The 288,358-nt window shown below is 46.9% G+C and overlaps 1 protein-coding gene across 1 annotated transcript; it reads right to left on the reverse strand.

Annotated features, from left to right (window-relative positions):
* Window positions 1–39,466: 39,466 nt before the first annotated feature.
* mapk1 (mitogen-activated protein kinase 1) lies at window positions 39,467–205,677 on the reverse strand. The gene is made up of 9 exons (XM_072498367.1): window positions 205,500–205,677; window positions 105,970–106,152; window positions 102,728–102,917; window positions 63,801–63,917; window positions 50,278–50,392; window positions 48,395–48,526; window positions 46,002–46,111; window positions 43,942–44,084; window positions 39,467–41,522 (listed from the first exon to the last, which is right to left on the reverse strand). The coding sequence occupies exons 1-8, from the start codon at window positions 205,625–205,627 to the stop codon at window positions 43,965–43,967; spliced, it is 1,095 nt and encodes a 364-aa protein (XP_072354468.1). The 5' UTR covers window positions 205,628–205,677; the 3' UTR covers window positions 39,467–41,522; window positions 43,942–43,964.
* Between the last annotated feature and the right edge of the window lie 82,681 nt (window positions 205,678–288,358).

Consider the following 288,358-nt stretch of genomic DNA (forward strand, 5'->3'; position numbering starts at 1 on the left):
TCAACGTTACCTTTTATCACTCAGCAACCAGCCATCCAGCTGAGCTGGGGGCCATGAACAGCCCTGGTGCCTGGGAGTGTTGCAGAATGCATGCATCATGGCTGCTACCTGGGTATCTCACACAGACTTGCTGAAGCTGAGTCCTGTGGTGGCAACCTATCTGCACGTTCACTGAGTGGTAATCCTTCCTATTCACAAAGGTGACCCGCTGGCACCTTAATGGCCACATGGGTGCTGTTAATGGCATCCTGCATGCAGGGGAGCCCAGGAATAGCTGTGAAGCCTGTAGCTCGCTCAGCCTGGCTGGTTGGGTCCGTCCAGTAATGAATGAATGTAAGGACCTAGCGGAACAGAACGTCAATTATAAGCTTGACACAGCTCTGGACTCACTACAAATCCCCGCCTGACCTCTGGAATGATCCGGATGCAAAACATTGAAGGCAACTGTGGCCTACAGAGCCGCTAACATTTGGTGCCCACCACACATTTGGAGGTGATCTCTGGCCCAATCATGTGCCATTATGATATCCTGATGTTCCGAGAGAGGCACTGGGCCTCAGACATGTTGAGGTATCACTGCCTGTTCACTCTGGCAGCAGGATAGTGGCATCTTCTGCGGTGCCATCTGCCTTGCTGCCCCTGCATCCCCTGTGTGCCTCTCATCCCACAGGCCACTCTCTGCGACGCTGCCTGCGAATACCTGACCTCTTCTCTCTCTGGTCCCTTTCTTCCTACTCAGAGTAGATGTCCCCAGTGGAAGGATGGCCGCCTGTCCGTGTGTTGTAATACAAAAATCACATGGGCAATGTATAATTCCACCCAATTGTTCTTTAAATTGCCTTAACCGGCTGATTAATCGTCAGTGGGCACGCTGCCAACTCCCACTTGTGCACACTGACTGAAATATCACGTGGGTGCACAGTGACATCGGCCAACACCTTTTCACGTGATTTTGGATTCAATAATGTAAAATTCTGCCCAATGTTTCCTCCATGAGAAGGAAATAAAATTGGAGATGAAATTAATTTGTCACTGGATTGAATGATCGGGACTGTGTTGCCAATGGCAGCAGGTTATGCACCACTGTGCAGGCAGCTGTGCCACTCGACCGGAGCCAGTTCGTGGAGCTGCACAGAGAGAGCTGACCTTCACCACAAAACGAGGAGAAACAATAAAACACTTCAGTGTGTTTGAAAAGGGAGATGAAAGCAGATGTGAACACAATGGCACTGCAGGCAGACAGATGGCTCTGGGCTGTGACACTCCTCCCCCGTATTCACTGTCACCAGCAAGAACATTCTCACAAACCTTCATTCAATAAGCACAAAATGTATTGAGTAAATCCAGCACAAACATGGAGTGTAAATCTCACTACTCACAAGAGCTGAACTAGTTTTATATAAGAAAACGTGTCTGTTTGAAGCTTGAGAAGGTATCTATAAACCAGCGGGAAAATCTAGTTAAAAGCACCAAGGTGTGTGGCAGGTACAAACATGAATTTACAAATCTATTATTGCCTTGTCTATTAATATGTTGATATAAATTTTCACAGGGCGTGCAAGCCTCACTCCTTGCTGTTTTGTGTTTCTTTTCTGCAAGCTTTAACTATTGTAGATAGCTGTCAATATTCCCCATTCAATTTTCTATGTCAACTGTCACAATGCAGTTGCAGGTTTGGACCAAGAGGTAGCCTTCTGGCGTGTAGTGAGCTCTCGAAGCCTCTATCCCAACTCTATAACCATCTTGCGCTCACCAACTGACTTTCAAACAAGCACCAAAATGTAGCTTGGCTGGTGGTGAGAAGGGTTGCATCTGCAGATACTTCTGGCACAGTTAGAAACACCCCACTGCACAGTGCCCTGGAGGTGGCCGTGGTGGAGAAGAGACTGTAGCCCAGCTTTCATAGAATTTACAGTGCAGAAGGAGGCTATTCAGCCCATCGAGTCTGCACTGGCCCTTACAAAGAGCACCCTACTGAAGCCCACGTATCTACCCTATCCCCGTGTCCCAGTAACCCCCACTTAACATTTTTTGGGCAGTCAGGGCAATTTAGCATGGCCAATCCACCTAACCCACACACCTTTGGACTGCGAGAGGAAACCGGAGCACCCAAAGGAAACCCACACAGACACGGGGAGAATGTGCAGACTCCACACAGACAGTGACCCAGCCAGGAATCAAACCTGGGATCCTGGAGCTGTGAAGCAACTGTGCTAACCACAATGCTACCGTGCTGCCTCAAAACATTGTCCAGAGCATGCCTCTGAAACACAGGTCTGGAAAGAGATGCTGTGGTTTTTGTTAAGGTTCATTCTGAGCAGCCCCGTAACACAGGACCCTGTGCTCTGCGGGTTACTCCCAGGGATACACACCGAGATAAAGGTCAACTGCTGCCGAAGGGCCATCAACTCGGTCTGTCCGAGACTTGTGGTCCTCCAATGCAAAGAGCTGACAACAACGGAGTATCAAGGACACATTCCAAGATCAAGCACTATGTGCTGAGGGGTACAGAGGCTTCGGGCAGTTGCTGCAATAAGGATAGGCCACTGGGTAAAGCTTCCCAGCATTGTACACTGAGGGGCTGCAAACTCTGTAAAACCCCTCGGGCTGTATGTTTGACATCAAATGAATTATTCTGAGCATATTATGTAACTCGTGTCATCACACTTAGAATGTTCCTGTAACAGCAGTAACCCCAAGAGATAATGGACGGAATTTAATATCCTCCCCCATGGTGGGTTTGGAGTGGGGGCTATTTAATCATGTGGGTGTTAGATGAGGACCTCTGCCCCAATTAAGTCTGTGGCAGGAAGGTTCATGGAGTCTTCCCACCTATTAAGGTTCTGTGGTAATACCAGGTATTGCGGTACCAGAGAGAGGAATAACCATTGGCTAGACCGCGGGGTCTACCATTGGGCAATGTACATAGCTCCGCCCTGAGAGGCGGGGTATAAGAACCGATGCCGTCCCAGCAGCCTCCACTTCTGTAACATCGCTGCTGGGTACAGTTCTATCTGATTAAAGCTGAATCGATATGACTCCTCGTGGACTCGAGCGTATTGATTGTGTATCAATTTAATCAGATAAGTACTTTTGAAGGATGGATCTCCGCATCAAGCCGGTGTGCCTTCAGCTCAGCCTGCACGCAGAAAACTCTACCGAGATTTTTAAGCATTGGCTGGCATGCTTCCAGAGCTACCTTGATACGGCTGCCGACACCCCCATGGAAAGGCAGAAAATGCACCTCCTACGCTCGCGGGTCAGCCCGGCGATCTACCCCCTGATCGAAGGGGCGGCGAACTATGATAAAGCCATGGAACTGCTGGAAGGACACTACATTCGTCCACTTAATCAGGTCTATGCCCGTCACCTGCTGGCAACGAGACGGCAGAGCCCAGATGAGATGCTAGAAGATTTCTACAGGGCACTGATCGTGCTGGGCCAAAACTGCGGCTGCCCAGCGGTGACGGCAAACGAGCGCTCCGAACTTTTAATTCGAGACGCTTTCGTGGCAGGTATGATCTCCCCCAACATTCGCCAAAGGCTGCTCGAAATGGAGACGCTGGGCCTCACTGAGGCCCGGGCCCTGGCAGGGTCCATGGACGTGGCGTACAAAAATGCCCTTGCGTACGCCCCCCGCGCCCCCCCTGGGCTGCGTGGCACCCCGCCGCGGCAGCCTCCCAGACTTACCCGCTTAACCCCCAGACTTACCCGCTAACTCCGCTGGCCTGCGCGGCAAGGCACCCCGCTACCGCCGTCGGCCAACGCTGCTGCTTCTGCGGACAGGCGAATCACCCGCGCGCGCGCTGCCCGGCCCGCACCGTCACCTGCAAAGGGTGCGGCAAGAAAGGCCACTATGCCGCAGTCTGCCTCGCCCGCACGGTGAACACGGTGTCCAATGACTACCCTCAGCCATTCCTCCAGCCGCCCGCTGCGCAACCACAGCCGTTCTTTCACGTCCCGACCGTCCCAGGCCCACCACCGCACTCCCTTTTCCCAGCCACGCCGGCCCAATGCGCACTGCAGCCTTTGCCCCGCCAGGCAGCGTCGCAGCCGCAGCCATTTTTCCCCCCGGCAACCATGCTGGAGGAGTACGCGCAGCCATTTTGTCCCTCACCGGTCCAATCGTCAGGGTCTCCGTCCCCGAACTCCATGGGCGATCCCTGGCCGGCGCCATCTTGGATGGGGCCTCAAGCCCCCAGCGCGGCTGGCTACCTGCTGCCGGACCAAAACCCCTTGCTGCAGCTGGCCTCCGTCACACTGGAGCAGCATGCGCCGCCAGTTTACTCCTCCCCGCCGCCATCTTCCGAGTCCCCGGACTCCATGTGCGATCCATGGCCGGCGCCATATTGGATGGGGCCTCAAGCCCCCAGCGCGACTGGCTACGCGCTGCACAACCAAAACCCTTTGTTGCAGCTGGCCTCCGTTACCCTGGACCAGAGTCGGCCCTGAACGCTAGCAAAGGCCACCACGATGATCGGCATCAACGGCCACGTCATGCCTCATCGACTCCGGGAGCACGGAGAGCTTTGTCCACCCCGACATGGAAGTCCTCCTCGGGGACCTCGCTCCCAACCTGGCTAGCAACACCCGGAACCGTCCTGCTGCGGAAACATGCGAGGGCGCACAAGTCGGACCCGCTGGTCGAAAGGGTCCACCTGCTGCATGCCAACCCCCAGTACGCCTACGTAGTGTTCCCCGACGGACGCCAAGATACGGTCTCCCTCATGCGCGGGTGATGCCAGTTATGCAGCGTCATGTATGCGGCGCCGCCTTTATGTGGCGACAAGGCCTGGCGCGTGTAGATGACGCGGCCCCGCTCCTAGCCCATTATCGGGCCCTGAATTGGTCGGGATAGGGGCCGTTTCGCGCCGTCGTGAATCTCAACGGCGTTCACGACGGCGTGGGCACTTCGGCGCGGGAGTGGGGAATCCCGCCCAGGGTCTTGGGTGAGTGCAGTACCAACAGCAGCCACAACCGCTCTGATGACACTGCCGAGCATGGAGAGGAGGCCGGCAGCTCTCAGTGGGTGGGACCTCCAGCCCAGGGGTCTTTGATCCCAGGCAAGGCGTGCCCCCCACCTCAGTTAAGTGTCTAATTGGCACATATTGTGGCGGGTCTTGCCAAAAAGTGGTGTCACAGCGCTCTTGCCAGTTTACAAGACCCCTTGTCACCTACATAAAACTTTGCCAAATGTCACATAAAACTAGATGCAAAAGTAAAAAACTGCAGATGCTGGAAATCTGAAATAAAAACAAAAAGAGCTGGCAAAGCTCAGCAGGTCAGGCAGCATCTGTTCAGAGGAACAGAGATAACTTTTCAGGTGATGAGCTTTCATCAGGACTGAATTGACAGCTGAAATCATGTTTTGAAAGATTCTTAGGTTGAAAGACAACAAAGCTTTCGGAAGCCAGAGGTGCAATTAAACACTGTTAAAATGCTTTGTTTTGATTAAGGGGATTCCCATGGGAGTTAATTATTGATTTATTGATAATTATTGTCACATGTACCAAAGTACAGTGAAACGTATTTTTCTGCGACCAAGGGAACGTACACAGTACGTACATAGTAGAGAAAAGAATAATCGCAGAGTACATAGAACATAGAACATAGAACGATACAGCGCAGTACAGCCCACGATGTTGCACCGACATGGGAAGTCAAAAAACAAAAACCATCTACCCTGCACTATGCCATTATCATCCATATGCTTATCCAATAAACTTTTAAATGCCCTCAATGTTGGCGAGTTCACTACTGTTGCAGGTAGGGCATTCCACACATTGTAATTCGTTTTCAGCTTGGTGAGATGGTGTCATTGCTCGGTGGAGCTGAGGCATCAGGCTTTTTGAGAAAGTATTTTCTGTTCTGGATGAAGCTGGAACCACAAGTTAGGTTTTGCTCTCTGCAGTTTAGTTAAAAGAGATTAACAGTATTTAAAGCGGAGTAGACTTGTCTGAGGACCGAGGGGGGGGGGGGGGGGGGCTGAAACAAGCTAGTTGAAACAGGTTTTGGAGACATATAGCCAGAGTTTCTGACAGGAGTTAAATCTTTTCTGTAAAGCAGTGTCAAGAGATCTCTTTCTCAAAGAATAACTCTGTAAAGCAAGTAATCCACTGTACCATTGGTATTTAAGGTTGACTGAGAGCTGAGATGGTTTATTTTCTTGTTGTTGAAATGGGAATAAAGATAGCAATTAAGGGTATTGCATTCACTGTGTTGAGTAGCATTGTTCAAAGGATAATTGTAAGCTATTTTCTGGTGCGATGTGAAAAGATTTTAATACTGTGTTAGTAATAAAGTTTGATTTAATATACCATATCCCTATTTCTTTGTGCAATCACTCCTGGAGCAAATTATCCATTCCTTACAGTCTTACAAAATTAAAATAAATTATTGGGGTTTCAGTCCAGTATCCCAGCCACTGTTGGGATCTGGTCTGGATTCGTATTAGGCCTAAAAGTCAAAAGATTTCATGATGCAACAGCCAAAGAGAATGATAATGGAAAGTAAAGAAATCAAGATTGCGTTCCAATGAGGTGTGGTTGATGAGATAAAAAATTGAATGCTTCATGAAGGGATGAAGAAAGCAACAAGGCTGACTCAATAATACTAAAAATACCACACAGAACAAGATGGAGACAAATGTTATGATCTAATTTTAGGTGGTACGGTGACACAGTGGTTAACACTGCTACCTCACAGCGCCAGGAACCCAGGCGGGTTGGATGATTGTGGAGTTTGCACGTTTCCCTGTGTGCCTGTGTATGTTTCTTCCCAGTGCTCCGGTTTCCTCCCATAGTCCAGAGATGTGCAGGTTAGGTGGATTGGCCATGATCAATGATGGGGTTACAGGGATAGGGCAGGTGACTGGGCCTAGGTAGAGCGCTCTTTTGGAAGGTCGGTGCAGACTTGATGGGCCAAATGGCCTCCTGTAGGGATTCTCTAAAGTTGTTCAACTCAATGTTGAGTCCAGAAATCCGTAGAGTGCCAAGACAAAAGATGAGGTGTTGTTCCTTGAGCTTCATTGGAACACTGCAGCAGGCCATAGACAGAAATGTCAGGGCAGGAGTAAGGTGGAGAATTAAAATAATGAAAGGCAGGAAGCTTTGGGTTGGATTTGGAGGCTAAAAGGTGTTTCCAAAGCAGTCACCCAGTCTGCATGTGGTCTCCCCAGTGTAGAGGAGCATACATACAAATTGAAAGAAGTACAGACATATCACTTTCACTTGGAAGGCGTGTTTGGAGCCTTGGAGAGTGAGCAAGCAGGTTGTGAAGGGATGGGTGTTGTATCTCCTCTGCTTGCGGAGGAGATGGTCCAATCCGAATGCTGACAGGGTAGAGCAAGATGTGCTTGGTGGCTGCATCATGCTGGAGCTGGGGCAATGGCTGGGAATAATCCATTGAATATGGAGGCTGGTGGGTGGACGTTGAGGACAAGGGGAGCTCTTTCATGGCTCTGGGAGGGAGGGGAAGAGGTGTGGAAAATGGATTGGGCACATTGGAGGGTCCTGACAACCCATATCAGGTGGAAATCCTCGGTTGAGGAAAAAGGTAGATGTGCTAGTGCGGAAGGTAGTATAATTGGAACAGAGATGGAGAAGCTGAAGATGGAATGGAGTCCTTACAGCAAGCAGGTTGTGAGGAAGTGGAGCTGATGTAGCTATGGGAGTTGGTGAATTTGTAATGAACATTAGTTCATAGCCTTTCTCCAGAAATGAAGACAGAGAAGTCAAGGAAGGAAGAAGTCAGAGATACATAGATACATAGAAGATAGGAGCAGGAGGAGGAGGCCTTTTGGCCCTTCGAGCCTGCTCCACCATTCATCACGATCATAGCTGATTCAATAGCCTAATCCTGCTTTCTCCCCATAGCCTTTAATCCCATTCTCCCCAAGAGCTATATCTAGCCGCAATGATGTATCAGATGAAGTGAGGGAAGGGTGGAGACTGGAATAATGAATCTTCCACATATCCCACAAAAAATCAGGCATAACTCGAGAGCATCCATAGGAATAGATTTTATTTGGAAGGAGTAGAGTTGAGGAGTAAGTTGTTGAGAGTGAGAACCAGCTCAGCCAGTGGGGGAAGGGTGGTGGTGGATGGGGACTGGTTGGGCCTCTGTCTGGGAAGAAACGTTTATCTCTGGGATTCTCTTGATGGGCGATGGAGGTGAAGAGGGATTGCACATCCACAGTGACGAGGAGGCAGTTGGGACTGCAGCATCCTTCAGTACTGCACAAAGGCGTCAGCCTAGATTTTGTGTTCAAATGGGACAATAAGATAGGACCAAGGTATGTGTAGCCCTGACAGACGGGAGTGTGAAAATTCAATGTGATGGAAAATAGAATAGAAAATACAGAAAAAAACTCAAAATGTTTTCTCTTCACTTCAATTTGTAGTAATTTTGATACCTATCATTTCCCTGATAATTTGCCTAATAGTCCCAGCTAACTCCCCGACCCCCCTCGCGTACGGACAATGGGCGCCGCCATCTTCACCTCCCTGGACCACGCGCGGCCAGTGGGCGCTGCCATCTTCTCCCCCTCAGACAACACGCGGCCAGTGGGCGCCGCCATCTTCTCCCCCTCAGACCACGCGCGGCCAGTGGGCGCTGCCATCTTCTCCCCCTCAGACCACGCGCGGCCAGTGGGCGCCGCCATCTTCTCCCCCTCAGACCACGCGCAGCCAGTGGGCGTCACCATCTTCCCCTTCTCGGACCACGTGCAGCCCATGGGCGCCGCCATCTTTTTCAACCCCTGCCACGTGCGGCCCGTGGGCGCCGCCATCTTGTCCACCCCAAGATCATCAGGCGCCGCCATCTTGTATTCCCCACGGCACATGGGCACCACCATTGTTCCAGGACCCGTGCCCCCCGGGCACCCCACTGTTCGACACCAGCGACGACCAGCCACGACTCGCCTTGGTCACGATCGACCAGTCTCGCCCGCACAATCTAGCCACCGCCTCGAAAAGCGTGAAGATCGATGAGCACGAAACTTCTTGCCTGCTGGACTCCGGGAGCACCGAAAGCTCCATCCATCCAGATACGGTAAGGCGCTGCTCCTTGCGGTACACCCAGCCAATCAAATAATCTCCCTGGCCTCCGGATCCCACTCCGTGGCGATCCGGGGTACTGTATAGTCACACTCACGGTCCAGGGCATAGAATTCAGCGGCTTCCGCCTCTACGTCCTCCCCAACCTCTGCGCTGCCCTACTACTCGGCCTGGACTTCCAGAGTAACCTCCAGAGCCTAACCTTGAAATTTGGCGGGCCCCTACCACCCCTTACTGTGTGCGGCCTCGCGACCCTAAAGGTCGACCCACCTTCCCTAATCACAAACCTAACCCCGGATTGCAAACCCATCGCCACCAGGAGCAGACGGTACAGCACCCAGGACAGGACCTTCATCAGGTCCGAGGTCCAGCGGCTGCTTCCGGAAGGCATCATCGAGGCCAGCAACGGCCCCTGGAGAGCCCAAGTGGTAGTGGTGAAAACTGGGGAGAAACACAGAATGGTCGTGGACTACAACCAGACCATCAATCGGTACAGGCACCTCGACGCGTATCCCCTCTCATGCATATCTGATATGGTCAATCAGATTGCACAGTACCGGGTCTTCTTAACGGTAGACCTCAAATCCGCCTACCACCAGCTCCCCATCCGGACGGCGGACCGCCCATACACTGCCTTCGAGGCAGATGGCCGCCTCTACCATTTTCTCAGGGTTCCCTTAAGTGTCACCAATGGGGTCTCGGTCTTCCAAAGGGAGATGGACTGAATGATCGACCGGTACGGTTTGCGGGCCACCTTCCCGTACCTGGACAATGTCACCATCTGCGGACACGATCAGCAGGATCACAATGCCAACCTTGCCAAATTTTGCCACACTGCCACTCTCCTAAACCTCACCTATAACAAGGAGAAGTGCGTATTCAGCACGAACCGCTTAGCCATCCTCGGCTATGTGGTCCAGAACGGAGTTCTGGGGCCCGATCCCGACTGCATGCGCCCCATCATGGAGCTCCCCTTTCCCCACTGCCCCAAGGCCCTCAAACGCTGCCTGGGGTTCTTTTCATACTACGCCCAGTGGGTCCCAAACTACGTGGACAAGGCCCGCCCACTCATCCAGTCCACCCATTTTCCCCCTGACAGCTGAGGCTCAACATGCCTTCGCCCGTATCAGAGCCGATATTGCCAAGGCCGCGATGCACGCAGTAGACGAGACGCTGCCCTTTCAAGTGGAGAGCGATGCATCAGACGTCGCCCCAGCCACCACGCTCAATCAGGCAGGCAGGCCCGTGGCATTCTTTCCCCGTACCCTTCGTGCCTCCGAAATTCGGCAATCATCCGTTGAAAAAGAAGCCCAAGCTATAGTTGAAGCTGTGTGGCATTGGAGGCATTACCTGGCCGGCAGGAGATTCACTCTCCTCGCTGACCAACGGTCGGTAGCCTTCATGTTCAATAACACACAGCGGAGTAAGATCAAAAATGATAAAATCTTGAGGTGAAGGATCGAGCTCTCCACCTACAACTACAAGATTTTGTATCGCCCCAGCTGTCATGATATTCAAACACACATCACAACACACACATCATGATAGACAGACCAACAGACCAATTAGCACACATAACACGACAGCTAATCACAGACAAGAGCAGACACAGTATCAGACAAGAAACACGACACCTGCTGGCCAGTCCATCTGGAGACAGGACAAGGCCAGGACCTCATTAACAAGACACTCACACAGTCACCGCGTGCTGAGTACCAAGTCAGATGTGTAAATAGCTAGTTGGAATAAAACTGCGTTGTACCAATCGCAACCGTGTTGGTTCGTCTGTACCTCAGAGCACCCAACACTACATGGTACCAGTGAGTGAATCGATACTTACCGGAAAATCTGCCATCCTGAGCCATGGACACCCACAACAAACCGCAGCCGTTGCAAGTCGCTGGGAACCTGGGCACCAATTGGAAGCTCTTCAAGCAGCGATTTGTACTGTTCATGCGAGCCAACGAAAAACAGGGCGCCTCGGACAAAACAAAGATTGCCATGCTCCTCACTCCCGCAGGTCAGCACGCCATCGATGTATACAACTCCTTGGTGTTCGCGGAAGGCGAGAACAAATCTAAATATGACACAGTCCTCCTCAAGCTCGACCAGCACTTCAACGTTGAGGTCAATGAAAGCTTTGAGAGGTATATCTTTCAGCAGCGCCTACAAGGTAAGGATGAGCTCTTTCAGTCTTTCCTGACGCACCTCCGCATACTCGCGCAGTCCTGCGGTTACGGCACCACCTCAGAGTCCATGATCCGGGACCAGATCGTTTTTGGCGTTGCTTCCAGTGGCCTACGCCAGCAGCTTCTAAAAATTAAAGGCCTGACCTTAGCATCTGCAGTTGAAGCCTGTGTCCTGCATGAAAATGCGACCAGCCGCTACGCCCAATTTCAGGCGACCGAATCGGCACGGAGGGGGTCCCATGCGATCGAATTGGCAAGCCAGGCCACCCACGAGGCCGAACGCATCCAGGCAATCGAGTTTCTCCCAGCCCGCGGTACGGACGAGGGCGGCCGTTTCGCGCGCTTTTTGAGGCCTCCCGCGATTGTGCGCGCCAAAACCTACGGCAACACTGAGGGACGTGCTGCGCAGGCACGCTCGACGCAAGACCGAACTGCGCATGCGCAGTGGCGTAACGAACGCCATGACGTCATGACATGCGGCAACTGTGGAGCTGCACATTTAAAAGGGCAATGTCCTGCAAAAACCCGACAATGCCTACGCTGTGGCAAGATGGGCCACTACGCTGCCTACTGTCGAGCGGCTCAACCTGTGGATCTTCCACATCTCCGACAACCTCGCAGACACGTGCGGACCATTCAGCCTCCATATCACGACATCCAAACCGACGACACAGATGACCAAGACGCCTTCCGGGTTGCGGTCATTGATGTGAACCGGGTCAACACCATCAATCCGGGTGATGAATGGAGTGCCACCCTGATGGTCAACCGATCGCCGATCACTTTCCGCCTGGACACTGGTGCCTCCGCCAACCTCATAGCATGGTCAGCCTTCTACGCCATGAAGGTCAGACCACCAATCCAGCCATCCCGGTGCAAGATGGTCGACTACAACGGGAACGTTATCCCGGCCATGGGATCCTGCCAGCTCCAGGTGACACACAAAACACACATGGCCACACTCTCGTTCGAGATAATTGGCTCATCGAAGGACTCCCTGCTAGGCGCACAGGCAAGTAAGGCTCTCCACCTTGTGCAACGAATTCTCTCTCTCTCTCCAGACGGCACATCTGACTTCCCGGATGCAGAGTTCAGCACACAGCTCCAATCGCTCCTCGCCCACAACCAGGAGGCATTCGAAGGCATGGGAACACTGCCATACACCTACCGAATTCGCCTCAAACCGGACGCCATCCCGGTCGTTCACGCACCTCGCAGGGTTCCTGCGCCACTTAAAGACCGCCTCAAGCTGCAGCTGCAGGATCTCCAGGACCAAGGGGTCCTATCCAGGGTCACGGAGCCCACGCCATGGGTCAGCTCCATGGTGTGTGTCAAGAAGCCCTTTAGCGAGCTCCGCATCTGTATAGACCCCAAAGACCTCAATAATAACATTATGCGGGAACATTATCCCATACCCAAACGGGAGGAGATCACCAGTGAAATGGCCCAAGCGAAGATATTCACGAAACTGGATGCTTCTAAAGGATTTTGGCAGATCCAACTGGACCCATCCAGCCGAAAGCTATGTACCTTCAACACCACTTTCGGCAGATTCTGCTACAACCGGATGCCATTTGGCATCATCTCAGCATCCAAGGTCTTCCATAGAATCATGGAGCAGATGATGGAAGGCATCGAAGGGGTGTGCGTATATGTGGACGATGTCATCATCTGGTCCACCACACCGCAGGAGCACATACATCGTCTCCAACACGTTTTTGCCCCATACGGGAAAACGGCCTGCGCCTCAACCGAGCCAAGTGCGCCTTTGGCCAGACCGAGTTGAAGTTCCTGGGGGACCATATCACCCGGTCAGGGGTCCGTCCGGATGCAGACAAGGTGAGCGCCATCACAGCCATGCCGCAGCCGGCCGACAAGAAGTCTGTCCTATGCTTCCTTGGCATGGTCAACTTCCTGGGGAAGTTCATTCCCAACCTTGCCTCCCACACGACGACTCTGCGCCACCTCGTCAGAAAATCCACAGAGTTCCAGTGGCAACACACGCACCAGCTGGAATGGGAGGAGCTCAAACGCAAACTCACTACGGCACCAGTGTTGGCGTTTTTTGACACGTCTCGTGCCACCAAAATCTCAACTGATGCCAGCCAATCCGGCATTGGAGCAGTGCTCCTGCAGAGGGATGAAACGGCATCATGGGCCCCGGTGGCCTATACATCGCGGGCCATGACCCCCACAGAGCAGCGCTACGTGCAAATCGAAAAAGAATGCCTGGGCTTGCTAACCGGTTTAGACAAGTTCCACGATTACGTCTATGGTCTTCCACGGTTCACGGTCGAAACTGACCACCGCCCCCTGGTCAGCATAATAAACAAGGACCTGAATGAGATGACCCCTCGCCTCCAGCGCATCCTACTTAAACTCAGGAGGTACGACTTCCAACTGGTCTACACTCCAGGGAAGGACCTCATCGTGGCGGATGCCTTATCCAGAGCAGTGAGCACGCCGCCAGATGCGGAGGGGTTCGTATATCAGGTCGAGGCACAGGTGGCCTTGACAGCGGCAAATCTGCCGGCTGATGACTCCAGTCTGGCCCGCATCCACCGAGAGACAGCGGCCGACCCCCTTTTACAGCGAGTGATGCGCCACATGACGGAAGGATGGCTCACAGGGCAGTGCCCGCAGTTCTATAATGTACGAGGCGACCTAGCCATCATTGATGGGATCCTTCTGAAGCTGGACCGGATTGTGATTCCACACAGTATGCGCCAGCTGGTTCTCGATCAAATACACGAAGGCCACTTGGGGGTCGAGAAGTGCAGACGGAGGGCCCGAGAGGCGGTATACTGGCCGGGCATCAGTGACGATATTGCCAACATGGTGATCAACTGTACAACCTGCCAAAGGTTTCAGCCGGCGCAACCTCCTGAGACGCTTCTGCCCCATGAGCTGGTGACGTCCCCCTGGGCGAAGGTGGGTGTTGACCTATTTCACGCGCTTGGCATGGACTATGTTATCATAGTGGACTACTTCTCCAATTACCCAGAAGTCATACGCCTGCACGATCTCATGTCGTCTGCTGCCATCAGGGCCTGCAAAGACACTTTTGCTCGCCACGGCATTCCGATGACTGTCATGTCGGACAATGGGCCCTGTTTTGCCAGCCATGAATGGTCGTCCTTTGCGGCCTCGTATGGCTTCACACACGTGACGTCCAGCCCTCTGCATCTCCAGTCCAATGGAAAGGCGGAAAAGGGCGTTCACATTGCCAAGCGGCTCCTCTGCAAGGCTGCTGCTGTCGGATCGGACTTCTACCTCGCCCTGCTGGCCTATCGCTCGGCCCCACTAGCCACGGGTCTCTCGCCAGCACAGCTGCTGATGGGTCGCGCCCTCAGAACCACTGTGCCTTCCACCTTGGCACCAACAATAGACCATGCTCTGGTACTGCATAGGATGCAACTGCAGCGCGATCGCCAGAAGAGATCGTATGACACACGGGCAACTGATCTTCCCTCCCTGGCCCCTGGAGATAACGTCCGCATTCACCTACCAGACGGTGGTTGGTCAGCACCTGCCGAAGCTCTCCGACGCGTGGCTCCCCGCTCGTTCCTGGTACGCATGCCGGATGGATCCGTGCGTAGGCGCAATCGCCGAGCCCTTCGCCTACTTCCACCCTCGCAACGGAACCATACACAGACGCCGTGTCCTCCACTGGTTCCTGATAGCGACTTCGTGGAGCTGCCATATACCATGCCCCTTCTGTCGCCGCCCGTGGCCAGGCTCGCACCTCAGCCGGTGGTTCTCGACCCACCTTTGAGGCGGTCAACCCGAATTCGTCGCCCACCTACTAGACTGGACTTATGAGACTGTTCACACGTCACATTTTAGCAACTACTATATTGTAACATGTCACTGTTTTATCGTTCCAGGCCTCGTTTGATCGGTCCAAATTTCAATGTTCTTCTTCTTTTGTTATGGTACAACCTCGTTAGCATGTCACACCTGACGTCGCCCCTTGTATATAGTTATGCCACATGTACATGCTGTAAATATCTCGCACACACACTTTTAGCTGCACTCAGGGCACATTTATATTTATAACCACGTAGGCACATAATCTTGTAAAAAAGGGGGATGTCATGATATTCAAACACACATCACAACACACACATCATGATAGACAGACCAACAGACCAATTAGCACACATAACACGACAGCCAATCACAGACAAGAGCAGACACAGTATAAGACAAGAAACACGACACCTGCTGGCCAGTCCATCTGGAGACAGGACAAGGCCAGGACCTCATTAACAAGACACTTACACAGTCACCATGTGCTGAGTACCAAGTCAGATGTGTAAATAACTAGTTGGAATAAAACTGCGTTGTACCAATCGCAACCGTGTTGGTTCGTCTGTACCTCAGAGCACCCAACACCACACCAGCAAGCTCAATGATCCCCCAGATGCTCTATCCCGAGGTATATGTGCCAGCGCACAGGTGGCCCGACTCCGGACCCTGCACGATAACCTTTGTCACCTGGGAGTCACATGGTTGTACCATTTCATAAAGGCCCGCAATCTGCCCTACTCCGTCGAGGAAGTCAGGGCAATCACCAGGGACTGCCAGGACTGTGTGGAGTGCAAACTGAACTTCTACCAGCCGGACCGCACGTGCTTGGTGAAGGCCTCCCACCCCTTTGAACGCCTCAGCGTGGATTTCAAAGGGCCCCTCCCCTCCACCGACCGTAACACGTATTTCCTCAGTGTGGTTGATGAATACTCCAGATTCCCCTTCACCATCCCATGCCCCAATATGACGTCTGCCACCGTCATCAAACCCCTCAACACAATCTTCGTGTTGTTTGGCTTCCCCGCCTACATCCACAGTGACAGGGGATCCACATTCATGAGCGATGAGCTGCGTCAGGTCCTGCTCAGCAGGGGTATCGCCTCCAGCACGATGACCAGATATAACCCTGGGGAAATGGGCAGGTCGAGAGGGAGAACGGGACGTTCTGGAGGGCCGTCCAACTGGCCCTACGATCCAGAAATCTCCCGGCCTCCTGCTGGCAGGAGGTCCTCCCTGATGCACTGCACTCCATTCGGTCGCTACTATGCACCGCCACTAACGACACACCCCATGAACGTCTCTTTGCCTTCCCCAGGAAGTCCACATCCGGGGTGTCGCTCCCGACTTGGCTCGCAGCTCCAGGACCCGTACTCCTCCGTAGGCATGTCCGACTCCACAAGGCGTTGGTTGAAAGGGTGCTGTTACTCCACGCTAACGTATGCCTACGTAGCATACCCGGATGGCCGCCAGGATACTGTCTCCCTCAGGGACCTGGTACCAGCAGGTTCCACACACACACACACCCCTCCGGCCCGGCTCCAGCCCCCACCCCCCCTCCCCGGCGCATCCAGCAGCAACCCCCCCCAGGACCATCCGTCCTCCCCCTGCCCACGCCCGAGGATGAAGAGGATTTTGACATGCCCCGGAGTCACCGAGGACCAGACCAACACCGGAATCGCCGCCACCACTGTGTCGCTCCCAAAGCCACATCAAGGCCCCGGACCGGCTAAATCTATAATTGGTTCAGGACTATCAAACCACCTTGTACTGGACTTCAGAAAGAAATATTTTTTTCGCTTCTGTATATTAAGCTTCCTCTGTATATAGTTCTCCACCACTCCCGCCGGGCTCAATTTTAACAGGGGGTGAATGTGGTAACCACCACTGTTGTATATATTAGGAGATGTGTGATAAGGCCCTGTACTACAGGTACGGGGGTAGCTCCTGCCTGCTGGCTCCGCTCAGTAGGCGGAGTATAAATATGTGTGCTCCGTATACAGCAGCCATTTTGCCAGCTGCTGTGGGAGGCCACACATCTTAGAGTAATAAAGCCTCACTTGTATTCAACTCTCGTCTCTGTGCAATTGATCATGCATCAATAAATAAGTAAATATCTCCCATGCCAGCTGCCGGTTGTTATTTTAGTTGCTCCAGCAACTTAAAAAAACTCGCAATATTCCAAGACCACCTGTTAATCTTCTTTGTTCCAGAGGTAGAGGTGTAACCTCGGTCAACCTGTCAACAGACACAGCTATGAATCATAGAATGGTTCCAGCAAAGGCCATTTAGCCTATTGTGCCTGCAAGAGCAGACTGTAGTTTCACTCCATGGACCTTTTCCCTAAGCTCTGTAAGTTGTCTCCCTTCAGGTGCTTATCCAATTCCCTTTTGAAAGCCACGATTGAATCTGCCTCCACCGCGCTCCAAGACAGTGCATTCCAAAACCTAACCACATGTTGCATAAGAAAGGTTTCTCCACATCTCACCACTGGTTATTTTGTCAATAACCTTAAATTAGTGAACTCTGGATCTCCCCCATTCCACCAATAGAATAGTGTCTCCCTATCCATGCTGTCTGGAAATGATTTTGAGCACCTTTATCCAATCTCCTCATTAAAGCGAAAGTTGAAGGTCCCAGCTACTGCAATGTATCCACGTCATTGAAGATCCCTCATCCATAAATCACTTCCTTAACTAGGGGTGGTGCAGTGGTATTGTCATTGACCCAGGGTAATGCTCTGGGGATCTGGGTTCAAATCCCACCACGGCAGATAGCGAAATTTGAATTCAATAAAAATCTGGAGTTTAAAAAATGTCTAATCATGACCATTGTCGATATCCAAGGAAATCTGCTGTCCTTGCCTACACGTAACTCCAGACAACAATGTGGTTGACTTTTAAATACCCTCAGAAATACACTCAGGTCAATAAAAAAAATATATATTAAGAGGTTTGCTTCTATTATATGGGCATTATGGTTGTGTGATTGGACTAGTAATCCCAGTCTAATGCAATAGGTGCGTGATTAATAAATCTGGAATATAAATCTAATATAAAGAGGTGATCATGAAACTATCAATTGTCATATAAACCCATCTGGGTTCGGGAAGAAAATCTACTGTCCTTAGCCTGTCTGATTTGCATATGACTCCAGACCCACAGCAGTGGTTGGCACATGTCCCCTGAAATGGCCTAGCAAACCACTCAGTTCAAGGACAATTAGGGATGGGTCTTGCCAGCGACACCCACACCCCATGAAATAATAGAAAATATGCAGTCAGAGCCTCGGTAACACTTCTCAGTCAGATTTAATGATTTTTAAAATACACTTAGAGTACCCTATTATTTTTTTAGTCACATTTAATGATAAGCCAAATTTATTCCATGTATCCAACTGGGTCAATGTGTGCATGCAATCTACTCCAAACCCTATTTTTGTCTTTCTCTGTAGAAGTGGAAGACAACTAAAAACCAACTTGGCATAAATGTAGAACAGTCAAGTCTGTAAACCACTACTGTTACAAATCAGGGAATTTGCTTTCTTTGCCTCTTCCATCCACTCCCTCTTTCAAATGTAAATCTCTTGAAACACTTCACATTTCATTCCCTGCACATCCCCCCCCCCTGTTGTCCGCAATGAAGACATATCGATTCCACTGTTTCCCAATTAGCTAATTGACCAAATCAATAAAATGAGGATTCTGGTCTTTAGCCTGACCTCTAACTGATCCCACCATTCAAATCTGCAATTAAGCCTTGCAGCCTAAAATGGATATGGACCTACATTCTACTTGACATAGTACATTCTTCCTGTCTTTAAAAAAGTGCATCATTTGAGTTTCAGCCAAAATCAAATCAGATGATAGTTTAAGGCCACAAAGTAGTTTTTGCGAACATGGAAATGTGACTTTAATCGTGGAAATTAAAGATTCATGTTAATAACGTGCTTTGCTAAAAAGAATTAACTTTGGACCTAATTTCCTTTCCTCCATGTCTTTACTGCCATTTGGCAAGCTGTAAGTGTTCCAGGGAGGACACACATCATAATGATGCTTCCTTACTATAAGGCATCTTGCTTTCACTCTGCCCCAAAATGGCCTTTCAAGACTTCCTTCTTGGTGAGAGTCTGCAGTTACTGCCATTCTATTACAGTGAGGTCCAGGTGGCACACTACCTCCCTCTATTAACATATCATTGCACTCCTGTTTAAATCCCCTTTGACACACCATTAGACAATAGAAGAGACAGCTGCCCAGCCTTAGCCAATGCCTCTGTGTAGCTGAGCCCAATGAGAACAGGCTGTTGATTCAAAGTTTTTTAAATCTTCCATCCCTCCGCTGTAGTAGCGATCTACTTTCTACCCTTTAAACTGTTCAGCAGCAAGAACTTGCTGCAAAAAAAAGGAATTGCAATGAAAAGTGATGGATGAGTCTGGCCAGTCCTGTTGTGATAATGCAAAGTCATAACACAAGCACTTAGGTTATGTGATTGGCAAACGTTGTTCTCTTAATTGTAAGCAAGTATGTTGTGGCTCTACTAACATTTGAGTTGCATGTGGTTTGTGTGCATTTGGTTGTAAGTCACTGGAGGACAACATACCAATATTATGTGATGTAAAATTGAACAGAAATGGACTGTGCACTTAAGGTGGTCAATAGGATTAATAAATCATGTAGGAATCAAGCTTGCGAACTGTCCGAACCAGCCTGAGATAATGGCCAGGGAGAGGAATGGAATTAGAGGCAAAGGAGCTGAGTTTGTGGCAGGAACCAAAACAAATAGTATAGGACTTCCTGATATTTAGTTGGAGGAATTTTGTTCTCAACCATGATTGGATGTTAGACAGGCAGGATGTCAAATCAGGTACTTAGGAGGGGTAAGAGAGGTAATGGTGAGATAGAGCTGGGGGTATAAGGGGAAAATAACATTGCATTTTCAAATAATGTCACTGAAGAGACAATATGGGACCAAGAATAGATCCTTTGGTGACTCCACAGGTAAAGATAGGGTGCAGGAACAAAAGCCTTTGCAGGTGATTCTCTACTGCAAGTGGGTAGCTAAGAATGAAACCAGACATGGGGAGTCACCCATCTGGGAGATGGACAGGGGGTGGGGTGGGGGGTATTTGAGAGTTTGTGATGAACATTTTCAGTAATGTTACTGTGGCGGAAACTTGACTGAAAGGGTCCAAAAGAAGAGTTGTTGCATGAAAGATTCCCATTGATTTGGTAGTAATATATTCACAAACTTTGGAGGAGAGAGTGGAGATGGGGCTATAATTTGCAAAGACAGAGGGGCCAAGATTAGGTTTCTTCACAGGGGCTTTGAAGAGGAAGGACACATTACCTAAAAGAGAACTGTTAAGCGCCAGCTCACATGGAGGTTACAACAAGAAGTTGCAATGAGCAGTTTGGTGGAGAGGCAACAAGAAGTGCATCACATGGAAATTAGTTTGGAAAGGGAATGAGGAAAGACAGGAGAAATTAAGAGGAAAATGCGACTTCTGGGCTAGGGCAGGATTTATTTTATGGGATGTTTGGCTTGATGGGCTAGTGGAAAGAGGGAAGCTGCAAAAGCAGCTGAATGGTCTCAAATTTAGTGCCAAACGCCCATGAGCTCCTGGCATTCGGTTAGAGGTGAGGCTGGAGGTTAATGGCAATTTGAGGACCATTGAGGCTCAACTGAGAGGAGAAGCCACATGAGGTTTGTCTGGGAATCAGATCAATTTGGATGTAAAATAGGTTTCTGGCCGAATTATATGTCAGTTAGTTCCAATGATACCTCGTCTGCAGGGACCAGTCGGAAGGCGGAGCAGCAGCAGAGTGAATATAAAAACTAACTTACCTCGGGGATCCGTGGCCTAGTCTGCAGGAGCAGTCGGATAGGCAGAGCAGCAGCACAGAGTGTACATTGTAGCTAAGAAAAAACCCTGAAAAATTGACATCAAAGTTAAGCTGTGACCTGATCGGCTGGTAGGAAATCTGCACTAAATTTGAAAAAGAACACTGCAAAACTGATTAATAAATTAACTATTGGAGATGGCTGGGCAGGTGATGTGCTGTAGCTGTATGATGTGGGAGCTGGCAGATCCCATTGCGAGCTGCAGTGACCACATCTGCAGCAAGTGTTTGTTGTTCGAGAAACTTTGGCTTAGAATTAATGAGCTGCAGTCTGAGCTTCAGACACTGCGCACATCCAGGAGGGGGGGAGTTACCTGGACACTTTGTTTCAGGAGGCAATCACACCCCATAGATTAAGTACCTCAAATACGGTCAGTGGTCAGGGACAGCAGGGTGTGACTGCAAGTGAGGCAGGTAGAGGGATCCTGAATTCAGCTCTTGACCTTGTCCAACAGGTATGAGGCATTTAGATAGAAATGGACTATTATTTAAATGGTAAAAAATTGCAGCATGCTGCTGTGCAGAGGGACCTGGGTGTCCTTGTGCACGAATCACAAAAAGTTAGTTTGCAGGTCCAGCTTGTAATTAAGAAGGCAAATGGAATTTTGTCCTTTATTACTAGAGGGATGGAGTTTAAAAACAGGGAGGTTATTTTGCAGCTTTATAGTGTGCTGGTGAGGCCACACCTGGAGTACTGTGTACAGTTTTTGTCTCCTTTCTTGAGAAAGGATGTACTGGCACTGCAGGGGATGCACAGGAGATTCACTAGGTGGATTCATGAGTTGAAAGGATTAGCGTGTGAGGAGAGACTGAATAGACTGGGACTATACTTATTGGAATGTAGAGGAATGAGGGGGGATCTTACAGAAACATAAAAAATTATGAAGGGAATAGATAAGATGGAAGCAGAGTTTGTTTCCACTGGCGGGTGAAACTGGAACTAGGGGGCATTGCCTCAAAATAAGGGGGAGCAGATTTAGGTCTGTGTTTAGGAGGATCTTCTTCATCAAAAGGGTTGTGAATCTGTGTAATTCCCTGCCCAGTGAAGCAGTTGAGGCTGCGCCGTTGAATGTTTTCAAGGCAAAGATAGATAGATTTTTGAACAGTAAAGGAATTAAGGGTTATGGTGAGCAGGTGGGTAAGTGGAGCCGAGTCCACAAAAAGATCAGCCATGACCTTATTGAATGGCGGAGCAAGCTCGAGGGGCCTACTTCTGCTCCTAGTTCTTATGTTCTTAATGATGGATACAAAAAGATTAGCTCATTTGGCCTGTCCTAGCTTACCCACTGGCATTACAGTTCCAACAGAACTCTGCTATTTCTTATATGAAGTGTTGATTTGTTCTTTAGCTAAAGAACATCCTGTTAAATCATAAATATGTCTTAAGTTGGGTAGAATCTGCTGCTTTCTTGCCTTAATAGTTTGAAGTGCAGTGCTTCAGGTTCATTTTGTATAGAATCATAAAATCCCTTTCAGCCCATCGAGTCTGCATTGACAATTGTAAAGAGCATCCTACCGAGGCCAACCCCCCTGCCATATCCCCACCTAACCTTTTGGAAACTAAGGGGCAATTTAGCATGGCCCATCCACCTTATCTGCACATCTTTGGACTGTAGAAGGAAACCGGAGCATCCGGAGGAACCCCACACAGACATGGGAAGAATGTACAAATTCCACACAGAGTGACCCAAGGCTGGAATTGAACCCAGGTCCCTGGAGCTGTGAGGCAGCAATGCTAACCACTGTGCCACCATGCTGCCCTTGATACTATTTATTGGGAGTTCTAAAAGTCCAAGAAAATGACCATTTCTTTAATTTCCCAGTTCAGCATTTTTACCTCTCAATTAACTTCCTCTCTGCAAGAAACAGAATGAAATCCAGCACTCTTACCAGAATTACTCTCATAGAAAATAATAGGCATTCATTATGATCATCCAACTCAGGAACCTGTTCTCGCTTTCCCTCCATACCTTTGATCTCTTTAGCCCCAACAGCTATATCTAACACTTTCTTGAAAACATACAATGTTTCGGCTTCAACTTCTTTCCGTGGTGTAGTGAATTCCATAGGCTCACCATTCTCTGGTGAAGAAAATTCTTCACATCTCAGTCCTAAATGGTTTATCCCGTATCTTTCCGGTGGCACAGTAGTCACTGCCTCACAGCGTCAGGGACCCGGATTCGATTACAGCCTTAGGTGACTGTGTGGAGTTTGCTCTTTCTCCCGATGCCTGCATGGGTTTCCTCCAAGCGCTCCAGTTTCCTCCCAGTCAAATGATATGCAGGTGAGGTGGATTGGCCATTCTAAATTGCCCCTTGGTGTCTAAAGATGTGGTTAGGTGGGGTTATGTTCATGGGCAGAGAAAGGGGTGGGCCTAGGTAGGGTTCTCTTTTGGAGGATCGGTGCAGACCCGATGGGACAAATGTCCTCCTTCTGCACTGTAGTGATTCTGTCTTGCTCTTATGTTGTCTCTTTAAGGTTATAGTCTTGAGTTGTAACAGTCTGTTCTGTATTGCTTCTGCGGCTTGCGTGGGTTTCTTCCAGGTGCTCCGGTTTCCTCCCACAAGTCCCAAAAGACATGCTGTTAGGTGAGTTGGACATCCTGAATTCTCCCTCTATGTACCCGAACAGGTGCCGGAATGTGGCGACCAGGGGCTTTTCACAGTAACTTCATTGCAGTGTTAATGTAAGCCTACTTGTGACAATAAAATTAGCGATAAGAGATCATGATGCTGAAATTGTGCTCTGGCATATACTTAGCTGTATGGCATTAGGTTTTCCTTTTTTGATTGCTGCTGCACATTTAATGCCAAATCTACGCATACTCCATATATTTCAGTCATCTGTACACCATTCACAAGTTCCGAAGGAGAAAATTTAATCAGATAAAAATTTTTTTTTTAAATTATGTTTATTCTGTATTTTTCAACAAAAATTTTCAACCATTCAAACCCCCCCCCCCCCATAACAAAACAAGAAAAGAAAAGTCGCATAGCAAGACATAAACATATCAATTCAACATAATACAGAACTTACAATGGGTTCCTCCCGCACATATCGACTTTCCCATATGTTTATGTATTTCCTTTCTCAAGTGCCCCTAGGAAGAAACGTCCCCCCCTCCCCTCCCCCTGGGTTGCTGCTGCTGCTGACCGACCTCATTCTAACGCTCCACGAGATAGTCTAGGAACGGTTGTCACCGCCTGAAGAACCCCTGCGCAGACCCTCTCAAGGCAAACTTTATCCTCTCCAGCTTGATGAACCCAGCCATGTCATTTATCCAGGCTTCCACACTGGGGGGCTTCGCATCTTTCCACATTAGCAAGGTCCTCCGCCGGGCTACCAGGGACACAAAGGCCAAGATACCGGCCTCTTTTGCCTCCTGCACTCCCGGCTCGTCCGTCACTCCAAATAGTGCTAGCCCCCAACTTGGTTTGACCTGGACTTTCACCACCTCAGACATAGCCCTCGCAGCACCCCTCCAGAATCCATCCAGTGCCGGGCACAACCAGAACATGTGGGCGTGATTAGCAGGGCTTCCTGAGCCCCTCCCAGATCTGTCCTCCACCCCAAAGAACCTACTCAGCCTCGCCCCTGTCATATGCACTCTGTGAATAACCTTAAACTGTATCAGGCTGAGCCTGGCACACGAGGAAGAGGAATTAACCCTACTTAGGGCATCAGCCCACAGACCCTCTTCAATCTCCTCCCCCAACTCCTCCTCCCATTTGCCCTTCAGCTCCTCTACCAGAGCCTCCTCCTCTTCTTTCATCTCCTGATATATCGCCGACACCTTGCCCTCTCCGACCCATACACCCAAAATCACCCTGTCCTGAATCCCCTGTGCCAGGAGCAACGGAAATTCCCTCACCTGCCGCCTCACAAACGCCCTCACTTGCATGTACCTGAAAGCGTTTCCCGGGGTTGGCCCAAACTTCTCCTCCAGCGCCCCTAAGCTCGCAAATGTCCCATCGATGAACAGGTCCCCCATTCTTCTAGTCCCTGCCCGATGCCAGCTCTGAAACCCCCCGTCCATCCTTCCTGGGACAAACCGATGGCTATCCCTGATCGGGGACCACACCGAGGCTCCCATCGCACCCTTGTGTCGTCTCCACTGCCCCCAGATCTTTAGCGTTGCCGCCACCACCGGACTCGTGGTGTACCTTGTCGGCGAGAGCGGCAGCGGTGCCGTCACCAGCGCCCCCAGGCTCGTTCCTTTGCAGGACGCCATCGCCAACCTCTTCCATGCCGCCCCCTCTCCCTCCATAGTCCACTTACGGATCATCGCCACGTTGGCTGCCCAATAGTAGCCACCCGGATTCGGCAACGCCAGCCCTCCTCTGTCTCTACTACGCTCCAGAAACCCCCTCCTTACCCTCGGGGTCTTGTTTGCCCACACAAAACCCATGATGCTCCTGCCTACCCTCTTAAAAAAGGCCTTGGTGACCATAATTGGAAGGCACTGGAACACAAAAAGAAACCTCAGGAGGACCATTATTTTAATCGACTGTACTCTGCCCGCTAGCGAGAGTGGCAACATGTCCCATCGTTTGAAGTCCTCCTCCATCTGCTCCACCAGCCGCATCAAATTAAGTTTATGCAGGGCCCCCCAACTCCTAGCTACTTGGATCCCCAAGTACCGAACGCTCCTTTCCACCCTCCTCAACAGTAGGTCGTCTATCCCTCTTCCCTGGTCCCCAGGATGCACCACAAAGAGCTCACTTTTCCCTACATTGAGCTTATAGCCCGAGAAGTCCCCAAACTCCCTTAGGGTCTGCATGACCTCCACCGGATCCGCCACATACAGCAACAGGTTGTCTGCATACAGCGACACTCGATGCTCCTCTCCCCCGCGGACCAGCCCCCTCCATTTCCTGGACTCCCTTAATGCCATGGCCGAAGGTTCAATTGCTAATGCAAACAGGGGGGACAGGGGGCACCCCTGCCTCGTCCCTCGATACAGCCAAAAATACTCCGACCTCCGCCGATTCGTAACCACACTCGCCACCGGGGCTCTATATAGGAGCTTAACCCAACTGATGAACCCCTCCCCAAACCCAAACCTCCGCAACACTTCCCAGAGATACTCCCACTCTACTCAGTCAAAGGCCTTCTCCGCGTCCATAGCTGCCACTATCTCCGCCTCTCCCTCCACCGATGGCATCATTATCACGTTTAGGAGCCTCCGCACATTGGTGTTTAGCTGCCTGCCCTTTACAAATTCCGTCTGGTCCTCGTGAATCACCCCCGGGACACAGTCCTCGATCCTCGTAGCCAGCACTTTTGCCAGCAACTTAGCATCCACGTTAAGGAGCAAAATCGGCCTATACGACCCACATTGCAGTGGGTCCTTATCCCACTTCAGGATCAAAGAGATCATTGCCTCAGACATTGTCGGGGGCAGGGTCCCCCCCTCCCTTGCCTCATTGAAAGTCCTCACCAGCAACGGGGCTAACAGGTCTACATACTTCCTATAGAACTCAACCGGGAACCCATCTGGTCCCGGGGCCTTCCCCGCCTGCATGTTCCCCAGTTCTTTAATCAGCTCCTCCAACCCAATTGGCGCCCCCAAACTCGCCACCTTCTGCTCCTCCACCCTCAGGAACCTCAGTTGGTCCAAAAATCGTTGCATCCCCTCTTCCCCCGCTGGGGGCTGGGATCTGTATAGCTCCTCATAGGCCTTAAATGCCTCATTTACTTGCACCGCACCGTAGTTCCCCTTCCATCCTTGACTCCACCTATCTCCCTCGCTGCCATCCTCTTACGGAGCTGATGTGCCAGCATCCGGCTCGCCTTCTCCCCATACTCATACGTCGCCCCCTGTGCTTTCCTCCACTGTGCCTCTGCCTTCCCTGTGGTCAACAGGTCGAACTCAGTCTGGAAACTTCGCCTCTCCCCGAGTAGTCCCTCTTCAGGGGCCTCTGCATATCTCCTGTCCACCCATAAAATCTCCCCCACTAACCTCTCCCTTTCCATGCCCTCTCTCTTCTCCCTGTGAGCCCTGATGGAGATTAACTCTCCCCTGACCACTGCCTTCAGCGCCTCCCATACCACCCCCACCTGCTCCTCCCTGTTGTCGTTGGCCTCCAAATACCTTTCAATGCACCCCTGCACCCTCCCGCACACCTCCTCATCTGCCAGTAATCCCACATCCAAACGCTACAACGGGCATTGGTCCCTCTCCTCTCCCAACTCCAGTTCCACCCAGTGCGGGGCGTGGTCTGAGATGGCTATGGCCGAATATTCCATTCCCTCCCCTTTCGGGATCAGCGCTCTGCTCAGAACAAAAAAATCTATCCGGGAGTAGGCTTTGTGAATTTCATCAGATTCATGAATGTTTCACCCCATCCTACAATTGGTTTAAACCTCACGTGCCAACCAACTATCCATCCATCTCACTACCAAACCCTGGAAAAGGGGGGAAAAAAAGCACCTATAATTTCAACAGGGACTTTCCTAATTATCCAACATAACTTTAGCAGATCACCAAAAACTCTGGAGAAAAATGTAACCGCTGATCTCCCTTCCAAATTACAGCTGTGGTAGTTGCAGCTCAGCCAGAGGTTCGGGCAAAACCTCGGCTGTCCCAGAGCTACTAATTACTTTCCAGAATATATTTTCAATATTCCCACCATTCTCCCTATATCTGCATGGGTCTCACCCCCACAACCCAAAGATGTGCAGGGTAGGTGGATTGGCTGTACTAAATTACCCCTTAATTGAAAAATAAATTGGGACTTTTAAATTAAAAAATATATATTCCCACCACTGGGCCATGCAAATTCTGAGATATTTGGAAAGTTGCAGCTTCTCATCATGATGCTTCCTGATGTTTTAATATCATGTAACCCATTTATAAAAGACATTTAATGTAATAACATGACTCAAGAAGTGACATTGTACCACATAAGGAAATATTAGGTCAGATAGCCAAAAGCTTGGTCCAAGTAACAGCTTTTAAGGACGGTCTTAAAGCAGCAATGCAGGGTAGGGAGTTGGAGAGATATCGAGAAAGAATTCCAGAGCTTGGGGTCAGGGCAGCTGAAGATATGGCCATCGTTGGTGGAGAAATTAGGAGGTGAGGTTGAGAGGAATACAGGGATCAACGGAGATTCAATGTGTAACACCCGGGTTTCCTCCAGGTATCCAGTTTCTTCCCAGAAGTCCCGAAAGATGTGCTGTTAGGTAATTTGGAGATTCTGAATTCTCCTTCAGTGTACCCAAACAGGTGCCGGAATGTGGTGACTAGGGGCTTTTCATGGTAACTTCAATTGCAGTGTTAATGTAAGCCTACTTGTGACTGGTTAACTAACAGAAGGCAGAGTATTGGGATAAAAGGGTCTTTTTCTGGTTGGCAAGATGTAACTAGTGGGGTGCCACAGGTTTTGGTCCACAGGTCCAACTATTTACAATATATATTAATGACTTGTTACCAAAGCCAAATTTGCAGATGACACTAAAATAGGTGGGATAGTAAGTTGCAATGAGGAAAGAAGCAATTTGCAAATGAATATAGAGAGGTTAAGTAAGTGGGCCAAAATTTGGCAGATTGAGTTTAAGGTAGATAAGTGTGAGGTTATCCATTTTGGTGGGAAAAATGGAAAAGCAACTTATCTAAATGGAAGAAAACCTCAGAGTGCTTCGGTGCAGAGGGATCTGGGAGTCCTCGTACATGAATCGCAGAAAACTATCATGCAAGTACAGCAGGTAATAAGGAAGGTAAATGGAATTTTGGCCTTTATATTTAAGGAAGAGTATAAACTAGGTTGCTGCAACTGTACAAGGCATTGGTGAGACCGTACCTGGAGTGCTGTGTACAGTTTTGGTCCCCTTTTTTGAGGAGTGATGTATTTGCATTAGAAGCAGTTCAGAGGAGGTTCACTAGATTGATTCCAGAGATGATGGGTTTGCATTTTGAAGGGAGATTGAGCAGTTTAAGCCTATAAGGGACATAGCTTTAAATTGAGGGGAGATAGATATAAGACAGACGTCAGAGGTAGGTTCTTTACTCAGAGAGTAGTAAGGGTGTGGAATGCCCTGCCTGCAACAGTAGTGGACTCGCCAACACTAAGGGTATTCAAATGGTCATTGGATAGACATATGGACGATAAGGGAATAGTGTAAATGGGCTTTAGAGTGGTTTCACAGGTCGATGCAACATCGAGGGCCGAAGGGCCTGTACTGCGCTGTAATGTTCTATGTTCTCGAGTTTAGAAGAATGACGGGAGATCTAATTGAGGTATATAAAATGATAAAAGGTATTGACAAATTACATGTAGAGCAGATGCTTCCTCTTGTGGGCAATCTAGAATGAGAGGTTAGTTTTGGGATCAGGGTTCCAGATTTAAAATAGATGAGAAGCAATTACTTCTCTCACAGGGTCATAAATCTGTGGAATTCACTACTCCAGAGTGCAGTGGATGCTGGGTCAATGAGACAGATTTTTAATTAGTAATTTAAGGGTTATGGAGAACGGACAAGAAAGTGGAGTTGAGGCAGATTTGGGATAAGCCATGATCTTATTGAATGGCAGAGGGACTGAATTGTCTACTCCTGCTACTAGTTCTTATGAAACAGTCTTATTACCTAATCTTTAATGAAAGATCAATTGAATATGTCCCACGTATCCAACTCACTCTGAGCACAATGGTTTAGCTATTGCAGTTGAACGTAAACTGGTCATGTTGACGGTCACAGCTCTAGAGTGATGTATACAGTCCCAAATAATCGGAGTTATATTCTGCAGAAATGCTTTCATCTTCATTGCACGCTCAAACGAGAGATAAATATTATGAAGTGACCCATGTATACGTTATTGCACAACAATGCATTTCGACTGAAAGCAGCTGGAAATGGGAAAACCTCTCCTGTACTGCCCTGCTTTCCTTTAATAGAGGCCAGAAGTACAAAAATAGACCATAGATGTTAAACCTCTGATACGGTCCATGAGCCTGCATAGGTGATAAAACTGGCCTGTGTCATGGAAACAAGAATCAAAACTAGAATCAACCAGTGTTTTTAGTCATGATCATGTACCAGTTATGCCTTCGGACAAAGACCCCGGGACATCCCAAACCATTTTACAACCAATGAAGCATTTTCAAGTGCAATCAGTGGGCTAAAACAGGAACCAGGAGATAATTCGCACATAACAAAGTCCCACCAGATAATCAGTTTCAACTATGATTGCAGGATAAATGTTATGAATATGTTATAAATGTTAGCCAAACTAATGGAAGAGCTCCCATGCTCCTCTTCGAAATAGCGCCATGAAATATTTTGCACCACTGGGGGGAAAAGACAGACACTGGAGTAATATCTTATGTAAAAGGCAGCACCCACCCTCCCACGTACCTTTGATGTAAAGAACCACACAACTTGGTCGCCATCCAAGTTGTATTCTAGCACCTCCAAGGAATGATTTTTTATATAATGCTTTCAAGGTTCCTCTATAAAGTTGGATTAGAACAGGATTCATGCAACTCCCAAAAGGGTAAACTGCCTTTTATTTCACTTTGAATAAGCCTTTATAGATAAAATGTTGCCTCGGCTCAAACACTGAGCAAAACCTGCAGGTTTTGCATATTTTAAAAAAAAGTGCGGGTACTCAAGAAAAATATATGTAATCGCCGAGCATTTGTGAGGTTTGAAATAAAATTCTCTTAGCATTTGAAGGTCAACACTCAAAGCCTTTTAAGTCAGTAAATTAATAGAGAACTTAACATTGGAAGCCCAGCTGAGCAGAGGCTCACAGTTAGAACACACACTATTATACAATTATCCACTGTAGCCACCTGGGTTGGCCACTTCCCGACTTAAAATGGAAATCCACAAAGGCTGCAGGGAAATTCAGCCAACACAGACAAAAACTAGCAAGTGCAGAAATCCTGTGTATTAGAACTTGCAAAAGCCCAGACAGCACTGAAACCAGCAGCCATCTGCATATTAATGAGCGCTCTCCGGGCACAATTGAAACACTTTAGGTGAATAAGGCCAAGCCAGACTCCTCGGCGCAGCAGGAGCCAAGACAAAGGAAGGCCAACAGACACTCAGGGATCACCCAGCGATCAGGGAACAGCTCCAGTATTGGAGAAATTGATCCAAGTGATCGGAACGTAGTCCAATCACTTGGAACCAGGTACGGGATCCGCCCCGAAGGGCGGGAAGCCCCTGGGGGCTATAGAGTCCCCAAGTTCAAATCTTCCCTCTTGACAGGGTCACTCAGCAGCGAATCAACCCTTGAGAGTGACCTGCCCAAGCTGCCGCACCAACCAAGTAAGTCTCCAATCAACGCACGCTATGAGATAGGCGCTCCTAGCTACTAGTCCGTACCAGCTTTGAAGCCTGCAGTTTCAGAACCCGAACGAAAGGCCATTTGTTCCCCTGACCTTGTTGGCTAAGTATAGGCCTTTTAGTGATAGAGAATAGTCTAGAAAGTAGAATTCATGCATGAGTAGCGATTGACTGTGTATAATAAATGTGTTTTGATTTGAAACTTACTAATTGGTGTGTTGAGTTATTGATCAGTACTTGAACTTGAACCTTGTGGCGGTATCATAAAGATACCTGGCGCCTCTAGAGCAAAGGTTCTAAAACAGAGCCAATTGAACCAACCAAAAGTTAGCACCACCACCCACAAATGAGAAGCATTGACATAATCCAGTTGTACACGGAGGTCAAAGCTTAACATTGCTGCATCCATTTATCAGCTAAACCTAGCCAAACAGTAACCAATTCAGTTGGGTAGAGACTACACCAGATTGGTTGGGTCCTTTTGTTTCAGCTTTATAAAGTGACACCACAAGTGCTGGGCAGAATGGGAACTGTGCGATTTCCCCATTAACCACACTTGGAAGACCACATTGTGGCCAGCATTGATTTTACCCAACTAATTTGTATTTTATAACCATGCTCCACTTATACTGCATTGTGCTGGCTAAATAAGGGCAGTACAGTGGTTAGCACTGTTGCTTCACAGCTCCAGGGCCCCAGGTTCGATTCCCAGCTTGGGTCAGTGTGGAATCTGCACGTTCTCCCAGTGTGTGCATGGGTTTCCTCCGGGTGCTCCGGTTTCCTCCCACAGTCCAAAGAAGTGTAGGTTAGGTGGATTGACAATGATAAATTGCCCTTAGTGTCCAAAAGGATTAGGTGGGGTTACTGGGATAGGGTGGAGGCATGGAGTTAAGTACGGTGCTCCTTCCTAGGGCCGGTGCAGACTCGATGGGCTGAATGGTCTCCTTCTTCACTGTAAATTCTATGAATAATTCTGCTTCTGAAGAGGTTCAGCTGTAGTTTTCAATGAGAGTTCTGATGCCTATAGATCTTGAAACAGATGTTGGTGACTGAGAAAATAGATTGCTGTATGTCCCACCCCACCTTGGTTGCATTCGCTGAGTGATGTTCCTCAATTTTCTTTTTTTTAATACCACCCAAAATAAGACTCCTGCATTCATTTGAGCCAGAGTCCAAAAAGGGCAGCAGTCGCCCCTGCTAAGCAGTGGTCCTTAAAACTTTACTCCTTTTGCTGCACATCAGAAGTGCCGCCTGCTTGGTACGCCAAGGAATTTTGGCACATCACTGATCAGAGATCTAAAATGCAATAGCAAAGAGAAAAATGCACCCTTGGACTAAAATTCAGAAATGTATATTTGCTAGATCATATTGCAGTGTACCCGTTTATTTTTCTGCCAATCAGGTACTCATCAGCCAATGCTAGAGGGAATTGGAAAATACACCAACCTCACCGTCCCAATTTATGACCCGAAGGTTACATGTTTTTTTTTCATAATCCAGGAAACATCAGTTTAAATTGCTCTACGGTGCCAGTCATTGCAAAATAATTCCTAGTTAGTCAGATTAAACAGAAATTAAGTAGCTCTTCCCCTCACTGTTCACCTGGAAAACAGTGTTCAAAATCCATGAACAGCAATTATGATGGGAATGCTGATGTAAGCCCACTGATGAACCATCACTATGCAAACAAGAACCTGCCAAATGCCTGGCCTGATCGGGCATCAAGAAACCCTGTTAATATGGAACATCCAGGTGAAATTAGCTCAGCAACAAAACTGCAAAAAGGTATCAGTTTGGTCACGGACACCTTGGTCAATACCTTTGTTCAAAGCTGACACTAAGCAACAATTGACTGTGCTGAGCTGCCCTCCTTGTTTAACCTATGAACACACAAACCAACTCCATGCATATGAAGAATGGTCATCTGGGCAAGGCAGCATTTGGTATCATAGAACATAGAACATAGAAAATACAGCACAGAACAGGCCCTTCGGCCCACGATGTTGTGCCGAACCTTTGTCCTAGATTAATCATAGATTATCATTGAACCTACAGTGCAGAAGGAGGCCACCCGGCCCCCCCAGTCCGCACCGGCCCCCGGAAAGAGCACCCCACCCAAACCCAACACCTTCACCCAACACCAAGGTCAATTTGGACATTAAGGGCAATTTATCATTGGCCAATTCACCTAACCTGCACATCTTTGGATTGTGGGAGGAAACCGGAGCACCCGGAGGAAACCCACGCAGACACGGGGAGGACGTGCAGACTCCGCACAGTCAGTGACCCAAGCCGGAATCGAACCTGGGACCCTGGAGCTGTGAAGCAATTGTGCTATCCACAATGCTACCGTGCTGCCCTTGAGAACAAATAAATCTACACTATATCATTTAACCGTAATCCATGTACCTATCCAATAGCTGCTTGAAGGTCCCTAATGTTTCCGACTCAACTACTTCCACAGGCAGTGCATTCCATGCCCCCACTACTCTCTGGGTAAAGAACCTACCTCTGATATCCCTCCTATATCTTCCACCTTTCACCTTAAATTTATGTCCCCTTGTAATGGTTTGTTCCACCCGGGGAAAAAGTCTCTGACTGTCTATTTCTATTCCCCTGATCATCTTATAAACCTCTATCAAGTCGCCCCTCATCCTTCTCCGTTCTAATGAGAAAAGGCCTAGCACCCTCAACCTTTCCTCGTAAGACCTACTCTCCATTCCAGGCAGCATCCTGGTAAATCTTCTTTGCGCCTTTTCCAAAGCTTCCACATCCTTCCTAAAATGAGGCGACCAGAACTGTACACAGTACTCCAAATGTGGCCTTACCAAAGTTTTGTACAGCTGCATCATCACCTCACGGCTCTTAAATTCAATCCCTCTGTTAATGAACGCGAGCACACCATAGGCCTTCTTCACAGCTCTATCCACTTGAGTGGCAACTTTCAAAGATGTATGAACATAGACCCCAAGATCTCTCTGCTCCTCCACATTGCCAAGAACTCTACCGTTAACCCTGTATTCCGCATTCATATTTGTCCTTCCAAAATGGACAACCTCACACTTTTCAGGGTTAAACTCCATCTGCCACTTCTCAGCCCAGCTCTGCATCCTATCTATGTCTCTTTGCAGCCGACAACAGCCCTCCTTACTATCCACAACTCCACCAATCTTCGTATCATCTGCAAATTTACTGACCCACCCTTCAACTCCCTCATCCAAGTCATTAATGAAAATCACAAACAGCAGAGGACCCAGAACTGATCCCTGCGGTACGCCACTGGTAACTGGGATCCAGGCTGAATATTTGCCATCCACCACCACTCTCTGACTTCTATCGGTTAGCCAGTTTGTTATCCAACTGGCCAAATTTCCCACTATCCCATGCCTCCTTACTTTCTGCATAAGCCGACCATGGGGAACTTTATCAAATGCCTTACTAAAATCCATGTACACTACATCCACTGCTTTACCTTCATCCACATGCTTGGTCACCTCCTCAAAGAATTCAATAAGATTTGTAAGGCAAGACCTACCCCTCACAAATCCGTGCTGACTATCCCTAATCAAGCAGTGTCTTTCCAGATGCTCAGAAATCCTATCCTTCAGTACCCTTTCCATTACTTTGCCTACCACCGAAGTAAGACTAACTGGCCTGTAATTCCCAGGGTTATCCCTAGTCCCTTTTTTGAACAGGGGCACGACATTCGCCACTCTCCAATCCCCTGGTACCACCCCTGTTGACAGTGAGGACGAAAAGATCATTGCCAACGGCTCTGCAATTTCATCTCTTGCTTCCCATAGAATCCTTGGATATATCCCGTCAGGCCCGGGGGACTTGTCTATCCTCAAGTTTTTCAAAATGCCCAACACATCTTCCTTCCTAACAAGTATTTCCTCGAGCTTACCAATCTGTTTCACACTGTCCTCTCCAACAATATCGCCCCTCTCATTTGTAAATACAGAAGAAAAGTACTCGTTCAAGACCTCTCCTATCTCTTCAGACTCAATACACAATCTCCCGCTACTGTCCTTGATCGGACCTACCCTCGCTCTAGTCATTCTCATATTTCTCACATATGTGTAAAAGGCCTTGGGGTTTTCCTTGATCCTACCCGCCAAAGATTGTTCATGCCCTCTCTTAGCTCTCCTAATCCCTTTCTTCGGTTCCCTCCTGGCTATCCTGTATCCCTCCAGCACCCTGTCTGAACCTTGTTTCCTCAGCCTTACATAAGTCTCCTTCTTCCTCTTAACAAGACATTCAACCTCTCTTGTCAACCATGGTTCCCTCCATCGACCATCTCTTCCCTGCCTGACAGGGACGTGCATATCAAGGACATGTAGTACCTGTTCCTTGAACAAGTTCCACATTTCACTTGTGTCCTTCCCTGCCAGCCTATGTTCCCAACTTATGCACTTCAATTCTTGTCTGACAACATCGTATTTACCCTTCCCCCAATTGTAAACCTTGCCCTGTTGCACGTACCTATCCCTCTCCATTACTAAAGTGAAAGTCACAGAATTGTGGTCACTATCTCCAAAATGCTCCCCCACTAACAAATCTATCACTTGCCCTGGCTCATTACCTCATTGAATCATACCAACATCGCAAGATAACATTTTAAATAAAAGAGGAACTGGGGCTGAATAAAACTGCTCAATGTTTTTAAATAAAATTGAATCCTTTTAAAAATTCTAACTGGGTTGTTGCATGGAACACACTTTTGCACAATGAATTGAATTGATTGAAACAGTGAAAATCCTGAGCAGCCTTGGCAAGGTTGATATAGAAGCATAGAAAAGTCACAGCACCGATGGATGCCATTCGGCTCATCTGGTTTATGCCATCCTTAGGACACCCAGGTGCCCTTTCTAATCACCTTCCTGCACCCAGTCAATAACCCTGTAGCTTAGAGCACTTAAGGTGCAGCTCCAGGTACCTTTTATACGAGTTTAGGGTCTCTGCCTCCACCACCAACTCAGGCAAATTCCAGACTCGCATGACCGTGTGTAAAAACATTTTCCTCATGTCCCCTCTACACCTTCTGCCACTTATCTTGAATCTGTGTCGCATGGTTTTAGAATTCTCCACCAGGGGAAAGTTTTATTCTGTCCACCCCATCTCTTCCCCTCATAGCTTTGTACAAAATTACCCCTCAGCCTTCTTTATTTCAAGGAGATATCAAGTGGATGTGTTGATTCCCAAATTTCTTTCTCCGTCAGTCTGGCCTCAATAAAAGTTGAGATGGATTTGCACGTAAAAATAAGTTATTTATTTAGCTTGCAAGCTTGATTCATCTTACAGAAACATAAGAGACATCCAGTCTCCTACACTCCAGAAAGCGAATGAACAAAGAGACAATGGGATCTCTGCAAATCAATTCAAATGGTATCAAGTTTCACATACTCGACGCCCATAGGTCAGCCTATATCCCTCCTGACCTGTTTGATCTATTCTGATTGGCTCACTTCCAATCCCTTTCTCTGGCCTCTGGCCCCTGGCCCCTATCAATGCAGCATCACTCTCATAGACACACCTCTTCCTGCTTTTTCCATGCGGTCTCAATCCCTTTGTCTCTATCTGCCAGAATAAAAGTGGCTTATTTCTACATTACATTAACTAGTATCTCTAAAGTAACTATTTTATATCACATTCGTCAGATGTTTCTCCTTTTGTGGGAGAATCAGGGAGTAGGAGTCACTTTTTAAAACTAAGGACTCACCCATTGAAGACAGATGAGGAAAAATGCTTTCTCAAAGCGTCGTGAATCTTTGAAACTGTCTTCCTCAAAAAGTGGCGGAAGCAGAGTTTGAATATCTTTATTGCAGAGGTAGATTCTTGACTAGTAAGGGAAAGTGATCATGGGTAGGCAGGAATGTGGAAATCATTTTAATGCCAAAGAACAAAGAAACGTACAGCACAGAAACAGGCCCTTCGGCCCTCCAAGCCTGCGCCGGCCATGGTGCCCGTCTAAACTAAAATCTTCTACACTTCCGGGGTCCGTATCCCTCTATTCATGTATTTGTCAAGATGCCCCTTAAATGTCGCTATCGTCCCTGCTTCCACCACCTCCTCCGGCAGCGAGTTCCAGGCACCCACTACCCTCAGTGTAAAAAAAACTTGCCTCGTACATCTCCTCTAAACCTTGCTCCTCGCACCTTAAACCTATGTCCCCATGTAATTGACCCGTCTACCCTGGGGAAAAGTCTCTGACTATCCACTCTGTATATGCCCCATATAATTTGAGACATCTGGGAAAGTTAAAGCAATTGTGAGCAGTTTGCACAGCAGTCAAGTCCAAGAAATCCTGAAGTGGAGACTGATATTTGGTGTGTAACTTTGTATGCTATGGCATTTCAAGTGCTCATCTAAATGCTTCTTGAAGGTTGCGGGTTTCTGCCTCTACCTACTTTTCAAGCAGTGAGTCCAGATTCCCACTGATTGCAAGTTTGTGATCTTTTCCTGGGATCACAACCTCTTTGCAGTTCAGTTAGAATTTTGTGCTCTTTCTGGCATTCCGCATTCTTGCATCATTTTGCCAATCCACAGGTCTCATCTTCTGACTTTCATGCTGTATGTTTAATCAATGGTTATATTTCCCAGTGGTTTTCCCTACTCTTCCTAGGATGGTTGTAACCCTCCACACAAGGTCCTTTCTGGCATGTATGTCACCTTTGTTCCTACCTTTTGGTAATTGTCCTTTTGAAAAAATATCCTTATCCTGTACTTAGTGTTACTTCATTCGTAATCAATCCATTCTCTATTTGCCAGAGTCAGCCATTCATAATTGCCTAATATATGCATATGTGAAGCGAATTGTGTCACCTCACACTCTATATCATGTTCCAAATCTGTAAAGGTATTGTCAGTACCGATTAGCCTTGAAGAATGAAGCCCAACAGTTTCATTCCCATGTTGTACAATTACTACTTTTCCAGGGCCTTTCCATTGTTACCGCCATTCTCTTTGTGTAATATATCAGGGCTGGATTCTCCAAAAATGGGGCTATGCCCCCACGCCAGCGTAAAACCACAGGAGTTTTACTCTGGAGATTCCTTAAAAATATTAACAGCTATTCACCTACCTGCCGGAGTGCTTCTCGCAGCTTTAGCTAGTAGGGCCCCCGCACTTCCAGTTCCGAGTCCACGCATGGCGGGGGCCTAACGCGATGGCAGACTCAGCCAGCGGACATGAACGAGGAAAAAAGGTGCCAACGATCCACCCCGTGCCGCTACATGTAACACACCTGACCGCCCCTGCGCCAAACGCGATTTTGGTGAGTTGGTTACAATCAGATTAGCCATTATCTTACGAAATGGCGGAGCAGGCTTAGTGGGGCTGATTGGCCCATAGCTCCTCCCAATTTGTATGAATGCTGCTTACATATGCTACTTTACTCATTTGTAAAAAAAATTTAATCTGTGGATTACAGTTCCTGTGAAAAGTGAATAGTCTTGCAATCTTCCATTTTGCTCTTAGGATTGCTTGGCTGCCTGGAAAGGAAGGAAATAATTCAGACTCCCACTCGGCGATAGAAATTTTACACATCCAAAATGAGACACAACTAAACTTTTAAACAGCAGCCCTATTATAGTTAACAGAACTCTCCCCCACTTAGTTCATACCTGAAGGGGTAGTGCAATCTCCTGATTCCCCACTACACATTCAATTAGAGTGGGAATCAAGTCTAATTCCACAACTCAATGTCAGCTCAGGATAGAAGGTGGAAACATTCTATTTGGAAACAGCCTGTTAATTGGCAAAATGCATCTGCAATCAAATGGTTTTAAGTATGTCAAGATGCTAAATAGTTTGCATACGTGAGCATCCAGGTCCATGAAGGAGCTGTATGACAATGCTTTCCTGAAGTGCCCATTTGCCAAAACTGTGCTCAGTCATGTTTGGTTTTTCTTTCAGCTAACCCACCCCAGCACGTGGAACCAGCTTCATTCCCAGGCTACTAAGTGCCCCATTACATCACTGCATGAGTGCCTGAAGTCAGTATTCACCTCACTCTGCTCATGTTTTTGTAACCCTGACCCCATTTAGCCAAGTGCAGACACAAAGCAGCAACCTCTGCATCTATCCTGCACTTTCAGTAAACTGTCCGGGAGATCAGAAAAGCAAGAATGTCTGATCGACACACATATATATATATATATATAAAATACAGAAAGGAACAGGACTGAAGAGATTAGTCGTGCACGCTGTGCAAATTTGTGTATAGAACATACTGTATTTAAAAGATGCAGGGAGACACCGATTTAAAGAATTTTACAAGAGCTGTTATGTGCCAGAAACAAAAAGAACATTCATTAACAGGTTAAAATTTGTTTACATATATAACATTGAAAAAAACTTAAGGCAAAATAAATCTTTGTACCTACAAGTTTGTCCATATATATAATATGCTTAATCCAATACCGGTCACAATACAATCAGGTATGTCTATGCGGTCACATCACATTTTGACACCTATTGTTGCAAGGGTTTTTTTTTCCTTTTAAAAATTAACCATAACCGCTTTTCCATTTATTATATTAGGTTTTCAGACCAATCAGAACAAAAAAGCCAACTGAACAAGTTACATGATAGAAACAGAGTGCTCTATACAGTTACATCACAAAGTCTGCAAAAGGCGGCTTTTTTTTTAAAGAAAGGAACAAAGCTAATTGTTACATGATTTATACAAGAAGCAAATCAGAGAGGAACTGATGAGAGGATTAGGATGAAGCTTGGGAGAAGCAATAAGATTTACTCATACTATGAGTCTGTATGCATGTTTAGTGTTTGTGTGGTGTGTAGTGTGCGTGGGGGAGGGATGGGGTGTGTTTGTGTGCGTGCAGGGGAGGGGAGGGATGTGTGCATGGGAGGGCTGTGTGAGCGTGTGGCATGTATGTGGGTGGGGCATGCGTGTGTGTGTGTGGCGCGCGCGCAGGTGTGCGGTGTGTGGCACTTGGACAGTCTTTGTATACAAAGCTTAACAGTCATGCTTGGACACGGTAAATTGTACAAGGCAATTGTCACCACAATAGGTTTCGAGACTAAGGATCAGGCACTGCACTTTTGAATTCAAATATAGCTAAGAAAGCTCCACATTGTACAGGCTTCATCCACAAACACTCTGCGAACACAGAAAAGGGACAGGAATCTTTACGGCACCCTTCGTCTTCAATGGCCAAAGCACACAGGGCCTTAGAATTCTAAGCTGCTCTCAAGGAGACCCACTCACCGAGGCTTCCTTCACAACTGATCAAACGTTCCCAACCTAAAGCATCCTCCATTTGTACTTTGTCTGATAAGAGTCAGTTATTACTGTGTAATACAGAAATCTGTTACAGGACAACATGAGGCAGAACCCTCTTATGAACCACTAAGACTTTAAACTTGGATGTATGTTATCAAGTCGAAGCTTCTGAAATGGAATCAAGTTAGTCTTTTTAATATATTGAATGGAATGTCATTAAAAGAAAACCAGAGTAAAACACAATAGTGTCTTTGATATACATCAACATTACATAATATTTCAGGGATATACACCAGTAATTTACTTTTAAATCTATAAAAGACTTAATAGTGAGGGAACCACCTTGTCAGGGCAGCCATCCTTAAAATGTACATGTACACACAATCTATACAACCAACCAACAGAGCAACATTGGTTTAAAAGAATGCAGGTTACAGTCACATCATTTTCCTCTCATAGATATCTAAACATTTCACTAAGTCTGGGGGATCTCACTGGAATGAGCAAGGTTTAGAAATTCCACACAATGCATTTAAAGATTTGAAACAACATATCCTCATTGATGTGACCAGACACTGAGCAGTTGTAATACTGAATGATCAGTTATACTTCGATATTTCTCAAAGTGCATTTAAAAAACTAAACTGAAGTGCTTATTGAAATCAAAGGTGTCTGTCATTTTTTTTGTATATTAGTTCAATAAGTCAGTCCTGCTTTCTTTCAAACACCATCGCTAAGTTACATAGGATGTAGATCATTAAATGTGTATGCACTGCTGTACATCTTTCAGACTTTTTGCAAACACCAATACAGCCGAAGTGTGAATTCTCGTCTCCAAGTTGAGAAAGAGTCCACAGCAAGCAAAAAACGCCATGGCTGCCAGAATGGACAATCTCCACGGTTACAGATGCCACGGCAGAGTTTTTAGAGAGAGTACAATGAATAAGCTGAGATGCACAAGACAGGATTCAGGAGGAGTTAGAAACAAACGAATTCTGAGCATGTCCAGTCCTGCAGTCCTGGCCCTGGAAAAGCAACACACTGAAAATTAGCAACACTGGGAATAATAAATGTACACTTCTCCTTCGGAGCAAACTAACCCCCACTAACTAAACCCCCCCCCCCCCCCCACCCCGCCCGCCCTCAAATGCATCCAGATCCTTAAAGAAAGAAATGAATGGCTGCCATCTCTGGTAGAATCTCCCCACCGAGTCTCTGAATAGTATACTTGACCTTTTCCAGATGCAAGACCGATATCATATCTTCCACCCATACAGTTGCCTTGGGTGGTGAAGGAGATCTCCAATGAAGCAATATTCGCCTCCTGGCAATTAAGGAAGCAAAGGCAAGAACATCCACCCTCATTCCAAAGTAAAAAGACAGAGTCCAAAACTCCAAATATTGCAGCCAGTGTGCAAGGTTATCTGCAAAATCTTGGAGTGTGTCGAAAAAGGATAGCCAATATCTAGCAAGAGAGACTGAGCAGTTTAGGCCAATACTCTCGAGTTTAGAAGAATGACTGGAGATAATTGAGGTATACAAGGTAAAAGGTATTGAAAAACTCGACGTAGAGTGGATGTTTCCTCTTGTGGGGTACTCTAGAATGAGGTCATAGTTTTAGGAATGAGGAGTAGCAGATTTGAAACAGATGAGAAGAAATTACTTCTCTCAATGGGTTGTGGAAACTATAGAATTCACTACCCCAGAGTGCAGTGGATGCCAGGTATTCAGTAAATGAGGAGATAGACAGATTTTTAATTAATGATGGGTTGAACAGTTATGGAGACCGGGCAGAAAAGTTGAGTTGATGTTGAGATGATATTAGCCATGATCATATTGAATGGCAGAGCAGGGTAGAGTGGCTGAATTGCCTTCTCCTGCTACTAGTTCTTAACCACCCACACTGCTACCTTAAGGGACCGGTGTAGATGCACACGTAGATCCCTCTGATGTTTGGTGCTTCCCAAGGTCCTGCCGTTTATCATGTATTTCCCTTTGCCTCGTTTGTCCTGCCCAAGTGCATCACCTCACACTTATCCGGATTGAATTCCATTTGCCACTGATCAACCCATCTGACCATCCTGTCTATATCTTCCTGTAATCCAAGGCTGTTCTCACTATTTACCATCCCACCAAATTTTGTATCATCTGCAAACGTACTGATCAACCCTCCTGTATTGAAGTCAAAATCATTTATTTAGGCGACAAACAGCAGTGGCCCCAACACTGATCCCTGTGGAACTACACTGGACACGGGCTTCCAGTCAGAAAAACACCCCTCCACCATCGCCCTCTGCTCCCTGCCACTCAGCCAATTCTGGATCCTATTTGCTAAATTTCCTTGGATCCCTTGGGCTCTTACCTTTGCTATCAGTCTCCCAGGTGGGAACTTATCAAAAGCCTCGCTGAAGTCTAAGCAGACTGCATCAAACGTGTTGCCCTCATCTATACCCCATGTCACCTCTTTGAAAAATTAAATCACCTTGGTCAGACATAACCTCCTGTTAATAAAACCATGCTGACCATTCTTGATTAATCCTCGTCTCTCCAAATGCAGAATAATTCGGTTTCTCAGAATTGCTTCCAATAGTTTCCCCACCACTGAGGTTAGACTGACTGGCCGGTAATTTCCTGGTTTATCCCTTCCTCCCTTCTTGAATAATGGTCCAACATTTGCTCCCCTCCAGTCCTCTGGCACCTTTCTGGAGGCCAGAGAGGAAATGAAAATTATTGCCAGTGCGACTGCTATTGTCTCCCTTGCCTCCTCAACAGCCTGGGATACGTTTTATCTGGCCCTGGAGATTCATCTATTTTTAAGCTCACCAGACTACTCAGAACCTCCTCTCTGTTTATGTTAATTTCTTCAATTTTATCACAAGTCCTTCTCGCTAAGTTCTATACCCACATTGTATCAATGTTTCCAGTGCGAGGAACAAAGTATTAATTTAGAACCCTACATACACCCTCCAGCTCAACGTACAAATTACCACGGTGGTCCTTAATGGGCCCTACTCTTTCCCTAGTTATCCTTTTACCCTTAATGTACTTGTAAAACAACATGGATTTTCCTTCAATATACCTGCCAGTATCCTTTCATGTTCCCTTTTTGCTCTCCTAATTTCCTTTTTAAGTTCCTGCCTAGCATAGAATCAAGTCACTTCCCCATCACTGGTAGTTCTCATATTGAATAATATCTTTTTACAAGCATGTTGCACTTGTAAGACATAACCAGCAACTGATACTTAGGAAAATTGCACTAACTCCCGCCTTACAATAGAGCTTGGATTCAGTCACTCAGCATAATAAGCATAAAATGTTGGAGAATAATTGAGTGAAGAACAATTATTTGCAGAATTATCACCTTTACAACTGTCACTGAATTTTAAAAATTTAACAATGCTTTCATCACTACGCTGCACCCAAGAGTTGTGTGGGAAACATTACCTGTATGCAAACGCGCTTGTAGTTTAGGAATGCTGATAGAGGGGTTGAAACCTGGCTGTCTCCTCGAAGATCAGCTCCTTCAGCTTCTCCTTGGGTAGGTCATCCAGCTCCATATCAAACTTAAAGGGTGCTTCTGCAATAGGCTGAAATTAGATTACCAATTAATAGCATTTCTGGAGAAGAAATAACAAAATCTTTTATGTCCTTTTGTTTTACAGGAGTTCCTGTGCAACTCATCATCCCAAAGCAGTCAAGTTAACTGCGGGAATATCGTCAGCATTCCATTTGACATGAAACCAACCAAGTATGAAATGGTCCCACAGTAGGTCAAGCCACAACAGCAATCAACACATCACAAAATCTTTCAGCAAAGGAGGAAATAATTTACAAGACCACATGTCTGCTGACAAAGATCTCCCCACTTTGCCCGAAATCCCAAACATTTTACCCGTCTTTCAATTTTTATTTTAAATATTTAAAAGCCAGATGGATTCACCTCCACCCTCTTTTAAAACCTCTCCCACTTCACAAAATACCCCCACCTTTGACAATACATTTTCTGCCTTCCATTCATGTCCCAAGTCTCCAAACGTGCCATGTCTCCAAACAAATGGAGGGTTTCACAAGCCATCAAAGCCATCTCCCTCATCAGGTTTTTAGGTTTCCCTCATCTCTTTATTAACTCCTTTTGCCTAGCACCATCATATGAACTTAGGAGCAGTAGACCATTCAGCTCATCTAACCTGCTCCGCCATTCAATAAGACCATGGCTGATCATTCACTTCAATGCCCTTTTCACCACACTATTCCCATATCCCTTTATGCCATTGGTCGTTGACCAAGGATGACCGCACTCTATCCCATTATAGATCTTTACCATTGTTCTTTCCTCTGATTCCCATTTCCCTGGGTCTGTACTAATTAACCTGAAACAGTTTCCCTCTACACAAATGTTGCGCAACCTACTGGGTCCAGAATTTTATTTTCATTTCAACAATTAACCACTGATTTGCTGTGCTGCCACGCTCCTTTTCATAACAAGCTTTAATTTTCTTTACAAGAACATGTGGCACAATCTCAAATGTCCTTGCAAAACCTATATATTCTTGGATCTATATTTGACCCACTCCTATTTTGCAACTACATGCTGCCCCTTGATGACATGACTTAAAAACACAGCAGTTTCCACACCCAGCTCTAGCTCAATGTTTTTCTTGACTCCTCCCACTCTCAAATTGCCAGATTATCCAGTACTGGATAAGAAATTTCCTTTAAGTGGCAAAAAAACAAAACCATTGTGCCTTCTGCCACAACCACAAACTCTGTCCGCTAAGCACCGATTTCATCCCTCACCATGGAAATTGTCCAAGGCTGTTCGCAAACTTGGCGTCTTACTTAACCCAGAGTTGTGCTTCTGACCACATCTCCACACCACTGCTAAGACCCACTACTTCCATCTCTGTAATATCACGTGACTTCACCCCATCTCAACTTATCTGCTGCTTTGTTACCTCTGGACTTGACTAATCCAACACACTCCTGGCTGGCTTCCCATGGTCTGCAATGATAAACAAGACCATCCAAAACTCCACTGCCTATGTTGTAACTTGCACCCATCACCCCTTTTGTTTAGCAGGTTCCTGGTTCAGCAATGTCTTAATTTTAAAATTCACACCCTTGATTTCAAATTCCTGCTCAGCCTCACCCCTTCCCATCTCTAGACATCTTTGGATCCAGACTTTCTAAATTATCTGTGGCCCTCCAAATTCTGATCGCATGAGCATCCGTGAATTTAAATGCTCTGCCACTGACCGTCTTGCCTGGGTCCCAAGCCTTCTGCTTCACTATCCCACTTTCCTCATTTTAAGGTGCTCCTTAAAACCTACCCCGCTGGCCAGGTTTTTTGGCCTCTTGAAATATTTCTTAACAAGGATTTAAATTTTGGCTTACAATGCTCCTGTGAAGCACCTATATGATGAAGAAGCTACATAAACACAAGTTGTTTTATGCAATAGGCACAGAATTGCCTTTAATCAATAGTTAAATCTATGCTGTCATACCTCATCACTGGGGTCATAGTACTGCTCCAGATAAGGATGAGCAAGAGCTGCCTCGACTTCAATCCTCTTGTGTGGGTTAAATGTCAACATCTTATCCAATAAATCCAGAGCTGCAACAAAATGGAAACATCTAAATTAAAAATCTGTCTCGCTGCACAATTCCCATTATCAATTTTTTCTCATTATATATGGGCTGTTGTAAATAAATCGCCGATTATGCCCTTATGTCACTTGTAATGCTTCCTGAAAATTTTCATGCTCTTTTCTTCAGCAAACACTTATCAAAAATAACTCAGCTGAATTGCACTCTGTATTCTGAAAATGTGCGGATCAGCTGTGCCTTTCTTCAAATGATTTTGGAGAGAACAATTTTCCAAGTTTTGTGGAAGTTATATTGCATGGGGGAGGGGGGAAGAGAGAAGAGAGAGAGCGGGGCTGTGTACACATGGGATGTAAAGTGATCTTCTGATTCGACACCAGTTGCAGCTTACTTTTTGATGCTGGGAGACATTGAGAAAGACACAGAGCAAGGCAACCAGCTTTCTATAAAATGACTGATTTTTAAAGCACAAAGTGTCTCACTGGCCTTTTGTCACTCATCAAGCAGGTGCAGGGAGAGGCGGAACGGATGAAGGATTATTTATGAGACTAGAGACAGCAAAGCAAGAGAGGAGAAGATACAAGGAGTGTTTAAATGGGTCTTCATAAAAGGAAGGAAAGGAGGTTATTGAATATATAAAGCGTGGTGAAAGCCACGTAGGGTTAAGTTTTCCCTATGTAACCCACTCGCAATGTTGTTCCTTTCCTCAGCAAGCCATCTAGCATATGCCACCTGAAAAAGACAGAAAAGCAAAGGAAAGAGAGAAGCAAGAGTTAAGAGGAGAGTAGCACAAGAACAAAGAAAAATGGCAACACAAAGACAGCCTCTGAATATCTGAGTGCAAGGCCACAGGAGATCAGCTAGTTACAAAGAAAAGTTTGCATTATATAGGGCAATTGCTACACCACCTGGATTCTTTTCAGTTTAGTGATAGCAGTGGACAACTCCATTACTGCAGTCCTTCATGTGGGAACGTAACATATTCCTATTCTGGTTTAGCTCAATGGGCTAAACAGCTGGTTTGTGATGCAGAACAAGGCCAGCAGCATGGGTTCAATTCCCGTACCAGCTTACCCGAACAGGCGCCGGAAAGTGGCGATTAGGGGCTTTTCACAAGTAACTTCATACTTGTGACAATAAAAGGTTATTATTATTATTCAATGACATTTCTAGTTTCAGAGCATAAGTTACCAATTAGTTGCGATTTGTTTTTTCCAGAGTTAGGTGCTGCAGCAACGTCCTTGAGATTTACTTACCTGGGGAGTCAGAAGACTTTCTGGAAACATTGCTGAATTTGATGAAGCAATTTCTATGACTTTGCTTCTTCCAAGAGTTGCATAGACCAAACAGGTGAATCAATGGTTTGTGCTGTTACATCATGTCTAGGTGCAGCGAGCTTAATGCATTTATGCTGACTTTTTCATATGTGGCATTAATTCCATGCATATTATTCCAAATATACATATCAACACATTTTATAATTTGATTTCATTTAATTTATTGTCACATGTACCGAAGTACAGTGAAAAGTATTTTTCTGCGGCCGAGGGAATGTACACAGTACGTACATAGTAGACAAAAAAAGAATAATCGACAGAACATTGACAAATGGTACATCGACATATAGTGATTGGTTACAGTGCGGAATAAGGGGCCAAACAAAGGCTATTTAACAATTTCAGAAAGAGAAAGGGGATTCTACGCTGTTGATGGGTCAACTGATCATAGTGGAGCAAGGAAGGTCATAGGTTTTAACCTCCAGTGCATTCAATTTAATTTCAGCTGAATCAGCGGGTCTCAATTTGCATGGTCAGGGAGAGAGAATGACGGACAGTATTGCAATAGTGAGTTATACAATATGGGAATAGTGAATATTCTATTCACGGATAAGGACCAAGAGTAGCCCGAGTGGAATTGGATATTCTTCACTGTCCGCCATTCCATAGCTCTGCTGCCCAAGAAGTGCTTGTTACACTCCTCTGCACTTTTTGGATTGCATGAATATTACATAAACTGCAAGTGAGCCCAATCCAAGTCATCAATAAGACAAATCACAGAATTCCTCGTTCTTGCAATATCCTCAATGTGACCTTCCCATGTCCAGAGACAAAACCAGTAGAACACAATCATTTACAGTATTTCTCCAAAGGGTTACAGGTTTAGATGGAAAACAGGAGCCTGACTTGTTCTCAGCGCTTCAACTTTTAGATCCCGTTAAAGTCTCACTCAAGTGAAGTAATGCATGCAAATCTAAAGGCACATTCTGGAATAGCCCCTTTATGCTAATTCTTACCTTTCCCATCAGCCTTGGGGAACAGTCTGTTCCAAGGAACTTTGTTCTTGTGAGGCAGAGATTGCAGGTAGTTTCTGGCTTTGACATTGATTATACAATTCAGATCCTCTGGAGAGGGTGAGCCAAGAATACCTAAAGAAAACAACAGTGGGTTTACGCTGCAAGTTCTTTGCTGCGTTAGAAATTTGACAGAGCTCCAACCAAGAATTCAAAAGGTCAGTTCACTGGCAGTTTATCCTGTAAATATACCAGGGAATGTTGTGACTATGAACCATGCAGACAAATTCAATCACTAGTCTGCATTAAATTAGCTGATTTCAGCTGGAGCAATAGTATGGGCATTGAAACTAGCCTCAGGGTGCCAGGACTATGGGAAACCTCTGAAGCAAAGTACAGTGCTAGGACAAGATTAACAACAGCTGCAAAATCCTCCAAAATCATAGAATCTTACAGCACAGGTAGTGGTCAACTTGACTCATTTTGCCTATTTGGCTTTTTGAAAGAGCTAACCAATTAGCCCCACTCTCCTGCTCTTTCCTGTGTTGAAAATTTTACCCTTTCAATTATTATTTAATTCAATTTTGAAAGCTACTACTGAACCAGCTTACATCACCTTTTTAGGAGGTGCCTACCTGAAAAAAAAAAATTCTCCTCACCCCCTCTTTTGCCTAAATCTGTTATGCTCCACTTACTGACCCCCCTGCTAGTGGAAACAGTTTCTCCCTACTTATTCTCGAAATCCCTTTCATGATTTTATGCCTCTATTAAATTTCCACTTAACAGTCTGCTTCAAGATCAATCCCAGCTTCTTTAGTCTCTGTATAACTGGAAGTAATTCATCCTTGATAACATTCTTGTAAATCAAAGGCTTTAACATCTGTCCAAAAAAGTAATGCTCAGAATTGGACAAAATACACTATTTGAAGTCATTTAGCATATCAAATAGTCTATACACCAGATTATTAAAACCTAGAATCTTGGAGAGCTATGAGGAACCATTAATAAAAATTCTCTCTTTAATACATTATTTGCTTATATATGGATAAAATGCATTTTCCTCACTACTGAAGCCATCATTAAAACTATTGTGATTATGATCAGCACATGGCGTCATGGTGTCAGTGGTTAGCAATGTTGCTTCTCAACACCAGGGACCTGGGTTCGATTCAGGCCTTGGGTGACCGTCTGTGTGGAGTTTGCACATTCTCCCAGTGTCTGCGTGGGTTTCCTCCGGGTGCTCCAGCTTCCTCTCTCAATCAAAAGACGTGCAGGTTAGGTGGACTGGCCATGACCATGATCATGGCGGGGTTACGGAGATAGGGCGGGAGAGTGGGCCTAGGTTGAGTGCTCTTTTGGAGAGTTGATGCAGACTTGATGGGCCGAATGACCTCCCTCTTCACTAAGATTTCTAAAGATATGCAACAGAAGTTACCGACTTGAAAACAATATTTCTCAAAAAAAAAAGGGGGATAAATGGCTGTGAAATTATTCAGTCAGGGTTTCCAGTCCGAATCACTGTCGAGCAACTTCTGCTGGAAATGTGTCAAAATCAAGAGGGGACTGGCAAGAGCTGGTCTATGGTGCACATGCACTACCCCTCTCTCTCTCTCTCTATTTACGCCTCAGGTCAAACGGCTCGTGAACGCTGACTCGTGAAGGAAGGCAATTTGGGGAGAAAAAATACTGGCAATGACGACACTTTTAATCCTTATTCCACCAACAATTTAACTGATTTCATGGGAAGGAAAAAACTACCAGAAAAAACAACATGATCAAATTGTACTCTCTTCAAAGACCATTGGGATCTGCAGTTACAAACAATCTCCTCACAAATAAAAGCCATATCCTTTAAACAGGAAGTGAAAAGGTACTGCATTTCTTACCAAGGATATGGTTGAGCTGATCCAAATAGTGTTTCCCTGGGAAGGTGGGTCTACAGGAGAGCATTTCAGCCAGGATACAGCCTACTGACCAAATATCAATGGACTTGGTATACCCCTGCAAGAAAAACAGAACTGCAGTGTACGATCTCAGACTTGCATGTTGAAACTAAATTATAGACAGATGAGTCAGAACATAAGACTTCAAGCAGTTTTGCAATAACTCTTGAACATCTGTATCTTTTTTAGACTTTGCGATTGCAATAATTTCATCCTTGCTGCTCCAAGTCCAATGATGTATAAACCAACCTGGCAATGGCAACCACAAGTATAGAAAGCAGTGCTAAATGCCACGTGTCCAGAACCCGAATTCGGACAGTTAACCGATTGTATGAAACTACAGAACCGTGATAAATTTACAAAGCACGTCAGTTTTTGAGCATGAGCAAATACAAAAGTGGGCAACTTGTTCCTCGGACTCTATCAACGTTGCTCTTTAACAAGCTATTAGATCAAGGTGGCTGGGCTTTCGGTTCTCAATCTGTGGTTTAGTCCTTCCACCTGGGGCAGTGGCAGGCTGCTGAAACTGGCAATAGCGCCTCTGGGTTACGAAGGGATAGGTCCGAATTCTCCTCACCGCCCCCCCCCCCCACACACCCCACAAAAAAATGATCCCGTGTTCTCTGCCCTGCCAGAAAGTGTGAATTCATGAAGACCGAGGATACAGTTGAATTCAGTTGTACTAAAGAACCCGCCAAGGTCTAAACTCAAAATAAAGCAGCCATTTGGATGTGCTGCCGGTGCCCATGGAATCACACCCCAGCCTAATCACAGCCTTTGTAAGGGGATGGGAGAGAGATAGAAAGTAATCATCTAGTTATTGGCACACTGCATCACAAACCAGAATAGTGCACAGAAAATCACAAGCTTACCAGTACTGTTTCATAGAATCATATAATCCGGGTCACTGTCTGGGTGGAGTTTGCACATTCTCCCCATGTCTGAGTGGATGTCACCCCCACAACCCAAAGATGTGCAGGTTAGTTGGATTGGCCACGCTAAACTGGCCCTTAATTGGGAAAAAATAATTGGGTACTCTAAATTTATTTTAAAAATGAACCATAGAATCCCAAGTGGAGGAGGCCATCCGACTCATCAAATCTGGACCAACCCTTCGAAAGACCACCCAACCTAGGCCTAATCCCCCACCTTATTCCTGCAACCCCACTAAGGAGCAATTTAGCATGGACAATCCACCTAACCTGCACATCTTTGGACTGTGGGAGGAAACCAGAGCACCTGGAGAAAACCCATGCAGACACAGGGAGAACATACAAACTCCACACACAGTTAGCCGAAGTTGGAATTGAACCCGGGTCCCTGGTCCTGTGAGGCAGCAGCGCTAACCACTGTGCCACACCAATCCACTTGCCGAGTTTCAAAATTGATCAGTTTTTGACCTTTTGTTTTACAGGATAGATTTATCAATCTGCAATTTATTATTTCAGAAACCACAGAATTCCAACTGTTATAGCACAGGGGAAGAGCATTTGGCCAGTCATGAATGTGCAATCGCAAGGGCGAGGATGAGCCACCTCTTGGAGGGGGTAGAAGATGTGTGTGAACGTTGCGGAGGGGGCCCCGCAAACCATGTTCATATGTTTTGGTCCTGTCCAAAGATGGAGGATTACTGGAAGGAGGTTTACAGGGTAATCTTTAAAGTGGTGCATCTGAAACTGGACCGGGCCCTCGGTAGGCCATATTCGGGGTGTCGGAACAGCCGGGGTTGGAAACGGGTGCGGTGGCAGCAGTTGTAGCCTTCGCCTCGTTGATTGCCCGAAGGTGGAGATCAACCTCTCCACCCTGTGCCCTGGCGTGGCGGGGGGGACTTGCTGGAATTCTTGACACTTTAAAAGGTCAAATTTGAACTGAGGGGAAGGATGGAGGGGTTCTACGCTTCATGGGCGTTATTCATTATGCACTTTCGAGAATTGGATCACCTCTAACATTAGGGGGGGGGGGGGGGCACGCTGGGAGGGTTGGTGGGAGGGGGAGTGTGTGTTAGTGGTGATTATGGGTGATTCCGGATTCCTTTTTGTCATTTGTTTATGTTAACATGCGGGCTAATGTTTGGGGTTTGGTGGGAGGATGGGATTGTTGTTATTGATATGGGGATTGACATTACATTTGTTACTGATTATTGTTTATTGTTGGGTGTAAATTTGGGAGAAAATGCAAAAAAAAAAAAAAAAATTTTTTTTAAAAAAATGAATGTGCAATCCACCCAGTGCCACTCTCTTGTCGTCTCTCTATGACTCTGCATATAACAATCCAATTCTCTCTTGAATGTCTCGGTTGTATCTGCCTCCACCACACTTTGGATTAGATTTGTTTATTGTCACGTGTACCGAGGTACAGTGAAAAGTATTTTTCTGCGAGCAGCTCAACAGATCATTAAGTACATGGGAAGAAAAGGGAATAAAAGAAAATACATAATAGGGCAACACAAGGTATACAATGTAACTACATAAGCACCGGCATCAGATGAAGCATACAGGGTGTAGTGTTAATGAGGTCAGTCCATAAGAGGGTCATTTAGGAGTCTGGTAACAGCGGGGAAGAAGCTGTTTTTCAGTTTGTTCATGCGTGTTCTCAGACTTCTGTATCTCCTGGCCGATGGAAGAAGTTGGACGAGTGAGTAAGCCGGGTGGGAGGGGGTCTTTGATTATGCTGCCCGCTTTCCCCAGGCAGCGGGAGGTGTAGATGGAGTCAATGGATGGGAGGCAGGTTCTGTGAAGGACTGGGCGGTGTTCACGACTCTCAGAAGTGTCTTGCAGTCCTGGGCCGAGCAGTTGCCATACCAGGCTGTGATGCAGCCAGGTAGGATGCTTTCTATGGTGCATCTGTAAAAGTTGGTAAGGGTTAATGTGGACATGCCGAATTTGCTTAGTTTCCTGAGGAAGTATAGGTCCTGTTGTGCTTTCTTGATGGTGGCGTCGACGTGGGTGGACCAGGAAAGATTTTTGGAGATGTGCACCCCTAGGAATTTGAAACTGCTAACCATCTCCACCTCGGCCCCGATGATGCTGACAGGGGTGTGTACAGTACTTTGCTTCGTGAAGTCAATGACCAGCTCTTTAGTTTTGCTGGCATTGAGGGGGAGATTGTTGTCGCTGCACCACTCCACTAGGTTCTCTATCTCCCTCCTGTATTCTGACTTTCAAGCAGTGCATTCCAGATCTTAACCACTAATTGCCATTTTCAAGTCGAGATCTATTGATGGGCATTTCTGCTGTGCACTATTTCTGCTATGCACTGAGTTAATTAGAGTTTCTCATTGCACCATCTCCAGCAAAGTATTATAAATAATTTGTGTATGTCTGGGTTAGTAAACCCGGAAAGAGCAGATTTGAAAACTGATCAAAAATACCGAATTTCCCTAAAATTTCAGGCAGATTCAATTTGTAAATAAGTAAACTAAAACTTCCTTGAAGTTTTGATAGAAGGGGCAGCACAGTGGCGCAGTGAGTTAGCACTGTGGTCTCACGGCGCCGAGATCCCAGGTTCAATCCCGGCTCTGGGTCACTGTCCGTATGGAGTTTGCACATTCTCCCCGTGTTTGCGTGGGCCTCGCCCCCACAACCCAAAAATGTGCACGCTAAGTGGATTGAACACGTGCTAAATTGCCCCTTAATTGGAAAAAATGAATTGGGTACTCTAAATTTAAAAAAAAAGTTGATAGAAAATGCAAACACTAAAATGCAAATCAAAATATGATATATTTGACTCGCAATTCAAGATTCAAACAGCTGGTAGATCAACAATGGCCTATATGCAGAGACCATGACTATGTGTACTTTATCTGAATGCTTGTAGTATTCGGAATAAGGTAAATGAGTTGATGGCGCAAATCATCGTGAATGACTATGATTTAGTGGCCATTACTGAAACATGTTTTTTTAAAACAAATATATTTATTAAGGTTTAACACAATTTTTCTCCCTTACAAACAATAACCCCACCCCTTTCGGAATGCTGCTCCTTCATCAGGTGAAGTGGAGGCAGGTTCACAAACACAGCATATATAGGCAGAAATACAATTGCAAGTTAATTACAGATTGGAATGTGAAGAATGATTGGAATGCAAATTTTTCACATTCCAATCTGTAAATATCTTTTTTTTTAAATATATTAAAGTTAACACAATTTTTCACTCTTACAAACAACCCCCCCCCCCTCGTAACAAAATAGAAAGAAAACGCACATAGCAAGATATAAACATGGTAAAACGATATGTTACAGGGGCAGCACGGTAGCATTGTGGATAGCACAATTTGCTTCACAGCTCCAGGGTCCCAGGTTGGATTCCGGCTTGGGTCACTGTCTGTGCAGAGTCTGCACATCCTCCCCGTGTGTGCGTGGGTTTCCTCCGGGTGCTCCGGTTTCCTCCCACAGTCCAAAGATGTGCGGGTTAGGTGGATTGGCCATGATAAATTGCCCTTAGTGTCCAAAATTGCCCTTAGTGTTGGGTGGGGTTACTGGGTTATGGGGATAGGGTGGCGGTGTTGACCTTGGGTAGGGTGCTCTTTCCAAGAGCCGGTGCAGACCCGATGGGCCGAATGGCCTCCTTCTGCACTGTAAATTCTATGATGATAATTCAAGATTCAAACAGCTGGTAGATCAACAATGGCCTATATGCAGAGACCATGACTATGTGTACTTTATCTGAATGCTTGTAGTATTCGGAATAAGGTAAATGAGTTGATGGCGCAAATCATCGTGAATGACTATGATTTAGTGGCCATTACTGAAACATGTTTTTAAAAAAAATATATATTTATTAAGGTTTAACACAATTTTTCTCCCTTACAAACAATAACCCCACCCCCCCGTAACAAAATAACGAGAAATCACAGAGCAAGATATATACATGGCAAAATGATATGTTTACATAGCTTTGTACGCTGGCTCTCTCCCGTACGTGCCAGCCTCCCCAGCCCTTCAAGTTATCTCTTGCTCATCCACCCTCCCAGGCAGTCCCCCATCCTCCCCCCACCCCAGGTTGCTGCTGCTGCTGACTGACCTTCCTCTAACGCTCCGCGAGATAGTCTAGGAACGGTTGCCACCGCCTGTAGAACCCCTGCGCAGACCCTCTCAAGGCAAACTTAATCCTCTCCAGCTTTATGAACCCAGCCATATAGTTTACCCAGGCCTCCACGCTGGGGGGCTTCGCCTCCTTCCACATCAGCAAGATTCTTCACCGGGCTACTAGGGACGCAAAAGGCCAGAATGCCGGCCTCTTTCGCCTCCTGCACTCCCGGTTCGTCCACTACTCCAAATATCGCTAGCCCCCAGCTTGGCTTGACCCGGACTTTCACCACCTGAGATATTGCTCCCACCACTCCTCTCCAGAACCCCTCCAGTGCCGGGCATGACCAAAACATATGGACATGGTTCGCAGGCTCCCCGAGCACCGTCCATATCTGTCCTCTACCCCCAAGGACCTGCTCAACCTCGCTCCCGCCAAGTGAGCTCTGTGAACCACCTTAAATTGTATCAGGCTGAGTCTGGCACACGAGGAGGTGGAATTAACCCTACCTAGGGCATCAGCCCACAGAACTTCCTCGATCTCCTCCCCCAGCTCCTCCTCCCATTTACCCTTCAACTCTACCAGCGGTTCCCCCTCTTCTTTCATCTCCCAGTGTATTGTCGACACCTTGCCCTCCCCGACCCATACACCAGAGATCACCGTCTTGAATTTCTTGTGCCGGGAGCAACGGAATTCCCTCACCTGTCGCCTCAGAAAAGCCCTCACCTGCATATATCTAAAGGCATTTCCTGGGGGGTAACTCGAACCTCCAGTGCCCCTAGGCTCGCAAACGTCCCGTCAATGAACAGGTCCCCCATTCTTCTAATCCCCGCCCGATGCCAGCTCTGGAACCCCCTGTCTATCTTCCCCGGGACAAACCGGTGGTTACCCCTGATCGGGGACCACACCGATGCTCCCATTGCACCCCTGTGCATTCTCCACTGGCCCCAGATCCTCAGCGTTGCCACCGCCACCACCGGGCTCGTGGTATACTTTGACGGCGAGAGCGGCAGCGGTGCCGTCACCAACGCCCCCAGGCTCGTTCCTTTAAAGGACGCAATCTCCATCCTCTTCCATGCCGCCCCCTCTTCCTCCACAACCCACTTGCGGATCATCGCCACATTTGCTGCCCAGTAGTAGCTCCCTAGGTTTGGCAGCGCCAACCCTCCTCGGTCCCAACTGCGTCCCAGGAACCCTCTCCTTAGCCTCGGGGTCTTATTCGCCCACACAAACCCCATAATACTCCTACCTACTCTCTTAAAAAAGGCCTTGGTGATCACGATGGGAAGGCACGGAAACACAAACAAAAACCTCGGAAGGACCACCATTTTGACCGACTGCACTCTACCCGCCAGCGAGAGCGGTAACATGTCCCATCTTTTGAAGTCCTCCTCCATTTGCTCCACCAACCTCGTCAGATTCAGTTTATGTAGGGCCCCCCAACTCCTGGCTATCTGGATCCCCAGATACCGAAAGCTTCCCCCCCGCCCTCCTCAGCGGTAGGTCCCCTATCCCTCTTTCTTGGTCCCCTGCCTGTAATACAAAGAGCTCACTCTTCCCTACATTGAGCTTATAGCCCGAAAACTCCCCAAACTCCCTTAGAGTCTGCATGACCTCCACCATCCCCTCCATTGGATCCGCCACGTACAGCAACAGGTCACCCGCATATAGCGACACCCGATGCTCTTCTCCCCCTCGGACCACCCCCCTCCATTTATTAGACTCCCTCAATAACATGGCCAATGGTTTGATCGCCAATGCAAACAACAGGGGTGACAGGGGGCACCCCTGCCTCGTCCCTCGGTACAGTCGAAAGTACTTCGACCTACGCCGGTTCGTCACTACACTCGCCACCGGGGCTCTGTAAAGGAGCTTAACCCAACTGATAAACCCTCCCCCGAACCTATGCAGCACTTCCCAGAGGTACTCCCACTCTACTCGGTCAAAGGCCTTCTCCGCGTCCATAGCTGCCACTATCTCCGGCTCTCCCTCCTCCGATTGCATCATCATCACATTTAAGAGCCGCCGCATGTTAGTGTTTAATTGCCTGCCCTTTACGAATCCCGTCTGGACCTCGTGGATCACCCCCGGGACACAGTCCTCGATCCTCGTGGCCAGCACTTTTGCCAGCAACTTAGCATCCACATTGAGGAGCGAGATCGGCCTGTACGATCCACATTACAGTGGGTCCTTGTCCCACTTTAGGATCAAAGAAATTGTCGCTTCCGACATTGTCGGGGGCAGGGTCCCCTCCTCTCTTGCCTCATTAAAGGTCCTCACTAGTAGCGGGGCCAACAGGTCTACGTACTTCCTGTAGAACTCCACCGGGAACCCGTCCGGTACCGGGGCCTTCCCCGCCTGCATACTCCCCAAACCCTTGCTCAGCTCCTCCAACCCAATTGGTGGCCCCAAACCAGCCACCTCTTGCTCCTCTACCCTCGGGAATCTCAGTTGGTCTAGGAATCGTCTCATCCCCTCTTCCCCCGCTGGGGGCTGGGATCTGTACAGCTCTTCGTAGAAGGCCTTAAATACCTCGTTTATTTTCGTCGCACTCCGAACCGTGGCTCCCCTTCCATCTTTGACTCCCCCTATTTCCCTCGCTGCCATCCTCTTACGGAGCTGGTGTGCCAGCATCCGACTAGCTTTTTCCCCATACTCGTAGGTCGCCCCCTGCGCCTTCGGCTTCCCTGTGGTCAACAGGTCAAATTCCTTTTGGAGCCGTCGTCTTTCCCCAAGTAATCTTTCCTCTGGGGCCTCTGCGTATCGCCTGTCCACTCTCAAAATCTCCCCCACTAACCTCTCCCTTTCCATGCCCTCTGTCTTCTCCCTATGAGCCCTGATGGAGATTAGCTCTCCCCTGATCACTGCCTTCAACGCCTCCCATACCACCCCCACACGCACCTCCCAGTTGTCGTTGGCCTCCAAGTACCTTTCGATACACCCCCTCACCTTCCCACACACCACCTCATCCGCCAGCAGTCCCACATCCAGCCGCCACAATGGGCGTTGGTCCCTCTCCTCTCCAAACTCCAGTTCCACCCAGTGCGGGGCGTGGTCCGAAACGGCTATGGCCGAATACTCCGTCCCCTCCACCCTCGGGATGAGCGCCCTGCCCAGAACAAAAAAATCTATCCGGGAGTAGGCTTTGTGCACATGGGAGAAAAAAGAAAATTCCCTGGCCTACGGCCTTGCAAACCGCCATGGGTCCACTCCCCCTATCTGGTCCATAAACCCCCTAAGCACCTTGGCCGCCGGCGGCCTCTTTCCAGTCCTTGATTTGGAGCGGTCCAGTGCTGGATCCAACACTGTATTGAAGCCCCCTCCCATTATCAGGCCTCCTATCTCCAGGTCCGGAATGCGCCCCAACATGCGCATCATCCCAGTTCGGGGCGTATACGTTTACCAACACCACCCACGTTCCTTGCAACCATCACATATCGCCCTCCATTGTCCACTACGATAGTCTTGGCCTCAAATGACACCCGCTTTCCCACCAATATTGCCACCCCTCTATTCTTCGCGTCCAGTCCCGAGTGGAATACCTGTCCTACCCATCCCTTTCTTAACCTGACCTGGTCCGCCACCTTCAGGTGTATCTCTTGGAGCATGACCACGTCTGCCTTCAGTCCCTTTAAGTGCGCGAACACTCGAGCCCTCTTCACCGGCGCATTCAGGCCCCTCGTTCCACGCTCTCAGCTGGATTGGAGGGGCTCTCACCCCCTCACCCCCCCTTTTCGGTTTGTATGAAGGTCTACGCCTCTTCAGGCGTTTCAAAGTAATAGTGTTGGTCCTTGTATGTGACCCACAGTTGGGCCGGCTGCAGCATTCCGAATTTCACTTCTTTCAGGTGCAACACCGCTTTGGCCCGGTTGAAACCCGCTCTCCGCTTTGCAACCTCCGTGCTCCAGTCCGGGTATATTCGGATCTCTGCATTGTCCCACTTACTGCTCCGCTCCTTCTTAGCCCATTTCAGGACCCTCTCTCTGTCCATGAACCGGTGAAACCTCACCACCATCGCCCTTGGCGGCTCATTTGCCTTGGGCTTCCTCGCCAGCACCAGCGACCTCGAAGGGGCCTCCGCGCCCATCATCGCCCCGAGCATCGTGCTCGCGTATGCCCCAGCATCGGCCCCCTCCACTCGTTCAGGGAGACCCAGGATCTGCAGATTCTTTCTCCTCGACCTGTTCTCCAGGTCTTCGAGTCTTCCCGCCCACCTCTTGTGTAGCGTCTCGTGCTGCTCCACTCTCACCGCCAGGCCCAAAGAGCTCGTCCTCATTCTCACTAATTCTTTTCTGTACCTCCTGAATCTTTACCTAGTGGGCCTTCTGGGTGATCCCTAGTCCTTCAATTACCGCAAGCTAGGCGCCAGCATCTCCTTGCGCAGCTCCTCGAAGCAGCGCCTGCTGAACTCCTGCAGCTCCGTCCCGCACTCCGCTTTATCCCCGGCCGCCGCCATTTTGTTTTTTTCCCCTCGCTTCTCCCGCTGCTCCAATGCCGCTTTTTTTGCCGTTGCACTTATGGTCCGGTCCATAAAAGTTGGAGGGGGACCTCTTTCTTCCCTTTCCCACGGGTTGTCTTCGAAAACATTCCGTTGGGGCTCCTCTAGCGAGCCCGAAAGTCCGTAATAGCGGGAGCTGCCGAATCGTGCGGCTTAGCTCTGCATAGCCGAAACCGGAAGTCCGAAACATGGTTAAAGGATGGTCACCACTGAGAGTTAAATATCCAAGGGTATCAAACTATATGGAAGGACAGAGTGGATGGTAAAGGAGGTGGTGTAACTCTGTTATTTAAGGATGACATCCGGGCAATAGTAAGGGATTACATTGGTGCTATGGAGGATAAGGTTGAATCCATTTGGGTGGAAATCAGGAATAGTCAGGCGAAAAAGTCACTGACAGGAGTAGTCTATAGGCCACCAAATAGTATCATGGTGGGGCAGGCAATAAACAAAGAAATAACGGATGCATGTAGAAATGGTACAGTAGTTATCATGGGGGATTTTAATCTACATGTCGATTGGTTTAACCAGGTCGGTCAAAGCAGCCTGGAGGAGGACTTTATAGAATGTATCCGCGATAGTTTCCTAGAACAGTATGTAATGGAACCTACGAGGGAACAAGCGGTCCTAGATCTGGTCCTGTGTAATGAGACAGGATTGATTCATGATCCCATAGTTAGGGATCCTCTCGGAAGGAGCGATCACAATATGGTGGAATTTAAGAGCAATGCTGTCATGATTATACATGAATGTACCAGAGTGAAATCAAGCTCACTGAGCTAATTTCAGACTGAGCTTTGCTCATTTAGAACAAATGCACTATTGACACTTATTGACCTGTTCTCCTCGAACTGCAGCCCGTCAATCCGGCATCAAGCAAAAGCTTAACCTGTTGTACACTTCTTGTACTTGAAGACATTTAACAAATAAAAAATGGGATGCAGGAAGAAAAAAAGTCAAACTAGTTTCAGCTGAGGTCAGTTGTCAAGGCAATAGCCAAAGCGCTATCTTCCCTCCTTTACATATCTGTCAGTAACTAAGAGAAGCCCGGTATTGCCAGCATGTCATTTTATTTGATCTTTATAAATCATTAAATCTAGCATCTAGCCTGTATTTCATCAACCATACTTGCTGGCAGCAATCATTATCTCATAAGATGTGTTCTGAGGGGGTTAGGCACAACCCATAGCAGAACATTGTGTCCTGCAGCAGGAACAGGCAGGGCACCCTCTAGGCTGTGCAGATTTTCACAAGCAGTGAAGAAACAGACAGTGAGTTCATTAGTAACAAAACAAAAATGCCCTCAGTATTCAGAATTAATTATAGTAATTCTCAGCAACCAACGAGGCATATAAATGATTAGGTTGGGTTTTCACTGACAGTTGATTCTCTGAAGGTACAAATAAGCATTTTAAAACTGGAGACTTCGTATTCATAGAATCATAGAATTTACAGTGCAGAAGGAGGCCATTCGGCCCATCGAGTCTGCACTGGCTCTTGGAAAGAGCACCCTACCCAAGGTCAACACCTTCACCCTATCCCCATAACCCAGTAACCACACCCAACACTAAGGGCAATTTATCATGGCCAATCCACCTAACCTGCACATCTTTGGACTGTGGGAGGAAACCGGAGCACCCGGAGGAAACCCACGCAGACACGGGGAGGATGTGCAGACTCCGCACAGACAGTGACCCAAGCCGGAATCGAACCTGGGACCCCGGAGCTGTGAAGCAATTGTGCTATCCACAATGCTACCGAGGCTATTCTGTGCAACCAGACATTACTCAAGACTACAAGATGAACAATGGGAATGTAGAAGTTCATAAATTACAACAGAATTATTACACCCATAGGGAAGTCACACAGTTGGACGGCTGTTACTGAGAAATAATTCAACCTAATATCAATGTCTTTAACTCATCTGCTATCATCAAACTGCCTTCAGTTTTAGTCCCATCTATTACAAGGCTCACAGGGCAGATTAATTCCAGCACCTGACATCTCCTTCCCCTTTAAATCTTAAACCGGATTCTACACAGAAACACTCCTTTGTAGCAAATTTAGCATCAATGAACATACAGGCTGCTCACTGATCATGATATTACTTTTACAAGTGTAAGAACCAGACATCCAGGCTGGAGGTGGGAGTTCTAAGCAATCAGCGCAAACATTTCTTCAAATTAGGGTTAAAAGAAATCAGCGCATCAGCTTGGGACAAACGGAGAATCTACACATATTAAATATTTAATATAGTGCTATAGCTTCTTTAAAATGTAAAAATCTTCATATTCTGATATTGCAATTAATTGCCTTGTAAAGTTGGATTTCTGGCAACAACTTGCATTTATTATCATCTAAGCACCATGCTGAGTGGGGTAGGCAACCGTAATTTTCCAAACTTTCCAATTCGAGCAACAGGGAACGACCTCGCTGTTGGATTTCTAGTTCAGAGACATCCGTACTGAACAAGGTGTTGACACAAGTGGTGCCAACCCCATTTGCGCTGCTATCTTGATAAGAATAGTTTGTACTGACCATACTTGACTGTGAAAAAGGGAAGCATGAGTGCATTGCCTTCCTCATGTGTTTGAAGGGAGCATAAGACCCTTTGCCAAGAGGATTCTGCCCTCTGCCTGGTAACAGCCAGCCACTGTCCTCAGAGGTTATAGCTCCACTGCCTTCACTGACTCCAGATCCAACAGTACGGTAGCAGTGGGTAGCACTGTTGCTTCACAGCTCCAGGGTCCCAGGTTCGATTCCCAGCTTGAGTCACTGTCTGTGCGGAGTCTGCACGTTCTCCCCATGTCTGCATGGGTTTCCTCCGGGTGCTCCGGTTTCCACCCACAAGTCCTGAAAGACATGCTGTTAGGTAATTTGGACTTTCTGAATTCTCCCACTGTGTGCCCGAAAAGACACAGGAATATGGTCACTAGGGGATTTTCACAGTAACTTCATTGCAATGTTAATGTAAGACTACTTGTGACAATAAAGATTATTATTAAAACTATCTGGGCAACGAAGAGTCGTTAGAGGTGGGCCGTTATCAGTTATTTATTGTGATGTGAAATCCAGTAACTGATCTGAATGCAAGGCCGAATTTTAAAAATGTCTTAGCAGATGTTTTTTTTTTCTCTTTTTTAAAAATATAAATTTAGAGTACACAATTATTATTTTTTTTTCCAATTAAGGGGCAATTTAGCGTGGCCAATGCACCTACCCTGCACATCTTTAGGTTGTGGGGGTGAAACCCACGCAGGCCCGGGGAGAATGTGCAAACTCCACACGGACAGTGACCCAGGGCCGGGATTCTAAACCCGGTTTTCAGCGCCACAGTCCCAGTGCTAACTACTGCGCCGCATGTCGCCCGTTTTAGCAGATTTTAAGGGCAAAGAGGCTCCTAATTTATTTGATATTGTGCATATTTTTAAGGTATAGGCCCTACCCAACATTGAACAGCATGCGGGCCTGGTGCAAAATTCCATACAATTTATATCGCTTGTAAAATACAGCGACTAAAAGAGCCCTTTCATATTCTTCTACTAAAAACCCACATTACAGCATCAAATTCCTTTATAATCTAGATTTACCAACATCATCACTCAATAGTTCTCCCCCAAGACATTCAAAGGAAAGAGAATTGGGCAGCACGGTGGCGCAGTGGGTAGCACTGCCGCCTCACGGCGCCGAGGTCTCAGGTTTGATCCTGGTTCTGGGTCACTGTCCGTGTGGAGTTTGCACATTCTCCCCGTGTTTGTGTGGGTTTCACCCCCACAACCCAAAGATGTGCAGGGTAGGTGGATTGGCCATGCTAAATTGCCCCTTAATTGCAAAAATTTTGAATTGGGTACTCTAAATTTTAAATAAAGAAATAAAAAGAAAGAGAATGGAGTTAACAGCATAACTTTAATGTTTGCGTCAAAACAGTCCAAAGCTCACCTTGGAGTTGAGCATAATCTCAGGTGCTCGGTACCAACGGGTGGCAACATATTCCGTCAGGAACCCAGTATGATCATGGTCAGGGTCAGCAACACGTGCCAGTCCAAAGTCACAGATCTGTAAGGGAGGAAAATCAAAGCTTTATTTTCGTATTACAATATTTCCTACTTATACATTGAATGATTCCAATATCTGAAGAAAAGATGCCCTATAATGTAATTGAGGGAAGACTCGTAGCCACACCTGAGCCACTGACCTTCTACATAAATTGGTACTGTGGTTACTGCCAAAAGTGCAAGTTAAAGCTTTAGGATCAACCCACAGAGCACCCCAAAACTCCCAGCCACTCTTTTGGAAATGCATCCTATCCACATTCCTTTCGATGGTAAGCGTCTAATTTGCTGGAGGAAATCCAAGACAAAGCTTCTCACTTCTCAGATTTAAAACAATGGAGGTGTAGTTCAAGGGAATTGCACAAAACACACAATCCTATCCCACATTAAAATAAGAGATTTGACTGGGTGACCGAGCTGACTGGCATGATGCAGTGCTATCTGGTCCTTCAACAAAATAAAAACATGATTTTTCAACATTGCAATTGCTTGATAGAATGTGGCAAGATGGAGCCATGAAACCCAGGAGGCAGAGATAGGTTTCCAGTCTGTTAGCTGATATCACAGTTTGATCACCAAGTGGGAAATGACTCCCAGACTGACAGTCAGTGGAGGTGTCGATGTCCAAATACAGTGTGAAAATTGAACTAAACGCTCACCCTGGGGTCAGCACTGAATTGGCTGTTGCATCTGGCAACATTGAACAGACAAAAAAGCAAAATTTTACATCCTAAACCTGGCCACAACTATCCCTGGCTGCAGCAGAAATACTGATTATTTAATCCAGGTCAGCATTCGTTGAATAAGAACTAGGAGCAGAAGTAGGCAACTCATCCCTTCGAGCCTGCTCTGCCATTCAGTCAGACCATGGCGGATCTCTTCATAGTCTCAAATCCATCACCCTACCTATTCCCCATATCCCTTGAACCCGTTTTTTTAAATCAAAAATATATCCATCTCTTTCTTGAAACCATTGAATGACTCAGATTCCACCGCACTATGGGGCAGCGAGATCCACATATGCACCACCCTCTGAGAGAAGTAGTTCCTCTTCATCTCAGTTCTAAATCTACCACTTCTCAACCTATACAGTTGACCTCTCGTTCTAGGTTGCCCACCAAGGGGAAACATTTTGGGCGGCATGGTAGCACAGTGGTTAACACTGTTGCTTCACAGCGCCAGGATTCCAGGTTCGATTCCCACTTGGGTCACTGTCTATGCGGAGTCTGCATGTTCTCCCTGTGTCTGTGTGGGTTTCGTCCAGGTGCTCTGGTTTCCTTCCACAAGTCCCGAAAGACTGCTTGTTAGGAAATTGGACATTCTGAATTCTCCCTCAGTGTTCCCGAACAGGCTCCGGAGTGCGGCAGCTAGGGGATTTTCACAGTAACTTCATTGCAGTGTTAATGTAAGCCGACTCGTGACAGTAATAAGGATTATTATTTGGTCTACGTTTACTTTATCAATCCCATTTAGTATTCTATACACCTCAATCAGATCCCTTCTCATCCTTCTAAACTCCAGCGAGTTCAAACCAAACTGTTTAATATCTCCTCATACGTCAATCCTTTTATCCCCGGAATCAATTTGGTGAATCTCCTCTGAACGGCCTCCAATGCTACCACAGTCTTCCTCAAATAAGGAGACCAAAACTGGACACAATACTCCAGATGTGGTCTCACCAACACCCTATACAATTGCAACACAACCGGCCAGAATTCTGGCCTAGTGCATCAGCATTGTCAAAAATAAACCCAATTTATTTTCATTAGGTTACGACTATCAGAGAATATAAGTAGATTTGTATTAATCTTGTGTTGAGATGGAGTCTCGTTGAAAATTTGTCCTCTTGTCACTATGCATCAGAGAAACAGATCGCACATCCTAATTCATTTACATTTTGACAGCATCAATATGCATTTTCAGGTTTGCTGTTTTGCAGCCAGAGGAAGCAGCTACTGTGTGCTTATGCTGCTTTACCTTGGTTCAGGAGCCAAATTCAGACCCGGTCACAAAGTACCAGGCTCTCATTTTCACACAACTTACAAAGCACAAGAAGAATTGAACTGACCAAGCTGATTAACAGGCTGGTTCCGCTGTCAATAGAGATATTGTGACACAGTTTATGTGCACTATGCTGGTAATCAATCAGATGGCCACTGGACCCAACACCATGTGAAAATGGCATCAGATATTTGCACAAGTCTGGGAGGCAGTCACGTAAAGGTGGGGATTTGCATATCAGTGTTGCTGTATTACAAATTTAGCACTGGATTTGCATCAATACCAGTGTGAAATTGGCATCAAACGTATGCTGCAATAAGTGAAATCTGTTCGCTAATCTGTTTTTTCACCCCCCCCCCCACCCCCCCACCGCGTGATAAATGCAAAATGTAACAGAACAAGCTACTCCAACAGGCACAGAAAACAAAGGCATGTTTAGAAATCACAAAGACACAAGGAAGAAAAATCACAGAAAATGTTTTAACATCACTGCTGCAGTAGGATTTGGATACGAGTGCACGACAAAAACAAACAAGCCTTTTCATTAACCATTTTTTAGGGAAAAAAAAAACCCTGAAGAGGAGTTCTATGAGGGGTTCTTGAAGTTGCAGCTTTAGTGGCAAACCTTAACAGGTCTGTTGAATAGTATCCACCATCAGGCATGACGGTAGACCCACCTTTTCTAAACTTAAATGGCAAACAGCTAGGGGAGCCACGGCAGCCAGTAAAAGATGTAGTTAAATACTTGATACCAAGGACACAGGCCACATACAGGGACAACTAATACCTTTATCTAAAATTCCAAAGTCTCCCCGGCAAATGTCTAAGGCTGGACAAGACTGTTTGCAACCTATTGGAACCCTAAAACTGAACTTCTGAACTTGAAGGTCCCCAGCACAGGTTTCCTACTCCCACATCTGTAACATTGCCCATTTCTGCTCTGTTTCAGCTCTGCCATCTATGGCCTTTGTTCCCTCCAGATCTACTCTGTTCCAATTCTGCTGGCCGGTTGCCCATCCTCCAACTTTCAAAATGGGTGGCACAGTGACAGTGGTTTGCACAGCTGCCTTACAGCGCCAATGACCCGTGTTCAATTGCAGCCTTGGGTGACTGTGGAGTTTGCACATTCCCCCCAGGCCTGCGTGGGTTTCCTCTGGGTGCTTTGGTTTCCTTCCAAAGTCCAAAAATGTGCAGATTAGGTGGATTGGCCATGTTAAACTGCCCCTTAGTGGGGTTGCGGGATAGGGTGGGGGAATGGATCTGGGTAGGGTGCTGGTTAGAGGGCCGGTGCAGACTCAATAGGCCGAATGGCCTCTTTCTGCACTGTAGTGATTCTTTGAAAAATTATTTTCCACACACAAATCTCTCAGACCTCACCTCTTCCTATCTTAGTAATCTCCTCCAGTCTGCAGCCCATAGAGAACTCTTGCCCTGTGTGCATTACTCGTCTCCTTCTTCCCATCACCAGTAGCCATGCCCCCAGTTCCCTCGGTTCTCAGCTTTGGAATTCACTCCAGAAACACTCCCTGCCCCTTCTCACCTTTCAAACTTAAACCTTTCGAGAAAGAGTCTCTCCAAGCTTTTTGGTCACCTGTGCTCATACCTCATTTGGTTTGGTGCCAATTTTGTCAGGTTACACTCGTGAAATACAATTTTGACTACTACATAAACAGTTGCTTTCTATTGCTGAGAAGATAGGTATGTTGCCAAAGCTTTTCCTCTTGCGCTCACCAGAACAATTTTCAAATGATCACAACTATTTATGCTGATCACAAAAGGGTGATTAGTTGGCAAGATGACTCTGGCCGAGCCGTTGCCAAAGAGATATGGGGAACTAAAGGTTACCCAAAGTCGCAGGCAATTCAAAAAACGCACAAGGCTCGGACATATTCCTTTTGTTTGTAAAGAAAGGATTCCTGTATATGAATTGAAGTCACTGCTCGTAAATTAGCCACATTACAAGCTCGCCTGATTATTTGGGGGGTGGGAGGAAGAACTCAGAGTGGCATGGGAGGTCGGCGGTGAACCCAGTGCGGAGCAGCTTTCAGGCTGCCCCATACCAAATGGCACACAGGCCGGTGCCACTCATGAGCCTACCATGCACATTATGAATCCCAAGAGTGTTCTTATGGAAAGGAGAGGGAAGGGGAAACAGTAGGAGTATGTGCTTGCATATCCTAGGCTCATACAGCAGAGCCCGATTTCTAGTCATCTTGGACCCCTTCGCACACCAGCCACCACATGGGATTGACGGAGTAGGGCCTTGGTCAAGTAGCAACAGCCACCCCACGTTAAAATAACTCATGTACAGGCATCTTCCACCCACCAACATTTGGTGGGTGGAGAAACCACAGGAGATTCAGGAGTTAGCAAACAACCATGATACACCAGGTTTCTTGAGCAGTCAAGACCACCCATGGCCCAAGCACCCAAGGATCCACCCCACTGCTGGCCTGGAATGGAGAAGTACTCATCAACAAGAGAGGCAGCGGACTTCCTGTGGCAGCCATGGGGCAGAAGGTCGCACATTTGGTAGCTCCCGCTCCTGACGGACCTTTTTCCCTGACTTTTTCCGAATTGTATTTGAAAAATCGGGAGTGGATGGGACAGTGAGGAGGAATTCCACACCAGTTATATGGAGACGTGGACCAGAAGTGGTTGTACAAGAAAGAAAACTCGAGCAGAGAAGACACGTGTAAAACCCACAGCACAGAAAAACATGGCAGAGATGCAGGGTACTGGCTCAGCGGCCCAGTGGTCAACGGAGCAGCTGGTGAAATTTCTTCAGGAGGCTTTCACCAAGCAAAAGGAGGAAGATCTAGACCTGATCAAGGCATCGATCGACAGAGTGAGGCAGGGTCTGGAAGCCCAAGGTCGGGCGATCCAGAAGGTTGAGGAGAAGGTGGGCGAGCACGAGGAACACCTAACTGTGCTGGAGTTACAGGTGGGGGTGATGAGGGATCAACAGGAAAGGCTTCAAGAGAAGGTGGAGGACCTGGAGAACAGGTCCTGTCGACAGAACCCGAGGATCGCCAGCCTCCCCGAGGGCTGCGAGGGAACGGATGCAAGGGCCTATGTGGTGAATATGTGCGAGAAATTAATGGTTGAGGGGGCATTTGCTCGACCCTTGGAAGTGGATAGAGCGCACGGAATGCTTGCGAGGAGACCACGTGTGAACGAGCCGCCGAGGGCAATGGTGGTGCGAATGCACCGGTTCCTGGATAAGGAACAGATTTTGCGGTGGGTCAAGCAGACACGGAGCTGCAAGTTGGAGAACAGCCTGCTGCGCGTCTACCAGGACTTGGTGCGGAACTGGCCAAAAGAGCGGGATTCAACCGAGTAAGATCGGCTCTTTTCAAGAAGAATGTGAAGTTTGGGCTGCTGCATCCAGCTCGTTTATGGGTCACTTTTAAAGATCAGGAACTCTATTTCAAGTCGCCGGACAAGGCGATGGACTTTATGAAAAGTAAAGGGCTGGCAGATGACTGAGAACACTGAACTCTTGGGATGGGTAAAGCTGTATCGATTTTGTTAAAGTTATTCTTGCTTTTGAACTTTGTGAAATGGTTTTAATATTGATACTTGGGCTGTTGCTCAGTTTTGTAAGTTAACCTGGTGCTGGTGGGGGAAGGGTGGATGGATCTTCTTTTGTCTTTTCTTTGTGTTAGGTTGGAACTATGTTTTTTGAATATATATGTCTGAGCAGGGGAGGGGGGTAGAAACAATAGTGGGTAGGATGTTTGGCGCCATTGGGGGGGGGGGGGAGGGGGTGAGCAGATGATAAGTTTGCTCAGGGGATGGTAATTGTTGTGTTGCTAATGGGGGTGGGGGGGGGATGGGCGGATAATTGCTCTGCTGACAGGAGAGGGATTGTTGCTGCGAGACAAATGAGAGGTCGAGGACGGAGGGTGCCGAAGGGCGGGCCTGCGGGGGCACGAGCTGGAGGCTGGTCTAAGAAGTGTGATGGTTGATCGGGGGGGGGGGCGTGCGGCGGCGAGATGCCTCCCGGTCAGGCTGATCACGTGGAACGTTAGAGGGTTGAATGGGCCGGTTAAGAGGGCTCACGTGTTCGCGCATTTGAGGGGATTGAAGGCAGGCGTGGCAATGCTACAGGAGACACACCCGAGGGTAACAGATCAGACCAGATTGAGGAAGGGGTGGGTCGGGTAGGTATTTCACTCTGGGTTGGACTCTAAGACTAGGCGGGGCGCGATCCTGATTAATAAACGGTGTGTAAAAAAAACAACCCCAAAACAAGAGAGGCAGCCAGCACCAGCTAGAAGGAGCACTTTGAAGGCCAGTGTCCCTGACTCCATCCTGCAGCATGCGCCACCATCTCAGCACAACCACAACCTGGCATGAGGTAGAAAAGGCCACCTGACAGGTAAAGAACGACAAGGCAGCAGGAGTAGATGGAACTCCCGGTGAAGTACTGAAACATGGCAGAGAATCACTACTGGCACAAATACATGGTCACATTTTCCTTATCTGGAGGGAGGACATGCCAGGAGATCTCAGACGCAGAAATCATGATCATATTCAAGAAAGGTAACAAGTCCGACTGCAGTAACGACAGAGGAATTTCCCTGCTGTCGGCTATAGGGAAGGTTAACACGAGAGTCCTCCTAAATCGGCTTCTCCCTGTGGCTGAAGAGCAATTCCAAGAGTCTTAATGCATATTCTGCCTATTAAGGGGCACAACAGGCATGATCTTCACCATATGACAACAAGAGAAATGCAGGGAACAGCACCAACATTTGTACACAACCTTCTTTGATGTCACAAAGGCCAGCGCGGAATGATAGAGTGTCCTTCTCAGTTTTGGTTGCCTCCAAAACTTAATCATCTTGTCTTGCTCCACAATGACATGCATTCTGCGATCCACCACAGACACAATTCACGTTTGGACGGGGGTCAAGCAAAGCTGTGTCTTTGTACTGTTGCTCTTCTCGTTCTTCCCTGCTGCAGTGCTCCATCTCACTCTCAGCAAGCTACCTGATGGAGTGGTGCAAAATTACAAAACAAAGGGGAATCTGCTCAACCTCTGTTGGCCAGATCCAAGGTCATCCCACCCTCTATAATTGAACTACAGTACACAGACAATGCTCGCACCTGTGCTCACTCCAGGACATCGCCACAGCACTGCAACCCCCGGTTATCAAGATCCATGATGAGGCTTTAGACACGATCGTCCAATTTCCACACCTTGGGAGCCTACTGTCAACAAGGGCAGACATTGACGACGTGGTTCAACACCGCATCAGCAATAGCCTTTAGCAATAATCTGCTCAGTAACGCAGTTTGGGTTCAGCCAGGATCACTCAGCTCTTGTCCTCATGATAGCCTTGATTCCAAAATGGACAAGAGTTGGAATCCAGAGACGAGGTGAGAATGATGCCTTGACATCAAGGCAGCATTTCACTGGGAATGGCATCAGGGAGCCCAAGCAAAGCTGGAGTCAATTGGAATCAGGGGGAAACGGTCTGCTGGTTGGAGTCATATCTGGCATAAAGGAAGATGTTTGTGGTGATTGGAGGTTAATCATCTCAGTCCCAGGACATCACTGCAGGGGTTCCTCAGGGTAGTATCCAAGGCCCAAACATCTTTAGCTGCTTCATCAATGACCTCCCAGCCATCATAAGGTCAGAAGTGGAGATGATTTTTGCTGATGACCGCAGTGCTCAGCACCATCCATGGCTCTGCATGGACTAAAGCAGTCCATGTGCAAATGCAGCAAAACCTGGACAATATCCAGACTTGGGCTGCCAAGTGGCAAGTAACATTCCTGCCACACAAGTGCCAGGCAATGACCATCTCCAACAAGACAGTATCTAACCATTGCTCCTTGACATTCGATGACATTACCATTGCTAAATACCCCACTATCTACATCCTCGGAGTTATCATTGACCAAAAACTGAACTGGACTAGCCATATAAACACTGTGGCTACAAGAGCAGGTCAGAGGCTAGGAATCCTACAGCAAGTTACTCATCTTCTGACTTCCCAAAGTCTGTCAATAAGACCATAAAACAAAACAGAAGTAGTCCATTTGGCGCAGAGTCTGCTCCAGCATTCAATGAGATCATGACCGATCTGATGTGATATGAAAGGATTGTCCTTAACTCCACTTTCCCACCTTATCCCCATTACCCCTTGATTCCCTTACAGATTAAAAATCTGCCCATCTCAGCCTTGAACATACTTAACAACTCAGCCTCTACAGCCCTCTTCGGTATAGAATTCCACAGATGCACTAACCTCAGGGAAGAAATGATTTTGTATGGAGGATGGGCAAACTGACCACTACACTCTGGTGCAGGGAACATTCAAGTTGGGGGGGGGGGGAAAGAGAGAGAGAGAGATGTAACAGGAGACAGTGTAGTTAGTTAGATACTGTTGTCTCCAGGCGATAGCATGAATCCTAAAGACTGTGTTGCCTGCCCGGTGTCAGGGTTAAGGACATCTCCTCAGGCTGGAGATGAACTAGGGAGTTGGAGTGGGGTCCAGCTGTTACGGTCCACATGGGTACCACTGACATAGACAGAACTAAGGAAACAATTCTGCTGTGTGGGTGTGAAGCAGCTAGGGATTAAATTTAAAAAGCATAACCACAGAGATAATCTCTGACACAGGGTATATCGGCTCAGAGAGTTGAATGTGTGGCTCAAAGATTAATGTGGGAGAAATGTGTTAGGATTCATGGGGCACTCGCATCAGTCCTGGGAAAGAGGAACTTTATACTGTTGGGTCAGTCTTCACCTGAACTGCACTGGGACCAGTGTCCTGGCGAGTTGTATACCTAAGGCTATAGAGAGGGCTTTAAACTAATCAGCTGGGATGAGGTGGGAGTGGAATGCTTCACTTGAAATGCGATTTGGAAAGTCAAAGTATGTGCAGGGCGGTGACGTGGCTAACAGCTAAAGTGTGATAGGCATTTGTTTTTTTAAAATAAATTTAGAGTACCCAATTCATTTTTTCCAATTACGGTGCAATTTAGCATGGCCAATCCACCTACCCTGCACATCTTTGGGTTGTGGGGGCGAAACCCAGGCAAACGTGTGATATCATTCGTAACAAGATGGATGAATACACAGCATAAATAGAACAAAATTGAGTAAATTATAGCCATCACAGAGACCGTAACTACAGCTGGTACTTGAATATTCAAGGATATTTGATAAATAAAAAGATGAGACCCTGGTCACTGTCAAGTGTGGAGTTTGCACATTCTCCCCGTGTCTGTGTGGGTGTGACCCCCACAACCCTAAGGTGCGCAGGGTAGGTGGATTGGCCATGCTAAATGGCCCCTTAATTGGCAAAATTAAAATAAAGGATGAGATCAGTACAGTGGTGAGAAATGAATTTGGTTTGGAGGATCAAAATGTATCAGTGTGGGTGGAGGCAAGAAACAACAAAGGAAAGTCATTGGTGGGAGTACAAAGTATAGGTCCCCTGATAGTAACTACACTGTAGCCTCGAGTATAAATAAAGGAATAATGGGGGCTTGTAATGAAAGGTACTGCACTAAGAGCAAGAGATATTAATTTACTCAGAGATGGAATTAATTAAATCGACTAAAGCAGCCTGAAGGATGAGCTCACTGGTTGTATTTGGGACAGTTTCTTGGAACAATATGTTCTGGAACAACCAGGATGCAGATTTTAGATAGTAATGTGTCATGCGACAGGATTACTGACAAGTATCCTCGAGGTAAGAGTGATCATAGCATGACAGAAATTCACATTGTTTGATGAAATTAAAGTCCGAAAATAGTGTCTTACATTTAAATAAAGGTAATTACAAGGTAATGAAGACAAACAGTGGAATGGGAAAATAGGTTCAAAGGTAAGACTGTGGGGAAGCAGTGGCAGACGTTTAAGGACATATTTTAAAACTCTCAACAAAGGCATATCCCAATGACAAAAAAAAGACTCCACAAGGAGGATGCACCACCAATGGTTAACCAAGGAAGTTAAGGATGGCATCAAATTGAAAGAAAAGATGTACAATGCTGAAAAGATTAATGATACATCAGGAAGATTGGGTAAATTTTTAGAAGCCAGCAAAGAATTACTAAAAAAAATGAGGGAGAAATTGTAGTACAAGAGAAAGCTAGCAAGAAATATAACAGACAGTAAAAGCTACCACAAGTATATAAAAAAGAGCATAGGTAAAGTGAGCAATGGTCACTTAGAGGGCGAGACTGGGGAATTATTAATGGTAAATAAGGAAACAGTAGATACTTTGAACACGCATTTTGGATCTGTCTTCACAGTAGAAGACACAAAAAGCATTTTGGAACAGTACAAAAATGGGGGAAAGGGGAGGGAGAACATAAAACAATGATTACTAGAAGTGCAAGGAACATTAATGGGACTAAAGGCTGACAAATCCCTTGAACCTGATGGCCTGCATCTGGAGTATTAAAAGAAATGGCTGCAGAGATAGGGATGCATTGGTATAATCTTCCAAAATACCCTCTATACTGAAACGATCCCAGCAGGATCATTCATTCCAGTGTTAATGTAAGCCTACTTGTGACAATAAAGATTATTATTATTAAAATACTGATCCATGTCATGTGCCACTATTTGGCCTAGACTGCAAGAGATGAAAGCATAAAGACCGTCTGGCTAGGTTTCATGTTATGAACTGATCAATTCAATTCAAACAGTTAAGTGAATAATACTCTGCATGGACAGTAAATTTGCAGCAATGTCAAAGTAACAGATGCTTCTCCTGAATAACAATAATAATCGTTATCGTCACAAGTAGGCTTACATTGCAATGAAGTTACTGTGAAAAGCCCCTAGTCGCCACATTCCAGCGCCTGTTTGGGTACACAGTGGGAGAATTCAGAATGTCCAAACTACCTAACAGCACGTCTTTCGGGACTTGTGGGAGGAAACCAGAACACCCGGAGGAAACTCACGCAGACACGGGGAGCGTGAAGACTCCACACTGGCAGTGACCCAAGCCGGGAATGGAACCTGGGACCCTGGCTCTGTGAAGCAACAATGCTAACCACTATGCTACCGTGCAGCCCATAAGTGATCCTTGAAACATAGTTAAATGGCAAAATGTTACAGCCCACCAATTAGTTTCACTTCCCCAAAAGCCTCAAAGCTCTCTGACTGTAATTCATCCACGATATGTTAAATTCCTTTGAAGGTAACAAAACAAAGGCATTAAGACTGCATTCTCCAATTCATAAAGCTATTGAATAAATCATTACTTTAGAAAGTTAACAGGATGTCAATTACATAGGATGCTTGCCCCAATTAAAATGATGAAAAATTAATAATGTCCAAAACTAGTCATCAGTGACATGACATCGAGGGAATAAATTAATGTCTTAAAGCCAGACATTAGCACTGGGAACTCCCCTTTGTTCAACTGCAGGGGCATACTAATGCCTTGAACGGACCGGACTATAATATTTACTTAGAATTCCTACAGTTAGAACAAAAATTAATAGGAATCAGTTTTAATATAAGTGTATCACGACCCAAGAAAATGGAATAAAATAATAACCAATCAAAAAGATGATCCTATCGTGTCAAAGGATCAGAATCTTTTATAAAGAAGTTACATGACAAAAGATCAAGTTTGGATCTCTACCTTAAAAATTCTTGGACACTTGTTCTAACTGGATTAAATAAGAGTAGGCTATAAGACTGCTTGAGCCTGCTGTCCCACCAATAAAATAATGGTTGATCCTCTGTTTCAACTCCCTGTTCCTATCCTAGCCACATATCTCACTTCCTTTAGTGTCCAAAAATCAATCCATCTTCGCCTTGACTGTACTCATCCACTGAATATCCAGAGGATTTCGAAGATTCTCAACTGTCTCACTGAAAAAAATCTTGATCTCCATCCGAAATAGCTGACCTCTTATCTGAAACCATAGTTCTCGACTCGAAGGCAAGGGCAACAGCCTCCCAGCAGCTATCCTGTCAAGTCCAATATGGGACCAAAAGCTGTACAGCAGCAGTACAACTATAAACCTGCTGGCATGCTTACATTTTTTTAAAAAATGACTGAAGGAGGGAAGAGTTATGAAGAACTGCGATTTTTCAATCAACAAATGAATCATGTTAATTAAGATAGGTAAACAGTAACATCCTAGACCATATTTTTGTCTTAATATCAGAGTTGTTGGCTTATTGCACATGCATTAAAATTCAATTTAAAATATCTCTAATAAAGTTATACGTCAGACCAAAACACGAAGTTCAAAAATACAATCCTCTTGCTGATATGATCATATTTTTAAAAATATATAAATTTAGAGTACCCAATTCTTTATTTCTTTAAGGGACAATTTAGCGTGGCCAATCCACCCACCCTTCACATCTTTGGGTTGTGGGGGTGAGATCCATGCAGACACGGGGCCAATGTGCAAACTCCACATGGACAGTGACCCAGGGCTGGGATGGAAGCCGGGTCCTCGGCGTGTGAGGCAGCAGTGCTAACCACTGCGCCACCGTGTCTCCGCTGTTGTGATCATAGAGTGATGTGGATACTTTTTGTAAGTATCTTGTCCTGCTAGTTTATTCAGAAAGTACTTGGAAGCTTGAGGGTGTGAAGCAAATTCAGGATTTAGAGATTATAATTATTATTATTATTCTGCTCTTATAGTTACTTTAGAATTTATTGCATTTTATAAAAAAATAAATCTGAATAATTAAAAAAAAGAGAAACTAAAGTAAAAACAAAAGAATAGATTGGTGTGTGTGGTGTTGGGCGTTCTGACACACAGATAAGCCAACACGGTTGTATATGGTACAACGCTATTTTATTTAAACTTTCTATGTACAGTTTTGTCTTGATGCTCTGCACGTGGGGATTCCCTGTTTGTGATCTTGTAACAGGTCTTGTCCGTGTCTTTGTCCCCAGACCTACTGTCCACTAGGTGTCGTGCTCGTGCTTTTATGTGGTTGCTGTCCTTGTGTGTGATTGGTTGTGGTGTTGTGTGCTCGGATTTGTCTGTTGGTGTGTCCATCATGATGTGTGTGTTTGAATATCATGACATCCCCCCTTTTTACAAAGATATGTGCCTACGTGGTAATAAATATGATTGCGTCGTGAGTGCATCTAAGAGTGTGTGTGTGTTGTGTACAGCATGTGCATATGACGTAACTATATACATGGGGCGATGTCGGGTGCGTCACATGAACAAGGTTGTACCATAACAGAACATGAATGCGAACGAGAAAAAAAAACTTGAACAGTGGTCCAGTCAGACGATATCTGGAACGATAAACAACAACAGGTTATCATATAAAATTGTGTAACTTGCTAGACATATGAACGGTGTTATAAGTCCAGTCTAATGGGCTTGCGACGAGTTCGGGTTGACCGCCTCAAGGGTGGGTCAAGAACCACCGGCTGATGTGCAAGCATGGCCATGGGTGGCGATGGAGAGGGCGTGATCTGCGGCAGCTCCACAAAGTCATCCTCGGAAGCCTGTTGAGGATCTGGCGTGTGCGTACTGTGTGGCTGCGAGCGTGGAAGTCGGCGAAGGGCGCGCCGATTGCGGCGACGCACTGAACCATCCGGCATGCGAACCAGGAACGAGCGGGGAGCCACATGTCGGAGGACTTCGGCCGGTGCTGACCAGCCACCATACGGTTGATGGACGCGTACTTTGTCTCCGGAGGACAGGGGGGGCAGGTCCGTCGCTCGTGTGTCGTACTGACTTTTCTGGCGATCACGCTACATTTGCATGTTCCGAAGAACCGTCTCATGGTCTGTTGTTGGTGCCAGGATGGACGGTACCGTCGTCCTGAGGGAGCGACCCATTAGGAGCTGCGCTGGCGAGAGACCCGTGGATAGCGGGGCCGATCGATAGGCCAGCAAGGCGAGGTTAAAGTCCGATCCGGCAGCAGCCGCCTTGCACAGGAGCCGCTTGGCAATGTGAACGCCCTTTTCAGCCTTCCCGTTCGACTGTGGATGTAGAGGGCTGGATGTCACATGAGTGAAACCATATGCTGCGGCAAAGGACGACCATTCACGGCTGGCGAAGCAGGGTCCATTGTCTCACATGACAGTCCTTGGAATGCCATGGCGAGCAAGTGTTTCCTTGCAGGCCCCAATGACTGCGGACGACGTCAGATCATGGAGAGGTATGACGTCCGGGTAGTTTGAGAAGTAGTCTATAATAACGATGTGATCTCTGCCGAGCGCGTGAAATAGGTCAACACTCACCTTCGCCCAGGGGGACGTCACCAACTCGTGTGGTAGAAGCGTCTCCGGAGGTTGCGCCGGCTGAAACCTCTGACAGGTTGTGCAATTGAGCACCATGTTGGCTATGTCTTCATTAATACCCGGCCAATATACCGCCTCTCGGGCCCTTCGTCTGCATTTTTCGACGCCCAAGTGGCCTTCGTGTAGTTGATTAAGAATCATCTGGCGCATGCTGTGCGGAATAACGATCCTGTCTAATTTCATAAGGACCCCGTCTATGTTGGTAAGGTCATCTCTCACATTATAAAACTGGGGGCACTGCCCTTTGAGCCACCCTTCCGTCATGTGGCGCATCACTCGCTGCAGAAGGGGGTCAGTCGCCGTCTCTGCGCGTATGTGGGCCAGACTTGGATCATCAGCTGGCAGATTTGCTGCTGTCAGAGTCACGTGTGCCTCAATTTGACGCACGAACCCCTCCGCATCTGGTGTGCTCACTGCTCGGGAGAGCGTGTCCGCCACGATGAGATCCTTCCCCGGAGTGTAGATCAGTTCGAAATCATACCTCCTGAGTTTAAGTAAGATGCGCTGAAGGCGAGGGGTCATGTCGTTCAGGTCTTTGTTAATGATGTTGACCAGGGGGCGGTGGTCAGTTTCAACCGTAAATCGTGGCAGGCCATACACAGTCGTGGAACTTGTCCAGTCCAGTTAACAAGCCCAGGCATTCTTTTTCTATTTGCGCGTAGCGTTGTTCGGTAGGGGTCATGGCTCGTGAGGCATATGCAACCGGGGCCCATGACGACGTGCTGTCTTTTTGCAGGAGTACCGCTCCAATACCAGATTGGCTGGCGTCTGTTGAGATCTTTGTAGGGCAAGTCGTGTCAAAGAACGCCAGCACTGGTGCCGTGACCAGTTTGTGCTTGAGCTCCTCCCATTCCAGCTGATGCGATTGCTGCCAGTGGAATTCTGTTGATTTTTTTACGAGATGGCGCATATTCGTTGTATGAGAAGCCAGGTTGGGAACGAACTTCCCAAGGAAGTTGACCATGCCCAGGAATCTTAGGACAGCCTTCTTGTCAGCCGGCCGTGGCATGGCTGTGATGGCGCTAATTTTGTCTGCATCGGGACGGACCCCTGATCGTGAGATGTGGTCCCCGAGGAATTTCAGCTCCATCTGGCCGAAGGCACACTTGGTGCGGTTGAGACGCAGGCCATTTTGTCGTATGCGGGTGAAGACACGTCGTAGACGATGCATGTGTTCCTGCGGAGTGGTGGACCAAATGATGATATCGTCCACATATACACGTACCCCTTCGATGCCTTCCATCATCTGCTCCATAATGCGGTGGAAAACTTCAGATGCTGAAATGATGCCGAATGGCATCCGGTTGTAGCAGAATCTGCCAAAAGGGGTGTTGAACGTGCATAGCCTTCGGCTGGCCGGGTCCAATTGGATCTGCCAAAATCCTTTGGACGCATCCAATTTGGTAAATATTTTGGCTTGCGCCATCTCGCTGGTGAGGTCCTCTCGTTTCGAGATGGGATAGTGTTCCCGCATGATGTTGTTATTCAGATCTTTAGGATCTATACATATGCGGAGCTCGCCAGAGGGCTTCTTTACACAGACCATGGAGCTGACCCATGGCGTGGGCTCCGTGACCCTGGATAGGACCCCTTGGTCCTGAAGAGCCTGCAGCTGCAACTTGAGGCGGTCTTTGAGTGGCGCAGGAACCCTGCGAGGTGCGTGAACGACAGGGATGGCGTCCGGTTTGAGTCGAATCTTGTAAGTGTATGGCAATGTCCCCATGCCTTCAAAAACCTCCTGGTTGTGAGCAAGGAGGGAATGGAGATTTGCGTGGAACTCAGCATCCGGGAAGTCGGATATCTCATCTGGAGAGAGAGACATAATGCGCTGTACCAGGTGAAGGACCTTACACGCCTGTGCGCCCAGTAACTAGTCTTTTGATGAGCCGACAACTTCGAAGGGGAGTGTGGCCGTGTGCATCTTGTGAGTTATCTGTAGCTGGCAAGATCCTATGGACGGGATGACATTCCCGTTATAACCAACCACCTTGAGCCGGGATGGCGTGATGGGTGGTTTGACCTTCATGGCCTGGAATGCAGAATATGCAATCAGGTTGGCGGATGCGCCGGTGTCCAGACGGAAGGTGACGCGCGATCGGTTGACCGTCAGGGTGGCACACCGCTCATCGGCTGGATTGATGGCATTGACCTTGTTGACATCGATGACGGAAACGCGGAAGGCATCCTGGTCATCTGCATCACTTAACTGGAAGTCTTGATGCGTGGGCTGGACGGTCCTGACTTGTCTGCGAGATTGTTGGGGATGTGCAGGATCCATGGGTTGAGCCGAACGACAGTGGGCAGCATAGTGGCCCATCTTGCCACATCTGAGGCACTGTCGGTTTTTAGCAGGATATTGCCCTTTTAAGTGTACAGCTCCACAATTGCCGCACGTCATGACGTCACGGCGTTCGTTGCGCCACTGTGCATGCACAGTGCGATCTTGCGGTGGGCGCGCCTGCGCAGTGCGTCCCTCGATGTGGCCGTTATTTTTGGCGCGCACCAGTGCGGGAGATCGCGAAAAGCGCGGGAAGCAGCCACTGTCGTCCGGGCCGTGGGTCGGGAAGTAATTGACGGCCTGGATGCGTTCGGCGTCGTGGGCGGCCTGGCTTGCCGATTCGACGGCTGGGGACCCCCTCCGTGCCAACTCGGACGCCTGAAATCGGGCAAAACGGCAGGTTGCATTCTCGTGGAGGACACAGGCTTCCACAGCAGACGCTAAGGTGAGGCTTTTTATTTTAATAAGCTGCTGGCGTAGGCCACTAGAGGCAACGCCAAAAACAATCTGGTCCCTGATCATGGACTCTGTGGTGCTGCCGTAACCGCAGGACTGCGCTAGAATTCGGAGGTGCGTCAAAAAGGGTTGAAAAAGCTCCTCCTTACCTTGCAGGCGTTGCTGAAAGAGGTATCTTTCAAAACTTTCATTCACTTCAACCTTAAAGTGCTGGTCCAGTTTGAGGATGACCGTGTCATACTTGGATTGGTTTTCACCTTCTTCGAACACCAGTGAGTTGAAGACGTCGAGGGCGTGCTGACCTGCGTAGAAGAGGAGCATTGCAATCTTCGTTTCATCCGAGGCACTCTGTTTTTCGTTGGCTCGGATGTACAGGTCAAATCGCTGCCTGAAGAGCTTCCAATTGGTACCTAGGTTCCCCGCGACTTGCAACGGCTGCGGTTTGTCGGTGCGGTCCATGTCCAGAATGGCAGGTTAGTTGGCAGGTATCGATCCACTCCTGTACCATGTGGTGTTGGGCTTTCTGACAGAGATGAGCCAACACGGTTGTATATGGTACAACGCTATTTTATTTAAACTTTCTATGTACAGTTTTGTCTTGATGCTCTGCACGTGGGGATTCCCTGTTTGTGATCTTGTAACAGGTCTTGTCCGTGTCTTTGTCCCCTGACCGACTGTCCATTAGGTGTCGTGCTCGTGCTTTTATGTGGTCGCTGTCCTTGTGAGAGATTGGTTGTGGTGTTGTGTGCTCTGATTTGTCTGTTGGTGTGTCCATCATGATGTGTGTGTTTGAATATCATGACAGTGTGGAGGTGTCATGTGAGATTAAAACATTTTCTTTTAATTTAAATATTTGGTTATTATGATTTGTTGCAATGCATTTGAAGCTACTAGTTACTGGATCGGTCTCAGGAAATTCACTGGGTAAGATAACATTCAAATTTCATTAATTCTGTATGCATTCAATGAGGATGCCAGAGCTAAAAGCACATTTGGAACATTGCATTTCCATTTATAAATGCTCCATTAGTCCAGGCACAGGATTATCCAATACTACTTATGCTGTTCAACTGAAAATCCTCAGAAATTATTCATCTGCAAAGTTTACCATATGACAATCTGAAAAAGTGATTGCACACTTTTAATTGGAAAGATTAATTAAGATATGAAACCAGTTTAATAAAATAAATCCCTCAATCTGTGTAAATTGGATCATTCCCTAAACATAGTAGTATCTAATTAAATGTCCCTTCAATGTTTAAGAAATGAATTTGTGTGTTAATCTGTTTATTTATAAATACCACATCTGGCCCAGCTGAATAATAACTTCCACAGATCGGAGCTGAAGATGACTTTATTATACTGACATGTTAGGTTCAGATCCTAGCATCGCCAATAATAATTTGTGAATTTAAGGTGTGATGGGCGGCATTAGCACAGTGATCATCACTGTTGCTTCACAGCACCGGGGACCCGGGTTAGATTCTCAGCTTGGGTCGCTGTGCGGAGTCTACACGCTCACCACGTGTCTGCGTGGATTTCCTCCAAGCGCTCCAGTTTCCTCCCACAAATCCCGAAAGACACATTGTTAGGTGAATTGGAAATTCTGAATTCTCTCGGTGTACCAGAACAGGCGCCGAAGTGTGGCAACTGAGGGATTTTCACAATAATTTCATTGCAGTGTTATTGTAAGCCTACTTGTGACACTAATAAAGATTATTATTAATTTGTCTCAACCTGATCTGAATTGATGGCAAACAGGTGAGTTCTTCAGCTATATAATTTCAAACAGAGCTGATAAGAGAAGTGATGTGGTTAAATTGGGTCAAGATTAGCTAAAGGAGACTAAAAAGAGGAAGAAACCAGAGGCTTTAATTAACCCCTTGCTGTTCCTGCACATTTAGATAGTACTACTTCAAAAAAATAAATAAATCACATTTTGTAACAGCTTTAACATGGCATTTATACATCTCACATTACATCCATTTGAGTGCTACACAATCACAATAATAGAATACAGCAGTGGGGGAGGCTATTTGACCAGCTGTGTTTGTGCCAACTCTTTGAAAGGGCAATTCAATTAGTCCCACTGCCCTGCTTTCCTCCTTTCTCCCCCCGCACCCACCACAGCCCTGAAAGAATTTCAAGTATTTAATTTTTAATAATCTTTGTCACAAGGAGGCTTTCATTAACACGGCAATGAAGTTACTGTGAAAGGCTCCTAGTCACCACATTCTGGCGCCTGTTTGGGTACAGAGGAAGAATTCAAAATGTCCGATTCACCTAACAGCACATCTTTCGGGACTTGAGAGAGTAAACCGGAGCAAACCCACGCAGACATGGGGAGAACGTGCAGACTCCGTACAGGCAGTGACCCAAGCCGGGAATCGAACCTGGGACCCTGGAACTGTGAAGCAACAATGCTACCCACTGTGCTACCATGCTGCCCCTTAGCCAAATAATTATTTTTTAAAAATAAATTTTAGAGTGCCCAATTCATTTTTTCCAATTAAGGGGCAATTTAATGTGGCCAATCCACCTACCCTGCACATCTTTGGATTGTGGGGCGAAACCCGCGCAAACACAGGGAGAATTTGCAAACTCCACACGGACAGTGACCCAGAGCCGGGGTCGAACCCGGGACCTCGGCGCGGTGGGCAGCAGTGCTAACCACTGTGCCACCGTGCTGCCCCTTAACCAAATAATTTTAACCAGATATTTGAATTTATCAAATTCCATTTAGAAAGTTATTCAATTTGCTGCCACCACCCTATGTGCATTCCAGATCATAAAACCTCATGGCACAAATGTGCTTCCCAAGTTGCCTCTGGTTCTTTTGCCAATCACCTCATGACCTACATCAGATCCTGCTCCACTGGAAGCAATTTTTCCTCATTGACTATATCAAAATCATCCATAACATTGAACGCTATCAAACATAGAAAGTAGGTGTAGGCCCTTCGGCTCAGCTGCTCTGCCATTTAAAATGATATCTGATCCTCTGTCGCAACAGCAACCACCCAGCCACGCTCTTAGCATACCCATTGACACTTTAGAGTCTAGAAATCTATTACCGTTGTAAATATATTCAGTGACTTGGCCTCACTAGTCACTGCCTGCCTCTTCGAAAAAGACCCATTTATTCCTACTGTTTCCTGATTGTTCACCAATTCTCAATCATAGAACATACAGTGCATGAGACCATTCGGCCCATCGGGTCTGCACCGACCCACTTTAAGTCCTCACTTCCACCCTACCTCCGTAACCCAATAACCCCTCCTAAGCTTTTTAGACACCAAGGGCAATTTAGCATGTCCAATCTATCTAACCTGCACTGGACTGTGGGAGGAAACTGGAGCACCCGGAGAAAACCCATGCACACAAGGGGAGAACATGTAGACTCCGCACAAATAGTGACCCAGTGGTGAATCGAACCTGGGACCCTGGCGCTGTGAAGCCACAGTGCTAACCACTGTGCTACCGTGCTGCCGTATGCCAATATATTGCCCAACCCCATGCACTTTAATATTGCACACTAATCTCGTGAGACTTTATCAAAAACTCTGAAAATCCAAATACCCACACCCACTGGTTCACCGTTATCTATTCTACTAGCTACGTCCTCCACAAACCCGAGTAGATTTATCAAATGCGGTTTCCCTTTCATAAACCCATGTTGTATTTGTCTATTCCTGATGATATTTTCTATGTGCCCCGTTATTGCATCCTTTATAATAGACTCCAGCGTTTTCTCTACTATGAACGTTAGGCAAACTGGTCTGTAATCTCCCGTTTCCTCCCTCACATCTTTTTTAAATAGTGGGGGTTAACATTTGACGCCCTCCAATCTGCTGGAACGGTTCCAGAACCAACAGAATTTTTCCAAGATGACATCCAACACATCCACTATTTCCATGGCCATCTCCTTTAGTACCTTGGGATGTAGATCATCAGGCCTTGGGGATTTATCGCCTTCGGTCCCATTAATTTCTCCAGCACAAGGCGGCACTGAAGACCCGGGTTACTGTCCGTGTGGAGTTTGCACATTCTCCGTATCTGCGTGGGTCTCACCCCCACAACCCAAAGATGTAAGTGGATTGGCCATGCTAAATTTCCCCTTAATTGGAAAAGAATAATTGGGTATGCCAAATTTTTTTTTAAATGGGGAAAAAATTAATTTCTCCAGCATCATTTTTCTAATAATGCCAATTTCTTTCAATTTCTCCTTCTTACTAGACACTTGGTTCCTTAGCATTTTTGGGAACTTATTTGAGTCTTCCTCCGTGAAGAGAGAACTAGAGTTGCTTAATTGCTGCCATTTCCTTGTTCTGGATTTTAAAGCTTTCAATTTCAGACTGTAACAGACCTACATTTGTCTTCACTACTCTTTTTTCATATACTTGCAGAAGCTTTTACATAACAACTTTTATGTTACTTAATCTTCTCTGCTCTAAGTACAAAGAACAAGACAGCACAGGAACAGGCCTTTCGGTCCTCCAAGCCTGTACCGGGTGCCATGATACCACCCTTGGCCAAAACCCTCAGCACTTCCTTGCGCCGTATCCCTCTATACCCAAGTTATCCATGTATTTGTTGAGATGCCTTTTGAATGCCGTTAATGTATCTGCTTCCACAGCCTTCCCTGGCAGCGCGTTCCAGACATTCATCACCCTCTGTGTAAAAAAAACCTGCCTTGCACATCTCCTCTAAACTTTGTCCCACGGACCTTAAACCTATGCCTCCCAGTGACTGACCCCTCCACCCTGGGAAAGAGTGCCTGCCCACCCATTCTATCCATGCAGCTCAATTTTGTAGACCTCTATCAGGTCACCCCTCACCTCAACCTCCGTCTTTCTAATGAAAACAGTCTGAGTCTATTCAGCCTCTCAGTCAGAGTCTATTCAGCCTCTCAGTCAGAGTCTATTCAGCCTCTCAGTCAGAGTCTATTCAGCCTCTCAGTCAGAGTCTATTCAGCCTCTCAGTCAGAGTCTATTCAGCCTCTCAGTCAGAGTCTATTCAGCCTCCAGATCAGGCAATGCCCTAGTAAACCTCCTCTGCACCCTCTCCAAAGCCTCCACATTCTTCTGGTAGTGTGGCGACAGAATTGTGCACAATATTCCAAGTGCAGCCATACCAAGGTTCTATACAACTGTAGCACGACTTACTTGTCCACTTGTGTTGACACTTTCAAAGATCTGTGGACCTGTAAGCCCAGATCTCTCTGACTATCTATATTCCCAAGGAGAACAACTCCAGTTCCTCTAGTCTACACATAACTCAAGTTTGCCCACCCTAGCACCATTCCAGTAAATCTCCCGTGTTGCCACTCAAAGGCCCCAACATCCTTCCGAAGGAATGGTGCCCAGAATTAGTCACAGCAACTGGGGCTCAACGCACTGGTTTTAATTCCTTGCTTTTGTGCTTACAGACTAGTTATAAAGTGGAGAACCTCATTTGCCTTTTTAAGTCTTTTCAACTTGCCCTGCCACATGCAATTGTATATATAAGCCTCAAGGTCGCTGTTCCTGAACTCGTTTTAAAGCTAAACCATTGAATTTATATAATCTCTATTCATTCTTCCTACCAAAATGAAATGTAACATGTCAGTTATCTGCCATGTGACCCTATCTATTACTGTCCTGGTCATTGTCTAGCAAATTTCCAAGTTTTAGTTTATCTGAAAACTTTGCAATTATGCTCTCTATCCAATCCAGTTAATTTATATATTTTTTTTAAGTCTCACCACTGACCCCTAATGGATACCACAGCATACTTTCCTCCAATCTGAAAAATAACCTCACTACAGTTTGAGCCTTCATCCCCAAATCCAAAAACAGAACACATCCCAAAAAATGCACATTTAAAAAATCTCAACTTTATGGGAAGTTCATGACCCAAGCCGACCCTGAACCCCGCTGCCGCACCCGATCTTAAGCACGGGAAGTCTGTGAGCCGAGCAGACACGAATCCCGCAAAATGCACCCAGCCATTAATGTAGGATGTTCAGTTGTTTGTCTGCACTATTCACCTCACGAACCCTCTCCTGCAAGCAGAATCTCGGGTACCACCACAGGTGGGAACTTATTACAGGTACTCTATTTATTATTCAGTGGTACATCTTACTTTGAATCATTTTATTTACTTTAGAGTAAATTGGCTAGCCTAGGCTTCAGCCATTGTAATGCAGGGTAGGTGTAGATGCAATAATCGAAGAAACTGAAATTATCTGAAATCCAAGATGCAATCAGCCTCGAGGTTATCAGATAAAGGACATTCAACCTATATGACTCTCTGTCACTTAGCCAATGATATATCCATGCAGCCACCATCTTCTTCATCCCGCTTAATTCGGCTAGCAATGTGGTAATTTATCAAAGATGTTTTCAACATCCATGTACATTTCAACCTCAAGTTGGTCAAACACTTTGTCTTTATCAAGTCCATGCTGACTTTAATTTATTAACCCACATTTTTCTAAATACCACTCACTTTTGTCCCAATTAATGGCTCTAAACATTCGTCCACTGACATTCGGCTGACTGGTTTGCAGTTGCCAGGTTTTTACCTCTTCACTCCGAACAGGAGTGCAACCATTTACAATATTGCAGTTCTTTGGCACCACTCCCATACCGATGGAAGATGACCAGAGACTCTCCAATTTTCACACTTACTCCCTCATGCAATCAACAGTGTATCCTATTCATTTCAAGTGATTTTTCCACTTTGAGTACTGCCAACCTCAGTCCCGTTTTATAGACAATTTCTCTACTACTTCCTCCTTTAGCATTGGAAACATCTTATTCAATGTAATCAGATGCAAAACACCCATCCTCTGCCCTACATGATCTTTGGGATTCCTAATTAATTTGCCTCTCAAGTTCTCCCCTGTACTTTTTATATTCAGTTTGGTTCTCTCCTAGAACACAAGAAATAGTAGACGACCATCTGGTCCATCGAGCCTGCTCAGCCCACTTTCCCGGCCAAACTCCAAATCCTCCATTCACTTAAATTACAGAATTCTATCTCAGTCTTGAATATGAGTGGTGGGTGATGTTACATTTCACTGGGAGCATTCAAGAATCTAGTGAATTTTAGAATAATCACAGCTAGTGCATCCACCATCTCTATGAAAACGCAAGGAAATAGGCAATCAAGTATAGGGGCGTGGTGGCTTTTGATTCCATTAGTCTCTCCAGTATGTTTTTCAAACATACGAGTTAGGCGGCTACTTGGCCCCTCAAGCCTGCTCGGCTGATCTAATTTTATCCTTAATTTCACATTACTGCCTACAGCCGACAATCTTTTTACCCCCTTTCAAGAATCTATCTATTTCTACTTTAAAGATATTCAAAGACTTTCTTCAATGACATTTTGAGGAAGAGTGTTCCAAAGATGCAAGACGCTCAGAAAAAAATGTTATCTGTCTTAATTGGGCAACCCCCTTTTTTTTTTAAAAAACAATTTTATTGAGGTATTTTAGGCATATAGAAAAAGTGACATTGCACAGTCCACAAAAAAAAGGTCAAGACACAAATTAAACATAATGCAAACCACGGCCGTGTTCCCGAAAGGACCTGCCTCAATATCCCCCTACTCTTCTCTCTCTCTCTCTCTCTCTCTTCCGCCCCCCCCCCCCCCCCCCCCCCCCCCCACCCCCGACGCTTACTCCTCTGCGAAGAAGTCAATAAATGTCTGCCACCTTCAGGCGAACCCTAGTAGCGAACCTCTCAAGGCGAACTGGACTTTCTCTAGGCCAAGAAAGCTCGCCATGTCCGATAGCCATACCTCAGCCCTCGGGGGCTTGGAGTCCCTCCATGCTAACAGTATTCGTCGCCGGGTTACCAGGGAAGCAAAGGCCAGAGCGTCAGCCTCTCTCTCTTGCTGGAGTCCCGGGTCCCCCAAAACCCCAAAGATTGCCACCTCAGGGCTCATTACCACCCCAGTTTTCAACACCTGGGACATGACATCTGCGAATCCCTGCCAATACCCCCCGAGTTTAGGGCACGACCAGAACATGGTTAGCTGGCCCTCCGGCGCATCTAGCACACTTGTCCTCCAGCCCGAAGAATTTGCACATCCGGGCCACTGTCATGTGGGCCCAGTGCACGACCTCAAACTGGATCAGGCTGAGCCTGGCGCATGTTGCGGTCATGTTTACTCTGCTCAGGGCTTCTGCCCAGACACCAGCCTCCATCTCCATCCCCCCCCCCCCTCCCCCGAGCTCCTCTTCCCACTTAAGCTTCAGGTCCTCTGTCTGCACATCCTCAGCTCCCATTAGCTCCTTGTAGACGTCTGAGACTCCAGCCTCTCCCCTAGAAACTACCCTGTCCTGCCTCCCCTTCGGCAGGAGACGTGGGAAGGTCGGCACCAGTCTGCGTACAAAATCCCGCACCTGTAAGTATCTAAAGTCATTCCCTCTCGCCAGCCCAAACTTCTCCTCCAACGCCCTCATGCTCGGAAAGCTCCCTTCCAGGAACAGATCCCCCATCCTCACAATCCCCACCCTCCTCCACAGTCGATACCCCCCGTCCATGTTCCCCGGGGCAAATCGGTGGTTGCCGCAGATTGGGGTCCACATCAATTTTCTTACCTCCCCGACATGCCTCCTCCACTGGCCCAAGATCCGAAGAGCCGCCACCACTATCGGGCTGGTGGAATACCGTGCCGGCGGACGCGGCAGAGGCGCCGTGACCAGGGCTGCTAAGCTAGTGCCCGCCCCTGCACGAAGCAGCCTCCATCCGCTCCCAAACCGACCCCGCATCCACCATCCATTTCCTTATCATCGCTATGTTGGCCGCCCAGTAATAGTTGCTGAAGTTCGGCAACGCAAGCCCCCCTTCTCCTCTGTTCCTTTCAAGCATCACCCTCTTCACCCGCGGGGACTTCCCTGCCCATACAAATCCCAGAATAATTTTATTCAGCCTCTTAAAGAACGACCGCGGGATAAAGAATGGGAGACACTGAAAAACAAACAAGAATCGGGCGGGAGAGCATCCCACCTCCGGACCTCCTCCCTCACTCGTTACACCAGTCCGGACAGGTTGAGCTTATGCAACTTGCCCCAGTCCCGTGCCACCCGAATCCCCAAATATCGGAAACTCTCCCCCATTAGCCTGAACGGCAACTCCTTCAGCCTACTCTCCTGCCCCCTCGGCTGAATTACAAACAACTCGCTCTTAGCCATGTTCAGTTTGTATCCGGAGAACCGGCCAAATTCCCTCAGGGTTACCATAATACCATCTATCCCCACCATTGGGTCCGATACATATAACAGCAGATCATCTGCATATAACGAGACTCTATGTTCCACTCCCCCCCGCCCAGCCTCTAGAACCTCTCGGTGCAATTGCCAGCGGCTCTATGGCCAGCGCAAACAGCAGTGGGGAGAGGGGGCAGCCCTGTCTTGTCCCACAGTGCAGTCTAAAGTAGTTCAATGTCGTCCTTACACTCGCCTCCGGGGCCTGATACAATAGCCTAACCCAGTCGATGAACCCCGCCCCGAACCCGAACCGTCCTAGTACTTCCCACAGATAATCCCACTCAACCCGGTCAAAAGCCTTTTCAGCATCATTGGCTACCACTATCTCTACTTCCCTACTCTCCGGGGGCATCATAATCACGTTGAGCATCCATCTTATGTTGGCCACCAGTTGCCTCCCCTTTACAAATCCGGTTTGGTCCTCCACAATTACATCCGGTACACAGTCCTCAAATCTTGGACAGTAACTTGGCGTCTACGTTGATCAAAGAGATCTGCCTCTATGACCCACAAGCCTCCAGGTACTTATCCCGTTTCAGAATGAGCAAGATGGTGGCCTGCGACATCGTCGGGGGTAAACTCCCTCCGTCTCTTGCCTCGTTAAGGACCCTGACCAGCACCGGCCCCACTATCCTGGCAAATGTTTTGTAAAACTCCACTGGACACCCGTACGGCCCCAGGGCTTTATGCGACTGCATGATCTTCAGGCCCCCCAATACCTCTTCGATCCTGACCAGGGCCTCCAGTCCATCCACCAACCCTCTCCCCACTCTTGGGAAGGTCAGTCCGTCCAGAAATCGCCTCATCTATAAAAGTCCCTAAAGACCTTGTTCAGCCCTGCTGGGTCACCCACTAGATTACCTTCCCCATCCACTACCTTCCCTATTTCCCTAGCTGCTTCCCTCTTCCTTAGTTGTTGCGCAAGCATTCTACTGGCCTTCTCCCCATGCTCATAAATCGCGCCTTTTCCTTTCTAAGCTGCTCCACGGCCTTGCCTGCAGTCAGCACCCCAAATTCGGCCTGCAGCCTCTGTCGTTTCCTGAGTAACTCTGGCCTCGGGGATTCCGCGTAACTCCTGTCCGTCCGTAGGATTTCCTTAATCAGTCGGTCCGTCTCTGCCCCATCTGTCTTGTCCCTGTACGCCTGGATTGAAATCAGCTCCCCTCTCACCACTGCCTTCAGTGCCTCCCAGAGCACCGCTGCTCAGACTTCTCCAGTATCGTTCACCTGCAGGTAATTCTGCATGCATTTCCTCAGCTTCTCTCACACCGCCTCGTCCACGAGTAGTCCAACTTTCAGCCTTCATGGTGGGCGCTGAAAGCTGTCCTTACAAAACTGCAGGTCTACCCAGTGGGGAGCATGGTCCGATATGGCAAATGCCGAATATTCTGCCCCCACCATTCCGGCCAGCAGGTCCCCGCTCACAACAAAGTAGTCAATTCAGGAATACACCTCGTGGACGTGGGAGTAGTACGAGAACTCCCTTGCCGTCGGCCGGCTAAATCTCCACTGATCTGCTCCCCTCGTTTGCTCCATGAATCCTCTCAGTTCCTTTGCCATCGCTGGCAACCTGCCCATTCTTGAACATGACCGGTCCAGGAGTGTATTAAAGTTCCAGCCCATGATCAGCTTACGCGAGTCCAGGTCGGGGATCTTCCCTAGCATCCTCCTAATAAAATCCACATCATCCCAATTAGGGGCATGCACACTGACCAGGACTATTCTCACCCCTTCAAGCTTACCCCTCACCATAATGAACCTGCCACCCCCATCCACGACAGTGCCCTCCACCTCAAATTGTACCCTTTTATTAATCAGGATCGCAACCCCCCCCCCCCCCCGTCTTAGAATCAAGCCCCGAATGAAAGACCTGACTGACCCAGCCCTTCCTTAACCTAACCTGGTCTGCCACTTTCAGGTGCGTCTCCTGCAGCAAGACTATGTCCACCTTCAGAACCCGCAGATGTGCAAACACACGCGCCTTCTTCACTGGCCCGTTTAACCCTCTAACATTCCAGGTGATCAGCCTGGCACCCCCCCCCCCCCCCCCCCCCCCCCCCTTGCCGATCAGCCATCCCCTTTCCTTGGCCAGCCCCCCAGCCACGTGTCGCACTTGATCTAGCCCGCCTCCTGACCGGCTCCACCTATGACCTCCCCACTGTTGCCATGCCCAGTTTCCATCTCCGTCAGCAGAACGACTCTTTCCTCCCCCCCCCCCCCCCCCCCCCCCCACCAGCAACACCATCCTATCATCTAATCCCTGCTCTAATCTAACTATATGCACACCCCCCCCACCTGGGCTAAAATTGACTAGCCCCACTCAGCTAGCCTGAGGTTCCCAGCCTCGGCGCCAGCACGTCTCCCACCCATTGTTCACAGTCACCCCTCCCCGACCCATCCGTACCACTTCCCCAGATCAGCCCTACTTATGGAAACACTCTATACAAGTCATAAACAACCCCCACAATAGCACAATTCAAGTTAAAGAAAAAAAAGAGACAAGAAATAACAGGCACTCTCAGTCCTTCCCATACAGAACATAGAAAAAGATTGCACAAAGTTCCCCTGAAGCATCCATTTAACCCAACCCTTTTAACTGTTTTCGTTATTATTTCCCCCCCCCCCCCAGCTAAACTCCAACTAACCAAAGAGCCCAAACAAGGGAACATTCAGGTAAACCACACAAAAAGCACACCAAAAAAAACAACCACATCCCTATCACCTTCCAACACCCTAAAAGGTCGAAAAAATAAACAACAAAAACGGACCCAAACATGCAGGCAATTTTCAAAATGGGAGAGACACCACATATACTTAAAAGTTCTAACATGAGTCCAAACGTCCTCAGCTCAGGGCCAGCATTTGCTTCTTAATGAAGTCCATCGCCTCTTCAGGTTCCTTGAAATAGTGGTGCTGACCTTCATAAGTAACCCACAGTCGGGCCGGAAAAAGCAGCCCGAATTTCACCTTGTTTTTATACAGTATCTTCTTCACCTACCTGTAGCCTCCGCTCCTCCTGGCCACCTCAGCGCTCAAATCTTGGTAAACACGCAGGGTGGTATTGTCCCAAGTATAGCTTTGTGTGCTCTTTGCCCATTGCAGCACCCGTTCCTTGTCCAGGTACCCGTGAAAGCATACCACCATCACTCGTGGGGGACCCCCTCGTGGCAGTTGCCTCACCTGCACTCGGTGTGCCCTGTCCACCACCGGCGGGCGCGGGAACACCTCGTTCCCCAGCAACTTCTGAAACATACCCTCCACATATGTGGCAGTGTCTAGCCCCTCTGCCCCTCGGGGAGGCCCACGATTCTCACGTTCTGCCGGCGAGATCTGTTGTCCAGGTCCTCCAGCCTTTCCAGAAGCACTTTTTGCTGGTCCCTCAGCCTCAGAATCTCCACATCTGCCACCGTTTGAAAGTCAGCCTGCTCCTCCACTGACTTCTCCAACTGCTGGAGCTGATTAGCCTGATCATCCAGCCTTTTTCCCATCCGGTCAATTGACTTCTGTAGCAGCTCCCAAGTTGTCACGCTTCAGAGCCAAAAAGCTCTCCTGCATAGTCTGCAGCAGCTGCTCCATTGTGGGCTGGGCTGTCGGCACCTTGCTCTGAACACCAGCCATGCTGGTCTCTCTCACAGCCTCCACTGTGCCCTTATTTGACCACTTCTTCTGCTGTTTACGGTCCCTCCGGCTTCTTAGATCCATACAATTCTGTATGGGTCCTGTGCCTGAGTACTATTGCTTTCCAGTTCTGCGCTCAAAAGCGCAAAAAAGTCGGGGGGAAAGGTCCAAAAGTCCGACCGAAACGGGAGCCACCAAATGTGCGACCTACTCCCTCATAGCCGCCACCGGAAGTCGCAACCCCTTATTTTTAAACATCCTTTACACCAAGTCCCCTCAGGATCTCGTATGTTTCAATCAAATCGCCTCTAAAGCCTGACCTTCCAACCTTTCCTCATAAGATAATGAGCCCTTTCCAGGTGTTAGTCCATTAAACGTTATCTGAACTTCTCCAAATGCATTTTCATCTTTCTTTAAAATAAACCAGTACTGTACGCAGTACTGCAGATGTGGTCTCACCAATGCCCTGTATAACTGAAGCATAATGTCCCGACTCTTGTATTCAATTCCCCTTCCAATAAACGATAACATTTTATAAGCTTTGCTAAATTACTTGCTGCACCTGCATACTAACCTTGTGTGATTCATGCACTAGGACACTCAGATCCCTCTGCATCTCAGAGTTCCTCAATCTCTCACCATTTAGGTATGCTTTTTTATTCGCCCTGTCAAAATGGACCACCTTACATTTTCCCCAATTATACACAATTTGCCAGATCTTAGCCTACTCACCTAACCTATCTATATCCAGCAAGTCCTTGCTGCAACTTACTTTCGTACCTCGTTTGCATCGTCAGCAAACCACACTATTTGTCCCCTTCATTCAAATCATTTCTGTAAATTGGAAAGAGTCAAGGCCTGTGGCATGCCACTCATCATATCCTGCCAACATTAAGTCAATAAGTCAAGAGCCCATGGTGTTAAGGGTAAGATCCTGGCATGGATAGCGGATTGGCTGACTGGCAATCAGAGAGTGGGGATAAAGGGGTCTTTTTCAGGATGGCAGTGTGCCTCAGGGGTCAGTGCTGGGACAACTTTTCACAATTTACATTAATGATCTGGAAGAAGGAACTGAAGGCACTGTTGCTAAGTTTGCAGATGATACAAAGATCCGTAGAGGGGCAGGTAGTATTGAGGAAGCAGGCGGGTTGCAGAAGGACCTTGGACAGGCTAGGAGAGTGGGCAAAGAAGTGGCAGATGGAATACAATGTGGAAAAGGGCAAGGTTACGCACTTTGGAAAGAGAAATGGATGGCCATAGACTATTTTCTAAATGGAAAGATGCTTAGGAAATCAGAAGCACAAAGGGACTTGGGTGTCCTTGTTCACGGATTCTCTTAAGGTTAATGTGCAGGTTCAGTAGGCAGTTTGGAAGACAAATGCAATGTTAGCATTCATGTCGAGAGGGCTAGAATACAAGACCAGTGATGTACTTCTGAGGCTATATAAGGCCTCTGGTCAGACCCCATTTGGAGTATTGTGAGCAGTTTGGGCTCCGTATCTAAGGAAGGATATGCTGGCCTTGGAAAGGGTCCAGAGGAGGTCCACAAGAATGATCCCTGGGAATGAACAGTTTGTCGTATGAGGAACTGTTGAGGACTCTGCGTCTGTACTCGTTGGAGTTTAGAAGAATGAGGGGGGATCTTATTGAAACTTACAGGATACGGCAAGGCCTGGATAGAGTGGACGTGGAGAGGATGTTTCCACTTGTAGGAAAAACTAGAAGCAGAGGACACAATCTCAGACTAAAGGGACGATCCTTTAAAACAGAGATGGGGAGGAATTTCTTCAGCCAGGAGGGTGGTGAATTTGTGGAACGCTTTGCCGCAGAAGGCTGTGGAGGCAAAATCAGTGTCTTTAAGACAGAGATAGATAGTGTTTTGATCAATAAGGGGATCAGGGGTTATGGGGAGACGGCAGGAGAATGGGGATGAGAAACATATCAGCCATGATTGAATGGCGGAGCAGACTAGATGGGCTGAGTTGCCCAATTCTGCTCCTATATCTTATGGTCTTACGAAATGCTTTCCGAAAATTCAATTTCAGGACATCTACGGATTCACTTCACAGCACCTGTTACTTTGTCAAAAAACCTCCAATAAATTGGTTAAGTGCAATTTCCCTTTCACAAACTATGCTGACTCTGCTCGATTACCTTGAATTTATCGGAGTGCTCTGTTGGAACATCTTTAATAATAGTTTCTCGCACTTTCTCCAAGTTGTAAGTTAACTTGCCTAAAGTTTCTCGCTTTCGGTCTCCCTCATTTTTTGAATGACATTACATTTAAGTTACATTAGCTAGCTTTCAAACTTGTGGAACCGTCCCCAAATATAGTGAAGTTTGGAAAATTAAAACCAACACATCAACTATCTCACTGGACACTCCGCCACTCCTTTTAAGGCCTTCGGATCCATCAAGGCCCGAGGACTTAACAAATTGTTGGAACTGTGGGTTGACAATAACTACTTGTGCAATGATTGTAATTTTCTACAGTTCTTCCCTCCCTGGGAAGAACATGGGATGTTCCTTGTACCCTCTAGAATGAAGACCGACGCAAAATACTTGTTCTATTCCATCTCCTTATTTTCCATTAACCACCCCCTAGGCTGACTTCCTATAGGACCAATGCTCACCTTGTTGACTATGTTTTCTAATATCTATAGAAACTCTTTCTAACATCTATAGAAACTTTTACCATCTGTTTTTTATTTCTAGCTATCTCTTACTTTAATTTTTCTCATCTTGCCCAATTTTCTTACCTGCCACCCACTTTTGCCCAATTATATGCTTTTAAGTTTGATACTATCTTTAACTTTTTAAGTTAACCATGGATGGTGGGTCCTCTCCTTGGAATTTTTCTTTCTCGTTGGAATGTATCTATTCTGTAATGTCCCCTTAAATTGTGTATTCTGAAATGTCCCCTTAGACATCTGCCACTGCATCTCTATTGATCTAACCATAACCAAAATTGCCAGTTCACTTCTAGCAGATCAACTTCCATGCCTTCATAATTGCCCTTATTCAAGTTTAAAATACTAGTCTTAGACTTACTCTTCTCTTCCTCAAAATGAATGTAAAACTAAATCATATGATCATTGCTACCTATGGACACCTTCATTATGAGGATATTAGTTAATCACACTTTATTGCATAATACCACATCCAGTACAGCTCACTCCCTGGTTGGCTTTAGACGTACTGATTTAAGAAATTACTCTGAAAACATTCTACAAATTGGTTATCTATGCCAGCGTTTAAAAACTTTTTTCCCGGGACCCAACTGGCTGACCTATGCAACCCACACCATGTTCGCTAACCTTTAATATGAAAAGGAACCTACTTGGTCCTCATGATCTCACTTGAATCAGGTTCAAAGGAGGAGATGGCAATGCGCTTATCAAGTGCGGACTTTAGCCAGTTCCTCTGTGCTGTCTTCATCTTTATGAAAACAAAATCCAACCTTGCACATGTAGGTTGGCATGAAGGGCAACAGCAACAAAATACTCATTTTGCTCAGCACTGGGTACTCCTGGGAGATGCTACACCAGAATGCTGACAGTCTCATGGGCTTTCTGCGTGTTTTTAATTTGAAGTCAGCTGTTAATAACGGACTCTGGGGTCTCAACCTCAAAAGTAATTTTTCACCCACTTCTCTTTCAAAATCTGAAACTTTTCCTCTCATTTGCCATTAATTCTCTGCATGCAACATACATGGGATTTGCATCCTTATTTGCATTGGCACAATTGACAAAATCATAACTTAAGAAATCATCGTTATACTGCTTTGTTCGCAAGTTAAGTTTCTTCTTTGTAGGCCGTTAACCAGGGGCCCTCGAGCTCTGCTCAGGGCTAACACGAGCACTGCTCTGACCTGCCCTGAACTTGCCTGAGCAGCTATCTCCACCAAATCTGGTGGTGAAATCCTGTCCAGTAAGTAGGTAAAATACCTATTGAAGTCTCTGGCTGTCTCTCACTTTTAAGAAAACGATCGATCTTCATAGAATTCTTGCTAGCAGCTGCTAAATGGAAGCAGCTCTGCTTGGCAGAATGGTCGGCGTAGGCTTGGAGGGCCGAAGGGCCTCTTCCTGTGCTGTATTTTTCTTTGTTCTGCTTCGTGATTTGGCACCAAAAGCACGTACATGTAGGGCGCTTGACAAGTGTACGTGCGGGGCACAGGACCTGCTATCTGCTGCTGTTTCTGGCTGAAAGACAGCGCACAGCCTCATTTGAAAGGTGGCAGTGTCACCATTGTCAATGTAAAAGCCAGCATTAGGGCAGCATGTGGCGCAGTGGATAGCACTGGGACTGCGGCGCTGAGGACCCGGGTTCGAATCCTGGCCCTGGGTTACTGTCCGTGTGGAGTTTGCACATTCTCCCCATGTCTGCGTGGGTTTCACCCCCACAGCCCAAAGATGTGCAGGGTAGGTGGATTGGCCACGCTAAATTGCCCCTTTATTGGAAAAAATAATAATTGGGTGCTCTTAAATTTATTTTTAAAAAGTAAAACCCTGCATTCACCCATGGGCGCTTCTCCCACGATTAGGACCACTGCGGGACTGGCACAACTGATTGCTCCACAACCCTCCCGGTCGCAACCCACACTTTGAAAAACGCCGATCTACGCTACCTTTGCTCATCTGATTATTCCAGTTGGTATGCAGATTAAAGTCCCCCATGGTCACCATACCTCCCACTATTTCTCTTGATACTCCATCCTACTGTGTGATTACTGTTAGGGTGCCTGCACATCACTCCTACAAGTGACTTCTTGCCTTTACCATTCCCCATCACTACCCAAACTGCTTCTACATGCTGGTTTCCTGAACTTAGGTCATCCGTTTCTATTTTGCTCATGTTTTCTTTAATTAACAGAAACATCCCATACCTTTTCCCAACTTATTAAAAATCAGTCCTGTCCCTTCCTGACATGGTCCATTTACCATTTCTCAAATTACCACCATACACTCTTCCTTGATTTCTATTTTGTACTGCATCTGCTCACATTTGATCCCTTGCCTCCACTATTAAGTTTAAAACCCTCTCTACTTCCCTAATTACGTGGTCACAAAAGACACTTTTGGCTGGGGTTATGAGGTCGGAGTACTCAGCAATCGTGGTTTTCGATCACGCTCCGCATTGGATGGAAGTGGCCAGGGTAGAGAATGGACATGGAGTTGTTAGCAGACCTTGCCTTCTGTGGCAAGATTAGGAAGGGGATCAAGTAGTATGTGGGGTTTAATTGCACAGGGGAGGGCTCGCAGTCGGTGGTTTGGGAGGCTCTGAAGGCAGCTGTGAGGGGGAGGTGATCTCTTTGAAGGCGAAGGTATATAGGGAGGCATGCCAAAGACTGATAGAGAGCATTCTGGAGGTGGACGGGAGACCTGGGTCTCCTGGCTAAGAGGAAGGAATTGCAGGCGAGGTTAGACTAATTATTCACGGGGAAAGCGTCAGTTGAGAAGGGCGAGGAGGGCTATTTAAGAGTATGGGGAGAAGGCAGGACAAATGCTTGCCGGCCAGCTCTGGAGAGAGGCAGCGGAGAGGGAGATAGCTCGGGTACAGGATAAGACGGGGAAGTTGGTGGTGGCTCCGGAGCAAATTAATAAAGTGTTTGAGGAATTTTATAGGGACCTGTGTAGGTCGGAGCCGCAGTGGAAGGAGCAGGAGATGAGGGAATGTTTGGACGGGCTGGAGCATCGGAGGCTGGGAGAGGAGGATAGGGCAGGTTTGGAGGAGCCAGTGGGGAGCAGGAGGTGAAGGAAGTGAGTGGGTGGATGCAGGCAGGGAACGCAGCAGAACCCAATGGGTGCCCAGTCAAATTTTAAAAGAAATTTAAGGACAAGTTGGCGCTGTTGATGGTGAGAATGTTTGATGCGATGAGTAGGGGTGTCTTGCCGCAATGAGGCAGGCTTCCATCTCGTTGCTATTTAAGGACAAGGATCCAGTGGACTGTGGGTTGCATAGGCCCATACCGCTGCTGAATGTAAATGCCAAGATACTGGCAAGGGTGTTGACGTTAAGGTTGGAAGGGTGTCTCCCGAAGATGATTGGGAAGGACCAGATGGGGGTTTGTGAAGGGAAGACAGTTGTTCTCAAATGTGAGGAGGTTGTTGAATGTGGTCTTTTCTCTGGTGGAGGAAAGGGAGAAGGAGGTGGTGGTGGCGCTGGACACAGAGAAGGCGTTTGATTGGGTAGTCATTTGATGGCGGTACTGGAGAGATTTGGTATTAGGCTGTTGTATAAGGAGCCGATGTCAAGTGCGCACAATAATAGAATGAATTCAGGTATTTCACACGGGGTATGAGGCATGGATGTCCTATGTCCCCCCCTTCTGTTTGCATTGGCTATAGAGCCCTTAGCATTTGCGCTGAGGAGCTCGGGGTTTTGGATGGGGATAGTGAGGGAGTGGGGGACATAGGGAGTCTTTATATGCCGATGATCTGCTGTTGTATATTTCGGAACGAAGCGCATCGGTGGGGAGCATAATGGAAGTGCTCTTCGAGTTTCGGGGCTTTTTCGGGCTATAAATTGAATCTGGGAAAAGCAGGAATTTTATGGTCTCCCCGCCGGGAGTGGGAGCAGGGGTGGGGAAGCTGTCATTCCGCTCGGCCGTAACACACTATAGGTATTTGGGGGTGCAGGTGGCCCAGGATTGGGCAGGACTTTGGAAGTTTTATTTCACTAGTTTGGTGGGGATGGTGAAGGCCGATTTGCTGAGGTGGGATAATCTCTCTGTCGTTGGCGGGCCAGGTGCAGGCAATTAAAATTAACGTTTGGCCACGATTCATGTTTTCGTTCCAATGTCTGCTGGTCTTTTTACACAAGTCCTTCGTCATGGGGATGGACAAGCTGATCTCCTCGTTCGCCTGGATGGAGATGGGCTCTTGTAGGTGGTCGCAGTTTTGGGCGCTGGCAACGGCACCGCTCCCGATGGCCCCAGGGAAGTATTCAGAGACTCTGATGGTAGTGGCAACGAAGATTTTGAGGCAGTTTAGCCAGGACGTTAAGCTGGGGACTGAGACAGGGGAGACGGCGATTAGTGGGAATCATGGGTTTGAGCCGGGGAGGTTGGACGCGAGGTTGAGGAATGGACGAGAGGGGCTCGATCAAGGAAAAGGGGCGGTACAGTGGCACAGTGGTTAGCACTGCCGGGTTAGCACTGTAGCCTCACCGCGTCAAGGACTCAGGTTCGATCCTGGCTCCGGGTCACTTTCCATGGGGAGTTTGCACATTCTCCCCATGTGTATGTGGGTCTCGCCCCCACAACCTAAAGATGTGCAGGAGGGTTGTCCTCTTCAGGAAGAACGGGTGTCCATGGAGGGGCTCAATAATAAATAATAATAATCTTCATCAGTGTCACAAGTAGGCTTACATTAACACTGCAATGAAGTTAATGAAAAGCCCCTTGTAGCCACACTCCGGGTCTGTTCGGGTACAGAGGGAGAATTCAAAATGTCCAATTCACCTAGCAGCACGCCTTTCGGGATTTTGGGGAGGGGGGGGGGGCACACAGAGTGACCCAAGCCAGACCTAGGAAGACAAAGTGGGAGGAAGAGTCGGGGGTGGCACTGGAAAAGGGACTGTGGCTTGAATGCCTCGACTGTGTGTGCGAGGTTGGGGCTGATACAGCTAAAAAGGTAGTGTACAGGGCGCACCTCACAGAATCAAGGATGAGCCGGCTGTTCGAAGAGGTGGAAAATGTCTGTGAGCAGTGTGGGAGGGGTCCCGCAAACCATGTTCATATGTTTTGGTCCTGCCCGAAGCTGGAGAGGTTCTGGAGGACGGTGTTTAGTACAATTTCAGGGATCTTGCATGTGGGTATGGAGCCCGGTCCCCTAGAACCAGAGCTGCAGGCGGGAGCAGCTGTCTTAGCCTTCGCCTCGCTGATTGCTCGTAGGTGGGTTTTGTTGGGATGAAGGTCAGCTTCTTCACCTTGTGCCTCGGCATGGCGGGCAGACTAGCTGGAGTTTTTGACCATGAAGAAGGTGAAGTTTGAGCTGAGGAAGGGGTTGTACAACTGTTGGGTCCTGTTCATCATGTACTTTAGGTTTTGGTTACCATTAACTGTTTTTGCGGGGGGGGGGGGGGGGGGGGGGGGGTGCAGGCTTTGTTTGTTTATGGTTGTTTGTGTGTTGTGAAAATATTGAACATTTGTCGAATAAAAATACTTTTTAAAAAAAGTATATTCTGGATATGTGCCATGTGCCAGGATATGTGCCATGTTTTGGATTGCAGCCAAGGTCTTGGGAGCATTGTGCTGTTCTCACACTGACCTTGCTAATTTTGAGACCATGCATGTGTAGATTAACTGCGCCATTTTGGCTGTTCGAGGTCTATCAAAAGGTCAATCATTACCTAGCCGCCAAAGTAAACAGCACAATTTCTGGCTTTAGGAAGACAGGTAGAGATCAAGAAAAACCGATACAAAATGGGTCCCTCCCTGAGAGAACTTTGGCTGAACAACGTTGAGATGCAATCCATCTTTATTGAACTGCACTGCTAAGTTACCATCCAAGTATGACATTATCTTGACTTGGAAATATGTAATTGTTCCTTCATCCTCACAGGATCAATTCCGACAACTTCCCATTTATAAGCACTGTGGGAGGGCTTTCATTTCAAGCACCACAGTGACTCAAGATGGCAGTTATCATCTTCTCAAGAGCAATTAGGAATTGGCAATAAATGCTGGTTTTGACATTGATATCCATATCCTGCGAATGAATTTTTTTTAAAAAGGACTCTCCTACTGTAGAAATCTGAAGCCCTTCTTCCATCATTTCGCCAGTCAAGCTGTAATCACACTCCTAAAACACTAAGGAGGCAATCGGATGGCACTGCAGTGTCTTCAGAGTGGTCACTAGTACATCAACATTCACTCTCACTGGTTTGTCAACCCCAGTGTAAAAAAGGGGGATGTAATGAGACTAACCTTCAGGTCACAGGTGGTATTGAGCAGTAGGTTGGATGGTTTGAGATCCCGATGAAGGACATTGGCAGAGTGGATGTACTTTAACCCTCGCAGGATCTGATACAGGAAGTAACAGATGTGATCATTGCTAAGATGCTGGGTCTTCAGAAGTTTATACAGGTCTGTTTCCATCAGATCCTGTACAATGTACCTGGGAATAAAAGTTAAGGAAGCCACGAACATTGCCAATATAGAATACTGTGGAAAACTATGCATTCTCTTGAAGAGAAATGAAACAGGAATTCAACAGCAAAATTCACAATTTAACTCGATACGGTTTGTAGTTCCAATGACATTATATTGATCTTTGCAATATGACTCCGTAATACATGCAAGTCAAATGGAAAACTCTCCACTTACATAGATACATAGAAGAAAGGTGCAGGAGGAGGCCTTTTGAGCTTACTCCGCCATTTATCACGACCTTGGCTGATCATCCAACTCAATAGCCTAAACCTGCTTTCTCCCCACAGCCTTTGATTTCACTCTACCCAAGTGCTACATTTAGTCACCTCTTCAATATATTCATGTTTTAGCATCAACTACTTCCTGTGGTAATGAATTCCACAGGCTCACCACTCTTTGGGTGAAGAAATGTCTCCTCATCTGTGTTCGAAATAGTATACCCTGAATCCTCAGACTGTGACCCCTGGTTCTGGACACATCCACCATCGGGAACATCTTCCCTGCATTTACCCTTACTATTCCTGTTAGAATTTTAGAAGTCTCTATGAGTTCCCCCTTCATTCTTCTGAACTCCAGCGAGAACAATCCTAACCCATCAATCTCTCCTTATATGACAGTCCCGCCATCCCTGGAATCAGTCTAGTAAACCTTCGCTGCACTCCCTCGAGAGCAAGAACATCCTTCCTCAGAAAAGGAGACCAAAACTGCACATAATCTTCAGGTGTGGCCTCACCAAGGCACTGTATAATTGCAGCAACACATCCCTGCTTCTGTACTCAAAACCTCTCGCAATGAAGGCCAACATACCATTAGCCTCCTTTACCGCTTGCTGCACCTGCATGCTTACCTTCAGCGACTGGTGCACAAGGACACCCAGGTCCCGCTGCACACTCCCCTCTCCCAATTTACAACCACTTCTTTAGTAATCGACCTTCCTGTTTTTGCTTCCAAAGTGAATACCCTCACACTTATCCAAATTATACCCCATCTGCCATTGATTTGCCCACTCGCCCAGTTCATGCTGTAGGATCTCTGCATCCTCGTCACAGTTCACCCTGTCACCCAACTTGGTATCATCTGCAAACTTTGAGATGTTACATTTTGTTCCCTCATCCAAATCATTAATATATATTGTGAATAGCTAGGGTTCTAGCACTGATCCGTGGCACCCCACTAGTTACTGCCTGCCAATTTGAAACAAATCCATTAATTCCTACTCTTTGTTTCCTCTCTTCCAACTAGTTTTCTATCCACCTCAATACACTTCCCCCCAATCCCTTGCACCTTAATTTTGCACAATAATTTCTTATGCGGGACTTTGTCAAATGCCTTCTTAAAAGTCCAAATATACCACATCGACCGGCTCCTCCTTGTCAACTGTACTGGTTGTATCTTCAAAGAATTCCAACAAATTTGTCAAGCATAATTTCCCCTATTATATATTTTCTTTAATTTCCTTTTCATTTCATGTACTTATGATCTGTTGAGCTGCTCACAGAAAAATACTTTTCACTGTACCTCGGTACACGTTACAATAAACAAATCCAATCCCTTCATAAATCCATGCTGACTCTGACTGATCTTGCCGCTTCTTTCTCAATGTTCCGCTATAAAGTCCTTGATAATGGATTCAAGAATTTTCCCCCACTACCGATGTTAGGCTTACTGGTCTATAATTCCTTGCTTTCTCTCTACCTCCCTTTTTGAATATTGGAGTGACATTGGCTACCCTCCAATCTGTAGGGACTGTCCCAGAGTCTATAGAATCCCAGAAGATGACTACCAATGCATCCACTATTTCCAGAGCCACCTCCTTAAGCACTCTGGGATGCAGGTTATAAGGCCCTGGGGATTTATCTGCCTTCAATCCCATCAACTTTCCAAGCACCATTTCTCTACTAATATTGATCTCCCTCAGTTCTTTCCTCTCACCAAACCTTTCATTTTCCAACATTTCTGGTATCTGATGTGTCCTCTTTTGTGAAGACAGAACCAAAATATGTATTCAATTGCTCAGCCATTTCTTCGTCCCTTAATATGCATTCCCGTTTCTGCCTGTAGGGGGCCTACATTTGTCTTTGCCAATCTTTCTCTTCACATATCTGTAGAAACTCTTAGTGTCAGTCTTTATGTTCCCTGCAAGCTTCCTTTCATATTGTACTTTACCCTTCTTAATCAATCCCTTCGTCCTTCTTTGCTGAATTCTAAACTGCTCCCAATCCTCAGACCGATTATTTTTCTTGGCCAATCTGTATGCTTCTTCCTTGTATCAGATACTATTTCTAATTTCCTTTGCAAGTCAACCTTGTTCCTTAATCACACTCCAGAGCTATGGTATTGAAACCACAACTCCTGTGCTTCTTCTGAGTGAATCACAAATCAACTCAGCACTCCTGTTTGGTCAGGATGGTGCTGCGCTATGTGCCCTCCCCAATACACGAATTATAACCAGTTAACAGAGCTGGACTAGTGCTGCACCAATGGACATAATGGTACCAGCATTTAAGCCCAGGTATTGTAGTCATTTTGTCAGATGACATGCAGGTTTATGTTTCTTTTAAACATTTTTTGGGGGTGCATTCAAGAGGGAGGGAAGTCAGTGCTGAAAAGTGGAACATTTTGTCAGTGATTTTATTCTGGAATTTGGTGTAGCATAAGTATATGGTGAGTAAAGCTCCATCTATTCTGTCCTAACAAGACACCTTGACAGTAGAGTGAGAAGAGCACTCTCACTGCACAAGTCTAAATTCTACCGCACCTTCCATCTTTGTAGCCTTTGAACAAAGGCTGAATATTATGACTAAAAACGATACATACCTAATCTGCTTTGGGGGCCAACACCCACCAGGAATGGAGCTGAAATTGTTCATTATTTTTCATGTGCGACATAGAAGGAACTTTTGCATCCAACTGGGCTAATGCAGTGAAATGCTCAAAGAGATGAAAGGACGGTATGCTAACCCTTTATGTCAAGCAACCATATATATTTTTTAAAATGCTACTGCAAACCAGGATACACATCTTTCATCTGGTCAATGGTAGGTGCTCGGATGATGTCATTGATGCCGATGATATTCTCATGTTTGAAGCGCAGCAGGATTTTAATCTCACGCAGAGTCCGTTGGCAGTATGTTTGGTGTTCAAAGGGGCTGATCTTTTTGATGGCCACACGAACTTTATTCACATTGTCATGGGCTGAACTGTAAAGACAGATATAACATTTCACTGGGGTAGAACACAAATTCACCGAAAAAATAGCTAGCACCCGAGAGAGACTGGCAACACTCAGTTAAAAAAAAACAAATCTGCACAAATCTATAGGACATGGAAAATAATGTATATTTATACAGACCATAATCCTAAAGGAAGAAAGAGATAACAATGGTTAAATCTTTTCTTTAAAATCCAGACAAAGTGAACAGTTGAGTAACAGGTTAAATGCTCACCAACGGGTTTCCTAATATGTCAATAATGATACAATGGAATCGGACGGCCCCCCTGAAATGAGTTACATTCTCATTTGGGGAAGGTGGGGGAGGAGTGAAGCAGCACAATAGAAGACAGGCGAACAGAATCACTGTTTACTCAGGAAATGAATAGGGTGGAGAAGAGCAGTGAATCAAACCACTAATAAATTGATGAAACACTTCCCTTACATGAAACCATATTGACTGATAGTGATATGATTTTCTAAATGTCCTGCTCCTACTTCCTTAATAATAAACTCCAGCGAATCTTTGCAGCTACTATTGGGCAGCTAATATAGTCACGATTAGGAAATGGGTATTGGGGGAGGGGTCGACGTGGGAGCGGTTAGAGGCGGCCTCATGCAAAGGCACCAGCTTAGGGGCACTCGTAACGGCACCTCTGCCATTCTCGCCGGCGCGCTACTCCTCAAGTCCGGTGGTGGCGGAGGCACTAAGGATCTGGGGGTCAGTGGAGAAAGGGTGCCTCAGTTTGGACCCAGATATGCAACAATCACAGATTTGTCCCGGGCAAGATAGACGGAGGGTTTCAAAGCTGGCATAGGGCAGGTATTAAAAGGATGGGGGACCTGTTCATAGACAGGACTTTTCCCAGCTTGAAAGCGCTGGAGGAGAAATTTAATTTGCCCCCTGGAAATGCCTTCAGATAGCCTTTCTTAAAAAAACAGGTGGTGACATTTCCGTTGCTACCCCCGCGTAGGATACAAGATAGGGTGGTCTCCGGCACCTGGATAGGGGAGGGGAAGGTGTCGGACATAAGACCATAAAAGACATAGGAGCGGAAGTAAGGCCATTCGGCCCATCGAGTCCACTCCACCATTCAATCATGGCTGATTTCAACTCCATTTACCCGCTCTCTCTCCATAGCCCTTAATTCCTCAAGAAATCAAGAATTTATCAACTTCTGTCTTAAAGACACTCAACGTCCCGGCCTCCACCGCCCTCTGTGGCAATGAATTCCACAGACCCACCACTCTCTGGCTGAAGAAATTTCTCCTCATCTCTGTTCTAAAGTGACTCCCTTTTATTCTAAGGCTGTGCCCCCGGGTCCTAGTCTCCCCTGCTAATGGAAACAACTTCCCTACATCCACCCTATCTAAGCCATTCATTATCTTGTAAGTTTCTATTAGATCTCCCCTCAACCTTCTAAACTCCAATGAATATAATCCCAGGATCCTCAGACGTTCATCGTATGTTAGGCCTACCATTCCTGGGATCATCCGTGTGAATCTCCTCTGGACCCGCTCCAGTGCCAGTTTGTCCTTCCTGAGGTGTAGGGCCCAAAATTGCTCACAGTATTCTAAATGGGGCCTAACTAATGCTTTATAAAGCTTCAGAAGTACATCCCTGCTTTTATATTCCAAGCTTCTTGAGATAAATGACAACATTGCATTTGCTTTCTTAATTACGGACTCAACCTGCAAGTTTACCTTTAGAGAATCCTGGACTAGGACTCCCAAGTCCCTTTGCACTTCAGCATTATGAATTTTGTCACCGTTTAGAAAATAGTCCATGCCTCTATTCTTTTTTCCAAAGTGCAAGACCTCGCACTTGCCCACGTTGAATTTAATCAGCCATTTCTTGGACCACTCTCCTAAACTGTCTAAATCTTTCTGCAGCCTCCCCACCTCCTCTATACTACCTGCCCCTCCACCTATCTTTGTATCATCGGCAAACTTAGCCAGAATGCCCCCAGTCCTGTCATCTAGATCGTTAATATATAAACCCAGCCTCGTCACCAATCCAGGTCTCCACACTTAGGGGTTTTGAGTCCCTCCACATTAAAAGGATCCGTCTCCGGGCTACCAGGGAGGCAAAGGCCAAGACCTCGGCCTTGAAGCACCTCTGAAGCTTTATAAAGCATTATATATCTACCTAGAACTACAGGAGGCGGAAGAAGCCCCAGTGGTGGAACTTAAGGGCAAGTGGGAGGAGGAGCCAAGCGTTGAGCTGGATGCAGGCCTGTGGGCAGATGCCCTAAACAGGGTTAATTCCTCTTCATCATGTGCCAGCCTTAAGCTTAATCAAGTTTAAGGTGGTCCACCAGGCACACATGGTGGCAACGAGAATGAGCAAGTTCTTTGGGGTTGAGGATAGATGTGCGAGGTGTGCAGGAAGCCCAGCGAACCATGTCCATATGTTCTGGGCATGTCCAGCTCTTAAAGGATTCTGGCAGGGATTCACTAAGGCAATGTCCAAGATACGTGGGTGGTGCAGAGTCCAGAGATAGCAATCTTTGGTGTGTCAGACGATCCGGGAGTTCAGGAAGCGAAAGAGGCCGAGGTCTTGGCCTTTGCCTCCCTGGTAGCCCGGAGACGGATCCTTTTAATGTGGAGGGACTCAAAACCCCCAAATGTGAAGACTTGGATTGGTGACGAGGCTGGGTTTCTCAGTTTCGAGAAAATAAAGTTTGCCTTGAGAGGGTCCATGACGGGGTTCTCTGAGGTGGAAAATAAATAAATAAATTCCAGCATTTTCGCATGGACATATGTTAGACTAAATGGTCTAAAGTTTCCTTCTCTCTTGAACAGGAGCAATACATAATAATAATCTTTATTGTCACAAGTAGGCTTACATTGACACTGCAATGAAGTTATTGTGAAAAGTCCCTAGTCGCCACATTCTGGCACCTGTTCAGGTACACAGAGGGAGAATTCAGAATCTCAAAATTACCTCACAGCACGTCTTTCGGGACTAGTGGGAGGAAACTGGAGCACCTGGAGGAATCTCATGCAGACTCCGCACAGACAGTGACCCAAGCCGGGAATTAAATCTGGGACCCTGGCGCTGTGAAGCAACAGTGCTACCATGCCATCCATATTTGTAGTTTTTCAGTCTACTGGTACCTTTCCAGAATCAAGGGGAATTTTGGAAGATTATAAACAATTAATCGATCATCTCTGCAACCACTTTTCTGCCTCAATTTTTCCACCTTGATTTTTTACAATTCTTGGGGTGCTTTTGTGTTTTCTATTGTGTAGACAAAGTCTACAAAGTCTCTGCCATTTTGTTTTCTATTACTTCTCCAGTCTCATTCTCCAAGGACCAAATGTTTACTTGAGCTACTCTCATCCTTTTGATATACTTGCAGAAGCTCTTACTGGTTATTTTTATATTTCTTGCTAGTTTGCTCAGATTCTAATTTCACTTGTTTGCTATTCATCCTTTGTAGGTTTCTAAAGAATTTTTAATCCACTTCCCTATCACTAATCTTTGTAGCAATGCATGACTTTTCTTTCAATATATCAACCTCTTTAGTTAGTCACAGGCATTACATACTTCTCAAAGTCTTTTTTCCTCAAAGGAATAACCTTGTTGAGAGTTATCAACTATCCTTAAATGCTGTCACTACTTTTCTACCGACTTATCTTTGAACCTATTTCTCAATCCACATTAGTCAACTCGCTTTCCTACTTTTGTAATCGCCTAAGTATAAAGTAAATGTTTTAATTAAATTGCCATTTGCACAAAGATCTATCATACTTCAATTTATGCTCAACATACCATAACAAACTACATGTTCCAAGTCAATTTATCATTGGAAGATCAGTTACATAAATTATACCCGATAAAAGAGAATGATTTCTGAAAAGTTGTTTCACAACCTTTACCTCACTGTAAAAATGTGAATTAAGTATTTACAATAACACTCCATGGTAGTATTTATCCCGCCGATATACATGCCACGCTCACTTGCAATATCTCGAATGGTCTGGCATAATTTAGGCCGAGAATGCTCGTCTTTTGACTTTGAGGGTTGATTGGATGCATACCATGGAACTATACCTTGTATAGCATAGGTGCACATATGGTCATAGTGCATGTTCTCATTAATTTACACATCTCAAACGGAGAAACCTAGGTGTTGTGGGTAGGCCAAATGCTGCTGCTTGTGTGACAAATGATCCTCAGCTCTTAACTCAGGAAAGATAGCCAATTGGACAAGATGCCACATAACTGTCAGTATCTGTGGAATTGTGGCTCAGTTAGTAGCTCTGGGAAATGAAGGAAAAAACAAGACAAAAATCTTAATAAGCGATGTACTAAAATTAGGGAGGAAAGAGGGAAGGAAATCATCCCAAACCTGCTAAAATGTTAACTGGGGTCATTGTGCTATTTTTCATCAGTTAGAAATACCATCGTGACAAGGGACAGGTAGACGAGAAGAAAACTCTTTTATTTGCAGGGATGAGATTGTTTAGCATATCACTGCTTCAGCTAATATTTAGTTTGGTTTAGCTCCGTGGGTTAGATAGCTGATTTGTGATGCAGAAGACCAGCAGCGCGTGTTCAATTCCCATATCAGCTGAGAATTCTGAATTCACCCTCCGTGTACTCAAACGGGCGCCAGAATGTGGCGACTAGGGGCTTTCCACAGTAACTTCATTGCAGTGTTAATGTAAGCCTATTTGTGACAATAAAAAGATTATTATTATTTGTTTCTCTGCATGCTTTGCAGATTCACTAAAACTCCAACATCTAAATTAATTCAAATCTTTTGGGCAGAAACGCAGTCACAGCCTAAAGAGAAAGGTGCATGTACCCACCATGAGACAACGCATCTTTCAGTGAAAGATTTCAACTGGTCTCTGGGGGTCGAAACATTATTGAAGAAAACACTAAAGCTCTTGTACGGTCTCAGTTGAACTGCAACAAACACCTATAGACAGTAATTACCCATCTGTAACTTGTGACCAATGCAAAGCCATTAATTAGAAGTAAAAAGGATACCAGCACCTTACTAACTGCCCTAATCAACAAAATAAAAATGCATAGCAGTGAATAGACTAAATATGCCTAGAGACTTTGCTGCCATCCTATCATTCATGAACATAATACACTCGCATACTAACTACGTGCAAACAATACCATGCAGCTGGCCAGTCAAATGCTGTGTCAGTACCGCTGGGCACTGAATGGTTAAAAGCCTACGGGTTTACAGCTGCATAAGCAAGTTGGGTGTATTTAGTTTTTGCAGTGCTCATGCAGGTCCACTAAAATAAACTCCAGAACTAAAACAAATTTACAGCTGAGACCCATTTTGTATTGGCCTTTCTTGACCTCAACCTGCCTCCCTAAAGCCAGGAATTGTGCTGTTTACTTTGGTGGCTAGGTAATGATAGACCTGTTGACATTGCCAGACTGCACACATGGAACAGCCAAAATGGCACATTAAATCTGCATATACATGGCCTCAAATTAGAAAGGTCAATCTGAGAGCAGCACAATCCATGCTCCCAAGATCTCGGCTACAATCCAAAACATGTCACACTGCAATTACCAAATATCCATTTGATCCTACTCCAGCTCATATGCTCAATAGCCTGAGTGGCCAATGATAAAAGCAATGATATCATTGAAGAGTGCAGAGTTTTTAACCAGCCCAGCAAGAATTTATGGTTCAAGGAATTAAAAGAAATATTGGCTCTGATTTTGCAGTCAGTGGGGAAGAAACAGCGCACACCATTCATTACACTTACAATGACAGACATTTTGTGGGTCTCAGTGCAGCAATTTACGGTTTTGAGAGACCATCTCCAGTGACGCTCTCTGCAGTTGATCTGTGGCACCAAAGCAAGATACCAATGTGGTTCTTCAATCAGACTGAAGAACCCTCACTGATGTGCAGTATAACCAGGAAGCAAATTAGAATATTTAATTGTAAAATTATGTACAGAAAAAGAGGGCAAAAGAAAGATGGAATTGAAAAAAGATATGGAAAGGTAAAACAAAAAAAATTCCAAAAATTAAACTCTGATTCAATCAGACTCTATGCAATTAAATTAAATACTTGTGTCAGGGAAAGGTTATGAGACAATAATGAAGACATATGCCAGCCCTAACCTTTCCTGGTGTGGGCAACAATCCCACCTTTACACTCTTACATGCATTTCAATGCTGAGGCTACTGACAAGGTACCAGTGTAACAGTTTGTAGAGGAGGGAGGGAAATTGTACAACAACTTCCACATTTTTGTTATAACAGCGCATGTTCAGGCTCAGGAATTGCTGTCCATTTGTTCCCTAATAAATAGGAGTGCTTATAGTCTCAATTGTTTATCATCACAAAACACCAGCCATTGTGAACGTTGGATGCAAAACAAATGCAAACATTTAATAGGTCAATCAGCATCTGGAAATGAAAGGCGATCCCTGATGTCACTAATTCTAAAGAACTGCACTTGAAATATTAAATACGTACTTCTTTTGCAAACACACCAACTCTCTTCATTTACACGGCTTCATTCCTTGTAATTTTGGGGTTAACTTTTGCAGAAAATCCAGCAACAGATGGAACTATAATGTACTTGAAATTAACATGGTGTTTCAGATGAAATGGCTCACGTGTAAAGTGCCCCGTGAGTCTGTTGTTAGTGCACAGCTTACCATATGTAGATCACTCTTTGCACTGAACACAATTACTATTTCAAACAGGCCATTTTCACACAAGGACTCAACCTGCTCCTTTACTTTCATAAAATTGTTGGTGCTGAGTTGCAGCATCCGAACATGGTGTAGATTTGCATTTTTAAATTTCCAGCCTATATGGAACAGAAGGAGGAAACAGACACTCCAAGGCACGGTTATATATTCAAACAGCAGATTGTAAGCATCGATGACAGTCTCAGCCTAGTCGTCGTCTTTAGAGCCCTAAACAATATACAAGATGGTGATCGTTTGCACAAAATCCAAACTCACGGGTACAGATTGCCACAAGCTTATTACTTAGACAAAAAACTTACTATGGTCAATGGATTTCTCATGCCCTGGCGGTATTGCTGCTTCACTGACTGCACTCCGGTGCAACTCCCCAGGTCAAAGTAAAGCTGAAGCAGTAATATTACAATGAGTGAGAAGGTAGCAGGGCAGAGAAGACAATTTCCAAGAAACACAATCCTTTTATTTAAACAACCAGTGAGATCATAATGATCTATTAAAGTTTGATCCCTTAAAGTTATCTGCAGGCTGAGGGCCCAATGTTTTTCTCAATGTAATGGAGAATCAATCATGGCTAAGCAATTCAGTTAGTTGGTCAAATTAGTTTACGGTCCAAATTAAATTTAGTCCCCCGGTAGTATAATTTCTCATTTTTGTCTCAACAAGGTCGTCAATGCACAGACTACTGTCATTTGGTAGCGAATGAACAACCTATTTCGTAAATAGGCACACTAAGCAACAAACCTGTTCTAACATATTCACCACCAAGCCCAATCTCAGTTTGTGCTTATGTTTGAAGTCAGTGGTGAGCCCGTTTAAAATGGATGCATGCCCAATTGGTATTTTGCTACGTCCATTAGGATATTCCGAAAGGTAAAGATTAACCAAGAAACCACTTTATTCTCAAGCCACTTACACCTTTTAAACAGGCAATGTTTAATGACACAACCACTCTGAGCATCGAAGTTCTTTAAAAGTTACCATAGAAAGAGACACAGCTTTATGATCAGCAACTAAGATTGATGTTGAAACAGTGGATACATATCTGGTTGAAACACTCAAGAAAATGACAGGCTTCCCAAGTGAGTTAGTGGGTAAAGATACCACGCAGTGGGGCATTCGCTATGTAACCTGGATTACAGTTTGCGATGAGCTAGTTCATTTCAACTGCAGCAGCAATTGGGGAAAGGCTTAAAAAGAACTCTTTGTTCCCAACAAGTGCAAGTGTTTTGGCATCAAACAGAGAAAGCAGAGGACAATTTTACTTATCAATAATCTGTTTCAGTCAATGAGTAATTACTAGTGTTCTTGGATTTGTACTGTTAGATAGATTAATCCCAACAGAGGGGAAAGCTGAAGAAAAGACATTCCCAATTCACCTTTGTACAACATGGAGCTCAAATGTCTCCAGTAAAGACAAATAAATAAATGTTCTGGGTGAGTTTTGCACTGAATCTGCATGATGGGATCGGTTGAATGTCAACACCTCACCTTTTTTTAATGTCCATCCTCAAAAATAATTCGATTTGCGTGTCAATCTCCATCCTTATCACAGATCATTCAAACAGGGAGTCAAAACACAAACCAGCAAGTGCAGGGTCATTGATGCTGGGATTAGCCCAAATCTGTTGGAGTAGCTTTGACCATTCACATCCACTTGGCTCCATCAAGATAAAAAGGACTTCAACAAGCATTTTGGCAAGATAAATTGACTGCACCTGATCAATTTCATGAACAGAGGGAGAGTGCCAAAGGGCAGTAATTCATATGAATTAGCTCAGTATTGGAAAGCATCAAAGCTATTTTTACTGAAAGCCGAACTGCAGCATGTGTATGCAAGGGACAGGATCGTTCCAACCAATTGGTAATGTAAAGCAAGTGCGGTCAGATCAACCAGATTCGATCAAGACAAATTTTTCCTGACAAAGACAACCAAACAATCATAAACATGGAGTTTTCTCAATAAAAAAAATGTATTATTTAAATTGAGGGATTAGTATATTTTAAATTGGGAGATAGGCATACTTACTGCTCTTTCAAGTCAGACAGGCACCCTGTCATCAAACTCCTATAACTGGAAATGGGTAAATTGGTAGAGAGGTGGTCATGGAATCAATACAGTGCAGAAGGAGGCCATTTGGCCCATCGAATACGCACCAACCCTCCGAATGAGCACCCTACCTAGGAATATGCCCGCACCCTATCCCCGTAACCTCACCTAATCCTTTGGACACTAAGGTGCAATTTAACATGGCCAATCCACCTAACCTGCACATCTTTGGACCGTGGGAGGAAACCAGAGCACCCAGAAGAAACCCTCGCAGACACGGAGAGAATGTGTAAACTCCACAAAGACAACGTGGAGGCATAATCTTAAAATTAGAGGTAGGATATTCAGGGACTGAGGTGAGGAAGCACTTCAGACATTTTCAGACAAAGGGTACGGAAATCTTGAACTAGCTCCTCCAAAAGGTTGATCAGCCATGGGCAACTAAAAATCTCAAAATGGAGATGGATAACATTTTGTTATGCAAGTGTATTTAAACATTATGGAAATATGATGGCTAGTAGATGGAGTTAAGATACAGGTTAAGGATGATCTAAATGAATTGCAGGACAGGCTCAAGCATCAAGCAGATAAATAGCCTGCTCCTTCCTGTTCCTATGAGAAAGAGCAACCACTCTCCCTCTTAAGCAACATCTAGTAATTCTGTATTCCATTTTCAAGGTAACATTAGCAGCTTAGTTGAGTGTAAGCCTGCTGCACAGCTTTCTGGGGCTGTTCGCAATATATAAATTTTCCATGATACCTCTGTAGTCATGGCATTCACACCAAAACTTCATTTCCTGTCACCTGACTCCATAATTCTATTCTAACAGATGCACAATATCTTCATTTCCTGTCATGTGACATTCTAAACAGAAACAGAGGACCACAATGCCAATTACAAATATTGCTAGAGACAAGCAACATTCCAACAACATATACAATAAACAATCTACAAGTTTAAGTTTTATATTTAGGAATTGCAACTCTCACAAAATGGGTTCAGATGACAAAACCACTACAGCTTTGAAATCATATCCAAACATCCAAGTGTTTTACAGTAATCATTCATCCAATTTATTTGATCTCTAGCTTAGTAATTGCCCTCAGTGATGGAATAAACTAACTGTACATTGGTGTCAGGCACACAACAAACAGCATTTAAAGATGACCTTAAAATGAACAACCATCCAAAGATAACTGTCCCAGTTGGCATGTTTTGATAAACTATGAACCATTAGGGCAGACAGTGGGTTAGATATAAAAAGAATATTCACATTTGTATCAGGAGTCAGGGTTTAAAAGGGAAGAGGAAATAGATGTGGGTTGATTGCACATACTTAAATAGAAAAACTATTCATAATTTCCCTTGGGCAAGTGGGACAATGACCAGAGGTCACCGGTTTCAAATCATTGGCAAAAGATTTAGAGGAGAGTGGAGGAGAATGCCTAGGCTCTCATGTGTCCTCCCTGAAAAGGTGGTGGAAGCCTATTACGTAAATAATTTCACATGGTATTTGGACCATTGCTGGAGAATGAAGAACTTACAGGATTGTGGACAAAAGGCAGGGTAGTGGGACTAAGCACTGTTTCACTTTCAAGGTGACAGCAGAGGCCAAGTAACTGCATTCTATCTGTGCTGTAAACTTGTAGGATTGTATAATCCTATCTGCCCACCTTCACAGAAGAGGACGATAATCCATCTCTCTAAAAGGGAAACTCCAGTATAAGGCCTAGTGATCTTGTTGGGAACCATGGATAACAAATTAATCTTTCCCAATGTATGAGAAAAATAATGGAATTGTTGAGAAAACGTTATTATCCGTACAATATTAGCCTAGAAACCAACATTAGTTCCAAAGGAGAAGATCCTGCAAATAACCAAATACTTGACAGATTTGAGGAAGTTATTGTCGAAGTGGACTCTGAAATGCTCCAATACGGTATCCTCAGACATTTGACAAAAAACTTTTAGCTGAGTCAAAGCTTTGGGGATCCAGCTAAATCGTAGAAATAGATTAGAGACTGGCTGAAAGATTTAAAAAACATCAGGTATTTGTTCAAAATATTTATGTTGGACTCGGGTTGCTGAGACCATTACTGTTTCTAATCTCGGTCAATAGTTTGGTTGTAGAACCGCAATGCCAATTCATCAAACCAAGCTAGCAGAGCAGTATAATCACAGTAGGCAATGTAAATTACAGAATAACCTGGGTAAGATTGGTAAGTGGTAGAAAAATGGCATACAAAACTTCCATGAGGACAATGAATCTTCTGCATCAGAAAAATGTTCAACATGAATTATGTTGAAGTTGAGAGATCTAGGAATCTTACATCAATGTTCAATGTGGTTAACCAATGCAGAGCTTCACCTAAAAATGTCGACAGAATATTGAACTATAATTGCCAACCAGAGTACAGTCAGAAATATTGATCAAACGGTACAATGCTCTAGTCAGGCTATACCTCTAGTCAGGCGCCCTGGCTGGTTACCAAGATATGAGCGCGTTATCAACATACTGGAAACAGTGCCAAGATATTAATCCCGTGTGTCAAAAGATCGGAGTTATACGGCAAGACTGGAGAACTTTGGCTTTTCAACCTTCAATAAATCATTGGAGAGGCAACTGTTTTACAAAGTAATCAATATATGAAATTGATTTTTGTACATAGTGGAGAAAACACATAGAATAATTTAGAGCAGACAACATAGCCTTGTAAGAGGGAGCTTTAGGTTCTTTCTTCGATAGATAGATGAGGAACCAACTGGCCTTCTCCATCCTCAGTTCACCTGGGAAATAACTATTCCACCATTAACCACCCTGTATGCTCTCTACTAGATCAAGTGTGTATTAAAAAAATGTGGAAAGCTCAAGGAAGTCCAACTAACAGTCCAACTCAGAAGAAAATAGGAAAGCAACTGTAGAGATCGTAAGAAACCTGAGCAAAGTTTATGCTCCACTCATGAAACAGCTGGAAAATAACAGGCATGTAACAGATTTACACAATTGAACTTGCATTAAGTATTTGCTCATTTGATGGGGCTGAACCTCGAGTGCCAACTTGACTAGTTTTGTATTCAACTCCAAATGACATGGGGTGGTCTTGTGCAACATTAAATGACTGCTACATTGTTAGAGGTATTGTCTTTTCAATGGTATTGAAATGGTATTGTGCTCACCTTACATTTGGTAAGGTGAATGCAAAAATCCTATGGCACTATAGAAAAGATAAACTGGAGGGTTCTGCCACTGCCAACACATTCTTCAAGCAACATTACCACTTCTGTTTGTGGGCTCTTGCTGTTCACAAATCCCTGCATAACAGTATGAATATACTTCCAAGAGAATTTAGTGGTTGTGGAGTGCTTTGGGATATCCCGAATAGGTGAAAATGTTAATGAAAGAAAGAGTTATTTCTAATAGCATTCCTACTGCAACACGTTCCTTGTCAGGCTCCTTAGTTTGACCATCTGTCAACACGAGACTATTCAAGACTCTGCTGCCAGTCTCCTAACTTGCACGGTACGGCGGCACAGTGGTTAGCACTGTTGCTTCACAGCTCCAGGGTCCCAGGTTAAATTTCCAACTTGGGTCACTGTCGGTGCGGAGTTTGCACGTTCTCAGTGTCTGCGTGGGTTTCCTCCGGGTGTTCCAGTTTCCTCCCACAAGTCCGGAAAGACATGCTTGTTACGTGAATTGGACATTAATTCTCCCTCACTGAGGGGCAGCACGGTGGTGCAATGGGTTAGTTAGCCCTTATGCCTCACGGCGCAGAGGTCCCAGGCTCTGGGTCACTGTCTGTGTGGAGTTTGCACATTCTCCCTGTGTCCGCGTGGGTTTCGCCCCCACAATCCAAAGATGTGCAGGCTAGGTGGATTGGCCACGCTAAATTGCCCCTTAATTGGAAAAAATGAATTGGGCACTCTAAATTTATATAAAAAAAATAAAAGGCGACGAGGGACTTTTCACAGTAACTTCATTGCAGTGTTAATGTAAGCCTACTTGTGACAATAAAGATTATTACCACCAAGTCCTGGTCACCCGTTTCCCTTGTGCTCGCTGATCTACTTTGGCTCTCAGTCAAGCAAGAGGACAATAAGCACCTAAGTGCCTCTCCCTTCACCATTCTACATCTTCTACCCCTATACCTCAAGAACTCCACATTTTTCCAGCTCTGGTTCTTGTGTGCCCCTACTTCCTTTCATTAGCTGCCGAGGTGTAACCTCAAATTCCCTCACTAAACTCTGTCTACACAACTGTTTGTCCTCCAAGATCCTCCATAAAATCTGTGACCAAGTTTCTACCCACCCAGTCAAATAATTCCTTTGGGTCAGCATCATCTTTTAACCAATGGGACATTCTTCAATGTTAAAGATAATATAAATGCAAACCGTTGCAGGTGGAATCTGTTCGTATTTCACTGGATGGCTTTTGACACTGCAGGTATTTAATGTGGCTTTATTTCTAGGCTTGATTAGCAACTTTCCTTGCCTGTGCAAGTTGTATGTTTTATATCCACTGTTTTGGATCAAACTTTACAGCTGCTGGAAACTATACCTCTAGCAGTCTTAAGGCAGGTGTCCCAGGCATTACTGAGATGGGGCCTGTGTCCAAAATCCCTAATAAATTAGCAAAATGTTGCAATGTTCATTATTTTCATAAAGGTGTATCAAGGTGCATCACCTAGGCGGCACAGTGGCACAGCAGTTAACACTGCTGCCTCTCAACACCAGGGGCCTAGGTTCAATTCAGACCTTGGGTAACTATGTGGGGTTTGCACATTCTCAGTGTCTGTATGAGTTCCCTTCGGGTGATCCCCTTTCCTCCCAGTCCAAAGCAATGCACGTTAGGTGGATTGGCCATGCTAAATTGCCTGTGTTCAAATGTTTGGGACGGTTACGGGGTTGAGGCGTGAAGTGAGTCTGGATAGGGTGCTCTTCCAGAGGGCCGGTGCAAACTCGAAAGACTGAATGGGTTCTTCTTTCTGCACTATATGTATTCTACGATTCTATGAAGTTCCATAAACTGCAGTTTGCACTATTATGATGATTTTCCTCTCAATAAACCCATTCAATGCTTTGCATTCTAAGTCAGTTTGATAATGGTAATTTTACTACCTTCATAGTCTGCATGAACAAGAGGGTTTCAACACATATCCAGTTTACTAAATGCTGGAACAATGGGTTCTCTCAGACTCCTGGTCTAGCTATATTATGCTGCTCTTGTATACCAGCATTTACAAGTTATAGGATCTGGAATCTTGCTTTACAAACTTCATATTTGCACTTTGATTTGATTTATTGTCACATGTACTGAAGTAGTGCTAAGTATTTTTCTGCGGCTGAGGGAACGTACACAGTACGTACATAGTAGACAAAGAGAATAATCAACAGAGAATATTGACAAATGGTACATTGACAAAAGTGATTGGTTACAGAGCAGAACAAGGGGCCAAACAAAGCAAATACTACTTTTCATAGTGAAAACTGGTCATGAAGACATTGACGTCTTGGGATACTATAGTTAAATGAACATATCAGCAAAACCACAGGAGCACTATAATCCTGCCCTCAGAGCACTACAATCCTCGCTGCATGTCCATGCATTTACACTTTCAGTAGCAGTGAGTAAAAATTAGAAATGGAAACTGTGGCCAATTTCCCCCTCCTTAACCCAGGGACATCAAAGTCAATTATGACATCCTACCCCCTATTCAAATTTCATTTAGCCTCTGCTAAAATCAGCTCATTCAGAATAGGCCAGAGATCAAGTCTGGGATCATCACTCAACTGCTGACAAGATGAGCTATCGAGGAGGCTGAGATCTTGTTACTTTAAATGTACGCTCTCCGCAATGCACCAGCTTATTGCTGCAGGATTGTTTTGGATTTATCCACTATTCAATCATCTGATACAGAAGTATCGCATTGCAGCAAGGAAAGAATTTCTAATTTATACAATTTACTCAATTGACAGGAGAATAGCACATATTGTAAATGAATCCCAGAAATTATCCCCCTTATTGGGGGAAAAGGAATCTAGAATTGGTGTGTGTGCCATTAACATTTGATAAAAGCATTAAGTTACCATAATTTGTGAAATAAGGCCAAAATTAAATTACTAAATAGTATTGTGCAAAAATGTATCCAGTTTCAGGTTTTATTTAGTCAGCGAGGTATCTGACATCCAGAAATGCATGTTTAGAAATCTCCAAATCAATTGTACTAACATTTATATCTACCTGAAGACTCAGATCAGGTCATCCAAGGATAAACAGGAAAGGGGACATGGTTACAAAATAATCATTAGGCTACATTATGCTCGAGTTTTAAAAGCCTGTAAGAAGAGAGAGGAGAAGGATCCACAGTTGAAATTCTTGAAATGAACAAGTTACATCAGGAAAACAAGAGTTTCACATTCAAGACAGTGGGATGGAGAAAAGAACATAGATCGCTAATGCAGAAAATGTTTACTCATTTTATTTCCAGTTGAGCTATCATAGAATTTACAGTGCAGGAGGCCGCCATTCGGCTCATCAAGTCTGCACCGGCCCTTGGAAAGAGCACCCTACTCAAGCCCACACCTTCACCCCATCCCCGTAACCCCACTTAACCTTTTTGGACACAAAGGGCAATTTAGCATGGCCAATCCACCGAACCCGCACATCTTTGGACTGTGGGAGGAAACAGGAGCACCCAGAGAAAACCCACGCAGACACATGGAGAACATGCAGATTCCGCACAGACAGTGACCCAAGCCGGGAATCGAACCTGGGACCCTGGAGCTGTGAAGCAACTATGATAACCACTGTGCTACCGTGTAGAGGAAATGCACGTGGTGTTTCCCCTGATTATTTTTTATAAATTGGTCTTTGCTACGTCAATTTTTTAAAAAAAATTGTTTCTGCAAAACTAACGTCAACATTCAGGTAACAAGTATATCCAAGTATGTCTAAGAATTTAAAGCATATAAACAGTTACTAAGCTTGACAAATCCAGATGAAGTTTGGCACTGGAACTGAAACATTCTTGGAAGATTCACTGGGTCCAATTCGCTCCTCCCTCAACACAATCAATCTAGCTGTTATTCTCACGGCAACGGCCTTACTGATATTGAGACTGCCCTCTCAAGACGAAAGAGACTGGATATATCCACGGGGGTCCAAGCTGACTGCAGCAATTAAGGAGAACAGGTCGAAGTCGATAACTTGGAAAACCGGTCAGGAAAACAAAATCTGCATATTGTTGGCCTACCAGAGGGAACCGATGGCTGAGTAGCTTCGCACTTCATGTCAGATTTATTCAAAAAGATGGTGGGCAAGGAAACTTTTCCCAAACACCCGGAGGTAGACAGAGCCCACCGTGCGTGCCAACCAAAGCCTCGCCCAGGTGATGCCCTACAAACCACTGTGGTACGGGTCCATCACTACAAAGAAAAGAGTCTCGTTCTTTGGTGGTCAAGGGAGCACAATGTCACTATCAATGTCACCCGATTTGGATTTACCGAGACACGAGTGCAGATCTGGCAAGTAAGCGAGCAGTATTTAACATCAAGCGCATGCCGGATAAGAAAGAAGCTTCAGGTCGATTCACCCTGCCTGTCTCCGCATCACACTTATGGAGATCACGTCTTTGACACACCATACGAGATAGATTCCTTCCTTCAGCTGCACATACTTAGTACCTGACTGGATAGCTATTGGCTTCCCTGGTAAATTTTATGGAGTTATTGACTGGTAACTATACACTTTCAACACCTTGTCGTTGGCTACACTCTGGGTCACTAAAATGGACCTGTGGAACCTTGTCACTTAATATGCTCAAAACCAAGGGCTTGTTTGACTGTGGCGATGCATTTGAGCCTTTACTATGCGGCTATATGATGCAACTTTTTGATGGTGTATTTCACAACGTAGAGTGGCATGCGTCTCTAATAAAATTGTTTAGTCAAAGGATGCAATGCAAGATGGAATACCTGTTGACCGTCTTTTTTATAATGGTGAGCTTAGGATGTGATTTATGGTTTTATTTTAAGGAATATCACACCGTTTGGTTTTTGTTTGAGTGATTTGGGAGTGCAGTGGTTGTACTGGGGAGGGGTGGGAGGGATATTTATGCTGACAGTAACTGAGGATGATCTTGTATTTGGCCATTCTTGTGTGTTTATGGGACCCCTTGGCCTTGTAGTCTTTTCCTTTCATTTCTCTGATCTGTTGGTAAAGTCTTCCTATACACAATACTAGGGTGGTATGGGGCTCTCAGTCAGACTAATTACAGGGAATATTAGGAGCTGAATGGCCCTGTTAAGTGTTACAAAGTGTTCCAAAGTGTTTTCACATCTCAAACGCCCCAACACCGATATTGCATTCCTTCAGGAAACGCACCTTCATGTAAAGCTACAGTTGGCCAGATATTTCATTCCAAATTCAACAGCAAAACTAGGGGGTGGCAATTTTGATTAAAAGAATGCAATTCTCCACCATAAATATAGGGTGCGATTCTCCCAAAAGGGAACAAAGTTCCGTAGCAAGCGTGCTTAGCCGCCTGTTTCCCGGCGCTTGCAGTGCCGAGAAACACATGGCTATTCAACGGGACTTGCGTTGAATAAGGAGCCTGAACAGGAAATGCGTGGGCAAGGCTGCACATAGCCCAGTTTTGTACTATGGGGCATTCCGCTCGCTGGAACTCCCCACTGTAGAGAGAGAGCGGGACACCATTTGCAAATGGCGTCCTGATCTCAGAGGCCCCCAAAACAATCCCCGACCTTTCTCTCCTCTCTTTCCTCCCCCCAAAGGGCTAATGCACCCGCCTCCACACCACCCACGCTGGGCATCCCAGCCAGATCACATGGAGAAAATGCCAGCTTGGCAGTGCCAAACTGGCACCATGACCAAAACTGGCTTTGTGAAGGGCATCAATTATTCTCCAATATATGTCATCTTCTTGACATTATTCTTTTCCCAACAGTCATGATTGACCCTGAAGTTGTCATCTCTCTGAATGCGGAGAGGAGTGGGAATGGAGTGTGATTATTTGTATAATTTTGGATAAATTTAGGTTTGGTTCAAAATTTATTTCTTGGATTTGTCTTCTCTATACCTCCCCTACTACTAGTGTGCACACTAGCTCTCTATACTCACAGCATTTCCCTCTATCCAGATGAACCAGTCAAGGGTGTCTCCACTTCTTTTTGCTCTGTCGATAGCCTTAAAGTCATCAACTCTGTTAAAGGGTCGGCATAGAGGTTAGCACTGCAGCCTCATGGCACCGAGGTCCCAGGCTCGATCCCGGCTCTGGGTCACTGTCCCTGTGGAGTTTGCATTCTCCCCGTGTTTGCGTGGGTTTCGCCCCCACAACACAAAGATGTGCAGGGTAGGTGGATTGGAGACCTAAATTGCCCCTTAATTGGAAAAAATGAATTGGGTACTCTAAAATTATTTTTTTTAAACTGTTAATGGGTATCCACCAAGCTGGTATGGAGCACTGGGTGTCCTTATATGCTGATGATCTCCTTTTATATATTAGTAATCCTATTGCCTGTATTGAGGACATGATGAATATTCTCAGCAGCTTTGGCTCATTCTCTGGCTGTAAATTGATCAACAAAAGTGTTTCCCAATCAACCCTTATGCCAAACAAATCCTCCAAGCAGCTTTGCCGTTTCGTATACAGGTTGAGCATTCCTCATCAGAAATACTGAAAATGGAAAATTCCAGAATCCGCACTTTTTTCCAGCGTCAACATGACATCATGGTTCTGGGAAGGTTCCCGGATGCTGCGCTGGTCCTAACACGTGCCGCAGATGCACATTATATTCAGAAATCCGAAAGATTCCAAAATCTGATACTTGGGGCCCAAGCATTTCGAATAAGAGATGCGCAACATGTAACTATTGCTGGTTTTCGCCATTTAGTTGTGAACAAGCACTTCTGTCTATTAATAATTAGAGGAGCTGACTCAGTAGTTAGCACTGCTGCCTTGTGGCACCAAGGTGCAGGGTAGGTGGATTGGCCACTCTAAATTGCCCCTTAATTGAAAAAGAAAAAAAGAGAGAAAAACTAGCCTGGTCACCAAGATTAAGGCAGATTTCCTGCGCTGGCAGAAATCAATCTATAAAGGTGAACTTTCGACCCAGGCTCTTTTTTCTTTTTCAATGTCCCCCCTATCTTCTTACTGAAATCATTTTCCATTTTAAAACATGGAAACAATTTTGTCAACATTTTAAACTCACCGCTCCTTCACTTGCAGGCCCCATTTTTAACAACTTACTCTTATCTTCCAAGCTCGACTTGGCCTTTTGCAGCGAGGCAACGGAGTGTTTTACTGATATGTTTGTAGATGCTTTGAGCTTGCAGCCAAATCTAACCTGTCCCAATCTAGTCTTTACCACTATTTTCAGGTCTGTAGTTTTGCTCACTTTCATTGTTCATCTTTTCCTCAGCTACCTCCAAACACATTATTGGAAATTCAGTCTCTGCCTCAAACTCATGGAGGTTTTATTTCAAGATTGCATGATCTCATGGTATCCTTTAGTCCCTCCCCTCTTAATGACTGGGAAATGGAATTTCTCTCCCTACAGATGCTGTCAGACCTGCTGAGATTTTCCAGCATTTTCTCTTTCATTTCAGATTCTAGCATCCGCAGCAATTTGCTTTTGTCAAGTGGAATTTAGGCTTGATCTTGCTGAGGATTGGTGAAAGTTGGCCCTTCGAAGGGTCAACTCCACATTCTCTGGTGCTCGGTTAAGTTTAATTCAATTTAAAGTTTTGCAGAGAATTCACTTCAAGGACAGAATTAACAAGTCGTCGTCCCCCCTTCTCCCCAATACAAACAAATGTGACAGGTGTTCACGTGCCCCTGCGGACCATACCCACATGTTCTGGTTGTGCTCGAAGCTGGCTGGTTTTTGGTCTTCTTTCTTTGGCATTCTTTCCAAAAGTTTTAGGTATCGATTTGCAGCCATGTGCTCTGATAGCCACTTTTGGAGGCCCGCCACTTTTGGAGGCCCACGTGAACTGATCAGTTTCACTATAAAGGCAGATGCCATTGCAATTGCTTTGTTAATAGCCCGCAGGCAGATTCTATTAACCTGGCGGTCCCCCAAACTACCCACTGTTTCATTCTGGTTAGAAGACTTAATGTTGTTACGTCATTTGGAGAAAATTAAATATACTACAAAAGGATCTACAGAGAAATCTGATTGTAAATGGCAGCCTTTTGTTTCTTTCTTTAATCAATCAATCACTGTCGATTGCCATTTAAACTGTTTTTTTCGTATGTTTTTGCATAGGGGATGTTTGCTTGTTTGTTTACTGGGGGAGGGGGCCGGGTACTATGTCAATTGTACTTTGTTTGTTTGCTCCTTGCCTCTTTGAAAACCAATAAATACATATATACATTTTAAAGGGCTTATTCATTTGTCAGGGGGTAAGCAAAGAAGAGTTTCCCCCACACGGAGGGGTAATTGCCACATGGCTGCTAGTTACAAAGGAGTATGCAAAGAGGAAAATGGGTTAGCACATTACAACATGAAAGAATGGTCTGCTCTGCTCAGCCACACTAGAAATGGACCAATTTCAAACAATATCACCGACTCTTCAGTTAGATGTTGGGTAACTACATAGTTAACCTGTCACCAGCAGGCTCATTTGCTTGCATTGCTCTCCATATTAGCATTCTGCTTTATTAGCACACAGCACGACTGGCACACAGATACTCTCCTTAGGCAGTAGCTGCACATACTCTGCAGCTCCTACTCTTTGATATTTTAATCAGCCTAATGTACTGCCTCAATTTTGATTGCACCATTGGACTTTGTGTTGCTGCAGTAACTGCAAGTGCACCAACGCGACTGTCGAGGTTTGCTGCTGCAAGAACTTTACCACAGCTTGCACAGCATATCTCACTTGATATATTAATATTAGAACAAAATAAGCAATGTATTAAACCATGCATCAGGTCATGGATTTACACCTCGTCAGTGTATACGTGGTGCTATGTCAACTGTTAAATCATATGGACTCTCCAACCATTCTTTTAAATTGGCCCGGTGGTACAATGTTGTTTGCACCTAAATTATTCTTACGGGTTAAGGTTATGAGTTCCCTGCAATAGCTGGGTGCGCAGTATGGTGAGTGATAGTCAGAATCTAGTTACAATAGGAATACTGACCATAGATGGATGGGATGCATGGGAAGTGGAGGGAAGCGGCTGGAGCAGATTAGGGATATATTCTCAGAGGGGACGTTTATGGGGCTGGACGAGCTGCAGGAGAGGTTTGAGCTGCCGAGAGGTAGCGTGTTTAGGTATATGTACGTGCAGATCTTCGCATGAAAAGAGTGGCAGACGTTCCCCCAGCTACCGGAGTACACGTTATTGGAGCAACTGCTGCTCCCTGATGACTTGGGAGAGGGTAGGATTGGGGACATATTAGGGTAGCTGGGGGAGCAGGGCAAGGCACAGGTGATGAGGATAAAACGTAAGTGAGAGGAGGAGTTGGGAGGGAGATGGGATCTGGTGTGCGGCGATACGGCGAATGAACTCAACCACCTCCTGTGCAAGGATGAGCTTGATTCAGTTCAAGGTGGTACACAAGGTACACATGACTCGGGCAAGGACGAGTGGGTTCTTCCAGGGGGTGACAGATGGGTGTGAGAACTGTGGGTGGGGGTTGACGAATCATGCTCACATGCTCTGGGGCTGCAAGGAGCTGGAGAGCTTTCGGGAGGTGGCGTTCAGGGCATTATCCAGAATAGTGGGGGCTGAGGTCAGGCCACCCTATGGTGGCATTCTTTGGGGTTTCAGAGGAGCCGGAGCTGCTGGAGGGGAAGGGCGCCGATGTTGTGGCCTTCGCTTCGGATTGCCCAGCGAAGGATCCTTCAGGATTGGAGGTTGGTGACACCGCCAGGAGTGGCAGCCTGGCTGGGGGATACATCTTTTTCCAGCTTGAGCAGATTAAGTTCGAATTGAGGGGGTCAGAAGAGGGTTTCATGGTGCAGTGGAGGCCGTTCATGACCATATTTGAGGAGCTGTTTTTGTGGCGGGAGAATGGATTAAAAAGAGAAAAACTATACAAACTGTTGACTATGTTTTGATGGACTGTGTATTCCGTTGATGTTGTGTATGTTTGGAATAAAATATATATATATTTTTTAAATGAATCAAAGGCCATTGGCAGGAGAATCATTCATTCATGGTACCTGCAGGTATTGGCTACAAAGAGCACAGGCTAGAAAATGGTGCACAACATGCAAGCACAGAAATGGGAGGTTACTCCACGAGAAAAAAACAGTTTGCTGCAGATTCTGCATGCTGATCTCAGCCACAGAGTGTACAGATCTGGTGTCAGACTTTTTGTAAAGATCTTCGTAATCTAATACAGAATAGCAAACACATCAAACTCAGAAACCTTGCTGACCTTTCAGATCCACCGCAAACAATAATTTAACTAGAAACTCAGATCAGAAGGTGGTCTCAGCTCAGATGTGGCAGGCGAATCATTTACATCAATTGACATGTCCGGTACAAAACTACGCTACATGCACTAGATTAAAGATGCTCAAAAAGCACCCGGTAACTGATTCAGCTTTGGTATCTGTATTAACACTACTGACATCAAATTCAACATTTAAAGGCATTAGTAAAAAGCTCGGAAAAGAAATATACATCATTGCTGACTCGATCTGGGGTAGCAATCCATGGTCCAATGTGACATCCCTATTCAAAAAGAGAGGGAGGCAAAAAGCAGGTAACTATAGGCCAATTAGCCTAGTATCCATTGTTGGAAAAATGTTGAAATCAATTATTAAGGAATAGCATCACATTTAGAAAATCATAATCTGATCAAGGAGTCAGCATGGCTTAAAAAAAAAGGGAAATTATGTCTGACTAATTAAGAGCTTTTTGAGGAAGTCTCAACCAGAGTGGATGGAAGGGAAACCAGTACATGTGTTGTATTTTGACTTCCGGAAGGCGTTCAACAAGGTACCTCATCAAAGCTTAAGCCATAAGATAAGAGCCCATGGTATTGGAGGTAGTATATTGGCATGGATAGAGAATTGACTAATGGGCAGGAAACAGCAAATGGGAAGAAGGGGCTCTTTTTCAGGTTGGCGACCTATAAACAGTGGGGTTCCTTAGCGATTAGTGCTGGGGCCGCAACAGTTTACAATGTATATTAATGGCTTGGAGGAAGGGAATGTACAGCAGCCAAATTAAAGATAACACAAAAATTGGTGGAAAGGCATGATCAGGATATTATTTAAACAGCAAAAAACTGCAACCCCAAGGGACTTGGGGGTACTTGTGCACAAAACACTGAAAGCTGGCAGGCAATCAGGAAGACTAATGGAATGTTGGAGGTTGGAGTATTAGAGTAGGGAACTCTTGCTGCAACTGTACACAGTATTGGTGAGACCGCACCTGGAGTACTGACAGCAGTTTTGGTCCCCGTATTTAAGGAAATATATTCTTTCATTCGAAGCGGTTCAGACAAGGTTCACTAGGATGATCCCCAGTATGGAGGGATCGTCTTATGAGCAAGGATTAAACAGGTCATGACTCTACTCATTGGAATTTAGAAGAATGAGAGGTGATCTCATTGAAACATTTTAGGGGACTTCCGGTGACGGCGGGCGGGAGGCGGCCGCACAATGGAGGGCTCCCGTTCGGGAACGGCATTTTCGGGGCTTTAAGCCCGGTCCCAGGGTCCACGGAGGCGGCAGAAGCAGGGAGAAGGCACGGAGGAGGCACAGTGAAGGCAAGGGGGAAAAAAAGAAAAAAGTCGAGGGTGAGCAAAAAAACGGCCGTAAAAAAAACAGATGAAGGTCCGTCGGGGAGTGGAAAGGTCACCGCGGGGTCACCAAGGAAAATGGAAGCTGGAGCACCTGGGGAGGCCGCATTGCTTACGGCTGAAGAAATAACTAAGGTGATGGCTGCGGAATTTGAAAAGCAGTTGGCGCAGATTGCGAAATGCATGGAGACGGTGAGAAAGGAGATGAGGGAGGTTTTGAGTGTGCTGGTGGAGGAGGCGGTTTCCCCGGTGAGGACGGAGGTGGCGAGTGCAGTGGCGGAGGTGCGAGAGCAAGGGGAGGCGCTGAAGGAAGTGGAGGAGACGTTATTGCAGCACGGTGATCAACTTGCCTCGATGGGGAAGGAGATGCGGAAGGTGATGGACACGAACAAGGATCTGCGAGGAAAAATGGAAGACCTGGAAAACAGATCCAGGCGACAGAATTGGAGGATTGTGGGGCTGCCCGAAGGAGTTGAAGGACCGAAGCCGACTGAGTATTTTGCCGCGATGCTGGCAAAGCTATTGGGGGAGGGAGAGGACCCCTCCCCATATGAACTGGATCGGGCTCATCGGTCGTGGAGGCCTGTACCAAAGGCGAGTGAGCCGCCAAGGGCAGTGACTCTGTGCTTCTGTAGGTACAGTGTGAAGGAGAAGGTCCTGAGCTGGGCCAAGCAGAAGCGGGTGGTGCAGTGGGCTGGAATTGGTATACGTGTATATCAGGACTTTACGGTGGAGCTGGCGAGGAGGCGGGCTGCCTTCAACCGGGTGAAGAGGGCACTGTACATTAGCAAGGTGCGGTGCGGCATTGTATATCCAGCGAAGCGGAGGGTGACTTACAAGCTCAGGGACTTTTATTTTGGAACGGCGGAAGCAGCGGAGGAGTTTGCGAAAGCAGAAGGACTGTGGCAGAACTGACAAATTGAGGAATGACCATGTGCCGATGTAACCTCATGACTGTATTTTCTTCTTTTTTGTACCACTGCGCGCGGGTGTAGAGGCTAAAGGAGCCAATGTTGTATATATTTGGACAAGGGAAGGGACGGGACTTTCACTCGAAATGAGGGCTCTTTGGGGTGTAGGTGGATATGCGGGGTTTGTGCGCTAAAAGGGGATCTTTGGGCTTTCCTAGGGCCGGGCAAGTGGGAAAGAGACCCGGGTGGGGGCCTCCACGCTGGCTGGTTTAAGCCGGCCAGTGAAGGGGAGTGAGGTGGGGGGGGAGGGGCTGCGGCCATCGGAGCCTGGCAGAACAGGGTCCGAGTGGTCTAGCCGGGGTGGAAAGTGGGGAGGAAGGAACCGAGGCTGGGAGGAGGAGTTTTACAAGAGGCAGTGGACGGGAGGAGTTGGAGACTTTTGGGGGGGGGGGCTGTGGGCTGTGTAAGATTAAGGGTGACTACGGGTAATCCCGGATTCCTTTTTGTCATTTGTTTATGTAAACATGCGGGTTGAGGTTTGGGGGTCGGTGGGTAGATGGGATCGTTGTTACTATGGGGATTGACATCTCTTGCTGATTATTGTTTATTGTTGATGGATGTAAACGTGGGAGAAATGTGAAAAAGGAGAATTAAAAAAATTAAAAATTAATTTAAAAATTGAAACATTTTAGATTAAGTGGCTTGACAGGGTAGATGCTGAGAGGGTGTTTCCCCTCATGACACCGTCAAGGACCAGAGGGAATAGTCAGAATAAAGTAGTATCAATTGACGAGGAGGAATGTCATCACTCCAGAAGGTTGAGTCTTTGGAACTAATTACCAGAAGGGGGGAGGGGGGCAGGGGGTGTATGAGATAGACCGATTCTTGATCAGTAAGGGAATCAAGGATTACGGGAAAGGGCAAGAAAGTGAACATGAGGAATGTCGGATCAGCCATGATCCTATTGAATGGCTGAGCAGGCTCGAATGGCCGACTCCTGTTCCCATTTCTTATGGTCTTACAGCACCAGCTGCCTTTTGCTGCATTGACTATGACAAATCTTAATTTGTAAAACTGTAATTCCTCCAGATTAGCAATAAATAAGCACAGCCAGTCAATGCCACAAACTCCACAACATTGCTCAAGACCATCCATGCCCTTAAACCTTCTGCCACCAAAAGCTTGATTTGTGTCTATCACCTCTGAATTGAATTACTTCTGTCGGTTTTCCATTTTCCACCCTAAAACTCCAACTTGTCCAAAACTCTAACTGTTTCCTGACCTTGATGACCGAAGTGGCACTCTTATCACAATGTAACAACATTTGAATCCTCACCCCAGTTAAGTTCCTCAAATGCCTTGCTCGACACTATCACTAACGTGCTCCAGACCTATTCACTCCTTAATATTCAGTCCCTCTCTTTTACCATCATCATTGGTAGAAGGGCTTTTAGTCATGTAGGTCCCACCCACTAGCATTCCCCCTTGATTATCTTTGTAAAACTGCCTTAAGAAACAATTTTTTGACCACCTTTCTGGCCCTAAAAACATTGTGGAGGCCTGGATAAATGATATGGCTGGGTTTATCAAGTTGGAAAGGATAAAGTTTGTCTTGAGAGGGTCAGCGCAGGGGTTCTACAGGCGGTGGCAACCGTTCCTAGACCATCTCGCGGAGCGTTAGATGAAGGTCGGACAGCAGCAGCAGCAGCCGGGGGGGGGGGGGGGGGGCATCGTTCGTGTGGGGTGGGGGCATTTGAGCAAGAAAACACATGAATGATCCGGAAACTGACATGTACGGGAAGAATCCAATGTACAAAGTTCTGTATCTTATTGACTTGCCATGTTCATGTCTTGCCATGCGAGTTCTCTTTCTTTCTTTTTGTTACGGGGGGGGGGGGGGGGGTTGTTTGTAAGGTGGAAAATATTGTTGGAAAAATTCTTAATGAAAACATATTTTTAAAAAAAAAATACTTCCAATACACCTGGAAAGCAGGAGTGTTTTCTGGTCAGGTATATTGCAGAGGGCAATGGCAAATCACATAATCATGGACCAATCCAATGGAGGTCCAAGATCACGACTGCCCTCTTGGGTATAATACCTGAAGAAGAAATAAAGACACTGAAGGCAAATAATTGGCCTGTTCTATGAGCAATTAATATGGCGTGCTTTTACACAGTATCCTGCTCAGACCACATCCACCCCATCCAGCCTTGCTGGCTTTGTTAGCATAGAACTCACTTCCTAAAATTAATCTCTTATGCACACGTCTTTAGCATGATGAAAGGAGCTTTCTGAAACAGCCTACCACTGCATATGGCATAGTGAGTATGAAACATTCTAGCATGAGGTCACAACAAGAAATTATAGCTCTTCCAAGGGGAGCAAATTTGCTGGAATAGTAAAACGCTTCTGCATTCATGGGCTCTCACTGGAAGAACAAAGGGGACAGCCCCAAGTCACTTCTCATTCACAGACTGCTCCTTAGAAACTCAACACTGCTAAATATGTTACAATTCAGGTAAAGTAATATCGCAGAACAGCTATTAGAATTGCTGAGCGACGTTCACCAGGGTCCAAGGCAAAAGCTGCATCACCCAGTGCCACTAGTACTCTATTCCCAATATTACTGGGAACGTGCCAGTCTCCACATACCAATATTAGTTACTGTGCAAATAAATGTCGGTCATGGCGCCTTGTTTATTCAACACATTTTCCACATGATTAAGATGCTGTGCACATCAGCAACAGAAAGCCGAGGGGAATGAAATATTAAGCCAGTGTAAGCAGCAGAGTGGTTTAAAAAGGAGGTCAATTTTAACCTCAAGATTTATCTACTGAATTTTCAACTAACTATTTTTAGGCTTAACAGTTTACCTTTGTGTGCTATTATATTGCTAGTTATATGGAGGTTGCCATGGCCACAAGTCCTACACTGCAGCTTGGATCGCAGCCTGCACTAAGTAAGAGTCACGAAGGAACAAACATTATAGAGGACTAAAGATAACACATGGGAAATGCGATAATTCTGAAATTTCACCAATTGTTTCCAGCAGACACTAAAATTAAAGATTATAGTAGCACACTTCACCCATCATTTTAAAATGCACTTTGAAGAGGACAATTCTGGAAGGTGTGTGGTGTAGTGGCCTCAGCAATTGAACTCTCTTTGAACTTTAAACATCAGTCAAACTCAAGGTGGTCAGCAAGAGTAGCTTAAAAACAGACCTTTTGAAGTGTCATGGGCAGAAAGCCCTTTGAGGATTTCCAATAGTATTTTCATATCAAAATTAACTGCAACAGATTACATCAATGTACAAAGCAACCACAAGCTCAAGAGTTCAGCTGCCATCCCTACTAGGAGATCAAGATAACATCAACATTCAAGGAACTCAACTCAACCCCCTGAAAGGATACAAGCATACAGTGGAAAAAAACTCGCACTGAGCACTACAGACCTTACTTACTGCTCTGCTCTCCTTCATATATAACTGAATCCCCATTAGACCCAAGGTATTTTCCATCCCTTGGTACAGGTGTACCTAATTTTCTACAAGCTGCATGTAAACTCATTTAACTTTATATGCAAGGCTCGATTAAATGAAGTGGTTTTGGCAGAAATCCAGTGTTTCCACTGGGTGCCCCATCTACTCCCAACAGTAAAGCTAACTCAGCAATGGATTTATCACAATCATTCACAACACAATTAAACTGAATTACAGTTGTACAGTCCATTCAGATCTTCAATATTCAAGGTATCAACTTTGAAGTCCCTTACCATGCAGCCAAAATAAGACAAAATGTTCAAAGCAGAATTAAAATGGCATTGTCACAGATTTCAATTACCTATACTGAATCATTAACTACTAACTCCCTAGTGCGGCACGGCGGCGCAGTGGTTAGCACTGCTGCCTCACGCCACTGAGGACCCGGATTTGATCCCGGGTCACTGTTCGTATGGAGTTTGCACGTTCTCCAGTGTCTGCATTGGTCTCACCCCCACATAAGATGTGCAGTGTAGGTGGATTTTAAAAAACAAACAAAATACGAACTCTCTGATCAGGAACAGACCAAAAGCTCAATCATTGCAGCGGGTAGATTAATGTTTCATGGCCAGACATTGTCACCATTGAATGTCACCAGTACTCAAATATAAACATACCAATATGTTCTACACCGTAGCACCTCTCGTCCAGAAATCTGGGGCTGGATACTCCGTTCCTGACGCAGAAATCAAGTTCGGCGACGCTTTATCGATGCTCCGCCCCCTGAAAAGCACGGTACTCTGAGTACGCCGCACGCCTCATCCACAGCCTCAGACCATTTCCCAAGGCCTGCTCTGCGATGCTCCATCCCCGACAAGCTGAGTGGGACACGTGTGGTCTCACCCGTCAGGAACTCAGCGTGGCGGCTGCAGACTCAATCCAACGCCGCCACAGTCGGGGGAGGGCTGATCCGCGGGCAGATGGGGAATTATTCGGGGTCGGGGCCACGAACCGGCTTTTTTTGGGGGGGGGGATTTTTGCGGGCGGGGTCCGCCATGAAGCACGGTGCGGCCGCTGCAGACAGGCCGCCACCATGTGCATGCGCAGCCACAGGCCCGGCAATGCTCTGGGCCGTATCGGCAGCCTGACTGCGTAAAACACCACCGTTTTCACGCCGGCGTGGGGACTTAAGTCTCCCAAACAGAGAATCCAGCCCCTGAAGTCCGAAAGCACCTGAAATTTATTTGTCCCAAACTCATGAAATCACCATTCGACTGTTCGAGTGCTGCAACAAATCAAGATAGTATGGGTTTACCTGATCTTCAGAATGAGGATAGAAAATTGCAGGGGATGGGAGAATGGGATGTTGGGACTGTGTAGTGCAGGAAAATGAAGCGCAAGGTTATAATGCTACTCTATTTCTCTCTACACGGTCTATCTCTGTTGATCTATTTCTCAATTTCTCTCAATCCTCTCTCTCCGCCTCTGTCAGTCTGTCGCTCCATATATCTGCCTGTTGGTCTCTCCTCATCAAGAACACTCCTGTCAACAAGCATAGCACATGAAACACAGGACCCAGAATGAGCTGCTCTTGCTGTTAATGGACCACTTTCTTCTATGCCTCTTCCAACTATTGGTGTAAAAGAGCAGCAACCAAAATCACCTGTTCCCTGCCGTAATCAACATCATTTTAGTACAGTGCCTTAGGAGAAGAAACATATTTGATGAGTAAAACAACTTTTATTATTGCTTTACAATGTTTGACCACTTTCATATTTTAGATAAATATATTGGTGTTTTACAATTCACACACTCGCAGTTAGAAATGCTGACATCATTCTATAATCCAAAATTCCAAAGTCCAGAGAAGATTTTGTCCCAAGCATTCTAAGCTGGAGAGATTATAACTATTTGATATTTAAAGACCGGCGCGGCAAAACATTTTAGTTGCATCTTTTATGCCCAACACTATACAAAACCATCTCTGTGCACAGCTCAGTCCAGACATTTTAATTTTACGTATGGAATTGGTACTCAACCACACATCCGAATTTACAACTCTTCATTACCGTGAGAAGTGGTATTTAATATTTACCCTTGGCGAGTCACTGGCCTCCCTACAATATTAACTTGTTAGATCTGAAAATTACTGCTCAAATGTAAATTTATCAATCTACAGTCTCTCCAACTTGATCCCAAAATAATAGTAAATTATTTGGGGCTTTTAAAATGAGTGAGACTTCAATCTTTCATTATATTATAAACACTCAAAACAAAGCAACCAGAACTGTAGAATTATAAGTTTAGACAGATTTCTGGAAGCACTCCCAACACCCAGCATTAATCTGGGCACCAGTCCCAAACCTCGCCCAGCACTTCTGCAGGCACCTGTCCCAAAGCAAATTCATATCATATCAGTCAACCAATGTTTTTGTACATAGCTACATTGAAAGCATGGTCTATTCATTACAGAAAACTTTGTACAAAAGCAAAACAGATTCACAGCTTTGAAAAGGCATTTAAAACTGAGCAAATCTCTTTCCAGTGCACTGCAGACTTTCTACAGTTAAAACAAAATTGTTTCTATTGAAAATATATATTAAAGAGAAATTGGATTGTGCATCCAAAATATTCTTGGGGGAAGTTAGCTGGAGTTACACTAAAGCAAAGCTGGTGGCATATGTTAAATATGTCACAGATCAAATTTGACTCAGTCATGAATGTCAGCTTTTTAAAAGTTCTAACAAACATACAAAAATATGCATTTAAACTCCAGCTGATCTACGGAGTTGTTCCATTTAGTCATGTTGCAATTGAGCATCATGGCCCTAAATGTTTGCTACCCACAAGAAACTATGAAATCACCTGTGGGCAAAATGTTTTTTTTTTTTTTTAAACCACTTGGTTAATGCAGGGAAAAATAATTGCACAATTCCCTGATGCTTTGAAGACAATCAATGATAAAGTCCGAGGAGAAAACAGTTACTAAAAAGGTACATTAGCCTACATCCCACTTTTTTTTTAACCTACATGAGTATATCAGTTTCCTTCAGGAGCTTGACCCTTTTCAATGTTTTCCATTTTTATGCACTAACCAGCAAATCATTCCAAAGATCTATGGCTCTGTGGAGCGAAACCTTCTGACATGCAATTTAGCTGTTTACATAACCTATATGCATGTTTCTTCATCTCTCTCGCCCATCGAATTCAAAACAAACTAGTCAGCCTCATACTGTTTTAAATACCTCAATCAAATAACCACAATGTCTACTCTTTTCTGAAGTAATTCATCAAATTAGTAACCGCCTCCAAGAATTTAATCAAGTCGGTAGGACCTGACCTTTTCCAGAGCGATGTTGAGTCTCTAACAACCCCTTCTCTTATGGCGGCCACAAAGTCACCTTTACCGTGGCTAGTTAGTAAATGTGCCGCTGCGCATGGAAGTGAGTCATGCAGACCAGCCTCAGCTGAGTTAGCTGATCACACCCAAAGCAGTACTCGTGCCAAGATTCTCCTGGGTGTCGCTGACAGAGGATCCGAAACTCCTGATTGAGTGAACTACTTTCCTTCTCAAACAAAAACCTAAACACAAGGATTGTTATGTATATGGATAAAGATTAACTTCTGGAAATCGTAGTCATACTATTAATTTGAATTTAGAAACAGTAGTCCATTGGGACCCTCACTATGTCCTGACAATTAGGTGGGTGTAGTGCTGAAGAGGCTGGGGGGAGGGGATCAAAGTTATCCATGAATATAATGGCTGGACACTTGGATACGGTAATGGAGGAAAACGGGTGCCGTAAACCACATCCTAGCAAGGTCTCAGCACCTTCAGAAAAGGAATATAGGACAAACCTCGAGGGAGAAGGCAGGGAAAGTCTTCTTCACTTCTCCGATGGCAAATCAGCTGTGAAGTGTGGAACTGAGGCTCACAGGGCAAACGTTTAGTGTAATTATTTACTATGTACAACTCTCAACAGAAAATCAGGAAAGCAACTTATTGATACCCAATGTCGCTTACTGAAACGCATCACTATTGAATGTAGGAGAAATTTGGAATTTTGCCATGTGAGAAATTTAGCCAACGGTCCAGGCATGAAGAATGATCAGTTGAGTACTACACTGGAGAACAACAGGAGTCTGGCAAGTAAAATCAGGATGGGAAGCGAGGAAATAATTGCTTCCCAACTTCCTTAGACTTGGGAGTGCATCTTATAAAATGTTACTTGCTGAAATCAGCAACTATCCATGCAAGATGACCAATGGTTAGCACTGCTGCCTCACAGCGCAAGGGATCCGGTCTCAATTCAGGTCTTGGGTGACTGAATATGAGGAGTTTGCACAGTCTCCCTGTGTCTGCCTTGGGTTTACTCGACAAGATGTGGTTAGGCAGATTGGCCATGCTAAATTTCCCCTCAAAAGTCCAGGGATAAGGAGTTTACCAGACTGATTCTGGGGATGGCGGGACAGGCATATGAGGAGAGATTGACGAGGTTAGGATTGTTCTTGCTGGAATTCAGAAGAATGAGGGGGGATCTCAGCGACTTATAAAATTCTAACAGGACTAGACAGGGTAGAATGAGACTTGGGGCGAATTGGATCAAAGGCTATGGGAAGAAAGCAGGATTAGGCTGTTGAGTTGGATGATCAGCCATGATGATGATAAATGGCAGAGCAGGCTCAAAGGGCCAAGAGGCCTCCTCCTGCTCCAATCTTCTATGTATCTATATGTATTATGTTAGGCGGGTTAATGGGGTTACAGGGATAGGACGGGGATGTGGGCCGAGGGAGGGTGCTCAGAGGGTCGGTGCAGACTTGATGGGCCGAATGGCATCCTTCTGCGCTGTAAGAATTCTATAATACTAAGAAGCTAGATTTCCATAGAAAAATGAAATCCCGATTTGCATATTTATTACTGTCATCACGGCTTTCTCACCCAAAACAATACAAGAACATCTTACTTTCTGGAAAACACAATGTAATCTCACAAATCTGCAGCAGGGGCTTGTCTCCCAATCCCCAATGATATTGGGCATTTTAACAGTCCTGCCTGACACAAACATCTTTCAATGGCCACCTTCAAACCTCCTGTTTAGCAGCAGAAAATACAAGGGCACGGCAAAGTTCCTTCCAGAATCTGATTGGCATCAATGTTGGGTTTACACAAGTCACTGTGCAGCTATAAATACAACTTAGCACACAAATAAAAAATTGATTAATCTCAAGTGTACATAACCACCCCGTACCAGTTCGTTCTTTACAGTGCCACCAGATCTGAAGCAAGTCCGGAAATGGTGGAATATTATGCACTTGCCACAGTAACCAAACTGCTTCTACGCTTTAGTGCTCTTGCATCCTGTTTTGTACCATGGCTTGAACACATCAACACGACTTGGTCCTTGTAGCAAAACAAAGGAGGCAGCAGGTATCGTGACTGCAGGTTAGGGGACAATAAAAGTCAGCTGTGCCAAGGTCAGGTGATTTACACCCAAGTGCCAATATTACAATGGCAATTGCCTCTGAACTCATTTCACTGGCCGCAAAGCCACTAGAGAAAGGAGATTTTCACCATAACCATTCAAGCCAGATTCAGTGTGCCATTTATTTCTTACCAATAGCAGGTCTCTACTTCTGTAAAAAGTGCTGGGACTAGGCTCATACCAATACCAACACACTTTTTGGCGTGATGTTCTCAATGTCACTTCTAACCAGGTTCTAACCAGACAATATCTAGGCTTGGGCTGACAAGAGGCAGGTAACATTTGCACCACACAAGTGCCAGGCAATGACCATCGCCAACAAGACAGGATACTGAAGCAGTCCGTGTCCGTATGCAGTAGGACCTGGCAACATTCAGCAAGTTACATTGGCACTACACAAGTGTCAGGCAATGGCCAGCTCCAACAAGAGAGGATCTAACAAGCCACCCATGACATTCAATGGCATTATCACGGAATCCCCCATCATCATCATCCATTGACTCCATTGACCAGAAACTGAACTGGACTAGCCATGTAAATACTGTGGCTACAAGAGGTTAGGAATCCTGCAGTAACTCACCTTCTGACTCCCAAAGTCTGTCCCTCCATCTACAAGACACAAGTCAGGAGTGTGATGGAATTCTCTCCACTTGCCTGGATGAGTGCAGTTCCAACAACACTCTAGAAGCTCAACATAGAATCATAGAATAGAATCATAGAAGTTTACAGCATGGAAACAGGCCCTTCGGCCCAACCAGTCCATGCCGCCCAGTTTTTACCATTACGCTAGTCCCAGTTGCCCGCACTTGGCCCATAACCCTCTATACCCATCTTACCCATGTAACTATCTAAATGCTTTTTAAAAGACACAATTGTACCCGCCTCTACTACTACCTCTGGCAGCCCATTCCAGACACTCACTACCGTCTGAGTGAAGAAATTGCCCCTCTGGGCCCTTCTGAATCTCTCCCCTCTCACCTTAAACCTATGCCCTCTAGTTTTAGACTCCTCTACCTTTGGGAAAAGATGTTGACTATCTACCTTATCTATGCCCCTCATTATTTTATAGACCTCTATAAGATCACCCCTAAGCCTCCTACGCTCCAAGGAAAAAAGTCCCAGTCTATCCAGCCTCTCCTTATAACTCAAACCATCAAGTCCCGGCAACATCCTAGTAAATCTTTTCTGCACTCTTTCTAGTTTAATAATATCCTTTCTATAATAGGGTGACCAGAACTGCACACAGTATTCCAAGTGTGGCCGTACCAATGTCTTGTACAACTTCAACAAGACGTCCCAACTCCTGTATTCAATGTTCTGACCAATGAAACCAAGCATGCCGAATGCCTTCTTCACCACCCTGTCCACCTGCAACTCCACCTTCAAGGAGCTATGAACCTGTACTCCTAGATCTCTTTGTTCTATAACTCTCCCCAACGCCATACCATTAACTGAGTAGGTCCTGGCCTGATTCGATCTGCCAAAATGCATCACCTCACATTTATCTAAATTAAACTCCATCTGCCATCATCCAGGACAAAGCAGCCCGCTTCATTGGCACCTCTTCCATGAACATCCATTCCCACCACATTCCCTGCTGAACAGTAGCAGTGTGTACCAACTACAAGATGCACTGCAGGTATTCAGCAAGGCTCCTGAAGCAGAACCTTCCAAACCCATGACCATTACCCTCTAAAAGGGCATGGGCAGTAGAAATTTGGGAGGTTCCCTTCAAGTTACTCACCATCCTGAATTGCAAATATATTGCCGTTCTTTCACTATCGCTTGGTCAAAATTCTGGAACTCCCTCCCAAACAGCACTGTGGGTGTACCTACACCACAGGGTCTGCAGTGGTTCTAGTCAGCAGCTTAGTAGCACCTTAGAGGACAATTAGGGATGAGCAGTCAATGCTGGCCTAGCCAGCAACAGCTACAACCTATAAAAATGAATTAAAATAAAAAATATATCTACCTACAACAGTGCTACCACCACTGAATATGGTTTTTAAACTTGCATAGAGCAATCAATGGCTGCAGCAACAGAAACCCACTTTCCAAGGATTTGTGGGACTGCCAGAAGATTAAGCATCCCTGCTTCTACCAGATATTGTGATGGGAACTGTGGGAAATATAGGTCTGAATCTTCCAAGGGCCAGCAATCATTGTTGGATTGCGCTCTGCTTCTATTTCACTCCGCCACATTAAAGCTCCCCATTTCTGGCTTGGACGTCTTATCCTAGCTTCTTAAAAAAAAAATGTGGAGCACACCCGAAAAGCAACTGCTTCCACATAGTGCTCGCCATCCGGTGAAAACAAACCATACCCTCTTTTTACGGTACTTGTGTTCATGAACACACAAACGCTGGGAAATTTAAACAGCTTTTCAGTATGTTTGTATACAAGCATCTGAATGACTGTGTAGGTGCGCTGAGTGGGGTAGTCAGGTCAGGATTGGGAATGTTTTTCAGGTCAGTTGTGCAGTTACCCAGGAATAAAACTAGGACTTTGAACATTTCCTGGGTCATTATCCAGATATGTCTGAACTGTCCAAAGTATCTCAATGAGTTAGACTATATCAGAGGGCCCGAGATAGAAGCTAAATTACCCATCACAAGTTCAAACTTACTAGGTAATTCCCCCCCGCAACTGGGATTTCAGAGGAGTCCCACGGCGCATCTTTTGGGATAGTACCAACCTTCGGCTATCCAGGGACTGGAAGATCTGGGTCTTCATTATCATATTATTTGAAGAGATAAAACAACTTTAATGTATTCAACTACCCTCCCCAGATATAAATTAGTGTTGGAATAATCAGATTAATTATTTAATTTATTTGACAAACTGTGTAGTGTCTCTCTCTCTCCCCGAACCCAGTCAAATACATGAATCAGCAGGTTGGGAAGATTTAACCTCAGACATTCTTTCACCACCTTCGTTTCTGCTCAGTATCTTGATTCTTTGTGCTAGCTGGCCCATACTTTTCAAATCCATATAAAACTTCCAAAAACAGAAATTCTCCTGTTTAGAAAGTATTAAAGTCCTTGAAATGAGTCACGTCCAATGCAATCAACTGATGGTACTGTAATTGCTATTACTGGTATGGCAACACCTCAATTATAAAATTCTCATCCCCTCCCTGAAGCCTCGTTCAGCCTTATAAACTTTTGAGATCTCTGTGCTCTTCCAATTCTGGCCTTGAGAATCTCCTAATTGATCCATCACTTGTGGCTGTCTTCAGCTGCCTAGACCCCAAGCTCTGGAATTACTTCCCCAAATTCTCCAACTCACTACCTGTTTTTCCTCCTTCAAGACACTTTAAAAACCTACCTCTAAAACTTTTGGTCATCTGTCCTGATCTCATATGACTCAGTGCCAATGTGTCTGATAATTGCTCTAGGGAAGTTCTATATAACTGCAAGCTGTGGAAAGAGAAATGGATTTTAAAATATCAGTAGAGGAGTATTACCATCCTGGGATCAGACCCTAACAGTGGCTAGGATACTGGAAGAAACATCAATATTTTATTTTAAGTTTGCCAGGCTGTGATGAAAGGATACCTCACTCCAGGAGTGATTTCGCACAAAAATGAGGTTATGGCATATTAAAACCAACTTTCTTACGAAGACAGTATTGAAATATCTTTAACATCACATAAGAAAATAGTCTATAATTACCCCTTAAATAATGGTAATCAATACAATGACACAATAACCGTTAACTGCCATCTTTATTCCCACTCAAACAACAAAACATCTCAGGTCACAATTCACTTTTAAATAGTTAGCACTCAGGAATACTTGCTGTATAGAGATGTCTTGAACATTTCATTCACGAGTAAGAGATGTTTTGAGACTTCTTTAAAAAAAAAAAGACCTGACACCCTGTCAGAATCATGCAGATTCGCTAGCTGTATTTCTTCAGAAAACCTTCTCAGCTCACCTTCCAGCCAGAAACATAAAAACTCTGAAAAAACACAACACCCAATTCGTTCAACCACTGGCTCCTCCCATTAGCTACACCATCTTACCAAACTGAACACAATGTCTCCAATTAACTACTCGACAGGGAACCCTCTTATTATAAAAGTCCATTAGCCCAATTTTTTACGATGCATTAACTGCACCTCTGGCTCCAAAATAGCTAGCTGCCTAGCAAACCAGGATTTCTAAAAGCACTACTGCAGCAGTCACATTACTAACCCAGACTTTTAACCCTTACTGCATCAAATACCTGTAATATAATACATCTGAAATTCCTACATTCATCACAGGAGAAATAACAAATGAAAATACTGTCTCATAAGCAAGAGGCGGTTTGGACCATCAAGTCTGCACCAACCCAAGAGCTCCCTACCTAAGTCCACTCCTCCACCTATAACCCCACCTAACCTGCACAACTTTGGACATTAAGGGGTAAGGGGCAATTTATAATGACCAATCCACCTAACTTGCACATACCAGGTCTGTGGGAGGAAACCGGAGCACGGGGTGGAAACCCTCGCAGACAGAATATAGAAATTCCACACAGTCCCACAAGGCCAGAATCAAACCCCGGTCCCTGGAGCTGTGAGGCAAGTGCTAGCCACTGTGCCACCATGGAAGGAAAAGTTAACAGATGTCTGTCTATAAAGCAGTAGACCTTGAATGATCTCCATTCGGAGTAGACCTCTTCTGTTAACAGCCTCTTGTTTAAAGAGTCATTTTAAAGAGAAATATATGCATCATCTTCCCACGAAGATTAGTGAAAACGTAGTTCAACAAGTTATGCAGCACTTTAAAGCAGGCTAAATGCAACTAATGCATATCCTTAAGGATGATTACTCTTCTGTACTAGTCAATGACACTAAACTCCGCTGAAATAAGAGCTGCTGTAAGCAAAACATGTCAATTTACTCGACAAACATTGCTGTGCCATAGCACAAGATTATGGTATTTACCTGAAATAATGAACATTCATCAAAGTCATACTATTGTTCTCTCTCTCTCACTCTTTGCCCCTTCACAACAATTGATCCCAGATGCCAAATACCTCTGGCTCCTGCAATGGCAACAACACACTTGTTCAAGCAAAGAGTAAGCATCACCATTTAGAAGGTTAAGTGCGCACTCACGAACCACCTAGTTGATGAAGAGTGCCTTTTGAAAAAAATCAAATCTCCATGAGTGGAGCCTGCATGAATCTGCAGCATTAACCAAAATCAACAAGTTTCATTTAAGCAACAGCACACCATAATTTGCCACAAATAGCTCCATCATCTCCATGACAGCTAAAGCTTATTCCATAGACAGAAACTAGCATTTGTATATCACAGCTCTTGAAATGTCCCAAAAGTACTCTGCATACAATGAATTTAAAATGCAGTTACTATTATGTGTAGGTGAACAAGTCACTTGAGCATCTGTCCTTTCAATTCGATGAATCTATGAATCTACAAGTCAAGCAAGGACATGACAGAATATTTTAAATACATCCTTACTTTATATAATAGTGTTTGCCTGTCCTCATTCCTCAGGAAGGAAAATGCAGTCTGGAACCAGCAACCATAATAGGTATTAAAATGAATACCCAAAAATCAGGTGAAAATTTGACCTTTTTTGTGGTGATCAGATCTATGGTGCCCTCTCACTGTGCATTTGGAACACTGTCCTCTTTCAAGATTTTTGGAAACACATCCTCTGAAGCATGCTGTCTCTGTTCCAGTCTTTCCCAAAAGTCTAAATGACTTGATCCGAAAGACAGTAAATACATGACTTATGCATCAGACATCGAGTTGCTCTAACCTCTTAGCATCCTGCGCGAGGGTTTTCCCGAGAGCCAGTGATAACTGCATGGATGAAACTGCTCCACAAAGTGTTCCACTGTTGATAAATGTTAATGTTCAATCTTGTCAAAAAAGCATGGTGCTCTAACCAATTTCAGTGCCACAATCTGATGAGTGCTGAAGGCTGATACCTAACAGAACATTCCCCCTCCTGCAGGCTGGACCCCAGAACCATGAACAGATTAAACAAACAGAAAGATCAGCATTCACCCAGAACATCCAAAAATATCCTCTACCTGACTTAAGTACTTTTCTGATAAAAATACAGGACTGTGCAAATAGTTATGTAAGAAGAAATTCAGGTAGATTTTGTTCAGGTAGAACAGTTCGTAATTTGAGAAATTGAATTAAGTTAAATAAAACTGGAAATTTAAAAAAGGTGACTGGGAATCATCAGGTTTTCATAAAAAATCAAATGGGTCCCAAACACTTTTTGGGATGGAAATACATCCTTAACCAGTCTGGCTTGTGAACAACTTCAGTCCTGCACCAACATGGTTAACTCTCAACTGACCTCTGAAGTGGTCGAAAGAAACCACTCAGTTCTATCAAACTACTGCAGCAGTTAATGGTAACATCTCACTGCCATCTTCTCAGATTACTACAGGTTGGACAATAAATGGCAACCGTGCCAGCAATTGCCACAACCCTGAAACTTCAAAAATTCAGTTCAGCTACTGCATTACAAAGAAAAGCTGTTGAAGCAATAATATCACTGCCACATTGACCAAGGAACAAATTTCAGTTGAATCTTCATTTAGAAAAAAAACAGATTCCATTTTCAGAGAAACAATGAATATATCTACCTTAAAGCATCGGTGACAACTGTTTCCCCATGACAACCAAGCAGTAAGCCTTTCTGTCTCTCCAGCGAGGAAACAGACTCATGACTGCCATTGATTTGTTGTGACATGTACCAAAGTACAGTGAAAAGTATTTTTCTGCGGCCAAGGGAACTTACACAGTACATACATATCCTTTTTCGACTACAGATCAAATAATAGCAATAAACCACTGATAAATCTCACCGTTCTTACAGTTAGTGTCTTTGAAAACATCCTTCCACTCAAGTTCTGACCTCATGTATCACCATTATTTTGGTGAAGCAGAGAAAGTGGAAAATGTTGGGACTGAAGGGAACCCAGAATGTTGAAAATTTAACATAAAGGTATAAATACCCTGAAAATGGACAGCAGCTCAAGCAGCATCAGGAAACTGAACATTCAGGTGAGATTCTGCAGGAAATGCAAGAAAGATGGTGGAAGGTGAAAAATGAGAAACGGTAATAACAGAGGCACCTAATAACATCAAAAAGTTAAAATACTGATTTCAATACAAGTGCCTGGACAGAACAATGGCAAATCACCCAGTCATTCGTTTACCCGGCAGAGCACAAGTCTCAAGACTGCCTACAATCCTTGCCCGGCTATCCAACAGGCTTGACTAGCACACAAAATATTCAAGATATCAAATACTAGACTTGCTTTTATAGGACAGTAGACAGTGAAAAATACTTCAAGTATTCTGCTGATCGCACCATTTCATTCCAACTGAATCAGCTTAATCAAAAGTTTAATCTCCTTTAGATTTACAAAACTGTAAACAGTTAATCATTTTTTCTTTATTCGATCAGGAGTTGTGGGTATCAATGGCCAGGCTAGCATTTGATATCCACCTCTATTGCTCCTAAACAGAGGTTTACTAGTCCATTTCAGATAATTAAGAAACAACCATATTGCTGTGGGTGTGGAGTCACATGTAGGCCAGAGCAGGTAAGGATGGCATATGTTCTTTCCTAAAGGCCATTTAGTGAATGAAGACCAGTTTTATATTCCAGATTTTTAATGGATTTCAAATTCCACAAATTGCCATGTCCCCAGACTATTAGCCTGGGCCTCTGGATTACTATACCAGTGCCTGGCACCATCACCTCTACAACATGCCAAATATCACTGAATTTTTTCCCCCAAGTCAGCCATTCTGCAACCAACTCATTGCTGTTCAAGAAGGATCACCTCTTACAGCACGATGAAATGCATCAAAAAATCTGAACCCATTAGCATGCAGCTGATCGAAAGTGAACATATTTTTGAAGCTTTGATGGCACTTGTGACACCGCAGTACACAAAACTCTTAACAGTTCAAAACAGTAAAACATTTAAAATGTTCTCCTAAACAGCAAACCCAATGCCAAAATCTTATTTTAAAAAGCATATGATTTATTAATTGTTCTTCACTTTGTACTTTGCCCCACTCTCCCCCATCCCACCAAAAATAGTTGATAAATGTCAGGCAATGACTAATATAATAATAATCTTTATTAGTGTCACAAGTAGACTTACATTAAACACTGCAATGAAGTTACTGTGAAAATCCCCGAGTCGCCACACTCCAGCACCTGTTTGGGTACACTGAGGGGGAATTCAGAATGTCCAATTCATCTAACAGCACATTTTTCGGGACTTGTGTGAGGAAACGGAGCACCCGGAGGAAACCCACACAGACACGGGGAGAATGTGCAGATACGGTGCCGCTCAGAACATTGCAACAAAGTTATTATGACAACTGTGAGTGGGCAACACGGTAGCTCAGTTGCTTCACAGCTCCAGGGTCCCAGGTTCGATTCTCGGCTTGACCTGTGGAGGTTCAGGAACCTCGGAACACATTTCTTTTGTGCTGAGTCAGGCTTCGATTAAAGCAGAGCCCGGATGGAGGCTAGATTTGTTTCTTTTGGCAGACAAGGGGGTTGTGTGAGGAAGTGTTTTCTTTGAACAGAGATTATGTGGAGTTGAATCAGAACGAAGAGGTGTCGGTAGCCATATTTTGAGGAGTTGAAGGCAGCAGTTCAGTCGGAGCATATCTCGTTCGAGGCGCACTTGAACAGGAGGAGGAATATGGATGGTTGTTGAATGAGAGAGTTGATGTGGGCAGGAAATATTTGAGATCTTCCACCAAGGAGGGGTCGGCAGAGAGAAAGAAGTTTCAGGGGCAATTTGACAGGCTGATGACAGGGAAGGCAGTGGGGCAAAGAACAAAGAAATGTACAGCACAGGAACAGGCCCTTCGGCCCGCCAAGCCCGTGCCGACCATGCTGCCCGACTAAACTACAATCTTCTACACTTCCTGGGTCCGTATCCCTCTATTCCCAACCTATTCATGTACTTGTCAAGATGCCCCTTAAATGTCACTATCGTCCCTGCTTCCATCACCTCCTCCGGTAGCGAGTTCCAGGCACCCACTACCCTCTGCGGAAAAAAACTTGCCTCGTACATCTACTCAAAACCTTGCCCCTCTCACCTTAAACCTATGCCCCCTAGTAATTGACCCCTCTACCCCGGGAAAAAGCCTCTGACTATCCACTCTGTCTATGCCCCTCATAATTTTGTAGACCTCTATCAGGTCTCCCCTCAACCTCCTTCGTTCCAGTGAGAACAAACCGAGTTTATTCAACCGCTCCTCATAGCTAATGCCCTCCATACCAGGCAACATTCTGGTAAATCTCTTCAGCACCCTCTCTAAAGCCTCCACATCCTTCTGGTAGTGTGGCGACCAGAATTGAACACTATACTCCAAGTGTGGCCTAACTAAGGTTCTATACAGCTGCAACATGACTTGCCAATTCTTATACTCAATGTCCCGGCCAATGAAGGCAAGCATGCCGTACGCCTTCTTGACTACCTTCTCCACCTGTATTGCCCCTTTCAGTGACCTGTGGACCTGTACTCCTAGATCTCTTTGACTTTCAATACTCTTGAGGGTTCTACCATTCACTGTATATTCCCTACCTGCATTAGACCTTCCAAAATGCATTACCTCACATTTGTCCGGATTAAACTCCATCTGCCATCTCTCCGCCCAAGTCTCCAAACAATCTAAATCCTGCTGTATCCTCTGACAGTCCTCATCGCTATCCGCAATTCCACCAACCTTTGTGTCGTCTGCAAACTTACTAATCAGACCAGTTACATTTTCCTCCAAATCATTTATATATACTACAAACAGCAACGGTCCCGCACTGATCCCTGTGGAACACCACTGGTCACAGCCCTCCAATTAGAAAAGCATCCTTCCATTGTTACTCTCTGCCTTCTGTGACCTAGCCAGTTCTGTATCCACCTTGCCAGCTCACCCCTGATCCCGTGTGACTTCACCTTTTGTACTAGTCTACCATGAGGGACCTTGTCAAAGGCCTTACTAAAGTCCATATAGACAACATCCACTGCCCTACCTGCATCAATCATCTTAGTGACCTCCTCGAAAAACTCTATCAAGTTAGTGACACACGACCTCCCCTTCACAAAACCATGCTGCCTCTCACTAATACATCCATTTGCTTCCAAATGGGAGTAGATCCTGTCTCAAAGAATTCTCTCCAGTAATTTCCCTACCACTGAAGTAAGGCTCACCGGCCTGTAGTTCCCTGGATTATCCTTGCTACCCTTCTTAAACAGAGGAACAACATTGGCTATTCTCCAGTCCTCCGGGACATCACCTGAAGACAGTGAGGATCCAACGATTTCTGTCAAGGCATCAGCAATTTCCTCTCCAGCCTCCTTCAGTATTCTGGGGTAGATCCCATCAGGCCCTGGGGACTTAGCTACCTTAATATTTTTTAAGACACCCAACACCTCGTCTTTTTGGATCTCAATGTGACCCAGGCTATCTACACACCCTTCTCCAGACTCAACATCTACCAATTTCCTCTCTTTGGTGAATACTGATGCAAAGTATTCATTTAGTACCTCGCTCATTTCCTCTGGCTCCACACATAGATTCCCTTGCATATCCTTCAGTGGGCTAACCCTTTCCCTGGCTACCCTCTTGCTTTTTATGTACGTGTAAAAAGCCTTGGGATTTTCCTTAACCCTATTTGCCAATGACTTTCGTGACCCCTTCTAGCCCTCCTGACTCCTTGCTTAAGTTCCTTCCTACTTTCCTTATATTCCACGCAGGCTTTGTCTGTTCCCAGCCTTTTAGCCCTGACAAATGCCTCCTTTTTCTTTTTGACAAGGCCTACAATATCTCTCGTTATCCAAGGTTCCCGAAAATTGCCGTATTTATCCTTCTTCCTCACAGGAACATGCCGGTCCCGATTTCCTTTCAACTGCCACTTGAAAGCCTCCCACATGTCAGATGTTGATTTGCCCTCAAACATCCGCCCCCAATCTAAGTTCTTCAGTTCCTTCCTAACATTGTTATAATTAGCCTTCCCCCAATTTAGCACATTCATCCTAGGACCACTCTTATCCATGTCCACCAGTACTTTAAAACTTACTGAATTGTGGTCACTGTTCCCAAAATGCTCCCCTACTGAAACATCCACCACCTGGCCGGGCTCATTCCCCAATACCAGGTCCAGTACCGCCCCTTCCCTAGTTGGACTGTCTACATATTGTTTTAAGAAGCCCTCCTGGATGCTCCTTACAAACTCCGCCCCGTCTAAGCCCCTGGCACTAAGTGAGTCCCAGTCAATATTGGGGAAGTTGAAGTCTCCCATCACCACAACCCTGTTGTTTTTACTCTTTTCCAAAATCTGTCTACCTATCTGCTCCTCTATCTCCCGCTGGCTGTTGGGACGCAGTTGCCGAGGGCAGCGCAATATGAATATGGGGAGAAGGCAAGCCCCATGCGGCATGGTGGCACAGTGGTTAGCACTGCTGCCTCACAGCTCCAGAGACCCGGGTTCAGTTCCGGCCTCGGGTGACTGCCTGTGTGGAGTTTGCACTTTCTCCCCGTATGTGCGTGGGTTCCCTCCGGGTGCTCTAGTTTTCTCCCACAGTCCAAAGATGTGTAGGTTAGGTGGATTGGCCCTGCCAAATTGCCCTTTAGTGTCCAACGGTTAGGTCGGGTTACGGGCATAGGGTGGATGCGTGGACTTAAGTAGGGTGTTCTTTCCAAGGGGTGGTGCAGGCTCGATGGGCCAAATGGCTTCCGTCTGCACTGTAAATTCTATGATTGTATGCTGGCCTACCAGTTACGGAGGCAGGCCGCGTCCAGGGAAGTTCTGAGGGTGCGGACAGAGAAGGGGGAATTAATGTCACAGCTGGGAGCATAATCTAGCTGTTTCGGGAGTACTATGAGAAGCCGTACAGGGCTGAGCTGGGCGATGAGGAGGAGGATATGAGGCATTTTTTGGATGGGCTGGAGTTCCCAAGGCTGGAGAAAGAGAGGAGGCAGGCGCTGGAAGAGCCATTGGGGCTAAGGGAGGTGATGGATAGTAGAAAGGGGATGAAGTCGGGGAAGGCCCAGGAGATAGGCGGCTACCCGGCGGAATTCTACAAGTAGTTTGCGACAGCATTGGCACTGCATTTGCTGGGGATGTTTAGCGAGGCGCTAGAAAAGGTAGAGCTGACGGAGACATTGACACAGGTGTCAATTACTTTAATTCCGAAGAAGGGGAAGGACCTGCCGGAGCGTGGGTCATATTGGCCCATTTCACTGTTAAACAAAGGATGTGAAAGTGCTGGCTAAGTTAGTGGCGGGGAGTATGGAGGGGTGTGTACCAGGGGTGGTCGCTGAGGACCAAATGGGTTTTGTAAAGGGCAGACTGCACTCCAGTAACATCAGGAGGCTGTTAAATGTGATTATGACCTATCGGCGGTGCAGGTACCAGTCGTAGTGGTGTCCAAGTATGTTGAGAAGGCTTTTGATCGGGTGGAGTAGGGGTACCTGTTCCGAGATCTTGGGAAGGTTTGGATTTGGCTCGAAACTGCAGAAGGATTTGGACAACGTAGGAGAGTGGGCAATGAAGTGGCAAATGAAATACAATGTGGAAAAGTGAGAGGTTATGCACTTTGGGAGGAGGAATATAGGTATAGACTATTTTCTAAATGGGGAAATGCTTAGGAAATCAGAAGCACAAAGGGACTTGGGAGTCCTTGTTCACAATTCTCTTAAGGTTAATGTGCAGGTTCACTCAGCAGTTAAGAAGGCAAATGCAATGTTAGCATTCATGTCAAGGGGGCTAGAATATAAGACCAGGGATGTACTTCGGAGGCTGCATAAGGCTCTGGTCAGACCCCATTTGGAGTATTCTGAGCAGTTTTGGGACCCGTATCTAAGGATGGATGTGCTGGCCTTGGAAAGGGTCCAGAGGAGGTCCACAAGAATGATCCCTGGAATGAAGAACTTGTCGTATGAGGAACGGTTGAGGACTCTGGGTCTGTACTCGTTGGAATTTAGAAGGATGAGGGAGGATAATATCGAAACTTACAGGATACTGCGAGGCCTGGAGAGAGTGGACGTGGAGAGGATGTTTCCACTTGTAGGAAAAACTAGAACCGGAGGACACCATCTGAGACTAAAGGGACGATCCTTTAAAACAGAGATGAGAGGAATTTCTGCAGCCAGAGGGTGGTGAATCTGTGGAACTCTTTACCGCAGAAGGCTGTGGAGGCCAAATCATTGAGTGTCTTTAAGACAGAGTTAGATAGGTTCTTGATTAATAAGGGGATTAGGGACTATGGGGAAAAGGCAGGAGAATGGGGATGAGAAAACATCAGCCATGATTGAATGGCAGAGCAGACACGATGGGCCGAGTGGCCTAATTCGGTTATATATTGTCTTCTGGAAATTTGTGGCATGGGTAGTCTGTTGTATGTGCCTCCTGTACGGTGTACGGACAAATGAGATGAGTTCACGGAGTTTTGGGTTGCATAGGGGGAACAAGGCAGGGGTGGCCACTGTCGCCGCTGGCGATGGGCCTTCAGGGGGTCAGTGGAGTGGCAGGGGATCGTGAGGGGGAGTAGGGTACATGGGGTGTTGCTCTACGCGGATGACCTGTTGCTGTTTGTGTTGGATCCACTGGAGAGTATGGGGAGGATTATGGGCATTGTCATGTGAGAGTACCTTTAAGAAATGGGTGTTTAAGAAATGTACCTTTAAGGGTACATTTTAGGGTGTTTATCAGTGATGACAGAGTGTGGGTGGAGCTGGGCTGTCTGTCAGCTTTTTACTTTTGTTTTTGAGCAGGCTGTTATAGAGTGAGTTTTTGGTTTCGTTTTCAGTGTTGGAGCTGAAGCCAGACAAAGCAGGTGTACTATTGTTCTCTCTGCCATGAAAAGACTATCTCTTGATCATTTGGTGAAATCAGAATTATAAATGTTCTCAGTAGTGAATGTAAATCTAATGTGCTTCTGTTAAAAGGTGTTTCTTTTTCTTCTGAATGTTGTTTGGGAAGTTAAGGATTACTTAGTATGGTATTCTTTGACGGTTGTATTTGAATTGATGGTTGCTGAGATGCTCACTGTATGTTTTAAAGAGGTTGACTTGAGTTCACAGAATAAACATTGTTTTGCTTTAAAAAATACTTTTCCATTTCTGCTGTACCACACCTGCAGAGTGGGCTGTGTACTCCCCATACCACAATCTATTAAAAGTTGTGGGTCAGGTGAACTCCATGATACACTTTGGAGTTCTCTAAACCTTGGCCCATAACAACATACTGGAGAGATTTGGGACCTTCTCGGAATACAAGTTAAACATCCAGAAGAGTTAGGTGTTCCGGTGAATGCTGCAGGTTGAAGAGCCAACAAGGGGGCGTTGCCCTTTAGAGGAGCCAGGGCTTGGTTTAGGTACTGATGCCATTACCATGGCCCAGGTGATGGGGGTGTGTGCGACGATGCCCAAGTGGAATCTGAAAACATCGATGGAGTTTAGGGGGATTTTAGGAGGAGGGATACTCTGCACCTGACATTGGAAGGGAGGGTACAGGTGGGTAAGATAAATGTGCTGTTGAGGTTCCTGTTTGTATTCCACACCCTCCCGATCTTCATCCCCAAGTCTTTTTCTTTTCCGGAAATTAGATGCAGTGATTTCAGAGTTTGTATGGGTGGGGAAGAGTGCCCTGTTACAGAAGCAAAAAGAGGGGCTGGTCCTCCCGAACATGCTGCATTACTACTGGGCGGCGAATGTGGAGAAGGTGAGATGGTGGTGGGAGGGGTCAGAGTGGGTTAGGATGAAGAGTCCTGTAGAGGGTCCAGCTTGAGGGCCATGGTAATGGCATCACTTCCGCTGGCTCCGGGGAGGTAAACGGTGAGCCCGATGGCAGAGTCTATGAACAGGGTGTAGAATAAGCTGAGGAGACGCTTTAGTATGGAGGGATGTCGGTGCCGACGCCATTGTGCGGAACTCATATGTTTAAGCCGGGGGAGAAAGATGGTATGTATGGGACGTGGAGGGAGGTGGGGCTGGCGAGGGCGGGGGATTTGTACCTGGAGAGGAGAGATTTGCAGGTCTGGAAGAGCTGCGGGAGGGGTTTGAGTTGCCATGGGGCAGTGAATTCAGGTATATGCAAGTGAGGAACTTTGCGCGGAGGAATGGAGAGCGTTTCCCACGCTGTCAGAGTACCCTGTTGGAGCAGCTGTTGAAGTGAAAATCGCTTATCATAAGTAGGCTTCAAATGCAGTTACTGTGAAAAGCCCTTGGTCACCACATTCCAGTGCCTGTTTGGGGACGCTGGTACGGGGAGACTGTTGCTCCTGGATGTGGAAAGGGAGGGCAGGATTGGCAACATATATGGTTGGATGCGGGAGCAAGGGGGAGCGCAGGTGGTTGGGATCAAGAAGAAGAGGGCAGCACGGTGGTGCAGTGGTTAGCACTGGGACTGCAGGGCTGAGGACCCGGGTTTGAATCCCGGCCCTGGGTCACTGTCCGTGTGGAGTTTGCACATTCTCCCCATGTCAGCGTAGGTTTCGCCCCCGCAACCCAAAGAGGTGCAGGTTAGGTGGAATGGCCACACTAAATCGCTCCTTAATTTGAAGAAAAAAAAATTAGGACTCTAAATCTATACAAAAGAAAAGAATAAATTGGAAAGGGGGGGGGGGGGGGGAGAGAGAGAAGAGATAGGATGAGGTGTGGAGTGAGGCGATGTGCAGGGTAAACTCGACCTCCTCATGCGTGAGAATGAGCTTTATTCAGTTCAAGGTGCTGCACTGTGTCCATGTGACCCAGGCAAGGATGAGTGGGGGTGGCTGATGAGTGCGAGCGATGGCCAGCGAACCACATGCACATGTTCAGGGGCTGTGAGAAGTTGGAGAGATACTGGGAAGTGGTGTCTGGGACGCTGTAAGCGATCAGGCCGGGCACAATGGTGGCAATCTTTGGGATGTCGGAAATGCCAGAGCTGACGGAGAGGAAGCAGGCCGATGTCATGGCCTCTCTAATTGCTCAGGTGAAGAATGTTGCTGGATTGGCAGTCGGTAACGGCCTGACTGGGGGTCATGTATGACTTCCTTCGGCTGGAAAAGTTTGAGTTGAGGGGATTATGGGGTGGGCTTTGAGACATGGTGGGGGCTGTTCATGACAATGTTTGAGCAATTATTCATCGCGGGGCGGGGGGGAAACTGTACAAACTGAGGGTGTTGAGAATGTTATTGATCTCTATTGTATTTTTTGAGTATGTTTGATCAGAGATTATGGGGAAGGGCAGGAGAATGGGGAGCAGACTCGATGGGCCGAATAAAATACATTTTAAAAAAATACTTTCCAACAAAACTACGAATTTTTGTTTTCTTATCCACCTCTTTTTTCAATCACCTGTTGTGACAATTTTAAATGTTTCTCGTCAGCTCACCAGCCCTATTTAATCTCTCCCTAAAGTTTTACACAGTCCAACCAGGTAGTCTCAGAATGCTGACTCACCAATTGCTTCTTAATCAATTTAAGTGGTCCGCTTACCTCATGAGCAAAAATCAACTCAATCAGACTGAATTTAGTTGAATTCATTAGGTGCATCCCTGATTGCGAATATTACAACTACAATTCCTTTATCCCATTACTCTTGGTAATCCTGACTGTAGGCCCTGAACTGTTTTATGCCACCTTTCCAATGTTCCCTGTGATTTTGGATGATACGCAATTGATTTACTCACAAGCTATTCATAACTTCCCTGAATAACTTTGATAAATCTGGATCCCTGATTGGATTGGATTCATTTTGGTAATCCGTATCTTAGTTAATTTGTCTACAACCCTCTTAGCAGTAATATTTCTAAATGGAATGACTTCCAGAAATCTAGGAGACACACCCATTATGGTCAACAAATACTGATTCCCACTTTGTTGATTGCATAGGGATCCTATGCAATCAACGAGGAAAAGCTTCTTAGAATTGTGGAATGGGTATTAAGGATGTTGGTTTAATTGCCGCCTGAGATATTCTTTATATCTGACATGTGAGAAATATACGGTGAAATTCTACTACGGCCCAATAAAAATGTTTTTGTATTTTTGCTCAAGTTTTCCTTACTCCTAAATACCCCCCCCCCCTTTACTGGAACCTCATGCGCTTCCCGCAAATCCTCCTTTCTATAACCCACCGGTAATACCAGTTACAGACTTCTGCTAATTTTTCATCTGCCTGAATATGTAACCATGTCTCCATTTTTTATTAATACATTATTTATAATAACACTCCAGTATACACTCCGATTCTACTAGTGTATGCTTTCTGAAATAGTTGCTGTATCTCGGAATCCTTCTGTTAGAATTTTGCCAACTTTTCTGAATGAAAGATAGCCGCTTCATCCACCACCTGCTCTTGTTCTTAGTCAACCATCCAATCAAACACTGCTTCTGATAACTGAACCTTAGCCTCCCTATCTTTATTCCTTGATTTTCCCTGCTCCTCTCAACCTGTGGCTGTGATCTTGTTGCCACACAATTTGGACACACCCCAGGATATGCATGTTGCAACACCTCAGTTGTTTGACTTTCCATCGTGTTTTCAACCACAGTAGGCATCACCTCCACATGTAATCTAGCTATATTACCCAGGATAAACTGTATCCCTGAAAAAGCTAATTTTTTTATTACTCCTACCAGCACTTCTCACTGAACTCTCTAACCTTACCTTATATAATGGAATACCACTCCACCAGTAGTTCCGCACATTACCTCCTCTCCTGGCAATACATATCTCTATCTCTCACCGTTAGGATTGATTTGCTCCTGTATCCCTTGATCTTAACCTGCTTGCCTACTTCAACTTGCAAACATGAGTAAACCTTACCGTCACAAATTAAATCTTTAAAAAGATCCGACACCTTATCAACAAACTTCTGAATTGGCTGGTCACTCTTTTGCACCGCTTCAGCTGCAACCATGCTTTTTTCCCACTTTAACAAACCCCACTGGCTTATCTTGTTTTAAAGAATCTGTCTTCCTAGTACTTTTCTTAAGCCACCAACACTGCGCCTTTGCATGTCCAATCTTATTACAATGAAAACATTTCCGTTCTTTTCATCTCCCTTCCACTATCATATGTTTCCTTTTTAACCCGAGGCAAACTCTCCACAGGTGGTCTGGTTGGAGATATCAAGGATTTCTCATTTCCCCAATTTTTATCCTTGACAGATTAAAATTGATGTTGAAAAGAAAACCTTGATTAATGAACTAATTCAAAATGATTCTTACGCTGCTGCCTGTCTAGCAGTTTTAACCCAATACTCTTCCACATGAGCAAGTGAATCCTTAAATTCTCCCAAAATAACCATTTCCCTATGAGCTTCATAGGTTAGGTCTATTTCTACTGCTCTTCATCCACCTATCAAAATTATTTTGCTTAATTCTTTCAAATTCTATATACGTCCAATCTGGCTCTTTCCTTAGATTTCTAAACTTCTGTACATAGGCTTATAACACTAGTGCACAAGCACTTAAATGGCTTTTCTCACCTCGCATCATAATCCCTAGATATCTCCTCTGATAATGATGCAAACACTTCACTGGCATGACCTACTAACTTTTCTCGAACCAACAATAAGCACATCACTTCCGGGTGCGGCGATGACCAGCTGAGTCGCACGTTTCGGCAGCTCCGTGAAACGGACTTTTGGGCTCTTGATAGGAGCCCCAACGGCAATTTTGACGGCTAAAAACACTGTGCGGTAAACCAGAAGGGAATCCCCCCTGGATACGGATGAAAAAAGGAGGAGAAAGTGGCCGGATTGCAGTGGATCCTTTAGAACAGCGGCAAGGAAGGCAAGCAAAAACCAAGATGGCGTCGGAAGGTGGCAGTTTAACATGGGGCCCTGAACAACAAGAGTTCTTGAAATGCTGTGTGGAAGAGATAAAAAAGGAAATGAAGAAAGAGCTGTTGGCCCCGATACTACAGGCGATCGAAGGGCTAAAGGAGGAACAAAAGACCCAGGAGCGGGAGCTTCGGGTCGTGAAGGCAAAGGCAGCCGAGAATGAGGACGATATACAGGGCCTGGTGGTGAAGACGGAGACGCAGGAGGCACATCAGAAACGATGTGTGGAAAGGTTGGAGGCACTGGAAAACAACGCAAGGAGGAACAACCTGAGGATTCTTGGTCTTCCTGAAGGTGTGGAGGGAGCGGACGTCGGGGCATATGTGAGCACGATGCTGCACTCGTTAATGGGAGCGGAGGCCCCGGCAGGACCGTTGGAGGTGGAGGGAGCATACCGAGTGATGGCGCGAGGACCGAGAGCAGGAGAAATTCCCAGAGCCATAGTGGTGAGATTCCTCCGTTTTAAGGATAGAGAAATGGTCCTTAGATGGGCGAAGAAAACTCGGAGCAGTAAATGGGAGAACGCGGTGATCCGCGTTTATCAAGACTGGAGTGCGGAGGTGGCGAGAAGGAGGGCGAGCTTTAATCGAGCCAAGGCGGTGCTTCATAAAAAGAAGATAAAATTCGGAATGCTGCAACCGGCAAGACTGTGGGTCACATATCGAGGGAGGCACCACTACTTTGAGACGGCGGATGAAGCGTGGACTTTTATTGTGGAAGAAAAACTGGAATGAGCGGGTTATTAAAAAGAACGTTCGAACAAAGTGGTGGGGCGAATGTGGGGGGCAAAGAGGGGTTTTATGTACTAATCCTGCGATGTGGTAACTTTTCTCTCTCCCACAGGTGGTGATGGGGGGAGGTGGGGAGGTGGAGGAGATGGTGCGTTGGCCATTGGGGGCGGGGCCAAGGGAGAAGCGCGGGCTTGGTTCCCGCGCTATGATAATTATGGCGGGAATAGAGAAGCAGGAAGGAGGGGGCGTCGCACGGTGCGAGCCGAGGTCACGGGGGGAAGCCGAGGTCAGCCAGAGTTTGCTGACTTCTGGGAGCAACATGGGGGGAGTAATTACGCTAGCGGGGGATCTAGCGGGGGGGGGTGGGAGGGGGGAATTACTGGGTTGCTGCTGCTGGGGAGAGGGGGGAGCTGGTATGGGAGAGGATGGGCGGGGGGGCACCGCCTGGGGGAGATACAGCTGCGTGGGAACTGGGTGAGGAGCTGGAAAAAGGTGATGGCTAATCGACAAGGGGGGGGGGGGGGTAGGAAGCCCCACAACTCGGCTGATCACGTGGAACGTGAGAGGGCTGAACGGGCCGATAAAGAGGGCACGGGTACTCGCACACCTTAAGAAACTTAAGGCAGATGTGGTTATGTTACAGGAAACGCACCTGAAACTGATAGACCAGGTTAGGCTGCGCAAAGGATGGGTGGGGCAGGTGTTCCATTCGGGGCTAGATGCGAAAAACAGGGGGGTGGCTATATTAGTGGGGAAGCGGGTAATGTTCAAGGCAAAGACTATAGTGGCGGATAACGGGGGCAGATACGTGATGGTGAGTGGCAAACTACAGGGGGAGACGGTGGTTTTGGTAAACGTATATGCCCCGAACTGGGATGATGCCAATTTTATGAGGCGGATGCTAGGACGCATTCCGGACCTAGAGATGGGAAAGCTGATAATGGGGGGAGATTTTAATACGGTGTTGGAACCAGGGCTGTACAGGTCGAAGTCCAGGACTGGAAGGAGGCCGGCAGCAGCCAAGGTGCTTAAAGATTTTATGGAGCAGATGGGAGGCGTAGACCCGTGGAGATTTAGCAGACCTAGGAGTAAGGAGTTCTCGTTTTTCTCCTATGTCCATAAAGTCTACTCGCGCATAGACTTTTTTGTGCTGGGTAGGGCATTGATCCCGAAGGTGAGGGGAACGGAGTATACGGCTATAGCCATTTCGGATCACGCTCCACACTGGGTGGACTTGGAGATAGGGGAGGAAACAGGAGGGCGCCCACCCTGGAGAATGGACATGGGACTAATGGCAGATGAGGGGGTGTGTCTAAGGGTGAGGGGGTGCATTGAAAAGTACTTGGAACTCAATGATAATGGGGAGGTCCAGGTGGGAGTGGTCTGGGAGGCGTTGAAGGCGGTGGTTAGAGGGGAGCTGATATCAATAAGGGCACATAAAGGGAAGCAGGAGAGTAAGGAACGGGAGCGGTTGCTGCAAGAACTTTTGAGGGTGGACAGACAATATGCGGAAGCACCGGAGGAGGGACTGTACAGGGAAAGGCAAAGGCTACATGTAGAATTTGACTTGCTGACTATAGGCACTGCGGAGGCGCAATGGAGGAAGGCACAGGGTGTACAGTACGAATATGGGGAGAAGGCGAGCAGGTTGCTGGCACACCAATTGAGGAAAAGGGGAGCAGCGAGGGAAATAGGGGGAGTGAGGGATGAGGAAGGAGAGATGGAGCGGGGAGCGGAGAGAGTGAATGGAGTGTTCAAGACATTTTATAAAAAATTATATGAAGCTCAACCCCCGGATGGGAGGGAGAGAATGATGGGCTTCTTGGATCGGCTGGAATTTCCCAAGGTGGAAGAGCAGGAAAGGGTGGGACTGGGAGCACAGATCGAGGTAGAAGAAGTGGTGAAAGGAATTACGAGCATGCAGGCGGGAAAGGCCCCGGGACCGGATGGATTCCCAGTCGAATTCTATAGAAAATATGTGGACTTGCTCGCCCCGGTATTGACGAGGACCTTTAATGAGGCAAAGGAAAGGGGACAACTACCCCCGACTATGTCTGAAGCAACGATATCGCTTCTCTTAAAGAAGGAAAAGGACCCGCTACAATGCGGGTCCTATAGACCTATTTCCCTCCTAAATGTAGATGCCAAGGTCCTGGCCAAGGTAATGGTAATGAGAATAGAGGAATGTGTCCCGGGGGTGGTCCACGAGGACCAAACTGGGTTTGTGAAGGGGAGACAGCTGAACACAAATATACGGAGGTTGTTAGGGGTAATGATGATGGCCCCACCAGAGGGAGAAACGGAGATAGTAGTGGCGATGGATGCCGAGAAAGCATTTGATAGAGTGGAGTGGGATTATTTGTGGGAGGTGTTGAGGAGATTTGGTTTTGGAGAGGGGTATGTTAGATGGGTGCAGCTGTTGTATAGGGCCCCAGTGGCGAGCGTGGTCACGAATGGACGGGGATCTGCATATTTTCGGCTCCATAGAGGGACAAGGCAGGGATGCCCTCTGTCCCCATTATTGTTTGCACTGGCGATTGAGCCCCTGGCGATAGCGTTGAGGGGTTCCAAGAAGTGGAGGGGAGTACTTAGGGGAGGAGAAGAGCACCGGGTATCTTTGTATGCGGACGATTTGCTACTATACGTGGCGGACCCAGCGGAGGGGATGCCAGAAATAATGCGGATACTTGGGGAGTTTGGGGATTTTTCAGGGTATAAATTGAACATGGGGAAAAGTGAGTTGTTTGTGGTGCATCCAGGGGAGCAGAGTAGAGAAATAGAGGACCTACCGCTGAGGAAGGTAACAAGGGACTTTCGTTACCTGGGGATCCAGATAGCTAAGAATTGGGGCACATTGCACAGGTTAAATTTAACGCGGTTGGTGGAACAGATGGAGGAAGATTTCAAGAGATGGGATATGGTATCCCTGTCAATGGCAGGGAGGGTGCAGGCGGTTAAGATGGTGGTCCTCCCGAGATTCCTCTGTGTTTCAGTGCCTCCCGGTGGTGATCACGAAGGCTTTTTTTAAAAGGATTGAAAAGAGCATCATGGGTTTTGTCTGGGCCGGGAAGACCCCGAGAGTGAGGAAGGGATTCTTACAGCGTAGCAGGGATAGGGGGGGGCTGGCACTACCGAGCCTAAGTGAGTATTATTGGGCCGCTAATATTTCAATGGTGAGTAAGTGGATGGGAGAGGAGGAGGGAGCCGCGTGGAAGAGATTAGAGAGGGCGTCCTGTAGGGGGACTAGCCTACAGGCTATGGTGACAGCCCCATTGCCGTTCTCACCAAGGAACTACACCACAAGCCCGGTGGTGGTGGCTACACTGAAGATTTGGGGACAGTGGAGACGGCATAGGGGAAAGACTGGAGCCTTGGGGGGGTCCCCGATAAGAAACAACCATAGGTTTGCCCCGGGGGGAATGGATGGGGGATATGGAATGTGGCAAAGAGCAGGAATAACGCAACTGAAAGATCTATTTGTGGATGGGAAGTTCGCGAGTCTGGGAGCGCTGACCGAGAAATATGGGTTGCCCCAAGGGAATGCATTCAGGTATATGCAATTGAGGGCTTTTGCGAGGCAACAGGTGAGGGAATTCCCGCAGCTCCCGACACAAGAGGTGCAGGACAGAGTGATCTCAAAGACATGGGTGGGGGATGGTAAGGTGTCAGATATATATAGGGAAATGAGGGGCGAAGGGGAGACTATGGTAGATGAACTAAAAGGGAAATGGGAAGAGCAGCTGGGGGAGGAGATCGAGGAGGGGCTGTGGGCAGATGCCCTAAGCAGGGTAAACCCGTCGTCCTCGTGTGCCAGGCTAAGCCTGATTCAGTTTAGGGTATTACACAGGGCACATATGACTGGAGCACGGCTCAGTAAATTTTTTGGGGTGGAGGATAGGTGTGCGAGGTGCTCGAGAAGCCCAGCGAATCATACCCATATGTTTTGGTCATGCCCGGCACTACGGGGGTTTTGGATGGGGGTGACAAAGGTGCTTTCAAAAGTAGTGGGGGTCCGGGTCGAACCAAGCTGGGGGTTGGCTATATTTGGGGTTGCACAAGAGCCGGGAGTGCAGGAGGCAAGAGAGGCCGATGTTTTGGCCTTTGCATCCCTAGTAGCCCGGCGCAGGATATTGCTAATGTGGAAAGAAGCCAAGCCCCCGGGGGTGGAGACCTGGATAAATGACATGGCGGGGTTTATAAAGCTAGAGCGGATTAAGTTCGTCCTAAGGGGGTTGGCTCAAGGGTTCACCAGGCGGTGGCAACCGTTCGTCGAATACCTCGCAGATAGATAGACGGAATGGGAAAAAGAAGGCAGCAGCAGCAGCCCAGGATCGGGGAGGGGTGGGTGGGGGGGGGGGGGGGGGGAGGAGGAAACAGGAAGGACTCTCAGGGTTGTTAATATATACTGTATAGTATGTATAGGTCATTGCCACAGATAATTATATATTGGACTGTTAAATTATATTTTTGGAGAGTGTTACTTGTGACAAGGCAGTTGCCAATTAGGGCTAGTTTTCATTTTTGTTATTTATTATTTATTCATTTTTTGTTTATAAAATAGGTCATTGTTATTTGTGCTGTTATAATATTGTGTAAAGGATGCACAATGTACTGTGTTGGTTGACCAAAAATTTTCAATAAAATATTTAATAAAAAAAACAATAAGCACATGGTTTGCCCAATTCGATTATTTCGCTACATTCTCAGATGAGATTTTAAAAGACTTCCACACCTATCCCGCTAAACCTTGGCAGTGCTTGAATATATTTAAACATATCCCCACTGGCCTTTGCCATGCCCCTCTCCTTCGGCCTTTGCCAACACCTCTTTCCTTCCTTCTGCCTTTGTCACTCTCTCTTGCCTTCTGCCTTTGCCACTCTCTTTTTCCTTTTAATTCCAATTCATTTCTTTATCCTGTGGCAACGGTTTCATTTGTAACTGAGTTTTAGCTCATTCCTATGACTGAGACTGTGCATCTGGCACATTTAAATGCTGAGCTGTTGCTTGAATTATCGCCACCTTCCTCGCCCCTTCAGGTAAAGTCAACCACCCTTTGTAAATCAACCAGAGTGACCTCTTCTGCACCCAGGAAACTCTTAGCAACTGGAAGAGCCAATTTAACAGTCCATAAAACCATAAGACATAGGAGCAGAATTAGGCCACTCGGCCCATTGAGTCTGCTCCACCACTCAATCATGGATGATATTTTTATCATCCCCATTCTCCTGCCTTTTCCCCGACCTATCTTTGTCTGTCTTAAAGACACTCGGTGATTTGGCCTCCACAGCCTTCTATGATAAAGAGTTCCACAGATTCACCACCCTTTGCCTGAAGAAATTCCTCCTCATCTGTTTTAAAGGATCGTCCCTTTAGTCTAAGATTGTGTCCTCTGGGTCTAGTTTTTCACCACAAGTGGAAACATCCTCTCCACATCACTCCCTGTTTAAACTGCCAAGAATATCAACAAATGAAAGAAAGCACCAGTTCCTCACGCACTCACTGTTTTAAAATTCAATAATCCCAAACCAAATCAGGAAATATACTTTTTAATCCTGATAAAGAGCTCCCAACTTTGTTAGGATACCAGACAAGAACCACAACAACTTTCTTTATTTGTAAAACTGAGAAAAGGATACTTTATCCCATAAGTGATAATTCTGACCAATTAGTTATCTTTTATGGTAAAACAAACTTTTTTAAAATATAAATTTAGAGTACGTAATTATTTTTTTCCAATTAATGGCCAATTTAGCGTGGCCAATCCACCTAACCTGCACATTTTTGGATCATAGGGGTTAAACCCACACAGACACGGGGAGAATGTGTAAACGCCACACAGTGACTGGAGCTGGGATCGAACCCGGGTCCTCAGTGCTGTAGGCAGCAGTGCTAACCACTGCGCAACCGTGCCATCCAAAACAAACTTTAATTTAGAACAAAGAACAATTACAACACAGGAACAGGCCCTTCGGCCCTCCAAGCCTGCGCCGATCCAAATCCTCTATCTAAAACTGTTGCCTATTTTCGAAGGAAAATTTAAACACAGAATTAACCACATTATCAAAGCAGCTTTACAATCAGTTAAATAGTTCTTAAACAAAAGGAAAAACTTGAACTTCCTATCTGCCACTAACTCCAATTAAGCAACCCAATACAGTTCAAATGCCACTTATAAACAACATTAACTAAACAAGTTTACCTGCCTAGCTATGCAGCTTGAGTGAGTTCCTTCAAAGAGCAGATTTAGTACACATCTGCTCAACCGAACAGCATTTGGCTCCTCCCATTAATTACATCTGTATCCCACTAAGGAAGGATGTTCCCGATGGTGGGTGTGTCCAGAACCAGGGAGCACAGTCCGAGAATATGTAGACCATTTAGGACAGAGATGAGGAGAAATTTCTTCACCCAAAGAGCGGTGAGCCTGTGGAATTCATTACCAAAGGAAGTAGTTGAGTCCAAAACATTTATGGTTTCAAGAAGCAGTTAAGATATACCACTTAGGGCGAAGGGGATCAAAGGACATGGGGGAAAGCGGGATTTGGCGATTGAGTTGGATGATCAGCCATGGAATGGCGGAGCAGGCTTGAAGGGCCGAATGGCCTCTTCCTGCTCCTATTTTTTCTATGTTTCTAGTAAGATGTCACATGACCTGTTTATCTAGGACTAAACAGCACTCCCTCAAATTATCTACTCTCCAGGGAATCTGCAGCAATTATGACAATATTCCTTTAGACTTTTATCTGTAATCAAGCGTTTGGAATGAATCATAACTTCACTTTTTACGACTCCTTAATTACAGCTTTAGTAAACATACTGCTTGTACATATTTTAAAACCAGGGTTTTTAATAACATTGCTGGAACAGAACATAGTATAACAATTTCTACATTCATCACAATATATTTAAGAAAGAAATAGGTTTCTAGACTCTAAAGGTGTCAAGGGGTATGGGGAGAACGCTGGAATATGGCATTGAGATAGAGGATCAGTCATGACCATGTTGAATGGACCATGTTTGGGGCAGCACGGTAGCCTTGTGGATAGCACAATTGCTTCACAGCTCCAGGGTCCCAGGTTCGATTCCAGCTTGGGTCACTGTCTGTGCGGAGTCTGCACATCCCCCCCGTGTGCGCGTGGGTTTCCTCCGGGTGCACCGGTCTCCTCCCACAGTCCAAAGATGTGCAGGTTAGGTGGATTGGCCATGATAAATTGCCCTTAGTATCCAAAATTGCCCTTAGTGTTGGGTGGGGTTACTGGGTTATGGGGATAGGGTGGCGGTGTTGACCTTGGGTAGGGTGCTCTTTCCAAGAGCTGGTGCAGACTCGATGGGCCGAATGGCCTCCTTCTGCACTGTAAATTCTATGATTCTATGATTCTATGAATGGTGGAGCAGGCTCGAAGGGCCAAATGGTCTACCCCTGCTCCTCTTTTCTGTTTCTATGTGGACAGCACGGTGGTGCAGTGGTTAGCACTGCTGCCTCACGGCAGCAAAGACCCAGATTCGATCCCGCCCCGGGTCACTGTCCATGTGGAGTTTACACATTCTGCATGGGTCTCGCCCCCACAACCCAAAAAGATGTGCAGGGTATGTGGATTGGCCACACTAAATTGTCCCCTTAAGTGGACAAAAAAATATTGGGTACTCAATTTATATTTTAAAAATTCTATGTTTCCATGAACCAATGGTGCACATGCCTCACTTTTGTTGTTCAATCCTTCTCAAACACAAACACAACCTGTTACCAAGTCAGAATATTTGTTGAATTTTCAAACACTGATAAAAGCTACATTTAATTACTTAGAAAGTAACAAAGGACACCACTGTCCAGCCTTTCTCTGCTATCCCAACGATGAAACGCATGCTGGATCTTTCCATTCCGCTGATCTATGGGGCTTGCTGCTGCCTCACAGTTTAGGGGCAACATGCTTTTGGATCTCATCAATGCCGCTTTGCAATTAAGCACAAGTGCAATTGGACATCATTGGTAATTCATGCTTCTTTCCAAGAACGAAGCCAGTGTCTGACAACTGAGGCTTGAAGCATTAAATGAGGAAACTTGCGCTGTGGAAATCTGCAACATTAGGAATGTCCAGTTGACCAAAACAAAAAAGGAGTAATTCAGAATAGAAAATTACATTGCAAACACAGCGTACCTAATTCACCTGACAACCAAGCTAAGAATGTGCTACGACTTCAGCAAGAATTCCACAGGGTAGGACAGAACAGGAAGAAACATGAAAAGTTACACTATTCTGTATAAGGTGTGGAGGTAATATGCGTCACACTTTAGATCCAGTTGTTAACATTTCAAGGTTCCTGCAAGTATACACAGGAATTTGTGATACCTACACGACAACTGGATTGCAATGGAGGATGTATCACAACAAAATTCAGTTGCCCCACTATTGTCACAGACCAATGAAAATCCATGTGTTCTACATGGACATGGATTAGGGATCATACCATGTACTGCACACAAATTCTACAGCTGTCATTTTATATTTTGGTTACTCAATCAAATGAAGGTTTCAGTCAAGGGCACACCCTGTTTTTTTGCAGCCTGTAGGAGGCTAAGAGTGCCAAAGGTTACCAAAGTTTCCTTCTTATGACAGAGGTCTCTATATTCAACACATACACAAGTTACATCATTCAAATTCTGTGAACTGCTTTCATACAGTTATGTATTCTCGCTAGTCTCACAAAGCATTTAATTTGCAGTGGCAACATGTAATAGTCCCACGGATACAACAAAGTGAAAAAGACTCCAGAAGCCACAAGGGCAACCATGTTTTCTGGCTGCTACCAGAGGTTTAGCTTGTCAATGTGGGGTGGCACAGTGGCGCCAGGGACCCAGGTTCAATTCCAGCAGGGGGTGACAGTCTGTGTGGAGTTTGCGCATTCTCCCAGTGACTGCGTGGATTTCCTCCGAGTGCTCCAGTTTCCTCCCACAGTCCAGATGTGCAGGTTGTGGGGACTGGCCATGCTAAATTGCCTCTTAGTGTCCAAAGATGTGCAGGTTAGGTTAAGGAGATATTGGAATACGCACTAAGAGATCGGTGCAGACTTGATGGGCCGAATGGCCGCCTTCTGCACTGTAGTGATTCTATGACTCTTATGCACACTAAAATTGTGTGGGGGGGGGAAAGAGAGAGAGAGAGAGAGAGCGAGAGCGAAAAGAAAGAGAGAGTGAGAGAGAACTGACGGACATTGAAGCAGTTCTGAAACATAAAATACAAAATGCCAGTAGATGTTTTCTCCACATGCTTGTGTTTGCTTGGACTCGCGTCTTGGAGGAATTTAACACTGGTCTTCTGCATGTGGGAATTTCTTACACTGTCCCATAGTCGCACCCATTTAGGTTTGCAACATCATTTGGGCAGTTCTTCTGGTTGTCGGAGTAACAGAAGCACTAAAGTATCGTAACACAAGAGCTGGAAATTTGAAATCCAACTCGGAAAATGCTTAATTTACTCAGTTAAGACAGCATCTGTGGAGAGAGAAACAGTGTTAATGTTTCAAGTCGATGATGAAAGATAGCCAGTAATTCTGTTTCACTCCACAGATGTTGCCAGACTTGTGCAATTACAGCATTTTTGTTTTCTTTCAATCACAAAACTACAATCTTGCTTTAGAAAATATAAAATTGTAAACATGCATTTGAACAGAGATTTCCAAACAATGCACCAGCATCAAAAGGCATCCTGGCTGAGCTATTCAACATACTTCATCCACTGTCAACATTGTAAGCTCTAAAGTACAGCGAAGTTTTCCCTTTTTGAAAAAGAACCCAACATCATTAATTCCCCCTTCTGATAGCTGAATGTTAAAAACCTGACAATTCTTTAAAATTATGAATGTATTGGGTAAAAGAGGAAAGTGTTTCCACTTGAGAAATTTGAAGTTACAAATGCAAAGGTGATCCTAACAAATCCAATAAGGAAAAAAATAATTTACTAAGTGGCTAGAACATGGAACTCGCTGCCGCAGGAAGTGGTTGAAGGAAATAACTTAGATGCTTTCAAAAGGAAATTAGACAAGTGCATGAGAGGAGAGAAGATAAAGATATGCTGAAAGACGGAGATGGGGTAGATGGAATGAGAGAAGACTTGCGTGCGGTGTAAAGGCCTGCAAAGACTACCTTAATTGGGTCAAATGGGCTGCTTCTATGCTTCATGTTCTACTACCAAACTTATGAGATTGCGTTTTCCAAACCCAACAACTCTGTGATCTCTGGTGCCTGATTATGGTCAGTCAATCCGGTTCTGAACAAGTGATCAAATAGAGTTCTATCCTGTCACTCTACATCTTGCAATGGTGCAACAATTTATATACTCCCAATATTCCCTCTACAATGCCACAACCAAACACCTAGATTCCACCTCAATGGTTGGAAAGATTTTCTTCCATCAAAATGAATGCAAGTAACCCAGCGGATTATCACTTCAGGGCTAATCATAGCAAAAGAACAAATTGTTTTGTTTTTAAAAAATATTTTTTTATTCTCCTCCTTTTTCACATGTTCTCCCAAATTTACACCCACCAACAATAAACAATAATCAGTAACAAATATGTCAATCCCCATATCAATAACAACGATCCCATCCTCCCGCCAAACCCCAAACATTAGCCCGCATGTTCACACAAACAAATGACAAATAGGAATTAGGGATCACCCTTAGTGCAAAAGAACAAATTTAAAAGCGTTTTAACAAACAGATGTTATAAAAGTGCACTCAAAGGGCTATAAACATTTCAAATTATCTACCAGGAAATGTAGAGGAATCAGAAACATTGGTGGAGCTTATGATGCAGTTGGGTGCTGTGCACAGTGGTTAGCACTGTTGTTTCACGGCGCCAGGGTCCCCGGTTCAATTCCCGGCTTGGGTCACTGTCTGTGCAGAGTCTGCACGTTCTTCCAGTGTCTGCGTGGATTTCCTCCAGGTGCTCCGGTTTCCTCCCACAAGTCCCGAAAGACATGCTTGTTAGGTGAATTGGACATTCTGAATTCTCCCTCAGTGTACCCAAACAGGTGCTGTGTGTGGCAACTAGGGATTTTCACGGTAATTCATTGTAGTGTTAATGTAAGCCTATTTGTGACAATAATAAAGATTCTTCGTCAATAAGTAAAATGGAACATTAGAGGGAAGAGAACAATAAGCAACTTTTGCTCCTCGCCTTTTTCTTTGGCTCAGAGTGATTTTTTTTTTTTTTTTTTTTTTATAAAGTTGTCCCATTTCAAAATTTGGTGACCACGGAGGGGGTTCAAAACGTGGCAAACAATAATCAGCCCGTTAAGAATTTGCAAAAATTAAGATTAAAAATGAAATTGGGATAAAATAAAAGGGGGAATTGATAAAAACAGCTGTCTGAAGGGGTGTTTTAATATGCAAATTAGATTACCTTTGTGACTAGGTGAAAACATTGGGGTGTAGAAAAGGTAACTTCAAAGTGGAGATAATGGAATTGGCACTGAAAAGCTAAAAGCCAGGTCCACAGGGTGGATAAGAAGGGGCTGTAAGTGTTGGGGAAGCTGCTTTTGGTCAGTTTGACTTTGTTGAGGGTGTCGATACATGGTTTGTTGTTTTGATTTATATTTTGTATACAATGATAAAAGCCTAATAAAAATATTTTCAAAAAGATATTGGATGTTGTTTGGGAACAAGGGTGTCTCAGAGCTCAGGTTACGTAGATGGTTGGGAACAAAAGAGCAACGTCATGTAACACCGTGTGCGTATAGCCATCAGTATAGTTAAGTGTACTGTTATGGTGTATTATAGTCCTTCTTGTCGTAGGTTTTTCTTTTAATAAATAATCTTTAGCAATTGATCACAAAACAACTGGATTATTCCTCCCTGGTTTGCATATCTTCTCTCAGTATACCAAATTGAAAATATATACCAATAAAAATCGGTGTTCCAAGTTACTTTTCTGGGTTTTGGGATACCTCACATTTAGCATCAGAAGGGTTCTTAACACGACCTATATGCCTGATGGAGGCGATAAGAGGAATTTCCTGGTCAGCTATACTGCAGAAGACAATGACAAACCACTGCAGTACTTTGCCAAGGATAATCATGGACCAATCCAATGGAAATCTACTGTTATCATTGCCCATTTAGGGCATGGCACAGAAGGAGGAAGACTTTCAGAACAATCAGAATTATTCACCAACTGTAATAAAACTTTAGTTTCATAGAACATAGAACAATACAGCACAGTACAGGCCCTTCGGCCCACGATGTTGCACCAAAACAAAAGCCATCTAACCTACACTATGCCATTATCATCCATATGTTTATCCAATAAACTTTTAAATGCCCTCAATGTTGGTGAGTTCACTACTGTAGCAGGTAGGGCATTCCACGGCCTCACTACTCTTTGCGTAAAGAACCTACCTCTGACCTCTGTCCTATATCTATTACCCCTCAGTTTAAAGTTATGTCCCCTCGTGCCAGCCATTTCCATCCGCGGGAGAAGGCTCTCACTGTCCACCCTATCCAACCCTCTGATCTTTCTTCCTAAGAATAAAAAAATCAAGACAGTTGGTACTTTCCCCCTTATTGTTTGTGTGATTGATGGGGAGATAGAGGGCATCATGAAAAAAAGCAGGAAGAATCTGAAATGATGTCAAGTCAGAATAGCACGTGAAAAAAATATTTGAAACTACCAGGAATCTCGGTGATTAGTTTGCTCAGACCCATTTGGCAACTACATGCTCATTTTGAAAGTCTAGCTGCTCATATGACTGATTGTTCACTCTTGAGTATGGCTACCACCTGCTAGGATATGGCATAGATCGGACCAGAGTTTTCTCATTTTGCACAAGAGAAAGATTAAATTTTTCAGCACCAACTTCTTCAGATTTAGAAGCACAAAGTTCACACACTACAAAAGTAATTTTTAAATGCAATGTGTAAGCACTAATTGAGATATGGGAAATGACAGTCATAACCCATTAACAATAGGCAGTTTTCTATGCAGGATTACAATGCACATACTGATCATACCAAAAGCAAATTGATGGTTATTCCTGGTCAGATTGTCAGAAGTAAACGACTAAAACGTTTGCATTTTTCACCACCCTCCTCTTAAAGGTGAACTCTTTCTCACCACAACAACAAAAGAGCCAGTGCTTTGAAGATTTGGTACAATGGTTTTACTGCAGTCAGGTAACAGTGCAGGTTTCTTGCAAACATCATGCTGAAATACAGCACACAGCATCAGTAAACACCACTCATAACTAGTGTTGGTGACTGAAAACCACAAGGCGTCAACAAAAATGAAGATAAGCAGTTATCTAACCATCTGCACTGCTCCTTGGTGGTAATGTCACTGATCAGATATTTCAGCATGCAACAGTAAGCAATCAGCAGCTAACTGACAGGTTCCAATGATGGCAATTGATTGGCTGCAAGTCATTGGTTTGACCGTTTTAATATTTGATAAAATTCAAACAAAGCTATTGCAAATTCTAAATACCGAGATGATGTCTTACTGATCTATAAGTTTTATAGCTGACATGTATCCCCTCATCCAGCCATTTCTGCCGTCATGATCTTCCAAATATGCCTGGTTTTACCCCATTTACATAGAATTTAGAGTGCAAAGAGACCACATTTAGTCCAATGCATTAGCCTTGCCCCACTGTTTACTTCATCAACATGTTACAAATAGGAAGTTGTTTGGTGCACATGCTGGAAGGTAAAATGGAGAAATGTTTGGGGTCAAGTGACCTCACAGAATGTGAATTCTGCCTGGCAATGAGCCTGGATGTCTTGGCAGCTAAGGGAACAAGAGGGGCCAAAGTAGAGGAGCCAAAGTCAAGAAACTTGCTGAGATGGTGTAAGATGTTACCTGTGGACAATGTCAAGAGCAACTGACTGTGGCTAGACTGTCAGTCTCCAAGTTTTAAAAGTGATTATATTTTAAATTATTGAATTCCAAGATAGAATGGAGTTGCTGGTCTAGAAAATAACTAATTAGCATTTCAACCTGGATACAAAGCGCATGTTCTGACTCTATTGTGCACCTTGGAACATGGATCCAATTTCTCATTCAGACTGAAGAGACTGAGACTGAAGGGACGGTTCTATAAAACAGAGAAGAGGAGGAATTTCTTCAGCTAGAGGGTGGCAAATCTGTGGAACTCAATGCCACAGAAGGCTGCGGAAGACCGTCACCGAGTGTCTTTGAGACATAGGTTCTTGATCGATAAATGGATCAGGAGTTATGGGGAGAGAGAAGACAGGGGAATGGGAATGAGAAACAGATCAGCCATGATTAAATGGGCCGTATGACCTAATTCTGCTCCAAAATCTTCTGGAGTTAGTGTGGTTTTTTAAAAGGAGGCTAGAAGATTCACCTAGCTTGGGCTGGAGAAAAGGAATCATCAGTATAACCCTCAGTGAAAACAGTTCTGGGATTAGAAACATAGAAATTAGGAACAAGAGTAGGCCATTCTGCCCTAATTACCCATCTGGGAATAGAAAAAGGAAGCAGGCTGTCAGGAGTGGAGAATAGCTTTGGACTAGGTCAGGGAGAATGAAGTGCCCATTTAAAGGACAGAGTAAAGTATAACCATTGGATGAGATTATCAGTGGTGTTAAAATTACATGGGGAAACCTGTCTGTAGTTTAGCGTAAAGTTGCCTAAAAAAGCACTTAATGTCCTTTAGTTTTGCTTGTTGCAGTAAAAGTCTTAAAACTTAGAATATTGTCATGTGATTCTTTCCAGTCAGTTACTGGAAATACAAATAGCTTTGCTATCAGTTTCTTCAGGGATCATAACCATATCCAGTTATTTTTTTCCTTCCCCATATACGGATTTCCCCTTAAATTCATCAACTTTCCTTCAGAACCCCTATCTATAATTTCAGATGAAGAATTATAAGTAACTATTCAACAGACAGCACTGTAGTTTCAAGCTAACTTCTGAAGGATATCAAAATTAGTAGAGAAATGATTTTAGTAGAGAAATGGTTTGGGGTGAAATAGATGGAATTGTAGGTTGATAAATCCCCATTCCCAATGTTGATAATCTACATTCCAGAGTACTTAAAGAAATGGTTCTAGAAATACTGAGTGCATTGGTGACATCTTCCAAGATTTCAGAGACTCTGGAACAGTTCCTGCAGATTGGAGGGTAGCTAATGTAACTATTTAAAAAGGGAGGTAGAGAGAAAGAAAACAGAATTATAGACCAGTAAGCCTGACATTAGTGGGGAAAATTCTAGAATCCATTATCAAAGATTTTATAGCAGAGCACTTAGAAAACAGTGGCAGGATCGGACAGTCAGCATGAATTTATGAAGGGGAAATCATGCTTGACAAATCTATTGAAATTCTTCGCTAGTTGAGTTGATGAGAAGGAGCCAGTGGATGTGATATATTTGGACTTTATATATTAATGTAAAATTTAAACGCATGGGATTAGGGGTAGCGTATTGAGATGGATAGAAAACTGGTTGGAAGAGAGGAAACAAAGAGTTAGAAATTAACAGGTCTTTTTCAAATTGGCAGGCAATAACTAGTGGCTTACTGCAGGGAATGGTGCTAGAACCCCAGCTATTCACACTATATATTAACGAGGGAACAAAATATAATATCACCAAATTTGCAGATGACACACAGTTGGGTAGGAGGGTGAGCTGTGAGGAGGATGTAGAGATCATCCAGTGTGATTTGGACAAGTTGAGTGAGTGGGTAAATGAATGGCAGATGCAGTATAATTTGGATAAATGCAAGGTTATCCACTTTAGTCGCATCAACAAGGTGGCAGACGTGGGATGTCTTGTTGCAATTATACAGGGCCTTGGTGGAATAGGGTGTGCAGATTTGGTCTCCTTATTTGAGGAAAGATGTTTGCTCTATAGGGAGTGCAGCGAAGGTTTACCAGGCTGGTTCCTGGGATGGCGGGACTGACGTTATGAGGAGAGATTAAATTGGCTAGTATTGTATTCACTGGAGTTCAGAAGAATGAGGGGGATCTCATAGAAATCTATAAAATTCTGACAGGACTGGACAGGGCAGATGCAGGAAGCATGTTTCCGATGGTGGGCGTGTCCAGAACCAGGGATCACAGTCTGAGAATATAAGATAGGCCATTTAGGACAGGGATGAGGAGAAGTTTCTTCACCCAGTGAGTGGTCAGCCTGTGGAAGTCGTCACCACAGGAAATAGTTGAGGCCAAAACATTGTATGTTTTCAAGAAGCAGTTAGATAAATTTAGAGTACCCAATTATTTTTTTCCAATTAAGGGACAATTTAGTGTAGCCAATCCGCCTAACCTACCCATCTTTGGGTTGTGGAGGTGAAACCCACGCAGACACGGGAGAATATGCAGACTCCACACAGACAGTGACCCGGGGAGGGGGGGTTTCAGCACCATAGGCAGCAGTGCTAACCACTGCACCACCCACTGTGTGAACAGTTCTAATCTCGAGGACTGAAGAGCCAAAAGGTACAATCACTATACTTTTGTGACATTAAACCACCTATCAAGGTAACAACCCAAGTTGCTGTATGTACTGAAGCACCATGGGACATTTTACTATGTTATAGATGCTATTTAAATGCAAATTGTATTACATAATTTTAACACTACTATTCAGTGTAAATGCTAAGGCTAGAGCAAGCATATTGCTCAATTCTCAAGATTCCACAAATTTTCTTTGTTCAAAGGCAGTAAATCTTCCGAGAAACATACTGCTGCAAAGGAAGCCTCCTCAAATTAAAGAATTACTGTAATTGTGCATCAGGTGAGCAAATGGCAAGGACCCATTTCTCATTACAAAATTAGGAAAGTCAATGTTATTGGAAAAGTTTCCACATGGATAGAAAAACAACAGCTCGCATTTAGTTACTAGCCACAGACAGTACCGGTTACACAAGCTGGATACTTGGAATACACTTATAGAACATAGAACAATACAGCGCAGTACAGGCCCTTCGGCCCACGATGTTGCACCGAAACAAAAGCCATCTAACCTACACTATACCATTATCATCCATATGCTTATCCAATAAACTTTTAAATGCCCTCAATGTTGGCGAGTTCACTACTGTAGCAGGTAGGGCATTCCACGGCATCACTACTCTTTGCGTAAAGAACCTTCCTCTGACCTCTGTCCTATATCTATTACCCCTCAGTTTAAAGCTATGTCCCCTCGTGCCAGCCATTTCCATCCACGGGAGAAGGCTCTCACTGTCCACCCTATCAAACCACCTGATCATTTTGTATGCCTCTATTAAGTCTCCTCTTAACCTTCTTCTCTCCAACGAAAACAACCTCAAGTCCATCAGCCTTTCCTCGTAAGATTTTCCCTCCATACCAGGCAACATCCTGGTAAATCTCCTCTGCACCCGCTCCAAAGCCTCCACGTCCTTCCTATAATGCGGTGACCAGAACTGTACGCAATACTCCAAATGCGGCCGTACCAGAGTTCTGTACAGCTGCAACATGACCTCCTGACTCCGGAACTCAATCCCTCTACCAATAAAGGCCAACACTCCATAGGCCTTCTTCACAACCCTATCAACCTGGATGGCAACTTTCAGGGATCTATGTACATGGACACCTAGATCCCTCTGCTCATCCACACTTTCAAGAACTTTACCATTAGCCAAATATTCCACATTCCTGTTATTCCTTCCAAAGTGAATCACCTCACACTTCTCTACATTAAACTCCATTTGCCACCTCTCAGCCCAGCTCTGCAGCTTATCTATATCCCTCTGTGACCTGCTACATCCTTCCACACTATCGACAACACCATCGACTTTAGTATCGTCTGCAAATTTACTCACCCACCCTTCTGCACCTTCCTCTAGGTCATTGATAAAAATGACAAACAGCAACGGCCCCAGAACAGATCCTTGTGGTACTCCACTTGTGACTGAACTCCATTCTGAACATTTCCCATCAACCGCCACCCTGTCTTCTTTCAGCTAGCCAATTTCTGATCCACATCTCTAAATCACCCTCAATCCCCAGCCTCCGTATTTTCTGCAATAGCCTACCGTGGGGAACCTTGTCAAACGCTTTGCTGAAATCCATATACACCACATCAACTGCTCTACCCTCGTCTACCTGTTCAGTCACCTTCTCAAAGAACTCGATAAGGTTTGTGAGGCATGACCTACCCTTCACAAAGCCATGCTGACTATCCCTGATCATATTATTCCTATCTAGATGATTATAAATCTTGTCTCTTATAATCCCCTCCAAGACTTTACCCACTACAGACGTGAGGCTCACCGGTCTATAGTTGCCGGGGTTGTCTCTGCTCCCCTTTTTGAACAAAAGGGACCACATTTGCTATCCTCCAGTCCTCTGGCACTATTCCTGTAGCCAATGATGACATAAAAATCAACGCCAATGGTCCAGCAATCTCTTCCCTGGCCTCCCAGAGAATCCTAGGATAAATCCCATCAGGTCCCGGGGACTTATCTATTTTCAGCCTGTCCAGAATTGCCAACACCTCTTCCCTATGTACCTCAATGCCATCTAATCTAATTACCTGGAGCTCAGCATTCTCCTCCACAACATTATCTTTTTCCCGAGTGAATACTGACGAAAAATATTCATTTAGTATCTCGCCTATCTCTTCAGACTCTACACACAACCTCCCATCCCTGTCCTTGACTGGTCCTACTCTTTCCCTAGTCATTCGCTTATTCCTGACATACCTATAAAAAGCTTTTGGGTTTTCCTTGATCCTTCCTGCCAAATACTTCTCATGTCCCCTCCTTGCTCGTCTTAGCTCTCTCTTTAGATCCTTCCTCGCTACCTTGTAACTATCCATCGCCCCAACTGAAACTTCACACAGGCCTCCTTCCTCTTAACAAGAGATTCCACTTCTTTGGTAAACCACGGTTCCCTCGCTCGACGCCTTCCTCCCTGCCTGACCGGTACATACTTATCAAGAACACACAGTAGCTGATCCTTGAACAAGCTCCACTTATCCAGTGTGCCCATCACTTGCAGCCTACTTCTCCACCTTATCCCCCCCAAGTCACGTCTAATGGCATCATAATTTCCCTTCCCCCAGCTATAACTCTTGCCCTGCGGTGTATACTTATCCCTTTCCATCCTTAACGTAAACGTCACCGAATTGTGGTCACTGTCCCCAAAGTGCTCACCTACCTCCAAATCCAACACCTGGCCTGGTTCATTACCCAAAACCAAATCCAATGTGGCCTCGCCTCTTGTTGGCCTGTCAACAAACTGTGTCAGGAAACCCTCCTGCACACACTGTACAAAAAACGACCCATCTAATGTACTCGAACTATATCTTTTCCAGTCAATATTTGGAAAGTTAAAGTCTCCCATAACTACCCTGTTACTTTCGCTCTTATCCAGGATCATCCTCGCCATCCTTTCCTCTACATCACTTATAAAGGGAATCAGCCATAAAAATAAGATAAAAAGGCACCCAAAATCTAACTTTGGATCATGCTTGTACAGGCTTACGTTTCATTTCAAAGTCTCCCAGTAGTTAAAAAAAGCTCATTTACCCTATGCATTTTGTGCTGCAGCACATTCAACTACATCAATTTAGAACAATTTATTAAGCTGTTCCAATGTGGCATTTTTACGGAATACGGTTACAAATATACGTCAACTCCTTAATGCAAGATATTCTCATGATGAGCGAGGCCACTTTAAAAAAGTGTCTTCCTTAACTGTACCTCTCCATTTTCTATTTATTTTCAATACTCCTACTTTATCTCTGTGCAAAATCACATGAAAGGATTTTATGAAACTGCTTTCTGTGATAACGCATTCCACAGGCTCGCCACTCACTGGGTGAAGAAATTTCTCCTCATCTCAGTCCGAAACGGCTTACCCCATATCCTTAGATTGTGACCTCTGATTCTGGACTTCCCCGCCATCGGGAACATCATTCCTGCATCTACCCAGTCTAGTCCTGTTAGAGGTTTACAGGTTTCTACGAGATCCCCCCTCATTCTTCTAAACTCCACTGGATACAACCCTAACAGACTCAATCTCTCCTCATACATCAGTCCTGCCATCCGAGGAATCAGTCTGGTAACCCTTAGCTGTACTCCTTCTCGAGCAAGAACATCTTTCCTCAAATAAGACGACCAAACCTGCACACAATATTCCAGGTGTGACCTCACCTATAATTGCAGCAAGACAACCCTGCTCCTGTACTCGAATCCAGCATATAATTTGCCTTCTTTGCCACCTGCTGCACCTGCATGCTTACTTCCAGCAACTGATGTACAAGGACATCCAGGTCCCATTGCACATTCCCCTCTCAATCTTGTCCAAATTACACTGAAGCATTTCTGCATCTTCCCTCACAGCTCACCTTCCCACCCAGCTTTGTCTCATCTGTAAATTTGGAGATATTACATTTTGTTCCCTCATCTAAATCATTAATATATATTGCAAATAGCTAGGTCCTAGCACTGATCCCTGTGGTACCCAATTAGTCACTGCCTGCCATTTGGAAAAAGACCCGTTTATTCCTACTCTTTGTTTCCGGTCTGCCAACCGGTTTTCTACCCATCTCAATACAGTACTACCCCTAATCCCATGTGCTTTAATTTTACTCAATAAAGCCTTCTGAAAGTCCAAATTAACCACTGATTTCCCCCTCATTAACTCTACTAGTTGCATCCTTGAAATATTCCTGTAGATTTGACAAGTAAGATTTCCCTTTTGTAAATCCATGCTCTGTCCAATCCTACCACTGTTTTCCAAATGCTCCATTAAATCTTATAGATTCTAGCAGTTACCCCACCACCGACGTCAGACTTACTGGTTTATAATTCCCTGTTTTCTTTCTACCTCCCATTTTAAATAGTGGGGTTACATTGGCTACCCTCCAATCTGTAGGAACTGTTTCAGAGTCTATAGAATCTTGGTAGATGACAACCAATGCATCCACTATTTCTAGGGCCATTTCTTTTAGTACTCTGGGTTGTAGATCAGCAGGTCGTGGAAATTTGTCGGCTTCAATCCCACCAATTTCCTCAACCCTACTAATACTGATTTCTTTCAGTTACTCCCTCTCACTAAGCCAGTGTTCCCCAACATTTTTGGTTCCTTTTGTGTCTGAAACAAATAACTGCGGCACTGAAACAACCAATACAATTCATTCCATGCTAGGAGGGGTTTCAGTTGAAGTGAAATAGAATCTCCATGTGTTCCTACGCCAAAATTCCAACTACTTCAACGAAACAGTCATTCACAAAAATCTCCTTCCCACTGCAATGTTTGAAAGCGTATTCACCTTAACTTCCATAATATCCTTTAGAATAGATGTTTGTACATCTCTCCACTTCACTACTCACTGTATCAAATGGAAAACCACTTATTCTATTTTGGTTTGAACTGTGAATGTCGGCCAATATCACTATTCCATTCACGATAAAACCAATCAGCCATGGCTCAATGGAAGTACTCCCTCCTGAATAAGAGGGTCAACGCAACACTGTCAAGAGTTGCTGATTTTTTGTTGAGAAATCATTTACTCTCCGGTAAATGTAAAAGATCCAACAAAAATGAGTTATACCAGTCTCCTAGCCAACAATGCTCTCTCAACTAACGCTGCTGGAACAAATCATGAATTTATTTAATCGCATTGCTGTTTATAGCCCTTTAACATGTGTACATTTCCAGCAGTACCTCAATAGCCGTGAATGGCCAGAGATCAACTGCAAATACAAAATTGTTCTAGTTCCTCAAAAGTCATGTTTACAGACCGCTTTGACCAACAGTTTTCATACACGAGCAAAAATACATTTTGATGTTTAGAATTACAGGTAATTTATTTACTTCAGGAAATAAAATTAAATGTTCCCTTTCCAGGATAGCAGGCATAAGGCACCATATGGTATAGTACAGGCCAGAAGATCCTTGGTTTGCTCCCCAAACTACTTTATGTCACCTGAGGAAGGAACAGTGCTCCGAAAGCTAGTGATGTGAATTGGACTTTAACCTGGTGTTGTATGACTTCTTACTGTGCTCACCCCAGTCCAACGCCGGCGTCTCCACATCATGGCTACATTATGTTAGTTGATATGGCTGTGGACGTACTTAGATATTGAGGAAAAAGGGTTATTCAGGATTCCCATTCATGGTCACAAATCATGATCATACAGCCTGATGAAAGTGAATTTATAATTCCAGTCTGAGTGAGCATACGAAATGGACAAAATCTAGCAGCCCTTCCCTGCACAACAATGAGTAGTTTAAAAAAAAATTACTGTATAGTTCTTACTAAAAGACCTTACTCGCACTGATAGGAAGTGTAGTGACCACACAGCCCCACATTGCACCCATTCTCCCAATTTCTTAATCTGTCACATCTATTCAGACGATGCGACTTTCAGATTTGCACTTCTGATAGGTCTTCATTTTTCCTCAACCAAGCATGGTTTTCGATGTCCAAACTATTCTATACACTTCTGCTCTCACTCCTTATCCTCCCTTCCATACTTTTAAGATTCTCCTGGTCTTCACCTTCCATCCCACATGCCTCTATTCAACAGATCACCTTCCTCCATTTCCGTCAATCTCCAGCTTGATGACACCAACAAACACATCTTCCCTTGCCCTCCTCTTTCAGCATTGAAGGGACTAGTCCATTTGCAACACGCTGGTCCTTCTTCAGTCACCCCAACAACCCCTACTTTTCCTACGGTACCTTTTCATGCAACTGTAAAGGGCACTAGTGCTCCTTCACCTCCCCTTCTCACCATCCAAGGCCCCACTTCTTCCAAGTGAACAGCGATTTACTTGTACTTTCAATTTAGTACTGCAATCATTGCTCACAACCAGGTCTCTACATTGGGGAGACCAAAGGCACTCTTCTGGGGTGACCACTTGGAGGAACATTTCCATTCAGTCTGAAAGCATGACACTAAGCTTCATGTCACTTTCATTTCAATTCTCCACCTTGTTCCCACTGACCTTTCTGGTCTTGGTCTGCTGCTACAGTTTCCTCGGAACATCTCTCAACTCAGCACTCTACAGACATCCTGACTAACATTGAAATCATAACCTCTGCCTCCATGTCATTCCTTTGCTGATGCATTTTTTAAAATTTGATCCTTCACTTTGTATTCAGGTGGCTGCTAGAAAGCCATTCATGTCACCCGGACACATTGTTTCTTTACTATACGCACTACCACTCCCTTTGGCTTTTGCACGTGAAACCTTTGGTCATTTAATCCTTCCTTCCCTCCACCCAATCACAGACCTTACCCTCTGCTTTTCCTTCCTCCTTCAGTTCTAATGAAGGGTCATCAACCAGAAACGGTTTCTCCTCACAGATGTTGCCTCACCTGGGTATTCAAGCAATTTTTTTTGTTTTTATTTCAGATTTTTTTTTTGTTGCATTCATAGGACATGGTTTTCTTGAATGTTTAATAGCAAAATGGCCACTTTCCCACAGATGTTTAAAAAAGGTCACAAGTCAAAATAGAACATCCAACTATCCTTAAATGGTGTCACTGATGGTATTTGTCCATCAGCTTTAGACCTTTTTCCATCATAATTGTCAAAGTGTAAGTCAGGTCTTCCTCCGAATGGCTGGTACAACAAATATCTACAAACGCCACTCGAACAAAGAAAATTACAGCACAGGAACAGGCCCTTTGGCCCTCCCAGCCTGCGCCGATCCAGATCCTTTATCTAAACCAGTCTTCTATTTTCCAAGGATCTACTTCCCTCTGTTCCCCGCCCGTTCATATATCTGTCTAGATGCATCTTAAATGATGCTATCGTGCCTGCCTCTACCAAAGCGTTCCAGGCACCCACCACTCTCTGCGTAAAAAACTTTCCACGCACATCTCCCTTAAACTTTCCCCCTCTCACCTTGAAATTGTGACCCCTTGTAATTGACACCCCCACTCTTGGAAAAAGCTTGTTGCTAACCACCCTGTCCATACCTCTCAATTTTGTAGACCTCAGTCAGGTCCCCCCTCAACCTCAGTCTTTCCAACGAAAACAATTCTAATCTAATCAACCTTTCTTCATAGCTAGCACCCTCCAAACCAGGCAACATTCTGGTGAACCTCCTCTGCACTCTTTTTTTTCCATAGAATTTACAATGCAGAAGGAGGCCATTCGGCCCATCGGGTCTGCACCGGCTCTTGGAAAGAGCACCCCACCCTAGGTCAACACCTCCACCCTATCCCCATAACCCAGTAACCCCACTAAGGGCAATTTTGGACACTAAGGACAATTTATCATGGCCAATCTACCTAACCTGCACATCTTTGGACTGTGGGAGGAAACCCACGCACACACGGGGAGGATGAGCAGACTCCGCACAGACAGTGACCCAAGCCGGAATCGAACCTGGGACCCTGGAGCTGTGAAGCAATTGTGCTATCCACAATGCTACCGTGCTGCCCCAAAAGCATCTCTCTAAAGCATCCACATCCTTCTGGTAATGTGGTGACCAGAACTGCACGCAATATTCCAAATGTGGCCTAACCAAAGGTGCCCCATTTACTTTTACACTAATTTATTTAGTGCGTTTTACAACAGGCGAACATCACAAAATATCGCCACGGAAGTTGTTTTTTTAAGCACAGGCACTTGTAATGTTGCGGCTGCCATGTAAAAGAAGCAGAAGATCAGCTTCATTCTGGAGTGAAACCCTATTATTGCCACTAGGGCTGACAAACAGAATGGAACAGGAACCAGGACCAGCCAACCTTTCAATTTTCTTCAGTTTTGTCATAATAGCAACAAGTAATAGAGCTTGAAATTAGTCACCATAAGTCCCCCATTTAAGAAAGCAAAAAGGATGTTATGCAATTATTTAAATATTTTTGTTTAAACAGTAAGTGCCAATGACATCAGGAGAACTGCCTTGGGAGGCATTACAGAGTGAAACAGTGTGATAAAGCAAAGTTAAGAGTAAACATAGTGATTAACCCAGGGTGCTTCCGTGGACATGTCATTTCAGCTGTCAGGTTCTTAAACCCTCCCACCTAATTCTCCAATAGACTATTGCATTTGAAACATGCAGAAAACAAAAGATGTTAAGCAGAATTATTATTTCTATAAAAAAGTGTCCTAATGGTGTGACTAAGGAAGCTGAGTGCTGGTTACAGTTTTTGCAACCCTGAATTCGAAGATATATTTAGCTCATCAAAGCAGATCATGAAACATCACTGTCTAGTTACTGTTTGCACAGAAAGTGACAGCACTTGTGCTTCCAACTCCTACAGAGATTCCCTGCTGAGCAGTCCTGAAAGCATTCAAGCTTCTAAAATCTAAAGCTAAAGTAATTTACACATGGATTTTCAGAAAAGTGTGCATGATCACACCCTAGCATTTGGGAAATAAGGCGACCATTCAGGTTACAACTCTGTGCAGTTCTGCCCCAGGAGGCAGAATGAATATCCAATGCTGCTGGGGCTACCAACCTTCCATAGTTTCATTGGAACTCAAAGGAGTGCACAAGACTGATTCATTTGTGTAGGGTGCAACGAGAACTAGCCAAATAAAATAATGACTGGCCCTTTTGTTATTTCAGTCACTGTTTTACCAGTGAAGTCTACCTTTTCTAAAACATTAGATTACATTGCAAATTATGAGGCTGAGCCAGTCCTGAGTGTCAGAATACTTGCGTCACTACAAGCAGACTGGTATACTGAACTGGCTCAGCATATGAAACAGGTCAATAGAAGAGGGAAGTCTCTACTTCCAGTCCATTTATATTAGCCAGTGTCATTGATGGCACTCAAGTAAAATGCAAGTACCTTAGACATCCCACTTGTGAGATCATTAATGTGCCAGTTATTGCATCAGCAGTACCACTCGCTATAGTTATTTAATAAACATTGGCAGGACACCAATACTGAAGTTGACAACTGGATGACACAAAAGTACAATGTGGCTATTTTCAAGTCACCAGGCAATTACGCTAAAGGCAACGATAAATAAAATGCAACAACCATGAACGTAAGGAAAGAGAACAGACTGCTGTCCCACATTAATTTTGCTTCTAGCCCATGAGTAAACGCTATATACTAACTATAGTTTTCAACATTCTAACGGGGAATATACAGTAATACTAAAAACATGATAATCTCCAAGGAAAGCCGTTTTGACCAAAATAAATACCACCTACTTTTGGGGAGATTACGGAGAAAGAGGAGCTACACTTTGCAATTTTCATCTCAGGATTAACTAAATTTTCGGATGGCCTTTACTCAAGAAAGCAATTGAGAATAGGAACGGAAACAAGGTTTATACAATTATTTCAAGAGTTCACTACATCAAAGAGTGGGCCTTAATATGTTCATACAAAGTCCCAGTTAGCATTTGCATGTTATCACAAAATCAGGTCTGCCTTCATACAATTTATACTCCCAAAGAAGGTCCGTCAGTCAGCACATTAGGACACTGTCATCGGACTACTTCACCTGGCAGAGTAACGGTGACAGAAAGTCCAATATTTTATTTTAATTTTGTAAGACAGTGATTAAAGGATTTCTCGCTCCAGGAATGATTTCACTAAGAAATAGGGATATGGTATATCAGAACAAATGTTATTATTTAACACAGTATTACAATCTTTAACATCCCGCCAAAAAATAGTTTACAATTATCCATTAAACAATACTAATACAATACCCTTAACGGCCATCTTTCATTTAAGTTCACTTAAACTACCCTACCAATGGCATTCAGGAATACTTGTTCTTTGAGAGAGAGAGCTCTCGTGATACTGCTTTAAAGATTAGACTCCTGTCAGACCCATGCAGAAACTAGCAGTATTTCTTCAGAAGCTGTTTCTTAGCTTGTTTCAGCTCCCCTTGTTTTCAGACAATTCTGCACTGGTTTAAAGACAAATAGTCTCTTTTAACTGAACTGCAGAGAACAAACTGCCTGACTTGTAGTAACAGGTTCATCCAGAACTACCAAGCTAAAATCTAATTAACTCCACAGGGAAACCCCGTAATCCATACAAAATTCGATGGGCAGCACGGTGGTGCAGTGGGTTAGCCCTGCTGCCTCACGGCGTTGAGGTCTCAGATTCGATCCCGGCTCTGGGTCACTGTCCGTGTGGAGTTTGCACATTCTCCCAGTGTTTGCGTTGGTTTCACCCCCACAACCCAAAGATGTGGATTGGCCACGCTAAATTGCCCCTTAATTGGAAAAAATTAATCGGGCACTCTAAATTTTTTATTTCATTCCATTAGCCCACTGCTTTTTACAATGCTTTAATTGCACCCCTAGCTCCTAACCTTACAAACCAAGATTCTTTTAAAACATGACTGCAGCAGTCAAATACACTAACACAAACGTTTAACCCTTACCTCACCAAATACCTATAATACAATACATCTGAAATTCCTACAATACATCTGAAATTCCTAGTCATCGCAAGATGTATTAAGAGACAATTCAAAGATGTAGTGCCCACAATCATTAAAAAAGCTAGCTCTCAGACTGACATCACTCGTTAACTTAGAACTACTGCTTTTGCCTCATACAGATGGAGAAGCAGTACTACATTGCTTAGCTTTTACTGTAGCTGAAACTTGGCGTCTAATCTTAATAGACTCATACAGACTTCTAATATCAATAGGTTCATATAGGAACTATTTTGTACCAATATGGACATGACTTATGAACATTACCTGAATAATACAGGCACTATTACTTTGGACTGCAAAAACATGTAAATATTAGGAGCTGGAATTTAGTTAGCAAATATCTCTTCACTCAGTTACCTCTCAATAAAGACTGTAGACTATACGTTCTCGGGCCCGGGGGGTCGGTATCTGTTCGACTGTCAGATTCCTGCATGTTTAGTTGTTATTGTAAACTAAAAAAAGACATTCTACAATTAAAGCACTATTATTCTTTGGGCAGCTGTTGCTTTCCACAAGTTGAAACAGGGAGTCCCTGGGGGTTGTATCATTTGTGGCTTGTGTGCAATTTGGTAGGGGATACACCAGACAGAATTTTGAAGAGATCATACTAGACAACTAGAATGCTTAACAATGTTTAGAGGGCGCACCCATCGGTCTTCACCTCAGGTACAGACCAGCAGCTCCTTGGACTCTTGAAAACAGTTTTAGAATTACAAATGATAGCAGAAAGCTTCATTATATTTTTTCTGACTAACTCTGTACACTTGGAAAGGTTCCTTTCCATAACAGAAAACATGCTCTGTGCATACCTTAAGAACATTATAGGAAAAGGTTAGCATGTTAACATTGATAGCTGTGTAGACAAATATGAAAATGGTGATTAACAATTACAATCAATAAATAGGCTTTCTCCACTACACCAGCTTCTGTATTTAAACCGGATTACAAATAGACCTCAGCCACTGCTGTCTGTCAGTCCCATACAAATGCTATAACTATTGTTTTGAGTGCCTGCAGACATTGAAATGCCCCTCACTGTGCAAGAAAAGGAAACCTGCAGCTGTGTCTTTAGGATTTCAGCAATTGTTGCCATGAAAAGTCATTCACGGTGTTCATGTCAACTGTGAAATCCACCCATCAATTCTAGATCCTTTCCTTTCAAACTTGGAGGATGTCCAGAAATAGCAGTTGTGCACTTCATAACACTGGGGCAATGTAGAGATGGTTAGAGATGTCACTGGTGATGAAGAACAATCTGAGGTGAAGAGTTGAGTATAATACAAGCAGACCGATCAGCACTTTGAATTTTGGTTTCCAAGTGATTTTTTTTCAAATCACATATCAGGAAGCAAAGTGCCCCATGCCAACATCACATGCAAGCCTAACTCAAGAAACTTGAGGCACGGATTAATCAAGGATAGGCAGAATTGTTACATGATAGTAACGATTGACAAATTTAATCTAATTTTTTGAACCAGAAGTTTCGATGAGGGTAATGCATTTGATGTGGTCCATATGGACTGGTCAAGAAAGTAAGGGCCCATGGGATCGAAGGAAAAGTGGCAGGTTGGATCCAAAATTGGCTGAGAGGCAGAAAGCAGAGGGGGAGGGTAGAAGGATATTTGTGACTGCAGGTCAGTTTCAAGTGGGGTTATATAGGGCTCAGCACTGGAGCTGATGCTATTTGTGTGCATTAATGATTTGGACTTAAATGTAGGGGATAGGATTAAGTTCGCAGATGACAATAATTGGTAGGATGGTAAATGGTGAAGAGGATAGCCGTAATCTGCAGCAGGTTATCAATGGACAGGCCAGAGCAATGGCAAATGGAATTTAACCCAGAAAAGGTGCGAGATAATACACTTGGGCTAACAAGAAAAAGGATTACACTATGAATGGTAGAATCCTGGAAATTACTAAAGATCAGAAGGACCTTTTGAGTACATAGCCACAGATCCCTGAAAGTGGCATGGTAGGTAGATAAGTTGGTTAAGAAAGCATATGACAATATTCATTCTACTCCCATGTACATAAGGCGTACTCCAGGATAGATTTCTTTGTGCTAGATAAAACACTGTTAGCAGGGGTTGAGAACACGGAGTACGCAGCAATTGTGGTTTCAGATCACCTACCACACTGGATAGATCTACGGGCAGGCACGGGAATGCCCCAGCGCCCACAGTGGAGACGAGATACAGGGCTGTTAGCGGTTGAGGAGATCTGTGAGGAAGTGAGAGGCCATTCAGGGGTACATAAAAATCAATGACACGGGAGAGATTGCAGCTGGGGTGGCCTGGGAGGCACGGAAAGCGATTATTAGAGGGGAATGTATTTTGATTTAAGCCTACAGGGATAAAACTGAGCGGTCGGAGCTGGACAGGTTGGTAGGAGAAATCTTAAATCTTACAAGTGGACAGGAGCTATTCCGAGTCTCCAAATGAGGAGCTCCTGAAGGAGCGTTAGAGACTTCAAATGGAGTTTGGGCTCCTTTCCACAGGTACGGCGGAGGGTCAGCTGAGGAGGGTTAAAGGGGCAGTATATGAGAATGGGGAGAAAGCTAGCAGGATGCTGGCGCATCAGCTGAGGAAACAGGAGGTGGCGAGAGAAATAGGGAAAATAAAGAATACGAGGGGGAAGATGGTGATGGACCCAGGGGAGGTGAATGAAGTGTTCTGGGAATTTTATAGCCAGCTATACGAGTCGGAACCCCCGGTTGGGGAGGAGGGCATGAATCAATTCCTGGGAGGCTAGAGTTCGCGAAGGTAAATGAGGAGCTGGTGGAGGCCCTGGGGGGCCCGATTGGGCTTGGGGAGGTGATAGATGGACTGGGGGCGATGCAATCGGGTAAAGCCCTGGGACCTGACGGATTCACAGTGGAATTTTATAAGAAGTTCTCTGCGTTACTGGGCCCGCTCCTGGTTAAGGCTTTTAATGAGTCCAAGGAGCTGGGAGTACTCCCCCCAACGTTATCACAGGCATCAATTTCTCTCATCCTGAAGCGAGAATGCTGTGGATCATTCAGGCCAATTTCCCTGTTGAATGTAGATGCCAAATTATTGGCAAAGATCCTGGCCACTCGAATAGAGGATTGTGTCCCGGAGATAATTGGGAAGGATCAGACAGGATTTGTAAAGGGCAGGCACCTGACATCCAACATTCGACAGCTTCTTAATTATGATGCCAGTGGAGGGGCTAAAGGCCGAGGTGGTAGTCGCCATGGACGCGGAGAAGGCTTTCGACCGGATGGAGTGGAAGTATTTATGGGATATTTTAGGCAGATTTGGGTTTGGGCAGGGATTTGTGGAATGGGTCTGGTTATTGCGGGGCAGCACAGTGGTTAGCACAATTGTTTCACAGCTCCTGGGTCCCAGGTTCGATTCCCGGCTTGGGTCAGTGCCTGTGCGGAGTCTGCACGGTCTCCCCGTGTGTGCGCGGGTTTCCTCCGGGTACTCCGGTTTCCTCCCATAGTCCAAAGATGTGCAGGTTAGGTGGATTGGCCATACTAAATTGCCCGTAGTGTCCAAAAATTGCCCTTACTGTTGGGTGGGGTTACTGGGTTATGGGGACAGGGTGGAGGTGTGGGTTTGGGTAGGGATGCTCTTTCCAAGAGCCAGTGCAGACTCGATGGGCCGAATGGCCTCCTTCTGCACTGTAAATTCTCTGAAATTGGACCGGCCCCAGTGGCAAACGCAAGAACTAACCGAGCTTGGTCGGAATACTTTAGTCGATGTCAGGGGGCAAGGCAGTGATGCCCGCTCTCCCCATTACTGTTTGGCCTGGCCATAGAACCCTTAGCAATGGCTCTGAGAGCAGCGAATGCCTGGGATTTTCAGGCTAGAAGTTAAATATGGGAAAGAGCGAGATGTTCATGATCCAGGCACGGGGGCAGGAAAGGAGACTGAAGGAGCTACCTTTTAAAGTGGTTTGGAGAAGTTTTAGGTATCTGGGATTCAAATGGTCAAGGATTGGGGGCAGCTTCACAAGTTAAATTCGGGCAAAGCACTGGATCAAATGAGAAGGGATTTCCGTAGATGTAACATGCTCCCACTGACGCTGTGGAGGGTTCAGACAGTGAAGATGACGGTCCTTCCGAGACTGCTTTTCTTTTTTCAATATCTCCCGATTTTTGTTCAAAAGACTTTTTTCAGAAGCATGAATGCGGCGATAGAGGTTTACATGGGCGGATAAAACCCCGAGAGGAAAGAGGGCACGGACCCGCGGGGGCGTGGCCCTCCTGAGCTTTATTAACTATTACTGGGTGGCAAACATATCAATGGTCAGAAAGTGGGTAGTGGGGGAGGGATCGGTCTGGGAGCAGATGGAGGCAGCATCCTGCAACGGTACGAGTCTGGAGGCTTTACTGATGGCACCCCTGCCATTCTTGCTGGTTCGGTACTCTACAAGTCCGGTGGTGGTGGCAGCCCTAAGAGTGTGGGGGCAGTGGAGGCAGCATACGAGACTGGAGGGGACATCAGTGGGGTCACTGATCTGTGACAATCACCAGTTTGTCCCTGGGGCGGCTGGATGGGGGCTTTTAAGGTACGGCAGCGGGCAGGGATTGAGGGGTTTGGGGATCTATTCATCCAGGAGGGCTTTCCGACCTTGGAGACATTAGGAGTTTGATTTGCAGGGTGGGAATGGGTTTCGCTACCTTCAAGTGGGGGACTTTGTACGGAGGCAGGTTCCAAGCTTTCCCTGCCTCCTCCTGAGGGGACCACAGGGTAAAGTGCTGTCTAAAACAGGGGATGGAGGTGGGAAGGTTTTGGAGATATACAGGGAATTGTTAGAGTAGGAAGGGGCCCCTGTCAGAGAGGTGAAGAGGAAATGGGAAGAGGTGCTAGGAGGGGAACTGGCAACTGAGCTTTGGGAAAAAGCCTTGAAAAGGGTAAATGCATCATAGTCCTGTGCTAGACTTAGCTTCATTCAGTTCAAGGTAGTCCACAGGGCCCACGTGACGGTAGCCCGGTGAGTAGGTTCTTCAAGGAGGCGGAGGACAGATGTGGACGGTGTGGGGGTAGCCCGGCCAACCACGTTCATATGTTTTGGGCATGTCCGAAACAGAGGGAATTCTGGCAGGGATTTGCGGATGTTATGTCAGAAGTCCTGGAAGGTAGGGTAACTCCGAGTCCAGAATTGGCAATATATCGGGTGTCGGAGGATCCGGGGGGGGGTCAGCGATATGGAAGGGCTTCTCAGTCTGGACAAAATCAAGTTCGCTCTGAGAGGATCAACACAGGGATTCGCCCGGAGTTGGCGGCCGTTCATCGATTTCTTCAACAAAAATTGAACGGCAGCAGTAAGGGGGGGGAAGAAGATAAAGGAAAACAGGAGGCATGGTCATGTTAAATAAGGACAGGGAGGGACTCCGGATAATTGGGGACAGGGCGGGAGAAGTGGGGGACGTGGTTTATTGTTTGTTGCTCTTTTCGGGGGTATTTTGTGTGTCGACCCGCGCGGTTGTTGTAGAAATGTCAACATTTTAAATTGTGAAAATTTCAAATGCTTCAATAAAATATTTTCCCCCAAAAAAAGCTCTGCCAATAAAGGCAAGAGCAGTACGGTCATGCTGCAACTGTATAAAACGCTGTTTAGGTCACAACTGACGAACTGCCTGCAGTTCTGGTCACCACACTGTAAGATGTGATTGCACTGGATAGGGTGCAGAGGAGATTTATCAGTATGCTGCCTGGGGTGGAGAGTCTGAGCTATGAGGAAAGATTGGATAGGCAATTGTTTTCCTTGGAGCAGTAAAGGTTGAGAGGGTACCTGATAGCAATGCGCAAGATTAGGAGAGACATAGATAGGGTGGATAGTAAGGCACTTTAGTTGAGGTGTCAATAACCAGGAGGCATAGATTTAAGGCAAATGGTAGAGGCTAAGAGGAGAGTTGAGGAGAAACCATTTCACCAGAGGGTGGTGGGAGCCTGGAACTAACTGCCCGAAAGGGTGATTGAGTCAGAAACTCTCATAACATTGAAAAAAAGTATTAGACATATCCTGGCGCTGCAATAACCTCCAGGTCAAGCACTGGAAAATGGGATTCATGTCGTCAGCTCTTTGAAGACCAACATGGACACTACGGGGCAAATGGCCTCCTCCTGCGCTGCAAACATCCATGAATCTATGCAAAACTTATGCACATAATTGCTGCAATAATAGAAGGATTAACAGATATTCAGAACTGCGAACAAGCAGAAAAAGCAGAGAATTTCTCTGGCACCTTGTCCTACTTCATTCTTTCAGCAAAAAGGGGCAAGAACGTATACTACGACATCCAGTGGCAGCCATGAAGTGAGCAGTCACACAAGGTGGCTCCTGTCTGGGGATTTGTTTTTTGGCCCTTTTAACCCATTTTCACAGATGCCATGCAGGTGAAAAAGTGATATAGTTCAAGAGCTTGGAGTCCTCCTCTGGTGTGAGATATATGCAGGATATCATACGAGGAGCGTGTCAAATAAAAGACCCTCAATAGAGTCCCACGTGGTTCAGGGGTGGAAAAAATGGCTCCATGTCGTCTTTGCCCTCTCAGTGGACGACTGGGGTTGGTTGGGTTTTTCACGGAGGAGGTTAGAGAGTAGACGGCAGTCACGAACGATCTGGCAAAAAGCGACCAAGTCAATGCAGTTTAGGACAGGGTGGAACAGCGGTTGGAGGCACAGTACTCAAGAATTTGGGAGTGAAACTGGAGAGTGGGGTTTAAGAAGGCCCTGGTGGCTCTTTACAAGAGCAAAGTGAGAATTGGAGTGGTGCACCCGGCTCACGTATGGGCCACATTTCGTGACAAGACCCACTATTTTGACATGCCGGAGCGAATAACTTTGTTAAGGAGCATAAACTGGGAACGGCGGGGTGGGCTGTTTTCTCGTTTTACCCGTTGTATTTTTCATGTTTGTTATATCTGCAATCCTACATTTGGGATATGGGCTTTATGGTGTTTTGAAGCATTGTTGGGAATGGTTGCAAATGTTGGGGGTTTGTACGATGTTCAATATTAAACTTGGGTTCAGATAGACTGGCTGTGTATGGAATTATTGAATATATAACTTGCGCTTTTCCCCAAGGTGGGGGCTACCCTACTAGCAGAGACGCTAGTTAACGGGGACGAAGTAGAGAGGGAGCCCCTAACCAGTGGTCACATGGGACGCAAGTGGGTTAAATGGGCTGGTTAAAAGACATCGGGTGTTCGCCCATGTAAAAAGCGCAAAGGTGGATGCTATTTTCCTGCAGGAGATACATCTAAGAGTTTGAGGCCGAGGAAAGGGTTGGTGGAACAAGTATTCCATTCAAACTTTGACGCAAAGAATAGGAGGGCTGCGGTGTTTATTAGTAAGAGGATGGCCTTTTTGGTACATAATATAGTGGTGGATTCAGGAGGGAGATACAAGGGTGAGTGGAACATTGGAGGGGGCCCCATGTGCTCTTGGCGAATGTGTATGTGCCAAATTGAGGGCATACAGATTTTATGATGAGGGTGTTGGCGCCCATTCCGCACTTGGACTCATCAGTTGATCATTGGCCGGGGAGGGGGGTACTTTAATTGAGTGTTTGATCCAGATTAGATAGGTTGTGTCCCAAATCCTTCAAGATACCAGGGGGTGGCAAATGAGCTACTGGTATTTATGAAGCAGATGGGGAGAGCTAGTGAAGATTCAGATACCGAGGGAGAAGGAATTCTCCTCTTCACATGTGCATCAGATCTACTCACATATTGACTTCTTCGTCGTGGATAAGTTGTTGTTCCCTGGGGCAGTGGGGACAGAGTAATCGGCGATTGCCATATCTGACCATGTTTCGCAGTATGTGGAGGTGTGTTTGGGAGAAGTTGCGTTCAGCAACCCCCGTGGAGCTGGATTCGGCACTGCTTACAGATGGGGGCTTGTGAGAGGATAGCCTCTGCTATTGGCACATACGTGGAGTTTAATAAGAATGACGAGGTCACTTTTTCCATGTTCTGGGAGGCCTTAAAGGCAGTCATTAGGGTGGAGTTGATTTTGATGAAAGCTCACAGGGACAACCTGGGAAAGCGGAGGCAAAGATTGGTGAAGTCCATTCTGGCAGTGGACCGGCAATACTCCGCTACCTCAACGTTAGAGTTGTTGGCAGCGAGGAAGAAGCTCCAGGTGGAGTTCAAGTTGGTATCAACGGGGAACGCGGTTAGTCAATTTTGTCATGCGAGAGGGATGTACTGCTTTCATAATCCATCCTGCTATCTTCAATATTCGGTGCATTTCTATCCCCAGGTTCCTTTGCTCCGCACGCTCTTCAGAACTGTATCCTTTATTTTAACTGCGTTAAATTCTATCTGCTTTGCGTCCTTCCTTTTCACTCGCCTTTGTCCTCTTGAAGTGTATCACTATCCTACTCACAATACTTCCAAGTTTTGTGTCATCTGCAAATTTAGAAATTATGCCCTGCACATCCATGCCCAGCTCTGCCAGTCTTTGATTCCAATTTACATCGCCAAATCCAATGATCACTGTTCCCTTAATGACAAGTGACCCACTTAACCCACATTACGCCCAAGGAACAGATCTAGCAATTCCCCCCTTTCTTGTTGGACCAGAAACATATGGATCTGAAAAAACAATCCCAAACACAACTTTGGAATTCTTCACCCTCTGAACTGCGATTGTCCTAAGAGACTGGGATAGCAAAAATCCCTCGTTATAACTACTCTATAATTCTTGCACCTCGTTATAACTACTCTAATTCTTGCACCTCTCTCATTTCCTTGCAAATTTATTCCATCATGTCATTCCCACTAGTCTACAAAAGACAAAGTAATTTAACAGCACCTCTATCCAAAAAGATTCTGTCCTGGATTCCTGTGACATCCTCCTGTCCAGCACTGTAATATTAACTGTAATACACTGAAATAGTCACCCCTCTTCCTATCCCATCTTTCCTGAACACCGTGTATCCTGGAAAACCTGTATCTCCATTATTATAACAGTGTATAGGGTGGCACAGTGGTTAGCACTGCTGTCTCATGGCGTTGAAGACCCAGGTTCGATCCTGACACCCTGCCTGTGTCCAGTTTGGACATTCTTCCCGTGTCTGCATGGGTCTCAACCCACAATCCAAAATATATTCAGGGTTAGAATTGGCCACGCTAAATTGTCCCTTAATTGGAATTTTTTTTTTTTTTTTTTTTTTTAAATCAGAACATTATATTCCTACACAGCTACACATGCCTAAAGCTCGCTAACTTTATTTAACACACTTGTACGTTCACATGCATGTACAGTAAACCTAATTGCATTCCCACTTACTGTGGCTCCACTTAGTACCTTACCATTTCTTATTCTCATGCCACGTGTCTCTCCCAATTTACTATTTCTTATTCTCATGTATGTGCCTCTCCCAATTCTTTATGCATTTTGTTTTTCTTATGTAATGCTACCTCATGGCTCTCATTCCCAGGTTGAAAACCTAATTGGTCATTCATCTGTTGTTTGCTATATCTTTGTACAAAATGGTTAGCTGACACAATTCAGATCACTGCAATTCAAAGAACTCACTAGTTAAGCGTTTGGAGGTATTTGGGAGCTTTGATAAGGCACTCATAAGAGCAAGCTTTTTTCTTTCTTTAACATTGCTTAACATTTCATGCCTGCAGATTAAGACCTGCCAATAGGTCACAGCACAACACGTTGTTGAATATTCCGACCTTCAGCTCAAAATATGTTGACTGAATGATTATCTGGTTCCTGCATTATTAAAAGTGAATTGCTGCAAGATGAAAACAGCATGCATTCTAAACAAGAGAGTTCATGTCCATTCCAAGCTATATTCAAACACTAATGACAACATTTGGTAAAGGATAAAATTGGATTCCATATGTAGGCTGATAACACCCAATTATCTCTACCATTCCTCTACTGCCTCCGCCAACTTGCATGCCCAACATCAGTTCTTAGCCCTAAAATCCAGCAGTTCAAGACTGGAAAGACAAAAAATCCTTTGGACCTTGCCACAAACTATGTTCTCTCACTGCCAAATCCATCCTTTTTTGTGGCCACGGTTTTAGGTTAAACCAGACTGATTCCAACAAAGTGTCCTGTTTGGCCTCAAGCAGAGTTTTTAACCCCATATCATCTCCTCTACATATACCCACTCATTACCACCTCAGAACATCACCCACCTCTTTCCTTGCCTCAATCCACATGCTGTTGAAATCATCTATATTTTCGATACCTCCAGATTGCAGTACTCCCAACTCTCTCCTGGTTGACCGCCCAGCATCCAGCCTGCACAAACGTCATCGCCAAGGTATTCCAAGACCCAATATCCGAAGCTTCGAGTCCCGCTCACTGGTATCCTGACTTGGGTGTCAGTTTTTGTGCAATTGCACTGCTGCAAATTTGGGGTAGTTTTATATATTCAAATACATTTTCTGTATTCATATAAATACAAGTTGCGTTGCTGCGGGTACAATAATAAAGGCCAATCAACTAATGAAAAAGACAGTCTTGCACTTTATAAGGTGCCTTCCACGACCCGACGCCATCCGAGTGCTTTACATCAAATTTACGCACACCAAGCTCCCACAAAAGCAATGCATTAATGACAACACTCTTCTTTATTAATGTTGGTTGAGGGATAAATATTGGGCAAGCCACAGGATAACTCTCCTGTTCCTTTTCAAAAATAGTATCATGGGATTTGAGGCGTCAGACAGGGCACTGGGTTAACGTACCATTTGCAAGATGGCACTTCCAATCACACATACTCTAGCTACTTGCACTGGAGTGTCTTCTGTATTGAAGTCATAAAGTTGGACTGGAACACAACTACCTGACTTTGTGGCGAGAGTGCTGTCAATTGAGCCATGGTTGACACCATAAAAAAAGTAGCAGCCCTAAAATGAGTGCAGTTTTGAAGAAAACCATGAGTTTCACAGGGGAGAAAAATGAGAGAACATTTACTCTGCTGTCTATTCTATAGCAGACTACAAATGATACGCTACACCTTTGTTGAATATAGCCTCCTATCTGCCAAACAGGATGGAAACAATAAGGCAAAGCATGTGCTGAGTGTGGAACCTCATACAAATTTACATATATATGCAACTGGTTGTAATGTGTCTGAAATCTGTTGCACATCTGGCCAAAGTTCAGCTTTCTTAATCATGGTTAACTCTTCAAAGGTTTCAGGAGCATTTTAACTATAACACATAGAAATGCTGGGATACAAATACATGCCACATATCCTCCAAGTTTATTTAAAAGCAAGTTTTAAGATGTGTTTAGTTTTATCATTCGCCCCAAGACAACCCAGCATTGCAATCTGAAAAGATATTTTACTTTAGAAATTACAAACAAATTGCAACAGAAATTTTTGGATAACTATTACATTTGCTCCAGCAAGCAAAACATATTCAGTGCAACCCCATGTTCCAGCTTAGTGATGTATAAAGAGAATGCACCTTGGTACCACAGCATAGGAGACAGTTTTACATTATTGCAACTGAGGCTGAAGGCAGCATTGGAGTCCAATTTTATGCCTTTGTGCTCCCCTCACCTGCAATTATCTGAATCAGCACTCAACTACTTCACAAGTGTAAAACCACCAGGCGAGCTAATAAATCTTGGCAGTAGACTTCAAGCCAAATACATTTGATTCATGTTACTTCAGTCTTATTGAATTAAGTACACATTATGAAGGATACTGAGTTTCTCCTTATTTACTCCTTTTCCACTGACATGAGGGTTGGTAGCCAGAGTAAGGGTAATTGGCAGCCAGAGGGAGATAAATACAAATATTTATGCAGCATGTTACGATGATCGGGAATGCACTGTCTGATAAAGGCAGCTGAAGCAGATTCTATGATAATTTTCTCAAGGAAATTAGATATTTATTAGACAGAGACGAATTCCAGAACGACAGGAGAAGAACAGGGAAATGGGACTAATTGGATAGCTCTTTCAAAGAACCAATGAAGGCATGATGGCCTGAATAGCCTCCTACTGTTCTGCATATACAACTTATGAAAAGTATGTCATTTTGCTGATCAACAAGTAATCCACATGAAAATGTTTGAATGCATCACAATCTGCAATTTAGAGAAAGATATTTAAGCTAATTAGCAACAGATCAGAGTTATATTCAAGTACAATTCAAACATGGAATTGGCAAGCATCACTTAGACCACTTGGGGAGTGCGGGAAACGACGCACGAAGCCAATAACCAATCTGGCGTGCCATCTTAGTAGCTTGCTGAATTGTCCTGATGATGTGCTGCATTGCAACATATAAAAAAAATCCAGTTTTTGGACACCCATATTTGAGCCTACCGGTATGTTATGCCTCAGTGAAATCCTACGTTGTTAATTTAGTGGCATTACCTGAATGGACATTTGCATCGTAAAACATGGATTACCCAACCTCAACAATGTATGTCAATTCAGAGAAATTCTCTGAATAGAAGCAAACACTTAACATAAAATAACCACAACTCCCCCTTTCCCCCATTACAATAATCCCGAGGAGGGATCGAAATAGAAGCCATAATGAAAGCAAAATACGGAGGATGCTGGAAATCTGAAATAAATCAAAATGCTGGAAACACCAGGTCTCAGAAGCCCTGGTGTTCATATACACAAATTCATAAAAACAGCAGGGCAATTTAATAAGGTGGTTAATATGATGGATTGGTACCTTATATTTATAAATAGAGGAATGTAATATAAAAGGAGATCTTGCTAAAAATTATAAATCATCCTTTAGACCACAGGTTTTGCATAGGAGACAATTCTGGGCAGTGCTTTTCAGAAACGTTGTAAAGACCTTAGAAAGGGGACCGAAGGGGCATATTAGGATTTCAGTAAGATTGAATGGCTTAAAAGTTGGGACTATTCTCCTTGGAACAGAGAATGTTAAGAAGAGGTGACCTAATAAAGGTTTTCAAGTTGATTGGAGGTTTTGATAGAGGGGTTAGAGAAAAGCATTTCCTCTGGTGAATGGGTTAATAACCAGTGGCTCCAGTTCGCCCCAGGGAGAACAGATGGAGGGTTTTCGAGGTGGCACAGGGCAGGGATACGAAAGTTGGGGGACCCGTTTGTGAACGGGACGTTCGCGAGCTTGGGTGAGCTGGAGGAGAAGTACGGGCTCCCCCCCGGGGAACACCTTCAGGTACTTACAGGTAAGAGCGTTTGCCAGACGGCAGGTGGTGGAATTCCCACGGCTACTGCCACACACAGTACAGGACAGGGTGCTCTCGGGGGGGTGGATGGGAGTGGGGAAGATCTCGGAAACTTACCAGGTGATGCAGGAGGAGCAGGCCTCGGTGGTGGAGTTGAAAGGTAAGTGGGAGGAGGAGTTGGGAGAGGAGATCGAAGAGGGGACGTGGGCAGATGCCCTAGGGAGGGTGAATTCTTCCTCTTCGTGCGCGAGGCTCAGCCTCATACAGTTTAAGGTGCTGCACAGGGCACACATGACCGGGACAAGGATGAGCCGGTTCTTTGGGGGTGAGGACAGGTGTGTTAGGTGCTCAGGGAGCCCAGCAAATCACACCCATATGTTCTGGGCATGCCCAGCACTGGAGGAATTTTGGAAGGGCGTAGCGAGGACGGTGTCGAGGGTGGTAGGATCCAGGGTCAGACCGGGCTGGGGGCTCGCAATATTTGGGGTGGCAGAGGAGCCGGGAGTGCAGGAGGCGAAAGAGGCCGGAATTCTGGCCTTTGCGTCCCTGGTAGCCCGGCGAAGGATTCTCCTTCAGTGGAAAGATGCAAGGCCCCCAAGCGTGGAATCCTGGATCAGCGATATGGCAGGGTTCATTAAATTGGAGAGGGTGAAATTCGCCTTGAGAGGGTCGGTACAAGGGTTCTTTAGGCGGTGGCAACCGTTCTTAGACTGTCTGGCAGAACGACAGACATTGGTCAATGGCAGCAGCAGCTCGGGTGGGGGGGGGGGTTGACTTTATTTTTGTTTATGTTATTTACACTGGAGGGTCTGAGGGGGTGTATACACCTGTTGTGTTAAGTCGGGGTGTTCATGTTAATTTATTATTTATGTACAGGGGGGGGGGGGGGGCGTTGCTTTTTTAGATTGTGTTTTGTACTTAACCCTGTTGGGTTCTTTTTTCTTTCTCATTTTGTTATTGATATTTTATGAAAACCTTTAATAAAAATTATTTTATATTTTTTAAATAACCAGTGGCTATAGATTTAAAATCATTGGCAAAAAAGCTGTAGGGTAGTTTTCCACTCAGTTGTCAGGATCTAGAACACTACCTGAAAAGACAGTGGAATCCAACTGCTTAAAAATGAAATGCACAGGTACTTCTGAATGAGGAACTTGCAAGGGTACAGGCAAAATGCAGGGAGTTGAGACTCAGCACAATTCCTCTTTCAAAGAGCTAGCACAACTAGGACATGCCAAATGGTCTCCCTCTGTGCTGTAAGTTTCTATTATTCTAATGTAGGAATGGCTGTAGAGCAGAAAATAAATGCAGGTAATGTAGGAATATCTGCATTTAGATCAGTGAACTCCACACAAGATCTGCTGTAGAGGAGTCACGCAGCACCACAGGAAACATTAAATACGGTCAAGTATTAGAGAGAAAAATTCTATTCCATGTTCCAGAAGCAAACATATTCAATGTCACAGAATTGGAGGATGTATGTTTCTATATTTATCATAAGTCAAAACCAGTTACCTGCCCAAAACCATACAAATGAACCATCGCACACATTAAATGAAAAAGTACCTTGTGGGAGAGGGTCAACAAGGTAATGCCCCAGTAAAAAGCCTGCACCTAGTCAGGTAAAATGATGGAACCCAGTTTCTAAACTGATGCAGAATTCCTTGCAAGTGTAGGAGGCGACTCCACAGAAGCCACCAAAGTGTTTGAATCTGGGGCACTAATTCAAAACAGCATTCTATTAAAAAGGGCACAATTAATTTTTGAAGAACTACATAACCATATTTACTATTAGTGAGGGCACCCTACCTAATTAAGTTCCTCATCAGTGGGTGGATTACATAGCACTTTTACATGGTTTCTCTATTTGCAGAGAAAACATTCATGCTTGTAAAATTTCACCTTATTTTACAACCGAGTTGTTTCGATTGGCACAATGTGCTTGAATACTGTACAAAAACCTATATGGACTGACCTCATTGGCACAACACCCCTGTACGCTTCACCCGATGCCGGTGTTATGTAGTTACATTGTGTAGCCCTATTATGTACTTTCTTTTTATTTGCTTTTCTTTTCATGTACTTAAAATGATCTGTTGAGCTGCTCGCAGAAAAATACTTTTCACTGTACCTTGTATCTTGGTACACATGACAATAAACAAAATCCAATCCAATATAACATTATCCCAAACAGTATAATTAATTTTCCAAGGGCAGTGGTGGAATATTGTATTGTTTAGAATTGGCTGTACTTATATCATCACATGTTTTATTTAACCACAGGGATCTACTGTCTCTTGCACAATCAGACCACGTTGATCTAATAACCTAGGTACTCATGTCATCAAAGAGCACAGCAAGCCATGACAAGGAAGCAATGTTCACACAAAAACACAGTCTTAGTCAATTTTCCAGCCAGTGCTGGGGCTTATCTGTTTTAATTGAATAACTTTAATGAATTGGCATAGTGCTGAGGCCCTTGATATTTGTGGCATACATTAATGATTTGGACATTTTTTGCCAATGATCAAGTTTACAGATGACAAAGGGTGGTAAATGGTGAGGATGACAGCTGTTGGCAGCAGGAGGATATCAATGAACTGGTCAAGTGGGTCAAGTAAACTGGTCAAGTAAAGGTGCACGGTAATGTACTTGGGGAGAGCTAACAAGGAAAAGAATTACACTATGAATGTAGGATCCCGGGAAAGTACTGAAGATCAGAGGGACCTTTTGAGTACACATCCATAGATCCCCAAAGGTCGCAGAGCAGGTGGATAAGGTGGTTAATGCACATGGGATACTTGCCCTTATTAGCCAAAGCATAGAATACAAGAGCAGGGAGGTCACACTGGAACTGTATAAAATATTGTATAAAATGCTGGTTAGGCCAAAACTGGAGTACTGCGTGCAGTTCTAGCCACCACATTATAGGAAAGATATGATTACAATGGAGAGAGTAAAGAGGAGATTTACCAGAACGCTGCTTGGGCTGGAGAGTCTGAGCAAGATTGAATTGGGATTGTTTTCCTTCAAGCAGCAAAGGTTGAAAGGGGTAGATAAGATTATGAAGGGCATTTGGGTAGATCTGCCTGAAAGGGTGGTTGAGTCAGAAACTCTTGGAACATTTAAGTAATAGTTAGATCACTTGCATTGCTATAACCTCCAGGTCATTGGGCCAAGCATTGGAAAATAGGATCAGTGTTTTGGATCTTTGTTGACCGGCCTAGACATGGGCCAAATGGCCTCTTTTTGTGCTGTAAACGAACAATGACCAGAAAGAATAATTTTACAAACTTGAGCATTGCTATAAAAGGCATGCTGTCAACGTTTGTCATCTTGCACTCATTACAACAAATTTGCAAGAATACCAAGAGCAAAGGGAACAACAATTGATACTAATATTAATTTACCCGGCACGGCAGCACAGTGTTTAGCTCTGATGCTTCACAGCTCCAGGGTCCCAGGTTCGATACCTGGCTTGGGTCACTGTCTTTGCGGAGTCTGCACGTTCTCCCAGTGTCTGCGTGGGTTTCCTCCGGGTGGTCTGGTTTCCTCCCACAGTCCAAAGATTTGCAGGTTAGGTGGATTGGCCATGCTAAATTGCCCTTAGTGTCCAAAAAAGGTTAGGTGGGGTTACAGGGATAGGGCGGAGGTGTGGGTTTAAGTAGGGAGCTCTTTCCAAGGGCCGGTGCAAACTCGATGGACCAAATAGCCTCCTTCTGCACTGTAAATTCTATGATACATGCAAGTATAAATATGCAGTATAAACTGTTGGCCCCCCAACAATTGGTATTCTTTCAAATTTGTCTTGATGAGTGCAAGACAAAAAGCTTCAAAAGCATGTCTCTTTTCAGCAATACTCAGTTCTGTACTACCGAACTACTTCTACAAATCACGCTCCCATATTTCTTTTGCACGGAGACATTTCAATTGAGGCTTTCCTATAACATTTCAGGAAAAGTCTCATTATAAAACTGAAATCATTGGCATGAAAATAGATCAATAAACTTCAAAGCACAGCAGGAAAGTATGTTTAAATAAAGAGGTGTTACACTAAACTTATAACATTGTATTTTTAAACATAACAGAAGATGTAATGTTTCACTCAAGTTAACAACTAGCCATTATCAACAACATTACAACTTCAGGAAATGAGACTCCAGTTCTGGGATACAAAAGCCAGCCACAAATAGCATTTAAAATATATTTGTGGGAAAGCTTTGCGGCAATAACAGACAAGAATCTTACACCACACACAATTTGACTTTTTTTTATGGAACAGCATGTAAGCACACTTTTTTTTTTTAACATCAAGCCACATAGCAGCCAGTTCAATTAAAAGTATTAACTGAACTCAGCTGGGATGCTTCCAGTTGATTCTAATATCTGCAGATTAAGAAAAACAAAAGCAGCCTGGATTTTCCTTTCTGATCTTCAACCAGCAAGCCCTGCTGTAAACTGTATGTGTGGATATTGGGCAACAGGGTTGGGCAGGGCTGAACCGTCCACGACAGTCAAACAGCCTGAAAACCTCAGTGTCTAGACTCAATGAAAAATGGCCACTCAAACAAAGTAATGGAGGGCTGCCAATGTCAGTGCAATGACAATTCAGCTAAAATCACTAGTCTGAGGAGAGAACACAGTTGCTAGTTGAAAACTGATGCTAATTCACAAATTATTTAAATAAATGCCCTGGTCACAGGAGTTTCTCAAAAGATATGTAAAATATTAAACTTTATTAGGTTACCCCACCCATGTGCTGCAACTGGTAGCACTGTTAAATCTGCTTTATTTTCACTGTAGGGCACTGTATTACACAGCACCAGTTATGCAAGCACAGGCAAGGAGTCACTCTACTGGCCTGTTGCAGCAAGCAGGAAGTTTCATAAGGTCCGCGGGGGGGGGGGGGGGGGCACGTCTTCAGGTGGTTTTCTAGACTTTGGGAGACAGCATTGGCTTAATTTACTCCACGGCACTCCTGGTGGCCATCAATGCCGTAGTACTATAGGCCGCTGAAAGAAAACCCAATGCAACCATGTAAGTACAGTCACATTTGACCAAAGGGAATTATTTGGCATCTCCCCTCTTCAATCTCTCAACGTTGTACTCAGTACATTCTACGGATTATTTGCATGTATTCATACCAGTAATAAGAAACCCAAAACACAACTATAAAATGAACAGACTTCAGATCCACTCAATTTAAATACTGTATTATACTCTGCCTTATGCCTTATACTCTGCCTTATACTCTGCAGCACAATGTAATCTTCACTTTCCTATTAATTCAAAGCTGCTCCCCACTTACTACATTCTCAAATGCCCTACTACATCTAATGCAGACTCTTTTACCTTTATCCTCCCATAATTTTTCATCTCCCAGAGCTCACCAAAATACTGGAACTGCTCTCTCACGCGCCCCTTTCCCCAAAGTTTCCATCTTCTACGGGGCATTTTTCAACTCCTCGCACGTATTTGACTCTTTTCCTCTCATCCTCCCTCTCCTTAATCTCTTTCCCACCCCCAGTCGTTTCTCTTTCCCTCCAAATATCCCACCTTCTTCTCCCTTATTACTCCATCCTGTCCAATATCCTCTTAGTGATCTCGTCCGCCCCAATCCACACAACCTCCCTTGCTGTGTCTTCTTCCCCGCGGCTCCACAGACTGGATTTCCCCCTTCTCTCTGTGATTCTCCTCCGCCGCCGCCGCCGCCGTCCCCCCCCCCCTAAATCTCTGCCTCCTCCTCGCCCACCCCCTCCAATTCCCTCTGCGGGCTCGGGCCCTCGCCCCGGGAAGTCGCACTCACCAAACCATGCCATACGCTCCCTCCCCGATGTAGCTGAGGTTGGTGTATCGCGGCCCGGTGTCGAACACCTGGCCACGGATCACTTCAGGCCCGATTGCGCACTGAGGCAGAGTCGGCGCGGCCGCCATCTTACTCAGATCATCCGGAATGACCAAAGCTGGCGTCTATTGGACTGGCGGACACACGTGACAGGGAAGAGCGCGATTGGTCAACTGGAAACCAGCTGACCCATCGCCCTAGCCAGACATCTGATTGGATAATAACAGGCCATCTGACGAGCAGCCGTCTGCCAGCAATTCGATTGGATGAGCATAGGCCACCTGACCGTCAGGCTCCTCCCCCAGCGAACGGGCGAGCGATTGAAGGGTTGGGCGAGTTGGCTCACACAGGTCAAGTGATGGAACGTAGTGAGTAAAAAGAAAGTGAACAGTTGCATTGATATAGCGCCTCGCATGGCTCAGGAGCCCCAGAAACTCTTTACAGCCAATGAAGTGCAGTCAAGATTCTGCTGTGGAAAATAACAGCCATTTTATGCACAGTAGGATCCCACAAACAGCTATATACATATATGTATAATGATTAAATCGTTGAACAAACAACAGTACAGGAACAGGCCCTTCGGCCCACCAAGCCTGTGCCGATCTCACTTCCTTATTTAGACCTACTACTTATTGTCCAAACATTCGGTATCCCTCCATTCCCCGCTCGTTCATGTGTCTATCAAAATACATCTTAAACGTTGCTATCATGCCTGCCTCCACCACCTCCACTGGCAACGCATTCCAGGCACACTCTCTACATGAAAAGCTTTCCCGCACATCTCCCCTAAACTTACCCCCTCTCACCTTGAACCTGTTCCCCTTGTGATTGAGTCTTCCACCCTGGGAAAAAACTTTGTCTATTCCCCCTGCCTATACCTCTCGTAATTTTGTAGATCTCAATCAGGTCTCCCCTCAGCCTCCGTCTTTCCAACGAACAATCCAAATTTACTCAACCTCTCATAGCTAACCCTTCCAGATCAGGCAAAATCCTGGTAAACCTTTTTTGCACTCTCTCCAAAGCATCTACATCCTTCTGCTAGTGTGGCAACCAGAACTGCACACAATATTCCAAATATGGCTTATCTACAACTGTAAATGATCTGCAAATTCTTGTACTCCATGCCCCGGCCGATGAAGGCAAGCATGCCATATGCCTTCTTGACCACCTTATCCACCTGCATTGCCACTTTCATGGAACTATGGACCTGAACGCCGAGATCCCTCTGTATGTCAATGCTCCTAAGGGTTCTGCCATTTACTGTATAATTCACAGCTGAATTTGATCTTCCAAAATACATCACCTCGCACCCCTGTTTATAGAGGGGAGCTTTCCCAGCCTGAGGGAGTTGGAGTTGAAATTTGAATTGACGGGAGGGAATGATTTTAGGTACCTGCAGGCGCGAGACTTCCTACGAAGGCTGGTCTCAACCTTCCCGCTCCTACCACCAAGGGGGATACAGGACAGGGTAGTTTCCAGAGCGAGGGTGGGAGAAGGGAGGGTTTCGGACATTTATAAGGAGCTTATGGGGTCAGAGGAAACGCGGGCGGAGGAGCTGAAACACAAATGGGAAGAGGAGTTAGGTGGAGAGTTGGAGGATGGTCTTTCGACTAACGCGTTGAGTAGAGTCAACGCGTCCACAACACGCGCCAGGCTCAGCCTGATACAGTTTAAGGTCGTTCACCGGGCTCACATGACAGTGGCCCGGATGAGTATTGCTCTATTATGCTTTGCCCCCTCCTCTGTGCACTAGGACCAGCCATGGTGCCAACCTCTGTCTACTGCTGCTGCGGTCACCTGATGGGCCATTCCCAGAGATCAGTATCCAAAAGGATACTTGTTAGAACGACTGCCTGCCACATCTAGCAGTCACCCATCTTTCTTCCTGTACCTTGGATGTGACCACGTCTCTATAACTTCTATCTATGACGCTTTCCGCCATTTGGTTGCTTCTTAGTACCTCTAGCTGCTGCTCAAACTGACCCATTCGTTCAGTCAGCAAGTCCAGTTGGATACACCTCCCGCAGATGTATTTGTCAAGGATTTTGTCAGCATTCGTGATTGACCACATGTCGCAGACAGAACACCAAGCCCCTTAACGCAGCAAGGTGGCGCAGTGGTTAGCACTGCTGCCTCACAGTGCCGAGGACCCGGATTCGATCCCGGCCCCGGGTCGCTGTGCATGTGGAGTTTGCACATTCCCCCCATGTCTGCGTGGATCTCACCCCGACAACCCAAAATGATGTGCAGGGTAGGTGGATTGGCCACGTTAAATTACCCCTTAATTGGAAAAAAAGAATTGGGTACTCTAAATTTATTTTTAATTAAAAAAAGAACACTAACTGCCACTAACTGTCATGACTAGCCCTCTGTTAATATTAAATTACTTTAATAAAATAAAAACACTCACAAGGACGTACTCACCCATCAGCTACCTTCTTAATTCCACATTCAGAAGAGTGTCCCTCGCAGGTCTAGTGCTCCTAGCACAGGGCTAAATTGCTGGCTTTGAAAGCAGACCAAGGCAGGCCAGCAGCACGGTTCAATTCCTGCAACAGCCTCCCCGAACAGGCGCCGGAATGTGGCGACTGGGGGCGTTTCACAGTAACTTCATTTGAAGCCTACTTGTGACAATAAGCAATTTTAATTTCATTTCCTAAAGTACTGTCTCACTCCCTCTTTTTTTTCGTTTGAGAAGGAAGGATGTATGGAAACACTACAGCAATATAATGTTTGGGGCTATTCCGTTCTTTGGCAGTGGGCCCTCCTCAGTCTCATTCCAAGTTGTGGCGACTGCACTGATTTCTCGCAGAATGCTTTTCAGTACCATCCCCTGGTGAATAAAATTGGTTATGAAACAGAAGACGGCCATTTGACCCATCAAGACCATGCTGCCTGTGCAAATAGTCCTACTCCACAACATAATCCTTTCACAGTGACCCTGCCATTTATTTTTCTGTTTAGATGCTTATTCAATTCCCTTTTGAAAGCCATGGTTGCCTCCACCTCATTATCAGGAGTGCAGTCCAGATCCTTGCCACTCATTGCCTTAAAGGAAATTTCCACGTGTTGCCTTTGGTTCTTTTGCCAATCTCCTCAAATGTGTGTTCTCTAGTTCTGGATCCCTCCACCATTGAGAACAGTTTATTTCTACTTTATCTCAACTTCTCATGATTTAGAACACCTCTATCCAGTCTCTTGACATTTTCTACTCTGGACCTCATCCTGAAACAATTCTAGTAAATATTTTCTGTACCCTCTCTTAAGGCTTTTCCAACCTTCCTAAAATGTGGTGTCAAGAATTGGACAAAATACTCCAGTTATGGCAGAATCAGTGTTTCATAAAGATTCATCAAAACATCCATGCTGTTATACCATATATCTCCTGTATTAATGGACTGCATTAATAGAACCTAATCCGAAAGTAAAATTCTGTGGATGCTGGATATTTGAAATAAAAGCAGAAAATCTGGAAATACTCATCAGGTCTGTTTCTATCAGGCTGGCTGCACTTAATGTAGATAAGTCCCTCGGTCTAGATGAAATGCATCCGAGGTTGCTGCTGGAAATTCATGGAATCATAGAATTTACTGTGCTTAAGGAGGCCATTCGGCCAATCGAGTCTGCACCAGCCCTTGGAAAGAGCTCCCTACCCAAGCCCACACTTCCAACCTATCCCCGTAACCCAGTAACCCCACTTAACCTTTTTGGATGCTAAGGGCAATTTAACATGGCAAATCCACTTAACCTGCACATCGTTGGACTGTGAGAGGAAACCGGAGCACCCGGAGGTTGCTACTAATCCTGCTGTGCCTTTGTGGTAAACCACTGTTGCACCTCTATTAGGTGATGTATGGTAGGACCTGTACTACAGGTGCGTTGGTAGTCCCTGCCTGCTGGCTCCGCCCAGTAGGCGGATCATAAATATGTGTGTCCTCCATGCTGCAGCCATTTCGCCAGCTGCTGTGGGAGGCCACACATCTTAGAGCAATAAAGTCTCAGTTGTACCCAACTCAAGTCTTTGTGCAATTGATCGTGCATCAATTTATTGCTCTAAGATTTTCAAAAGATGGACCTCCGTATCAAACCGGATCGCCTGCAGCTGGATCCGCATTCAAGCGACGCCAAAAAGGACTTTCAACACTGGCTAGCTTGTTTCGAGGCGTACATCAACTCGGCGCCCAGCCCTGTCTCGGAGGCTCAGAAGATACAGATCCTGTACTCAAGGTTGAGCTCCAGCATCTTTCCGCTAATCCAGGACACGCCGAACTACGCCGAAGCCATGACGTTTCTCAAAGAGAAATACACCCAGAAGACGAACACGCTCTTCGCCAGGCACGTACTCGCCACTCGCTCTCAACTTCCTGGTGAATCCATACAAGACTTCTGGCTGGCCCTAATCTCCCTCGTCCGGGACTGTGACTGTCAGGCCGTTACGGCCATGGAACATTCAAACCTCCTTATGCGGGACACGTTTGTTACGGGAATTGGGTCGTACCTCATACGCCAGCGACTGTTAGAAGGGGCCACGCTCGACCTAGCAGAGACAAAGAAGCTAGCGCGCTCTCTCTATGACGGTCGCCTCGCGCAACATTCAGGCCTACACCCCCAGCCGCACGGCCCACCCCTCCTACGGATCGTGGACCCCAGACGGCCGCCCCAGCGGGGGCCTTACCCAGCCAATACGCCTGCGCCACGCGCCAGCCAGCAAACCCCGGGGGTCCCCGATGTTACTTTTGCTGCCAGCAGAAACACCCCCACCAACGCTGCCCGGCCCGCGCTGCCCTTTGTAAGGCTTGCAGCAAGAAGAGGCACTTCGCCACGTTGTGCCAGGCCCGTGCAGTCGGCGCTATCGCCCCCACCCCCCTCATTTATGGACAATAGGCGCCGCCATCTTCACCTCCCCGGACCACGCGCGGCCAGTGGGCGCCGCCATCTTCTCCCCCTCAGACCACGCGCGGCCAGTGGGTGCCACCATCTTCCCCTCCTCTGACCAAGCACGGCCAGTGGGCGCCGCCATCTTCCCCTCCGAGTAACACGTGCGGCCCATGGGTGCCGCCATCTTGATCAACCCCTGCCACGTGTGGCCCATGGGCGCCGCCATTTTGTCCTCCTCAAGACCTTCAGGCGCCGCCATCTTGTCTCCCCCATGGCACATGGGCACCGCCAGCGTTCCAGGACCTGTGCCTCCTGGGCTCCCCATCATCCGACACTAGCGACGACCGACCACGACTCGCCTCAGTGACCATCGACCAGTCTCGTCCGCACAACCTGACCAGTGTTAAAATCAATGGACACATGCTGGACTCCGGGAGCACCGAAAGCTTCATTCACCCGGATACGGTAAGGCGCTGTTCCCTCATGGTACACCCCGACAACCAAAAAATCTCCCTGGCCTCCGGATCCCATGCCGTGGCAATCCGGGGGTACTGTACAGTCACACTCACGGTCCAGGGCATAGAATTCTGCGGCATCCGCCTCTACATCCTCCCTAACCACTGCGCTGCCCTACTACTCGGTCAGGACTTCCAGTGCAACCTCCAGAGCCTAACCCTGAAATTCGGCGGGCCCCAACCACCCCTCACTGTGTGCGGTCTCGCGACCCGAAAGGTCGATCCGCCTTCCCTCTTCGCAAATCTAACCACAGATTGCAAACCCGTCGCCACCAGGAGCAGACAGTACAGCACCCAGGACAGGACCTTCATCAGGTCCGAGGTCCAGCGGCTGCTTCGGGAAGGCATCATTGAGGCCAGCAACAGCCCTGTTAAAACTGGGGAGAAACACAGAATGGTCGTGGACTACAGCCAGACCATCAACCGGTACACGCAGCTTGACGAGTACCTCCTCCCACGCGTATCTGATATGGTCAATCAGATTGCACAGTACCGGGTCTTCTCAACGGTAGACCTCAAATCCGCCTACCACCAGCTCCCCATTCGTAAATCGGACCGTCCATACACTGCCTTCGAGGCAGATGCCGCCTCTATCACTCCCTCAAGGTTCCCTTCGGCATTACCAACGGGGTCACGGTCTTCCAAAGGGAGATGGACCGAATGGTCGACCGGTACGGCTTGCGGGCCACCTTTCCGTACCTGGACAACGTCACCATCTGCGGCCACGACCAGCAGGACCACGACGCCAATCTCCAAAAATTCCTCCAGACCGCTCGCGCCCTGAACCTCACTTACAACAAAGAAAAATGCGTGTTCCGCACTGATCGTCTAGCCATCCTGGGCTACGTAGTGCGTAATGGAGTGATAGGCCCCGACCCTGAACGCATGCCACTGTGCCAAAGCCCCGAAACGTTGCCTGGGCTTCTTTTCTTATTACGCCCAGTGAGTTCCACAATACGCCGACAAGGCCCGTGCGCTAATCCAGTCCACTACTTTTCCCCTGTCGACAGAGGCATGCCAGGCCTTTAGCCGCATCAAAGCGGATATCGCAAAGGCCACGATGCGCGCCATCGACGAGTCCCTCCCCTTCCAGGTCCAGAGCGACGCATCGGATGTAGCTCTGGCGGCCACCCTCAACCAAGCAGGCAGACCCGTGGCCTTCTTCTCCCGAACCCTCCACGCTTCAGAAATCCTCCACTCCTCAGTGGAAAAGGAGGCACAAGAAATAGTGGAAGCTGTGCGACACTGGAGACATTACTTGGCCGGTAGGAGATTCACTCTCCTCACTGACCAACGGTCGGTTGCCTTCATGTTCGATAATGCACAGCGGGGCAAGATCAAGAACGACAAGATCTTGCGGTGGAGAATCTAAGTCTCCACCTTCAATTATGAGATCTTGTATCGTCCCGGAAAGCTGAACGAGCCATCTGATGCCCTATCTCGCGGCACATGTGCCAATGTACAAGTGACGCGCAGATTTGGCAGTCCCTGGTGACTGTCCTGACCTCCTCGATGGAGTAGGGCAGGTTGCGGGACTTGATGAAGTGGAAGAAACGAGTGACCCCCGGGTGGCAGAGGTCCTCGTGGAGGGCTTGGAGGCGGTCCACTTGTGCGGTGGCACAAGTGCCGCGGGACAGGGCATCAGGAGGCTCGTTTAGCTTCCCCGGACGGTACAAGATCTCGTAGTTGAAGGTGGAGAGTTCTATCCTCCACCGCAAGATCTTGTCGTTTTTAATCTTGCCCCGCTGTGCATTATCGAACATGAAAGCAACCGACCGTTGGTCCGTGAGGAGAGTGAATCTCCTGCCGGCCAGGTAATGCCTCCAATGTCTCACAGCTTCAACTATGGCTTTGCCTCTTTTTCGACCGAGGAATGGCGAATTTCGGAAGCATGGAGGGTACGGGAGAAGAAGGTCACGGGCCTGCCCGCTTGGTTGAGGGTGGCCGCCAGAGCTACGTCGGACGCATCGCTCTCGACCTGTAAGGGGAGGGACTCGTCGATGGCGCGCATCGTGGCCTTTGCGATGTCTGCTTTGATGCGGCTGAAGGCCTAGCGGGCTCTCCGTCGACAGGGGGAAGGTTGTGGACTGGATTAGGGGTCGGGCTTTGTCTGCGTAGTTAGGGACCCACTGGGCGTAATAACTGAAAAACCCGAGGCAGCGCTTCAGGGCCTTGGGGCAGTGAGGGAGGGGGAACTCCATAAGGGGGCGCATGCGCTCAGGGTCGGGGCCTATAACTCCATTTCGCACTCCGTAGCCTAGAATGGCTAGACGGTCGGTGCTAAATACGCATTTATCCTTATTGTATGTTAAGTTAAGGATTTTCGCGGTCTGGAGAAATTTGCGGAGGTTGGTGTCGTGGTCCTGCTGGTCAAGGCCACAGATGGTGACGTTATCCAGATACGGGAACGTTGCGCGTAAGCCGTACCGGTCAACCATTCGGTCCATCTCTCGCTGGAAGACTGAGACCCCATTAGTGACACCAAAGGAACTCTTAAAAATTGATAGAGCTGCCCATCTGCTTCGAAGGCAGTGTACTTGCGGTCACTATTACGGAGGGGTAGCTGGTGGTAGGCGGACTTGAGGTCCACCGTGGAGAAAACCTTGTATTGTGCGATCCTGTTTACCAGGTCGGCTATACGGGGGAGAGGGTACGCGTCCAGCTGCGTAAACCTGTTAATTGTCTGGCTGTAGTCAATGACCATCCTATGCTTCTCCCCGGTCTTTACCACTACTACTTGAGCTCTCCAGGGACTGTTGCTCGCTTCGATGACCCCTTCCCCCAGCAGCCTTTTGACCTCTGACCTGATGAAGGTCCGGTCCTGGGCACTGTACCGCCTGCTCCTGGTGGCGACGGGTTTGCAATCCGGGGTGAGGTTCGCAAACAGGAAAGGTGGGTCGACCTTAAGGGTCGTGAGGCCGCAGACAGTAAGGGGGGGTATAGGGCCACCGAATTTAAAGGTTAGGCTTTGCAAATGGCATTGGAAGTCCAGCCCCAGGAGGGTAGCCGCGCAGAGGTGCGGCAGGACCTACAGGCGGAAATTGTCGAATTTCCTGCCTTGGACAGTGAGGTTCGCTAGGCAGAACCCCTTTATCTCCACCGAGTGTGACCCGGAGGCCAGGGAGATCCTTTGGTTTACAGGGTGGGTTACAAGTGAACAGCGCCTTACCGTGTCGGGGTGAACAAAGCTTTCCGTGCTCCCAGAGTCAATCAGGCAAGACGTCTCGTGGCCGTTGATGAAGACCGTCGTTGTAGCTGTTGCGAGTGTCCGGGGTCGACTTTGGTCCAGTGTCACCGAGGCCAGATGAAGCAGTTGCGAGTTCTGATTGGGCAGTGTGTAGTCGGCCGTGCTGGGGGCCTGGGGCCCCATCCAAGATGGCGTCACCCATGGGTCGCACATGGTGTCCGGGGATGAACAAGATGGCAGCGGCGATGGACAAAATGGCGGCGCCCACCCGTCCAGCGTGGTGTCCGGGGGGCAAGATGGTCACACCCGTGGGTCGCACGTGGCCCTAGGATAGGGGGGTGGCGGTGAGCGCTGGCCGGTCGGGGCCTGAGGGGGGGTTGCCGCGGCGGTCCGGAGTCGCTGGAGACCACGGCCACGGCGCGGACCTGGCAGACCCCCACAAAGTGTCCCTTCTTGCCGCACCCTTTGCAGGCAGCGGTGCGGGCCGGCCAGCGCGGGCGGGGATGATTCGCCTGCCCGCAAAAGAAACAGCGGGGCCCGGTGGCGTTAGCGGGTCTTCTCGTAGCGCAGGCCTGTGGGGTCAGGGGGAAGGTCTGTGGGGCTCCCGCTGCGGGGTGCCACGCAGCCCAGGGGGCCGTCACGTGGTCGGGCGCATAGGACTGTGCGTTTTTGTAGGCAACGTCCATGGACCCTGCCAGGGCCCGTGCCTCTCTAAGTCCCAGGGTGTCCTTTTCTAGGAGTCTTCGGCGGATATCTGAGGAGCTCATACCTGCTACGAAAGCATCCCTGATTAAAAGTTCCGTGTGCTCGCTCCCCGAAACTTGCGGGCAGCCACAGTTTCGGCCCAGCACCAGTAGCGCCCGGTAGAAATCTTCCAACGATTCCCCGGGGCTTTGCCGTCTAGTTGCAAGCAGGTGACGTGCGTAGACCTGACTTACAGGGCGGATATAATGTCCTTCTAACAGTTCAATCGCGGCATCATAGTTCTCTGCCTCCTCGAAAAGGGTGTAGATCCCAGGGCTGACCCTTGAGCGCAGGAGATGCATTTTCTGTGCTTCTGAGGGGGTGCCTCCAGCCGTCCCGAGGTACCCGTTAAAGCACGCCAGCCAGTGTTTAAATATTACAGCCGAGTTCTCCGCTTGGGGGCTGAGTTGAAGGCACTCCGGTTTGATTCGGAGATCCATCCTTCCAGCTTAAGTCTAGTAGATTAAATTGATGCACAATCAATTACACTCAAGACGAAGTGATTTCATAACTGAAGGCTTTAATCTACTAGAACTTGTTCCCCAGCAGCTTCGGTACAGAAAGTGAAGGCTGCTGGGACGGCACCATTTCTTATACTCCGCCTGTCAGGGCGGAGCTACGTAACAACAGCCAATGGTAGACCCCTGGGTCTAACCAATGGTTATCAGCCTCTTAGGTACCGCAATACCTGGTACTACCACAGGGGGTGAGACCCACGCAGACATGGGGAAAATGTGCAAACTCCACGAGGACAGTGATCCGGAGCCGGGATTGAACCCAGGTCCTCGGCGCTGAGAGGCAACAGTGCTAACCACTGCATCACCGTGTTGCTCCTTGATCCTCTATTTCATTGTTCACTGTCTTCAGCACTCTGTGTAACCCCTTTGGAAGTATCCCCAACATAGCCCAGTGGCTCTGAGTTATTGTTTAATTCAATGTTATGCATTTCATCCCAGAACACTGTGAAAATAAGCTTTATTTCAATACTGTTCTCTATTGAATGCGAATCATTACTAAGTTGATATTGGTTTTACAGATCTGTTTGAAAAGAATTGCTGCAATTTGCAAGATTTCCCTGCAGTACTATTCTACGACCTCTCGGTGTTCACCTCCCTTGCAGTGAATGATCTAAATCGTATTATTGGAAAGAGCAGGTTCAGAACAGAGGCTAGATGTTTTCCTTTGGGGGGGGAGGGGAACTGATGAAGGGGAGGCTAGAGGCAATAAACATATAGGAACTTGCTGCAGCACATAAGGAGTGCACTTTGAGTAATCATTCCTCCTGATCTTAATCATAGTCTCAAGGGGAAAATGCTGCTTAATTGACACAGATATTTGTTTAATATTTAATCTGCATTACTAATGCTATCAGGAAACACATTAACAGTCTTGTCTGATTTTTCGAGGTTTCCCGCTGATTGTGGCTCCTCTAACAGCATACCAACAGTAAAAGGGAGGCCAGGAGGCAACTGGCAAGGATAGACTAAGGCATTACGGAGCCCTCTCGTGTTTTCGTCTTCTCTCCGTAGGATGCACCTGGTCTCTGCTGGTAATTTCTGCGACTACTTGGACTTTCTCCCAACATTATTTACTCGGATTCACTATGAAAAGGCTATTTCTAGAGATCGACCCAGAACTTCTGTGATTTGAAATCTAAGAACATAAGAAAAGGAGCTGGAGATGGCCATACAGTCCCTCAAGCTACTCCACCATTCAATCTGATCATTGCTGAGCTTTGACTTCAACTCCACTTACTCTCCCAATCCCCATATTGTTTGATTCCCAAGGAGTCCAAAGATCCATCGATCTAGGGCAGCACGGTGTTGCAAGTGGTTAGCAAGGTTGCCTCACAGCCCCAAGGTCCCAGGTTCGATCCCGCTCTGAGTCACTGTCCTTGTGGAGTTTGCACATTCTCCCCATGTTTGCGTCGGTTTCGTCCCCACAACCCAAAAAGATAAGGGGCGGGATTCTCCGACCCCCCCCCCCCCCCCCCCCCCCCCGGCCGGGGCCCATTGATCCGCAGGCGGGCCAATGCCATGGGGGCACTCTATTCCTCCGCGCCAGCCGCTGTAACAGTCCGCGATGGCCGGCGCGGAGATGAACCCCCCCGCGCATGCGCTGGGATGACGCCAGCACACGCTGGTGCTTCTGTGCATGCGCCAACTCGCACCAGCTGGCGGAGGCCCTTCGGCGGCAGCTGGCATGGCGCCAAGCCCCTTCCGCACCAGCCGGCGCTGCGCAAACCACTCCGGCGACGGCCTAACCCCTGAAGGTGCGGAGCATTCCGCACCTTCGGGGCAGCCCAACGCCGGAGTGGTTCACGCCACTCCTCGGCGCCAGAGTGGCCCACCTCACCGGTTCGCGGAGAGTCCCGCCCCAGATGTGCAGGATAGGTGGATTGGCCACGCTAAATTGCCCCTTAATTGGAAAAAATGAATTGGATATTCTAAATTTTTTTTAAAAGGGAAAAAAAAAAATCCATCAATTTCAGTCTCAAATATATTTAATGACTGAGCACCCACAGTTCTCTGAGTGGAGAATTCCAAAGATGGAAGAAATTCTTCCTAAACTCAGTTTAAATTATTTACCTCTTATCCTGAGACTCTACCTCATAGTTCTAGACTCTCAAGCCAGGGAAAACAACCTATCAGCAGCTGTCATGTTTACTCTTCCATACCTTGCAAATGATTCCACCAAACACCTAGACTTGTCAAAACCAGGATCTTTATTGAATCACACGTGGTAAAATAATGATCTGTTACAAGGCAAGTTATCATGGAGTTTCTTTGTACTCCTCTGGAACTGCCGCTAGCACGACTGTTCACCTGTATGTCTTATTACCATCTCCTACAACCATCTGCTGATGGCTGGATGTGTATCTACTTGTATGGGAGTCCCTAGTCACATGACCACAGTCTTGAGACCGCATGGTATGTCTGCACCCAAAGAGAAAATGCTGGAAAAGCTCAGCAGGTCTGGCAGCATCTGTAGGGAGAGAAAAGAGCTAACGTTTTGAGTCCAGATGACCCTTTGTCAAAGCTGATGGCCATATGTGTATCCATGTCTACCAGATGCAGAGACCAGATTCCAGCATCCGCAGTAATTTGTTTTCATCCAGTATGTTTACACCGTTACCTACTGGTTAGAGGTCGCACACCATCCATCTAATTTTAAAAAAAAATTAGAATACCCAATTCATTTTTTCCAACTAAGGGGCATGACCAATCCACCTACCCTGCACATCTTTGGGTTGTGGGGGTGAAACCCACGCAAAAATGGGGAGAATTGCAAACTCCACATGGACAGTGACCCAGGGCCGGGATCGAACCTGGGGCCTCGGCGCCGTGAGGCAGCAGTTCTAACCACTGTGCCACCGTGCTGCCCCAACACACCATTAATCTATGATATTGCTTACAGGCATATCACCACATCCCTTTTCCTCACAAAACATCAAGATTTGTTTACAAGCAACATTGATCTTTTAACTTTTACAATCATAATATTTGTCTAACAATGTGAATGAGTTTTCTTTTATAAATTTAGAGTAGCCAATTCATTTTTTCCAATTAAGGGGCAATTTAACATGGCCAATTCACCTACACTGCACATCTTTTGTGTTGTGGGGGCTGATGTGTTATCTGAGTTGGTTTAACATTGACTGCAACTGGATGCAGTGAGACTAGAAACAGGCTTCCAACACAGGAGATGGTCCAACACTGTTTTATTGAACCTGCTGGTTGATGTACATAATCTGCTGTGGGTTGACACTATTAATCTAAACTGATAACCTCTGTCTGGCTTGACCAGACTAGCTCTCTGTCACATGGAGACGGTACTCACGGCCTTGTGCACTCTAACTATCTCTGTAGCTGTATCCTGTGAGAAGAGGGAGAGTCTTAATGCCTTGTGTGTTTTATAGTGGTAGTGTCCTGTCTGGTGATTGGTTGTTCTGAGTCGTGTGTGTTCATTGGTTATCCTGTGTGTCAATCACTGCCTGTCTGCATCTCATTATATACATGAGTGGATATTATGACAGGGGCGAAACCCATACAAACACGGGGAGAATGTGCAAAGTCCACACGGACAGTGACCCAGAGCCGGGATCGAACCTGGGACCTCTGCGCCGTGAGTCAGCAGTGCTACCTACTGCGCTATTGTGCTGCCCCTGAATGAGTTTTACTAGAGTGTCAAAAACATGATATGCCTGGCCAGTGGCCGTCTCTTTTAGCGCAGATCATTGTGCCTCCCTCATGGGATCACCTCTATGATCAATCAATCTGTTGCCAGCCTCTTCGAGGACTGATTTACGTGCCAGCCTCTTGTTTATTTTCCTCTATGCTCTGTCCCTAGGGAAGGACTGTGCATTGGCTGCCACACTTGTGTCAGCAGCTTCTTTCTTGTGCGCTTCCTTGCATGACTCTGCTTCTTCTCGTTGTTACCATTGCTGGTTTGTTAGATTGAAAGGCCTGTGTCCATGACTGCCACTTTTGCATCATTGAAAAGCGGGAGAGGAGCCAGAGAGTTAAAAGCGCGGGAGAGGAGCCGGAGATTTAAAAGCGGGAGAGGAGCCGGAGATTTAAAAGCGGGAGAGGAGCCGGAGATTTAAAAGCGGAAGAGGAGCCAGAGATTTAAAAGCGCGGGAGAGGAGCCGGAGATTTAAAAGCGCGGGAGAGGAACCGGAGATTTAAAAGAACGGGAGAGGAGCCGGAGATTTAAAAGCGTGGGAGAGGAGCCGGAGATTTTAAAGCGCGGGAGAGGAACCGGAGATTTAAAAGAATGGGAGAGGAGCCGGAGATTTAAAAGCGGGAGATGAGCCGGAGATTTAAAAGCGGGAGAGGAGCCGGAGATTTAAAAGCGGGAGAGGAGCCACCTCCTCTAACCTAAGGGTTTGATGAATATCAGGTAAGCTCTTTCTTTCTTTCTTTTTCTTGTTTTATCCGCAAGTTATCTAGACGGGATGACAGGGAAGGTAGTGCAATGTTCCTCCTGCAGAATGTTTGAGGTGAGGGACACTGTCAGTGTCCCTGCTGATTTCACCTGTGGGAAGTGCACCCATCTCCAGCTTCTCAAAAATCGTGTTAGGGAACTGGAGCTGGAGGAACTTCGGATCATTCGGGAGGCAGATGTGGTCATAGATAGAAGCTTCAGGGATGTAGTTACTCCGAAGAATTAAGATAGATGGATGATGGTGAGAGGGGCTGGGAGGAAGCAGTCAGTACAGGGATCCCCTGTGGTTGTTCCCCTTAGTAACAAGTATACCGCTTTGAATACTGGTGGGGGGACGACTTACGAGGGGTAAGCCATGTGGTACAGGTCTCTGGCACAGAGTCTGTTCCTGATGCTCAGAAGGGAAAGGGGGAGAGGAGTAGAGCATTAGTCGTTGGGGACTCCATAGTTAGGGGGACAGATAGGAGATTCTGTGGGAACGAGAGAGACTTGCGGTTGGTGTGTTGCCTCCCAGGTGCCAGGGTCCGTGATGTCTCGGATGGTGTTTTCGGGATCCTTAAGGGGGAGGGGGAGCAGCCCCAAGTCATGGTCCACATAGGCACCAACGACATAGGTAGGAAAAGGGATGGGGATGTAAGGCAGATATTCAGGGAGCTAGGGCGGAATCTTAGAGCTAGAACAAGCAGAGTTATTATCTCTGACGAGGAATAGGGAGAGAGAACAGTTGAACATGTGGCTACAGGGATGGTGCAGGAGGGAGGGATTCAGATACCTAGATAATTGGGGCTCATTCTGGGGTAGGTGAGACCTCTACAAATGGGATGGTCTACACCTGAACCAGAGGGGTACCAATATCCTGGGGGGGAAATTTGCTAATGATCTTCGGGAGGGTTTAAACTAATTCAGCAGGGGGATGGGAACCTGAATTGTAGTTCCAGTGTACAGGAGGTTGAGAGTAGTGAGGTCATAAGTAAGGTTTCAAGGTTGCAGGAGCGTACCGGCAGACAGGAAGGTGGTTTGAAGTCTGCCTACTTCAATGTCAGGAGCATCCAGAATAAAGTGGGTGAACTTGCAGCATGGTTGGTACCTGGGACTTCGATGTTGTGGCTATTTCAGAGACATGGATAGAGTAGGGACAGGAATGGTTGTTGCAGGTTCTGTGGTTTAGATGTTTCAGTAAGCTCAGAGAAGGTGGTAAAAGAGGGGGAGGTGTGGCATTGTTAGTCAAGGACAGTATTACGGTGGCAGAAAGGAGGTTTGATGAGGACTCGTCTACTGAGGTAGTATGGGCTGAGGTTAGAAACAGGAAAGGAGAGGTCACCCTGTTGGGAGTTTTCTATAGGCCTCCGAAACGTTGCAGAGATGTAGAGGAAAGGATTGCAAAGATGATTTTGGATAGGAGCGAAAGTAACAGGGTAGTTGTTATGGGGGACTTTAACTTTCCAAATATTGACTGGAAACGCTATAGTTCGAGTACTTTAGATGGGTCAGTTTTTGTCCAATGTGTGCAGGAGGGTCTCCTGACACAGTATGTAGATAGGCCAACCAGAGGCGAGGCCACATTGGATTTGGTACTGGGTAATGAACCAGGCCAGGTGTAATATTTGGAGGCAGGTGAGCACTTTGGTGATAGTGACCACAATTCGGTTACGTTTACTTTAGCGATGGAAAGGGATAGGTATGTACTGCAGAGCAAGAGTTATAGCTGGGGGGAAAGGCAATTATGATGCGATTAAGCAAGACTTAGGATGCATAGGATGGGGAAGGAAACTGCAGGGCATGGGCACAATTGAAATGTGGAGCTTGTTCAAGGAACAGCTACTGCATGTCCTTGATAAGTATGTACCTGTCAGGCAGGGAGGAAATGGTCGAGCGAGGGAACCATGGTTTACTAAAGTAGTTGAATCATTTGTCAAGAGGAAGAAGGAGGCTTATGTAAAGATGAGACGTGAAGGTTCAGTTAAGCCGCTTGAGAGTTACAAGTTAGCCAGGAAGGACCTAAAGAGAGAGCTAAGAAGAGCCAGGAGGGGACATGAGAAGTCCTTGGCAGGCAGGATCAAAGAAAACCCTCAAGCTTTCTATAGGTATGTTAGGAATAAAAGAATGACTAGGGTAAGAGTAGGGCCAGTCAAGGACAGTAGTGGGAAGTTGTGCGTTGGGTCCGAGGAGATAGGAGAGGCGCGAAATGAATATTTTTCGTCAGTATTCACACAGGAAAAAGACAATGTTGTTGAGGAGAATGCTGAGATACAGGCTACTAGACTAGACGGGATTGAAGTTCACAAGGAGGAGGTGTTAGCAATTCTGGAAAGCGTGAAAATAGATAAGTCCCCTGGGTCGGATAGGATTTATCCTAGGATTCCCTGGGAAGCTTGGGAGGAGATTGCAGAGCCTTTGGCTTTGATCTTTATGTCATCATTGTCTACAGGAACAGTGCCAGAAGACTGGAGGATAGCAAATGTTGTCCCCTTGTTCAAGAAGGGGAGTAGAGACAACCCCGGTAACTATAGACCAGTGAGCCTTACTTCTGTTGTGGGTAAAGTCTTGGAAAGGTTTATAAGAGATAGGATTTATAATCATCTAGAAAGGAATAATTTGATTAGGGATAGTCAACACAGTTTTGTGAAGGGTAGGTCGTGCCTCACAAACCTTATTGAGTTCTTTGAGAAGGTGACCAAACAGGTGGACGAGGGTAAAGCAGTTGATGTGGTGTATATGGATTTCAGTAAAGCGTTTGATAAGGTTCCCCACGGTAGGCTATTGCAGAAAATACGGAGGCATGGGATTGAGGATGATTTAGCGGTTTGGATCAGAACTTGGCTAGCTATAAGAAGACAAAGGGTGGTGGTTGATGGGAAATGTTCAGCCTGGAGTTCAGTTACTAGTGGTGTACCACAAGGATCTGTTTTGGGGCCACTGCTGTTTGTTATTTTTATAAATGACCTGGAGGAGGGCATAGAAGGATGGGTGAGTAAATGTGCGGATGACACTAATGCCGGTGGAGTTGTGGACAGTGCGGAAGGATGTTGCAGGTTACAGAGAGACATAGATAAGCTGCAGAGCTGGGCTGAGAAGTGGCAAATGGAGTTTAATGCAGAAAAGTGTGAGGTGATTCATTTTGGAAGGAGTAACAGGAATACAGAGTATTGGGCTAATGGTAAGATTCTTGGTAGTGTGGATGAGCAGAGAGATCTCGGTGTCCATGTACATAATCCCTGAAAGTTGCCACCCAGGTTGATAGAGTTGTTAAGAAGGCGTACAGTGTGTTAGCTTTTATTGGTAGAGGGATTGAGTTTCAGAGCCATGAGGCCATGTTGCAGCTGTACAAAACTCTGGTGCGGTCGCATTTGGAGTATTGCGTGCAGTTCTGGTCGCCGCATTATAGGAAGGATGTGGAAGCATTGGAAAGGGTGCAGAGGAGATTTACCAGGATGTTGCCTGGTATGGAGGGAAGATCTTATGAGGAAAGGCTGAGCGACTTGAAGCTGTTTTCATTAGAGAGAAGAAGGATAAGAGGTGACTTAACAGAGGCATACAAGATGATCAGAGGATTAGATAGGGTGGACAGTGAGAGCCCTTTTCCTCGATTGGTGATGGCTAGCACGAGGGGACATAGTTTTAAATTGAAGGGAGATAGATATAGGACAGATGTCAGAGGTAGGTTCTTTACTCAGAGAGTAGTAGGGGCGTGGAATGCCCTGCCTGCAACAGTAGTGGACTCGCCAACACTAAGGGCATCCAAATGGTCATTGGATAAACATATGGATGATAATGGAATAGTGTAGATGGGCTTTAGATTGGTTTCACAGGTCGACACAACATTGAGGGCCGAAGGGCCTGTACTGCGCTGTAATGTTCTATTGTTGTATTGTTTCCGTTGCTGGTTTGTTGGTGGGATGAGCTAGCTCTCCCAGTCTTCTCCTCTGTCTCCTCTTTATTTTGAGAACATGGTGATGTAGTTTTTTATGCCTCATGCTTTTGTGTTTTGGCTTAGTAGCGTCTGGTGTGGTGCTGGTTTTTACTGTGTGCTCAGAGGTCTGCAGAGCTTCAGGTGGACCCTGAGGGGCCGTCGCGACAACTTTGGACGGTGTTACCGTGCCCACTTCTGCGGCCTCACCAACATGTTGGTGCACCTCGGTTTCTGGTGCCTGAATGAAGGTTGGAACTGGGGCTACCGGTGCCGCCCCTTCTTGGCTTGCTGGAGCTTTGCTCACTTGCTCTTTGTCACTCGAGGTTACGATGCTCTCTGGTCATGATGATCCAGGTATTGGGTCATCTTGGTCAACTTCAAAGATGTGTGAGTGATCTGTGGAGCTGCATATCGAGATTGTCATCAGCTCTTCCTCAGGTTCAGTCTTGGAGTTGCCTACAGTTGCAACATCCAAGTCGCTGTCATCGAAGTCATCATCAATGTCTTCCCATTCATCTTCAGTTTCTTTGATGGTTTGGGAATGAATTACAGGAACCGTTTCGAAGACCTGGAACTAGTCACCACGTACCTCTGAGGTCAGCTTCTCCAATATTGGGATGATTTCTTCCATTTCTGTCTCGGTCAATGGTATCAGCAGCTTCAATTTTTAAGTGCGCCATCTTCAAGCTCCCGCTCTTCTCCGTGTCCAATGCCGTCTGGGCATCCCCCGTGACCACCTCATCATTCCTTACAGACCACCGGATTAGTGCTTCTGGAGCCTTGTCATTAAGCCCGTCTGTGCTGCTGGAAAAGAGAATTACAAGTAATTCATACTGGTCTTCATCTGTCTCACCTTCCGTGCTATCACTTTCTGCATCACCGACAAAATCTTCGAGCAGATATCCGTAGTAGTCAGCATCGGATACAGCATCGCCTGCAATGATATCTTCTGTAAAATATAACATTACATACGGAATTATGTGTTCACGCAATAGGGCACCATGTTCAAAGTCAGCCTTGAGTTTGGCCGCCAAACGTTGGCTTAACATTCCACGCTGTGGAACTTCATGGGCACTGAAGAAGTTCAAGAACAATTAATTTGTACAGTTTTCATCGCTGTTCTGGGTGTGCTTCGACATTTGCACTTCAGTTTCGTTTGAATTGTTCTCATCATTATATTTTTGCATTCCCTCCAGTCGATTTTGCAGCCTGTGCACCCCAGGATTTCTGGTTCACTACAGAATGAATTAAACGGCCGCAAATCTATCTGATTTACTTTCGTGATCACCTCATTTGTGAAATCTCATTGGGCTCAAATTCAAACTCCAGAGCGAAGGTCCACGCCTCCTCATGCTCTGACCATTTAACATTCACTCGTCATGCTCTTGTATCATGCCACTGAATCATGTTCTTGAAGACTGTTAACCAGAATTGCGGAATGCTTGCTGGCTGTTCCGCCTCCTCATCTGATTTGTCATCCTACACCTGGATTTCTTCCGAATCCTCATAAATCGTGCACATTGTAATATCTTTTAGGGATCTGGAGTATTCAGGTGACCAGCCATCGTCTTGGACACACAGTCGCTCGATTAAATTCAGGGATTCACATGAATCTATGCCTATGATGGAGTCAACATCCATGTCTACAATATGAAATAGTAATGTGTACCTCATGACTGCTACGGAGAGCACCAGTTTGCAGACACCGAAGACCTCCATTGTTCTTGTTCCAAAGACCACCAGCAGACCTGGCCGATCAGCGATGTTCCGCTGCATGTTCAGCTTTTGCAAAGCAGATCGACTCAAGAGGATGGCTGTTTTAGGGTCAAAGTCACGCCATATTAGAGAATTGTTCAGTACCACCATCGATTTCAATATAGTTTCAAAGGTTTCTGGAGAGTTCTTACTAGCTTCAGTCTTCCTTAAGATTTTGTTTTCATCATTCTTGTTCACACTCTTCTGGTCCCTCACCGCAATGAGATTCATGAAAAACTTTTCTTTGGTATTTATCTCATCAACTGCATGAACTGATCGTGCATGGTCCATTGTAGGACACGCAAAACATTGTTTTACAAAAATGCCGCACCTGGAACAGACCTTTCCAAAGGCTGCACATTGCTGTGGGGCATGTCTGTGCCACACCTTTGGCACAAAATGGCGGCGGCTCCTGTCGTTCGCTTAAAATTGCCACTCGCACTGAGACCACGTTTCTTCACTATGGCATGGTAGCACAGTGGTTAGCACTGTTGTTTCACAGCGCCAGGGTTCCAGGTTCGATTCCCTTTCTTGGATCACTGTCATTGCAGAATCTGCATGTTCTCCCCGTGTCTGCGTGGGTTTCCTCCAGGTGCTCCCGTTTCCTCCCACATGTCCCGAAAGATGTGCTTGTTAGGTAAATTGGACATTCTGAATTCTCTCTCAGTGTACCTGAACAGCCGCCGGAATGTGGCGACGAGGGGATTTTCACAGTGATTTCATTGCAGTGTTAATGTAGGCCTACTTGTGACAATAATAAAGATTATTATTATTATTATTATTATTAATGGCGCTGACTTCTTCTTCCGAGTTGCCGCCAAAATTATTCGAGACTATTCTCTGAGCAGCTATCTTGCTCGCCTGGCAAATCTTAACTGCCTGTTCCAGCACCACATCTTCTTCCTGCAATAACTTTTCTTGGAGCTTATCATTAGCTACACCAAAGAAAATTTGGTCTTGGATCAGCGAAGATTTCAGGCTGCTGAAGTTGCATGTTTGGGCTTTTAGCCTCAAGTCTGTGACAAAACTGTCAAATGATTCACCAGGTTTTGGGGTATACTACGGAACATGTATCGTTTAAACATGCCATTCTTCTTAGGGGATCAATGTTTATCAAAGTGCCTCACGACTTCATCATAATCCTTGCGATCCTCCTCATTATCGAACGCAAACAAGTTATACAGTTCAATGCGTTGTGGACTTGCTACCAATAGCAGCAATGCAATTCGCCTTTCATCAGGCTGGGCCTGTAGGCCTAGGGCTGAAACATAGAGTTTGAACTGCTGCTTGAATAGCCGCCAGTTTTCATCTACATTAGCAAAATATCTGAAGTTGGTGGTGGGCTCTCAGTCCGTCTATCTCAAGCTTCCGCATTCAGTAGTGCGTTGAGTTGCCTCAGGTTGCAGTTCACCAGATTGACCTGTCCGCCGAATTCCAAACTTTGTCCCTGCCATCATTATCTTCAAATCTTCAGCACTCTTGGTACCATGTTGTGTTTGGTCTTCTATACCTTGCAAATGACTCCACCAAACACCTAGACTTGTCAAAACTAGGATCTTTATTGAATCACACGTGGTAAGATAGCGATCAGTTACAGAGCAAGTTATAGGCGGCACGGTAGCACAGTGGTTAGCACTGTTGCTTCACAGCGCCAGGGTCCCAGGATCGATTCCCGGCTTGGGTCACTGTCTGTGCGGAGTCTGCACGTTCTCCCCGTGACTGCGTGGGTTTCCTCCGGCGCTTCGGTTTCCTCCAACAAGTCCCAAAAGACGTGTTGTTAGGTGAATTGGACATTCTGAATTCGGCCTCTGTGTACCCGAACATGCGCCGGAGTGCGGTGACTAGGGGATTTTCACAGTAACTTCATTGCAGTGTTAATGTAAGACTACTTGTGACAATAAAGATTATTATTATATTATCATGGAGTTTCTTTGTACTCCCCTGGAACTGCACCTAGAACGACTGTTGAAATGAAATGAAAATGAAAATCGCTTATTGTCACAAGTAGGCTTCATATGAAGTTACTGTGGAAAGCCCCTAGTCGCCACATTCCGGCGCCTGTTCGGGGAGGCTGGTACCGGAATTGAACCCGCGCTGCTGGCCTTGTTCTGCTTTACAAGCCAGCTCTTTAGCCCACTGTGCTAAACCAGCGCCAGATACAAGGCAAGTTATCATGGAGTTTCTTTGTACTCCTCTGGAACTGCACCTAGCACGACTGTTCACCTGTATGTCTTACTACCATCTCCTACAACCATCTGCTGATGGCTGGATGTGTCTCCACTTCTATGGGAGTCCCTGGTCACATGACCACAGTCTTGAGACCGCACGGGGTGTCTGCACTGCCATCTACTGGTTGGAAGTCGCACACCATCCATTTATGATATTGCTTACAAACATATCACCATAGCATCTACCCTTTCAAACCCCTTTCGAGTGCCATTAGTTTTCTTTTTTTTTAAAATATTTTTATTCTCCTTTTTCACATTTTCTCCCAAATTTACACCCACCAACAATAAACAATAAGCAGTAACAAATATAATGTCAATCCCCATATCAACAACAACAATCCCATCCACCCACCAACCACCAAACAACTGCCCACATGTTAACATAAACAAATAACAAAAAGGAATCAGGAATCACCCGTAGTCCCCCTACCCCCAATCCTCCCAACCACCCCCCCCCCAATAATGTTCGATGTTATCCAATTCTTGAAAGTGCATAATGAATAATGCCCATGAATTGTTGAACCCCTCCATCCTTCCCCTCAGTTCAAACCTAACCTTCTCAAGAGTCAAGAATTCCAACAAGTCCCCCCGCCACGCCAGGGCACAGGGTGGAGAGGCTGCTCTTCATCCCAACAGGATCCGCCTTCGGGCGATCAACGAGTGAAGGCTACAATATCTGCCTCTACACCCGTTTCCAACCCCGGCTGGTCCGACATCCCGAATATGGCCTCCCAAGGGCCCGGGTCCAGTTTCACGTGCACCACTTTAGAGATTACCTTAAAAATCTCCTTCCAGTAATCCTCCAGCTTTGGACAGGACCAAAACATATGAACGTGATTGTCGGGACTTCCTCCGCAACGTTCACATACATATTCTACCCCCTGAAAGAGCCGGCTCATCTTCGCCCTTGTGAGGTGTGCTCTATATACCACCTTCATCTTTATCAGCCCCAACCTCGCGCACAAGGTGGAGGCGTTCACTCTCCGGAGCATCTCGCACCAGAACCCTTCCTCCATATCCTCTCCCAACTCTTCCTCCCACTTTGCTTTGATCCCTTTCAGTGGTTCCTACTCCTCTTCCAAAATAGCCCCGTAACCCGCTGACACTACCCCCTTCTCCAGTCCCCCTGTCGTCAGCACGTCCTCCAGCAGTGTGCAGGCCGGGTCCACCGGGAAGCTCTGTATCTCCTTCCTGGCAAAATCTCGAACCTGCATGTATCTAAACATTCCCCCCTGCTCCAGCCCATACTTCGCTTCCAGCTCCTTCAATCCTGCACACTGACCCCCAAGAAACAAATCTTTTAGTGCCTTAATCGCCTTCTCCTTCCATTGCCATTAGTTTTCTTGAGATCACCGGTGGGGTCAGAGAGATTTGGGTCTCCTTGTGTATGAAACATAGGAAATTAATACTCAGGTACAGCAAACAATGAGGAAGGCAAATTGCATGTAGGCCTCTATTGCAAGGGGGTTTAGAGTACAAGAGTAAGGAATAAAGAGTGAGGATCACCTCTCGTTCTTCTAAACACCAGAGGGTATAAACTTATTCAATCGTACATCAACCCTCTTACCTCAGAATTCGATATGGTGGGCCTTTGCTGCTCCAACTCCAAGGCAAGTGTATCCTTCTTTGGGTAAAGAGAACAAACTGTGCACGGTACCTCATATGTGATCTCTCCCTGTGTAATTATGCCAGATTCATCAGTCGCATTCACAAGACAGCCCCGAACGTCACCCAAGCACAACGCAATGACATCCGCGCTCTCAAGACCAACCGCAGCATCGTCATCAAACCAGCAGACAAAGGAGGGGCCACTGTCGTACTGAACAGAACGGACTACTGCAAAGAAGTATACCGACAACTGAACAACCAAGAACACTACAGACAGTTACCCGCAGATCCGACGAAGGAACACATCCGCCAACTTAACAGACTGATTAAGACCTTGGATCCAGATCTTCAGAGCGCCCTACGTGCTCTCATCCCACGTACTCCCCGCATTGGAGATCTCTACTGCATCCCAAAAATACATAAGGCCAACACACCAGGCCGCCCTATCGTTTCAGGCAATGGGACCTTGTGTGAGAACCTCTCTGGCTACATCGAGGGCATCTTGAAACCCATCGTACAAGGTACACCCAGCTTCTGTCGCGACACGACGGACTTCCTACAGAAACTCAGCACCCATGGACCAGTTGAACCAGGAACATTCCTCGTCACAATGGACGTCTCGGCACTCTACACCAGCATCCCCCATGACGACGGCATTGCTGCAACAGCCTCAGTACTCAACACCGACAACTGCCAATCTCCAGACGCAATTCTGCAACTTATCCGCTTCATTCTGGATCACAACGTCTTCACCTTCGACAATAAGTTCTTCATCCAGACGCACGGAACAGCCATGGGGACCAAATTCGCACCCCAATACGCCAACACCTTCATGCACAAGTTTGAACAGGACCTACTCACCGCACAGGACCTTCAACCGACGTTATACACCAGATACATCGATGACATTTTTTTCCTTTGGACCCACGGCGAAGAATCACTGAAACGACTATACGATGACATCAATATGTTCCATCCAACCATCAGACTCACCATGGACTACTCTCCAAAATCAGTTGCATTCTTGGACACACTCGTCTCCATCAAGGACGGTCACCTCAGCACTTCGCTTTACCGCAAACCCACGGATAACCTCACGATGCTCCACTTCTCCAGCTTCCACCCTAAACACATTAAAGAAGCCATCCCCTATGGACAAGCGCTCCGTATACACAGGATCTGCTCAGACGAGGAGGAGCGTAACAGACATCTACAGACATTGAAAGATGCCCTCGTACGAACGGGATATGGCACTCGACTCATCGATCGACAGTTCCAACGCGCCACAGCGAAAAACCGCACCGACCTCCTCAGAAGACAAACATGGGACACAACCGACAGAATACCCTTCGTCGTCCAGTACTTCCCCGGAGTGGAGAAACTACGTCATCTTCTTCACAGCCTTCAACACGTCATTGATGACGATGAACATCTTGCCAAGGTCATCCCCACACCCCCACTACTTGCCTTCAAACAACCCTGCAACCTCAAACAAACCATTGTTTGCAGCAAACTACCCAGTCTTCAGAACAGTGACCACGACACCACACAACCCTGCCATGGCAATCTCTGCAAGACGTGCCAGATCATCGACATGGATACCACTATTACACGTGAGAACACCACCCACCAGGTACGCGGTACATACTCGTGCGACTCGGCCAACGTTGTCTACCTCATACGCTGCAGGAAAGGATGTCCCAAAGCGTGGTACATTGGCGAGACCATGCAGATGCTGCGACAACGAATGAACGGACATCGCGCAACAATCACCAGGCAGGAATGTTCCCTTCCAGTCGGAGAACACTTCAGCAGTCAAGGGCATTCAGCCTCTGATCTCCGGGTAAGCGTTCTCCAAGGCGGCCTTCAGGACGCGCGACAACGCAGAATCGCCGAGCAGAAACTTATAGCCAAGTTCCGCACACATGAGGGCGGCCTCAACCGGGACCTGGGATTCATGTCGCATTACATTCATCCCCCACCATCTGGCCTGCGAATTCCTACCAACTGTCCTGGCTTGATACAATTCACACCTCTTTAACCTGGGGTTACCCCATCTCTGGATCTGTAAAGATTTAATCACCTGCTAATGGTCGCATTCCAAGCATTGTTTGGCATCTTTGAATTTGTCTATATATGTGTTTCTGGAACATACCTCTTCATTCACCTGAGGAAGGAGCAGCGCTCCGAAAGCTAGTGACATTGAAACAAACCTGTTGGACTTTAACCTGGTGTTGTAAGACTTCGTACTGTGTAATTATAGCTAGACTTCGTGTCCCCCAAACCCTCTTGCAATTTGCCTTCCTAATTGTTTGCTGTATTTGAACGTCAATTTTCTGTGTTTCATATACAAGGACACCCAAATCTCTCTGAACACCGGCATTTAAAAGTTTCCGCCAGTTTAAAAAAAATATGTGATTTTGAAATCTACCTTTTATAACTGGATGTTGCAACAGAGATTGGCTTCCCACAAAGATTCGCTTTAAAGTTGTCAGATTCGGGCTAAAACAACAAGCAGAATTTATTTGGCAGCATTTAATCGCAGATGCAGAAATAGAGGGCGGGATCTGTGATTCTGAGGCTAAGTGTTGACGCCGTCGGAAACGCCGTCGCATTTCTCGACGGCGTCAACACAGCCTTAGAATCAGCAATTCTGGCCGCTCCAGCTGCTGATCATGGTGTGAACTGGGAGCCGCGGAACCGCGCTTGCGCAGTGGCACCGGCACCAACGCGCGCATGTGCAGTGGCTTCCTTCAACGCGCCAGCCCTGACGCAACATGGCGCAGGACTACAGGGGCCGGCGTGTAGGAAAGGAGGGCCCCAGCCAGAGAGGCCGGCCCGCCGATCGGTGGGCCCCAATCACAGGCCAGGCCACAATCGCGGACCCCCCCCCCCCCACAGGCCGCCCCCGGACTCTTCAACGCCAAGGTCCCGCCGGCTGAGAGCAGGTGTGGACGGCGGCGGCAGGATTCGGCGTTTTTACGACGGGCGCTCGGCCCATCCCGGGCCGAGAATCGGCGGACCGGCCGCATAGTGCAGCCTCCAACCGGCACCGCGCCAACAACGCCAGCGCCAATGGTGCCAATTCACCGCTCTGCAGAGAATCGCGTGCCGGCGTCGGGGCGGCGTGGCGCGATTCGCGCTGGTCGCGGGGATTCTCCGGCCCGGCCCCGGGCTGAGAGAATCCTGTCCAGAATTTTTCAAAAAACTAACAATGCAACATTTCACTTGCTGTTGCAGAAGAAGGAGTGCAATGTCCTTAGAATCACATTTTGATAACTTTTGAATTAAATATCTGAGGAATTACAGAGCAGTAGCAGCACATCCACTTTCCTCCTATATATATTGATGGCTCCTTTAGGTGTGTATTTTGCTTCCTGCCTGATTTTCCTGTTACACTGTGTCCAGGCAATCCTGAAGCTCCAGGTGCAGGACATGGAAAATCTGCCTCAATATTATTGCACATACAGCAATCTGAGGGAAGCCATCCACAGACCTTGCGATGAGGAGCCATGTACATTGCAACACCACACAAGCAGAAAGCTTTTTTTAAGGACAGGATGTTGGGCAATAAATTATACCTCATGTAGTTCCCTTGAAAGCCACTGTCACAGACTGCATGGGGCAAACTTCCTTTTTTAAAATTATACTGAGTTTCGAAACTGAGTGCATCCTGCGATGAAGTGACAAGAAAGAGGACAGAGTGCCGCAGCGGGTTGGCAAAATGGCGTGGATGCCACCGGTCCAAACGGTAGCTTACTCCATCATATCGTTCAGTTGATTGCCAAACAAAAGTGAAGGAGCTGGTCCCACAATGTAACTCTGGTATCCTGCCAGCAAATTAGGTTATAAAAGATCGGGGAGGGCAGCACGGTGGCGCAGTGGTTAGCACTGCAGCCTCATGGTGCTGAGGCCCCAGGTTCGGTCCTGGCTCTGGGTCACTGTCCGTGTGGAGTTTACACATTCTCCCCGGGTTTACGTGGGTTTCACCCCCACAACCCAAAGATGTGCAGGGTAGGTGGATTGGCCATGCTAAAATTGCCCCTTAATTGGAAAAAATGAATTGGGTACTCTAAAATTTTTTTAAAATAAAAGATCAGGGGACTCCTCCGATACAGAAAATTAAAAATAGAACCCACCCACCTGAACGCCATCCCAAAAACCACTCCAAACACCACCCTCCATGGAGCACCTCACCATGACCCACAGAACTCCCCCCCCAACCCCCACCACACACTCGTCCAACCCTGTCTTCTGGCTCTACGCTCTTCCCCCCACTGGGCTTTGCACTCACCTGAACTCCTATGGCGGGTTCTGCTTGGGAGACGGCACGCTGACTTGAATGGATTATGTAATCGGGGGATTTGTATGGGGGTGATTATCAGTCGTACAGACCTGATAATGAGTTGTAAATTTATTGTAATGGACATGCCAACATTGAATGATGGGATTCCTGTTAGGTTATTGGCAGGGGTTGGGAACTATTGTAATGGGAAGTCCCGCTGGCATAAATTGGATTTTGGGCCTCTCACGATATTTAAAAATCGCAATAATAGAAAGAAATTGTAACAGCACACTCATCCGCATAATGGCAAGAAATGTCAGGAAGATCCTGAGCAGGATTAAAAGTAAGACATTTTTTCTTATTATTTTCATTTTGGGGGATCATTTCTGGGTTTTCCTTTTGCCCTTTTGGTTAAAGGCAAATGTGTTTCACTATAGAATGATGTGGAGATGCCGGCGTTGGACTGGGGCGAGCACAGTAAGAAGTCTTACAACGCCAGGTTAAAGTTCAACAGGTTTGTTTCAAATCACTAGCTTTTGGAGCACTGCACCTTCGTCAGACGAGGAAGGAGCAGTGCTCCGAAAGCTAGTGTTTGAAACAAACCTTTTTGACTTTAACCTGGTGTTGTAAGACTTTTCACTACAGAAAGTAGAGCTCACAAAAGAATCAGGTTGCTGAGAGCAAAATAGATGCGGATGTCCATTAGGAAATGATTTCAATTTGTGACATCTTTCGAGGGAGCTATGCCACGGGAGGATGGAGTGATGATGCTGACCTTGATGTGCAATCTGAAGAAGCATCAACATTCTCTACCATTTACACCTCACATCAAAGACCCTTTAATCATTGTTATTAAAGGATCAATGTCTTTGAATGGACCTCGGTTGGGTATCTCAATTGTGCTTCTTGATACCATGGGTGAGGTTGTTGCCTTGACACCTGTAGTAGCTAACCCCTTTAAGGGGCATTCTCTGAGGTAGGGGTCATGTGACATAAGAACATAAGAACTAGGAGCAGGAGTAGGCCATCTGGCCCCTCGAGCCTGCTCCACCATTCAATGAGATCATGGCTGATCTTCTGTGGACTCAGCTCCACTTTCCGGCCCGAACACCATAACCCTTAATCCCTTTATTCTTCAAAAAACTATCTACCTTTATCTTAAAAACATTTAATGAAGGAGCCTCTACTGCTTCACTGGGCAAGGAATTCCATAGATTCACAACCCTTTGGGTGAAGAAGTTCCTCCTAAACTCAGTCCTAAATCTACTTCCCCTTATTTTGAGGCTATGCCCCCTAGTTCTGCTTTCACCCGCCAGTGGAAACAACCTGCCCGCATCTATCCTATCTATTCCCTTCATAATCTTATATGTTTCTATAAGATCCCCCCTCATCCTTCTAAATTCCGAGTACAGTCCCAGTCTACTCAGCCTCTCCTCGTAATCCAACCCCTTCAGCTAAGGGACCAGCTAAACCAATCAGGGACAGGAGCTCGGAGTTCACTGGGACGTGTTGGGACTTGTCCCAGGAGTTCGACCCCAGAGTTGAGTATGGAAAGACCACTCTTTAATAGTTGATTACAGAATAAAATGTTTCATAGAAATTAACATGTGGAGCCAATTCTTTAAATTATTATATTGGCAACGAGGTAAAGACCAGAGGCTGAGGTTGAAAAAAATTTTGCAGAAAAGGTTCAATTGCAAGTGTTGCAGAACAAGTTCAGACAAGTACACAGCCTGCAAGGAAAAGAAAAGTCAAAAGGCCTCTTTTTGGGAAACTCGGGCCGTTCGATCCTGCCACAGAAGATTGGGTACAGTATGTGAAACGCTCAAAATTAATTTTCATGCAAATGAAATAAAGGGAGAGGAGAAGCAGGGAGTAATTTTGTTAACTGTGGGTGGGGCACAGATATATAGTCTGATTCGAAGCTTAACTTCCCTGGGTGCCCCGATACAAAAACATTTCGCAGAGACGTAGAGTTACTCAAAGGGCAGTACCAACCCAGCCCCCAATAATTTTACAGCATTACAAATTTAATTCGACCAGAAGAGCCTCAGGGGAGAACATTGCGGCCTTTCTGGCGAGGCTGAAGAAGATTGCAGAGCATTGAGATTTTGGGATTAAGCTAAATGAGATGCTATGAGATCGTTTAGTATGTGGCGTAAACAATGAAGCCACACAAAAGAAACTTTTGACAGAATCAGAAGTAGAAAAAGGCGCTGGAGATTGTTTTAGCCATGGAGTGCGTGGAGAAGAACATCCAGGAGTTACAAAGCACTCTGAACAGTGCACTCCACCAGTTATTGTGGGAAACTGCAGGCAGAAGTGGCTTCAGAAGTGAAGACGCTGGTCCAAGCAAGGAAATGAATATGGGAACTGGAAGAGCCATAAAGTATAGAAGAATAAACCCACAGCCTAGGATGAACCAAAGTGTTACAGTTGTGGGGGAAGCCATCCCCTAGACGTAGGCAGATTTAGGGAAGCTGAATGTTTCAGGTGCGGCAAAAAAGGATAAGTGAGACATAAGTGCAAGTATATGCAGAGCCTAGGGCAGCACGGTGGCGCAGTGGTTAGCGCTGCTGCCTCACAGCACTGAAGTCCCAGGTTCAATCCCAGCTCTGGGTCACTGTCTGTGTGGAGTTTGCACATTCTCCCCGTGTTTGCGTGGTTTTCGCCCCCACAACCCAAAGATGTGCAGGGTAGGTGGATTGGCCATGCTAAATTGACTCTTAATTGGAAAATAGTAACTGGGTACTTTAAATTAAAAGAAAAGTATATGCAGATCCTGTCTAGCACTAGTAGGTCGAACAGTACAGTATCAGTATACCGAATGGAAGATGGTCCTGAGATAGAGTGGAAATAATGTAAATGTGTCCCTGATCACAGTGGAGTTGGTGATAAATGGAAGGGGGTTATGGAAGGAAGTGGACACTGGGGCCACAGCCACCCTGGTGGAGCAGACCTATCGGTACCTTTGAGAAGGTGTCCACCTCCTGAGGTAGAAGCTCACTGGGACCAGGCTTATGTCATGTATGGGGGAGGCCATAAAGTCAATAGGCCCAGTGATGACTAGTGAGCTATGAAGCAATTTGCTCAGCTGCCTCTAGATGTGGTAGCTGGTCAGCGACTGATTTTAATGGGGCGCGACTGGCTCTGGGAGACCAAATTAAATTGGCTAGAGATTTTTAGCATCAAAGGACGGAGTCCGCTCAAGATCATCAGCAAGCACCAAAATGTTTTTAAGGCAAGGTGAAATGCGAGAAGGTGAGAATTCATGTGAACCCAGGGCTAGACATATGGACGATAAGGGAATAGTGTAGATGGGCTTTAGAGTGGTTTCACAGGTCGGCGCAACATCGAGGGCCGAAGGGCCTGTACTGTGCTGTAATGTCCTATGTTCTGTGTTAAGTTGAAAAGGCTGGAAGACTTAGGCTTCGATCGACCAGTGTTTGCAGAATGGGCAGCACCCATTGTGCCAGTAGTGAAACTGGATAAAACCATTTGCATCTGCGGGGATTACAAGCTGACAGTGAACCAGGCTGTGAAGTTGGACAAGAATCCAATACCCAAAATCAAAGATCTTTTTAAAAAATATATATATTTTATTAAAGTTTTGAAACACAATTTCTTCCCTTACAAATCAAAGAAATAAAAATACAAGTAACATGATAACTGCAATATAACATTGTGTAACTAACATGGTAAACTAACCAAATAACACGAAGTAACACTCCCCCCCGCCCCCTCTCCCCCTCCAAAAACCCAAACAATTTACCTCCCCCCCCCCCTCCCCCCGGGTTGCTGCTGCTGGTCATCTATCTTCCCTCTAACGTTCCGTCAGGTAGTCGAGGAACGGCTGCCACTGCCTGGTGAACCCTTGAGCCGATCCTCCCAGCGCAAACCTCATCCGCTCCAGCCCTATGAACCCCGCCATATCGTCCATCCAGGCCTCCAGTCCGGGGGGCCTCGCCTCCTTCCACATGAGTAAAATCCTACGCCGGGCTACTAGGGACGCAAAGGCCACGACATCGGCCTCTTTCGCCTCCTGCACTCCCGGCTCATCCGCAACTCCAAATAAAGCTAACCCCCAGCAGGTTTGACCCGGACCTTCACCACCTTCGAGATCACTCCCGTCACTCCCCTCCAACACCCCTCCAGTGCCGGACACAACCAAAACACATGTGTGTGGCTCGCCGGGCCTCCCCCGCACCTCCCACACTCGTCCTCCACTCCGAAGAACCCGCTCAACCTTGCTCCAGCTACGTGTGCTCTATGCAGCACCCTAAACTGGATCAGGCTAAGCCTGGCACACGAGGAAGAGGAATCCACCCTGCCTAGGGCATCAGCCCACAAACCCTCCTCAATCTGCTCCACGAGCTCCTCCTCCCATCCTCCCTTCAATTCGCCCACCAACTCCTCCCCCTCTTCTCTCATCTCCCGGTACATCTCTGACACCTTGCCCTCCCCGACCCACACCCCCGAAAGCACCCTGTCCTGGATCCCTTGCGTCGGGAGCAGCGGAAATTCCCTCACCAGTTGTTTCGTGAACGCTCTCACCTGCATATACCTAAAGAAATTTCCCCGGGCAGCTTATACTTTTCCTCAAGCGCTCCCAAGCTCGCAAACGTCCCGTCTATAAATAAATCTCCCACTCTCCTGATTCCCACCTGTGCCAGCTCTGGAATCCTCCATCCAGCCTCCCTGGGACAAATCTATGGTTGTTCCTGATCGGGGACCACACCGAGGCTCCCAGCACACCCCTCCGTTGCCTCCACCGCCCCCAGACACTCAACGTTGCCGCCACCACTGGGCTTGTGTTAAATTTCCTTGGTGAGAGCGGTAGTGGCGCCGTCACCAGCGCTCTTAAACTCGTCCCTTTACAGGACTTCATCTCCAATCTTTTCCACGCCGCTCCCTCTCCCTCCATCATCCATCCACGAATCATCGCCACATTGGCGGCCCAGCAGTAGTCGCCCAAATTCGGCAACGCCAGTCCCCCTCTGTCTCTACTACGCCGTAGGAACCCCCTCCTTACCCTCGGGACCTTCCCTGCCCACACGAAGCTCGTGATGCTCCTATCTATTTTTTTTAAAAAGGCCTTAGTGATCAGTATAGGGAGACATTGGAACACAAATAGGAACCTCAGGAGGACCATCATCTTAATTGCCTGCACTCTGCCCGCCAGTGACAGCGGCTGCATGTCCCACCTTCTGAAATCCTCCTCCATTTGTTCCACCAGTCGTGTCAGACTAAGTCTGTGCAAGGTTCCCCAGCTCCTGGCCATCTGAATCTCCAGGTATCGGAAGTTTCCTTCCACTCTCCTCAGCGGTAGGCCATCTATCCCTCTACTCTGGTCCCCAGGGTGTATCACAAAAAGCTCACTCTTTCCCATGTTATATCCTATATCCCGAGAAATCTCCAAACTCCCTCAACATCTGCATGACCTCTGTCATCCCCTCCACTGGGTCCGCCACACACAGCAGTAGGTCATCTGCGCAGAGCGACACTCGGTGTTCCTCTCCCCCTCCAATCACCCCTCTCCATTCTCTGGAGTCTCTCAGCGCCATGGCCAATGGTTCAATTGCCAACGCGAACAGCAATGGGGACAACGGGCATCCCTGTCCTGTTCCCCCGTATAGTCGAAAACACTCCGACCCTTGCCGACCTGTGACCACACCTGCCGTTGGGGCCCCACAGAGGAGTTCAACCCAGCTGACAAACCCGTCCCCGAACCCGAACCTCCTCAGCACCTCCCATAGACACTCACACTCCACCCCACCAAATGCCCTCTCTGCATCCATTGCCGCCACCATCTCTGCCTCCCCCTCTACCGGGGGCATCATCATCACCCCCAATAGCCGTCGCACGTTGACATTCAGTTGCCTCACCTCCACGAACCCTGTCTGGTCCTCGTGCACCACCCCCGGGACACAATCCTCCATCCTCGTTGCCAGCACCCCCGCCAGCAACTTGGCGTCCACACCTAGCAGTGAGATAGGTCCACAGGACCCGCACTTCAGCGGAGCTTCATCCCGCCTCAAGACCAGCGACATCGTCGCCTCCGACATTGTCGGGGGCAGGGTCCCCCCCTCTCTGGCCTCGCCAAAGGTCCCCACCAGCAGCGGGGCCAACAAGTCCACACATCCTCCACAAAACCCCACCGGGAACCCATCTGGTCCCGGGGCCTTCCCTGTCTGCATGTTCCCCAGCCCCCCGGCAACCCCGTCCACCCCAATCGGCGCCCCCAGGCCCTCCACCTCCCGCTCCTCCACCCTCGGGAACCCCAACTGGTCCAAAAACTGCCGCATCTCCTCTTTTCCCTCCGGGGGCTGGGACCCACAAAGTCTCTCGTACAAGGTCTCAAACACCTCGTCCATCTTCCCTGCTCTCCGCACCGTAGCTCCCCCCCCCATCCCCAATTCCCCCTATCTCCCTCGCCGCTGTCCTCCCCCGCAGCTGATGGGCCAACAGGCGACCCGCCCCCTCCCCATATTCATATCTCATCCCCTGTGCCTTCCTCCACTGTGCCTCCGCCCTCCCCGTGGCCAACAGGTCGAACCCCGTCTGGAGTCGTCACCTCTCCCTGCACAGTCCCTCCTCCGGGGCCTCCGCGCATTCCCCATCTACCCCCAAAATCTCCCCCAGTAGTCTTTCCCCTTCCTTGGCCTCCACCCTCCCCCTGTGGGCCCTGATGGAGATCAACTCTCCTCCGACCACTGCCCTCAGTGCCTCCCATACCACTCCCACTCGGACCTCCCCGTCGTCATTGGCCTCCAGGCATCCCTCGACACATCCCCGCACCCTTCCGCAGACTCCCTCATCCGCCAGCAATCCCACATCCAGTCGCCAGAGCGAACGCCGCTCCCTCTCCTCTCCTAGCTCCAGGTCCACCCAGTGTGGGGCATGATCCGAAACAGCCACGGCTGAATACTCAGTTCCCTCCACCCTCGAGATCAGTGACCCTCCCAAAACAAAGAAATCTATCCGGGAATACATCTTGTGAACATGGGAGAAGGAGAACTCTTTGGCTCTCGGCCCAACAAATCGCCACGGATCCACTCCCCCCATTTGGTCCACAAACCCCCCAAGCGCCTTGGCCGCTGCCGGCCCTCTTCCGGTCCCAGATCTAGATCCATCCAACCCTGGGTCCAACACGGTGTCGAAGTCCCCCCACATTATCAGGTTTCCTACCTCCAGGTCCGGGATACGTCCCAGCATCCGCTTCATAAATCCCGCATCATCCCAATTCGGGGCATATACGCCAACCAACACGACCTCCATTCCCTCCAGTCTGCCACTCACCATCACACATCCGCCTTCGCTGTCTGCCACAATGTTCCCAGCTTCGAATGACACCCGTTTCCCCACCAGTATGGCCACCCCTCTGCTCCTTGCATCCAGCCCCAAGTGGAACACCCGTCCCAACCATCCTCTCCCCAACCCAACTTGGTCCGCCACCCCCAGGTGCGTCTCCTGAAGCATAGCCACGTCTGCCCTCAGTCCCCTCAAGTGCGCGAACACTCGGGCCCTTCCAATCGGTCCACCTAGGCCTCTCACGCTCCACGTGATCAGCCGAACTGGGGGGCTACCAGCCCCCCTCCCGTGTCGACCAGCCACCACCCTCTCCAGGCCAGTCCCACGTCCCGGCTCCGCGCACCCACCCGTTCCCCAGGCGGCGCACCCCAGCCCCGACCACCCTTTCCCTCACCAGCTCCCCGTTGATTTCTGCAGCAGCAACCCAGCCATCCGCCACCCCCCCCCCCCCCCGCTAGATCCCCATCCAGCATGACCGCTCCCCCCATACTGCTTCCGAAAGTCAGCTGACTTCAACTGACCCCGGCCTCTCCCGCTCCCTCCCCGACCCCCCCCCCCCCGTGGGGAACTCCCATCCACCCTGCGCCCATCCTCCTGCCATCATCCCTCTGGCGCGAGAACAAGAACAGCAAGCCCCGTGCTCTCTACAGCTGTCCCGCCCCCTGTGGCGCAGCTCCCTCTGCCGCCCCACCCCCACTCCCCATCCCCCCGCCTATGTCTCTTCCCCCCCACCGGCGCCCACATCTCTTAGTGTCCCCCCCTCCCCAATTTACATCTCTATATACATCGGCATTGTCATTTCCCCTCTAACATCAGTCCCTCAGTTCTGATCCAGTTTCTCGTTTTTAATGAAGGTCCATGCTTCTTCCGCCGTTTCGAAGTAGTGATGCCTCTCCTGGTGCGTGACCCACAGTCGCGCCGGCTGCAGCATCCCGAACTTCACCTTCTTGTGTAGCACCTCCTTGGCTCGATTAAAACTCGCCCTCCTTCTCGCCACCTCCGCACTCCAATCCTGGTACACCCGTACCACCGCATTCTCCCATCTACTACTTCGTACCTTTTTGGCCCATCTCAGAACCACCTCTCTGTCATTGAAGCGATGAAATCGCACGATCGTCGCCCTAGGTGGTTCTCCCGCCTTTGGTCTCCTCGCAGGGACCCGATGAGCCCCTTCCACTTCCAAGGGGCCCGAGGGGGCCTCAGCTCCCATTAGCGAGCGTAGCATCGTGCTCACGTAAGCCCCGCCGTCCGCTCCTTCCACTCCCTCGGGGAGACCCAGGATCCGAAGGTTCTTCGTGATCTATTTTCTAGGACTTCAATCCTTTCAATGCACTTTTTGTGGAGCGCATCGTGCGTCTGCGTTTTGACCGCCAGGCCCAGGATCTCGTCTTCGTTGTCCGTCACCTTCTGCTCCACCACGCGGAGCTCCATCTCCTGGGTCTTTTGTGCCTCCTTAAGCCCCTCAATTGCCTGTAGCATCGAGGCCAGCACCTCCTTCTTAAGCAGCTCCACACACCGTCTCAAAAGTTCGTCTTGGTCCAGCCCCCATGTCGCCTGGGCTCTCTCCGCCGCCATCTTGCTCCTTTTTTCTTCTGCCCTGTCCTCGAGGATTCTTCGCGATCTGGCCGCCGGCGCCGATATTTTTCTTTTTTGTTGGGGGGGACTCCCTGTTGTCTCACCCCACACCGGGTTTCGTCCCAAAAAAATTCCCCGTTGGGGCTCTTAAAAGAGCCCGAAGGTCCGTTCGAGCTGGAGCCGCCGAAACGTGCGGCTTAGCTGGTCATCGCCGCCCAAAATCAAAGATCTATATGTGAAACTGGTTGGAGGTCAAACATTCACCAAGTTAGACATGAGTTATGCCTACAAGCAGCTGGAGCTGGATGAAGCCTCAAAGGAATATATGACCATAAACACCGAGAAGGGGGTTGTACCAGTACCCGGCTTGCCTTTGGAGTTTCATCAACGTGTGCTATAGTCCAAAGAAACATGGAAGGCTTTCTGGGTGTGTCGTATACTTCAATGACATATTAGTAACAGGACCAACAGAAAAAGAATACTTTTTGAATTTGGAAGCAGAAGTATGCCTCAAGAGAGAAAAGTGTACCTTCCAGGCTAATGAGATAACTTACTTGGGTTATCGGGTGAACGCACAGCGGTTGCACCCCATGGAGGACAAGGTGAAAACAATCAATGAGGCACCAGCCCCTAGGAATACCTCAGAATTCAAGGCCTTTCTGGAGATGGTTAACTATTATGGGTTGTTCCTTCTGAATCTGTCAACCATGTTAGCTCCCCTACATGCATTATGAAAGAAACACCAGAGATGGGTTGGAAGGCTATACATAAAGAGGTATTTAGCCAGGTCAAGCAGTTGTTGCAGTCATTGTGTTTACTGGTGCATTTAAACTCCACCACAAAGATAATACTTTTTAAAAATAAATTTAGAGTACCCAATTATTTTTTTCCAATTAAGGGGCAATTTAGCATGGCCAATCCACCTACCCGGCACATCTTTGGGTTGTGGGGGTGAGGCCCACGCAGACGCGGGGAGAATGTGCAAACACCACACGGACAGTGACCCGGGGCTGCGATTGAACCCGGATCCTCGGCGCGTGAGGCAGCAGTGCTAACCACTGCGCCACCATGTCGCCCTCAAGAAGATAATACTAACATATGTTGCATCACCATATGGTATTGGGGCACTTTTATCCCACAGAATGGATGATGGGTCGGAGGACCTGTGGGATATGCGACGGGAACCCTTACAGACAGGGGAAAGAACTATTCACAAATCGAGAGAGAGGGCCGAGCTGTCATCTATGGCATCAAAAAGATCCACAGGCATCAGGTGAAGCATACAGGAGTGCAGATATGGTGGTGGTCTTCTTGAAGCAGGTGGGGACCTCGGAACAGAGTAGGGACTGGTTAAAAATGTCCGCGAACACATCTGCCAGCTGGTCCGCGTAGGATCTGAGAGCACAACCAGAGACCCTGTCCGGCCGCGTCACCTTCCGAGAGTTCACTTTCTGGAAGGCCGATCTGACTTCGGAAGCTGTGATGGCGGGTATGGATATGTCTGGGGCTGTTGGGGCAGTTGGCAGCGGTTTGATGGTGATGTGTTGGGTAAGCTGGGTCTGCGAGGACTGCGTTTACTGTAGCAGAGAGAGAGAGACAGGCTTCCAACACTTGAATAAATGCAACTCTAATTTATTAAACTCTCAACTATTAAACATGCTTGAACTGTGGGTTGACACTATTCTGAGTTGACTGGAGACCTGAGGCTAACCTGACCAGACTATCTTACTACCACATGGTGGATGTTCTAGTTGTTGCTCACAGGCTCTGACTGTCTCAGAGGCTGCATCCCGAGAGCCCGGGAAAACTAGTGCCCCCTGGTTATATAGTGGCCGTGTCCTGTCTGATGATTGGCTGCTGTGTTCTGTATGTTCATTGGCAATCCTTTGTGTTACTCACTGTCTGTCTGTGCACCATCATATACTTGTGTGTATATTATGACATCTCCCCCCTTTCAAAAAAATGTGTGTATGTGTCAATAAATAGTGGGTGTGTGAATGAACCTGACTGTACAAAGTATGTGAGCTTATTTACATGAGTAGGAGCTGACCGATATACAATATATGTGAACGTATTTGCATGGGAGGGTGTCTAGTGTAGATAGAGTACATACAACAAATTAGGAAGAAACAATATGTACAGATGTGTAAATGAAGCACAAGGCAATGCAACATTCAGGATATAAGTTCAGTCTTTGTGGCGGGCGACAAATTCTGGTTGACCGCCTGAAGGATGGGTCAGGGGCAGCCTGCACTGGAATGGGCGGAGTTGCGTCCCATGTAGACGGTGGCAAAAGAAACGGTAGATCGGTGACCTCGTGGAAGGGCGTGTCCTGAGGAATCAGCAGGCGAGGCGGGACATCACGTTCAGGTGGCGAGCGTGGAAGCAGCCGCAGTGCCCGCCTATTACGGCGAAGAAAAGAGCCATCAAGCATGCAAACAAGAAATGATCTGGGGGCCACTTGCTTGACTACCACAGCTGTGGCAGACCAGCCACCTTCAGGTAGCTGAACACAAACTCGGTCAGCAGGGACCAGAGCAGGGAGATCTGGGGCATGGGCATCATACGCCGACTTGCATTGGGCCCGAGACAGTTGCATTCTTTGCAGGACCGGAAAATTGTCAAGGTCCGGGACGTGGATAGCTGGCACCGTCGTCCGTAGTGTGCGGTTCATTAGCAGCTGTGCTGGGGACAGGCCAGCAGACAAAGGAGTCGCCCTGTAGGTGAGCAGTGCCAGGTGAAAATCTGAACCCAAATCAGCAGCTTTACACAACAGTCGTTTTACAATGTGTACTCCCTTTTCAGCCTTCCCATTTGACTGGGGTAGTGGGGGCTTGAAGTGACGTGCGTGAAATTGTACCGTCGGGCAAAATCCGTCCACTCCTGACTGAAGAAGCACGGGCCATTCTCTGTCATGACCGTAAGTGGAATGCCATGACGGTTTCTTTGCACGCCCTGATGACTGTTGCTGATGTGAGGTCATGCAGTCTGACCACCTCGGGGTAATTTGAAAAATAGTCCACGAGGAGGACGTAGTCCTGGCCTTTTGCGTGGAAGAGATCAATGCCAACCTTGGTCCATGGGGACGACACCAGTTCATGTGGCTGCAAATTCTCTTTCGGCTGAGCCGGCTGGAACCGTTGGCACTAGGGGCAATTTAGGACAGTGTTGGCGATGTCGTCATTGATGCCAGGCCAATATACTGCCTCTCGGGCTCGCCGGCGACACTTTTCCACCCCCAGGTGACCCTCGTGGAGTTGGCCGAGGACGAGCTCTCGCATACTCTGTGGTATTACTATCCTGTCCAGTTTCATTAGTATGCCATCGACCACTGCCAGGTCATCTTTTATATTGTAGAACTGTGGGCACTGGTCCTTCTGCCAACCATCTGTGAGATGGCGCATGACCCGTTGGAGTAAAGGATCCCATGCCATCTCTTAACGAATCTGCACGACCCTTTCGTCAGTGGCCGGAAAGTTGGATGCGCAGAACTCAACATGGGCGTCAATCTGGCAGACGAAGTCCGACTGCTCGCACGGCGTGGTGATGGAGCGAAAGAGTGCATCGGCCACAATGAGCTCCTTGCCCGGGGTGTAGACCAGGTCAAAATCATAGTGTCGGAGTTTGAGGAGGATGCGCTGTAGGCGTGGCGTCATATCGTTGAGGTCCTTCTGTATGATGTTATCCAATGGCCTGTGGTCCGTTTCGACCGTAAACTTGGGGAATCCATACACGTAATCATGGAATTTGTCAATCCCCGTGTGGTATTATAGGTATTACGGTACCTGAGAGGCTGAAGTACCATTGGTAGAACCTGTATGCTTGCTATTGGCTAGAGTGTATAATAGCTCCGCCCTGATAGGCGGGGTATAAGAACCCATGCCATTCCAGCAGCCCTCATTCTGTACCTGAGTTGCTGGGGGAAACATCTAGCTTATTTCAGCCTTCTGTTGGACTACAACCTCGTTTTAGTGGTCATTGATCGTGCATCAATTTAATAAGTTAGAGTTTAAGAAGGAAGGATGGAGGTCCGAATCAAGCCGGAGTGTCTGCAACTTAGCCCCCACGCGGCAAACACAGTGGCAATCTTTAAGCACTGGCTAGCGTGCTTTAAAGGGTATCTCGAGACGGCAGAAAACGCACCCACGGGAGAGCAGAAACTGCACGTCCTGCACTCAAGGGTGTGCCCGGAGATCTACACCCTCATTGAGGAAGCGGAAGACTTCGATGAAGCAATCGAGCTGCTAAAAGGACACTATATTCGCCTGGTAAACCAGGTCTACGCCCGGCATCTGCTTGCAGCAAGACGGCAAACCCCTGGGGAATCATTGGAGGAATTCTACCGCGTACTCCTGGTGCTGGGCAGAAGCTGCGGCTGCCCGCAAGTTTCGGCGAGTGAACACACGGAACTCTTAGTCCGGGACGCTTTCGTGGCAGGTATGCTTTCATCATAAATCCGCCAGCGCCTGTTAGAGAAAGGCACCCTGGGTCTTAGGGAGGCATGGGCCCTTGCAGGCTCCCTGGACGTGGCCTCCAGGAACGCCTGCGCCTGTTCCCGACTGCGCGGCAGCCCCCTGGGCAGCGTGGAACCCCGCAGCGGCCGACCCAGAGACTTCCCCCGTTCCTCCGCAGGCCTGCGCTGCAAGGCGGCCTGCCAATCCTGAGGGGCCCCGCTCCTACTTTTGCGGGCAGGCCAAGCACCCCCGCCAGCGCTGCCCGGCCCGCGCATCCACCTGCAGGGGATGCGGCAAAAAGGGCCATTTCGTGGGGGTATGTCAGGCCCGAGCGGTGGCCGCAGTCTCCAGTGAATCCGGACCACCACCACAAACTTCTCCACTGGCCCCATGTGGCCAGCAGTCGCCGTCACCCCATATCCCAGGGCCACGTGCAGACCCCGGGCGCCGCCATCTTGTTCCACGCACGCCACGCATGAGGGATGGGCGCCGCCATTTTGTGCACCCCCGGCTATGTGCGACCAATGGGGGACGCCATCTTGGATGAACCCCCAGGACCCCAGCTCGGCCAACCACACACTGCCTGAACAGAATTCCCAATTACTGCGATTGGCCTCGGTGACTCTGGATCAGTCTCGACCTCGAACACTGTCAACCGCTACGACGACCGTTTTCATCAACGGGCACGAGACATCCTGCTTAATTGACTCTGGGAGCACGGAGAGCTTCATACACCCCGACACGGTAAGGCGCTGTTCCCTCCTCATCCACCCTGTTAATCAAAAATCTCACTGGCCTCCAGTTCCCACTCAGTGGAGATAAAGGGGTTTTGTTTAGCAAACCTCACAGCCCAGGGAAGGGAGTTCAGAAATTTCCGTCTCTACACCCTTCCCCACCTCTGCGCGGCTACACTCCTGGGTTTAGACTTCCAGTGTAACCTTCAAAGTCTGACCTTCCAATTCGGCGGCCCTATACCCCCCCCTTACTGCCTGGGGCCTCGCGACCCTTAAGGTCGACCCGCCTTCCCTGTTTGCGAACCTCATCCCGGATTGCAAACCCGTCGCCACCAGGAGCAGACGCTACAGTGCCCAGGACCGGATCTTTATTAGGTCAGAGGTCCGAAGGCTACTGAGGGAAGGGGTCATTGAAGCCACTAACAGCCCCTGGAGAGCTCAAGTAGTGGTGGTAAAGACCGGGGAGAAGCATAAGATGGTCATCGACTACAGTCAGACCACAACAAGTTTACGCAGCTGGACGCATACCCCTCCCCCGCATATCCGACCTGGTAAACAGGATCGCACATTATAAGGTCTTCTCCACGGTGGATCTCAAGTCCGCCTACCACCAGCTCCCCATCCGCACTAGTGACCGCAAATACACTGCCTTCGAGGCAGACAGGCGGCTCTATCACTTCTTAAGGGTTCCCTTTGGTGTCACTAACGGGGTGTCGGTCTTCCAGCGCGAGCTGGACCGAATGGTTGACCGGTACGGTTTACGGGCAACATTCCCGTATCTCGACAATGTCACCATCTGCGGCCACGACCAGCAGGACCACGACACCAACCTCCGAAAATGTCTCCAGACCGCTAAAATCCTTAACCTAACATACAATAAGGATAAATGCGTGTTTAGCACCGACCGTCTAGCCATTCTCGGCTACGTAGTGCGAAATGGAGTTATAGGTCCCGATCCTGAATGCATGCGCCCCCTTATGGAGTTCCCCCTCCCTCACTGCTCTAAGGCCCTAAAAGGTTTTTCAGCTACTACGCCCAGTGGGTCCCCAACTACGCGGACAAGGCCCGTCCCCTGATCCAATCCACAGTTTTTCCCCTGTCGAGAGGCCCGCCAGGCCTTCAGCCGCATCAAAGCAGACATTGCAAAGGCCACGATACACGCCATCGATGAGTCCGTCCTCTTCCAGGTCAAGAGCGATGCGTCCGATGTAGCTCTGGGGGCAATCCTCAACCAAGTGGGCAGTCCCATGGCCTTCTTCTCCCATACCCTCCATGCTTCTGAAATCCGCCACTCCTCAGTCGAAAAGGAGGCCCAGGCCATAGTAGAAGCTGTGCGACATTGTGTGAGTTAGTGTCTGATTGGCTGAAGCTGCCCCCACCCTAATTGCTGAGAGGCAGTTATCTGGCAGTCACCTGAGGCCTGTTAAGGGGCACAAAGGTACACATTGTTTTCTTCTCTTTGAAGTTTTAGTGTGAGTCATCCTAAAGTCTGTATAAAAGACAGACAGAAAGCGCACTTAGTAAGCATTGCGCTGGTCAAGGAGACACAGCCTGAGTGAGTGAGACACAGACAGAGTGAGAATTTGGTAATTTGGTGCAGTGAGGTAATTCGGTGAAGAGTGGGAGAAGGTGCCTTTTCCCGACTGTTTTGTTCTCTCTCTTTCTCCGGGCCTAATTTTGGGAGCCGTTCGGAGGAGGAGGAGCAGTCTCTGTGAGTATAAAAACCTAACGGTAACTTCCTGTTTTCCAGTTTTCCCCCCCAAAAGTGACGTCAGAGGGAAGCTGTGGTCTGATTGGTTGATAGCAAATCTGCCACAAATTTAAAAAAAAACACAGCTAAACTCGTAAACTTAAATTAAACTAATTAATTAATTAGTGATGGCTGGTCAGGTGATGTGCTTGAGCTGCTTGATGTGGGAACTGGCAGATCCCATTGCGAGCTGCAGCGACCACATCTGCAGTAAGTGTTGGCTGCTCGAAGAGCTCCGGCTCAGAGTTGATGAGCTGGAGTCTGAGCTTCAAACACTGAGGCACATCCGGGAGGGGGAGACTTACCTGGACACTGTGTTTCAGGAGGCAGTCACACCTGTCAGAGTAAGTAGTTTAAATCCTGCCAGTGGCCAGGTACAGCTGGGTGTGACTGCAAGTCAGGCAGGTAAAGGGAACCAGCAGTCAGGAACTCAGGAGCCTCAGCCCTTGACCCTGTCCGACAGGTATGAGGCACTTGCTCCCTGTGTGGATGGCAAACAGGGCTACAGGAAGGATGAGTCAGCTGACCAAGGCACCATGGTTCAGCAGGCCATTCAAGGGGAGGGAGTAAATAGGCAAGTTGTAGTTGTAGGGGATTCTATTAGGGGGATATATAGTATCCTTTATGAGCAGGATAAAGAGTCCCGCATGGTATGTTGCCTGCCCGTTGCGAGGGTGCGGGACATCTCTGACCGGCTTGAAAGGATACTGGAGAGGGAGGGGGAGGATTCAGTTGTTGTGGTCCATGTCGGTACCAACAACATAGGCAAGTCTAGAAAAAAGGACCTGTTTAGAGATTATAAAGAGCTAGGATTCAAATTAAAAAAACAGGTCCTCAAGGGTCATAATCTCCGGATTACTGCCCGAGCCACGTGTAAATTGGCATAGGGAGGCAAGAATCAGGGAAGTTAACACGTGGCTGAAAGAGTGGTGTGGGAAAGAGGGGTTCCTTTTCATGGGACACTGGCATCAGTTTTGGGACAGAGGGGACCTATACCGTTGGGATGGTCTCCACCTGAACCGAGCTGGGACCAGTGTTCTGGCGAAAAGAGTAAATAGGGTGGTCAATAGGACTTTAAACTAGAATGTTTACAGGAGGGCTTTTTGGAACAGCTTGTGATGGAGCCCACGAGGGGACAGGCCATTCTGGACTTAGTGTTATGTAATGAGCCAGACTTGATTAAAGATCTTAAAGTAAGGGAACACTTAGGAGGCAGTGATCATAATATGGTAGAATTCAATCTCCAATTTGAAAGAAAGAAGGTAGAATCAGATGTAAAGGTGTTACAGTTAAATAAAGTAACTACAGGGGCTTGAGGGAGGAACTGACGAAAATCAACTGGGAGCAGAGCCTAGTGGGAAAGACAGTAGAACAGCAATGGCAGGAGTTTCTGGGAGTAATTGAGGACACAGTACAGAGGTTCATCCCAAAGAAAAGAAAGGTTATCAGAGGGGGGATTAGGCAGCCATGGCTGACAAAGGAAGTTAGGGAATGCATCAAAGCAAAAGAGAAAGCCTATAATGTGGCAAAGAGTAGTGGGAAGTCAGAAGATTGGGAAGGCTACAAAAACAAACAGAGGATAACAAAGAGAGAAATAAGGAAAGAGAGGATCAATTATGAAGGTAAGCTAGCCAGTAACATTAGGAATGATAGTAAAAGTTTCTTTAAATACATTAAAAACAAACGGGAGGCAAAAATAGACATTGGGCCGCTCCAAAATGACGCTGGTAATCTAGTGATGGGAGACAAGGAAATAGCTGAGGAACTAAATAAGTACTTTGCGTCAGTCTTCACAGTAGAAGACATGAGTAATATCCCAACAATTCAGGAGAGTCAGGGGGCAGAGTTGAATATGGTAGCCATCACAAAGGAGAAAGTGCTAGAGAAACTAAGAGGTCTAAAAATTGATAAATCTCCAGGACTACATCCTAGAGTTCTAAAGGAGATAGCTGAAGAAATAGTGGAGGCGTTAGTTATGATCTTTCAAAAGTCACTGGAGTCAGGGAAAGTCCCAGAGGATTGGAAAATCGCCGTTGTAACCCCCTGTTCAAGAAGGGAACAAGGAAAAAGATGGAAAATTATAGGCCAATTAGCCTAACCTCGGTTGTTGGCAAGATTCTAGAATCCATTGTTAAGGATGAGATTTCTAAATTCTTGGAAGTGCAGGGTCGGATTAGGACAAGTCAGCATGGATTTAGTAAGGGGAGGTCATGCCTGACAAACCTGTTAGAGTTCTTTGAAGAGGTAACAAATAGGTTAGACCAAGGAGAGCCAATGGATGTTATCTATCTTGACTTCCAAAAGGCCTTTGATAAGGTGCCTCACGGGAGACTGCTGAGTAAAATAAGGGCCCATGGTATTCGAGGCAAGGTACTAACATGGATTGACGATTGGCTGTCAGGCAGAAGGCAGAGAGTTGGGATAAAAGGTTCTTTTTCGGAATGGCAACCGGTGACGAGTGGTGTCCCACTTGTGTTGGGGCCACAGCTGTTCTCTTTATATATTAACGATCTAGATGACGGGACTGGGGGCATTCTGGCTAAGTTTGCCGATGATACAAAGATAGGTGGAGGGGCAGGTAGTATGGAGGAGGTGGGGAGGCTGCAGAAAGATTTAGACAGTTTAGGAGAGTGGTCCAAGAAATGGCTGATGAAATTCAACGTGGGCAAGTGCGAGGTCTTGCACTTTGGAAAAAAGAATAGAGGCATGGACTATTTTCTAAACGGTGACAAAATTCATAATGCTGAAGTGCAAAGGGACTTGGAAGTCCTAGTCCAGGATTCTCTAAAGGTAAACTTGCAGGTTGAGTCCGTAATTAAGAAAGCAAATGCAATGTTGTCATTTATCTCAAGAAGCTTGGAATATAAAAGCAGGGATGTACTTCTGAAGCTTTATAAAGCATTAGTTAGGCCCCATTTAGAATACTGTGAGCAATTTTGGGCCCCACACCTCAGGAAGGACATACTGGCACTGGAGGGGGTCCAGCGGAGATTCACACGGATGATTCCAGGAATGGTAGGCCTAACATACGATGAACGTCTGAGGATCCTGGGATTATATTCATTGGAGTTTAGGAGGTTGAGGGGAGATCTAATAGAAACTTACAAGCTAATGAATGGCTTAGATAGGGTGGGCATAGGGAAGTTGTTTCCATTAGCAGGGGAGACTAGGACCCAGGGGCACAGCCTTAGAATAAAAAGGAGTCACTTTAGAACAGAGATGAGAAATTTCTTCAGCCAGAGAGTGGTGGGTCTGTGGAATTCGTTGCCACAGAGGGCGGTGGAGGCCGGGACGTTGAGTGTCTTTAAGACAGAAGTTGATAAATTCTTGATTTCTCGAGGAATTAAGAGCTATGGAGAGAGAGCGGGTAAATGGAGTTGAAATCAGCCATGATTGAATGGTGGAGTGGACTTGATGGGCCGAATGGCCCTACTTCCGCTCCTATGTCTTATGGTCTTATGGACATTGGAGGCATTACCTGGCCAGCAGGAGATTCACTCTACTCACGGACCAACGGTCGGTGGCTTTCATGTTTGATAATGCACACCGGGGCAAGATAAAAAACGTCAAGATCTTGCGGTGGAGGATCAAACTCTCCACCGACAACTACGAGATCTTGTATCGTCCCGGGAAGCTAAATGAGCCTCCTGACGCCCTGTCCCGTGGCACATGTGCCACCGCACAAGTGGACCGCCTCCGAGCCCTCCACGAGGACCTATGCCACCCGGGGGTCACTCGCTTTTTCCATTTCGTCAAGACCCGCAACCTGCCCTACTCCATCGAGGAGGTCAGGACAGCCACCAGGGACTGCCAAATCTGCGCCGAGTGCAAACCACACTTCTACCGGCCAGAGAGAGCGCACCTGATAAAGGCTTCCCATCCCTTTGAACGCCTCAGCATGTACTTCAAAGGCCCCCTCCCCTCCACCGACCGCAACACGTACTTCCTGAACGTGATTGACGAGTATTCCCGGTTCCCATTCGCCATCCCCTGCCCCGACATGACCGCCTCTACCGTCATCAAGGCCCTCCATAGCATCTTTGCACTGTTCGGGTTCCCCGCTTACATACAAAGCGATAGGGGGTCCTCCTTTATGAGCGACGAACTGCGTCAATTCCTGCTCAGCAAGGGCATCGCCTCGAGCAGGACGACCAGTTACAACCCCCGGGGAAACGGACAGGTAGAGAGGGAGAACAGAACTGTCTGGAAGACCGTCCTACTGGCCCTTCGGTCCAGGAACCTCCCAGTCTCCCGCTGGCAAGAAGTCCTCCTGGATGCCCTCCACTCCATCCGGTCACTACTTTATACAACCACCAATCAGACACCTCACAAACGTCTCCTTGTCTTCCCTAGGAAGTCCTCCTCTGGGACCTCGCTCTCGACCTGGCTGGCAGCACCCAGACCCATCCTGCTCCGAAAACACGTGCGGGCGCACAAGTCGGACCCGTTGGTCGAGAGGGTCCATCTGCTCCATGCTAACCCCCAGTACGCCTACGTGGCGTACCCCGACGGCCGACAAGATATGGTCTCCCTACAGGACCTAGCGCACGCCGGAACTCCACGCACATTCCAGCCACCAGTCCCACCCTCCCCTCCACCACAGCACCTTACAGGAGGATCGGTCCTTCCGCCGCCCCTGCCTAGGCCCCCCCCACCCACCAACGCCCCCCGCAGGTGCTCCCTCCCCAGGTCAGCCATTTTCCCCACCAGTGCCGTCTAGGGGTGACGAAGCTGCCATGGAGATTGAAGCCACGCTCCCGGAGTCACAGACGCCTGAGCCTCCACCGGAGTCACCACCAAGGCTCCGACGATCACAGGGGATGACTGATTACTTCATTTTAACTGTGATCTGTAAATATAAAACACCATATGTACATAGCTACCAGACTTGTAAATAGTTACTAAACACTGTACGGAGGTATTACGGTACCTCCATAACTAATTATACCATGTTATGTTTTGTAGTTGCTGGCCACCACCCCCGCCGGGCTTTTTTTAAACAAGGGGTGAATGTGGTATTCTAGGTATTACGGTACCTGAGAGGCTGAAGTACCATTGGTAGAACTTGTATGCTTGCTATTGGCTGGAGTGTATAATAGCTCCACCCTGATAGGCGGGTATAAGAACCCTTGCCATCCCAGCAGCCCTCATTCTGTACCTGAGCTGCTGGGGGAAACATCTAGCTTATTAAAGCCTTCAGTTGGACTACAACCTCGTTTTAGTGGTCATTAATCGTGCATCACCCCGTGAGGAGGCCCAGGCACTCTTTCTCGATTTGAGCATATCGCTGCTCAGTAGGGGTCATGGCTCTAGATGCATATGCGACTGGGGCCCAGGAGGAGGATTCGTCGCGCTGGAGGAGTACTGCCCCAATGCCAGCCTGGCTCGCGTCAGTGGAGATCTTCGTCTCCTTGGCAGGGCCGAAAAACGGCAGGACCGGGGCCTTGGTGAGTTTCGCCCTGAGCTCGCGCCACTCTCGCTCATGAGCAGGGAGCCACTTGAAGTCAGTGTTTTTTTTTTACAAGATTGCAGAGAGCTGTGGTGTGCGATGCGAGGTTGGGGCTAAATTTCCCAAGGAAGTTGACCATCCCTAGGAAGCGGAGGACCGCCTTCTTGTCATCCGGTGCCTTCATAGCATTGATCGGCGACACATTATCTGCATCTGGCTGCACACCGAACTGCGAAATATGGTCGCCGAGGAATTTTATTTCTGCTTGACCGAACGAGCACTTGGCTCTGTTGAGTCGGAGGCCATGCTCGTGGATCATGTGGAACACTCGCTTGAGGCGATCGATGTGTTCCTGAGGAGTTGTGGACCAGACAATGATGTCATCGACATACACTCGCACCCCCTCGATGCCGTCCATCATTTGCTCCATTATTCGGTGGAACACCTCCGAGGCGGAGATGCTGCCAAAGGGCATCTGGTTGTAACAGTAACGACCAAATGGGGTGTTAAAAGTGCAGAGCTTTCGACTGGATGCATCTAGCTGTATCTGCCAAAACCCCTTGGAGGCATCCAGCTTCGTAAATAACTTGGCGTGAGCCATTTCGCTAGTGAGCTTTTCTCGCTTCAACAAAGAACAAAGAAATGTACAGCACAGAAACAGGCCCTTCGGCCCTCCAAGCCCGTGCCGACCATGCTGCCCGACTAAACTACAATCTTCTACACTTCCTGGGTCCATATCCCTCTATTCCCATCCTATTCATGTATTTGTCAAGATGTCCCTTAAATGTCACTATCGTCCCTGCTTCCACTACCTCCTCCGGTAGCCATGTTCCATGCACCCACTACCCTCTGCGTAAAAAACTTGCCTCGTACATCTACTCTAAACCTTGCCCCTCTCACCTTAAACCTATGCCCCCTAGTAATTGCCCCCTCTACCCCAGGGAAAAGCCTCTGACTATCCACTCTGTCTATGCCCCTCATAATTTTGTAGACCTCTATCAGGTCGCCCCTCAACCTCCTTTGTTCCAGTGAGAACAAACCGGGTTTATTCAACCGCTCCTCATAGCTAATGCCCTCCATACCAGGCAACATTCTGGTAAATCTCTTCTGCACCCTCTCTAAAGCCTCCACATCCTTCTGGTAGTGTGGCGACCAGAATTGAACACTATACTCCAAGTGTGGCCTAACTAAGGTTCTATACAGCTGCAACATGACTTGCCAATTCTTATACTCAATGCCCCGGCCAATGAAGGCAAGCATGCCGTATGCCTTCTTGACTACCTTCTCCACCTGTGTTGCCCCTTTCAGTGACCTGTGGACCTGTACTCCTAGATCTCTTTGACTTTCAATACTCTTGAGGGTTCTACCATTCACTGTATATTCCCTACCTGCATTAGACCTTCCAAAATGCATTACCTCACATTTGTCCGGATTAAACTCCATCTGCCATCTCTCCGCCCAAGTCTCCAAACAATCTAAATCCTGCTGTATCCTCTGACAGTCCTCATCGCTATCCGCAATTCCACCAACCTTTGTGTCGTCTGCAAACTTACTAATCAGACCAGTTACATTTTCCTCCAAATCATTTATATATACTACAAAGAGCAAAGGTCCCAGCACTGATCCCTGTGGAACACCACTGGTCACAGCCCTCCAATTAGAAAAGCATCCTTCCATTGCTACTCTCTGCCTTCTATGACCTAGCCAGTTCTGTATCCACCTTGCCAGCTCACCCCTGATCCCGTGTGACTTCACCTTTTGTACTAGTCTACCATGAGGGACCTTGTCAAAGGCCTTACTGAAGTCCATATAGACAACATCCACTGCCCTACCTGCATCAATCATCTTAGTGACCTCCTCGAAAAACTCTATCAAGTTAGTGAGACACGACCTTCCCTTCACAAAACCGTGCTGCCTCTCACTAATACGTCCATTTGCTTCCAAATGGGAGGAGATCCTGTCTCGAAGAATTCTCTCCAGTAATTTCCCTACCACTGAAGTAAGGCTCACTGGCCTGTAGTTCCCTGGATTATCCTTGCTACCCTTCTTAAACAGAGGAACAACATTGGCTATTCTCCAGTCCTCTGGGACATCCCCTGAAGACAGTGAGGATCCAAATTGGGATGGGGTCGTGTTCCCTCATGATGTTACGATTCAAATCTTTGGGATCGATGCAAATGCGAAGTTCCCCTGATGATTTTTTAACACAAACCATGGAGCTAACCCAGTCCATGGGTTCCGTGACCTTTGAAATGACGCCCTGGTCCTGGAGGTCTTGCAGCTGCTGCTTGAGGCGGTCCTTAAGGGGTGCCGGCACCCGACGCGATGCATGAACACGGGTGTGGCATTCGGTTTCAGAAGTATCTTGTTTGTGTAGGGGAGTGTGCCCATACCCTCGAAGACGCTGTGGCATCGTGCTATGATGTCATCTAATTGGGTTTGAAAGTTGGCATCTGGCGAGGCTGATGCCTCAGCGGGCGACATGGAGTGAACCCGCTGCACAAGATTCAGGATTTTGCAGGCCTGAGCACCGAGCAAGGAAGCTTTGTTAGACGCTACTATTTCGAAACACAGGGTGGCTCTTGAGGAACGATGAGAAACCACAAGCTGGCATGAACCACTGGCAGCAATGGCATTGCCATTGTAGTAGATGAGCTGGCAGGCCGATGGAAGAATGATATCCAGGTCAGACTTCGAAATGAGGTTCGCTGAAGCGCCGGTGTCCAGCCTGAAGCGTATGCGAGATTCGTTGACCTTAAGGGTGGCACACCACTCGTCGTCCAGATCAATGCTCAGCACTGGGAGTGGATTAGCCTTTTTTTTGGAAAGCATCGTATGCTTGGTGATGATGCCCAACGGGAATGGGGATGTGAGATCATCGGTGTCGGGATCTGGAACCATTTCGGAGTCGGAGTCTGCAACGGGTTGCTGCACTGACCGGACATTCCTGCGCTGCGACTGGGATCGCTGTGTGGTGGGCAGTTGAGCAGATCTGCACAGGGCTGCGTAGTGGCCAAGCTTGCCACACTGGAGACAACGTCGGGATTTCGCAGGACATTGCTGCTTTAAGTGGGCGGAGCCATAGTTGTTGCACGTCATGACGCCGACGTCAGGATGTTCCATGCGCCACCGCGCATGCGCGGTGCAGTCGAAAGATGTGCGCACATGCGCAGTTCGATCCTCGGCCTCGCCGTCCCCTTGGTCGTTGTGCGCATGCGCAGGAGCCCGGGAAAAGCGCGCAAAATGGCTGCCCTTATCCAGACTCAGGCCCTGGAGCTGTTTTACGGCCTGCACCCGCTCCGCATCGTGGGGGCCTTGCCGCGCCGTCTCTGCCGCCTTGATGTGGGAGTACCGGTCATTAGCGTGCTCATGTAGGACGCAGGTTTTGATGGCGATGGTGAGGGTGAGCTGCTTAACTTTGAAGAGTTGCTGGCGAAGGGGATCGGAACGGACCCCGAAAACGATCTGGTCGCGGATCATGGAGTCGGAAGTGGAGCCGTCGTTGCAGGATTGCGCGAGGATACGGAGATGGGTTAAGAAGGACTGAAAAGGTTCATCCTTACCCTGAAGCCTCTGCTGGAACACATAGCGTTCAAAGCTCTCGTTGACTTCGATGTCACAGTGGCTGTCGAACTTCAGCAGGACTGTTTTGAACTTTGGCTTGTCCTCACCTTCAGCAAAGGTGAGGGAGTTAAAAATGTGGATAGCGTGGTCCCCGGCTGTAGAGAGGAAGAGGGCAATCTTTCTGCTATCCGATGCGGCCTCGAGGTCGATGGCTTTAAGATACAGCTGAAACTTCTGCTTAAAAATCTTCCAGTTCGCACCGAGGTTGCCGGCGATGCGGAGCGGCGGGGGAGGACGGACGCTGTCCATGTTACCGGATGGATGATCGCTGGTCAAAGATAGACTATCTCAAGGTGGGTCCGTCAAACTCAAACATAACTCACTGGTACCATGATGTGTTGGGTAAGCTGGGTCTGCGAGGACTGCGTTTACTGTAGCAGAGAGAGAGACAGGCTTCCAACACTTGAATAAATGCAACTCTATTTTATTAAACCCTCAACTATTAAACATGCTTGAACTGTGGGTTGACACTATGCTGACTTGACTGGAGACCTGAGGCTAACCTGACCAGACTATCTTACTACCACACGGTGGATGTTCTAGTTGTTGCTCACAGGCTCTGACTGTCTCAGAGGCTGCATCCCGGGAGCGTGGGAAAACTAGTGCCCCCTGGTTATATAGTGGCCGTGTCCTGTCTGGTGATTGGCTACTGAGTTCTGTATCTTCATTGGTCATCCTTTGTGTCACTCACTGTCTGTCTGTGCACCATCATATACTTGTGTGTATATTAAGACAGATGGTTACCTGTTTGAACCGAGCATAGAATGCATTGAGTTCATAGGGGAGGGATGCACTGCTGCCGGAGATTCTGCTCGGTTTCGCTTTGTAGCCCATTATGTTGTTTCAGCCTTGCTACAACCGACGAGAGCCTGTAATGCTAGTCTGTGACTCGAGCTTGTCTGATATTGTCTCTTGGCAACCCGGATGACTTTGCATCCCTGATGACCATCGCCTCCCTCATGGGGACCGCCGCAGCTTCCACTGCCGCTTCGACGGCTGCGAAAAGGTCTCGCCTCATCTCCTCGCTGTGTCACTGGAGCTCGGAGGTGATGAAGCCCGTCAGCCTGTCCATTAGAGCCTGGGTCTATGCTAGGAGCTCTGCGGGGTCAGCTTTCCCCAGTTCCATGCCTCCACGTGTGGCTGCCGGCTCCGAGGCTGAGGTTTCTCACCCCTCGTCTCTGCTGACTTTGTGGCTTTGCGGCTCGGCGGCTGACTTTTTCCCATCTTTCTTGGTAGTGCAGTCGGTGGGGGATTAAGGTGGGGGATTGTAGGTATTTTTGCTGCCCATTTGCTGGGGTTAAAACGCAGTAAACAAACACGAAAGCCAGCTTTTGTGTGAGCACTCAGTTCATGGGCAGCACGGTAGCATTGTGGTTAGCACCATTGCTTCACAGCTCCAGGGTCCCAGGTTCGATTCCCGGCTTGGGTCACCATCTGTGCGGAGTCTGCACGTTCTCCCCGTGTGTGCATGGGTTTCCTCCGGGTGCTCCGGTTTCCTCCCACAGTCCAAAGATGTGCAGGTTAGGTGGATTGGCCATGCTAAATTGTCCTTAGTGTCCAAAATTGCCCTTAGTGTTGGGTGGGGTTACTGGGTAATGGGGATAGGTGGGATTACTGGGTAATGGGGATAGGTGGGGTTACTGGGTAATGGGGATAGGGTGGAGGTGTGGGCTGGGTAGGGTGCTCTTTCCAAGACTCGATGGGCCGAATGGCCTCCATCTGCACTGTAAATTCTATGATCTATGATGGCCATCACCGGAAGTCCCTTTGCCTCCCTGATAGCCCAGAGGAGAATCTTATTAGGGTGGCAGGCTCCAGAGCTGTCTAAGGCAGGGGTTTGGGTAAGCGACCTGACGGAATTCCTGCATTTGGAGAAAATAGAGTTTGTCATTAGGGGGTCAAGAAGGGGCTCCACTCGAGGTGGAAGTTGTTCATCTCCTTCTTTATGGACTGCTATATGTCAGCGGGTGGGTGGGGAGGGGTTGTTGTATTATTCAATGTTTTCTTTTTATTGTGTTATGGTATTGTAGTCATACAATGGGGCAAGTGGGCGTTAAGGTGGAAGGGTGAGGGGGACCTGTTTTAGGAAAATGGTATAAAGGCGGTTGTATTATATTGTGCGCTTTGTATATAAAATGAAAATGTCTTGAATAAAAATATTTTTTCAAAACAAACTTTATTACAACACAATATTAAAATCTTCAACATCAGATCAGAACATTGCTTACAATTACTCCTTAAACAATACTACTCAATACAGTGAATATACCTTCAACTGCCCACTTAAACAACAAGAAAAAAACATCTCAGCTCTCATTCCACTTCAACTACCAAAGGCACACAGGAATACTTGCTTTACAGAGGTTCTTTGAGAAAGAGAGATCCTTTGACACTGCTTTAAAGACCTGGGAGCGGGATTCTTCAGCCATGGCCGCCCGGCAACCGGAAATTCCTGCCCGAGATCAACGGACCTTTACAGGGTCCCCATTCCATCCGTGGCGATCTTGCAGCGGGCGTGGCCGAAGAATCCAGCCCAAGATCTGACTCCTGTCAGACTCATGCTCAAACTCTGGCTGTCTGTCATCAGAACCTGCCTCTCAGCTTGTTTCAGCTCCCCCTTGTTCTCAGACAAGTCTGCACTGCTTTAAAGACTATTGATCTCTTTTAACTGAGCTGCAGTGAGAGCAAAACTGCTTGGCTTCTGAACACAGCTTCATTCTGATCAGAACTGAATTGACCTGCTTTCTGCAAAATGTCTGATGCCTTAGCTCCACCCAGCAATGGCATCATCTTACCAAGCTGAAATCTAATTAATTCCAGAGGAAATCCCCTTAATCAAAACAAAATTCCATTAGCCAAAGCTTTTTAACACTGCCTTAATTTCATCCCTGTCTCCCAACCTTCCAAACCAGGATTTATTTTGAAACATGATTGCAGCAGTCACGTACATTAACCCTCACTGTACCAAATACCTATAATACAATACATCTGAAATTGGTAGCGAGAATCTGCATATAGTGGCCTGGTATTAATGTTGCAATTAAAAGAGGTGGTAAAGCACTGTGATTAGTGCCACTTTCAGCAGAAGTTACTTGGTGCAGCTCCGTTACATCCATGAGAATGACCAGGTTGATATTAGGTTAGGGTGCAAATCGACTAAGTGGGACCATTTATCGACACAAATGTTTTTGTTGTTAGTGGGCGCTCATTCTTAGTGGACAAAGGTATTGAGATGAAATCCACAATTGCATAGGCCACAGTTGAGAAGCTGCGCCAGTGTTTTGCAATCCACTGCATATCGAGGTCCTTGTATCAGACAACGAATTGCTTTTACTGGTGCCAGGTTTCAGACATTTATGACTTTTAATGGAATAAAACATGTCAGAATGGCACCGTACCATCCTTTTGTCTGATGGACTGGCTGAGAGGGCAGTGCAGACTTTCAAGGCTGGCTTGAAGAAGCAACCACCCACATCTTTAAACACCAAGTTGACTAGGTTCCTGCTATCATATGAAATGAAATGAAATGAAAATCGCTTATTGTCACAAGTAGGCTTCAAATGAAGTTACTGTGAAAAGCCCCTAGTCGCCACATTCCGACGCCTGTTCGGGCGGCGAACATGCTACATATGCCTATGACAATGGGAGTTTCTCCAGTTGAGCTATTGATGGGTCATCGATTGAGGGCCAGGTTAAGCCTGGTGTTCCAGATTTAGTGGGGAGGGTGAAGATTTAAGATGGCGCCGGAGCGAGGCGACTTCTTGCAAGCTGTGCCCAGCATACCCTCTAATTCTATCTTTTATTCTCGTTCTATGCTTCTAAAACTTCATCATATTCAGCAGTCTCTCCTTCCTTCCCTATGTAAGATATGCATTGTTTGTACAGCGTGCAAGAAACAATACTTTTCACTGTATATTGTTATGGGCGAGGTGTTTTCAGAACCCCAAAATGTATCATGGAGTTTAACCAACCTCCCCCTTTAATTCTAACGCTCCCTGCGATTCTGGATGGTACGCAGTTGATTTAAATTGTTTTATTCCTAAGCTATCCATAACTTCTTTGAATAACTTTGAAGTAAAATTTGATCCTTGATCCGATTGAATTTCTGTGGGTAGTCCATATCTAGTTAAGAATTTAAGTAACTCCTCCACAATCCTTTTAGCTGTAATATTACATACTGGAATGGCCTCTGGAAACCTAGTAGACACATCCATTATAGTCAAAAGATATTGATTCCCACTTTTTGTTTTAGGAAGCGGTCCTACACAATCGATTAGGACCCTTGTAAAAGGTTCTTCAAATGCTGGAATGGGTATTAAGGGCGCTTGTTTTATCACTTGACATGTGTGACATGATTGACAAAATTTAACTACATCTTTATGTAGTCAAGGCCAATAAAAATGTTTCTGGATTTTAGCTTGAGTTGTCCTTATTCCCAAGTGACCTCCCACTGGTACCTCATGTGCAACGCGCAACACCTCCTTTCTATACCCTACCGGCAATACTACTTGATGAACTTCTGCCCACTTTTCATCCCCCTGCATATGTACAGGTCTCCATTTTCTCATCAAAACATCACTTTTACGATAATAACACTCTGGTATACACACAGATTCCTCTTCCGTATATGCTTTCTGATATATCCGTTTTATTTCTACATCTTTCTGCTGTCACTCCGCCAATTTTCCTGAACTAAAAATATCCGCCTCAACCTCCACCTGTTCTTGTTCTTTTTCAACCATCTGATCAAAAATCGTTTCTGATAATTGCACTTCAACTTCACCTTCACTCTTTGATTTCTCCTCTTGTCTTAACCTGTGACTTTGCGACCTTGTTACTACACAATCCGGAAAAATCCCAGGATATTCGTCCTTCAACACTTCAGTTGACTGATTTTCCACTGGCTCATCAACCACAGTAGGCATCACTCCCACCTGCGATCCAGCTATATCATTACCCAAGATAAACTGTGTTCCTGGACAAGATAGTTTCTCTATTCCTCCTACTACCACTTCACCACTCTTCACTGGACTTTCCAACCTTACCTTATATAATGGAACGCTACTCCTCTCACCCTGAATTCCACATATCACCACCTTTTCTGGCAACATTCTTCCCAAACTACATAATTCCTCATCTCTTACCATTAAAGATTGACTAGCCCCTGTATCTCTTAAAGTTGTGACTTCATTATCTGCTCCTCCTGATACACATGAGTAAACTTTACCCACACAAGTAAATTATTTAAAGACATCTGGCACCTTCTTAACAATTACTTCTTGAACAGGCTGTACTATCATTTGCACCTCCTTCACTTCCCTTGGGCTTTCCTTTACCACTGTAACAAATCCCACTGTCTTATCCTGTTTTACCAGCCTTATCAGCCTTTCCAGTGCTTTTCTTCAACCACCAACACTGTGACTTTACATGGCCTAGTTTATTACAGTGAAAACATTTGAAACTTTTCATCTCTTTTCCACCCTCCTGGATTTATTTTTTAATCTGAGGTACACTCTCTTTATTGTCTCCCATCAGATCACTTTTACCTTTACCACTTGAGTATTTCTCACATCCCCAGTTTCTATCCCTCACCGGCCAAAACTGATGTTGGAAACCAATCTTTGATTTAGGATCTAATTCATAATCATCTGCTATTTCTGCTGTTAATCTCACAGTTTTAACCCTCTGTTCTTCCACATGAGTTCTCACTACATCAGGAATTGAATTTTTAAACTCCTCCAAAAGTATAATTTCTCTGAGAGCTTCATACGTTTCGTCTATTTTCAAAGCCCTTATCCACCTATCAAAATTACTCTGTTTGAGCCTTTCAAACTCCATGTATGTTTGACCAAATTCTTTCCTTAAATTTCTAAACCTTTGTAAGCTTCAGGCACTCGCTCATATGCACTTAAGATGGATTTCGTCACCTCCTCATACGTTCCAGATACCTCCTCCGGTAGTGATGCAAACACTTCACTAGCTCTACCTACCAGCTTTGTTTGAATCAGTAATGCCCACATGTCCTGTGGCCATTTCATTTGTTTAGCTACCTTCTCAAATGAAATGAAAAAGGCTTCCACTTCCTTCTCGTCAAACCTTGGCAATGCTTGGACATATTTAAATAGATTCCACCAAGCCTTCGACTATGATGCTCTTTCTCACTATCCTCATCACTATCCTCCAACTGTACGTTTCCCCTTACGTCTGCCAATTTTAACTGACTTTCATGTTTCATGGCCATTTTCTGAAGTTCAAACTCCCTCTCTTTATCTTTTTCCCTGATCTGTATCTCCCTTTCTTTTTCTTTTTGTTCTGCTAGGGCTATTCTTTCTTTTCTCCTTTCTTCTCTCTCTTTTTATTTTTCCTCTCTCTCTCTTTCTCTTTCTTTTTCTTCTCTCTCTCTCTTTCGTATTCAAGCCACTTTAATTCTTTCTCATTCTCCATTTGTTTAATTTGCAACTGAATTTTTGCCATTTCCAATGAGTCAGACTCTATCTCAGGCAACTTTAAATGCTTAACCACCACCATAATTACCTCATCTTTTCGCATTTTGTCAGGTAATGTTAACTGCAATGTTTTCGCCAGACCCAACAGTCTGTTTTTACTCTATGAAAGTAAGGTATCACATGTTATCGTGTCCACCCCCAAAAACTTCTGAGCCTCTGAAAGAGCCATTGTCCACAACACACTCCCCACTTAAACTAAAATACCACACCGGAAAAGCAACAATCCTTCACTGTCTTTAAGTTCACAAAAGCCAATCCAATAGATAGACTTTTATCCCCCTCGAGCCCCCAGTTGTTATGGGAGAGGCGTTTTCAGAACCCCAAAATATATCATGGAGTTCAACCAACCTCTCCCTTTAATGTATTGTTGCTTTTCCGAGCACACGGCTGGTTCTCCAGGTGTGGGATTACAATTATGGACACATGGGTTTTTAAACACAAAACAATGTTTATTCCATGAACTCAACTTAACCTCTTAAATAAACATTGGATCTCTTAACACCCCTTACTTCAAAGATAACCCCGAAAATATTACAACACTAAGTAATCTTTCAGTTATTCCTTTGAACATCCATGAGACTTAACACCTTTAAACAGAAACACATCAGGTTAAAGGCTTTACTATTATGAATTTAAATCACCCAAATGATCCAGAGATAGTCTTTCATGGCAGAGATCATAGCAGATCCAGCTCACTGCAAACACAGACACACACCCAAGCTCTTTTCAAACTGAAACTAAACTGCAAAATGACTGAACTAAAACCAAGCTCCACCCACACTCTGACATCACTGCATTTCTTAAAGGTACCCTCACATGACAATATTAATACATGTGACAATAATAAATCAAATCAAATCAAATCAAAACAAGCCAGAAGAACAAGAAGAGGAACTACGATTAATTTAAAAGTGCAAGAGCATTCAAGATAGAGAATCCAGTGTTTGTGAAGAATTTCTGTAACAGGCCAAATTGGGGTCCAGGACTTGTGGCCAGAACAGGGCCGGTGCTGTAGCCACTTAAAATGGCCAACTCCCGATTCAAAATGGCGAACGGCAAAGGCTGATGGGAAAGTCAGCCAACAGGACAAAAACGAGCAGCTGCAGGTTGGCTGTGTATTTACCTCTGGAAAGGCCAGACACTATCGATACCAGCAACCATCAGCATAACAAAACAACAGCCATCTGCATACTACTGAGCAATCCCCGGGAACAATAAGCAACATTTAGACACACAAAGCAAAACCAGACTCTTTGGCGCCAGGAGAAGCCTACACAAAAGGAGGTGAACGACCACCTCGACCTCCCATCGATCAAGGAACCGCTCCAGCATTGGAGAAAATCGAACCAAGTGATTGGGACAAAGTCCAATCACTTGGGACCAGGTACAGGGTCCGCCCCGAAAGGCGGGAAGCCCCTGGGGACTATACGAATTGAGCCCCAAGTTCAAGTCGCTCTCCTCTTCTCTTCCACCGCTTTCTGCCCTTCTCCACCGCTTCTCCAGCTCTTCACTCTTCAGCAGCTGGGCAGAACTGTAAGTCTTACTTCAACGCTCGCTACGAGATAGGCGCTCTGAGCTATCAATCTGTACCAACTTCGAATCCTGCAGGCTCAGAACCCGAACGAAAGGCCATTTGTTTCCCTGACCTGGTGGGCCAGTTCCAAGTATACTGTGTATAATAAATGTGCTTTGATTTAAATCTTACTAATCGGTGTATTGGATTATTGATCATTACTTGGACTTGAACCACGTGGCGGTATCATAAAGATACCTGGCGACTCAAGAGCAAAGGTGATAAAACAGAGCAATTAAACTAAGGCAAAGTTAGCAACAGTGCCCTATGAGGTTAAAGTACAGGACAAGATTTTAAAGAAACATGTAGACCACTTGTGTGGGTGTGAACCATCCCAAGAGCCAGTGCTACGACCTGATCCAATTGTGCCAGCAGGAAGCTTTGTGGATTGCCCGAGGAGTGAACTGTCGGATCAGTGAGTAACAGGCCACGCAGACAGGGGGAGAACATGCAAACTCCGCATAGACAGTGACCCAAGCCGATAATTGAACCTGGGACCCTGTAGCTATGAATCAACAATGCTAACCACTGTGCTACAGTGCCACCCTATTTAGAGGGGAACTTCCAGATGGTGGTGTCCTTATATACGGTAGTTGAGATGCATTTGGAAAGTGCTGTCTAAGCATCTTGTAGATTGTACACACTGCTGTCACTGTGTCACAACCACCTGTGCAGGGGCTGGTTTAGCACAGTGGGTTAAACAGCTGGCTTGTAATGCAGAACAATGCCAGCAGCGGGGGTTCAATTCCTGTACCGGCCTCCCTGAACAGGCGCCGGAATGTGGTGACTAGGGGCTTTTTACAGTAACTTCATTGAAGCCTACTTTGACAATAAGCGATTATTATTATTATTATTATTATTATTACTGGTGGGGGCAGGAGTGGATGATTGTGAATGGGGTGCCAGCCAAGTGGGCTGCTTTGTTCTGCTTCTTGGGTGTTGTTGTTGCTGCACTCACCAGGGAGGTGGGGAGTATTCCATCACACTCCTGACTTCTGTCCTGTAGATGGTAGATAAGCTTTGGGGAGTCAGGAGGTGTGTTACTTGCGACACGACTTCTAGTCTCTGACCTGCTCTTGTAGTCACAGCATTTATACAGTTTCTGGTCAATGTAACCCCCAGGGTGTTAACAGTGGGGGATTCAACGATGGTAAAGCCATTGACTCTCAAGGAGTGATAGTTGGATTCTCTCTTTTTGGAGATGGCCGTTGTGTGGTGCAATTGTTACTTGCCGCCTATCAGCTAAAGCCTGGATATTGTCCAGGTCTTGCTGCATTTGGACATGGACTTGAAGAGTCGCAAATGATGCTGAACATTGTATAGTCATCAGGGAACATTCCCACTTATGATGGAAGGAAGGTCATTGATGAAGCAGCTGAAGATGTTTGGACCTATATATCACACTAAGGGCCTCCTGCAGTGATGTCTTGGGACTGAGATGATTGATCTCCAACAACCACAACCATCTTCCTTTGTGCCAGGTATGATTCTAACCAGTGAGTTAGTGCCAGGCATGTTTCTAACCAGAGAGTTTTCCCTCTGATTCCCATTGACTCTAGTTTTGCTAGGGCTCCTTGATGCCACATTCAGTCAAATGCTGCCTTGATGCCAAGTACAGTCACTCTCACCTCACCTCTGGACTTCAGCTCTTTTCTCCATGTTTGTACCTACGCTGTAATGGGGTCAGGAGCTGAGTGACCCTAGCGGAACCCGAACTGAACGTCAGTGAGCAGGTTATTGCTAAACAAGTGACTCTTGATAGCACTGGATGACCCTTCCCATCACTTTATTGACAATCAAGATGGGGCGGTAATTGGCCGGGTTGGATTTGTCCTGCTTTTTGTGTTCAGTATCCCTGGATAATCTTCCACATTGCTGGGTGATTGGCAGTGTTGTAGCTGTACCAGCTTGGCTAGGGGCACGGCAAGTTCTGGAGCACAAGTACCATTGCCAGAATATTATCAGGGCCCATGACCGTTACAATATCCAATGCCTTCAATCATTTCTTGATATCATGTGGAGAGTGAATCTAATTGGCTTAAGACTAGCATCTCTGATTCTGGCCACCTCTGGAGGATTCCGAGATAGATCATCCGCTCAGTCCTTCTGGCTGAAGATTGTTGAAAATGCCTCAGCCTTATCTTTTGCACTGATACGCAGGATGATGATCTATGTGTGGAGCCTCCTCCTCCAGTGAGGTGTTTAATTGTCCACCACCATTCATATTGGATTTGGGAGGACTGCAGAGCTTAAATCTGATCCGTTGGCTATAGGTCACTTTGCTCTGTCTATCATTTGCTGCTTACACTGCTTGGCACAAAGGTAGTCTTGTGTTGTGGCTTCACTATGTTGACACCTCATTTTTAGGTATGTCTGGTGCTGCTCATGGCATGCTCTCCTGCGCAATTTATTGAACCAGGCTTGATCCCCTAGAGTGGGGGATATGTCGGGCCATGAGGTTACAGATTGTGGTTGAATACAATTCTGCTACTGTTGATGGCCCACAGTGCCTCATGGATGCCGAGTCTTGTTAGGTGGATTGGATATTCTGAATTCTCCCTCAGTGTACCCGAACAGGCGCCGGAGTGTGTCGACTGGGGGATTTTCACAGTAACTTCATTGCAGTGTTAATGTAAGCCTACTTGTGACACTAATAAAGATTATTATTATAGTTGCTAGATCTGTTCAAAATCTGTTTAGGCTCATTTCGTACAGTAGTCATTTTCAAACACAGTGTTGTGACCCGTGGGTGGGTCTCGGAATACTCGCTAGGCCATCGGTCGTGTCATTTTCAATTGCGGGAAGAAGTTCCCAACGGCCGCGACAGGCCTTCAAGAATGTCGGCCGTCCCGCGCATGTGTGCCCCCTCAGTCGGATGTAGCAGTGCGCAGAGCCCAGTGGGAAGACCACCTCCTCCTTACGTCAGCATGCTGTCCTAGGAGCAGATTATTTTTAAAATCGATGTTGTCTTCCCGTTAAAAGCGGCGGCAGAGAGCAGGTCATGCGTCCAGTTCACTGATGTCATGTGCTCTGGGCGTAAAATTACTGAGGACAGCTTCCTCCATTTTGCAGCTGCCAGCAAGTAGGCAACAGGATTGTGTGAAGAACTGAAGATGAATCTTTTTGGACTAAGGAAGAGGGGTAGAGACACAAACAGACCAGGATCTCACAACTGGACCTGCTGGAGAGAGCTTCGCAGGAGAGTCCATAACAGGACAAAGTAGGGCTGGTGTGAACTCCAGCAACTCTGATGAACAACCCATTGTGCTAAACACCACTAGTAACACATTGCATGTATTACGGTACTGCCCCTGTATTACATGTACCATGGTAAATCCCTGCCTGCTGGCTCCTCCCAGCTGGCGGCGTATAAAAGTGTAGGCTCTCCTGCGCTGCTCCCATTCTGGTTCCAGCTGCAGGAGGCACAACATCTTGTGCAATAAAGCCTTGATTGTTTCACTATTCCCATCTCGTGGCAATTGATGGTATATCACCCATACAGAAATATAACCTTGAATGACAAAGCAAGTGAGATCGTGAGGACCAAGCAGACTCACCTGTCATATTAAAGGTCAGCAAAAATGGTGGGTCGCGAAGTTCGGGCGGCATGGGTCAGAAGGTTGGCCGGCATATGTCCCAAAGGTTGGCCGGTTGGTACAAATGGGTCCTCAGAAAATAGTTTGAAAAACACTATTGTAGGAATAAGGGGCCAGTGGAGCAGACTGCCAGCTCATGTAGTGAATGTTGCCCCACTGAATTCCAGACTGCTGGACCATTTCTGGATAGAGTTGGATGAAAGATTAGTGAGAGGAAGCTCTTTTGGGACACAAGCTGCAGCATGACCCTCTTGGGTCAAACAGCCTGTTTCTGAACTGTACATTGTGACACTGGGGGAGCATTTATGGAGTCGAAGGGGGTCTTGGTTGCCAGCTGGAGAGCTGGAGTGAGATCCGCTCTACCATCTCTTGGGAAAGCCTGTCATGATATTCAAACACACACATCATGATAGACACACCAACAGACAAATCAGAACACACAACACCACAACCAATGACAGAAAGATATAAAAGCACAGACACGACCCCCGGTGGTCAGTATTAGCTGCAGAGGAGAACCAGGACACATCTATTGCCAAACACACTCAGGGAGACAGCACGTGCAGAGTATCCAGAACGAACTGTATTATAAGAGTTATAATAAAATAGAGTTGTACCACATACAACTGTGTTGGCTCATCTGTGCACCAGAGCACCCAACACCACAAAGCCCACTTATTACAAGCAAATCAGGCAGCTGAGAGATCACTGACAGGCCTTTCACAGGATCAGGACCCCAGGGAAAAAGCCACGCCTGCCGAGCTGCCAGCCCATCAGAGGCAGTCAGCTCTTTTGCTCAGTATTATCACCGGCGAGGCAGTAACTGCTGTGGGAAATACACTGACTGGAGGTCCAGAAGAGTGGAATGACCCAGAGGTAAGTGATGGTTTTTCAGGATGGCGGGTTGCAGGGGAGAGGGTGTAGTGTGATCACTCTCAGTGATACCCTCCCCATACCTCCTAATGACGGGTCCCTCGATCAGGCACTGTGGTTTTGAATGAGGGACTCCCCCGAGACCACAAGCAACCCGCAGAGATTTGCATGTCATGCTTTCCATGTGGCGACAGGCCTGTCCATTGCTGGGTTAATACAAGCACTGGTGGGAAGAGGCCCTTACAAGGGCATTCATTGTTCACATAAGTGTCTCAATTGGTGGCAAAGTTCCCAACATGGACTTAATGGCCTCCTTCTGCACCGTAACTACTCTGTGATTCTGGGAAGGTGACTGGGTCTCTACCTGCCACCATCACGCCCAATCAAACGCTTTGCTTCCAAACTCACCATGACAGAGAGCGTAAAATACTGTCTGCTGCTTTTGTTTATGAAGCAACTTCATAACTTTAATCACAGTCAGAGTGGTCTTCTCGACCACTTTCAAACACCTTCGCAAGGAATGGAGAGGGAATTTGCAGATTTTATCCCCCAAGAAGCCTGGTTTTTTGAAATAAAAACAAAAATAGCTGGAAAAACTCTGCAAGTCAGGCAGCATCTGTGGAGCGAGCAACAGGAGTTAACGTTTCAGGTCGATGACACAGATGCTGCCAGACCTGCTGAAATCTTCCAGCTATTTTTGTTATTATTTCAGACTTCCAGCATCTGCAGTATTTTGACTGGGTTTCTGTCTGTTTTATCACCTCTCCCAGCACATTCCATTGGGGTGGGGATTGCATATTTTACATAACAGCTACCACAACCGCATGGGCCAGGCTGTGTGGACCTGCAGGCCTTTCCCTCGCTGTCATTTTTCATATGTTCACATAAATCTGATGGTGTTGATCTCACGGAACAATCACAAGGAGAAAATAAATTCCAACAATCGAGCCTCACATGAGGTTTGACTGTCTTGAGAACTATTGCCTAGTCTGCTGTTGGTATTCCCAGTGTAATCCCACTCCCAGGAGAAGAAAAGTTTTTGATGGATTGCTACACACTAAACTTTAGTATAGCAACTACTCTAGTGCATTCTTTGTAATGTTTTTAAAGAATAAATCATTACTTTATCTCTGTGAAATTATTTCCACCCCCCTCCACTCCATTATGTTGACCTGTGGAACACTTAAATCCCCAATGATTATTTTGTTACAATTTGCAATCTGTATGTTTCATTTTCCCAAACACCTTTTAAAAAAATATATTTTTTTAATTCTCCTTTTTCACATTTTCTCCCAAACTTACACCCACCAACAACAAACAATAATCAGTAACAAGTATGTCAATCCCCATATCAATAACAACGATCCCATCCTCCCACCAAACCCCAAACATTAGCCCACATGTTCACATAAACAAATGACAAAAAGGAATCAGGAATCACCCATAGTCACCATCAACACACACCGCCCCCCTCCCCCCAACCCTCCCACCCACTCCCCCCAACTAATGTTCGATGTTATCCAGTTCTTGAAAGTGCATGATGAATAATGCCCATGAATTGTAGAACCCCTCCATCCTTCCCCTCAGTTCAAACTTAACCTTCTCAAGAGTCAAGAATTCCAACAGGTCCCCCCGCCACGCCAGGGCACAGGGTGGAGAGGTTGCTCTCCATCCCATCAGGATCCGCCTTCGGGCGATCAACGAGGCGAAGGCTACAACATCTGCCTCCGCACCCGTTTCCAACCCTGGCTGGTCCGACACCCCGAATATGGCCACCTGGGGGCCTGGGTCCAGTTTCACGTGCACCACTTTAGAAATCATCCTAAAAACCTCCTTCCACTAATCCTCTAGCTTTGGACAGGACCAAAACATATGAACGTGATTAGCACCCCCCCCCCCCCCCCCCCCCCCACACACACACACACACACCCCGCAACGTTCACACACATCTACTACTCCTTCAAAGAATCAGCTCATCCTCGCCCTCGTGAGGTGTGCTCTGTATACCACCTTCAGCTGTATCAGCCCCAACCTCGCACACGAGGCATTCACTCTCCGGAGCACCCCACACCAGAACCCCTCCTCCATATCCTCTCCCAACTCTTCCTCCCACTTTGCTTTGATCCCTTCCAGTGGTGCCTTCTCCTCTTCCAAAATAGTTCCGTAAACTGCTGACACTACCCCGTTCTCCAGTCCCCTTGTCGTCAGCACCTCCTCCAGCAATGTGGAGGCCGGCTCCACCAGGAAGCTCTGTATCTCCTTTCTGGCAAAATCTCGAACCTGCATGTATCTAAACATTTCCCCCTGCTCCAGCCCATACTTTGCTTCCAGCTCCTTCAGCCCTGCAAACCGACCCCAAAGAACAAATCTTTTAGTATCTTAATCCCCTTCTCCTCCCATTATCCCAAACACCTCCTTAACCACCATTTCTCAGTGAGCTGGAAGTTAGTCGTCATCACTTTACGGTCTTTAACACTCATAATTTCTATCTAAATTGCTTCTGCCCACACTCCCTCCCTCCTTCTGTCTATTATCAGTCCTCACCACGTCCTTCTGATACCGCTAATGCAAGTATAAGCAGTTGGAAAGAATACTGGTAATACTCCCTTGCATTATCGTAAAAGCATTTATGCTTAAACCTCTTCATTATAGTACCTTAATTGTATCCTGTCTCCACCCTGATCAATATTGTTTACTTCATTTTATTGATTACACTGCTGCCCTTGTGATACATCATTTTCTCAGATCTACCCCTCACATTACAAGCTGCAAATGCCTCCCCCGACCATGACTATTTCAGTATGGTGCCAGCCATCCCCAGGACCACTGTGGGTAAGGCTCTGCCCATGCCCTGTACACTGTGCTGCGCATGACCCCCTTGAGCAGTTGGGCCTTGCCCCTCTCTGAACCGGGACCACAATATATGTGCCATGCAGATGTTATGGACCCGTGGGGGACGGGGGGTCATTTAAAACAGCCTGGATTTCTCCTCTCACCCACCCGTAAACTGATGCTTTTGATTTGTTAAATTTCCCCCTTTATAAGTGATGTGTATTCCCCCCGCCCCTCAGTTTTGGAGTCCTCTATTGTGCTATTCCTTTATCAGAGGTACAAAGCCAGAGCTCGGAGTGTGGACATGGGCAAACCCCTAATCCAGCTCCTTGCTTGCTCCAAAAACCAATTCAAATTGAATTCAATTCATGGTCCCCACAAGGGAGACATACCAGATCCAGGCATTACACCTGACCTCACGCTCAATCTTAGCCAAAAAGGCCAGGAAGTGATGCTCCGATCCTCTATTAATAACCCAATAGCAAACTTGAGCTCGAGTTAGTTTATTTTACGCACACTCAAAACGTGGGAAGAGGGCTTGCAATGTTCTTCCCCCCCCCCCCAATCTCTTTCCCTATATATAATAGAAGAGGGAGTAGGGAAAGAAAGAGGCAAACTCCAGAGACACAAGACTTATTGTTTCACGTGAGTCCAGAATCAAAGGTCCAATGGTGAATTCCTTCAGAGAGGTTAGCAGGCTGATGTTGATGCTGGATTATCCACTTTTCCAGTAGCACTGACTTCCACAATGGGAGAAGCACATGGAGATGAATTAGTCTTGTGGTAGGCACTGGTACAGATGTTCAGACATTCCAGCAGAAACAGTGTAGATAAGAGCCAGGCAATTTAAACATGGACAAAACTCTGGCTCTGCTGCTGTTTTGTTGATGGAAGATGGCAGACTTGTTCAGCTTCCCAAGGCAATATTACAGGTTCAAGCAGCTTGCGCTGGTGGAATGGGGGGATTGGGGGGGGGGGGGGAATAGAGAGGTCATGTGATATAACTCCCACTTCTTCCCCTTCCACAAAGGAATATATTCCTGGTCTGGATACTTGAGGTGGTTAATGTTTCATCCATCAATAAATTTACCAGCGGTTTCAGGGTCCTTTGTCTTCTCAGAAGGATTGTCTCGTTGGCCAAGGCTTTGCCTCAGAAATGTAAAGGGGCCTTTGTGCATTTCCTTGGAATTTGATTTCTGCAGTCACAGTCACAATTAGCACTTCTTTAGAGATGATGAGGTTGTTGTGGTTTTCTGAAGACTTGAGATTCCATTTGTGTGAGTCATAGTCAGTCATGGCTTCAATCAGTGTAAAGCCTATGTCCATTATACCTCGTATACCTCGGGTGCCTTGATCCTCCGTTGTGAGTGCCGCAGTCCCGGTGGTGATGCAGGCGCCGGCTTGGTCGCCGGTGATGCTGGGAGCGTGTAGTCCTCATCTTCATCCCCGGGTGGAACCAAAGGGAGGACGGATCGTCCTGGAACGGGGGCTGTGGAGAGGTGCGCTGGGGGGAGGATGGGTGGTGCCGGGGCAGTTGGAGGCGGAGGGGGGGGGGGGGGGGGGGGACCCAGCTGGTGCCAGGTCCCCGAGGGAGATTGTGTCTTGGCGGCCGTCGGGGTATGCCACGTTGTCCGCCTTGTGGAGCCGCACGTGCTTGTGGAGGAGAACGGGCCCTGGAGCTGCCAGCCACGTTGGGAGCGAAACCCTGGAGGTGGACGTCCTAGGGAAGGCAAGGAAGCGTTCATGGGAGCACGCCAATTTTAAACTCTATGTCCCTCCCCATCTCTGCGCTCCTCTCTTGTTAGGACTGGATTTCCAGTGCAACCTCAGAAGCCTGACCCTGATGTTCGGCGGACCCCTACCCTCTCTCACCGTATGTAGCCTCGCGACCCTTAAGGTCGCCCCTCCCTCGCTCTTCACGAACCTCACCTCCGACTGTAAACTCGTCGCCACCAGGAGCAGGCGGTACAGTGCCCAGGACAGGACTTTTATCAAGTCGGAGGTCCAGCGGCTCTTGAGGGAGGGGATCATCGAGGCCAGTAATAGCCCCTGGAGAGCCCAAGTGGTGGTCGTCAGGACCGGGGAAAAGAACCGGATGGTTGTAGACTACAGCCAGACCATAAATCGGTACACACAGCTCGATGCGTACCCCCTTCCCCACAAAGCGGATATGGTTAATCAGATTGCACACTACCGGGTTTTCTCCACGGTAGATCTGAAGTCCGCATACCACCAGCTTCCAATCCGCCCGGAGGATCACCACTACACTGCCTTTGAGGCAGACGGCCGCCTCTTCCACTTCCTCAGGGTCCCCTTCGGCATCACCAATGGGGTCTCGGTCTTCCAAAGAATGATGGACTGAATGGTTGACCAGCACGGGCTGCGGGCCACGTTCCTGTACTTGGATAATGTCACCATCTGCGGCCATGATCAGCAGGCCCACGACGCTAACCTTCAGAAGTTCCTCCAAACCGCACAATCCCTTAATCTCACCTACAACAAGGAGAAATGCGTTTTCCGCACAACCCGACTAGCCATCTTCGTCAAAGGGCCTCTTCCCTCCACTGACCGCAAATTGTACTTTCTCAACGTCGTTGACGAGTACTCCCATTTCCCCTTCGCCGTCCCATGTCCCGACATGACCGCGGCCACTGTCATTAATGCCCTGCACAGCATCTTCACCCTGTTCGGTTTCCCCACTTACTTCCACAGTGACCTGGTCTCCTCTTTTATGAGCGATGAGCTGCGTCAGTACCTGCTTGGTAAGAATATTGCCTCGAGCAGGACTACCAGCTACAACCCCCGGGGAAATGGACAGGTGGAGAGGGAGAACGTGACAGTATGGAAGGCCGTCCTTCTGGCCCTACGGCCTAGAGGTCTCCCGGTTTCCCTGATGCGCAATCAATTACAGTCAAGACGAAGTGATTCCATAACTGAAGGCTTTAATCTGCTAGAACCTTTTCCCCAGCAGCTTCGATACAGAAAGTGAAGGCTGCTGGGATGGCACCATCTCTTATACCCCGCCTTCAGGGCGGAGCTACGTAATACAGCTAATGGTAGACTCCTGGGTCTAACCAATGGTCATCAGCCTCTCAGGTACCGCAATACCTGGTACTACCACATTCACCCCCTGTTAAAAAAGAGCCCGGCAGGGGTGGTGGCCAGCGTTAATAGTCGCCTTTAGCATGGTATGACCGGACACCATTCCGGTCGTTCACGCACCTCGCAGGGTTCCTCCGCCACTTAAAGACTGCCTCAAGCAGCAGCTGCAGGATCTCCAGGACCAAGGGGTCCTATCCAGGGTCACGGAGCCCAAGCCATGGGTCAGCTCCATGGTGTGTGTCAAAAAGCCCTCTGGCGAGCTCCGCATCTGTATTGACCCCAAAGACCTCAATAATAATATTACGGGGGAATATTATCCCATACCCAAACGGGAGGAGATCACCAGTGAAATGGCCCAGGCGAAGATATTCACGAAACTGGATGCTTCTAAAGGATTTTGGCAGATCCAACTGGACCCGTCCAGCCGAAAGCTATGTACCTTCAACACCCCTTTTGGCAGGTTCTGCTACAACCGGATGCCATTTGGCATCATCTCGGCATACGAGGTCTTCCACAGAATCATGGAGCAGATGATGGAAGGCATCGAAGGGGTGCGCGTATATGTGGACGATGTCATCATCTGGTCCACCACACCGCAGGAGCACATATATCGTCTCCAACGCGTTTTTGCCCCATACGGGAAAACGGCCTGCGCCTCAACCGAGCCAAGTGCTCCTTTGGCCAGACCGAGTTGAAGTTCCTGGGGGACCATATCTCCCGGTTAGGGGTCCGTCCGGATGCAGACAAGGTGAGCGCCATCACAGCCATGCCGCAGCCATACCGCAGCCGGCCGACAAGAAGGCTGTCCTACGCTTCCTTGGCATGGTCAACTTCCTGGGGAAGTTCATTCCCAACCTTGCCTCCCACACGACGACTCTGCGCCACCTCGTCAGACAATCCACAGAGTTCCAGTGGCAACACACGCACCAGCTGGAATGGGAGGAGCTCAAACGCAAACTCATTACGGCACCAGTGTTGGCGTTTTTTGACACGTCCCGTGCCACCAAAATCTCAACTGATGCCAGCCAATCCGGCATTGGAGCAGTGCTCCTGCAGAGGGATGAAACGGCATCATGGGCCCCGGTGGCCTATACATCGCGGGCCATGACCCCCACAGAGCAGCGCTACGCGCAAATCGAAAAAGGATGCCTGGGCTTGCTAACCGGTTTAGACAAGTTCCACGATTACGTCTATGGTCTTCCACGGTTCACGGTCGAAACTGACCACCGCCCCCTGGTCAGCATAATAAACAAGGACCTGAACGAGATGACCCCCTCGCCTCCAGCGCATCCTACTTAAACTCAGGAGGTACGACTTCCAACTGGTCTACACTCCAGGGAAGGACCTCATCGTGGCGGATGCCCTATCCAGAGCAATGAGCACGCCGCCAGATGCGGAGGGGTTCGTATGTCAGGTCGAGGCACAGGTGGCTTTCACATCGGCCAATCTGCCAGCTACTGATGCATGTCTGGCCCACATTCGCCGTGAGACTGCGGCTGACCCCCTTCTACAACGTGTGATGCGCCACATGACGGAAGGGTGGCTCAAGGGGCAGTGCCCACAATTCTACAATGTACGAGATGACCTAGCCATCATTGATTATGTCTTTCTGAAGCTGGACCGGATTGTGATTCCGCACAGCGTGCGCAAGCTGGTTCTCGACCACTACATGAAGGCCACTTGGGGGTCGAGAAGTGCAGACGGAGGGCTCGAGGGGCGGTATACTGGCCGGGCATCAGTGACGATATTGCCAACATGGTGCTCAACTGTACAATCTGCCAAAGGTTTCAGCCGGCGCAACCTCCTGAGACGCTTCTGCCCCATGAGCTGGTGACGTCCCCCTGGGCGAAGGTGGGTGTCAACCTATTTCACGCGCTCGGCATGGACTATGTCATCATAGTTGACTGTTTCTCAAACTACCCAGAAGTCATACGCCTGCACGATTTGACGTCGTCTGCTGTCAGGGCCTGCAAAGACACCTTTGCTCACCACGGCATTCCGATTACTGTCATGTCGGACAATGGGCCCTGTTTTGCCAGCCATGAATGGTCGTCCTTTGCCGCCTCATATGGCTTCACACACGTGACGTCCAGCCCTCTGCATCCCCAGTCCAATGGAAAGGCGGAGAAGGGCGTTCACATTGCCAAGCGGCTCCTCTGCAAGGCTGCTGCTGCCGGGTCGGACTTCTACCTCGCCCTGCTGGCCTACCGCTCGGCCCCACTAGCCACTGGTCTCTCACCAGCACAGCTGCTGATGGGTTGCGCCCTCAGAACCACTGTGCCTTCCATCCTGGCACCAACAATAGACCATGCTCCGGTACTGCATAGGATGCAACTGCAGCGTGATCGCCAGAAGAGATCGTACGACATACGGGCAACTGATCTTCCCTCCCTGGCCCCTGGAGACAACGTCCGCATCCACCTACTAGACTGGACTTATGAGACTGTTCAAACGTCAAGCTTTTGCAACCACTGTTTTATAACATGTCACTGTTTTATCGTTACAGGCCTCGTTTGATCGTTCCAAAGTTCCACGTTGTTCTTCTTTTGTTATGGTACAACCTCGTTAGCATGTCACACCTGACATCCACCCTTGTAGATAGTTAAGCCCTATGTACATGATGTAAATATTACACACACACACACCTTTAGCTGCACTCAGGACACATTTATATTTATAACCACGTAGGCACATAATCTTGTAAAAAAGGGAGGATGTCATGATATTCAAACATACATCATAACACATACATAATGATAGACAGACCAACGGACCAATTAGCACACATAACACGACAGCCAATCACAGACAAGAGTAGACACAGTATAAGACAAGAAACACGACACTTCAGGGGCAGTCCATCTGGAGACAGCACAGGGCCAGGGCCTCATAGCAAGACACTCACACAGTCACAACGTGCTGAGTACCAAGTCTGATGTATAAATAGTTAGATGGAATAAAACTGCGTTGTACCAATCGCAACCGTGTTGGTTCGTCTGTACCTCAGAGCACCCAACACCTCAGGGATGGCGAATGGGAAGCAGGAGTACTCATCAATCACGTTCAGGAAGTACGTGTTGCGGTCGGTGGAGGGGGGGGGGGCCTTTGAAATCCATGCTGAGGCGTTCAAAGGGACGGGAAGCCTTTATCAGGTGCCCCCTCTCTGGCCGGTCGAAGTGCGGTTTGCACTCCGTGCAGATTTGGCAGTCCCTGGTGACTGTCCTGACCTCCTCGATGGAGTAGGATAGGTTGCAGGTCTTGACGAAATGGAAAAAACGAGTGACCCCCGGGTGGCAGAGGTCCTCGTGGAGGGCTCGGAGGCGGTCCACTTGTGCAGTGGCACAAGTGCCGCGGGACAGGGCATCAGGAGGCTCGTTCAGCTTCCCCGGACGGTACAAGATCTCATAGTTGAAGGTGGAGAGTTCTATCCTCCACTGCAAGATCTTGTCGTTTTTAATCTTGCCCCGCTGTGCATTATCGAACATGAAGGCAACCAACCGTTGGCCCGTGAGGAGAGTGAATCTCCTGCCGGCCAGGTAATGCCTCCAATGTCTCACAGCTTCAACTATGGCTTGTGCTTCTTTTTCGACCGAGTAGTGGCGAATTTCGGAAGCATGGAGGGTACGGGAGAAGAAAGCCACGGGCCTGCCCACTTGGTTGAGGGTGGCAGCCAGAGCTACGTCGGACGCATCGCTCTTGACCTGGAAGGGGAGGGACTCGTCGATGGCGCGCATCATGGCCTTTGCAATGTCTGCTTTGATGCGGCTGAAGGCCTGGCGGGCCTCCGTCGACAGGGGGAAGGTTGTGGACTGGATTAGCGGTCGGGCTTTGTCTGCGTAGTTAGGGACCCACTGTGCATAATAGCTGAAGAACCCGAGGCAGCGCTTCAGGGCCTTGGGGCAGTGAGGGAGGGGGAACTTCATAAGGGGACGCATGCGCTCAGGTCGGGGCCTATGACCCCACTTTGCACTACGTAGCCTAGAATGGCTAGACGGTCGGTGCTAAACACGCATTTATCCTTATTGTATGTCAGATTAAGGATTTTCGAGGTCTGGAGGAATTTGCGGAGGTTGGTGTCGTGGTCCTGCTGGTCATGGCCGCAGATGGTGACGTTATCCAGATACGGGAACGTTGCGCGTAAGCCGGACTGGTCAACCATTCGGTCCATCTCTCGCTGGAAGACCGAGACCCCATTAGTGACACCAAAGGGAACTCTTAAAAATTGATAGAGCCGCCCATCTGCTTCGAAGGCAGTGTACTTGCGGTCACCAGTGCGGAGGGGTAGCTGGTGGTAGGCGGACTTGAGGTCCACCGTGGAGAAGACCTTGTATTGTGCGATCCTGTTTACCAGGTCGGCTATACGGGGGCGAGGGTACGCATCTAGCTGCGTAAACCTGTAGTCTATGACCATCCTATGCTTCTCCCCGGTCTTTACCACCACTACTTGAGCTCTCCAGGGACTGTTGCTCGCTTTGATGACCCCTTCCCCCAGCAGCCTTTGGACCGCTGACCTGATGAAGGTCCGGTCCTTGGCACTGTACCGTCTGCTCCTGGTGGCGACAGGTTTGCAATCCGGGGTGAGGTTTGCAAACAGGGAAGGCGGGTCGACCTTAAGGGTTGCGAGGCCGCAGACAGTAAGGGGAGGTATAGGGCCTCCGAATTTAAAAGTCAGGCTTTGCAAATGGCATTAGAAGTCCAGCCCCAGGAGGATAGCCGCGCAGAGGTGCGGCAGGACGTACAGACGGAAATTGTCGAATTTCCTGCCCTGGACAGTGAGGTTTGCTAGGCAGAACCCCTGTATCTCCACCGAGTGTGACCCGGAGGCCAGGGAGATCCTTTGATTTACAGGGTGGGTTACAAGTGAACAGCGCCTTACCGTGTCGGGGTGAACAAAGCGTTCCGTGCTCCCAGAGTCAATCAGGCACGACGTCTCGTGGCCGTTGATGAGGACCGTCATTGTAGCCTTTGCGAATGTCCGGGGTCGACTATGGTCCAGTGTCACCGAGGCCAGATGAAGCAATTGCGAGTTCTGGTCGGGCAGTGTGTAGCCGGCCGTGCTGGGGGCCTGGGGCTCCATTCAAGATGGCGTCACCCATGGGTCGCACATGGTGTCCGGGGATGAAGAAGATGTCGGCGGCAATGGCCAAAATGGCGGCGCCCACCCGTCCAGCGTGGTGTCCGGGGGGCAAGATGGTCGCGCCCATGGGTTGCACGTGGCGCTAGGATATTGGGGTGGCGGTGAGCGCTGGCCGGTCGGGACCTGAAGGGGGGGTTGCCGCGGCGGTCCGGAGTCGCTGGAGACTGCGGCCACGGCGCAGGCCTGGCAGACCCCCACAAAGTGGCCCTTCTTGCCGCACACTTTGCAGGCGGCGGTGCGGGCCAGGCAGTGCGGGCGGGGATGATTCGCCTGCCCGCAGAAGAAACAGCGGGGCCCAGCCGCATTAGCGGGCCATCTCGCCGCGCAGGCTTGCGGGGTCAGGGGGAAGGTCAGAGGGGCTGCCGCTGCGGGGTGCCACGCAGCCCAAGGGGCCGCCGTGCGATCGGGGGCAAAAGACAGCGCGTTTTTGTAGGCAACGTCCATGGACCCTGCCAGGGCCCGTGCCTCTGTAAGTCCCAGAGTGTCCCTTTCTAGGAGTCTTCGGCGTATATCGGGCGAGCTCATACCTGCAACGAAGGCATCCCTGATTAAAAGTTCCGTGTGCTCGCTCCCCGAAACTTGCGGACAGCCACAGTTTCGGCCCAGCACCAGTAGCACCCGGTAGAAATCTTCCAACGTTTCCTTGGGGCTTTGCCGTCTAGTCGCAAGCAGGTGACGAGCGTAGACCTGGTTTACAGGGTGGATGTAATGTCCTTCTAGCAGTTCGATAGCGGCAGCATAGTTCTCCGCCTCCTCGATAAGGGGGTATATCCCAGGGCTAAGTTTCCTGAAGTCGATGATCAGTTCCTTGGTCTTTCCGACATTTAGAGAGAGGTTGTTTTTGGTACACCATGCAACCAAGTAATTTATCTCCCCTCTGTAGTCTGATTCGTCGTTGTTTGAGATACGACCCACCACAGTCGTATCATCGGCAAACTTATACATTGAGTTGGAGCTAAAGCTTACCACACATTCGTGTAGGTACAGGGAGTACAGTAGAGGACTGAGCACACATCTTTGCGGAGCACCGGTGTTGAGGACTATTGTGGGGGAGGTGTTGTTACCTATCCTGACAGATTACGGTCTGTTGGTGAGGAAGTCAAGGATCCAGTTGAACAGGGAGGGGTCAAGTCCAAGGTTGCAGAGTTTGGTTATAAGTCTTGTCGGGATAATGGTGTTGAACACGGAGCTGTAGTCGATAAACAGCAGTCTTACATAGGTATCCTTGTTGTCGAGGTGTTCGAGTGTTGATTGTAGAGCCAGGGAGATGGCATCTGTAGTGGGCCGGTTGCGGAGATAGGCAAACTGCAGTGGATCAAGACCGTCTGGGAGGCTGGCAGTGATCCGTCTCATGACTAGTCGCTCGAAGCATTTCATGATAACAGACGCCGGTTAGTCGTTGAAGCAGGCTTCCTTGTTCTTCTTTGGTACTGGTATTATGGTGGTCTTCTTGAAGGTGATGGGTGTAGTGATATGCATCACTGTATATACACAAGGGGTTAATGTAAATACACTACAATTAAGTAACCACTAGAGGGAGCACCAGAGATGTCATGACATGCAGACATGCAACCAATGTGTCATTAGAATAGGACACAACCAATGGGTAATCAGGACACCCAGAGATGGCATTACCACAACGGGGCATTATACGACCCATATAAAAAGGACAAGGCACACAGGCTCTGCCTTTTCCACTGGCAGAAACCAAGAGAGCAAGACAGGGTTGATTATCAGAAACATCACACCCTAGCACATGGTCGAGAGCAAGCTTGTATAGTTAGCAGAATAGACTGAGTTACTAGAGGCAGATTAGAGTGTCAAACTCATTTAAGAGCATTGTTAATCGTTCAATAAATACGTTAAACTTATCTCCGGGTCTGGAGCATCTTTCAGCAGAGCCTACATCAAGTAGCAGTTTATGTTACTGGCAATAACATAACACAACAATGGGGACCTTGGTGTGGAGGAGTGAGGTGTTGAAGATGTCTGTGAATACACTCGCCAACTGGTCTGGCCAGGCTCTGAGAGCTCGCCCAGGGACTCCGTCGGGGCCCGTCGCTTTCCGCAGATTCATTTTCAAGAAGGCAGCTCTTACCTCTGAGACTGTAATAGTGGGTTTGCGTGTGCCCAGGGCTGTTGGGGCGGGTGGCACTGATGCATTGGCTGACTGCTCAAAGCAGTCATAGAACTTGTTCAGTTCATCGGGTAGGGATTTTCCAGCCCCAGATAGTCCGCCTGGCCTTGCTTTGTAGCCTGTGATCTTGTGTAGGCCCTGCCATAGTCGCCGTGGGTTTGTGTCGTTGGCCTGGGACTCTAGTTCGATGCGGCATTGTCATTTTGCATCCCTGATGGCTTTCCGTACGTCGTACCTGGATTTCTTATATAGGTCAGGGTCCTCAGACTCGAACGCCTCGGTCCGGGACTTCAGCAGGGAGTTTGGGTTCAACGGGCCCGCTCCCGGAGGCCAAATTGGGATCTTGCCGTAGCATGGCGTGAAACCAATTATCACCACTTAAGCCCTATTTCCATACAATTAACGAGAATTACCCCATATCCAATGGCCTCCCATCATTCAGCGGCCTCCCCATTAAGTGCTCACGCTGACGCCGATTAGTACTCCTTTTTAAAAATGTGAACCTGGCGGAAGGGCTTCTGTGGGGAGCCGAGGAGGTGATTAGCCATGTTTGCTCACAGGCAAAGAGCCGGGGGAGCTGGGCTTGCCACTCCAATGCTTGGCGGGGGGTGGGGGACCCTCAGCTGGGGGTGGGGGACCCTCTGCAGGGGTCGCGGCACCACCACGCTATCCCTGGATTGTGTGTTCCCGTTCCGGGGGCAACCCTTGTCCCTACCCATCCACCCCGGTCACCACCCGTAACCCCCAGTGACTGCCGAGGCCTCTGGCTGCGCGGCTGAAGGCTATTGCTATTAGGGAATTGGCAATCGTGGGTAAGTGAGCACTTCACAGATGCCAAGTGGATTCCCGTGGGTGGGGAGCCATGTAGCATGTGGGCGTCATTGCCTAGCATCCCAATCACACCCTGATGCATGGACACTGTGCCTGAACACTGTGGGAGGCAACTCCACACACACAATATCCAAACATCCAGGGGATGGGAAACAGCTCCAAGGACATGTGCACGACTGGAGGGTGGGTGAGCTCCACGGCAGGAAGGGATGCCTGGAGAGATGGACAAAGGGTCCGGGGCCAGCCCGCATTGCGGAAGGGAGGGACAGAGGCATCATAATGGTTGTGCAAAAAGGATTTTAAAGTGTTGTACAATATCCCTCTCCCGGTCGTGTCCCCCCGCAAAACCCCCCCCACCTACCTCCCACCCACTGCAGTGTTGTCGTCACCCCCCCCCCCCCCCACCCCGCAGTGCCCCAGTGATCCTCAACGTGCCTGGCCCTCGTAGCTCTACCACTACGTCTTTCCCAAGGATGCACATCTGAGGTGGAGGCAGCCAGTTGCCTACCTCGTCCCATGGCCTTCGATGCCCCTGACAGGCGTCCTCTGGGGGCTCTGAGGCCGGAGGTCCCTGGCTCACTTGTCAGCGGCACATGCACATGAGGCGCAACCTGATCAGATGGGTGGAACTTGGGGGAGCTGGTGCCCACCGTCGCCACTCCATGGAATGGGTCCGCGTTGGCACTCAGCGCCCTTCTCCTGGTCGATGCCCATAGGACCTTGGGGTTGACCTGAGGATGGAGATGCAGCTGGTCCGAGCTCGGCTGCTCCAGCATCATCTGGCTCTGCCAGTCCTGGCGGTTCCCCAATGTCCATGGTGTCAATGCCCTCGTAGATGCTCCTCAGTGACAGGGACACATCCCTCAGTGACCGAGCCATGCTCTGCAGTGCCTTGGCAATGCCCACCTGCAACTGTGAGAAGCTCAGTAGCACCTCTGCCATGCCCATCTGAGATTGGGACATGTCCTGCAGGACCTCATCAAGGTCAGCCTGGTACTGGGTGATGTCCCCCAGCGAGTCGTACCTTCTGCCAAGACCCTTAGCCATGGCCAGCACCTTCACTCATGGTGCCGACATCGTGCACCAGGCTCTCCACTGCGATCGCCACCCTGTTGGCCTCGGTGCCACTCATTGCCAGCGCCATTTCCTGTGCCCGTAGTCACTGGGACTCCCCCAAGCGGCTATGGATATGCTGGAGTGACGCTGACATCGCCCTCTGAATTTCCCTGCTGCTCCCTATCACCTCCATCAGCTCCGGGTAACCCCACTTCCAGAGGCTCAGCATCAAGCTGGGACCCAGCTCTGTCCTGGGATCCAGCAGCTCTCTGACTGCTGTCCCGCCTGGGGTTTCCTGCCTCCACCTGATGTGCATCGTCAGCAGAGCAGTGCTGACCAGATTGTGCCGCAGATGCCTGACCACTAATAGAAGGTCAGGATTCTGATGTCCAGCACCCCAACGTCAGTCTGGGCCCTCTCCCGTCGATTGTCAGAGAGCTTTTAATGAGGAGACACAGAGACAACATCATTAGACACACGCATGGTTCACGGTGGTGGGGGAGGGTGTGTGTGAAGGAGGCGTTGGGGGGAGTTGAAGGAGGAGGGGGGTGGACACCCCCGTGGGGGGATGGGAGGAGATGCTTCGGGAGTGGGGGTGGAGGGTAGGCATTGGCGTCTACTCACTGCTGCCCGATGTAGTTCGTTGACCCTCTTCCTGCACTGAAGGCCAGTCATGGTCACAGCTCAAGCTCCAGGACCCTTGGGGAACAGGACTTCCCTCCTGGCCTCCATCCAGGAGCCTTCCTGGGTCAGTAACCCGGAATCTTGGGGCTGGTCTCCTTGCCGCCATTTATTGCGAGCTGGCTGGGGCTGGCTGAGCAAGTGCAACTTAAGTGCTTCTTGACTTAGCCATGTCCTACGTGAAGCGGGCGAGGATGAGGGCTTCCCTGGCCCTCTGGGCTTGCCAGACCCTCGCCGCTGCCACCTGTCCTCCATCCACTGGTTGGTCCTGTAGATCCTCCCCAAGCTCGTCCTCCAGCCCCTCCTGGTCCAGCGCCTCCTCATCCTCGTTGCCCTCCTCGCAGGTGGCCACATGTTCCTCCTCCTCCACCTGCAGCATGTCGCCTGGCTACTGTGTCAGGTTGTGGAGGACACAGCAGACTACCACAAAGCAAATGACCCTCTGGGCGGTGGTCGAGGCATCTTGAGGAGTCCGATGCACCACTCAATGACAGGCGGTTGGCCTCATGGGCCTCCTTGTAACGGGTCGAGTTGCGACATGCGTGTCATATATTAACTCCTGGACCTGAGGCATCCCATCGATGCTGGAGAATCCTTCTGCCCAGGTATCTTATTGGGCCTGGTCCATGTCAAAGTTTATGTAGTTCGTTGCCCTGGCAAACATGGTATCCGTGACCTCAGTGATGGACTTGTGGACTGTAGCTTGTGGGATGCCACACAAATCCCCACTCGAGCTCTGGAATGATCCTGAGATGTAGGAGTTCAAGACTGTGGTGACCTTGACAACCACCATATCCTCCTCCTCCATGTGATGCCAAGTCCGCGAGGACATGGCACTGCTGCCGCACCATCCCTTTGTTGAGGTGGAGCCTCCTGCGAAACACGCCATCCTTCATCTGTTCGAAAGACCAGCAATGCATGTATACCTTGGGCCGTCACCAGCCGCTCCATCTGGGTCACTTCCTGGCCTGATTGGGCCCTCAGGGTGTGGGGCAGGGCCCTGCACATGGGCCGCCACCTCGAGTCTCTGTCGACGCAGCTGTCGCTGCCTCCTCCGGCGTCTGGCCGCCTGGTCTGCCAGCAGCACCACGGGGCCCAAGATATCATCCATTGCGTGTAATATTGGAGAGGGTGAAAGACTGACAACCAGCGATATCCCCCACCCCGGGACCCTCCATTCCCCCATTGCACCCTCATTCCCCTTTGCTCCGCCTTCCTCCCATTTCCACATTGCTCCCCCCACCACATCCCCTGCCAACCGACCCACCCTACACTTGCACCCCCAGCTACAGTGGGCGCTCTTGCTCACTGGATATCACACCTGTACCCCAGAGACCAGCACGTAATGTTACCTGGACTGGGCGCTGGTTCCCTTCCCGGTGCACATGCCGACCCTCTGGACGTCGAAATGTCTCCGGGTCTGGGGCATAGCCCCTGGGTGTTCGGATGTTGGCTGCTGTGTCCATGGTGTTGCCTCCTGCAGTGTTCAGGCACAGTGTCCAGGCATCATAGCCTGATTGGGATGCTGGGCAATAACTCCCA

This window comes from Scyliorhinus torazame, chromosome 1 (assembly GCF_047496885.1).
Source record: "Scyliorhinus torazame isolate Kashiwa2021f chromosome 1, sScyTor2.1, whole genome shotgun sequence".
Classification (NCBI taxonomy): Eukaryota; Metazoa; Chordata; class Chondrichthyes; order Carcharhiniformes; family Scyliorhinidae; genus Scyliorhinus; species Scyliorhinus torazame.

What these genes read in the sequence shown, in the direction of transcription:
- mapk1 (XM_072498367.1), bottom strand. Translation starts at nt 205,627, where the DNA reads ATGGCGGCCGCGCCGACTCTGCCTCAGTGCGCAATCGGGCCTGAAGTG. An exon ending in ATACCACCTGTGACCTGAAG is followed by an intron (nt 63,918 to 102,727) that starts GTTAGTCTCATT and finishes CCTCCCTTACAG; the next exon opens with ATCTGTGACTTTGGACTGGC. An exon ending in TCAGCTCAACCATATCCTTG is followed by an intron (nt 48,527 to 50,277) that starts GTAAGAAATGCA and finishes TGTTTTCTTTAG; the next exon opens with GTATTCTTGGCTCACCCTCT.